Here is a 288358-nt window from a genome sequence, read left to right on the forward strand (position 1 = left end):
CGCTGACTCCGAGAGCCTGGAGGGTCAGTGGCAACTCCATTTCTTACGCAACATTTCCACATGCTTTGCCACAGATATAAAGGCAATAAATACACAGAATCAGACATTTAAATAAACCAATATGTTCAATAGAAATTGATCTGTCAGCCATGCCGCTGACGTTCAGCAGCCCTGCCAGCTCCCGTGCCAGCCCGTCTGCCGGCTCAGAGTCATCCGCCAGGACAAGCGGCGGACGGTCCTTCAGCCCGTAATAAGCCGTTTCCTCATGGGACGGTGCTTTTATGGCAACATGAGTGCAGTCAATGGCCCCGATTACATTAGAGAATCCGGCTATTGCTGCAAATTGCGCTTTAATATTGGCCTGTTCAACCGCACTGTAAGGGAATGTAATGTACCTGCGGTAGAGGCGGATGATCAGGTCCACCACCAAGGGCATGGCCCAGCAGAGGGTCGACTGGCTCACCCCGAAACGGTCCGCCATCTCTTGCTGGAAGGAGCCAGTGGCCAAGAAGCCTAGCGTGCTCAGGACCAGTGTCGGCACTGGCGCAGCTGGGCTCCTGGGCGTTCTGCGCTGGAGCACCAGTTGCAGCTTCTCACAAATTTGCAGTAGGATGGCCCGCAGTAGCCGGAATCAGTTTTACTTTTTCAAGGTTTTTCACCTGAATTCATTGTTCATGGCAAATTAAGATCTAAACCAACTAACTAAATGGTCAAAGATACTTTCTGCCTGATCCTTGAAAGCAAAAAAGTGAAATCCAGTGAACTCTGGGAAACAGTTGGTTTATCCTTTTCAAGTTAGTGGGACAGAACTGAAGATCACTTGACACAGATACATGAGTTAACCACTGCGCTTCTATCCTAGCAGCTGTTTTGTGAATCCAAATTGATTCGCAAGAAAGGCAGCTCTCCTTCTGGACCTCTCCTTCCTCCTCCTCCTATGCTACCTCTTGCAGATTATGCTGCGTAGTTCCGCAAGAGGTCCCCTCTCCTCTTCAACCTTGAACTGCTGCCTCAAGGTCTTAAGTTTCTGCCTGAGCTGATGGATCTTACAAGCTTTGTTGTTTGTGGTAGGGGGGCTTTGCTGCTTGCTTCTCCTCAAGCCCAAACTTCTCTACAACTCGGTTGATGATGATTGTGGTCATCGTCTTGAGGCGTCGTTCAGCTTCCCCTAAGGCAGTTGCCTCCAAGATGGTATCAGCATGTTCGTCAAACTGGAGCCACTCCTTCTCCTTGCTAGTTTGGGGCCACTTCACCTGATGATATTCTGATGTCCTGTGTGCATCAGGTGGTTTTATCACTTGGAGGCTCCGGGCACTGTGGGGTGACTCCGGGCCTGGCTCCTGCTGTGTCTCACCAGGTGTAGTTCCTGTGCACTGTGACTCTGCCACATTCTGCATACACTTCATCTTGGCCTGGTGGATCCGCAGGCCATGTCAGTCCTTGCATTATCTTGCCACATATGCATTCCATTGTCGTCGTTGTGTTTTTCATGCCATGTGTCATCGTCCTTTGAATCATCCAGTGGAATTCCCCTCTTGGGAATCCCTGGGGGTGTGTCTCCTGTAGGTTGATTCGTAGCTTGTTGTGGGTTCCTTCCTCTCAGAAGATGCAGCTCGGGATGCTACCCCTCACTGCCCCCGTGCCGTCTCTCCGGACTGTCTACTGTCTCTCCAGCTGTCATCTATCTGTACTTGGTGGTCAACAAGACTTTTCCTGGTAATCAATGGTTGTTCCAGAAGAGCAGTTTTTAGATACACCATCTGGTGCACCTGGACACATCACCAGTGACTTCAGGGTCCCCAAACAATCAACCACCCCAATATCATTCTGGGAGGAGAGAAAAGAAAACAACCAGTATCTTTGCAAAAACATAAAATATGAATCATCATCGTCCGCTTATTCCTTTCTAGTAAGGGTCGCGGGGGGGCTGGAGCCTATCCCAGCTTCTACAGGCCAGAGGCAGGGTACACCCACACATTCATACCTACGGTCAATTTAGAGTATCCAATCAGTCTAGTCCCCAAATTGCATGTCTTTGGATGGTGGGAGGAAGCCAGAGTACCCAGAGAGAACCCACGCAGGCACAGGGAGAACATGCAAACTCCACACAGAAAGATCCCACACCCAAGCCGGGACTCGAACCCGGAACCTTCTTGCTGTGAGGCCACAGTGCTGACCACTGCACCACCGTGCAGCCCGTAAAATATAAATGAAAATGGCAAATACAGATTATACAAATTAACACATCATTCTAGGTTATAATGCAAAAGCTGAGTTCATTTTAGCACTGCAAATTGACTCATGTCATCCACACAGTTTGTGACTTTCCCCATCCTTGAACAGAAATCATAATTTTGATGAACAGCTGATCCTGAGTTCTCCAGATGGCAAGATTCTCCTTCATCAATACAAAAGCATCTTCCTCTGCTTCTGTCATCATTTCTCCAAGGTGCTTCTGCTCATATCCCTCAGACACCATCAAAGACACATATGGCACACTCTTCCCAATATCATACTCTTCTTCCAAATACTCATTTCCATTTTTTTTTTATTGCTGCCCCTTGCGGCCCCAAAATTATACAACTAGTTGACAAACTGTATCATTTAGCACTTCTACCAGACAGCTGTCCGGCATACAGTACAGTTCAGTCACGCAAACCATCTCTTCCCAACAAAGCAATAGGTGTATGTTCTGATACCAATATAGGTATTGTAATCTCTTTGCTTTTATAGCAGAGCTCAATTGGTTCCATAAGAGGAGTCGGCTGTTTTACTCCCTCAAATCAGATTGTCCGTATCAATTGACCAGACATAGGGAGATGTGTAGCATCTTCAGGCCGAACACAGGTGAAAGCAGCTCGGCTATCCGCCATTACTTCCAATGGTTGATCATTTACTTTCACTACTATTGTTGGATCTTGCTCAGGCCCTGACACTACCAGCTGACCCCCCTTCCTTGCTAGAATCCTGGCTCTGGTCCCCTGCAAGGGCTCGCCAGTCCCCAAGATGACCTTGTTTGGCCCCTGAATCCGCTCTAAAGTTTCCTCTAAAGCTTCCTCTGGCATTTCCTCCTGGTCTGTTGTATTCATGGGCAAAATGACCAAACTGTCCACAATTATAGCATCCTTCTGGAGACAGTTAAAAATTCAGATTAAACCTTTCTTGTCTTCCTGGATGTCCTCGACATCCTCCTCTCCTGGGGCCTCATGTATCAACGCGGGTTTACGCAAGAAAAACTTGCCAAGATCTGCGCTCACGTTCAGATGTATCAACGCAAAAAAATTGTCAATTCTTGCGCTGTTTCATGCCAACTCCGGAGGTGGCGTAAAGCCGATTCTTGTGGTAACTGCACTTTGGTCTGTTGGTGACACCCTGTGGCAGTGTTTGGTAACTGACATTATTTGACAACCACACATATATTGGGCACAAAATAGCCTTCAACACAAACAGAAACACCTGTTGGCATTACTTAAGCGGCTGTAAAAGAGCCTTCATGGTTGTGCTGAATGTGCAACTTTCAACAATGGCAGCACTTGCGCTGTTGGAGGACATAGCAAACGGTGCAAACAGACGGGAGCAACTTTTCAGGGAGCGGGAGGACTTGGTGCACAATTCAGATGAGTGGCTGATGAGCATGTTCCAGCTACCGCGGGCCATCCTCCGGCAAATTTGTGAGGAGCAGTGACCGGCGCTCCAGCGCAGAACAGCCAGTAGCCCAGCTGTACCAGTGCCGACACTGGTGCTGACGCTCGGCTTCTTGGCCACTGGCTGCTTCCAGCGAGAGATGGCGGACCGCTCCGGGGTGAGCCAGTCGACCCTCAGTCGGGCCATGCCCTGGGTGGTGGACCTGATCATCCACCTCTCCTGCAGGTACATTAAATTCCCTTACGGTGCGGTTGAACAGGCCAATATTAAAGCGCAATTTGCAGCAATAGCTGGATTCTCTAATGTAATCGGAGCCATTGACTGCACATGTTGCCATAAAAGAGCTGTCCCATGAGGAATCGGCTTACATTCATCGTCAGAGTTTCCACTCCATCAATATGCAGATCATCTGCGATGCGCAGAGGCTGGAGGGATGGATCCCGGCCGGGCAGCCGTCCTGGCACGCGCGAATTTCATTTCCACAGTGTGAATGGGTAAGAAGCTATTACACAATTCATGAAACCAGATTAATTTATTTTGTCCACTAAATGTTCCAGAACATTTTTCAGATGGTTGAGCCGTTCATTTATCCCCATTATTCCCCTAATAATGTCCTCCTGCGCCGCTGGATCCGGGTGGGCTGGAGGACCATACGCTGTTTATCGGCCTGGTGCTGGTGCTGGGGTCGGGCTGGCCTGAATGCCGCTGGTCCTGGCAGACAGGCTGGCACGGGAGCCGGCAGGGCTGCTTAACGTCAGCGGCATGGCTGACGGATCAATTTCTATTAAACATATTGGTTTATTTAAATGTCTGATTCTGTGTATTTATTGCCTTTACATTTTTGGCAAAGCATGAGGAAATGTTGCATAAGAAATGGAGTTGCCAATGACCCTCCAGGCTCTCGGAGTCAGCGTGGGTGGTGGCGACAATCCCCCCCACAGAGGTGCTGCACATGACTGCCGCCACCCGCTGCTCAAATTCTGTCTGGTGCCCCTCTCCCTGACCCCCACCTGTCTGGCCGGCACTCCTCCGGGGGGCAGCTGTACGCCGCTTGACCTCCACCTTGAGGTCCTGTTCGTGCCATTTTCCATGTTGTTATTTAAATTTAGATTGAAGCCAACTGATTATTGTAGTTATTGCATTTAGTGATTGTGCAGTGTTGAATTTAGTCGTATGTTTAATTTGCATTGTTTAGGAAGTTAGAATTGCAGACATGCATTAGAAATAGAGAGGAAATCTTTCAGAGTGCTAGCAGTGGTGCAAGCTTATGACGTAGTGATGCTCAAGCAGGTTTGGTGAGGAAAACTGTGCTTTGTATCACTTTGATCCTTTAGTAAACGACGGAGCCAACACTTTTCTACTGTCGTCATAAAACTTGAAACACGCATAGCGACTCGTTCTTTCCGTCATTAGAAGTGGTTAAGATGTATGAACATGATGATAAACAACACTGGTGATTGGAAGGGAACTTTAGCCAATAACGGGTCTGATCACTTTTTTTCAACCTCCGCGGGGGAGCGCTGCTCCGAACCCACCGTGTTTGTGAAAACAAAAAAACTTTTTTTTTTTGTACTGACACCACTGGACAGGCTGCCAAACAAAATCCGCTGTCTCTCCTACACCTCTCCTACCAGCACCTTCAGCTCGCATGCCGTGAACCTCTTTTTCTTTGACATTGTTTTGTGAATGTGGGCAGCGGAGACCCTATTAAATACATATAAATAGGGCCTATTTAAATGAGTTTTTGTATTTCTTGTTGGGCGTAACAGGGGCAGGCCTGGTCACTCTGACATCTGCGCTCAATTCCATGCTGACTGGGATTCCAGTATTCGCACATATTGATACATCCGGATATTTTTGTGCGTACGCAACTTTAAGAATTCTTGCGATCGCAGTTTTTTAGTATGAGATCCACGCAAGTATTGATACACGAGGCCCCAGGTCTCTGTCTGTCCAAAAACTGATGGTGGGCATGGAACAACAGCAACTCTTGAGGCTGGCTGGGATGGCTGGAGCTGAATCTGGTTTGGCTGCAGTTGTGATGATAGTTGATCTGATAGAGAGTGACTCTGTGTAACTTGAGCCAGCTTCTTCTTCTTCTTCTTGTTATCCACCAGTTGTATTTGATTAAGCCTTCTTAGAGTCTCTTGATCCTGCTCTTTTTGATCATTCTCCTTTTTCCTATACAGTTCCACTTGATGTGCTGTATAATCTGTATAAACACCCTTTGCCATGCTTCAAAGACAAACCACCTCTGCCAGGTTGCTCGTCACCGGCAAGGGCAGGCCCTTCTGTATCTTGACTTGCAGAATAGACCGCTTCATTTTATTTTCATCCGGGTAATCTCCTGTTACATTTCTCCACACTCGATGTGCCCTCGATACCAGTGTCAATTGCTCTAAAACTGCAAGGAAAGCTCAGCTTCCCCTAAAATATCACCAAAAAAAAAAAAACTGGTGAAATATGTACTGCTGTGTGTATATTTCACTGACTAAATACACGCTAGAAAGCCTTCATCTTTTGTTCAGTATCAGCTACTGTATTCATCACAGGTAACCGGCGCAGCTTCCTTCTCATTCATCCCCACAGTGCCACAGCACTTCACACAGTCGGACGCTCAGCTTCTACTGACTTCAGTGGGGAAGCGTAGAGCGAGTTGTTCCACTGCAGCGAAACTGGACAGTCATTGGATAAATGCTGGGCTTTGTCCCACCCATCGGACGCTCAGCGTCTCTGGGGGTCTACGGGGCAGTGGGCAGGCCTGGATGCTCGGCTTCTGCATGATGATTGGATGAGCTGTCTGAGGCGGAATCCTTTTTTGATTGACAGCTACATGAGTGAATCAGCGATCTTGAAGAATAAACATCCACTGGAGCATTTTCCAAGTTTTTCATTCCATTTTTCTGAACTGATCTGGAGACTTTACTGATCCCCAGCAACTTTGTCTTTGTTAAAAACGACTAGCATTGTGTTTGGCGACTGTTCTGTCTGTCATGATGTAGGCCGGAAAAATGAGCTTCATCTCCTTCAAAGACAAGGAGCCGCCACTGCTCAAAACATAGGCCCTCGGGTTTTCTTCCTGCCCCAATGGCTCAATAAGAATGTTATCAGGATGTACATTTATTGGGAATGTCTCTATCAGTGCTCTCCACACTCGAGCTCTACTTGCAGCAAACAGCTCTGGTTCGTTCACAGCAGTCCCCAAATATTGATTAAGTTCTGCTTTCTGTAGAAGGCAAGGCAATTTTATTTGTAGAGCCCGTTTTCACCAACAGTTTGTCTCAAAGGGCTTCACATGGCATCATAACAACATCCTCTGTCCTTAGACCCTCACATCGACTGAGGAAAAACTCCATAGAAAACCCTTTTAATAGGGAAAAATCTGAGAAACCTCAGGGTGAGCAACAGAGGAGGGATCCCTCACCCAGGACGGACAGACGTGCAGTAGATGTTGTTACAGACAAGAAAACAGTTTACAATGCAGAATGTGACAAACATGGAAATGATAATAGCAGCTGAGGAAGGAAGCTTCTGGTAGGGGAGGCAGGGAGAGCAAGCCAGCTTGATGGGGGACTGGATGGCAGACTGGTTCATGGAAGGGGAGCGCAGGCCGGTGTAACAGTAGGGAATAAGGGGGGGGGGGGCGATGCAGGCGGCGGTTGGGGCTCTGGTGGATCTGTGGAAACACAGAGAGACTGCGAGACACCAAGGCCAAACTACAAATTTCTAGAATTTCTTCCTTAGCCAGAACTCAAAGTAAATTGGCCGAAAGTCTCTTATATATTGTCTCCCATGGCAGCATACGTTCCCACCACAATCTCTTCCAACTTTGAAATCAAGGATGTGCTCCATCTTGAAGAGTAGGTAATTCTCAAGTACATCTGACATACTGTATCTGTATTCTGCCGAGGCTTACACTCCAGAGTCTGTCCTCAAACAATCACTGGCAGCATCTTCTTAAATGACCTCCCCTTTCTCGAGCACAATGCATATCCTATTTTTAATTTTCAAGGGGCTTTTGCCTTCATCTTTTTCCTCTGTATCTGTAACTCCTCCAGCCGAGTTCTCAATGCTTCTCGGCCTTCTTGCTTGGTGGATTTTTCCAGGTCCAAAAAACATTGATCCATGGTTCTTTCAACCTCTCTTAAAACCCGTCGCCTCTCCTCTTCAGCACCTGTACTAGATGCTGTTGGGAAAATTCCTCTTGACAATGAAGGAACGTCACTCTCCGAGTCTCAGCAGCGTCTCCATTCTCATTTTCAGTAAAGCTGTCATCTCCTGGGTCCTCTGCTCAAGCCAGTACTCTTCTGATTGCAGGATCACATCCACCCCTGTGTTCCTCCCAATCACGCTGATCATCATCTTCATCTCCAAATTCCCTTCTCTCCATTCTCAGTTTATCCTCAGTTTCCCAACGTGACTTCCTCTTGCTTTTGGAACTTGGGAACATCTCTATACTTGTTTTTGCTTTCCCCACTTCAATTATTTGCTCATCTCCATCCTTGAGCTGATATCCACCCTATTGACTGATCACTGGGAGCTGGGGATAAATTTCCTTGAACTTCACTTGCATCTCATAAGGTGGGGGTTTCTTTACTGAGGCCATATGTGAGGAAGATGCATCAATTTCAACCTTTAATTATTCTATTTCTTTCAAAGTATTTTCTATCTCTTCTTTAATATATTTTGTAGCTTTTATTAACTTTTGCCCCTCACTCTCAAACAGCTGGAGAATGCCCAGCTCCGTTCGTATCATCCCCCTGGGTTTTTTCACCTTTTTTACCTTTCTTTAGACATAGCTTACATGTAGACACAAGCCCACGCATTGTTTTGGTTACATCTGGGTTAAAAGTTCCCTCCACTGGCCATGGTTGATCAATTGCAGGCCAACCCGTATGCCACTTATCTTTGAGATACCTTTAATGAGAAAGTTATTCTTCTGCAACCCAAAAGGAGTAATTACTTTCAGAGCTTTAGTATCCATCTTCGACACTGGAATAGCTTCCTTATATTCTCAAATTGTAAATTGGGGTGAATTGATTAATTGAAAGTTATTTATTTTATTCTTTTTTAAAGTTATTTATACATCACGGTTTATCACAATTGATAAAAAATAAATTAAAGTTGTCAATTTCAAAAGAATCAATCAATCAACTTCATTAAAGCAAACTCCCCACAAATGTCCACATATACTGTCATATAAAAACACAATCAGCTGTATTTTAAGTAAAGTTTTCCCAAATATCATGTAATAAATGAAAATTCGGTCCTGCTCAAATGTGCTCCCACAAAATATCATACAATGTGTTCACCAATGAACACCCCAAACTCACTTTATGGTATGTTGGTATGAATATTCACCTCAAAATCCTCAAATACTTAAAATATTAAGTTCACGAACTTAGCTCAGGGCTCCAATTTCAGATGAACTCCTCCCCTCTGTCCCTCAAACTCTCATGCGCCATAAAAGAAAGATAGAACAGGAAGAGATTAGGAATTCAGTCGATCCTTACAAACGTCCCCATAAACAATTCCACATATTTTGATCTGCAAACACCTCAGGTCTGTCGTTCAGGTCCGAACCAGTTTGGATACACGCTCATAAATCTCAACAAATTGGCTCAATCACAGGAAACCACCCATATACGATGACTATCACCCTCAATCATAAAACAAACACACAATGACATAGTATAAAAGTGCTGCAATCTTTATTATGCATGAATGTGCGTATGGAAAGAATTTAACTCCCCCCTCACTCTCTCTCTCTCTCTCTCTCTCATTCATTCACACACACACAGACACACACACGTCTGTAGGAGTAAACAGCAAAGGTGGCAGCCGCCATTACACACACACACACACATGCACAACCCACTCACTCACAGCATCACTGTAGCCATACCGCAGAGTCAAATCTTAGTAATTTATTAAAACATAAAACAAACTAAGTACAACTTTTCTCTTTAACTCTTGTCCTATTTCTCTTTTCCTATACCTTTTTCCTCTTCCTTTGGTCTTATTCCTTTGCTCTTATTCCACTTCTATAATATTTTAGATTTACAATTACCCTTGAGCCCAGGGTTTACATCCTCATACATACTTTCTTTATCAATGGAATCTGACTACTTCTTGAAGACAGTTTCCACACAGTGTCTTATCTACACCTGTCTTACTATTTAAGAAGATATGGGCCCCCCTTCAGAAATCCTGCACCGTGTTGTTTAGCTCACCTTATCGTTGCTACTTAGGCTATTCTACACTCTTAACTTCTTATTTTTGTCACCTTCATTTTACTCTTAACCCATTCTTATCTCTTAACTCATCCTCTTTTCATTTCTTTCCTTTTTTAACTTGTACATCTTCTCAACCCATTCCCCCTTTTTGTGCGTTCAAACAACCCAGCAAAACCCCAGTTTAGAATGGAGTAACACATCAACGCCAGCATATCATGACCCACCCTAACAAATAATTTATACTCGGTGTGATCAAGCAGCCACACACAACCGTTACAACAAACTAACCAGTGCCCCAAAACACGAGATAAAGCTTACCAAAACTGTCGGCAAGGACGGGAGCCACTTTCCTCGAGCCAGTCGATGAAACCTGCATACCACAAATCGACCAGATTTGTGATGGCAAATTCTCAATGTCTCTTAGATGGTGATGGTGTGAAGATGAAAAAACTGCCGCTGACACAGTCTTAGTTGCATATAAAAAGGTTTTTTGCAGAAAGCAGTGTCACTGATCAAGAGCGTCCATTGAGAGATTCTTGTGGCCAGATTTGAACCTCTGGCTGTTATGCTGAGGGCCACCATCCTGTACATTTCTTCATGGTATATTGAATTAGACATGTCATTAACATGTCACTTTGAAAGAGGCCCCACTGATCATACACAATAAAACCAGCTGTGACAACATCCTCCTGTCATACCAACCCATTCTTCCCCCAAGCCCTGTCAGATACCACACCTCCAAAGATGGACTGTATTTACCGATGATGCCATATTTCAATCAATCAGTTTTCAATGATCAATGTCTTGCTCAAGGACACTGCGGCATGGTCTCTGGGGGAAGTCAGGATCAACCAGATACTTTCAAACACTTTTTAAATCTTGTGAGAGATTTAATAGATTTTAAATATTTTAATATCAAGAACACATCCACCACACAATTCTGACAAGACACTGGACCGCAAAGCTGTCATTTACACTAAACAGTAATGAATGGCCATTCCATGCTGGTTACACCTTTGCATAATATGTTCACTCAGAAACAAAAAAATCAAGCAAACAAACAAATAAAATAAAAACCTGGGTGAAGTCTCAGAGAAGACAGAAAAGCATGCTTTTGCAGTGTAAACTGAATAAGAGTTTGGGACTAAGGTGTAGTGTTAGTGTTTTTTCACACTCCAGTACTCCAGTCCATTAAAATTATTTCAGTCAAACACAATTACAAAAAAAAAGACTGGTATTTTGAAAGTACTTTGGACAGATCAAGATCACTTCTGACCACCCTCAAGGAGCAGCCTTGGACTGACCATAATAATAATAATAATAATAATAATAATAATAAACTTTATTTGTATAGCACTTTTCAAATCATAGTTACAAAGTGCTGTACAGTTCACAATAAAATGATACAGACAAAACAAAATCATAATAAAAGCACACAAAAACCTTATCTGCTTTATCAAGCAAGATAAAACAAAAACGGTAAAACCATAAAATACAAAGTTAAGACAAAGAACATACTGTAGGCCCTGATAAAATAGGGGATAAATAAAACACGGTAAAACCATAAAATACAAAGTTAAGACAAAGAACATATTGTAGGCCCCGATAAAATAGGGGATAAATAAAACACGGTAAAACCATAAAATACAAAATTAAGACAAAGAACATGCTGTCGGCCCCGATAAAAAAGGGGATAAATAAAACACGGTAAAACCATAAAATACAAAGTTAAGACAAAGAACATACTGTAGACCCCGATAAAATAGGGGATAAATAAAACACGATAAAACCATAAAACCATAGAATACAGAGTTAAGACAAAGAACATAGGCCCCGATAAAATAGGGGATAAATAAAACAATTAAATAAAAGTCATAAAAAGATGGCAGACAACAGATTTACTCAAAAGGCCTTCCTGTAAAAATAGGTTTTAAGGCGTAATTTAAAAGAGTACACTGTGTCAGCTAACCTAAGATCCTCAGGCAGGGAATTCCTCAGCTGCGGGGCTCTGACTGAGAAGGCCCGGTCGCCTTTTGTGACAAGGCGAGCTGTGGGTGTAGCTAGGAGGGTCCTGCCAGAGGAACGTAGGCTCATATGGTTTGAGCAGATCAGAAATATAGGCAGGTGCAAGGCCATGCAAGGCTTTAAAAGTAATAAGTAAAAGTTTCAAATCAATCCTGTACTTCACGGGAAGCCAGTGTAGTTCGGCAAGAATGGGGCTAATGTGGTCATGTTTCCTTGAATTAGTCAATAGCCTGGCAGCTGCGTTTTGTACGAGCTGGAGACGTGAAATGGCTTTGTGACTGAGACCTGAATACACTGAGTTACAGTGGTCCAATTTTGAAGTAATAAAGGCATGAATGACTATTTCAAGGTCCGCTCAAGATAAAATGTGTTTGACTTTCGCAATATTTCTGATCTGTAAAAAACATGATTGCACTACTTTAGTGATTTCGACATCAAAAAAGAGGTTGGAGTCAAACATTAAACCAAGATTACGGAGGGAGTGCTGGAAATTCAAAGACAGTTCTCCGATTTTAAGTTTTAAATCGCTGGTCATAGTGGGGAGACCGAATAGAAGGACCTCAGACATTTAACTGGAGGAAGTTTTTGCGACATCCAGCATTTAATGTCGGAGAGGCAGGCTAAAACGGATGACAGTTGAGTCATATCGTTACCAGCAAGCGGGACATATATTAGTGTATCATCCGCATAACAGTGGAAGTTGATGTTATGTTTACGGATGATCTGTCCTAATTGAAGCATGTAGATAGCGAACAGCAAAGGACCCAGAATTGATCCTTGGGGCACACCACAAGTGAGAGAGGCTGTTGAAGAAGAGAATTCTCCCATGGAAACCGAAAGTGTTCTTGTCAGATAAATAAGAGCGAAACCAGGCAAGAGCAGTATCCTTAATGCCTACATCATTTTCCAGGCAGTCTAACAGGATGCCATGGTCTACGGTATCAAATGCAGAACTAAGGTCCAATAAAATAAGCATTGCACAGGAGCCAGAGTCAGCAGAAAGCAACAGGTCATTGGAGACCTTAATGAGAGCAGTTTCCGTACTATGATGGGCACAGAAACCTGATGGATATTTCTCAAATACTCTAGAGTAATTCATGTAATTAATTAATTGAGCAGCAACAGACTTTTCTAAAAGTCTGGATAAAAACAATACATCAGAAATAGGCCTGAAATAGTTTAAAACAAGAGGATCGAGTGTCGGTTTCTTCAGGAGCAGTCTAACAATTGCTTTTTTAAGACAGGATGGGAAGATACCAGTGGACAATGAGCAGTTGATGATGGAAAGGATGTTAGGGCTGACTGTATGGACTACCTCTTTCAGAAGTCTGGTAGGGATGGAATCTAATTGGCAGGTGGAAGAACTGAGGTGGTTAATTGTCTCCTTTAAGTCTGACAGAGAGATGAGAGTAAAGTGGGACAGGCTGGCAGAAAGATGACTGTAGATATGGAGGTTTCTAGTTTCAGGTGAGATGTGGAGCCTGATGTCATTTATTTTATTAATGAAGTGATGGAGAAACTGCTCACAGATTTCAGTGGAAGCTTCTATTGGCTGGCTGGGAGAAGGGCCGACCACAGAGTTTATGGCCTTGAATAAGACTCTGGGGTTGTGACGGTTTCCAGCAATCAGTTCAGAAAAACAAATGAACAAATTTCTAGCCTCCTTCACTGATTGTTGATAAGCCAACATCAAACTCTTCAGGTTATCAAGAGATAGCCTGAGTTTGTCCTTCCTCCATTTTCTCTCAGCTTTCCTACATTGCCTTTTTAAATCCCTTGTAAGATCATTAAGCCAAGGGAGGGCGTTATGCCCTGGTCGTTTGGTTGTGATGGGGGCAATGTCATCTAGGATTGTCTGACGTGTAGTTAAAATTGTCCATTAAAACATCCACAGAGAGATCCTGCTGATTAATAGAAGCAACTAGAAACATTTGACTAAAAGTACTAGCTGACTTTGAGTTAAAAGACCATGAGCGGATACAGGGAGGTGGCTTACTAGCAGAAAGTTGGAGAAGGGTATGGAAAGTAACAGCTTTGTGATCAGAGACACGAAAGTCAAGCAAATGGATGTTATTTAGAGAAACACCATGGGACAACACAAGGTCAAGAATATGTCCCTTGTCGTGAATTGGGTAATTGACAACTTGCAAAGTTAAAAGACTCATAAAGGTTAATGAAATCAGCTGTAAAACAGGACATGGGGGGACAACAGATGTGGATATTAAAATCGCCAAGGATGAGAACTCTGTCATAACTGACCATTATAGAGGAAAGGAATTCAGTGTTAACCTTTGGCGGTCTATAGATTAAAACACAGAGTATCGGCTCCTGGCCATATAGAAGGAAGCCCAGAGATTCAAAAAAAAGAGAAAGAATTTAGGGCGACAGTGGCGCATTTGTAGTTATTTTTAAAAATAACAGCAACTCCCCTGCCACGGCCAGACAGCCTGGGTTGATTGAAACAGGAATAGTTAGGGGGACAGGCTTCAATTAATGGGGCAAAGTGTCAGGGGCTCAACCAGGACTCTGTGATAAAAAGCAAATCAATATTATTAGACATAATAAATTCCTGACATAAAAAAGACTTGTTGGTAAGGGACCTCACATTCAGTAGACACAACACTGCTGTACTGTTAGGCATTTCCTCATCAGGAGATACAGTTGAAATGTACAAGTGCCCTGGTTTAATTGCAGGAGTAAGAGGGATGGACACTAAATTTGAACTTGACAGATATGGCAGTGTAGTATGGTGTCTGTGTCTGTAGGTGGCACTGTTTAACCCTGGTCGGTATATTAAAGATGGACAGGTGTTCAGCAGGACCTGGAGAGAGACGCTCATTTTAATGGATGGGGGCAGTACCTGGTGCAGGGTCATGCTGTGATGAATATCAGTCAGAGTTAAAAGCAATGTGTTGTATGAAGTTTTCAACAAGCTGTTTAGTGCCCTTTCTGTTTGGGTGCAGGCTGTCTGATTTGTAAAGGTCATGTCTGGTCCAAAAACAGTCAAATCTACTAATATAGCCATGTCCTGTAGCAGTGCAAAACAATTTCAGCCATTCGTGTAAACTAAAAAGGCGGCTGAAATGCTCAGGGCTCTTGGAGGGAGCTGGAATGGGACCAGAAAAAACGCAGGTTCTGCCCAGGCTCTGGGTTGTGATTGCCAGTGACTCTAATTGATCACGGAGTTTAATTGAAGATTAAGATTAAGATTCTTTAGAAGAGATCGATATTTGGCTGTTGTTACCCACATCAGCTGGGGCTGCGTTAGTGACAGCGGCGCTAATTGAAGGAGGAGCAGGGACTGTCTCTGGAGGACGACATCCAGGAGGCTCTCGATGGAGTGGACTTCAGACCTCAGGCTGGACAACTTGGACTCTGCTGCGGTGAGTGGAAGCATGCTATGGAGAGAACGATAACTGCCAGTACACAGAGCATAGATGACAGATGGTGTTGACGTAGCACGTAGTTGTTAGCACAGAGCTAATGTTAGCCGTACACAAGTAGGCACCAGATCGGCACTTACAAGCATGGGCTCCGTTAGGAGCCCGCTGCAGTGATCGGGTCCAGTGGTGGTCTTGACGCACATGGGGAGAGACCAAATAGTTGGTAGCCTCTTGATCTTCTGTTTGTGGTCCCGGTTAGCAGGATTAGAGCACATGCACAGCCTGAGACACAAAACCTGCTGATAGCCGACACTCACTTTTGTTTCATTAAAAACATTTAAACTGAGCAGGTCAGTAGGACTTAAACTCAATTACTAACAATCTCTTGTCTGTTGAGGAGTTGCTGGGATGTTGTCTTAGTAGTGTCAGCCAGGCCCTTCCTACAACTCGAGCATCCCAGTCCTGCGTAGGTTCTCCGTTTGGTGTTGCTGGCTGAGTGAACCAACATACCATCACACTGAAGATTGGTCCAATTATCTTTTAAAGCCTGAATCCTAAGTTAGATATGAACAGTTGTGCAAATGTGGAAGAGGGAACATTACCAACTGCAATATTAATGAGCTCAGAGATGTAGCAGGCACCCATTCCTACAAGCACTGCTGACTTTGATGGCAGCATTTAAAAGGAAACTTTAGCTGTGGATCCTCTGCTGCTGCTCAGTTCACCCTCGGACTGATCTGACAATAAGGTAATGTAATGTCCTTTTACACTGACACGTCTGGATGTGATTCATTTATTGACTGCATGTTATACATGTAGGTTTCCATCTGGATTATTCATAATCAAGGAGGGAAAAATCTATATTAGAAATAACCTCAAAATGAATTTACACACATTAATGCTGGGCAGTGTTTCAAGAGCAAGACCCCTAAATCTGACTGCTTGACGGCAGTATCAGACTGTGGTTACTGTGAGTGTGATCAGGGTGATCCTGTAAATGCGTGTTCACACCAAACGTTACGCAAATTTTCCCATCGCTTGATTCGCGCGAATTCCACCGCTGGATCATTCGTTTTTATTTGCATAATTCGCATGAACTATTTTCCCCTTTGAGGAGAATTTGTTGGCGCCATTTCTTTCCATCATCAAACATAGCTGACAGAACAACAGTTGCTGGCTTGTATCTGTTGTGGAAGTCCTTGATACGGCAGAAAACCAAACGCCGCTGTACATGTAAACTCATCGCACGAAAATTTTTTGTCGCGTTTGGTGTGAACACACCTTAATAAGACAGCATCGTTCTCAGTGACCCTATTCTGAATATTTTTTTTTTTTTAAGTTTTACAATAAACTAGATATACTGCATTGCAACAAATCAAAAACATAAGAAAAAACAAAACAAAAAACAATGATGCTTCCAGCTGACAGCTGGAGAAAATTTTGATGTTTGACATCTGATTTAAGGCTCCATTTGGTACCAACAGTACACTTACATGAAACCACATTTCCAATTACAGAATTCATTTACAATCTAAGATTTTTTTGTGTTAGAATTAGTTGAATATTAAAAAGTGAATCATGTGTTTCTATTTCATGCCATCTGGTCAGCTTCTCCCCCCTTTCCAGTGGTTGACCTCAGCAGAGCAGAGAGGTTGCTGTGCTGACATTGAACCAGGTAAAGTGAAGGTAATGTGTTATAGAACTTAAATTGGTGTCAAAGAGCTGAACAAGTTGAAAAGCAGTATTTTCATCTTCAGTTTATGCAGTTGCTTTATCTTCTCTTCCACCGAATACATTTTCAGCCTCCCATTAACAGGAGGCAGCAAAATGTTCATCTAGATCTTTACTGATTTAGTTTCAGCTGTCTAGTGAATGTAGGAGAGTGAAAGTACAAAAATAAAATAGGGAATTGAATTAATTTTTGCACCCTGTATCTGTTACTAGTAACTTTAAACATTTTGTATGAGTTCAAACAAGTAAAGAAACTCTTAAGCATTTTAATGCAAAACTTTTAAAGTGCCTTAATATTTAATGAATATTTTGTGCTTCCTGTGGTTTAATGCAAAAGTTGGCAAATTGTTGCTTGAAGCTTTTAAAACCATAAAAAAGAAAAAGTGTGTGTGTGTATGTCCAATGAGTTTAATTTGGAAGGCACCATTACTTGCTGGCTCCATTCTGAGACAAGCTGATCTATAAATACAGCAGTTCCAGTCTCTCTGCATGGAGTTCCACTTAGATAGAGTATGACTGAGCCAAAATCAGGCCAGACAAACACTCCACCATATTAACACATACACAAACACCTGCAGCCCAAAGATGTGAAGGCCAGATATTCTAATGCCTCAGCAATGGTGCTGTCATAGTGAACATTTCTGTTTAAAAATGTGTTTGTTTTTAAATGGCAGACTTTAAATGCACCCAGTCTTCTTGTCCAAATTAGGTCTGCATTGCCTCTACAGCACATAAATTAGATTAGTTTCAGTTGGTTCAGATTGCTTTTAATTGGGTTGATGTTAGGACTCATGGCCCCATTGGGAATAAATCAAATTGAGAGAATTTATACAGCAAAGTTGGGTTCTGGATTGGTTTTCCAAACCATCACCCATGTGGGTCCTATATGGAGACCATCAAGGGCCCAGTTCATGGTTTTGCTTATAATTTCTCTCTTTCCATTGCTGCTTCTTTTGGACTGAATGTTGAATGACTGAGCAGGACAGGGAGTGGGTGCATGAGCACTGACAAAAGAGCTATGAGACAGAGCTAATACCATAAACACGAAACAAGGGGCAGAAATTCAGTTTCCAATGTGGGTTAGCAGACTTCTAACTGGCCTCAACCAGTTTGGTGACCTCCTACTTACTGCTGCTACTCAGGTTGCAAATCAGTTAGCATACAGCATATGCCTTGTCTCTATAGTTGTGAAGACCTTAATCATGCCTCCATCAGCTCTGATCAAAAGTGACCCATAAATTGCTGTGATCTGTCATTTTTTCAATTGCATGTTATTGGCCCAAAAATACCCTTTACTTTGTCAAAACGTCATCTGGATTCAGCACTCCAAAAAACGTTGTGTTGCCAAAATCATCCAGACAACCCATTAGTTGCTGAGACATGCGCAATCCTGCAAAAATTAGAAATTAAAATTCATAAATGCCCATTCATGTTTATTTCCCTCCAATCATAGTCCAGCATATTTACACAGATACAGGAGGGATGAGGTTTTTTCCAGAAGCCCATACTGACTTAGATAAAGTAAGTGAAGGTCCACACATTTAAATCCAATTGAAGCAGAAGGTCAGTTTCCTTACAATCTTTGCTCGCGTGAGCTTGTGTGAATGGTCATCAACTTCCTTTATAACACTGTGACAAAGAGCACATCGTCACCTGGCTTTGCACATGGCACCATGCACTTTTGACTGACTACATATGCACTTTAATAACTGCACAGGCACTTTAACAGGAGCAACAACACTTTATTGAAGATTTGCACAATACATTTTAACACATTGCTTTTTGCACATTTGAATGGATATATGGACCTTATTGATTGAGTATTTATCACCATATTTATTGTCCTTTTTAGGTCTTGACTTTGTTGGTGGGTGCTGTGAAGGCTGGGCAGTTGCACCTAGAGGAGAGGAACATGGGATTAAATGTTCATGTACCTTTAATCCCATGAGCAATTAAATATGTATATTTAAATATGTGTTAATTGATTGAACAATGAGCTAAACTTGTGACGTGCGGGGTGAGTAGAAGGACCCAGGAGCGGAAACAGTCAGGGTTAACAAAGGTTTATTTATAAGGTGAGCGTGAGTCCAACAAAAAGGGTTCCAAGAAAAACTCAAGACGACGGGGAAGTGCTGGGCGGTGAGGGCTCGGGGAAGCACGCGTGGGTAATCAGTATACTCTGGCGTTGAGGAGTGTCCCCGCTGGCCTTAAGAAGGCTTGATGTATCAGGAGACGCAGGTGATACCAAGTACTCCTCAATGCCATCCAGGGAGGGGAGCCAAAAAGAGACAAAAGAAAAGTTAACAAACAACACAACGAACCAACACCGGAAACAAGATGCCAAAATAAAAGCACCGGGAACCAAACCATAACAAAACTAAGAGAAATGTGGTGTTTGATGTGTTTGTGGAAATTGGTGTGGGGGGAAAGGCATGTGGGTGGTGTATCATAATAAACATAAGATAATTTCTGTGCGTTTGTTTTATTGATAGATGAGGTAAGTGGGTGTGTATATAGGTTACTGATCATTTTTGTATAGATATAGAAATGAAAATGGTGGGTTAATTATGTTGGTAGGCAGTGGATCCCGGTGGGTGGAATCTCCCTGGTTCATTAGCTGGGACACTCTATAAATAGGCACCAATTTAAAAAGCTGAGTGTTGCTGTTCTAATGACCCAATCCGGTTGCCAAAATGGACGCATAAAGAACCACATCTGTGGCCCACCTCAAACCTTCCTTTGGGTTATTCTTTGCTGTACCATCCAGTTGTACTTATGGTCACTCTTACAGACACTCAAAACACTTTTCCATGTTGCCCCACGCACAAAGTCACATACATTTCTCCTGCTGTATGCCTTGAGCATGAGTATATTTTCTTGCCATGTCAATCAAACTGCATGTGGACTGTCAAGCACTTAGGTAAATGTCTATTCTTGGCTAAAATGTGATATTCATTGTTAACTCTTATTTGAGAAATTCACCCTTACTGGAATTCTGTCATCATCACAGCTAATGGTAACCTGTCACTTGAGTCAGCAAGAATCAAGCAGACCGTTCATTCAAACTAAGAAGAGATAGCACTTTCTGTTGGTATAATAGCAGTGCAAAGTACACACGGTCATTTACAATGAATTCATTTATATAATGCTGCATTTCTGGGTATTTTGGGAGGTTCTGTTTGCCTTCAGGATGTTACACAGTAAAATGAGATTTTTTTTGTGCTCTTACCGATTATTTAATGCACCTAGATCTAACTAAACCTGAGCTGTGGGACTGATACATTACAGTATTTCAAATTGATTTTAAAAGTGTTTATTTATTTATTTTATGAAGCCAGTTTTACAGCATAAACAGCAATTTAACAGTGGCCTCTCAAGTTAGCAGTCTATTGAGTGTCGGATGGCAAAGGGTGCCAAGTGAGTGGTATCAGATGTTGAAGAGTGTAGTTTTCCATTGTCCTATGAGAATGTGCTATTCCTCTTCTTTTGCGCGCTTTCAGGTTTCATACATTAGGGTTTTTGTTTGGTTTGTTTAATCTCCTGAATTGGTACAGGGATTGAAACTGCATATTATTAAGCTCCTTCATTAAAAGTGAGCTTTTATAGAAATAGTTCAAACCTTTTTTTAAAAATATGACCAAGTATATTTGAAAACAAATAAAACCATATGCCTTAACTCAAAGCCTCATTGAATTTTAATTCCATTCATATTTCATTCACAAATGCAGGTTCCCTCTGAACCCTATCCAGCATCAATTTATTCAGTGCAATTGTGGAGCTACAATAAATTAGTTTGTAATGTAATTTCATTAGAATAAGCATTAACACAAAGAAAAAACAGCAGGAGATCCAAAACTAATGAAGTGCTGTAGGAAGTCTGATATAGAGCAGCACTGACTATGGGGGATGACTAAGACTCTGTTGGTAAAGAAACACTTATAGCAGTTTTCTGCAGACTGCTGACAGAACGACCAAAATCAGTCCATTATATTCAAGAAATCACAAGAGAAACCATGGAGGACACGCACTACGCACATTTTTCTGTGTATGTCAGCATGTGATCCAGGGAGGAATTGGGGGTCAGAGTGGGCTCATCAACCTGGCTACTTTCACCAGGTAAGCAGTTTCATACACAGAAAAAAGGCAAATACAAAAACATAAGGGACTATAGAGATGATAGGAGCTTTGTCAGTGTTATCATGGTGAATAAATCACAAACATAATATTTAATGTTTCAAAACAATGGCATTACTGTTTATAATAATTTGAAAGTGAGAAAACCACCCGATGCAACATGACTTAAAACCATTTTATGTATATTGAGTGTTTTGAATATAATATAAATATATTTCTATGACTTTTTTAAACATGCTAGTTTTGTAACTGACAAAGTAAAAGCATTCAAAACATTTTTGCCCTCAGAAGTATACAGGTTATGGTTCAAGGGCTTACCGTGGCTGGATAAGTTGCCATGGGTAAGGAAAGTGCAGTGTGGAGAAAGAGCCAAATGCTGAGGTGCTGAAGTGAGGAGGCAGGACTTCATCTGATCAATAAACAGAAATAAATGAAGGCCACAACAGGCAAACGGAAACAACTATGCAAAAGGAACTTACACACACACACACAAAGATCTACTGAAGTGTCCATGATAACACAAACTAGAGTCCAGAACTAACCTTGATAGTACCCTCTCCTTAAGGGAAAAGATTGCTTTGGACCCTAAGAAACAAAACCAAGCAAGAGAAGAGGGAATCACAAGGGCACAAACGTGTCCTGGGGATCAAAGACCAAGGGGCAAAACAAAGTCTTGTCGGTAGCCTCCCACCTACAGCAGGGACAGCAAGTGACTGTGAGGGACAGCTTATTCAGTAGTCAAGTCAAGTCAAGTCAAGTCAATTTTATCTATATAGCGCTAAATCACAACAAAAGTTATCTCATGACACTTTACAGGTAGAGCAGGTCTAGCACCAGACTCCTTCAATGAATTTACACCCAATAATTCTCCATCAGCAGCACATCCTGCAACAGTGGCGACCAAAACCTTCCTTTTAACAGGCAGGAACGTCGAGCAGATCCAGGATCAATGGGGACGGCCTTCTCCTTTGACTGGTTGGGGGGAAAGAGAGCAGGAGAGCAGGGCAGAGACAGGGATAGATAATGGAGGAAGACAGATATGCAGAAGGAAAGAGTGGGACAGAGATAAAGAGAGAGAGAAAGGGAAGAGACTGATGAACAGACGGGGACGTGAGCAGGTGGAGCTACGGGTGGCAGCTTGAGCCTCTTCAGGTCTGCAGCCTCCTCCAGCAGCACCGGGGATCTGGTATGAAGGGAGCCCGAAGGTTCCGGAAAAGAAGACGAGATACCAGTAATCCACCAGCAGCCTAAGCCTATAGCAGCATATCTAAGGGCCAGCCTAAGCAACCCTAACTATAAGCCTGATCAAAAAGGAAGGTCTTAATTCTGCTCTTAAAGGTCAAGAGGGTGTCTGCATCCCGGACCGAAACTGGGAGACGGTTCCACAGGAGGGGAGCCTGATAGCTTAAGGCTCTGGCTCCCATTCTACTTTTAGAAACTCTAAGAACCACAAGTAACCCTGCATCCTGGGAGTGAAGGGTTCTAGCTGGGTAATAGGGGACGATGAGCTCTGTCAGGTATAAAGGAGCCTGGCTGTTGAGGACTTTGTATGTTTGAAGGAGAATTTTGAATTCTATTCTGAATTTGACAGGGAGCCATGCAGAGAGGCCAGTACAGGAGAGACATGGTCTCTTCTACTAGTTCTCGTCAACACGCGGGCAGCAGCATTTTGGACCAGCTGGAGAGTCTTTAGGGACTTACTGGTGCAGCCTGATGGGAGGGAATTGCAGTAATCCAGCCTGGAAGTGACAAAGGCATGGACAAGTTTTTCTGCATCCTTTTGAGACAGAATGTGTCTGATCTTAGCAATGTTTTGTAAATGAAAGAAAGCAGTCCTAAAAATTTGCATGATGTGGGCATTAAAGGACAGAGTCTGATTGAAAAGAACTCTTAGGTTCCTTACGGTTGTGCTGGGGGCCAAGATAATGCCATCAAGGGGACCTATCTCATTAGGTAGGGTGTCTCTAAGATGTTTTGGGCCCAGGACAATGACTTCAGTTTTATCAGAGTTTAATAGAAGGAAATTATGGGTCATCCAAGTTTTTATCTCCTTTAGACAGGCCTCCAGTTGAGTCAGCTGATTTGTTTCATGAGGATGCATTGATAAGTACAGCTGTGTGTCGTCAGCATAGCAGTGAACATTAATTGAGTGTTTCCTAATAATGTGACCGAGAGGAAGCAGGTATAGTGTGAAGAGGATTGGTCCAAGCACAGAGCCTTGTGGAACACCATAAGTGACTACAGTGGTTTCCGAGGGGTTATCATTAGTTAGAACAAACTGAGATCGACCTAGTAAATATGACCTGAACCAGTTTAGTGCAGTTCCTTTAATGCCAATGACAGGTTTCAGTCTCTGTAGACGGATATGGTGGTCAATGGTATCAAAAGCTGCACTAAGATCTAATAGGACCAGCACAGAGACTACATTATCTGGAGGTTGCTGGATTTCAGCCCTAATATGTGAAGTCTGCAGCCCTGCCAAAACAGGCACAGGAGGAGGCTGGAGCCAATCTGATAATCTCTCTCTCTCTCTCTCTCTCTCTCTCTCTCTCTCTCTCTCTATACATACACACATAAACACATATCTATATCTATCTATATAGATAGATAGATAGATAGAGTTCAAAAAGGTAGATTGCCCTGCACTGCTCAGAACTTCACATTGGTGCCGGTGGTGTCAGGACAGAAGACCATAGTAGAAAGAAGAGATTCCACCGACCTTAATGTGGTAACTTTGATTAATTTATTGATTAAAAGCTTGATATTTGTATTGATAGAGCCCCGTGATATTTTCATATTTTGAAAGCATCAGATTTATCTGCTAATGCATATGTATTTGTGACTGATACTAATTGGCCCCCACTAGCCCCTTGTCAGCTGCTGCTGATTCCACTGATAGCAGAAGTGAGAAACAGTTTGGTGTCCTTAAAAATGACTTTCCTATAACTCCAGCACTGTACCTTTTACCTAAGATCCACAAGTCAAGATCAACCCTCTGGGGAGACCTATTATTTCCTGTTATGAGTCACTCTTGGAACCCTTAAGTCAATTTGTTGATTTTCCTATAAGACACATTGTTAAAGCGCTTCCTTCTTATGTTGCCTACTTCATGATGTCCTGAGGCAGTCAAAGGGCATAACTTTACCTGAATAAGCTTTCCTTGTGAGTTTTAATGATGAAAGTCTACATACAAACATCCCCCATGAAGGCAGAATCAAAGCTATGTATTATTATCTTAAACATGTTGAACATGCTCCAGTAGACTTGCTTATGACACTTGAGAAGTTTTATTGGAATCAAATTATTTCATTATTTTACAGTAAATTTTATTTTCAGACCCATGGCACTTCCATGGCTTTGCCTTTTGCACCCAATTCTGCAAATCTTTACATGGGCCTATGGGAAGAAAAACATATTTTCAATTATAACAATCTATTTAGAAATTATGTCATGTTTTTAAGAGATATATTGATGATATTCTATGTGTGTTTACAGGCTCAGAAGAACCATTCGTCCAGTTAAGGGATTATTTCAACCATACGTATCCTTCCCTGAAATGTACGATGGAATATAACACAGATCAAATGCACTTTTTAGACCTGCTTATTTCTTTTAATGAAGAAGTAACATTGGACTCTACTATGTTCCGTAAGGAATACTATCTTGCATGCCCAGAGTCACCACCCCAAGTCTCTTAAAGAGAATATCCCTTATGGACAGTTTCTCCGATTAAAGAGGATTTGTAATAAAGAAATTGTTGTTGACTCTGAAACCCAAATTATGGGAGAGAGATTAATTCAGAGAGGCTATAGGAGAGAGAGCATATAATCCAGCCAAAGACAAGGACAGAGAGTCTGTTAACACAGAGACAATGTGAACAAAAATCCTGTCACTTTTGTCTCTGAATATAGCCATGTAGCCAATGTGAACGGTGTCATTAGAAAACAGTGGAGCATGTTAAACAGTGTCCCAAGTCTAAGAGCTCTCGTCCAATGCAACCCTGGATTTTACTTTAGGAAAGGCAGGGATATTAGAGATACTGTAGTCTCCTCAATGTATAAGGAACCTAAACCTGTTAGCAATAATTGGATAGCCCAAGATGGGTGCAGAGATTACAGATGTGGATTGCTCCCATACACTTAACAGCAGTGTATTCAGTTGCCCTCAGATGGGTGGAAAGTATAAAATCAATCGTTTATAAATTGTATGCCAAAATTAAATTTATTGCCATTAATTGATAAAAATTGAGCCAGAAGTTGAACTTGGAACCTTCTTGCTGTGAGGCAACAGTACTAAATTGTGGGTTCTCTCTGGGTACTCTGGCTTCTTCCCACAGTCCAAAAACATGAAAATGGGGACTAGGCTTTTGGATACTCTATTGACCATAGGTATGACTGTGAGTGTGACTGTGAGTGTCAATGGTTGTCTGTCTATATGTGTTGGCCCTACGATGGACTGGCGACTCATCCAGGGTGAATCCTGCTTCTCGCCTGAACACTGCTGGGATAGGCTCCAGCCCCCCACAACCCTTACCAGGATAAGCGGTAGAAAATGGATGGATGGATGAATTAGAAATTTTTCTTAATATTACTATAGCTTAATAGTTTAAATTAGTTAAAAAAAACAGGGCTGAACACAACAGTTGCATTATGCTTTGCATTATAAGGTTCTGTGCGTGTTTTCTTTATTCCCAGAAGCTGACACAGTCTTTAAACAATCTGTACTTCGAACTGTGGGCCCTGATCACCTTGGACCATCTCAACAACACCTTGCACCAGCAAATCATTGGCAAACAAACACTGTGCTACTAACTAGGCTGTCTGGTTAGGGAGAGCATACAAATTCACAAACTTGGTGAAGTAGTCTTCCACTACCAACACATACCTGTTTCCCTTAGAAGTCACTGGCAGTTCAAGAATGTCAGTTGCTACTCTCTGGAGTGGCTGAGTTGCTACAAACACCTCCCATCAGTGCACGATGCTTTGGCACTGGGGTCTTGTGGGTTTGACATGGGATGCATTGTTCAGACCACTGTTGAGTATCTTTGAACATAAAGGGCTAGTAACAAGTTTTCCTTGCACGTTCCCACCCTTGTTCCACTGAGAAATGTGCTGATGTAGAGCCCCTATGCATATGCTGTAGCACACCAGGAATAAGCGTAAAGGTCACAAAAACCTGGCACAGAGCCTCCCCTGTGAGGTACGATTTAACTAGCCTGCAGAGTAGTCCATCAACAACAGAGAGGGGGGAATGTTCAGTCCATTTCTAAAAGCCACAAGGAACTACCTCTTATCAAACCCCACAAGGCAGAGAACCACTCCTCACCATCCAGTCCAATATCTGACTAATATCCGGATCAGCCTGTCGTACCCCCCTCATTTCTGTCCCATCATGTGAGAGTGCATGAATGAAAGACAAGTCATGCTCCTCATTGTCCATCTACACATGCTGCTCCCCTATGTGGGGTCAAAGGTTTGGGGTCCACGGTGGGTGGTTGAAACAACTGAGTCTGTTAGGGGGACACTTGGCCCCCTGAACTACCCTATGGTATTTACTGTTGTTGTTTCACATTGTTGTGAGCTTTACAGCATTCTTATTTCAATCAAACTTTACTTATAAAGTGCTTTCATACATTACATGAAACTCAAAGTGCTTCACATAGACAAATAAAACATTCCCTCAAACCCACAAACATCCCACTGTTCACACACACATACACACTGTTTCACTCATATATAAACATGCAGTTATGTAGAAAATAGTATAATTTAAAATTAAGATAGGAAAGAATAAAATTCATAAATAATGAAGGCTTAAAATAAATAATTGTCATGGGTAAAATAAATATTAATCAAAAACTAAGCTAAAAAGGTGTGTCTTGAGCATGCTCTTAAAAACGTGAACATTCTTTGTGGTCCTGAGGTCCTCTGGCAGGCTGTTCCATAATACTGGGCCTTCATACTGAAAAGACGTCTCGCCATGAGTGTGTGTCCTGACTTTAGGAATAAGTAGAAGCCCACTGCCAGAGGAGCCCAGGGTCCATGAGGGTTCATAAGGTAAAAGCAGTTCTGAAAGATAAGAAGGCCCAAGACCATTAAGACATTTAAAAACCAGTAAAAGAACTTTAAATTGATCCTAAAACACACGAGGAGCCATGCAGTGATTCTAAAATTGGTGTAATGTGGGCCCACCCCCTGGTCTTAGAACATGTGCTGCTAAATTTTGTTATAATTGTAGACCTGAAATATTCTTTTTGGGAAGACCAGAGAGCAGGGCGTTACAGTCGTCCATATGACTGATGATAAAAGCATGCATCAGCATCCGTGTTGGCCTGAGAGAGAATGAGGCAGACTCTGGCTATGTTCTTAATGTGTGGAATATATGTCAGCTCAGAGTCAAACATTACACACAGGTTTTCACTTCAAATGAATGGTTAAAAAAACAGTGCTTATAGTTTAGGCAAAATCTTCTTTCTGGGCCTCAGGAATGATGACTAAAACCTCAGGTTTTTCTTGGTTAAGCTGGAGAAAGCTTTCTGCCATCCAGGATTGACTTCTAGAATGCAGTTAAAAAGGGCATCCATAGGCCTGGTGTCTCTGAATATTCTTTGTGTAACCCGATTCTTGTGTTCCTGACCCTTGAGCAAGAGAAAACCTCATGCAGACTGGAGAGATGGTCCTCAAAAGTGGGGCTGTATATTAGAATATCATTAAGGTATACCATACACACCTGCCATGGGAGCCCTCAGAGCACCAGCTCCATCATGTGCTGGAATGTGGCAGGTGAGTTGGTGAGGCCCATCAGCATCGACCGCCACTGATAGAGGCCCTGACCTGTCGTGAAGGCAGTTTTCTTCTTGTCGCCCTAAGCAACCTTAACCTGCCATTAGATACATACAAAGTGCTGAATCTCTGGGAGCCTGCTCATGCATCCAGAGTCTCATCCACCCTGGAGAGGGGATGAGAGTCCATCCATCCATCTAACTGGCCAGCCTGGGCTTGACCAGCTGTTCAGGAATTGTCCCACTTTTCCCAGTGGCCAGCAATAAAGATGATGATGATGGTCATACATCCATCCATCCATCCATTTTCTACTACTTACCCTGTTAAGGGTTGTGGGGGGACTGGAGCCTATCCCAGCAGTATTTGGGCGAGAGGTGGGGTTCATCTTGGACGGGTCGCCAGTCCATTGTAGGGCTGACACATATAGACGGACAACCATTCACTCACAGCCACGCCTATGGTCAATTTAGAGAATTCAATCAGCCTAGTCCCCATTTGCATGTCTTGCGGGAAATGGGAGGAAGCTGGAGTACCAGAGAGAACCCACGCAGGCACGGGGAGAACATGTAGACTCCACACAGAAAGATCCCATGCCCGAGCCGGGATTCGAACCTGGAAGGGGATGTGAGTCTTTCACGGTTATAGTGTTCAGGCGACAATAGTCAATGCAGAACATCTACTTGCCGTATTTCGTCTTTAGCACAACAGGCAAGGCCAAGGGGCTTCAGCTTTCCTCAATTACCCCGTCAGCCAACAGGGCTGCCACCTGTCTGTCAATTTCCTCTCTCTTTTCAGGTGAGGTATGCGTGATGCCGTAGAGGATGATGATGAACGGTCTTGATGTGATGTTGGATAGGTGAGCATTTGCCAGTCCCTTTCAATGAGCTGAATATCTCCTGATACTCTGTCAGAAGTGCAGTCAGTTGTGCTTTCTGTTGCTGACTCACTGGAGACTCTTCCAGCATTATTGGGGTCTTAAAATGATGCAGTCATAATTTACACAAAAAACACTTCAGATGTTGCCCTTTTCTTAATTAAAAGCAAGAGACCATAACATAGTATATATGGTTAATATGTGCCATTAACCCCTGCAAAATCACATTCATTAGTATTTGTTTTTGTGATGAAAAGTGATTTTGGTCAAACAAATCATGTTTATCTTCAAAAAGTATAAAAGGCTGTCTTCAATTGGTGTTTAGAATAGAATAGAAATAGGAAATGCAATAAGGAAACTTTTACAGGCTGTCCTAAGAGCGGTACTGTTAGTACCATGTTGATCATATGACACAGATCAGGCAACAAGGATATTTACCGATAGGCTTACACTGGGAAAGAGTTAGAGCTATAAGAGCGATAAATCAGCAGATAGATGTTTTGGTGTGTATCAACTGGCCAGTATGAATTTTTCAAATCACTAAGTTTTCCTTTTCAATTATTTTTTTTAAACCATGTGTGTAACTGAGTTGAGAGGTGGGTTTGTCCCATGGATGAAGAGCATGAACAGCATACGATTAGACTCTGTTCATGCAACTATAACCTGACCAATATCAGATGTTAACTTTTTCCAAGCCAAGTCTGATCAAGCCAACTTTTCTGGGATGCATGGACAGAAGCTGTACATCCACTGTCTGCTGAACAAACATCATGTAGCTGTGACTACAAGCTCCAAGTGAGCTCATGAAAACTGCAAAGATTTTGGTGGTCAAAGGTCATCACATTAAATGAAAACAAGCGCTTGCAGATGTCTTTAAATATAGTGCAAACATCCACTACAACTCAAGGTTGACTTAAAAAAAAAGTGGAGGTCAATGGTCAAGGTGACTGTGTCAGGCCCACATCACAGAGGCCTAGAACTCTAACCTCTAATTTACATAGGGTGTGTGTCCACCTATTGTAATTGTGCTGTTGTGGCTGCACCAGAAGTGCCCAAGCAATTTTAGAACTCCGGATTGCAAAGAGGTAGAAAAGGGAACAATATGATCACATACTGAATGTGCATGGAATACAAACACATAAGCAAAGAGACAATAACCGAATCAGCAGTCTGATGGAAATTGGAGCTGTTCGGACGGATGTGATTGCAGCTAGAATGTGACGTAGCAAATTAGAGGTAATATACTATTTCTGGACTCTAAATTGACAGTTGGTATGATTGTGAGTGTGAATGTCTGTCTGTGTATGTATGTGTTGGCCCCGTGATGGACTGGCGACCTGTCCAGGGTGAACCCCGCCTCTCGCCTGAAAGCGGCTGGGATAGGCTCCAGCCCCCCATGACGCTCAACAGGATAAGAAGAAGAAAATGGATGGATGGAAGGATGGACACTATTTCTGGAATGCAAATAAGATTCAAGATTCAAAGTGTTTATTGCCATATGCACAGTATGGAAACATGTTTTCCTGTACAATGGAATTCTTACTTTGCTGTCCACAGAATGCCTAACAAGTGCTGCAGCTGCTCAGACTCAAAGCTGAAGTCTGACAATATGGGACACTTGGCTGGAAAAAAAAAGTCTCTTTTTTCTTTTTTGTTTTACTTGATCCAGATCTACAAGGGTCAGAAGATGGATCTACAATGGAATTTGCTGCTTTTTGGCTGCTAAATTTGTGCAAATGAGAGAAAACCGACCTACAAAGCATGCTCAAAGGGTGAAATGCTTGCAAACTGCACGCAATCCACCCTGTCCCTTCAAGCAACATCTCAAGCTACACTTTGGCATGAATGTAAACAAGATAATATTAATAATTTTCTATGCAAATAAATGTTGTTGCAAATTCACAAATATCAGCGCTAATTCCTAGTTACAGCAGTACTATTTAATGCCTTTGAGACCTTTGAATTAAATCAGCGCAATTTCTTTTCCCTCTCTCATGCAAAATCAAACATGCGTAGTGTATCTTAAAAAACCTTATTACCCAGCACTCGTTCTCATTTGAGTTGTATTTTCTGCATTCATGAAAATAAAAGAAAAAAAGAGGAAGACCAAGAAAAACAAAAATCAAAAAATGTCACACATGGCCACTTTGTGTCATCATTGAGAATTTTCCTTTTTTTAAAAGTGGTATAGTTAATACTTTCTCAACCACAGCCCAGTATGTCACAAGCGAAGGGTCGTCCACTAAATGCTTGCTTAACCAGCAGAAGTGAATAAATCAATAAAATCCAAACAAATCAGATAAAAGCAGCTCAAATTTTCACCATGAAAACTGTAATTTACTGGCCTCATTGACAGGTAACAGTGGCCTTGATGTTAACTGAAAGTCAGGAACATGGACAGCACTGCTCAAACTTATTTATTTTGTTAAGATGCATCACAGTTGTTCTGAAAAAAAAAACAATAAATTGATTGTATTCTCTTCAATATTAATCTATTCATACACTGAGGATCAGGAGGAGTCTTTATTCACACACAATAAATCAATAAACAAAGCATGAAGCAAGAGTTTGAAAATGAGAACAACAAGTAAATGATAAAGAGGGTTATTGCAAACTGACACGTTTCTTACTTTGTATCTTTATTTTCTCTTAATTTCCATCCTTTGGCTCTGGCTGTGTTACAGATCATCTTGTTTTGCATTCTGGAGGGGAACACTTGCACACACCAAGAGCACACAGCACACACTGGGTTACAAATTCCCAGATCACAGTCTCAGGGAGAATTTACACTGGAATCTTGATATATGACTCTCCACCTTGTCAGTGAAACTTAGAGTTCTCGGTCTTAAAAGTTTTGTTTTCCTTCCTGTCCAGGGCCGTACTCAGGATTTTGCAAATATTGAGGTCAAATATTGCGATACATCTTATTTGACAAAAAAACATCGTAATTTGGTGACTTTTCATACATTTTGGAAACGTGAATAAACAGAGTTCAAATCACAAGCCCATCAAGGAGGTGAACATGTTTATTTTAACACTTCCAAAACGGAGTGATCACAAAAGTAGATTATTTGTGTGTGTGTGTGTTGGTGTGTGTGTGACAGAGAGAGAGAGAGAATGAGAGTGAATGCGTACGTGTGTGTGAGTGAGTGTGAGAGTGAGAGAGAGAGAGAGAGAGAGAGAGAGACAGCAGGTATCATGATGCAACCAGTGATAATATAGCATCTTTCTGGGTTCACGTTATAGTCTGGTAAGTTAGTCAAGTAGCCCAAGTTGTGTTGAGGTTCCCAACAACAGGTTGCGATGACGCTCCAGCCTTTTTTTAATCTGAAATGCGCCAAAATCAAATCGAGAGAGATGAAAAATCCTCGACCTTCTCCAAGCATTTTTGTGTTAACTGGAAAACGAAATCCTATCTAGCCAGTTGTTGCTTGAACAACTGTTGCTTGAAATGCTAATTAAAAACTACACTGATGATAATGATCATTGATCAAGCATCCCTAGCTGCCATGCAAGGACATAGTATGAACGGTGAGGCACCCGTACAGGGGAGTTACATCGCTACAGGGGAAACACAGGGAACACAGGGAAAGCCTAAAACTGCACCGTCTCACTAGCGAAAGCAACTCACCTCCTCTCTCTCTTTTCCCCGGCCTGTTGGCTTTCCAAAGCTGAGTTTCATTTGTTTTTGAGTAGACTTCATCTTGCTTCCATTTTCAAATTCCACCCGACAAAAAAAACTGACTGCGCGGAGTTTGACGAGAGCATAGGCTATATCCCGCGGTGCTTAGCTGACTTTCGCGAGGCTGCGTCATATGATACAATGTTCCAAGCGTTGGAGAGTTCAGCTACGTTTCAAAATGGTGATGATAAAAAAGATTGTCTTATGAGGACTTGATTTTCAGAATAAACAAATGAGAATAGCTGCTGAATTTTCCACCAATCAATCAAAGTCAGAGGGATTTTTATCATAAATTTATTTAACATTTCTGATGTAAAAAAAAAAAAAAACGTGGGAAAAAAATACCTCGGATGTGACCTGGGTGTCCTCAATAGTAGTTACGGGCCTGTTCCTGTCTGACTGCCACTGTTGGGCCAACTGTGATTGGAACAGTCACTTACATGCCACACTGCTTATTGAAAACAGAGGAGCAAATAGTGCTCGGCTGCAAATTTGTTGGTGCCTTAATGCCAGCATGTGGTTCGAGCAAATCCTTCTGTTAATAGGGCACTAAAACAGGAAAAAATTGCAGGTTCTAATTCTATTTAGCTTCATGGATCTGGTCCTATACATTTCAGCTTCATTTGGATCACCATCGGAAAAACAAAAACTGGAGACAAAACATCATAAGGAATTGATTGATGCAATAAAAGAATTGTCAAAACATGACTTAGGCGGTGACAATATGGCAAATAACACACAATGTCATATTTTAATTAAGCATGTAATAGATGTCCATTTTCATTTCCATATGCCATACAGTTACCCAACCATAATGTAACCGACTTTACAATTAAGAAAGGTGAATTACAGTATAATAAAATACTGACTAATAATAACCTGGACCCGAATCAGAAGAAACTAAATTCGCATGGAGCCAAACTGTAGAACAACAATAGGGAGACGGACACAAGAACAAACTTTTGAGTAAATACTCTTATATTGTTTACAATCTGAGTATTAATAACCCAACCAATTAGAGTAAAACAAAAGTAGTGTGCACAACATAAAATAATAAAAAAAAAAGAAATTGTCTGCGGGGCCCTTAAACAAAATTAAAAAATAAGGGATAAGGTTGTTTCAAGAGTTCCTTGAAATGAAATGTACTTGTTTGAAGGGTGAACGATGCGTGTATGTCAGTCGACTCTCTTCACGGGAAGGCTCGCCATCGGGATGACTGGAGAAGTCCTGAACCACAGTCGTTCTAACCGGAAAATAACCTGACCTACAAGTAGGGTCAGAGGACCTACATTTCAACACTGTTCAATCTAAGATGCATCATACAAAATATCTAAATGTCAGAAGATATACACCGTTACATCTAATACTGACTTGAAATCATAAATCTCATTTTTTCTTTCAGTTTCTGTAGCTGTACAACATTCATTCAGTCACAAGTGCATTGTTTATGAACTAAGTGTTAAAGTGCTCACATTGTAACATACCCTTCATGTGAACTGTGATTCACTGAAGTAAGTAGGTAAACATCTCATCCAATGAGGTAAATAACATTTTAACATTCAGTGTCATTTTCTATAACCATAACAATACAACAAGGCAATATACACATATAACATAGAAATGCCCTCTCTGAATTAATGTTATACCTCTTACTAAAACCTCAAGTAAAAACAGTCAGTAAAGTAGACCTACTCAGTTTGAATTTATATACAGTGGTCCCTCGTTTATCGCGGGGGATACATTCTAAAAATAAACCCGCAATAGACGAAATCCACGAAGTAATCAGCTTTATTTTTTACAATTATTATACATGTTTTAAGGCCATAAAACCCCTAACCACACACTTTTTTACACTTTTCTCAGACAGGCATTAACATTTTCTCACAGTTCTCTCTTATTTAAACACTCTCAAAGTTCAAATTTTTGCAGATTAAAAAAAAAAAAGTACAATATTAGTAAATGAAACCAAAGATCAAAACCTGTTTTCAAGCCCAAACATTTTTAACAAATTTAATTTTAATGATCAATCTACGAGGTTTGACACATAAGAAATTATTACCAGTTACTCACGCGTATTTCCCAGTTCCTCTGATGGTACCTCTTTGTCCTGGCGCTGCTCCGCTGTAACGTCTTTTTCCTCTGAAGGCCTTGGTGCAAGTTTTCTACCAAGTTTTAAGCTTTTAAGTTTTAAGTAGAAAATTTGCAAACATACAGCACTTCAAAGTCACACTGCTAGCAATTGAACATTTATGTAAATCTGGCTAGCCGAACATATTCTGTACTCCCTTAGCCAATCAGGACACAGAACACATGTGCGGTTCTCCCTTAGCCTCACTCAGGATGCCAAACACAATGCGCGTTCATACTCTACGCTGTAAAAAAAAAGCATGCAAAATTTCACTAAAAAATCTGCGAAACAGTGAGGCCACGATAGGTGAACCGCGTTATAGTGAGGGAAAACTGTGCAGCAGTTTGGCCAATGAAAATTAATAAAAGTGATACCTCTCACATCTAATAGAAAGTTTAGTGCCTCACTGACAACTCAGTGTGCTGTTGCACTTTACAGCCCTGCATTCAATAATTTGCATGCCGTAGGATTTTTGCCAGTGTCCAGCATGTGCCATGGCAGGGCAACTCGGTGATCAGCTGGACAAGATGGCAGCCTAGGCTTTCAGCTCCCAGCCCAGCATCGCCAAATTGTTGATTTTTTATGGAGCTACAGGTTTCCATACTGGCCTATTGTGTTGCCTAAAGATAGATAATAACTATGTCTACCAAAGCCAAAAGCAACCGTCCAGATATTGACACCATGACCGAGTCCATATTGCAGAAGCAGCGTGACTATCTTGAACCGCGCCTCTCCCAGATTCAACAGGTGGGGAAAGACAACAACGAGAAGCTAAGTGCTATCCAGGCTGAGCTAACCGGCCTTGGCACCATTAGATCCAATGTAAATACACTGAAAACCACCGTCGTAAGCAACTCCAGTACATTGAACAGACAGGACCAGGTTCTTCCGACTATGGAGCTCAAGCTAGCTGACATGGAGGACAGGAACAGAAGGTGTAATATCCGCATCACTGGCCTTGAAGATGGGCTCGAGGGGTCCAATGCTACTCAGTTTCTTTCACTCTATCTCGTGGTTCCCCACTCTCGGTGACATCCAGATTGAGATAATGAGAGCGCACTGAATTTACAACGACAACGCCCTCAAGCGCGGAGCTAACCGCACCCTTATTTTCAATGTGCTGGGCTATTCGACCCACCAGGGCAGTTTGCGTGCTGCCAGCAAAGACCCTCTCTCCATCGAGAGTCGGAGGATTCACTTTTCTCCAGATTTCATCAATTTCACTGTCAAACGACGCCAAGGATTTCACCAGGCTATGGATGCAGCTCGAGCTAAAGGTCTGGAATTCTTTTTACTTCATCCGGCCACTCTGAAAATTAAAGACGGTGCTCAGTACAAAACCTTCACCTCACCCAAAGAAGCGGAGAATTTTCTGGCATCTGTGCCAGGTCTATGCCCAGTGGCTTCGGTGTGGGATGACGGTGCTTCCTTGCCGTGATCACAGATTCATATCCGCCATTTCTGCGGTGGAACTCTGTCCTTGTTTGACACCTAAGTGGACCGACTCCCTGTCAAATCTAAGACTTGGTACGTGTGGGCTGTTATTTTGTTTTTCTCACACTACTTCACAGGACAGACATCCCGCTGTCACCAGACACTGAGGGATGACATTAAGTCACTGCTTTACTAGCCACCTGATGCTCTTCAGTTGGTAAGCTGCCAATAAGCCTTATATAACTGTTTATGGGTTATTATTTTGTTTTATTACGACAGCAGGCGGGCTGCACGATGGTGCAGTGGTCAGCACTGTGGCCTCACAGCAAGAAGGTTCCGGGTTCGAGTCTCGGCTCGGGCGCGGGATCTTTCTGTGTGGAGTCTCCATGTTCTCCCTGTACCTGCGTGGGTTCTCTCTGGTACTCCAGCTTCCTCCCACCGTCCAAAGACATCAAGAGGGGACCAGATTAATCCAGACTCTAAATTGACCGTAGGTATGAATGTGAGTGTGAATGGTTGTTCGTCTCTGTATGTTGGCCCTGCGATGGACTGGTGACCTGTCCAGGGTGAACCCCACCTCTCGCCCGTAGATGCTGGGATAGGCTCCAGCCCCCCCGCGACCCTTACGACTAAGGAATAAGCGGAAGATGACGATGGATGGACGACAGCAGGCCTGAGTTCATAAATAACCCAATTTTTGCACTATGTTCAGTCAATTTTGTATTTTGTGGGCACAGTGGGACCGAATGTTATTCTGTAGGCTATACGGAAGGTTTGAAATTTAAAATGCAAGACCTTCATACTTTAACATGTTATGTATGATGCCTCAGCTTCACCAAGTTATTTTACCCAAGCTTCAGTCAACGTCATTCTTATGGCGCTGGGCTGCTGCTCCCCCTGGCTGCCCCATATCCAATGTGATCACAGACCTACTTTACAGTTTACATTATGTTTATATATTCGTGTTCTCCCTTTTTTTTACATCTTTGATATGTTGTGTCCATGTCTCGTTTCTGTTGTGTAGTGAGGGACTTTAATTTGGGTGCACCTGTGCCAGAGTTATTCCAGAAAAAAAAGGCTATGGAAGTATTTTCTTTGTCCACAGTCAGAACATTTCCTATAGATTATGGGTGAACTTAACATTTTAGTGTGGAACTGTGGTGGATTGAATGCTCCTCACAAACGTGCTAGCACTCTTGGTTTATTGAAAAGAAAGAATATTGACATTGCATCGTTCCAAGAGACGCATTTGTTAAAAGCTGATACTGGTCATCTTGTTAATAGATTTTTTCATACCGTAGCGTTCTCCTCTGCTGGCACGAAAACTTAAGGTGAGGCCATTGTTGCTAGACGCAGTCTTCCAATGTGAATTATAACATCCTGGGAAGATGACATCGGTAGACTTGTGATTGCTAAAAGAGAGTTCAATTCAAGGAAAATACCTCTTATATCAGTGTACACTCTTAATGATTAAGACAGCAATTTCTACAATTTAATTACTTAAAAAATGTTAGAATTAATAGAATATTCCTTCATTGAATGTGCAGACTTCAATGCAGTGTGGGATCCAGTTCTTGATAAATTGAGCGCAACCTCTTCAGGGGGGCAGGTTATAGCCATGAACACTCTAAAATCTTGGGCCAGAAATTTGGGGCTTGTGGATATATGGCCATTAATAAACCCCTCCATCAGAGACTACACTTTTTTTCTCGGGCCGACATTAATCTTTTTTCTAGAATAGACTTCCTTTTTGCTTCCCCCCAGCTCTTTCACCATATTAATACTGCTGTTTTACTCCCGATAGCTCTATCAGACCATAAAGGCATCTTCTGTTAAGCATCTCCGAGCAGTCTATCTAATCATGCAACCAGATGGCGTTTTAGCACCTCATTATTAAAAAAACAAAGCATGTATTGATCAGTTTATTACAGGATTCAGAGAATTTGCTGATTTTAATGTTGGTTCGGTAGAGGGCCCCAGAATCCTTTGGGATGCTGTAAAAGGCTTCATTTAGAGCAACATAATATTATTTAGCTCTAATGCTCGCAAATCTTGATCTCTTCAAAGACAAAATCTTGAGGCAGAGTTTTCTAGGTTGGATTCTGTCTTGCAAATTAATTTCACAGAGCAAGCTGCTCCACAGCATCCACTACTTAAGAAGGAAATCAACATTTTGAAACAACAGTCAGAATTTTAAATTCACAGAACCAGACCAAAGTATTATTTTCATGGTGCCAGACCTACCCATCTCCTGGCCATGAGAATTAGAACGAGTGACCACTTTGCAGACATTCCAGCTATTAAGGCGGCAAGTGGCAATATTAGCATTGACCCTAAACAGATAAATGATATATTTTGAACATTTTACTCTGAATTATACAAATTAGGTGTCCTTTGATAAAAATCAATGATACTTTTAAGTCAATTACATCTGCTAAGGTTCTACTGACTTAGATAAGCCGATTTTATTAGAAGGTGTGGGAAGCAGCAAAGACTATGCAGAGAGGTAAATCACCAGGCATTGATGGGATCCCTCCTGAATTCCACGTTACTTTCTGGGAGCAGTTGAACCCAGTTCTTCTCGATGTGATCGTTCTTTTCAATTAAAAAAAGGCAGATTTTCAAGGGACGTAGACATGGCCCTATCTCTTTGCTGCTGAAAAAAGATAAGGATCCTACTGTGACGAGTCATGAGAGGAAGTCTGGACCCAAATGCGGAGTTCACAACAAAAGAGTTTTATTCTTAAAAGTAATAGCAAAAAAATACCAGAAGGCTGGGAGAACAGACCAAAAACCCTAAGTACCACTGAAAATAGTGTTAAGCACCAAACTCACTACACTGGAGAACAATCACAAGGCAAGGAACAGAAGCGCTTGAGCTAAATGTTGGCCACCACTTGAGCAATCAATGGAAATCATCTGGCGCAGGAGATACAAAGAGGGTGGTTTAAGTGCTCTCGGAGAATGCCCCGCCCCTAGGCACTCACTCTGCAGGGAGAGGGAGGGGGAGTGACAGGCAAAACAGGATCATAACACCTACTGACTGCTCTAGCTACTGTCTTCTCAGCCTCCTAAATTCGGACTTAAACATGTTTGCAAAGCTTCTTGCTCGCCACCTTGAGCACCACATGCCATCATTAGTCAATCCTGATCAGACAGGCTTCATAAAGTCGTGGCTTGCGGCAGATAATGTTAGATGCCTACTTCACATCGTTGACGCTGCAACACATAATAAAACACCCATGTCTGTACTTTCACTTGATGCTATGAAAGCCTTTGACTGACTAGAATGGTCGTATTCATGGTCTGTCTTGGAAGCAATGGGTTTCAGTAACACTATTGTCAGTATGATTAAGACACTATACTCAAGCCCCTCAGCACAGGTACTTAACGGTCAAATGTACTCCTCCCTCTTCTCAGTCTCCAGATCCTCACGCCAGGGCTGTCCACGAAGCCCTGCACTATTTGTGCTCTCTTTGGAGCCACTAGCTCAAGCAATTCGTCAGTCTGATTTGATCTCCCCCATCTCTGTTTATAACACCCAACACCAGCTGTCGCTATATGCGGACCATGTTTTAGTGTTTTTGGAAAATCCTGCTCAGTCAGTACCACAACTTTTGACCATCTGTGAGGAGTTTGGTAATATGTCAGGTTTTAAAATTAACTGGTCTAAATCTGCTCTCTTACATCTAAATGACACTGCAAAAACATCTGTCCTTCCAGCCAATATTCCTATAGTACAACACTTGTATTTAGGAATTGAAATATTTTCTTCTTTAAATCTCATAATTAAGCATAACTATTCATCTGTCCTGAGGATGTCTGAAGGGACATGGACCAGTGGATTTCAGTGGAAACTTCAAGATGTTCTCTTTAGCAACATTTCTAAAAAACAGTGTCAACTACGCCTTGGCCCCATTATCTCTCATATTATGCTGGGATGGAGATTAGTTGAAACACACTGTCATATTTCCTGCAAGTGGCACACATTTTCTCCAATATTCAATAACAAGGCACTTCTAATTGGGGGGAGACCTATCTGCGCTCCCCAGTGGGAGCAGAAGGGTGTTCACTATTTAAAAGACATTTATAATGATTTTGGATTACTCTCTTTTGCAGATATTAAGGATGCATTCGATCTGCCAGGTTCCATTTTTTTCTTTTATCTACAACTAAGGTCAGCGCTTAGTGTACATGGCGTGTCCTGGCAATGTCCTTTACCTACCCACTCCGATATTTATTCACTCAACAAAACAGACCTAAGGATATGGTATCCAAACTGTACCATTTTTTGCATGTAACAGACCTTGTTTCACTCCCTGTGGAGAGGGTCTTGAGGAGAGATTGCCCAGACCTAGATCAGGATTTTGATTGGCACAACGTGGTCCAGCATGCATGAAGCATCTCGTAATTCAGATCATCAGCAAATTCACTTTAATTTCGACTCATAACATACTTTACCCCGATTAAACTCCATCACATGAAAATTATTAATGAGCCATGTTGTAATCTGTGCTCACTGAAAGTCCAGGGCACACTTATTCACATGTTCTGGGACTGTCCTCCTGTTCAACAATTTTGGGGCAACGTTGCATCCAAATTGTCTGATTTGATAAATGATACAGTACCTGTAACCACATGTGTGTTGATTGTAAATAATCTGTCAATCCTCAATATTTCTAAACTCAAAAAGAGAGTCATTCCCACTGTCTCTCTCACCTCTTATCTAGTCCTTCTAGATGTCAAGTCCCTTCTGTCGTCTTGTATGTCTTGTCTCTATGTCTGTATGTATGTATTTTTGTAGGTTATGTATGTATTTTTTCATTTTTACTCTAATATTTTATTATTGTTATTGTTTATTTATTTAATTGTTTTTTTATTTTATTATTATTGTTATCATCAATATTTTCATTGTGTTCTTTCCCATGACAGGTTCTTATTGTCCTGGACAAACTGTCTTTCTTTGAGAACCCATCCTACTAATATTGTATCCCCTGAAATATTTCTGTTGGACTTCATGAAACTGAAAATAAAAATTTGATCGCAAAAAAAAAAAAAAAAGCATGTGCCATGGCAAACAAAGGGTTGAAAAACACTGGCAAAAGACGCAAAACGTTTTCTCTTCTTGTCATTTGCAGTCACAAATTCCTTGCAAATTGACTTCTTGTCCAGTGAGGACAAGTTGGTCCTGATGGACACATTTCATTATTATTTTTTGGGGCCTGATTTTCTCATGTTTTTATTTGCACTTTCCAACAGTATAACTGTGGGTTTATTTTTCTATAGTGTCAATTTGGTTGTTCATTTCAACTGAGGTTAACTGGTTAATTGCACATTGATGACTGGTGTATTTTTTTGATATATAGAGAGAAAGAGAAATTCAGTTACAACTGAACTACTTTATTTTTTTATGCATTGAGAGTGGCATTTCCTGTCAAAAAAGCTTTTTTTTGTTCCTGCCTTTTCAAACCATTGCCCTTGTTACTTATATTCTCCTTCAGCAGAACTATATCTTTTGATTTGGCCTAAACTTCAAGGTACATAACAGTTGCATAGCTTATTCCCTCATGCACTTTGTATTATCTCATGTAAAGTGCTACATGCACAAGACCTATAAAACATGCTAAATATATCAAGGCATTATTATGGTGCATTATGACGGTTTCAAGAGGATTTGACCATATGAAGTGAAGTTATAAAGTTTTGTGTATCATGGTGATACATCAGTGTTTGCCCACCACAAATGTACGGTAAAGCTCTGGAGTTTCGCATCACTGACGTCTCTTTTATTTGGAGACAAAATTAAGAGAGTGCTCCGGCCCCAGCCATGAGATATTTCAACTTCAGAGCTGGACTCTGGGCTGGTACTACGTCCCTGACGGAGTGATGTGATTTGGCACGTGAAAAGCCTGTTTCAGTTTCAGTGAACAAAACAAAATAGCTGTCGATGATCAGAAATAAAACGTAGGAGCCCGGGAATTTTTCCCTGGTCCAAGATTCTCATTCTCAACTGTCCTGGTAATGGAATCTGATTCGCAAATTATTCAATGACAATCTCAAGTCCTGGAAGAGTTTTGGAAATTTTGTTCCCAATTATCAGTGGACCTCTGAGAAAAAACTGTTTTGAGTTAATTTGTTTCACTGTAAAATCAGTTTATGCTGTATGGAACCACAAAGCTAAAGTTAAATTGAATGTTCATTTCTGAGTCTTGACACAGATTTTTTAGTTGTGTTTTTTTCACATGTAACCAGATGTTTCAGAGAATGACCCGCTGGCAAAGTTATTGACAGGACTCATCATGTCTGTATAGATTTTTAAATTAATTCAAAATATTTCATCAATTATATCTGCACTATTTGTTTTTGGATTGGTCCTCATTCATTCATTTACTACACTTGACTATTGTATGACATACAGTGCAGTGAGGAATAAATAGTGAAATAAATGCTATCTTATTTACATGCAACTTACATGTGCGGAAACAGTGATTCTCAAACTGCGGTACTCGAATCGCTGCTGGTACCAGAGCGCAATTTACAAGTTGCTGCTAATTTCAGCAACAAGCAGGGCAAGACGTTGAGAGGCTTTGAATCTGCTCTTAAAGGAGTCGCAGCAGGTGAACAGGCGTCACCTCCATCACATTGTGGGTTTTATTATTGTCGTTTTTAAATATCAGTTTTAATAAATTGTTTGTTTTTACTCCATATAATAATAATAATATAATATATTTAACAACAGCGGCAATATTTAGGTTGCCCTTGTGAAAAGGAAGCAACAAAAGTGTGGCATTAGCATGGTTTAGCTAGCACTAGCACGAGCGGTAGCACACAAAATGGAACGGGAGGCTGTCGTGTGGTGTGTAGAGTTGTTGTCCATCCTGCCATTATCCATAAGTTTGTATGGAAACCCAATGTTGCCCTTTTAGTTTAAATTCTTACCTTGTTTGAATGAATTTACCTGCAAAATGGATGGCCCCAGAAGGGATGGCAGACAGAAAAGCTCTCAAGAAGTGGCCTGACATGATATCAGGTGCTTATGTGGAATGAAAACTGCAAACTATGATTTTCAAATAGACCAAGAAAAAAATGCAATTTGAATAAATGATGACACAATTATTTGGCTTTGTTCAGTGCAAAATTAAATCCCTAAATACATTTTTGAATCCCCCTGTGTGCATTTATGTGTCGTGAGACAGATTGAACATCATAAATATCACAACATGAATATTTCCCATATTGTAGCAAAGATGTAAAGGCTCGTTGTTGCGTCACGGTGCTCTTCCTCGACACCATGCCAGCCAGGCTCCTGGTCATTCCCTTTAAGAGCCATCTTTGGTACTCTACAGATTATAAAAAATTTGGAATAAAGCTTTAATCTCCAGGGGTACCTCTTTTTGCTTTAGTGTAGCTCAAACCAAAGACTCAGGTTGTCTTCGCAGTCTTGGAAAGGTACCAAGAAGTTGGAAATCTGTTCAGTGATGAGTGGTACTGGTTCTTATATATATGCCCTCTCAAAATTCTTTTATGATGTCATAATAAAAATGTCTGAAACCAAAGATGAACAAAAAAATTCTGAGGTCAGAGACATGACAAAGAAATGTCACCAGACTAAGAGGCTTACAGACATCACAGATAAAAGTCAGATCAAAGTGAACTTCCGGCGGGATGGATCATATGCTGGCATCAAAAAAAGCATTGAAGAAAGAGGGAAGGTTCTTCGCCACAGCAGCTACCGCTGCAATCAACATGGAGAAGAGATGATCTAACATCTGCCACCGGGACCACCGACACTGCTGAACGGTGGCAGGGATTGGATGTCAGCATCTGGAAGCGAGTGAGTGGAGGGTAACCAGATGGCCAGAAGAGCAAGAAACCGCCTACAAAAATCGCATCATCAATGCTTAAAAAGACGAGCACGAGTATAGCAGTTCATTATTGGTTTGTCGGTTTTCATTCAAGTTGCTTGTTATACTAATGGGTTTCGTGGTGCAATCATAGTGTTGGTTGAGTAGGGAAAGTGACTTCAGACGGGAAGGGAATAGGATGAGGGTGAGTAACCTGATTTCTATTTGGGGGCCCTTACTTCTAGAAAGGTCATCCCCCTGAAGGTAAAAGAGAATCAACAAAAGGGAGAGGTTGATATCTTTTTTTTGGAAGTCGGATGTGGTGGTGAAGATTTGTTTTCACTTCTCAAATTCTTTTTGTTATGGCCCAAATGTTTTTGGTTTTAAATATTCTTTATATGAGGGGGAGGTGTTACAAGTTTGTTAAAGAGCAATATATTAATGAGTGAAAAACGAGCAATACCAGTCCTGTCGTTACATGTTAACAGTCTGGGAAATCCAATTAAAAGGTCTAAAATAATGAATAAACTAAAAAAAGAAAGAACACTTATAAAATTTTTACAAGAAACACACCTCTCAGAAGCTGAACATGAAAAATTGAAGGGATTTGGATTCAGACAGACATACATACAGTTCACATTATCATACACGTAAGAGAGGAGTAGCAATTTTGATATCCAATCACATTCAGTTTGACTTTCATTAAGAAATAAAAGATCCAGATGGACAATATGTAATACTAAAAGGAACAATAGATCAAACAACAGTAACACTGGTGAATATATATGCACCACCCGGGAGTAATAAGATGTTCTTTAAAACACTTTTCAGTGTAATAGTTGAGGAGAAAGAGGGTGGGTGTGTGGGTGTGTGTGTGTGTGTGTGTGTGTGTGTGTGTGTGGAGGGGATCTTACTGTGACTTTGAACCAAATAATGGACACAACTAGCAAAAAAAGACTACATGGCTCACTGCCCAATTTTGTTAGAAATACCTGGGATGATAGTGGTTTTACTAATGTGTGGAGAGAGCTACATCCTAAGCAGAAGGATTTTACATACTATTCTGCAACACTTAAGGTGTACTCTAGAATTGACCTTTTTTTGTACAAAAAGAAAATCTGGATCTAATAGAGGGTTGTTGTATTGGGGCATCTGATGGGTCGGATCACTGTGCTGTTTATATGAATGTCAATTTGAGGGGGAGACAAAAAATAGATTCAGTGGTAACAGCACTCTATGATTCTAAGTTGAATGCAATCATTAAGGAACCAAAAGGGATTGAAAATGTTTTCAGAAAGTATTATCAAGAATGATACAGCCAATCAGTAACAATAAATCAAAAGGATACGGAGAATTTTTTAGATAATCTTGACTTGCCATCAATAGGGACAATTCAAAATGAGAAAATAACAAAAACAATAACTAATGAAGAAGTTCAAAAATCAATTAAACATTTAAAAAAATAATAAGGCACCTGGAAGTGACGGATTCCCTGTAGAGTGGTGTAAAATATTTGAAAAAGAATTATAACCATTGTTGCTCAAGACGTTTGACTATGTTACTGACACAGGCAAAATCCCTCCCTCGTGGAAAGAAGCGATAATTACGGTCCTACCAAAACCAGAAAAGGACAGGAAATACTGCCAGAATTATAGGCAAATATCCATGTTAAATGTGGATCACAAAATATTCACTTCAATTATATCGAACAGACTCAAATCATTTATAACAGACATTATAGATGAAGACCAAACAGGTTTTGTTCCAAGCAGACAAACACAAGACAACATCAGAGCGTTAGAGCAGGTCTTATTTTGTGTCACATATGCGCTATCGTATGTCAGAGCCACTGTGTCGCGGGGTAAGAATAGTGTTTTATAAACCCCCATGCAGCTACCCGCTAATGTGGTGAAACTGTATGCATCTATCTGTGTACAGTTCAAAAATGCGTCGCGGTAGATTGTGCAGGCCTTTCTCAACACCTCCACATCATTAATGCAGTATTTGCGCATTTCAGATTGTAGGTCAAATGTTTCATGACACACCGTGTTGTACCACTCCATAAACTTCTGCTCGCTGACGTTCATTTTATCAAAGCTGTAGCAAGACAGTTCTGGGTATTTACCCTTGTCGTAGTCATTTGCTCTTGTGTTAATCTGGTGCGGAAAGTGTCCTTTTGCCAAATCTTTAAATCCTAGAGCGTCTGGGATTTTTGCCAAACGCATCGGTAGAAAAGAAAAAGAGTTGATCCATCTCTGGTCGTATGATTTATCGTACATATGGATCACTCTGCTGCCGCGCATGGTGACGGACGGAACAATCCTCCGCCGGACAAAATGCTCCAGCAGGATGTAGTTATCAAAACCTGAAGCTTTGTGGGCTATGAATGTGAATCTGCGAAACTTGGGCCGTCTGTGATGATCAACAAATGCCCCGACGCAGCGCAAAGTGTTGAAACAGAATTTATTTCCATCCATGTCCATAGCACACACAAAACATGCCTCGTGTTTTCCCTCGTGGTACCGGGCTTCGAACTCATAAAAGATGTATTTTCTCTCCAGGTCTTTTTTTTTCTATAGGCTGTATATAGCACATGTGGCCTGAGCTGCCGCTGATGAGACCTTCATTACAGTGGGCACATTTTGCAGGTGCACAAGCGTGGGTTTTTTTACCAACTTTGTAAATCACCCGACAGCCGCTACAATATTTTAAGCTGTCGCAGGGGATCTAGCCATGAGTTTTATCGTGCTCTTTGTGTGCTTTGTAACAAACCTCTGATTTTCAGATGCAGTTGCAGTCCTGCAGTGCATCTTAAAAGTGTTTGACGCTCGTTCACAGCTGTGTGTAAAGCACACTGTTAGAGTGACCGTAGCAGCAGTGGGCTGATGGTAACTGGCGCCTTTTTATGCTGTGCCACTGATTGGTCACCCGGGACAGACCAACAGACAGGAACCCACCATACCAGTTCTGATAAAATAAACTTTCCTACAACACCCCTTACAAAAATCTATGTGCAATAAAATACCCAGATACATTCCTAATAATTCCTCTAAACCCACACAAACATCTGTGAAAATTGACATCACCAAAACCCCTTTCCTGGCTCCACACACCCCTCCTCCTGAATAACAAATGGTCCCTCCCAGAACACTCTTAAGCCAGCTCCTTCACCCGGAGGACTCTTTTGAGCAGCGCACCCTGGAAGAGACAGACAGGTAAGTCTTCACACACACCCGCAGACACAATCACTGATTAGCACTACATTACTGAACTACATAATTTAAAGTTAAGCGATCCCCCATGGTACCCACTCACTTCAATTAATTATATTGGGCACTCTCTTACAGGTAGAGGAACCAACAACCACTGGACTCTCCTCTCCAGGAACCTCCAGCCCATTCAGTCCTGTCACTGGTATCCCCATGTACAAAAATGCTAAACTAATGTGCAAATTCTCGTGTGCAAATCCCTGCTAATAAACTGCTTACTCTTATCAAAGTGCGTGGTGCCCCTTTGTGATTAACATGGCTCATGTTCACCCATTTTAATCTAAATGTTAAAATCAGTCCATTTGAGGTGGCACAGTCTTGTGGACCTCAGTAACGAAGTTCTCTTCGTTACATTTACTCCCTCTTCTCCTGGAAGGCCCCTCGCTCCTCAGTCCTCTAACTTGGAAAGACAGTCAGCAACAACATTGCACTTGCCCGATTTGTATTGTACTGTGAAGTCATACGGCTGCATCCTCTGCCGTCACTGGTTCCCGCTCTCTGACCCAGACTTCCAGTTCTGGGTTCACCATTCTCAAAAACTGTTCCAGGATGATAGTCTCTGATATTTCTTTTACAGTGGAGATGTCTGGCCTCACCCACTTGGTAAACAAGTCCTTTAGACGCATGTACAGCTCCCATGGGGTCTCACCGGGATCAATTTTCAGGGATCTGAAACGTTTTCTATATGTCTCTTGAGTTATTTCATATTTAGCCAGAATTGCTGCTTTCACCTTGTTGTAGTCTTCTGAGTCAGCCAAGTCCATCAAAACATATGCGCTATGAGCTTTGCCAGTGAGCAGCGGAACGAGACGTACTGCCCATTCATCTTTGACCCAGCGACAAACGTGAGCCAATCTCTCAAATGTTGTCAGGAAATGTTCGATGTCATCATCAGGGGTAAAGGGCAAGAGTTTGGGTTCCCTGTGGGCAAAAGGTTCCCTCCGTGGTCCCAATCCTTGTTCCACCTGGTCAAGCACCTCAGCTGTTTCCTCTTCACCAACCTGATCAGCATCTTTGCCATGAAGTTGGTCTTCCTCCAATCCATGCTTGAACTCTTCCCGTATCGTGTACCTCTTGTTGGACCAAAGAGAACTGATGTTGCATGCTCTTCCAACGCTGCTCTTGACGTGCTGCCTCATCCTCTATCTTCTGCTCTTTGGCAGCACGAGAGCGCATCATACTTTTCACCAGGCTTGTCAGTTCACCCAGCTTCTATTCAGTGCTAGCCTGTGAAGATACTGCTGCCTTAGCAACTGCACCTCATCTGCACATCATCAGGCTCCACCTGGTCAGCTTTCTTCCCTTTCATCCTTCCACTGCTATGTGAGCCACACTTCTGACACCATTTGTTAGAGTGACCGTAGCGGCAGTGGGTCAGAATCAGCAGGAAGATGAGACCATGCTTCTTATCAATATATTTCTTTTGAGTTATCACCCTTCATGGCTGGTCAGGCCCAGGGTTCCTGACCAGCAGCACAGGCTGATGGTAACTGGCGCCTTTTTATGCTGTGCCACCGATTGGTCACCCGGGACAGACCAACAGACAGGAACCCACCATACCAGTTCTGATAAAATAAACTTTCCTATAACACCCCTTACAAAAATCTATGTGCAATAAAATACCCAGATACATTCCTAATAATTCCTCTAAACCCACACAAACATCTGTGAAAATTTACATCACCAAAACCCCTTTCCTGGCTCCACACACCCCTCCTCCTGAATAACAAATGGTCCCTCCCGGAACACAGACCTCAGTAATGAAGTTCTCTTCGTTACATTTCCTCCCTCCTCTCCTGGAAGGCCCCTCGTTCCTCAGTCCTCTCGCTTGGAAAGACCTCAGTAACGAAGTTCTGTTCGTTACACACACATTGCACAAATACTTACATTTATGCCTTAGAGGAATGTCATAAGTGTTGTAGCAGTAATTACAGACATACGCTGTGCCGAAAAAAGTTTTCATGTTGGTGATTAAATAGTAGTGATTGTTGTGTAGATAAAGCCAGATGGTGTTTAAATTAGGAGCAGTGTTAGTCTGGAAACACTGCAATAATTTACGGGCCTCTGTGTGGTGGTAAATCACAATTTTGGCGTTTATTACAGCCTCAAATTTGGCCACGTGTGTGAACAAAACTGGTTGTGAGGGGTCGAGACCTGCCGATGCGTGTAGACGTGTGGCAAGCACCATTTTCTCTTGTTCAGACGCTGCGGCATCGGCAGCGTGTGCTAGGCACAGTGAAAAGCAAAGGCTGTTATCTTCTACATTGTTGTTTGGGTTAAGGAGGGCATGTGCCTTTTTAGATAGAATCTGATCATAGCACACATTACCCAATTTCAAACGCCCTTCTCTTGAGTGGTTTTGCTCAACTGTAACAATAAACTCCAGTTCGTCGTCAGTCATTGATGAATCATTACTCTGAATAGCCTGTGCAACCGCCTCTATTCACGTATCCTGGTTGTATTCATCGTCAGATTGTAATACACATTGCATGTCATTAACCAGGGACGGTCCTCTCAACACAACATTTAAAATACTGCCAGGTTGTGACCTTTCTAATGCGCTGTCCATCACTCCAGAGAGCCTGTCTCTAATAAAAGTGGGTACACATTCAGGGTTGTCAGTAGCTACATCCCTAAAATCAACTTTGACGCAGTTCTGTAGCATTAAATTGGCTAATCTCCTTCACAGACCCCTGCCCATAGCCAGTTTGTCTTGAAATGCGTGGTGTGTTAATACCGCTACAAGCAACGGCTTCAGGTTTTTGTACATGTCTAGCAATTACCTGTTCAGACTGTGGTGGCGGTGTGGTGTAAGGCCCTACATTTAAAAGTTCAGGGTCTCTTGCCGGTTGTGCTGGTTCGAACTCTGTTGCAAAGATTTCCTCCAGATCTTTTAAGTCCTCGTCTGTGGGTTTACTCTGGTTCGTCTCCGCCCTGTCTGCTTGTGCTGGTTGGAACTCTATTGCAAAGATTTCCTCCAGATCTTTAAAATCGTCTTCTGTAGGTCTGGTCTGACAAACGTCTTCCAGCACCGCCAGCGGCAACACTGTGGGTGACAGTTGCGTAATCCAGGGCCCGCTAGCGCCCTCCGGTGTCAAGGGCAGTTGAATGTTGTGAGGTGTGGAAATAGGAAGTCTTTCAAGCATATTGACCACCTGCTGGATATGTAGGAATCCTGGTGTAGGATCTATGAACTGAAAATAAGAAAAACTTGTTAGGTCTGAGGGTGTCGATGAAACTGTTTGAAAAGCATGCAATTACACACCATCATGCCTGGGGCTCACTGCCTTTCTCTCAGCTGTGCATGGCTTCTTCTCACAGGGTCTGTATTTTTTTTAATTAAATGTGTTAAATTGCGTGGTGGGTGTTTTACATACACAAAGGATGATTTAGCCCTCTTACACACATTTGCGCCCTGGTCAATCGTCTCCTCTTTAAACTGAGCCTGTTTTTGCGCTCAGGTGCGGTAGGGGTGTCTGTAAACAAATAAGTGATTAATTAATATAGGGTTAGGGTGAGACTTAATTAGTGGTCAATTTGTTCCTGTAACATGTGAAGACAATAGCTGGGTTTAAATGGAGCCTAATATTCCAATCAGAATCGGATTAGAACTCAAACCGAATAAAAACGTTCCACATAAACACCTCAATCTGAATAATGAGGCCTAAACATTTTCATACGGTTTCACAGAGGTAGAATATTCCTTTTCCAAAACCGATCAGATATAAAATCTTATCATGTAAACGGGGAAACGGAATGCTGTGAAGCTGTGTTCTTTCTGCGCATGCTCTGTCTTGACGTAAATGCGCAGTGACGTTTCCTCACTTGATAAAAATGGCTGCTTCTGAGCAGCAGTGCACACAGAACTGGTCTGCGGCGGAGAGTTTATTTTTTAATACAGACTCTCAAAGACCTGAACATTATCACACGCTTAGATGGCAGGAAAACAAGAAATTCCGAACTGTTTCCGAAAAGTCCACGAAAAACTCAACGAAGCCGGCATCGACCAACATCAGTCACGTGATGTTTACGTCGCTCTACACAAGATACACAGACGTAAAACGGCTGTTCCGATCAAATGAAGTGGCACATGTAAACACCAGATCAGAATAGAGCATATCACATGAAAACAGTTGATCCGTATGTAACCCAATGAGCCTTCTGAGCAAGTGTCAGTGAGCAGAATCATTGAGGGAACAACAGCTGGGAAATCTGGAGAAAGAGCAACCCCTCCAGTCATCATTGAAGAGGGCCCCAGTAACACTATTCCCAGACGCTCACTAAGGCGTAGAGAACAACCTGAACGACTGCAATATGGCCAATTGGGAAATCCCCTGCTGCCTATAGTTCAATCACTCTTCCAAGGCATTAACCTTGCCCTTGCAAACACACTTCAGAACCAGAACTTTGCGGACATCCCCAAGTAACCCCCAAGCCAGTTTTTACTCCTGTGGGTGTAACGGGACGTATACACCTTTTAAGAGGGGAGGGTGTAACCCAGGTTACTAGGCTCTATTTGGAAAATTCCAGATTCCTCAATTTATTCAATAAATAAATACATAAACATCAAGGTTGATTAAATAAATAAGCCTAAAATGATTTTACATGGAATAAATAAATTAGTTCATGGTTAAAAATATTAAAAAGGTCAATAAATAGGTTAAAAACATTAATAATACACAAATTATTATATCTGTTAAAAAGGGTATTTTATTTCATGTGAATGTGCCATTAAAATTAAAAAAAAAAGTGTTTTAAAAGATTCGGGTGACATGCGGAGTTCACTTGGTGCAACGTAACCAATCAGACGCGTCAAGGTCAGGGGTCTCCTTCCACTCTCTCTCTTCCGGACTTGAACGAAGTAGCGGCACGCGGACATTTCACTGCAGCTAGAGCGAGCTTTTGGTGTAAGAGAGCAAGATTTTGGGAAGACGGATGCTATTTTTAATTCGGCGCGGAGACCAGAGTCCTTTCTTTCTTTTTTCCTGTGGGTCGAGTTGCGGACCGTGCTTTTAGAGGATGCGAGGAACCTGTAAGTTTTGCCGTTCACGAGTGCGGTTAGCTAGCATGTAAGCCGCTGCCTCGCTACGTTGCAACTGAAAAAAAACGGAAAAGAAGTCATGCTGAACTCCCGTGCTGTCCCCGTTTCTTTTAAGTGAGAGCTGGACTGCTGATGAGCCGTGTGGGTGACATTTAATCTGAAGAAGTGTGTGTTTAAATACTGCTGAGTTTCTGGTGAGTAAAATATAATATTAGCCTCATTAACAAAGTGAACTGTGTATAAGCTGGAGTAATATGCTAAAGTTAATGAGTTAAAGAGACGTTATTTCATGTTAATGTGTAAAAGACAAAAAAGGTTTACATGATGTGTTTTGTTTACATTGCTCTCACGCTGTTTTTTATGTGAGTGAGTAAAAAGAGAGAAGAATTAATAAGCTATTTTGTTTCTTAGTAGTATTTCAAAATATGTTAAGTGAATTTAATGTACACAGCAAAAACTGGAGTGTTGATTCAACTCCCACAGAGTTGATTTTAACACTTTTTCAGGGTTTATATAGGTCCACACTCTACAGTTAAATTAACACTTTCAAAATAGTTAATTATTTAACACTGTGTCAGAGTTCCTTCTTTAACTCACTAAACTGGGTTGAATTAACATCAAGGGATTTATCATCAACACTATTTCAGAGTTCCTTTTTATCTCATTTAACTGGGTTAATTTAACACTACATAGTTTGAAAATAACTCTACTTTTACTTACTTTATTTACAGTAGGTAGTTCTAATCCCTATAATGTATATAATAATTGAATATAACTTTTGATACAATTAAAATGACAGAATAATTCCAAGAAAAAACATATGTTTTCAAAAACAGTTATTTTAACGTTTTTCTCCCAGGCAGTCACTTAAAACAGCATACATGATGGTAAAATGAACAAACTTTCATCTGCAGCAGCATAGCAGCTTTGGATATCAAATGGTTTGTGACATTTCAGTTCAGTTGTCTTTATAACACACCTTTCCTCTGTTCGTAAAACTTTGAACGCGTGGTGATGTTCATCAAAGTTCTCTGTAAATAGCTTGTGTGTCAATAGAAAAATGTCATCTTCAACCAAAAGTACATCAAGTATTTGACAAAAGACTGGCATGCCTTCCTCCATTAAACTGTAAATAACAAGTCCAGCTTTGTACTCCACACCATCAACTTTAACCCAACTTGTTGAGAAAACATCTTTTGACAACATTTCAAGGATGTCACTGTTGACCACATTTTCATCTTCTAAAGAAAATGATTTAATTGGCCCATATTCCTTCTGTTTGAGATTGAAGGTTTCCCAGTGATAAGCAACGGCCATCTGATGCTTCTTAGCCAGTGATTTGGTTAAGAAGCTGTCGATGTTCCTCTTCTGGCACCCAACGGCTAGGAGGTAGGGCTGCTGGCTCTGTTGATTCATAAGATGCTCTTCTAAACTGCGGCAAGACTGGGGTTTACACAAAGACAATGGACATTAGACAGAGAAGTAAGTCAGAGAAAATAGCATTACAGAAGTGAATACAAACATACTATGTTTATGTAAATTTGCCTACAATTTGTTTCATCCACCTCTTGGCCGTTTTTACTCATGACAAAAACTACGTAAATATTAAAATTACCTTGTGAAAGACTACAAGTTTCTCAACTGCATCAGAGGCGCTGATTTTTGGATTCTTCGGACCCCCTGGTGGTGGCGGAAGGAGATGTAATAGCAACAAGAGGGAGGCCATCTCTTGGTCATAGGCTATGAACAAAGTCCTGAGAATTAATTAACTGCAAATACGTCGAAATGTATTCTTTGAGTTTGAATTAGAACAAGATTCGAATAAAGAGCCTTTCTAATGTTAGGGTTATAAGGCAGTATACTTTATGATCTTGTAAGTCATTCACCTTTTTTCAAATTCATAAAAAAGAATAAATTGAGATACATAGAGCAAACAATTGAGGTCAAGTAAAAAAATTAAAAAATCAATTGGTCTTTATTAATTAGTCACAAGACTATTGAACTGTAAATGCTTATAGCAAATTCTATACAGCAAAACTCACTTGTTGCCTCATCAAGATCACTTCCTGGTGGACGCTCTGCTGACTGCACCAACTGACGTAACTCTGGTGTTGAGGTGAGCTGCTTGGCCTCTTTGACGACGTTACACCTGAAGATTGGCTCCCATTTCTGAAGCAGCCTGGTGGATACCTCATCATCAAACAGCAGCATGAAATCTTGATTCACCTATAAGAAAGAAAATATAGCACTACCACATTCAGCACAAATTTTCAAGTCATTAACATACCACTGCCTACTTACCAATCCTTTCGTATCCAGGAATCTTGGGAAGATGGACAGGATATCAAGACTTTTGTCTGGGTCATTGATAAGCTTCTGACGATGCTGAAAGGTCTCTCTCATCTTCTGGAGAATTAAGGCAGTGTCTATTGAATGTTTGAGCAAAGAGATGGCTTCCTGGCAAGCATCCCCGTCAAGCTGCTTTTCAACAATTGTGGACCTTTGGACATTTGGGCCTCCTGAAAAAAGCACACAAAACACACTTTAAATAAAATAAGCCATAGGTGCTGATCAGACAGTTAAATAAAAATAGAATAGTATTAGTTACAATGAGTAATCAATGTTAAAAAATTAAATGTTAATGAGAAGATTATCTAGTTTGTGGACAGTTACTTTCTTACCTCCTCCTGGAGTGGGGCTACGTGGAGGTGCAGATCCTCGTCGAATCTTTCTCTGGATCGTCTTCAGACGCCAAGAAATGTATCCTGTGCTGCTTGCAGCATCATAGAAGTGTTCCTAAAATGGAAATACTTTCACAATTAATGCGTTATCAAACTCATAAGAAATCTAAGAATTCAAATGTCAACGTAATCACCCCAAACCCAACAACCTTAAATATGAAGATAATGTAAACAACAATAATGACTCCACATACGTAGCCTTTCTTGGAGTATGGGTCTTTGAGGGACGGGAACAGTGTCACTATCCCGAGAGCGTACTCTTCTCGAACCGCTTTGGTGGGGAAGTGCCTGAAAAGAAAGATCAAATTGGCATCCTTATGTAATAGCTAAGCAGTTACTTTTTTTTGAAAGAGTGTACACAAATAGGACACACCTACCCGTGTTTATCAATCATGTGGGCCACTATTATATTGACCATTTTTCTTCTGGTAGCACCTGTTAGAGTTTGTGTTGTGTGATATTCTTCGAGGACCTCTTCACCACCTGAACTTGTTCCAAGTACAGCTTCGATAAACTTAAGAGAAAAAAAAGCCAAATTAAACAGCATTTCTAGAGATTAAGAATGACAAATGTGGACATGTAAAGAAATTTGTGAGAACTGAGCTTTGTTGCAACCTTTTTAGCAGATGCTGCATCAGTTGTGCCCTCAACTCTTGGTTTCTTCCTAGGGACCTCATCGAGAAGAACAGTAGATGCACTTGCACTTGAACTGAAGCTCGAGTCAGACCACTCAGATACAGAGGACAAGGAGCAATCAGAAAACTCTAAAAGGAAAACACAACAACAAAAAACAGCTACTTTGTTTTGTGTGGTGTAGAAAAGGTACTGTGGCCCCGGGTTTTGCATTGCAAAAGTGAATTACCGTAAATTCTGGACTATAAGCCGCGACTTTTTTTCAACGCTTCATGCTTATGCTCCAGTGCGTCTTATACGAGGATTTTACCTTCACCCTGGGGTGTGGTGGGCAGCGGCAGTGGGCAGTAATTCCCTATTGTTCCTGATGGTAGCTCCTAGTACCGTACTTAGGGAAATTCCTGGCCCAATGTTATGGTAATTTCTCTAAGTACTGTACTTGGAGCGTCCAGTCCATGCTACGGTGCAGTGTAAAAAGAGCATCACACGATATTTTCAGTCATTTGTACTCACCCTCAAGATGGAGAGCAGACGAAGGAATGCTTATGATGCAGCTTTCAAGTTAAAGGCAATCAATCTGGCGGTTAAAGATGGAAATAGAGCTGCAGTACGTAAGTTTGGCATAAACGAATCGATGGTGAGACGCTGGAGGCGGCAACATGACGAACAGACCCAATGCAAAAAGACGACAAAAGCTTTCAGAGGTCATAATAGCAGATGGCCCGGACTTGAAAACGCTCTGGAAGACTGGGTCAACACGCAGAGAACGGGTGGCCGAGGTGTTTCCGCCCTGCACCGCGGCTTATTTACCAGTGCGGCTTATACGTGTACAAAGTTGATTTTTTCCCTAAAATAAGCATCTGCGGCTTACATAACGGTGCGCTCTATCGTCCGGAATTTACGGTACATTAATTCCACATCATTCTCCAGATTTATTATTCTGTATACTAATAGATTTGTGGAAAAAAATACAGGTTACACAATTTGACATTGGATTGCGTCGTGTATTTGACCCCTTTACATTTCTCACCATCATTTGAGAAAACTGTGAGAACCACACTGCCTTGGCTGACAAGGTCACTGAAAATGTCTTCATCAACTTCTGTCCCTGTCGCATCTTTGTACATTACTTCTGCATCAGGTGGCAGGCAAAATCTTGATGACTGGAAAACATAAGATACATCTGAGTGCACCCTTTAAACCAGCACTGCTCTTGCTTCACAAATGATTTCACATTCAATAAATTAAATTAATTAATCCACCACTGTGGATAAAACCCCCTACACAAAATTAATTTCCTCTTCAGCGCAAATTTTAAAAACATACCTTTTTCATGGAACCGTATGAAATCAAACCGTCCATCGACCTCATCCAACTTCACATACTTCTGCTGTTGGCAGTACCGAACCTGGACCAGCATTTTGCTGAGACATAAAATTTAAAAAAAAAAAATTGACAGAGTAATATGCATTTGATAGTAAACAACTGAATTTATGCTAAAATTAAGAAAAACATGACAAAAAACAAACAATCAAAAATTATAAACAAGCCAGTATTGGCCATGCTATACACTGAAAGCAGTATTGAAGCTTTTCTGTCTGTCATCAGCTGGAGAGGCTGTATGCGTGAACCATGCTGTCTGCCAATGGTGTCCACAAGATGTTCAGGTGAGCCTTCCTTAAAAGAGCAGGAAATGATCTGAAAGAGTGGGCATGCTGCGACATCTAACATTACTATTCAGACTCACCTCCTTCACTCCAGGATTCCCAGCTGACAACTCACTTTGAAGATGAAGAGCAACACCATTTGACCTAAACAGAAGTGGATTATAATTAGTGAGCACAGTATTTATTTACCTCTGTAATGTGGTGTAGTGATTGAGTGAAGCTAGGTTGTAGGGCAGTTTTATGATAGAGAAATAGCTTCAAATAAGCTCAATAATTTAGCTAGGAACAAACCGATTTTGACTAATTGAAGAGTGAAAATTTATCTTTCTAACATACCAAACACTGGTTTTCTAGGTGACTTATTTGCCGAGGTATAGAAGGAAGAAACAATGTCGGAGATTTGACCTAGGACCATAGCCCAAAACTAGTTTTGACCGTTATATTACATGAAGCTTGAACATGAAGCTTTGTTAAAATGTTACACAACTTCAAACATACACAAGACTTGGTAAATTGTAATGAATAACTTAGGGAACCGCGTGTTAAAGTTGAACTGTTAGCTAGCATTAACAGTTATTTTAAAAAATCAACTAACGTTAGCTAATGCTAACGTCAGCTAACACATTAGCTGTCCAGTTACTGAACTTCAGTACCAGTGACACAAAAGCTTAGCAACATATTCTCCATTTATATTTCATTTTATATATGTCATTTCATTTAATATTCAGTATACTTACCGTCTGTCTTCTGTGTAAAAAAACCTCTTCCCAACACTGAGACCAGCAGCACACGGACAACGCAGCAGATTAATTGACTACCGTATTTTTCGGACCATAAGGCGCACCTAAAAGTCTAAAATTTTCTAAAAAATCGACGGTGCGCCTTTTAACCTGGTGCGTCTTATGTGTGGACCGAATTCCAAAATCTGCTGTGCACCTTAGGTGGGTGCACTACGGTAAACGCCCCGCCCATCGATTAGCGGCGCACCTATGGTTAATGTACAGCAGAGGTGCGCCGCAAATCGCTGTTACCGATAGTTGTGTAAGGACCCCCTAAAATGGCACCGAGCAAGCGACACGCATATGAGGTTCACTTTAAACTGCAGGCCATCGAATATGCGGCTGAAAATGGCAATAGAGCGTCAGCAAGACAGTTTAATGTGAATAAGTCTATGGTGAGAAAGTGGAGGAAACAAGAAAGTGAACTGCGCCAGGTTAAGAAGTCGAAGCTGAGTTTCCGCGGAAACAAAGCAAGGTGGCCCGAGCTGGAAGATCGGGTGGAACAGTGGGTTTTGGAACAGTGGGTTTTGGAACAGCGAACAGCAGGAAGGGGCGTATCTACAGTCACCATTCGACTAAAGGCCAAAGCGATTGCTAAGGAAATGAACATTGAGCACTTCCAAGGAGGTCCGTCTTGGTGTTTTCGCTTCATGCGGAGGCGGCATCTCTCCATACGCGCGAGAACAACCGTGGCGCAGCAACTTCCCGCGGATTACGAGGAAAGGGCGGCCATCTTCCGCAGCTACTGCCGTGACAAGATCAATGGCAAAAACATCGCCCCCAGCCACATCACTAACATGGATGAGATCCCGCTGACTTTCGACATCCCTTTGACACATACCGTAGCGAAAAAGGGGTCCAGTACGGTTGCGATACGAACGACGGGGCACGAAAAGTCTTTGTTCACCGTGGTTCTCAGCTGCCTGGGAAACAGACAGAAATTGCCGCCAATGGTGATTTTTAAGAGAAAGACGGTGCCAAAAGAAGCGTTTCCGGCCGGAGTTGTGGTAAAGGCAAATCAAAAGGGCTGGATGGATGAAGAAAAAATGAAAGAATGGGTGAGCGAAGTGTATGTTAGGAGGCTGGATGGGTTTTTTCACACTTCACCGTCTCTGCTTATATGTGATTCCATGCGCGCCCACCTAACAGAGAGCGTAAAACAACGCATTAAGCAGGTAAACTCAGAGCTTGCCATCATCCCGGGCGGACTCACAAAAGAACTTCAGCCGCTGGACGTTGGTGTGAATAGGGCTTTTAAAGTCAAATTGCGGGCTGCGTGGGAGCACTGGATGACGGAAGGCATACATTCTTTTACAAAGACGATGAGGCAGCGGCGGGCAAGTTATGCGACCATATGCGGGTGGATTGTAGACGCATGGGCTACGATACCGCCTTCATTAATTTTAAGAGCTTTTGTCAAAGCCGGCATCAGCGTAGCAGCTGACCCCTTCGGTGAGTCTGATTCTGATGGAGAAGAGGAAATCGGTATGTTGGAAACTGAAATGGCTCAGCTGTTTAATTCTGACACAGAGGATGAAAGCTTTGATGGTTTTGTGGAAGAAGAATGACTACTTTGTTCAATAAAGTGCCGAACCACACCGTTTTACTTTCTTTGTCGTTTTTTACTGTACGTTTTAGCATGCGCCTAATAACACGGTGCGCCTTATGTGTGGTTTAAGTACAGAAATAAACCCTGTAATTAAGACTGCGCTTTATAATCCGGTGCGCCTAATGGTGTGGAAAATACGGTCATTGAAGCACATGGTGAGGCGAGGCTAGAAGGTAGAAGCACTAACACACAGGTTTACCTGGGCCGAAGTCCAGGGGCTTACCAATTAACTCTGTAGAGATGTAATTGATCTCCTCTTTACATCTCTACAGTGTTAATTTGCTTCACTCTGTTAAATAACTCCAACACTGAACACTATTTAAATCAGAATGTGTTAAAATGACACTTTGAGAGTGGAAATCAACTCTGACATGTTTAACCCTGGAATTTCAACACTCCAATTTTTGTATACAAAATAACAATTACAATGATGCTGATTATATTTGTGCTTGTTTATATGCATATAGCTATGAAAAAGTGTAATTGTTATAAGGGCGTCATAGTGATTTATTTCTGGCCTATTATAGGCCGAGTCTTTTCTTTTCCGTGGTTCAAGATGAAGATTTTCTTCTGCTGGGTTCTTCCCTGCTCTGTAAGGTAGAAGGCAAAGCCCAGTGGTTGTGGCGAGCCACCCTACAAGGACTGCGACCTTTTTATTTATTTTGGGTATAATTTGTGAAACATTGTGACTAAGCTTATCTGTAAATGGACACTGTTTTCTATTTTTTTTTTAACTTTTCTAGCTTTTACCAATATAATTCAATACACAAAAACCTACCTGTTGTCAATTGAATCCTTTACTCTGTCACTCATTACAATTTCAAATACCCCTTTCTCCTGTAGCGAATTTAGCCTTCTGATTTATTGGTCCATAGGGTTTTAATGTTAAAGAGGGACGTATCTGTACCACCAGTCATTGCTGAGAACAGTCAAGGCTGAGGTGGGTATCACGAACTCTTCAATTGGAATAATTTCAATCGGAATGAAGAAAAAGTCTGCATGTAAACCTGACTAATATATATGGAGTTTATTTATTGAACTCTTCAGAGTATACAGGGGAAAAACAACAACAAAACTCCCACATCGAAAATAACCTCACTTTGGCTGCCATATGTTCCAAATCAAACAGTGTTCCACACCGCTTGCCCAATATCCGGGTCCTGACGCTATGCTGCGATAATAACTGTCGATGGCTTTTATGGCAGCGTCTGGTTGGACTAGATGGTGTAACAGTGTCTCAGCAGCTCCTGCTATTTTAGAGGGGCTGATGAGCATTTTCTTTAGATATAGAAAGTTTCTGACTGTGCGCAGGAAATTGTTGTTCCATAACCTCGTCATGATGGCGTGATAATTCCTATCAAAGTACTGATAGGGTATGTCATCATCACACGTATGTGGTCTCATCCACGCAGCCATCGTCCCGCTGCTGCGCGCAGCACTCCGCACAGTCATCGAACCACTGCGACATGATTGATTCATTAAGCAGGGGAAGTACAACTCTTTTCAAGTGCTCCATAAAGCGGTCTGAAGTCTCGCGGTCCATGTAGCAATCATCATTATCCACATATACATCATCAGATCCCACTAGAATCTGACATGGCGGATCCTCTAGTTGACGGGTCGCCACTGACAAATACAAACGTCTACCCTCATCTGTGCACAGAAATAACAGGGGTGTTAAAACATTAAAACGCATTAAAACAAATAGGCATTGGGGAAAAACTTACCGAGACTCAAACTCAAACACACGCGCACAAACACACACACCCACAACATGCGGGGCATATGGTCTGACACCCCAATAACCCTAATTACGTCTACATCAAACACGATTAATAATATCACACATTGTTGCGGTAGAGGAAACGGACACATTTGTGCGCACATCGAAGCGAAGTAAAATCTGGTCAACTGGACGTAAGTTTATCTTGAAGACGTTTCACCTCTCATCCGAGAGGCTTCTTCAGTTCTAGTGAAGAGCGTGGAAGCTCCAGCTTATAAACCTATGTGGGAGTGGTCAGTGCTATTGTGGTGGAAACGACCCTCCCGAGACTCACCTGGCCTCCCCAAACGACAGTCGTTGTGAGGTTCAGGGAGTTTCAGGGGTGGTCGTTAGGGAGTTTCACCGACCACTCAGATGCTAATGGGCTGTGCTGGCATCCACATGGGTCTTTCAGCTGAGCTCTTTGGGGAAGTTTTGAAAGGACTTGGTTGTAAATAGGTGAAAGGAAATGTCGCAGTCCACCTCCTCTGTTCAAAGATGGTTTCTCTATCCTGACGTGGATGGCTTCTTTAACTCCTCTTTCAAACCATCTGTCCTCTCTGTCGAGTATTTGGACATGGTCGTCCTGGAAGGAGTGGCTTTCCTCCTTGAGGTGGAGGAAAACTGCTGAGTCCTGTCCTCCAGAGTTGGCTCTTCTATGTTGGGCCATGCGCTTGTTGAGGGGCTGTTTGGTTTCCCCTATGTAGAGATCCGTGCAGGCCTCACTGCATCTGACAGCGTATACCAGATTGCTTTTCTGGCTGTGAGGGGTGGGATCTTTGGGGTGAACCAGTCTTTGTCTCAGAGTGTTGTCTGGTTTAAAAGACACAGGGATGCGGTGCTTATTATAGATTCTCCTTAATTTCTCAGAAACCCCTGCCACATAGGGGATCGCTATGTTTTTTCTCCTGCCTTCTTCATCTTCCCTCCTCCTGGAGCTCTCCTCCTTTCTGGACCTGGAAGAGGATTTTACAAAGGTCCAGTCTGGGAAGCCACAAGTTTTAAGTGCTCTTTTCAGATGCTGCTGTTCTTTTTTCCGGCCTTGGACGCTGGTGGGGATGGTCTCCGCTCGGTGTTGCAGCGTCCTGATGACACCTAACTTGTGCTCCAGAGGATGGCGAGAGTTACAACCAAGTCCTTTCAAAACTTCCCCAAAGAGTTCAGCTGAAAGACCCATGTGGAACGGCTGATGCCAGCACAGCCCATTAGCATCTGAGTGGTCGGTGAAACTCCCTAACGACCACCCCTGAAACTCCCTGACACCTCACAACGACTGTCGTTTGGGGAGGCCAGGTGAGTCTCGGGAGGGTCGTTTCCACCACAATAGCACTGACCACTCCCACATAGGTTTATAAGCTGGAGTTTCCACACTCTTCACTAGAATTGAAGAAGCCTCTCGGATGAGAGGTGAAACGTCTTCAAGATAAACTTACGTCCAGTTGACCAGATTTTACTTCGCTTCGATCTACGATGACCTGGATGAATGAGAACCTACACAGACATTTGTGCGCACAGAAATATCAGAAAAAACACAAACGCATTATAACAAATAGGCATTGGGGAAAAACTTACCGTTAACCAGAGTCATTTCCATGATTCACCAGAAAAAACACGGGCGGGAGTCCACCGGTCTATACCTTGGGTCAGAAATGCATATGATACAGCCACCAAACTCCGGGCGTATCCATATGACTAGCAGAACATGTCCGGGCATGTTTACGTCCTGCCACAGACTCCCATTGTTTGCCAGCTGCGATAAACCGCAAATGGAAACGGACACGCCCTTTTTAGTGCGGGGGAGCACGCGCACGAGGACGCGTATTCACCAAAGTTTCCACATGCACGTGGAAAGGTGCAGTCTTATCACTACTTACATGTACGGAAACAGTGATTCTCAAACTGCGGTACTCGAATCGCTGCTGGTACCAGAGCGCAATTTACAAGTTGCTGCTAATTTCAGCAACAAGCAGGGCAAGACGTTGAGAGGCTTTGAATCTGCTCTTAAAGGAGTCGCAGCAGGTGAACAGGCGTCACCTCCATCACATTGTGGGTTTTATTATTGTCGTTTTTAAATATCAGTTTTAATAAGTTGTTTGTTTTTACTCCAAAGGTTTATGTCACTTACAATAATATATTTAACAACAGCAGCAATATTTAGGTTGCACTTGTGAAAAGGAACCAACGCAAGTGTGGCATTAGCATGGTTTAGCTAGCACTAGCATGAGCGGTAGCACACAAAATGGAAAGGGAGGCTATAGAGTGGTCGTCCATCCTGCCATTATCCATAAGTTTGTATGGAAACCCAATGTTGCCCTTTTAGTTTAAATTCTTACCTTGTTTGAATGAATTTACCTGCAAAATGGATGGCCCCAGAAGGGATGGCAGACAGAAAAGCTCTCAAGAAGTGGCCTGACATGATATCAGGTGCTTATGTGGAATGAAAACCGCAAACTATGATTTTCAAATAGACCAAGAAAAAAAATGCAATTTCAATAAATGACACAATTATTTGGTTTTTTTCAGTGCAAAATTAAATCCCTAAATACATTTTTGAATCCCCCTGTGTGCATTTATGTGTCGTGAGACAGATTGAACCTCATAAGTAACACAACATGGATATTTTCCATTATTATAGCAATTACGCTACGCTACTACAACTATAGGTTCCTTCGAAAAGCAATGCATTGTCAATATTATTTTTATTAATCAGTCAGACTTTATTTGATCACATTCTACAGTTCTTGTGCAATCTACATTTAAGCTACATCTTGTGTCTGAGGACAGACACACAGGAGAAAGGAAAATGAGCTGATGTAGTCCACAGTGGCTGACCAGAGGTGGCTTGGCCTGCTCCAGCAGTCCCAGGGCCTCCCTTTCTCCTGCAGCTGGTCCCTCAGGACCTTTGCTGCATTTCGGTGCTCCGTCACCCCAGGCTGCTGTGGTTCCCCTTGAGCCTCTGCAGCCTCTTCAGTCTTCATAGCCAGAGGCAGATCTTCCTCCAGGGCAGGTGCTCCATCAATGTGGTCCTCCTCAGCCTGTGGCTGAACCTCCAGGACCCTAGCTCCATCTTGGTGCTCCATCACCACAGGCTGCTCTTTTTCCCTTTGGGCCTCTGCAGCCTCCTCAATCTCCATAGCCTGAGGCAGATCTTCCTCTAGGGCAGGTTGTCCATCAATGTGGTCCTCCTCAGCCTGTGGCTGGACCTCCAGGACCGCAGCTACCTCATCCTGCACACTCATGGCCTGCTCATAGGCCTCCAGGGCCTTTGCTGCCCTCCACTCTTCCGCCCTACACTCGGCCTTCCTGGCCCTCCATGCAGCCTGCAGGACCCTGGCTTCGTTCCTCAGAGCCATGTATAGGCTCGTTGTTGCGTCACGGTGCTCTTCCTCGACACCATGCCAGCCAGGCTCCTGGTCATTCCCTTTAAGAGCCATCTTTGGTACTCTACAGATTATAAAAAAATTTGAATAAAGCTTTAATCTCCAGGGGTACCTCTTTTTGCTTTAGTGTAGCTCAAACCAAAGACTCAGGTTGTCTTCGCAGTCTTGGAAAGGTACCAAGAAGTTGGAAATCTGTTCAGTGATGAGTGGTACTGGTTCTTATATATATGCCCTCTCAAAGTTCTTTTATGATGTCATAATAAAAATGTCTGAAACCAAAGATGAACAAAAAAATTCTGAGATCAGAGACATGACAAAGAAATGTCACCAGACTAAGAGGCTTACAGACATCACAGATAAAAGTCAGATCAAAGTAAGGTGATGGAAGATTAAAGACAGAACACTGAAATAACAGTTATTGTAGTTGCAATTATTTTGGATCAGTCTTTCAACTCGATCAGAACCAGATTGTCACATCTGTGGCCAAATCGAGGGACTATTGCATGTTTTTTTCAGGCCAATGAACACTTGCATATTTAGACAGGATTTATGTTGCATGTTCTCAACCCCATTGGCTGTCATGCTGCACCTGCAAACACATTATCTGTCTGATTTTAGGCATCTAATTTGGGTACTAGAACATTTTGTCTGATCACCTTTACTCATGAACATGGTCAGAATATCTGTTATTCCACAGGGGTGAATTGGGAGGAGTAATATTGTGTTTATACATCAAGTTCCAGTAAAGGAGAACTTGCTGGTGAAAGTCCAACAGTTTCACAGGCAGTTTAAATCCATCAAAATCACAGTGCAACAGAAAGTCAATTCCTCCCATTTTTTGAAAAATTGCATTGGGAATGCTAAACCAAAAATTGTCTTTGTGCATAATAAATGAATTGAGCCATTTTGATAGCAAAATTGTTTATTAGCTGACTTCATTTTTATTTTATTTTTGCTTTATTTTTTTTCCCTTTCCTTTAGAATATTTTCAATTTGGTCTCCCCTCTGAGGAGTTTCTCTGATTGTTGATTGTTATGATGATAGTAATAAAAATAATAATAACAATGACAATAGAAATGCACGGTGGTGGTGGTTAGCACTTTCGCCTCACACCAAGAACGTTCCGGGTTCGATTTCCGGCTCGGGCACTGGATCTTCCTGTGTGGAGTCTGCATTCCTTCCTGCATGCTTCCTCCCACAGTTAAAAATAGGAGAGAGAGAGAGATAAAGGGGGGGGGGGGACATGTTTTATACTCTTTCTGGGCTTGCAGAGAAGTGTGTTGGCTGTTCTGATGTGACATAGTATCAATTGAGAAGAGAGAGAAATGGATTCCAGGTTTCATTAAAGGCTCTTTTTCGTCAGTCATTTTCTAAATTGAGATGAATTCTGTCAAAAGGTTGATCCAGGGTTTGATATGTAATGATTATTATGATTTTTGATTCAACAGAACTGTTTTCTTTGCGGTGGTTGAGATGTAGGTAATGGGCTCCTATATGTGGTTGGGAGGTTGATATCTCCAAGCAGGCAGAGGGAGATGGTAGGATTGTGCAACTCAGTTTTTTTCATGACTACTTCACAAAAAAGTGATGTGGTTGGCATCAATCAACAGTGTTACGTACAGTGTATGGTGAAGAAGTACCTGTGACTTGCCCATTTCTGTTTCATGCTTTGCGATCCCGTGTTTGTCTGGTACTCTTCCTTTCCGAGGGTGACAGCCTCAAGCAGCTGGAGTTGCTTGTATTGTCTCTCATCCTCCTTTTTCTTCTATACAAACACGAATTGACTTGCAGAATGCTTTGATTGTAGTCCAGGTGTCCTCCCGCTTTTGACTGTTGTTTATGTTTTCCAGTCATGTCATCATGGAGTTATCCATCTGCTTCTCCACCTTGTGTCACTCAATGTTTTCCCTGAATACCTTCAACATGGAAAGAATGATGGCTGCCCCTTCATCACTCTGTGTGACCATGGGGAAACTGTAAAGTCCCAATTGCTCCAGAAACTTCTTTAATGACCATAAAGTGATGATGCGTGTGCCCCTTAAGAACAATCCAGATATCCAACAAGTCACCCTTTTACTTCCAGCTCCTCTGCGTATCTCATGCACACTCATTTGCTCCTGTTTAAAAAGACAGGCCCTGAAATTGCAAGTTGGGAAAACATAAGAGTACATCTGCCTGTGTCTGGTATTCTTTGAAATTGTCGTTTAGTATTTAGTATTATTATCTGTTTCACAAAAAACTTTTTTGGATAGTCCGGGAAGATGGGCGGAGATGGACAAGAGTCGTCTCCCAAATCACCAATGTGAATTGGATTCCAGGCATTAGGAGGTTGATAGTTGGCTCTGCATCCACCGCTAACTCCCGGCCCCACAGCAGCCACTCCCAGTGGCCCTTTTTCCCAGGTAGCTTATTCTACATGCTTCTGTTGCTGCTGGCATCGCCAACAGGTGGAGGCAGCACTCACACACTATGCAGTGTCACACAATATCAGAGTCAAGTTTTAGGCTTGTATGTTGCACAAATATTGAGAAGGCTAAGAACTTCCCTTGCCTGCAGTACCAGTTGTCCCTGGTTTCAGGCCCCTCCTGCAAAATGTTTGCACACAGGTAAGGTAGCCACTCTCTTTTAGTGTCAGTCGGCTGTGTTCGAGGGGGCTTGTGGGGTGGAAACTGTGGTCTGAGGCCTGGTTGGCTGTCTTTTTTGTCATGTTCTGTTGCCCTGTTTGTCAGCAAGTTCGGGTTTCAGCCCGGTTCGGGTTTGGTCAGATGAAGCCATAAAACAACTTGGGCTGTTTATTAGCTCTTTTAGTCAGTCTCTCCCTGCTCTTCAATTCAATTCTGGTGTCATACTGGAGAGCATCCAGGCAGAAATCAGGGTCATTTATAGCGCATTGCACACACTGTCATACAAGGCTAAGGTATTTTATATTTCATGAAATCATTCCTCACATGAAAAGAGGGCATGTAGGCCGATGTCATATGTTCATACATTGTTTTCACTTTGATGATCCACAACCCCATACACCTTCCTCCTGGAGGAGCACCAAAGGAGTGACACTGTACAGATAAGCAAAAGTGGACCCTATTAAGGCTGTCTCCTGTATATGAGCTTCTTCAAGTATGTCTGATTCCATAAGATTGTATTCAATTTGGGCGGTGCAGTGGTGGGCACTGTTACCTCACAGCAAGAAGGCTCTGGGTTTGAGCCCCGGCTCAGGCATGGGATATTTCATTGTGGGGTCTGCATGTTCTCCCTGTGCCTGCATGGGTTCTCTCTGGGATTCCGGCTTCCTCTCACAGTCCAAAGACATGCAGGTGGGGACGAGGCTGTGGCTGTGAGTGTGAATGGTGGTCTGTCTGATATGTGTTGGCCCTGCCATGGACTGGCGACCAATTCAGGGTGAACCCCGCCTCTCGCCTGAAGGCTGCTGGGATAGGTTCCAGCCCCCCGTGACCTTTAACAGGATAAGAGGTAGAAAATGAATGGATGGATGAATTCAGTTTGAAGTTCTGCTTGTCATTCTCTGAACTCTAGATTGAAGATTGAAATACTCAAAACTGCCTTAAAATACTGCCTCAACCACCATGTTTGCATTTGTTAATCACACAATCCTTCTTCGTTGATCCCCCACAAAATATACACCAACTAAATATACAATATGTTAGACTGTCTAAGTGTCACATGACACTTTTTGGCAATCTATCTTTTACAGACAAAACAGTTTTGTGTTTGATGTATATTTAATATTATAGCCTCAAAGATATGTTCGAAAGGCTTTTGACATTATATACAAAGCATCATGACCCTACTCTAAAACAACAGTCGTGAGCGATATTGTATAATTATAAGTATCTTCTAGTCCCACATTAATCTCACAGGGCTCATGATGTTGCTGATGAGATGTTAGCTTTTACTGAAAACCAAACAATATTGTTTGCTTTCAGCTGCAGAATACTTGAAGTGTACTGTATGTCAGTAATTGGCGCATGAAAATAAAATGTCAAAATAATCCCTTAGCATTTCTGTCAGTGTTACAACTGAAACAACAAGAACAAACCCACAGATAATAAATTTCCTACCTGCTTGTTCTCCTATATAAACATTTCCCCTTTTCCTCCCTAGACACTGAAAGAGAGAGACATACAAAACCGCCATGGGGGAAATCGCCCCAGATCGGCTGGACTGACAACACAGCACCACGGAGATTAACTCTGTGAAACACAGTGGAAAACATCCCTCCTCTGCACCTTTCCACAAGCCATTAATCTGAGAAGACAAGGTGAGGCGCAGGGTGAGGAGATGGCTGTGACTGAAAAAGAAAGAGGTGGTGACATTTATTTCCTGAGATATTAGCACTATAATTGCCTCATTCACAGTCATATTTTTTTCAGTGCCTCATGAAAAAGTCACGGTGTTTTTCAGGCCAAAACGTTTCCATATTTGTTTCGGCTGTCACCCCCAGTGTTGTTTGGAGGAGCAGGAAGTAGAACTGAGTATTGCTTCAGAAGTACTTATGTGAGGCAGCTGAACTGCCACAGACGTGTCAACCCAACACAAAAATGTTTCCCAAAGACAAGGAAGGCTTCTGTAGTTTCACTGGACTCCTGTTCGTAAGGAGTTGATGTGGGAGCAGAGGACATGGTAATATTTTCTGACGCGTAACCTCTGTGTGGTAGTAAACTCAGGACAACAGCCAGAATGTGGCAAGAATACGAGGGTTTGATTTTACTTTTCTCAGTTAAGTGCCCAACAACGCCACCTAGGGGAATTGCATCCCTACAGTAGGAACTTGATTAGAGAGGACGACCATTCTAAAACTTATGAGGTCACACAGGTGAGAGTAACACCAAAGATTGATCTGATGCCAAAAAATAAAGTATACGAAAAAGAAAAAAAAACAAACTCCATCAAACAAAACAAAAAATAACTAAACACAAAATCCGCAGGACACAACAATAAGCACAAAATATACACACAACAACAAATAATATCTAATTACATATTACAAAAGACAAAGAAATAATAATAATCAAAGATTAATAGATTAAGGTTAGCTGATGAGTCAGTTTGTTTTCCTGGTGCAGCGTTAAATCCTGCACTCAACTCTTATCCAGGAAGTTATGTCATGCACGGGGAGCAGCCGCCGACGTGCACACACACACACACACACACACACACGATTCATTTAAAAGCCAAACAAAGCAGTGAAAAAATTATAGGCGAACATCAAGCCTGCCGAAGCCAGCCCACAGACCGAACAATGACAGAACAGCAGTGGCGCAGTGGCCCGATTCAGAAGTGGAACCACCAGTAAGTAAAGGCGCAGCTTCCCAGGCAACAAGAGGAGGTTGCTGTGAAGAGAGGCGGCTTGACTACTCAGGAGTCTAAGGCAGTGTGTGTATTTTGCACGGCTCCAAGGCCACACACTCCCAGCTGCCAACCTCCGGTGCACATCTGAGGTGCCTAACCTTGCCACAGGTATAGCTCAACACGGCACCACCCCATAATCAAGGTGGAATGGAATACTTGCTCACAGCCCAGCAGCATTCAATGGGTGGGGAGCAAAGAAGGGAGCCATCTCTTCCCACTGGTCCCATTCACACACCAACAACATAAGCGGAGATGATCTGTACTGTTGTACATCAAGTGATGTTTAACACATGAATGTAGTCAAATACACTGCTGCAGTATGGTCATTCACCATCACTGATGCTGATCTAGCACAACAATAAGTTGATCATCAATGCAGCAGCTTGGAATGAATTCAGGTGACGTTTACTGGCTGCTATTATGACAGCATTTCATCCAGGCTAAATTGATTGACATCAGAAACAGAAATGGGTCAGTGGGGGCCATGAGCCAGTGGAGGTGATAACGGAGCAGGTGGCTGAATGGAGAGGGATCGTTCAACTGATTCGACTTGTCTGTGACTGCAGTTATCCAGCACAGACAGGGGTATTTTTCTTTTACAAGGAATATCATAACATTGGTGGACTTCAGATTTTTTCAGAGCCACAGAGCCACAAACCATGTCCTACCATTAGTGTTCAGTCTGTGTATGTGTTGTTTGTTTATGTAAATATTTTTGGCTAACATTTCTCAGTCTAAGTGAGGCAGTCAGCTTACAGAGACCTATGATTTGCTCCTTACAACTGAATGACTTGAATAACTCACTGAGTGAGTGAATGCCTTGAGCAGCTATTGTAGGCAGGAGGTAGCACCACTAACAAAGCCGCTTGAACATAAACGCACAATTTCAAGTGTCCTGTTGTTTTAACAGATTTTCCCAATAAACACAAACTTCAAAATTCAGGCTGGCCCTTTGATGGTAGGAGAGTGTAGAGACTCACCTCTGCTTCTGCAGCAGGCAATGAGAGGAGAGAGAGGGATGTCTACTCTAGGTAGGCACTGTACAGATGCCACCTCGGATCCTTTCACTGCAAGAGAATGGTGAATGTTCAGTGATCAGTTCACATTATCAAAGGAACAACATGAATCCTGAGTCATAGTTAGCATCTTTGACTGCTGGAATCAGGCTCAGCAAGTCCAAGAGCAAAACGGAAGTGTACATCAGTTAAAAAGTCTTAAAAACCATTAAAAAAACAGACATTCGGTTAGAAATCTGGTCATGAAATATACAGTAATATTTTTAGCTGCAAGATTAATTAGTGAGTTAATAAAGTTAAGGTTCGTTATATCATTGGACACTACATCAGTGCTGCCTCTGGACTTTTTTTCATGCATAGTATAGCTAGGCCTCGTGTTTGCTGAGGAGCATTCAGGAGCTAAAATGGCTTTGACAGCCTCACAGGACTATGGTCAGTCATTGTAATAAATGCAGATTTACTTTGGAGAAATGTCAACTCAATAATAAAATGCAATTTCAGAGTAATTTTGTTCATTTGTCTTTCTTGAGTATCGATACAACATCATGTGAAATTCTTGCTCATAACCTATCTCAGCATGAAACTGCCCCTTGAAGAATTATATATATATATATATATATATATATATATATATATATATATATATATATATATATATATATATATACATATATATATATATATATATGTATATATATGTGTGTGTGTGTGTGTGTGTGCTAGTATTGAACACTTTCTATTTTCCTTTTTACTATCAAAAATCTGCATATTTTTGTACGTTTAAATGAAATAACACAAGTTTATCGTGTGTGTGAATGTACATAACCATGAAACAAAACTGTAACAGAAGCACTGGCTGTGCACCACAAAAGTCCTCCTAAACATAAGATGGTACAGTTCAACCTGAACATTTTGCCAAATATTAGTGCATCAAGAGATTAGGTTATTACATTGAATTCATTATTTAACCTGATTTTTATTTTTTACTCTTCAAGGAGCTTTGCAGAACCATACTGTAATAGTTCTCCTACAAACTTGAAAAGTATCAGTGTATTAAAAGAAGTCATTGTTTGAGATTTATTCGTCTGCTATACTTTTTCTGCAGACAGGACTTCCTCTTTGTCTTGGCTAGATGAAGCAACAGGCATGAATATAAATGAATTAATCAATTTCAAACACCAAGGTTTGTGCGCCAGACGGCTCCCACGCTGTTGGACTGGAATCTATGAGCCCAGCTAAGTCTTGCAGAGTGTGCTGACAGGCGTGCAGCAGCTCTGTCACTGTTGAGTTTCTGCAGAGGTCTCAGAGATGCTTCAAACTGCCTCCAGACCAAAGAGCCCTCTCAGTTACACAATCCAACTTTTCACATTGTATTCTTGTGGCGTAAGGTTCTGCCATGTAATCACAACATCGCTGGCTTGTTTTCTTGATCCCTGGGGATATATATGTGACAAGGTAATACCTCCCACTTTCACTCACTGTTGCAGGGATTGAGTAATGACAAGTACTGAAATGGCAAGATGACAAAAAGACAGTTTTTAAGTTTTTAATTGCATCAAGAAGCTCTTTCATAAATGAATGAAGCAGGTAAATTGGAGAATTTTTTATCTAATGGATACAACAAAGGTGGCACGGTGGTGCAGTGGTCAGCGCTGTCGCCTCACAGCAAGAAGGTTCCGGGTTCAATTTCTGGCTCGGGCACTGGATCTTCCTGTGTGGAGTCTGCATGTTCTCCCTGTTCCTGCTGGGTTCTCTCTGGTACTCCAGCTTCCTCCACAGTCCAAAGACATCAAGAGGGGACCAGGTTAATCCAGACTCTAAATTGACCGTAGGCGTGGCTGGGAGAGCCAATGGTTGTCTGTCTCTATGTGTTGGCCCTCCCATGGACTGGTGACCCCTCCAGGGGGAAGGCTGCTGGGATAGGCTCCACCCCCCGTGACCCTTAACAGGATAAGCAGTAGAAAATGGAGGAACTGATGGATGGATTCCATTGTCTCTTGTCAGTTCATGGTCATTGTCTTTGTCATGGTCATCCTCATCCTCCATGGAGTGTTCCCTGTTCCTCTGTGTTTTCCATAAGTCCTAGGTTTTGTGTCCTTGCATTCAACTTCTTTTTGTTGGTACTTCAATTCCGAGCTTTTCCAGGACTTAGGTCTGTTGACCCTTTTAGTTGATTCATTGTTTTTCTTCTATTGGATTTTGAACTCGCTGTGTTGTTTGCCTTTTTTGAAATAAATAGGTTTTGTTCCACCCCCTTGTGAGTGTAAATGGTTGTCTGTCTACATGTTTTGGCCTTGTGATGGACTCGTGACCCGTCCAGGGTGTACCGCCTCTCGCCCAAAGGCTGCTGGGATAGGCTCCAGCCCCCCCCCTCCCCGTGACCCTTCGCAGGATAAGCAGGAGAAAATGGATGGATGGATGGATGTTCCACTCTCTTTTGCTGCGGTCTGCATTTTGGTCCTGTTTCCCTATAAATCCATGATAAAGTCTAGTTAAGCAAGAACCAAATACATGCAAGCTTCAATATGAGTGAAAGAATGTATTTGAGTACCACCACTGTGCAGTGACACTGGGACCACAAGTCACATGCAGTGTACGCAGGGCAGAGCAGTTCTTTTTTTATTTTCTCCTTTTCTGTGGACAATCCTCCAAGCATACATATAATGTCAGAAAATCCACAGAGCTGCTTAAAAGCATTGTTTAAAATGAATAAATTGACGTCAGAGACTATAAAAAGCTCTGTGAAGCAGCAGAGCAACCTGTGTGCTGAACACATGACCCTGCGCAGCTGGTGGTTGAACCTGAGCAAACCTTTCCTCTCTATTGTTAGTGTTCAGTTGAGATGTCATATCACCACAAGTGTAACAATGAAGAAGTGACTTGTTTTTCCTTTCAGCAGGGCAGAGAGGGAAACAAATATTTTGAGGCCATACAGTAGGTTTTCCATCAATGTCATGAATTTAATGCCAACAACTTGTTCAAAAACTACAGTTTTATAAGTTATCAACAAAGATAAGAGAATAAGTTTTGTGTTGTGTGTCTCTATGTCTGCAGTTTTTCTTTGTCTCTCTATGACCATCTCAAGGCTTCATAAATTTCTGAGTGAAATAAGCATAATAGGCAATTTAAACTATAATAGTGTGTGCATGTGTCCGTCTGAGTGTAAAGAGAGAGAGAGAAAATGAGAGCAACAAATTAGAACCACTGTTAAGCCAAAATTAAGAATGCAATATTTTACCCAACATAGCAAATCTCAGGACAAATTAGAACTCAGTCAACAGCAAGAAGCTCACTGAATCCTGAAGGAAACAGTAAAATACACTAAATTTTTCAGTGAAAAGAATCAATCCCCAACAATAACATTAAGACAACAACTTTAATATGAAGCGTGGACACATTGACTCTCATCACCATCGATTCAATACAAGCCAATTCAGTGGAGAACAGTAAAACCAAATCACACATAAGCACTACAAAAGTAAAATGATTTTTAGATATTCTGTGACTCACTGAAGCTGAGGATGTAAGAGACCAGACAGGCATATGCTAGCCATTAGCAAAGTCCATCCATCCATCCATTGTCTTCCGCTTATTCCTGTTAAGCGTCGCGAGGGGGCTGGAGCCCATCCTAGGGCTACGGGCGAGAGGCAGGGTTCACCCTGGACAGGTCGCCAGTCCATTAGCAAAGCGTTCATCTAAAATTACTCCACATTAAATCCCTAATTATATTTACTGGCAGTTTGATAGGTGCGCACCAGTGCTTTAATACCAATTTCTCCTCCAGAAGAAGTATCTCAAACTTGTGCTCCAGTGTTGCCACTTTGTGCATTACTTTTTTGCAAATTTGTAGGCATGTTTGTAATTGTTGCAAAAACCCTTGATTATGTGGCACACTTTCTTAAAAATGCAATGGAATATGCGGGATACTTATGCAATTTTATGTGATGAAATTGCTGGAACTTGCAAAAACTGCAGTTTGATGAATAAGATAAAAAAAAAACAGTGATCCTTCCCAACACTGTTCTCACTAGGCAGCTACCTTAATGTCAAGAGCCATTTCAAATGACTTCCGATAATAAACAAGCATACCACATCACCGAAAGTGCTGGGAATAACTACGTTCTCATCTTGTTTTATTTCAGACCTAAATAAACACATGGCTCAAACTTACAAAACCTTGATTCCAAGTTCCAAGCTTATTTTTGGTGGCAAATGAGACTGATTTGTGGACATCATCATGCATTCTTTGCGGGATTTACAGCTTTCGGATGATGTCACTTCACAATGTTCCCAAGGCAACAGGAGGAAAATGGCTGCTCTTGTGTGAAGTCAACGCAACATTTTTCAACTCCCTACAAAGATATGTGTGACTTTTTTACAACTAAAATGCAAGGATTATCATACAAGCCCCTGCATATTTCTCTCATTTTGTGTGGAAATCAGCAATTTATGCTGCAAAAGTGCGGCGTCTTTGAAAAAATGTGGCCCCTGCTTAAATATACGAAGAAATATATGACTTTGGCTGATTATGCATTAAATTCTGCAATCGCATAATCATGTTTTTCTGGAGGGACTGACTGTTGTTGACAGACAGAGAGGCTAACCCAACATTCAACCCATTCTCACTCTCAACTACTTAGATAAGGTCATAGATTACCCCACCCAGCAACCAGAGACCTCCTGACTCTGAGCAGAAGAACGGCAAAGGCTGGGGCCATTGAACATCAACAAAATTCCTAAATTTCACATTTAAATGATATGGAATTTCAAAATTATGGTAGAGCTACATATTTGAGGATTGATAACACAATTTGTTACCACAGTTCTTTCAATTGACAGCTTATGGCCCCACTTGCCCCTGATGACCAGTTACCACTGGTTAGTGTAGGAAACTGATGTGAGTTTTTGGGTTAGTAGCCAATCAAACAGCTTCTGAAACAGCTGAACCACAAGACAAAGATCTGGACCTCAGATTCAAAGCAATGATTCACTGAGCTTTTATTATTTCAGTGTTCAATTCTAATAATTTAAGGAATTTAAATTCAGATAGGAGGGCTGCACGGTGGTGCAGTGGTTAGCACTGTGGCCTCACAGCAAGAGGGTTCCGGGTTTGAGTCCCGGCTCGGGCACGGGATCTTTCTGTGTGGAGTTTGCATGTTCTCCCCGTACCTGTGTGGGTTCTCTCAGGTACTCTGGCTTACTCCCACCGTCCTAAGACATCAATTTGGGGACGAGGCTGATTGGATTCTCTAAATTGACCGTAGGTATGAATGTGAGTGTGAATGGTTGTTCGTCTCTGTGTGTTGGCCCTGCGATGGACTGGCGACCTGTCCAGGGTGAACCCCGCCTCTCACCCGTAGATGCTAGGATAGGCTCCAGCGCCCCCGCGACCCTTACTAGTAAGGAATAAGCGGAAGATGACGATGGACGAAGGAAATTCAGATAGGCCTGTCAATGACATCCGGCCAAATGGCCAAAAAGAAGAAAGCAAGCTGCATTATACACATTATAAAGCCGCTCAGAGGCATAAAAACAGGGTTTTTTTTGCTGTTGTTTTTCTTCGGAACAATTTGAGCAGAGATAATGTTCTTAATCTGTGTTTCAATACTGTTGTTTTATGATCTGACAAAGCTGTAGAGATTCAATCCATCCATTTTCTTCAGTTTATCCTGTTAGGGTCACAGGGAGGTGGAGCCTATCCCAGCAGCTTTGGGATGAGAGGTGGGGTTCACCCTGGACAGGTCGCCAATCCATCGCAGGACCAACACATGTAGACAGACAACCATTCACCTTCACAGCCACGCCGACAGTCAATTTAGAGTAATTAGCCTAGTCCCCATTTGCGTGTCTTTGGAGTACCAGAGAGAACACACATAGGTACTGGGAGAACATTCAGACTCCACAAAGAAAGAGCCCATTCCTGTGCTGGGGCTTGAACCCGGAAGCTTCTTGCTGTGAGACAATAGTGCTAACCACTGCACCACCCTGATGCCTAGCTGTAGAGATTGGGCAAACATAATAATACTATATAATGCTATTTGTTGTTACTGAATGATGTTTGGATCACAATCAGTTGTTGGTCGGGGGTACTACATGCAACTGACACCATGCCAGTAATGGTGGTGTCACAACAGAATGACCCATGGTACTGTTGGAGCTTTGGTCGAGTGTAGTTTATGTCACTGACTTGGGACCAAGCTGCAGATCACAGATTTTTGAAATTATATTATTCTGCCCTTTGTCTATAAATATAATGTTGTTTAGCCTCATGTTTTCACCTGTGTCATTATGGGATACCTTTAAGGGATATCTGGGAGGGTGCATCATTTCATACTCATACCTTTGAAGAGATTATAGAATCTATTAAATTTCTCAAGAATGGCAAATGCCTAGGGCCAGATGGTTCAAGTAATGAGACATATAAACAGTTTGGGGAGGTTCTGGCTCCCTGCCTCCTCAGATTATATAATAGGGCCATTGAGGATGGCAACCTCCCTCCTACCATGAATGGAGCCATTATCACGCTAATTCCTAAGAAAGGTAGAGATGTAGAAAAGATGGGCTGCTATAGACCTGTCTCCCTTTCAAATACAGACCAAAAGATCTTAACCAAAACTCTAGCAAGACGCCTCAGTACATATATGGGTAAATTGGTGCTTTACGCCTTAACGGAATTGTTTCTACAACCATAGTAGACTTTTCAATCTAATACACTCCCCCCAAAACCCTAAGGAGGAACGTAAGACAGCTTATACTTCAAATAAGATCTTTCTGTATGCAGATGACATACTTTGTTATGTAACCTAGTTTAGGACCACAATTCCTCAAATTTTGAAGGACATTAATCTCTTTTGAACCTTTTCGGGTTATATAATCAATTGAGATAAGAATGAACTCACACTAATACAATTTACAGATGACAGATAGGTGAGCGTCTGGTGGCTAACCCTGGTGCTTTTATACAATCACCCATCCATCCATCCAACCATCCATCCATCCATCCAACCATCCATCCATCCATCCATCCATTTTCTACTGCTTAGCCTGATAAGGTTTGTGGGGGCTGGAGCCACCAGACGTTGACAGACGTTCAGTAATAAATCCCAAACCCAAAACAAGTTTCAATTCATTTGAGAGCCTGATTCTCAGTTTGTCTCATCCAGCCAGGAAAACAATACAGCCGCTCTTATTTATCATTGTGTACCGCCCTCCTGGTCCTTACTCTGAATTCTTATCTGAATTCTCAGAGTTTATATCCAGTTTAGTTCTCAAATCAGATAAAGTCATTATTGTAGGTGACTTCAATATTCATGTGGATGTTGATGACCACAGTCTGGGTACTGCATTTCTCTCTCTTCTTGACTCAATTGGTTTCCATCAGTCTGTTCATGAACCAACTCACCGCCACAACCACACCCTCGACCTCGTCCTAACATATGGAATTGAAGCTGAACATCTAGTTGTATTTCCACACAACACGCTTTTATCAGACCATCAATTAATCACTTTTGAATTTGCACTTATCAGCTATACTCCACTAATGAAAACAGTTGTTTCCAGATGTTTGTCTGATCAGGCTGTAGCTAGATTTAACGAAGCGATTCCAGTGGCGCTTAATTCAGTGTCGTGTCCCATTGTTACAGAGGACACTGTTGTCAACCTTAGTCCCTCCCAAATTGATAATTTTATCGATAGAGCAACAGGCAACTTAGGATCAACTTTGGACTCATTTGCCCCACTAAAAACTAAATCTATAAATCCAAGGAAACAGGCACCTTGGTACAATTCAGAAACCAGACAGCTTCAACAAAAAACCCCGAAGTTAGAGAGAATATGGCACTCCTCCAAACTGGAGGAGTCTCACATCATCTGGCAAGACAGCCTTTAAAGTTATAAGAAAGCCCTTCGTATAGCGGGAGCAGCCTACTACTCGACACTAATAGAGGAACACAAGAACAACCCCAGGTTCCTCTTCAGTACTGTAGCCAGACTGACAGAGAGCCACAGCTCTACTGAACCAAGCATTCCTGTTTCCCTGAGCAGCAAAGATTTCATGGACTTCTTTAATGACAAAATTGTCCTTATTAGAGAGAAAATTCACCTCCTCCTGCCATCAGCTGACAACATGGCACCTATAGCCTCAGAAGCCTTAGAGGCTGCTGGAGGACCAGACGTACACTTTGATTTCTACCGTTAGCCTTGATGAGCTCAGTTCAATCATTTCCTCCTCTAAACCATCCACCTGTCTTCTAGACCCCATCCCAACCAAGCTACTTCAGGACTCTCTACCCCTCGTTAGCACCTCCCTCTTAGATATGGATCCCCTGGATCCAGAAGTTTTGGCCAACTACAGACCAATATCAAATCTTCCATTTCTCTCCGCAATTCTGGAGAAAGCAGTTGCTAAACAGCTGTGTGACTTTCTCCACAGCAACAGCTTATTAGAGGATTTCCAGTCAGGTTTTAGGATCCATCATAGCACAGAAACAGCACTTGTCGAAGTTACCAATTCTCTCCTATCAGGCTGCACCAGTAGGTCCCTAAAGACTCTCCAGCTGGTCCAAAATGCCGCTGCCCACGTGTTGACGAGAACGAGTAGAAGAGACCATGTCTCTCCTGTACTGGCCTCTCTGCATGGCTCCCTGTCAAATTTAGAATAGAATTCAAAATTCTCCTTTTAACATACAAAGTCCTCAACAGTCAGGCACCTTCATATTTGACAGAGCTCCTAGCTCCCTATTATCCAGCTGGAACCCTTCGCTCCCAGGATGCAGGGTTACTGGTGGTTCCTAGAGTTTCTAAAAGTAGAATGGGAGCCAGAGCCTTCAACTATCAGGCTCCCCTCCTGTGGAACCCTCTCCCAGTTTCGGTCTGGGATGCAGACACTCTCTATGTTTAAGAGCAGACTTAAGACCTTCCTTTTTGATCAGGCTTATAGTTGGGCTGCTTAGGCTGGCCCTTAAATATGCTGCTATAGGCTTAGACTGCTGGGGGATCTCCCATGGTGCACTGGGCTTCTCTCTACTCCTCTCTGTCCTCCTATATGTGCCATACATAAATCATACTCATATGTGTTACTAACTCGTTTTCTTCTCCGGAGCCTTCGGGCTCCCCTCATCCCAGATCCCGGTTGCTGCTGGAGGAGGCTGAGGACCTGAAGAGGCTCAAGCTTCCACCCGTGGGTCCACCTGCTCACATCCCCATCTGTCCATCAGTCTCTTCCCTTTCTCTCTCTTTTTATCTCTGTCCCACTCTATCCTTCTGCATATCTGTCTTCCTCCATTGTCTGTCTTTGTCTCTGCCCCTCTCTCTTGCTCTCTTTCCCCTCAACCGGTCAAAGCAGAAGGCCGTCCCCATCGAGCCTGGATCTGCTCCACGTTCCTGCCTGTTAAAAGGAAGGTTTTCGTCACTGCTGTTGCAGGATGTGCTTGCTGATGGAGAACTGTTGGTGTAAATTCATTGAAGGAGCCTGGTGCTAAGGCTGCACGGTGGTGCAGTGGTCAGCACTGTGGCCTTACAGCAAGAAGGTTCCGGGTTCGAGTCCCGGCTCGGGCACGGGATCTTTCTGTGTGGAGTTTGCTTGTTCTCCCTGTGTCTGTGTGGGTTCTCTACGGGTACTCCAGCTTCTTCCCACCATCCAAAAACATGCAATTGGGGACTAGGCTGATTGGATTCTCTAAATTGACCGTAGGTATGAATGTGAGTGTGAATGGTTGTTCGTCTCTCTATGTTGGCCCTGCGATGGACTGGCGACCTGTCCAGGGTGAACCCCACCTCTCGCCCGTTGACGCTGGGATAGGCTCCAGCCCCCCCGCGACCCTTAATGTGTAGGAATGAGCGGAAGATGACGATGGATGGATGGATGGTGTCTTGTGCTAGATCTGCTCTACCTGTAAAGTGTCATGAGATAACTTCTGTTGTGATTTGGCGCTATATAAATAAAATTGACTTGACTTGACATGTAGCGAAAATTTAAATGTTAATTTTTCATGTGATTTTAGCAATGTACCTGTGTATATCTGTTTCACAACTATGTTGGTTCACACAAACTGTTGTGGGTGAAAAAATCTTTAGAAATTTCAGCTTCGTAAAAAGATGGAGAACATGATGTAAAAATGTGTCATAAGAACCTGACGTGAGGGTCGTTTCCACAACATAGTAGTTATTTCATTTTATTTTTTCATAACCATCAAAAGAAAAGCAAAGGTAATAACGTCTGTCATCCAAGGGCCCACTCAAAATCACTTTGACCCATCAGAAAGTGAAGTCCAGGCACTGTCTCAATTTAAATATCTTTCATGTAGTAATCAAAAAACTCATGTCAATTAATACAGTCAATAAATGAAGCTGATGGAAGCTGTACTGATAAACAATATGCATGATTCACCCTATCTGTCATATTTGTTATTTTCACATATGACAGTATTGAATACTTCCTGATATGATTGTTATGTTTTAATGAAATACAATAAACTCACAAAAAGCGTTTGCTGTCTGATATTGTGTGACTGGGAGACACACAGATGTTCCATTAAGTAATGTCATTATGAAACAGAAAAATGTGGATATGGGATTGTGGAAAATAAGACTTGCAACTCTTCCCTTGGGGGCAGCATGACACAGCATGTTTATCTAGCAACCTAAAGTTTCCTGGTTTGATGTCGAAGTGTCCTTGAACGAGATACTGAGCCCCTAATTGCTCCTAATGGACCTGTGAGACTGGCGACCGGTCAAAGGTGTACCCCGCCTCTGGCCCAATGTCAGCTGGGATAGGCCCCCCAGCAACCATTAACAGATAAGCAGTATAGAAAATGGATGGATGGAACTCTTTTCTTCAGCCTATAATTATTACAACTGGCTATGCAGCATTTTTATCCTCAACGAACAGTGATCGTTTTGATGACACGGTAAACCGACTTGTGAATGATAATGCGTCCATCCTTCCCGGGGTCTCAGTGCCTTCTTCTGCAATTTATAATTTGAGCTGACTCTGCTTGAAACTACTCTCAGGTACTAAAACTTAACTCTGGATTTCACACAATATAGGATGTTCATGGAGGAAGCTCAAAGAATGAGAGTGAGTGAGATGCTCACCTACTCCAATAAATTAGTGTGAAGGCCCCTACATGCACAACACTATCCAGCAGTACTAATGTCATTCAGTGCACCTTGTTGCATGTGGCTTGCCTGTGTGCGCATAAGTTCAGTATTTTTCAATCTTTAATTTGGGATCACTGAACGTGACACCCACTGCGGTCATACACGAGCCTGTAAAGAAGATATCGGCAAGTGCATTTTAACATGAACACAAGCACTGTGAGTCCAGATCAATTGTCTTGAAATCCCAATCATGAAGGATGTTCCAGAAAAAACAAGTCTTTGAACCTCATGTCCTGAAAGGTTTCCATTCCTCTCTGTCCAACTATCAAAACCAGTTTAATTTTGAATATGATTACACTTGCAGAGCTTATTCTCAAATTGAGAATGAGATGAAAATAAACCAACATTCTATTTTACTGTTTGTTTCAGAAGTGGCTGTCTGCCCAGCAAAACAACATATTAGTACATTTTATAGCCATAAAATTAGGTCAGACAAGAAATGAAACTTCAAGTAACGACTATGTTTGTTTGCAAAAATAACAACCAGGATTAAAAAACCTAACAGGATTGTTCAAAACCACCATAACACACACAGGCACACACACATGCTTACACACACACACACACACACACACACACACACACACACACACACACACAAACTCTTTCTCTCGCAAGGCCTTTTTATACTCTCTCATCATTTCCAGGCCTGGATTAGTTATTAATGGAGGGAGCTCAAAGTCTCCGGTGTCCCAACAGTCAATAAGAGACAGACAGGACAATAACCACCCCAGAGTAAATATGATAGATGGACCACTGTTTCCTTCAGTGAGCCTAATCACTGCTGAGATAGACAATGTTAGCCTCCCTTTTATTGAGCTCCTGGAGAGGAGAGGAAAGAGGAGGGAGCAGTTATTGCCATTGATCGCAGGAGGAGACCTCTGGGCTGCAGGTGGGAGTTGTTTTTGGTTGGAGCCACATCGATCTTTCCTCAACTCTGACACTAATAATTGTCCTGTGGGCACTGCTGTCTCCCTGATGGCCCCATCACCTCATCATGCTCTGTGCTGAGCACAGACCACAGCTATTGCCCCGGATAAACTCTGGGGTACATGACGAAACCTGGAAACATTTCTGAAAATCTGCAAAAGCAGTGAGGTTTCAGGTTTGCTAGCAGATTGGCTCTTTGGTTGCTCACCGTATGACTGGAGTCATCTCATCAGTGGATAATGTCATGGAAATTTTTAATATCACATTGTGTTTTCACATATTTGAACTTTAATTGAACTTTGTGGTCAAGACACTTTAAGTTTGAGACAGTCATATGTCTGGAAAATTTCTTATGTCAGACTTCCTGTTTTCTGCATCAAGGCAATAAGTGCTATATTCATTGTTTCTTAGAATTTTCACACCTTGCAGATATGCAAGCTGACAAGACCCCAGCTGCAACTTCTTGTATATGAAGCAGGTTTACATGTTCATATAACCTTGAGAGGGCGGCACACTGGTGCAGTGGTCAGCACTGTCACCTCAAAGCAAGAAGGTTCTGGTTTCAAGCCCCAGCTCGAACATGGGGTCTTTCTGTGTGAGTCTCCATGTTCTCCCTGTTCCTGCTGGGTTCTCTCTGGTACTCCAGCTTCCTCCACAGGCCAAAGACATCAAGAGGGACCAGGTTAATCCAGACTCTAAATTGACCGTAGGCGTGGCTGGGAGAGCCAATGGTTGTCTGTCTCTATGTGTTGGCCCTGCCATGGACTGGTGACCTGTCCAGGGGGAGCCATGCCTTTCGCCCAAAAGCTGCTAGGATAGGCTCCACCCCCCAGCAACCCTTAGCAGGATAAGCGGAAGAAAATGGATGGATGGATGGATTGATAATTTGACACTCGTTCACCCAGCCTTTTACATCTGCGTGGCTTGCAATTAACTTAAAAGCTTGCTGAAATATCATACTCTGAGGGAGGGAATCACTTCCACAGCACATTGAAGCCGTGCTGGCAGCTTGTAACGGGCCAACTCATAGATATACTTTATGATGATTTTTTCCTTGAATTGATGACTGTAAATGTAGGTGGAAGAACTTGTAAACATGCAGGACAATGTTAAATTGAGTTTTAGATGGAAGAGGTGCACCAAGTAGCAGACATTGTTCCCCAACCACATTGCATCTACTTTTTATCTGTTTCCTCTGCACGACATCAACTGCCTCCTCGTTTAGTGAGGATCGCTGTGAAGGCTTTTCTCTTTGAGGAGATGATTATCACATAACTGCAGTTGTTGCAAAGGTTTAAATGAGGAAAGAACTGACTTATTTTATTTGATTGCCTTTGTTTGTTCATTATTCAAGCAGTACATCTACAAATGAGAATTCAATTTCCAGGCTTTTAAAATAAATGTCAGAGCCAGAAAAAGCTAACAGAGATTTGTTCAATCTGGTTTGTGGTTTTATAACAGCTTTTGTGTGTGTTTGAATGTGTTATCAGGCCTCCCCTCCAGGGGTTAGTGACCAAATTAAGTCATGACCAGAGGACCAGAGCATTTACCAGTGTACAGATGAAGAGTGGGATGAGTAGTGGGTACCTCACGACACGCCAGGATAATAAGAAGGAGTGAAAACCGTCACAGGTGACTTGTGGGTATAGTGAGTGAGAGACACACAGTTCACATCACGTTACCAAGCACGGCAGCAACAAAAACATCATAAACATACACATAATCACAATGAAGTCCTCCTGTGTGTGCGCTTGAATGTGTGGAAAAATGTCCAAGCACAGTCCCTCTTCTCCCTTGTGGGCCACGCCACGAAATAATCCACAGAAGTTCCATTGCTTTATGTCACACTGGGAATCAACTGAGACAAGAATAGATTCAGCAAAATGAGTCACAGTCATACATGTGGAGAGAGGAGTTTTTGACATTAAAAAAATGACAATATAAAATTTAATTTGGAAAAACTCACAAAAATGCTGACGCTTTCCAGGTATTTGTGGAGTGGATGAAAGAGAACGCATACAACAGGATGTGACAGCAAAGACATCTGATATTAAAGAGCTGCTGTGGCACATGTTGCCATTAGGAGTCATGTGGCCTCAACAATCACACAAGCACTCAGCAACTCTGTGTCACAACACATGTACAGCTGTTTAAGCTGCAAAAAGTTAGTCAGTCAAACTTGGCCAAGAAAAGCTTTTTTCACTTTTCTTCAGACTTTCTCATATCCCTGAAAACAAACACACTGTAGATAATGTGTGTTTGTTTTCTCAAATCCCTGAAAACATGTACCTCATCTACAGTGTGGACACCCCTTCATCATGGATGTTCGGTTTGACATGCAGGATTTTTGTAGATGTGTCATTTAGAGCAGGGCTGGCAACGTGGTGTACCTGGCTTTGATGGGTTTAATCACACATGCACACTTAATTGCATGCGGAATATGATCTTTTGCAGCTGAGGGAAGCAAACATTAAGGATGCCTAAAAACAGATAGAACACAGGGCACACCACCTCAGCATTGAGCCCAGCAAGCATAAATACAGACAAAAATTATAAGGATAACAGTAAAATAAAACAGATAAAAAAAAAACAGATAGGCAGCACGGTGGTGCAGTGGTTAGCACATCTGCTCCTCAACTTGGCCAGTCAGTCAGTCAGTCAGTCAGTCAGTCAGTCAGTCAGCACCCAGACACAGCTCTCTGTTGGCCATCACACACTGCTTAGCTTTACTCTTTCTAGAGTAGGAGTGCCGACCTTATAGCAGATTTACTGTTATGGTCCAGGCTTATTGTGTTTGTGTTTTTGGTTGTTTCTCGTGTGTTTTGGTTTCCTTCTCCTTGGTTTTCCCAGGCAGTGCAGGCTGGTGTTCGGGGGCGTGGCTGACCTACCTCCTGGAGGAGCACAGCGAGGCACACCTGGTTTCCATTTGCAATTCCCCAGCTCTCTATAAGAACCTGGCTCAGTCTCCACTCCTCTGCCAGATGATTCCTGTAGATTGCTCCAGTGGTGGCCAACGTTAAGTCACAATCCGCTGCTCCTCGCCTCGTGATTGTTTTGTTTTCGCAGTTTGTAATTTTCTCCAGTATTGTGAGTTTGGTGCTTGGCACTATTTTCAGTTGTACTTTGTTTTCTTGACTTTTCTCCCAGCTATTTGTGGTGATTTTCTGTTGTTACTTTTAGAATAAAAATATCTCTTTGGGAACTCTGCATTTTGGGTCCACCCGTTTCTCTGGCCATAACATTTACATACAGCGATTGTTTGTATAAACTGACTGAATATTGTGTATGATACTGTCATTTAAAAAGAAATCAAACCTTGAAAAGTTCCACATTTTCACTTACACAGTGAAAATTGGATCAGCAGCTTGGTTCAAAATTTGTGCTGTTCCCTAATGTGAAATGCATCGTGGGACATGGATATTGATTTTGCCTGCTTAACATTTTAAGTGGAGGGGTATTTTTATTTCATCACAAGGTAAAAAAAAAAACAGCAACAATATTAATGAGAGGTGTTTAAGTGTGTGTGTGTGTGTGGGGGGGGGGGGGGGGCTATGGCTGTGGTGATCGAATTCACTCTTATTTCCCCATTAGCGATACGCCAAGGCTACCCTCCAGGCATTATTTGTTTAAATTGACAGCATGTTTAGAATTAAATCTAATCAAGTAATTAGTCATCCTACTTGGAAATTTAAAAAAATATATATTTTCAAGCATATTAAAAAATTAGGTCAACAGCCAGTTCAGAATCTCCAGCGTTGCTGCTCCTGGCTGGCTGTCAACTCTGTCAGTCTTTAATTTAATTTACTCTTCACATAATTACACATCTTGCTAAATATAAGTATTTTTAAATGAAACAGTAGATCTTTATTTTAATTACCATTACTCCAAATTCACATTTACATTGTGTATCATGCCCTGTGATCGACTGGCGACCCACCCAGGGGGAACCCCACCTCTCGCCCAATGTCAGCTGGGATAGGCTCCAGCCCCCTGCAACCCTTTACAGGGCAAGCAGTACAGAAAATGAATGAATGGATGGACATTGCATATTACATCTATACAGGAACTGACTATTAATCAATAAATAGAATCTGTTCTGGGTAAGGGCAGGGGACTTCATCCTCTACAGAACATATGACAGAAATATGTACTATCCATAGAACATATTTCCTCTTGAACCTGATTGTTTCTAAGATACAAAAAGCAATACATGTTCAGTAATGAGGGTCTGGCCTTATTAAATCAGCCCCCTCTTCTTCCTATAATCCTCCAAATGGAGGACCCCCTGGGGAGCGTTGTCCTTCGCTGGCAGCGTATGGAGCTCATTGCCATGGACTGATCAGTCTCACAAATGCACACAGGATGATGTGCATGTGGGGATTTATACATAAAGGACTCTGTCTATTAAAATATTTTTTTCCTACACACACAAAAATGATTCTTATTCCATATAATGTAAAAAAAAATGGCAAAAAATTGTTCAAAAATGCATCTCTGATGGACACACAAATGTTTGTTTAAAATATACAACAAATATCCAGAAATGTATGTATCTTTCTTTTATTACAAATTTTGTCCAAAACATGTCTTTTGTGAAATGTATGTAAATCCTGTTGAATCTGCATTTACAAACTGCTTGTGGTTTGTGAACCTTACAGCATTAGAGCTTTATTTTCTTCTTTTGACTCTGGTCAATGTAGAAGCCCCTGTCCCTCTGTCTGCAGCCCAGGGTCTCTCTGATGGAATTGTCACGAGGAGGGTAACCCTTGCTTGTTCAGGGCTGGTGTTTAGCCAGCAGTCCCACTGTTTTGTTTTTCTTGTTATTTCATGGCCTGCAGTCTTTTGTCAAGCTTTTCATTGTGTTTGGGGGTACCCAAGGACATAGGAGAGCCGTACTGAGAAGAGCTGGAGGTCCTGCAAGGAGAAGACTGTTGCCTCCTCCTGATCATAATGATCATGGCTTTTTAGCAGATTTTCTTAATAGCCTTCCACAGAAAATTCTTGACTTTCTTCTGATATGGTGCCCTTAAAAATTTAAATCTTGAAGATCCATCCATCCATCCATTTCCTATAGTGCTTATCCATTAAGGGTGGCTGAAGCCTATCTCAGGTGCCTTCAGGCAAGAGGCAGGGTTCACCCTTGATGGGTCGCCAGTCCATCATAGGGCCAACACATATAGACAGACAACCACTGGCTCTCACAGCCACGCCTACGGTCAATATAAAGTATGGATTAACCCCATCCCCTCTTGCAAACTCCACACAGAAAGACCCCATGCTCCAGACAGTGCTAACCATTGCGCCACTGTGCCGCCCCAGTCTTGGAGATAACAAATTTTATTTTTGGTGTTGTAGTGGACTTGGGTTGTGGGTCTGTTGTGAATGATGACAGGAAATATAGGGGCCCAGCAAGATGCATCTGATCAGCTGTGGCTGCGAACAAACTGTGTGATAATGCTCTGCTACAGTTGATTGCAGTCAAGGAACTTTTCAAACAAAGTAGTCAAATGAGTGGGAGATCTATCTGGGCACTGGGACTGTATGTCCAGGCCAGCGAGGAGCCAATCGCAGTCACGTATCACTGCCAGCGGAGAAGATACACAGAATAAGAGAGACGTTCATTGACAGGGCAGCTGATAGCAAGGGACTGGGGGTTAGGAGTGGCCCCGTTTGGTAGGCTGCCATATAATATATATATATATATATATATATATATATATATATATATATATATATATATATATATATATATATATATATATATATAAAATTAGCTTCATACACCCCGAGGTGGACCTGTGGCACAAGTCTGGACATGGGGAGCGTCCTAAAAAAGTCCTCTTATAAAAGAATAAGAATGAGAATACTTTATTTATCCCACACTGGGGAAATTTAAATAGTTTCAGCATCATTTACAGAGAGAAGAAGAAAAGATAACATAAATCAAAAAGAAAAAATTCTGAAAGAAAAACTTCGAAACTGGATTCATATAAAAAACTATAAATAAATATTAGCATTTATATTAGACAATTACAAGAAAATATTTCCATGAAGTATGGAAAAAATAAGAATTAGAATATGTTATTGCACCATTATTGAACATTGCTGAAAAACAGACACATGAATGTGAATGTTCCCAGTGTGCAGTTGGACAGCCTGATGGCTGCAGGCAGGAATGAGCTGCGGTCGCTCCTTCCTGAGGGCGCAGCAGTCTGGAGCTGAAGGAGCTGCTCAGGGTCTCCACGGTGTGGTGTAGGGGGTGGAGTGTTATTCATGATGTCATCTTGGCCAACATCCTTCTGTCTGCTGCCTCCTGGATGGAGTCCAGTGGACAGTCCAGGACAGAGCTGGCTCTCCTCACCAGTTTGTCCAGTCTCTTCCTGGTCTGTCCATGACTCCACTACCCCAGCTCACCATGGCGTAGCACTGCTGGGGCCACCACAGTGTCATAAAAAGTCCAGAGTACAGGCCCTGCTAACCCTGACGGACCTCAGCCTCCTCAGCAGGTAAAGCTCCACTTGAGCCAAGAAATTGCCATTGCCATGCTCATAATTTTTCTCTGTGGCCTCGAAATGCAAGGTTACGTTCAGCTAGGTAGTTGACGATACCAAGTAATCTGTGCAGAATTTCCTTCCACCTAACCCACATTTTGCATTGTAAACTGTTTTCTTGTCTGTAACAACATCTACTGCACGTCTGTCCCTCCTGGGTGAGGGATCCCTCCTCTGTTGCTCACCCTGAGGTTTCTCAGATTTTTCCCTATTAAAAGGGTTTTCTATGGAGTTTTTCCTCAGTCGGTGTGAGGGTCTAAGGGCACAGGATGTTTTTAAGATGCCATGAAGCCTTTTGAGACAAACTGGTGGTGAAAACAGGCTACAAATCAAATTGCCTTGCCTTGCCTAACAATTTCAGCATGAATGAGATGCTGGGTCAATTGCTGTGCCAGACTTCAGATGATTTCTCAGTATGTGCCAGCCTTCCATGCATTTAATGTGTTCAGGGGACCTTTCATGTGCCTTGAGGTTAGCCTGCAGATTTTTCCAGTTATTAAAACCACTGCAACCCGAAACAAACAGCAACAAAAGCCCAGAACTAAGTCCTTTGCTCTGCTGAAAACAAGCCAGGACCTATGGATCTTCTCTCCATTCTTCATGAATATATAGAAGTTACTACATGTGAACCTCCTACTGTCTGTGTTTTTAGGGAAGTCAGTTTTGATGTGAACAGGTCCGCTCATTATTATCACGCATTGCTTGCTGTCATTGATATTTTTGGGCCACAGTGCCGGGTCATCATCCAGTCCTAATTCATTCATACTTTGGTCAGATGGAGGGCTGTCTGGCCGTGGACTCACCAAATTTTCATTTTGAGCATCACCGCTTTGCTCCTTCACCACTGGGCTTGTGGCACTTGGTTCTGCGGCAACTTGTTGAACTAGTCCGCTGGAACTCGGCTCCGAGTCTGCCCACTCACTCTGGCTCCTTAGGCTGCGGCTGCTCGTTGACATTTTTTCAAGGTGTTTTGTCACAGAGAACCTAAAAAATCGTGACACTTTTGGTAGTGTTGCGATGTATCTTTTAGTGTCTTCTCTTTTTTTTCCGTTCCTCCGACCCACTTTGATAGCTCCGCTTCATCTGTATATCCTCGAGCCGGCGTGAGCGCGGTTTCTCTCATTTGTAAACAAACCCATATGACTTGTGCGAAGAGAAAGAGGGGACCAGCAATGTGAATTTGTTGATTTGGTTGGTGCGGGCGCAACTGTTTGGGGGCCCCCTGCTGGTTGGGGGCCCGAAGGCAATCACCTACTTTGCCTTGATGGTAGGTCCACGTCTGCTCCTGCTTGTCCCCCTTTGATACGCAGCCAACGATGGCTGAGTCATCAGAGAACTGTAGTTAATAAATCACCAGATGTTGGTCAAAAGAGGAATGTAATACCACACTTTTGTAGGGATTTTTGTCAGGAATCCAGTAGCATGTTATTTGAAGGTGTGGGATTTTTAGTATATATGTGTATGTGTGTATATATAGATATAGATATAGATATAGATATATAGATGGATAGATAGATCATTTTAGCTAGTTATAACAGTTTAGTAAAACAAAGCTTTAAATTACATATTTTCTAAGTAAAATCATTCATGCACCTTTCCTTAAACACAACAACTGCACCAGCTGAACCATGTAAACAAAAGATAAACAAATGATGGACCTTAGTGTATTTCCTAACCATTCAAAACTGTTGATGTCGTCATCATCATATCTTCTCAAATCTTTTCAGTGTGACTTTTTGCTGACTTGTTCCTGGGATTGGGATTCGTTAGGATTTTAACGATTCTGAGTCCTTACCAAATCCTTTCAAACAGTCCGAATCCGTATAGAATCCTCTTACCAGTACAATTAGATGAAATCCCAAATCCAGTGATACAGGTCAGTTTGAAGGGGATTTTACAGTACTGTCCTTGTGGAATATCCTCATAAATCCCATGACTTTGGCCAAATCTTACATTAGAATTCCATTAACATCCTAGGAGAAGATAGCGTTTGTTTGGGGTCCAAAATTCCAAGTCATACTTTTATGTGCTTATTGTGGACCTCCTGTTGGACTTCAGGGGTATCAGTGTATGATTTGAGACCAATCATTGAGTTATGGTTTGATGTCTTTGCGACATTCCTACGGGCCGTGGCGCCCCTTTTTAGATACCTAGGTGGTACTGTGGAGCACATTTTGGCACTTCAGGGATTAATCTTTATATTTTATCCAATTTTTCACCAGACCTGATGTGCATGCCAAATTTGATGAGTTTATGAGCATGTTTAGGGGGTCATATTTAGGTCTAAAGTGGAGGAACACTAAAGAAAGAAAGAAGAAAGAAAGAAGGCAACGGAACAGATACAGTAGGGTCTTTGCTCCCTTTGGGGCTCAGGCCCTAATGAACAATCTTGTTCTTTGAATCGATTCAACTCAGCTGGGCTAACTGAGTATCAGCAGTGTCAGTGCTGAGGTGCATCATGGTGTATAACATACTTAGCATCAGAGCATTAACCCAAGCATGATACTGTGATCCTTATTTATAGTGCTGTTATAAATTTCGTAGCACCCTCCTATCGACTTCACACAAAATCAATTTCTTTATCCACATATATGTTTGAGTCAACTATCAATACCTGGAGAATGAGCCCTGATGTCACCACCACGTATGACCTTTTCCTCTTCACCAAGCTGCGGCTGTACATCATCCTGGGATTTTTCCACTGGTACACAAATGCAGGCTCAGTGACTGTCCTGGCAATGAAATGTGTCATCACCAAACAGTTGACGATGCATCCAGGAAGACCTTGTGGTGGAAAAAAAAACACATGAAAAGCTTTTATTTGTCATGTTTTTGGTCATTTTAAGAGAATAACATAACTATAGTTTCAACAAGACTACATTTCTTAGTCAAAGATTGATCACATATAGTGGCTTTTTTTAGTCAGGTTTTGGAGCTTGAAGAATGGCGCTCCAGTGAAGAGCAAAGTGTGTGTGTGTGTGTGTGTGTGTGTGTGTGTGTGTGTGTGTGTGTGTGTGTGTGTGTGTGTGTGTGTGTGTGTGTGTGTGCAGGCTCTCCAGAACTGGCTGGATGTTCCACTGTGAGAATAAGAGACAGTGGGGGCTCTGCCATTCCACCAGCAGGCAGTGGAGACATCTCATATCTGCTGACACACTGGGACAAACTTGGGACAGCTCTATGATGCTAAAGAACAAAACAAGGCACGAGTCATGATATGGCTTGTACAAAGCATCAGGGAGCAGCTGGGAGCTAAATGAAGGTGGATAACACTGCAGAGAAGATTAAGTCATTGTTTTCTTCACTTAAGAAACAAGGGGTGCGTGTGCCCCTTCAACATGTCAACAACAACCAAGGTGGCAACCAGGCGAACCTTGCAGTGTGGAGACCCATGAAGTCACATAAAAAATATGGATGTATGTATACGTATGAATCTATGGTGAATGTTAACCTACTGTAATGCTAACCATAGTGGTTGCCTTGCTAATGCCAGGTTCAACCAGGAAAGCTACATTAACAAGGCCAAACTTACCGCCTGCAGCCCAGCAGCTGGGTCAGGGACAATCACGACTGATCCACTTGAGCTTGACTCTTTCTGATAATGCAGCTTTGTACTGGCCCTCGATAAGGCAGTCAGACAAAATGATGAGATCACACATACATTTACTGAAACTAATTAATAAAAATTTGTCTACTGGGTTGGGTGCAACTGACAACAAGGACAAAGGGGATTTTGTGTAACATTATGGCCTCTTCTAACAGCTGTTTCACTAATTCACAACATTTAAATGCTGCATAATGAAATCAGTGATATTAAGAACAGAACAGAAGTTTATTTCTGTACATTGATATCTTTAGTCGGATGATTATATGATGTTTTTACACTGCCTTTTGTTCACAAGCACAAAGGGAGCAGGCTGCAAAAGATTGTTGGAAGCAGAATTTGAGATTCTTTTTGATTTGTCTCAATGATTTGGGAATCCTATTCATTACCCCCAAGAGCCAACCCCTAAGGAGTTGGCTTTACTTCTAAAACACTTTGTAAAATATTCATAGAGGAGAAATTTAGGAGTCCTAATATTAGGATTGACATGTAAGATTTTCTATGAAATTTGGGCGGACCGTTTATCTGATCATATTTTGAGCAGTGGGGGTTGCAGCCCAACATACTGCAGAACAGGTTATTGATCAAATTAGTTAATTAGAATTTGCAACTACACAGGACAAGAACTGTCAGGGGAAATTTGTAATAAGCCGGAAATCATTCACTAGACCAATTTACACGTGCAAGCTTCACAACAGGACTGAAACCACTGACTTTGGTACATTTTCTACATCACTGAATATCCATAAAGAATATCTTCTTTGTTATAAGATTTTTTTTTTTGATTTCTCAATGTCTCTGGTTATGTATGAACATTGTGTCTTTCAATTAAATCACTGCTTTACATGAAGACTGTATTTGCTTCGAAGTGTTGTTGTTGAAGGACAAAATTCCTCACACGAGTGTTTAAAAAAGGGCAAATTTATTTAAAGCACTTACATAGAAAAATATGATTGATTTGAGTCAACAATAATAAATAGAGTGCCTGACTATCCCCAGGCCCGGTCAGTACAATCAATATCCAGTTTCACAATACAGCAAAGGCACTAGCATTTACCACAATCAAAAACAAGTCAATGGGGGCGGGCATGAATGGCAGAGCAGAGGGAGCAGGTTGCGTCGTAGCTCAGCTCAGACTCGCTCCTCACCGAGCTCACCGCTGGACATAAACAGCCGTCACATCAACCCATCACTCAGAACCCAATGCCTTCAGCTGGTGATTAGTGTTCCACTGAGTCTGCCTTGTTCTTTTTTTGGAAATGATAACAAACTTGAGCTCTTGCATTTTGTTCAAATGCAGGTATGGATCAAGAAAATAAAATCTAAATATGTGATGGAGGAAAGTAATTTTAAAAGATAAGGAATTGAGGAGGGAAAAAAACCTCAAGTATTAAGCTCTGCTAGCATGGGATGCGATATCCATGCCTTATATTTCTTTCTTGACACCAAATGTGGGGCCAAAACTCTGTCCTGGGTGAGAAGAAGGGATATCAAAAACAATATAATGAACCTTTAGAAAATGAACTGAAATATCCACATATGTGACACTTGCTTTTCAGATCACTGAAGACAAAATATCAGATCAAAAGCATTTGGCATCATCTTCTTTAGACTGGGAAAATACATAATATGAAATCCAACGCGGCACAGTGGTGCCGCACGGGGTCTTTCTGGGTGAGTCTCCATGTTCTCCCTGTTCCTGCTGGGTTCTCTCTGGTACTCCAGCTTCCTCCACAGTCCAAAGACATCAAGAGGGACCAGGTTAATCCAGACTCTAAATTGACCGTAGGCGTGGCTGGGAGAGCCAATGGTTGTCTGTCTCTATGTGTTGGCCCTGCCATGGACTGGTGACCCATCCAGGGTGAACCCCCGCCTTTTGCCCAAAGGCAGCTGGGATAGGCTCCAGCCTCCCAGGACCCTTAACAGGATAAGAGGTGGAAAATGGAGGGATGGATGATACCCAATGTGACTTTGAAAACAAAACAAAAACAAAGCAAAAAAAAAACAAAAACTAACATCCTCAAAACAAAAAAAACTTGCTCTGTGCTTCTGGTGTCCTGAATTCAATAACCTCTATACATATATATATATATATATATATATATATATATATATATATATATATGTAATTTTATACTTGTGGTTAAATGCCAGTGTCATCTTGAATGTACATATTGGTATTGTACTGGTGTACAAGGTGGTAGTACCAAGGTAGTTTGGCTCATGAAGTACTTGCATATTGTCCAAAAAAACCCTTTTTTTTGCATAACTCAGAAAAAGCAAATGCAGCCCTGTAGTGCTGTTAACTTGAAGGATCGAGGGGACGTGAGTCTTTCAGGTGCGCTTGGATCTGAAACTCCTGTTGACAGTGCGTCCATTGGCATTCGACTTGTTGATAATGTGGGATCTGATGACGCCGAGCTACAGTGCTCATTAGCTACGTGTTTATCCTTGACCTGTATGGAGTGCGGCAGATGTCAGGTTGATAAAGAAAAAAATTCTAATACACGTACAATATTATTGTCCTGGGGAAATTAGTGAGTGCTCTACAGTCTCAACATGGATCGCTTGGATTGAAAATGGTTTCATTTGGACTGGAATATGTACTTGAGCAGTCGGCCCTCAAAACAACATCTTTGAGGTCCATTAAATAACAGGCATCATGCCCATTCAGCAAATGTTTGAGCTCTGAGGATTTTTTAAAATTATTTTCTCAGTGTGTCTTTAATTAGCCCCAGTGAGAAAAAATGGAAACAATACTGCCTTTTCAGTGTTTTTCTGCTGGCATGTAACTGAGCCGAGTCTCGCCTCTTGATGCCTACTGAGATGTCAAGAAGAAGAATGTCATTTTTTGACAGCAGATGACACAAATATCCAGTGACTCAGACATAGACAACAAACAGCAATGGCACAAAATATACCAAATCAAAAAAGCCCCTGCCCTCCACATACTTTGTTCAAACATTTCTATGTACGGTGTGAATGAGTTTCAAGTTGGTCCCAAGCAATAATGGACAATTGAGTACAGTCTCATTGATTTGTATGAATAATGGGAGATGATGATTATTTCCTTACATGAAAGAACAAATGTGACTGTCTACTTGCAAGCAAATCCTGTGTGTGACACTGATGACCAGTGGGAAAGCGTGTTGAAAATGTGCCATACGATGCAACAGGATCACACACATAAATCCCTGAAGCCCCACAGATAATCTGAAATAGTTGAACTGAGACATGGATTCTTTGAAGAGGTCAGACCAAATAACTGATTCTTATGTAAAGTTCCTTACATTGGTTCTTATTTACAATGCAAAAAAGTGAAAATATCATGAAATATCTCAGTAAATACTATGGAAAGTGATAAGGCTTAAATCTTTCTCCTGTTCAACTGGCCTCTCATTATTAATTTTCAAATTTTGACCCCCCCCCCCCCCCCCCCCACCAGCTCAGGCCTTTCTGTTCCATGTCCTTGGACTTAGTGTCCATATATCCAAGCAAGCAGCTCATGTCTGCTGGAAATAGCATGATTGTCGGAACAAATCATAAGAAAATGGTTATTTCCGAGCTTTAAAGCTGGTCCGATTTGTATCCACATTCAATCTGCCCAGTGAATCTCACAATTAGGAAACCTGCCTTTGTCTCTCCTGTATGAGGTTTCATCTTGTCCTTGTCACCTTGAGGTGGAGTCGACTGGTGAATTAATGCACAGAAGCCCGAGATTGTTCAAAAGGGGCTGTAAAGCTTTACCGTCATATTCTCACTTGGCTGGGTGCAGCAGGCTGTGGTTGGGCCTTATATCAGTACATTTCCAAACTCTTGGGCCTTTTCAGTCTGACTAGTATATTTTTAGATGTTTCTCTGGGCAGTGAGGTACTTGAGAGCAGCTGATCCATACTTCCTGGACAGGTCCTGGTGGAACTCGTCCTTCAGAGTGTTCAGGCAGTTGCGGTAGCTGGAGCTGGAGCGAAACTTAGAGATGTCAAAGCTGGGAGCATGTGGCATGTGGATCATAAAAGCGTTCGGGAGGACCATGAGGTCATACTCCTGCGAAAAAGAAAAGGCAACAAGTTCAACACAACAGATTCTCTTGATCTTGAACATAGCTTATTTCACCCACTGGACAAAAAGTTCCTTCATCTTAATGCAATTGTACTGGATGTATCTAATATTAATAATTTAGAAAAACATGAAATACACTTCCTGCTTTGTATTACAGCCACCTCTGTCTCCAGTGAAAGCACTGCAATGATTTGGGGTTTTGGACAAATTTTGTAACATTAAGTTGTTTGAAAGGGAAGTGTGTTCCAATGTCTCTACATGTCTGAAAGGAGTACTTGAACTTAGACACTGCAGGCTTTTAATTATTTAGACAGAGGACAGGGTGAATAGAAAATGCATTTTTCAACCATTTGGATCTTTTAGTTAATGTTTGGATTCGCATTCAGAATAGGGGTGTGAATCTCAGCACTGAGGACGATTCGATACACATCTCGATGCACTGCCAGCGATACAATACTTTTAACGATTATAATTTTCTGCCGATACGATGCGATACGATACGATACGATTCACCCTCTTCACGATGCGATACGATGCGATAATCATTTAGTTCAAATCAATGCGATACGATATGCTGCAATTTGTTGCGATATGATGCGATTCAACATGATGCAAATAAGCAAAGAAAAAAAAGAAATTAAATGAAGTACCCTCCGGCTCAGGCCCTAAAAAAAATGGAATTCAGTTTGGTACGACAAAAAGGATTTGGCTTTATTCCTCATGGGCACTGGCAGTAAATTCAACAAAAGTGCTGTTTGTCTTTTTTACTATGCACCACTTCATGCAAATTCTTTTTGCCATCTTAAAACAGCAACAACTTTCCTCACACTTTCACATCGGCTATGCAATTACAATAGCAGTGGTTCTCTAACTTTTAAATTTCAAGGACCATCATAATTCTGAGTCTACAAATAGAACCAAATGAACCCATAAGTGTCCTTTGGGTTCCATTTTGTACAGTTACACGGATTAGACAGACCTGCAACTGTTAAGGAATCTGAATCAATAAAATCCTAAAGGATTCCAATCCCAAACCTACATCACACAAGTGCTCTGTCCTAGTCGGGTCATATTACAGTACACATTATTGAACAACTAATGCACGGCCTCACATGGTGCAAATAAACCATGTTAGCCATGTTTCTAACTGGCCACTGAGAATCAGTGATTTGAGTGAGTTCTGCAACAATAAAAGAGTAAAACAATTAAACAATAATTACTGCTGTAAAAAGTACAGTACACAGCAACAACAAAACACTCAATGAGTAACCTAAAGTGACTTTTTCAACAGTGCAATCAATGTTTCTCCGGTGTCCGGCGAGGAACTAGACGGGGAAGCGGGGAGGTGGCGGTAGACTTGTCGGTGATGTGGTGTAATCTTTTTAAGTGGGTCTGCATGTTTGTCGTGCTGCCGTTGTACGGCTTCCTAATGCGGCATTCTTTGCGAATGACGGACGTTTTGTCGAGCTTTCCGTCTTTCTTTGCGAATCCGTAGTGTTTCCAAACATATGATTTAAACGTTGCGGGTGCATTAAATATAGAAGCTTCCTCGCTGCTGTTCGCGCTAACGTCCATGCTGTTTTACTAGTAGTGTATTGTTTGTGCCTCACGGCTTCTGTCCGTATTCAATACAATACGCGAAATAATGATGGTGCATTCATAGCGCCTGGGGAACAGCAGATGGGGTGAAGTTTAACATGAAGAAAACGGAGCTTGCATTGGATTTTACCGATACCCACCAACGCATTGAGATGAATCTAGATTTCACCCATCAATTGCATCATACCCAGTGCATGTGCGCGATGCGAGTGCATCAATGCATCGATTAATATCGATTATTTTCCACACCTTTAATTCAGAAACAAATCTAAATAAATTTGAGTGCTCTTTCTGAGGTCAGAGGTCACAATAGTCAAGTCAAGAGAGCTGCTGAGAAGCCAGCAGCAGCTGAGACTGTGATTCTTGTTTTTGTTTTTTTGTTTCTAGATGTTACAGTAAGGGTGATTAGAACTTAGATGCTCAAATAGTATCTCATTGTTATTATAACTGTATTAATTTGACAATGACAATAAAGTATTGAACTGTCAAATTCAGCATTTTATAAAATCATATTTCATGTAAGAAGTTAAAATGACATGGCTAATGATATGAAATCCATTCATAGGTAATTCAAAATAATTGTACCTCACTTTATAAAATCAGTTCATTTTGGCCTTTGTGGTTTGCAAAGTGAACCTGGTGCAAAAGGATGCCAGCCACTCTCTGAACTGGCAGAAAAAATTACTCCCTGGGTACTGCTTTTGTGTGTGTGTGTGTGTGTGTGTAGATTTTAACAGGGAATGGATTAGAATTAAGAGTTTCATTTCCCCTCTGGCATTGATAAAATATGTAAAGGTAAAGAAGAAAATTTCATAGTGAAAATATATACAAAGCCTACAGTGAGGAGTCCTTAGGATATCTTATCCGGAAGCGCTAACTTTTTCCAGCAAAATTTTCCGTTTTGGATGTAGAATTCCCAGATATGCTTTAAAATAGCCTCGCTTTCCCTGGGTCAGATGGGCAGCTGGATTTTGATATGATGCTGTACCTGTGCATCCAGCTCCATGATATGGGACACTTTGTTCCAACCAAAGCCTACGAAGCGCTGATCGTATTCCGGGCAGTCTCGTCTCACCACAATGTAAGGTTCAAAGTCTGGCTCCCACTCGACCTTATATGGTGTGGTGGCTGTTCGCCATTTGGCATAGTTAGTAGGAGCATGACCTTTGGGCCACACGTGGTACCTAGAAAGGAAAGAGTCAAGTTAAGTGAGTTTTATTTGTATGGCACCAAATCACAACAAAAGTTATCTCATGACACTTTATAAGTAGAGCAGGTCCAGCACCAAACCCCTTCAATGAATTTACACCCAACAATTTTCCATGAAGGCGGCACACTGTCGCCTCACAGAAGGAAGGTTCTGGGTTCAAGCTCAGGCTGGAGCACGGGGTTTTTCTGGATGAGTCTCCATGTTCTCCCTGTTCCTGCTGGGTTCTCTCTGGTACTCCAGCTTCCTCCACAGTCCAAAGACATCAAGAGGGGACCAGGTTAATCCAGACTCTAAATTGACCGTAGGCGTGGCTGGGAGAGCCAATGGTTGTCTGTCTCTATGTGTTGGCCCTGCCATGGACTGGTGACCCGTCCAGGGAGCACCCCCCCCCCCCGCCTACTGCAACCCTTTACAGGATATGCAGTAGAAAATGCATAGAATCCCCCATGAGCAAGCCCATCCTGTAACAACAGCAGCGATGGCGAGCAGATTCAGGCGTAATGGGGATGTCCAATCATACAGCCCTGTGATCCACTGAGCATGTGTGGAACACGTTAACAGAGGTACCACGTCTGTGCTCTCTGTTTATGTGTCTGTGTGACAGTGTTATCCAGGCCCAAAAGGTGACTGTAGAGTATGTGTTGTCTTGATGATGTACTCTCAGTGAAATACCTGAAGGTATAGAGAGTCCCCATGTCCAGCATGGAGAGCAGCTCAGCTTTGGATTTAGGGAATGAAAGACGGTATCGAAGTGTCTCAAACGCTGGAACCACAAGAGCCTTCTTAGTGTGAGCCATATCCAGCTGCACCACAGATTTTCTGCATGGAGGAAAAATAAAAATACAAACATATGATTATTATTTATCATTAATAATAACAATAATAATAATAATATTACAGCTGCACCACAGATTTTCTGCATGGATGAGACGCAGCACGGTCCCAAACATCCCAATAGATCATATGACTCTTACAGTGTCTGAAATCCTCTCATCACTGGACTCAAAGTGCAAGCTGGAGCAAATGAGGTAGGTCTTACCTGAGGTAATCATAGAGGCCGTACATTGGCAGAAAGTCCACATCTGTCAGGAAGACGTAGGGCGTGTTGGCATTCTTGAGGGCCACATTTCTCACTAGGTTGACTGGATAGAACTGACCCTCCTTGTACACTATGTGGTAGCCAACATTCTTACGGTTCTTCAGGACCTCAGAGGCTTGAGCGTAGCGCAGGAACTGCTGAGCTTCAGCATCAGACATGTAGAGCGCCAGGCTGATGGGTCCTTCCCAGTGCTTACAGATGGCCTCCAGCATCTGCAGCCTGTAAATGGCACAAAAAACAGCATTTATTTTTAGACAATTAATTATGAAAAATAGGCACCTCTCTGTTTGGAGGTACGGTAGAGTATTCACAAAGGTGCTTGCAAAACACATTACAGCATAACTATGAACTCACTCAGCACTTCATGAGACAACAGTAGTTTTAGAGCATATGCTTTAAATATCTCATGAGATCTACTTGAACCATCAGCCATGAGGAGCAATGGGGAAATGCAACCATTCTTCATTACTTCCATAATTAACTCTAATATTCTGCAAATTTAAGAAAATGTGTTAAATCAGGATAGAAACCTTGCTAGTGGAGAAGGATGATCTTTCCCCTGTTATCCAGCTAGAACCCTTCACTCCCAGGATGCAGGGTTACTGGTGGTTCCTAGAGTTTCCAAAAGTAGAATGGGAGCCAGAGCCTTCAACTATCAGGCTCCCCTCCTGTGGAACCGTCTCCCAGTTGCAGACCCCCGATCTATGTTTAAGAGCAGACTAAAGACCTTCCTTTTTGATCAGGCTTATAGTTGGGCTGCTTAGGCTGGCCGTTAGATATGCTGCTATAGGCTTAGGCTACTAGGGGATCTCCCATGGTGCACTGGGCTTCTCTCTCCTCCTCTCTTTCCTCTCTGTCCTCCTATATGTGTCATAAGTAAATCATACTCATATATGTTACTAACTCCTCTTCTTCTCCCCTCATCCCAGATCCTGGGTGCTTCTGGAGGAGGCTGAGGACCTGAAGAGGCTCAAGCTGCCACCCGTAGCTCCACCTGCTCACGTCCCCGTCTGTCCATCAGTCTCTTCCTTTTCTCTCTCTCTTTATCTCTGTCCCACTCTTTCCTTCTGCATATCTGTCTTCCTCCATCATCTGTCTTTGTCTCTGCCCCTGCCTCCTGCTCTCTTTCCCCCCGACCAGTCAAAGCAGAAGGCCGTCCCCACTGATCCTGGATCTGCTCCACCTTCCTGCTGGTAAAGGAAGGTTTTGGTGGCTGCTGTTGCAGGATGTGCTTGCTGATGGAGAATTGTTGGGTGGAGGTTCATTGAAGGAGTGTGGTTCTAGACCTGCTCTACCTGTAAAGTGTCATGAGATAACTTTTGTTGTGATTTGGCGCCAAACAAATAAAATTGACTTGACTTGACTTTCTGCTTTACAAGGTTGAAGGGGGGCTTATTTGGGGGGGGGGGGGGGGTTTGTTCTGACATTCCTAGAGCAACTCAACCTGTGGTATCAGATTGTAGGGCAGAGGGTTGATCTGACCAGCATCACACTGAAAGAGTTTCTAGTTTTCTATCCATACAAGATGGTGCCAATCTGCCACACTGGAGGCTAAGAGCATTAAGTTTTGCTGGAAAGACCAAGAACCAAAATCAACAGCCATGCTGTCACTTAATGGTTTGAGATCTAACAAGAATGTGATTTTGAAGAATTTTGCCAGTGTGGTTTGACTCAATTAAAAAAAGGAATCAATCACTTGTCAGTCACTGTTCATTAGAAATGTGTGGCCCTGATTGTTTCTTCCATTTCTTCCATCACCCCATGTATTGTATGAGTATAACCTTTTTGTTATGAGCATGGTACCCCAGAGCATGATTCCCTCCTCATCCCCCATTTATCACAGGTAGGGCCATGACCCTGCAGCAAATAAACATGGAGGTGTGTTCATTTTTGGCTCTGCTAAGCAGGTACCAGACCAGCAAGCATGTTTCAAAGGAAGGCATGAAAATGGGAAAAAAAAGTAAAGAGTGGACAAAAGTTGATGCAATCGTAGTAAATCAGGGGTTGGCTTTCATCCACTGGTGAGATTTGGAGGAAAAGAAGGAACAAGGAGAGGGGCAAAGTTGGCTTGGAGGCTGTTGAATAGGTGAGTATCTGCTATTGTTAGCTTAGCTTGCTAGTAGGGTGTTGGCTGGCTTTTCAGTAGCAAATGTAACCAGCGATAAAGCCTGAAATACACCAGGGGTGGTGAGATGCACACTGGGCTGACGTCAAGCATCCTGGTGCCAGAGCATTTTAGGTGTATAAGATATACAAACACAGTCTCACTGCCAATCAATACAAATAAGTGTGTGTTAAGAAAAGTTTTCTAAAACACCGGTCTTGCAAATATTGATAGTGAACCACGGCACACATCCTCCTGCAGCATCTCTTGGGCACGCACACACGCGCGTGCGCACACACACACACACACACACACACTTAAATGTCACCGACTTCTTAACATCCGTGTGTGTTCATGATCTAGTTCAAATTTACGGTCGGCCACCACTTCAACACTACATGTATACATTGTGTTCTGTACTGCATGTTATGTAGTTACATTTCTGCATCATTGGTGTCGTTGATTCTATGTCATATGACACAACTACTGTAAATTCCGGACAATAGAGCGCACCGTTATGTAAGCCGCAGATGCTTATTCTAGGGAAAAAAATCAACTTTGTACACGTATAAGCCGCACCGGTAAATAAGCCGCGGTGCAGGGCGGAAACACCTCGGCCGCCCGTTCTCTGCGTGTTGACCCAGTCTTCCAGAGCGTTTTCAAGTCCGGGCCATCTGCTATTATGACCTCTGAAAGCTTTTGTAGTCTTTTTGCATTGGGTCAGTTCGTCATGTTGCCGCCTCCAGCGTCTCACCATCGATTCGTTTATGCCAAACTTACGTGCTGCAGCTCTATTTCCATCTGCCACCGCCAGATTGATTGCCTTTAACTTGAAAGCTGCATCATAAGCATTCCTTCTTCTGCTCTCCATCTTGAGGGTGAGTACAAATGACTGAAAATATCGTGTGATGCTCTTTTTACACTGCACCGCAGCATGGACTGGACGCTCCAAGTACAGTACTTAGAGAAATTACCATAACATTGGGCCAGGAATTTCCCTAAGTACGGTACTAGGAGCTACCATCAGGAACAATAGGGAATTACTGCCCGCTGCCGCTGCCCGCCACACCCCAGGGTGAAGGTAAAATCCTCGTATAAGACGCACTGGAGCATAAGCATGAAGCGTTGAAAAAAAGTCGCGGCTTATAGTCCAGAATTTACGGTATGTCATATAATACAACTAAGAAAATCTAATTTTTAGGAGTGTCAAGGTGGAGTGAAACAGCAAGGGTTGACCTAGTTTTGTTTACTCACAATTGTGGACAACAGATTTAATTTCCCTCAGAAATCTTAATATTCTAAACAGACACATTGCTCTGACCCAAGTTAGTTTAACAGTATTCCTGACATGAGGAGATTAAGTCAGTGCCAGGATTTACCTGTCCATGGAGAGCTGGGCCACCAGCGTGATGTCAGTGTTGTCCTCACTTGGTGTGTATTCATACTGTAGGAAGTAGAGGTGAACTCTGTGAATGGTGAGTCGCTCGCGGCGGAAGTCGTAACACTGATCGTCCTCATCCAGCTCCTCCAGCGCCGTCTGCAGCTGAAGGAATAACACAGTTGTCAAGTCAACATTCCTGTCTACTTCACACCCAGTTGTTCTTGGATAGGAAATCATTTCGATGATGACATGTGCTGTGACTCAGACTGGACAATACTGTTGATGTGATTTGGCATGAAACCACTAAAACAGATGGAAAAGAAATAAAACTCACACTCCACCAAATAGTGATGTCACAGTGTCACATGTCCATAGTGCTGCAAAGTGAGTTTAAACCACAGGAAGTTTTAGAAATCAAAATCTCAATTACATATCAAATAGTTGAGCAGGAACAAGACGTACAGAGACTTACTGAAGGATGTTCTCAATGTAAAGCACTGGAACCTCCATAAGTCCTTGATGGCCTCAAGGGGGCCTCAGTGATGCGATAATGATTAAATATCACTTGAACATCTACATTCTGATACAGTGTCACTAATACTTCTTTTAACTACATAATTTTAATTACAAATATTTAAAAATATACTCGTTTTTTTTATTCCAAATATTCTGATTTCTTTTCCTTTTAACTTTATCACAATTTTTTGGTCCTGGGTCTCATAATATAGCTTACGCAGTGGGTGTGCCATATTTTAAGGAAATTTCTTTTTGGCAAAATGATGATTATTCTTTCATAATGTTATAGAGATAATGTTGAATAAAGGACAGACACATTTTATTTTGCAGAACATTCTGATATCCCATTGAAGTTGACCTTTTGGACTGTCATGACCTCCTTATTTGACAGAATGAAATTTTTGTGAATTGTTTTCATGATCAGCCTCTGAATTCCTGAGTCATGCTTAAAAAATTGGTTTTGTTTTGTTGAAGTTGTGTGTGTGTGTGTGTGTGTGTGTGTGTGTGGGGGGGTGTCTGCAACTTATCAAATGCCAACTTGGTCTAGAAGTTTTCTTTAAAACAATTTGAAAAAAGGGCCTTGAGTAAATTGGAAAAAATGTACCTTAAGAAAATAAAGGAATAAATAAGAAATTAAGAAAATAAAAAATAAAAAATTAGACATATTATTTCACAATAATTATTGATACTTGTGTATGTATGTGTTTAAATGCTAGTGAATGGCATTTGGATGCAACCCCGACCAAAACATTCTAACCTACAGTCTAACTCCAGAAACTCTACTCTGACATGACGTTTGCTCAGAGCACCTGCTAACTGAGCTCTGTGTGTGTGTGTGTGTGTGTGTGTGTGTGTGTGTGTGTGTGTGTGTGTGTGTGTGTGTGTGTGTGTGTGTGTGTGTGTGTGCGTGCGTGCGTGCGTCTAACCCGGATGCTCTCCTGACTGGCCTGACTCGGGCAGCCGAACAGCTCCCGTCTCAGCAGGTTTCCATCGTACTCCAGGAAGGTCAGGTAGAGGTTCCTGAAAAACTCCACATGCTTGTTCTTCACACGAAGCTTCTTTGGAGAATTCCAGTGGATCACCTAGAACCATAACAGGGGTATGAATCAGGACATTTATTGTTGAGTTTTTTTGATGAGAAACTATTAACTATTTGGGGTAAAATTAATCAGCTCCTCAAATTTACCCGTAGACTCAGTAAACATAGAAACTGCTGTTAAACCAGATATTTACTTCGAGCACTTTATCAAATTAACAATGCAGAACTTCATGCACTGACTACTTCGTCAAAACCTTCAACCTGTCTCTTAGATTGGATTTCTACTTGGCTGTTTAAGGAAGTCTTTCCCTCAGTTAGCACCTCTTCATTAAATATGATAATCCATCTTTAGTAGCAGGATGTACCACAGTCCTTTAAGGTAGCTGTCATTAAACCACTGCTTCAGAGGCCTCCTCTAGACCTGGAGGTTCTAGCCAACTATCAATGCTTCCTGTCCTGGACCAACTGCTCTCTAGCCTTAGCCCTGTGTTTCTCTCTCCTTTCTACCCCTCCATCTCTCTCTCCTCTTATCCCCCTGCCCCCCAACAATCCTCTCTCTCCTCTCCACCCCCAGCTCCATCTCTTTCCTCCCCCTCTCAACCCCAACAGGACAGTTATTGTTGTTCCTGGATTTAAAGGTTCTGGTTCTTTACTTTCATGTCCCGTGTGAATTGGTAATGATGGTTCCAGGTACTAATAACACATAAGGGGTGGCTTCATGTGTTACCATGGAAACATTGAATGTGTTGTGAAAAAGATTAGTTTCTAAATGGATTATCTTTTTTTCCTTTGGAAAGTCCCCTTGACGTATGAGCAGGCCAACGCCCTTGATGGTGTCAATCATCAGGGACAAATGAACCTCAGTGGTGCCATCCTGATAACAGACACTTTAAATGACTTTATCTCTTTGTGTTAGGTTCCTGTTGCTAATCTGATTATCCATGAGCCGCAGTAAACATTGTCTGTAGTCTGAAGATACAGACACACAGAGAATCACACCAGTAAGTTTTCTCACTTGATTCATAAATGCCAAGGTCAGGATATTTAGGCCAAATCCAACCCTGTTCCGCTTCCTTACTGTAAAAAAAAGTGACCATCAACAATTATTTTGTTGAGATATGTTTGGCATTTATCTTGCTCATAGAAGCCAATCAATTCCCGTGTCTACAGCAGGGTCATTGAACCCTGCACTTAATGCTCATTAGTACGGTTCCCACTGCAGTGAAAACACGGGTGTGAGTGGGGAACGGGGCAAAAGGAATGTAGGACACGCTGTGAAAACATACCAGAAGTTCCTTTAGGGCTGTTATAAAACAGTTTTAGTCAGGCTTTACTGATTGTTGACCTCTCTCCTAGTTAACTCAGTCAAAATAATAATTTTTGATGTTTTGTGTGTGTGTGTGTGTGTGTGTGTGTGTGTATATACCTTGAGATCAGACACCTCAGTGTAGCACAGCTCAGAGCGAGTGTGATCAGACAGCTGAACATTCCAGAAGCAGGGCAGTTGATGCACCAGGACTGGGTTCTGTTTTATGAAGGCATTGAAAATGTCCTGCACAAACGATACACAGTTTTAATAAGACTTCCAGAAGCTGGATTTCCTTTGAAAAAAGAAAAGAAGCGGGATGCCTTCTTCTGGACATGGATAAAAATAAGTGCCTCATCGAGATGTTTTTTTAGGATGTAAGAAACAGGGCCGTGTTTCTGAGAGCATGAATCACCAACATTAAAATATTGTTCTGTTTAAAAATCCAGGGACATTTCAAAAAAAGATATTTTCAGCTGTGTATCATTGCTGATTCACCGGTCAACCTCAGCTTTGATTTCACAAAAAACGAATACTGCTCACAAAAGCCACCCTCTAGCCTACAGCCTACAGTGTGCCACTCAAGGCTGCAGCTCAACAAATACACAGAAGTTACTGGATGTACTGATCGACTGTAAACTGACTGAGAGTGATGGAGAGAAGATGCCATGCAGATAAAAGGAAATTATGGTTCCATTGTGCTGTAGAGCAGGGGTGTCAAACTGATCCAGTAAGGCCGGTGTGGCTGCAGGTTTTCAATCCAACCCAGCAAAAGCAACACCTGATCCAACCAATGAGCTGTGTGGACACAGCTTGGTTGAGTTAAGTTGAATCACGTGTTGCTTTTGATGGGTTGGAATGAAAACCTGCAGCCACACCGGCCCTTACTGGACCAGTTTGACACCCCTGCTCTAGAGGATCCAAATGAATGCAGCATTTGAAGTGAAACAGAGGTCATGGACAGGATCAGTGTGAATGAAGCAACATTGCAAAGAGCATTGGAGAAAAGAATATTTTCTCAATAAAGTCCATTTGCCATATACAGAGTCCTGCAAAACCACTCAAGCTCAGCTCAGATTTATGCCTTTGTTATTTTGCTCTAATCCATCCATCCATTTTCTACCGCTTATCCTGTTAAGGGGCGTGGGGGGGTTGGAGCCTATCCCAGCAGCCTTCGGGTGAGAGGCGGGGTTCACCCTGGACAGGTCACCAGTCCATGGCAGGGTGAAAACATATAGACAGACAACCATTGGCTCTCCCAGCCACGCCTACTGTCAATTTAGAGTAGGCGTCAGTTTAAGACAGGGCCCCTGAGTTACAATCGGCCATTGTAGCCACATTGAGAAAGTCACTGCTGATGTCACATCACTTTTGCTATAAATGCTGTAACAGTTCAGTTGGACAAGTCAAATATCTTCACATGACTCCATCAGAAAGAGGTTCTGTTGACTTTGTAACTTGTGAAATAAGCCAAAAATGACCCTGGTCATCATGAGTGTCTCAGGGAGCGCATCACAAGTCTGTTTTAGGAGCAATCTCAACTTGTTTAATTTGAAAGTGGTCATTGAATTAATTGGAAATGTTGAACATAACCTACCTTGAACTATTTTTCTTATTTTGAAAGATTAATATTTTAGTAAGGTAGGCTGTTGATTTAGGGTACTAATTCTATATTATTTACAATCTGCATTATTTTGCAAAAAGGAAATAAAGGCCTTTCAACTTTAGACACCTGGTCCAAATATACATGTGCAGAGCCCAGTGATTGAAGCCAATAAAAGCTCAGGCTATTCACTGAAGTGTTATGGTACTTCAGGTTTGAGCGACCACCTGCTAGCCAAACAAGCTCAAATGTAAACCGTTATACAAGATTAATTGAAAGCCTCTGGCTGATGACCTCTGTGACAGCAGACCAACAAAGGATGATTTCACAATGTCATTACTGCCTGGAAGCTTTTCCTCACCTGATCTGCCAGTGACGTACTGAGCATGCTCATGAGCTCCCTCTCTGCAGTCAGCCGCCACATCTGCTCCCAACTGATTCGCCGTAGTCGCTCCAAGTAGAGAAGAATAACACCTGAATCACAGATAGCACAAGAACTAGTTGGGGAATTTGGATGCCAATTGTTTTGGCTCAAACTGACAAGATCTTTCCATAAATTAACAGTACCAGTGTTGAAGCCTCGTCCCAGCGCAGGCCAGGGTTTATGGTTCTTCCATAAGTTCCCCAGGTACCAGTCACTCTGATTCTCCACCAGACCTATCACCTGTTTGTCTGTGAAAACAACAATCAACAAATATGTACATGAATGTGATTGGAACTCCAAGGCTAATTTTTTTCTAAGAAAATTGTCAGGTTATCGAGGTTACTTCAGTTTTAAACTTTTGCCTTCAGTGTCATGGGTCACTTTTAACTGGGCAACATTGCTATGGTGACTCCTGCTGCACGCCTAACCTGCTCCTTAGGACAGGTCCCAGGAAAGCTTTCAAAATAGTGTGCTGCTCTTTTGTATCAGTAAAAATGCAGAATGGAACAAGTCCACTACGCAGAGAGCCGACGATGTTACACTTCGTTTGGGTTGTGTAAACAAGCCAAGAATCCTAATGGGGAACAGTTCTATGGCTATCATGCAGAACCTCTGGAGAATGGCAGCTTTTGACACACCCCACTAGCTGTTGTTCTTTTGACTTTAATCTTCCTTTTAATTATATACTTATTTCAAAGTGATTTTCAATAATAACAGATCTCTTGTTGACATGTAAGATTTACATCAGATACAAATATAAAAGATCTTACCGGTAAACTTCCTAAAAATGCCCCAGAGCTCAGCGATGTCAGTGGCAAAGGTGATGTCTGTATCCAGGACGATGACCTTTGACAGGTCAGATGGTAGGGCTTTGGTTAGCGTCAGCTTCATCAAGCCATAAATACCTGAGTAGTGCTTGTTGGGTATCCATGACACCTCGGACTGAAACGAGAAATCAAAATGGTTTAAGTCAACTAAATCAAGGCTGTCTGCCTTCCCCACCTGTGTGCTGGGGTCAGGATCAGTGGATGGTTGTCAACTTTGTTTCACTTTTCCTTCACTCCGGTTAGCGTTATTACTTTCCTCTGTTGAGTTGTTGTATTCAACCCAGTCTCATGTCAACATGTGAAAAGGCTCCATTTGTCCACAGGTGAAAACGTATCAGTTCTACCATGAAGGCCTAAAAATTGTGAAATGGGTACGTTTTTTTTCCCCTATTCTTTTCTATCGGAGCGCTGGTAGGTCATGTGACTCTTTCATGCGGGCCTCTCAAAAGAAAAAACACGGCGGCCGCTCCTGTCATTTTCGGAGGAAAGTGGCTTATTCCAAGAGAGTGAAAATTACATGACATTACCAGCACAATATATGAAGAACAGTTAGGATAAATTTAACTGGCCAAATACCTTGGATTTCTTTAATGATATCCTTGATTAACCCAGACATCAGTGTGGTTTGTTCCACTCAATAATAAATCTGTAAATATAGCGTGAAATGATGGAACTAAAAGGCCACCTCTGAGTGCAGGAGTTAGCCTCTGTGACGGATGTGACGTCAGCAGACAGCGCCATTAGTTTGAATCATTGTTTATATTCTTAATGCTGATTGGTAGATTTATAATGGTTACAGATGGACTTTGTAGGTAGAATAAACATCCAGAAATTATTTGTTGACTGTCTTATTAATCAAAAGATAAAGTTTTAAAAATATTTGTTTTTTTTTCCCTCGGAGTGAGCGATAACTTCTGGATTTTCTCACAAGAGAAGGGGGGGGGGGGTAATTCCTGGGGCACTAAAATCCATTTCATATTATTTTTTTATTGAACAGCGAATATTATGGAAATAAAATGTATATTTCTCTCCAGAAATGTCCTTAAAATGCTTTTTTTTTTTAAATTAAATCTATTTTGAAATGACGCTCGTCCGTAATGGCGTCCTTAGCAACCAACATAGCAACAGCAGAAACGTGACACTGTAACGACTCTTTTCCGAGAGGTGAAAGATTCATCGTAATAACTAACAAACCAAAGATTATACACAAGAACTGAGCAAATATTATGAAAATAAAATGTATATTTCTTGCTAGAAATGTCATCAGAATGCTTTATTAAATCAAAACTATCTTGGAATAAGGCACTTTCCTCCAAAAATGACAGGAGCGGCCGCCATGTTTTTTGTTTTGAGAGGCCCGCATCAGAGAGTCACATGACCTACCAGCACTCCAATAGAAAAGAATAGGGAGAAAAAAGTACCCATTTCACAATTTTTAGGCCTTCATGGTAGAACTGATAGGTTTTGACCTGTGGACAAACGGAGCCTTTTCACGTGTTGACATGAGACTGGGTTGTTGTATTGCATGTTCATCTTTTGGTTAGAAAATGTACTTTGCAAACTACACTGACAAGGACAATAGCAGCATCTTGCAATTTATTAGCACATTTACTTATTACCATACCTTTTGTTACATCAATGCAAGATTAAAGAAAAAAAGAAGATAAATTTGTCAGAAGGAATGGGATTAAATAAGGACTGTTATTTTGGTTAGCTCAGACTTAACCAGATAATTGATTGGTACTTTTTAAAGTTTGCAGTCTTGTGTAGCCACTTGTAAAATTGCACTAGTACAGCACCATGGTTGCACCAGACAAGCCTCATTAACATACTTAAGTACCTGTTGGCACAGGTGGAGCGACGGTTCATTTGCCTGTTAAAGGTAGACGTCATATGTGCCAGCTTGAAACCAGCAATGACACTTGTGCTTCACTAAGTGCCAACTTGCGCTGTGCTTCAAATGGGGCCCAAGCACTTTCACAAGTGCTGCATTTACTGATATATTTTATTCTGTAGAACAAAATGTTAAGATAAGCTAGGCAGCCACTGACCTTTCCAGGCATTTAACTGAAAAAACCTTGGAAAAATCCCACTGACTTTGAGAGGAGGGAACTTGACATTCAACACTGTTAACTTTCTTCCTGGTCTTAGGACTTGTTCCTGTGCCACTCTATCATCAAGCTGTAGCCTCTCCTCTCCTTTTTGTGTCAGGGCACAGACTCTCCAAATACGCACACCCTCCATTTCTCCTCTCTGGTGTTCTGGCTTCTTTTTTCAGCCTACAGTGCACCACACCACAATATGTGTTGTTCATTTCCTTTACTGTCAGATTACATTGTCAGCTGAAGCAAACCAAACATCTTGTCGGACAATGATTTGGTCCATTGTTTTGGGAGCAGTTTTCTTTTAAAATCTTTTTTTATGGTGAGTGTGAAAGGGCCTTTAGTCAAAGTATTGATTGAAATATTCACTCATGCTCAGAGTGTATGAGTAGAGTCCCCTCTCCTTGTGGGTTATCACAAAGCTACATTCATATTTTGGCAAAGGCTCTGGATTTCTTTTCTGTGAATCAGCACATCGTGTGTGTTAATTAGTTCTCTTGAGGTGGTGTAATTGGATTTGCATATGTGTATCATCTGCAAATATAATCGGCTCAGTCTCAGTGTCTCTTTAGTGTGACTTAATGCACAGTGAAGAAAGCCACCGAAGCATCTGACGGCACAAAGGACTCATTGTGTGGCTCAAAGAGCCTGTGAGGGAAGAGAATGTGATGATGTGAAGGATGCAGGTTGATCACACACACGCTCATTCTTTGCATTCCCGTCAGTCTGAGCGCACGTTCATAAACTTGAAGATGAAATAAATTATTTTTGCTTCGGTGCTGAAGAGTCTCTTGACTTGAAGAGAAAAGTGTTTCTAAGAGTTTTCATTTTGCTGTTGTTCAGGTTGTATCCCCATGATGTCATTAGCATTAAGCTTCACGCACAAATTTCAGATGCATAATTTTTGAATTCATATTTTGTGTTTGAAGTGTAATGTAGACGATACATGGTCTCCTGAGTGGAAGGTTTATTAATGAATTTATTGAAGCGTTGCTACAATCCATGGAAATTTGGGGGGGAAAAAAGAATCAATCTGTTCTTCAACATATCCCTTCTGGCACATCAACACAAAACTACTGGAGGATTATACAACAGCGCTGTCATTTATAAATTACCCCTTCATTAATATGACCATGTTCAGCTTTTTGTACCAATTTGAGAGAGTTATCCATGGTGAGGCCCAAGGCTGTCCTCAAACCCAGGGATGCATTAGCGTCGTTCAGGGTCCTCTTCCCTCACCTCACCACAATGGGATTTAATTTCATTAAATGCCTGAAAAAAGGTCTCTGTGTTATAATGACTTGTTCTTTGGCATCAAATATGGTAGTAAATATCAAACTCAGGAATTTAATATTCATATTTATGTGTCTTAAGTTTTTAGTCTTCAGCTTAATGTGGTGATGGAAGTTTTGGTAGTTTTTCATTGCACGATGTCAGTTTTGTAATTTGACGACTAAATCACAAGCATGGTGGGCCTTTGTGAGGGTTACCACACTAGATATAGAGAGGTCGCAATTTTTTGTTTTTGTTTGTTAGAGCTTAAATTCAGCATGAATACAAAATCACATGTTAAGTTCCCATAGGCTTTTGCGAACGGAAGCATGATGATGAAAACTTCCAGCTTAGCCTGCATTATGTTGGTATGTTAATTTGTTCTGCTGTTAAACCATACTTGTTTGTTTAATTATCTTTTTTCTTCGCTACGTAATTCCATATATTTCACTTCATATTTTTGATGTCTTCAGTATATATGTACAATGTAGAAAGTAGTAAAAATAAAGAAAAAAAAATTGAATGAGAAGGGATGTCCAAACTTCAACTTGAGTTGAATGATTTTAAATTTGATGACACTAATTATAATACCTAGGACAGAGGGGAAATCTAGGTGTTCTGACTAATGAGTGCATCTCTCTCCCCAACTAGAACTACCAAAATGGCTTCCTCCTGACATCTATAGCTCATTTGAATCTGAAAGAACAAATCACAAACCACATCTCAACTTTGTCTTTGTGAAAGCAGATGTCCAGTAATAAGCTCTCATTCTCTGCCTTCAATTGATTTGGCTGAGATGTTGGTACCAACTGTAGTCGTATAAAAGCCGCCTGATGCTCATTGACCTTTTGGACTGACATTTTCCCCCCGATTCAGGATTTTAGTGAGTTCACACTCACACTGATGGTGGCTCACACTGCAAGCTGTTTATTAGGGACACTTGGTTTATTGGTTGGTGCCAGGCTCAAAATTTATGAGGTAATTTTGTGGAATTTTTGTAAGTAGTGGATAACTTAGGCGGGTTCCATCCACTCATCCACTTTCTATACTGCTTGTCCGTTAAGGGTTGTGGAGGGGGGCAAGGGAAGGCACCAGTCCATTGCAGGGTTGTCAGGAGCTAGTAGGGGTTCATTATGTTGCTCAAGGATACTTCGACATGGTCACTGGAGGAAGTGAGGATTGAACCAGCGACTGTTTGGTTGCTAGACTGTCACTCTATCTCTGAGCCATCTGAGCCATGCAGCTCCTTCTTGGGTGGGTTATTTTGTTTTAATTGTGTGTGTGTGTGTGTGTGTGTGTGTGTGTGTGTGTGTGTGTGTGTGTGTGCGTGTTATCCAGTGATGGGAATAATGGCGTGAAAATAAACACCGTTACTAAAGCCGTTACTGTTTCAGTAACAGGTAATCTAACTAATTATTTCTCTATCGTTAAAATGCCGTTACCATTACTAACACGGCGTTACTACGCATTACTGAAGTTACTCATTGAAGCTGTCATATGACTGGACTCACATGCACAGGAGCTGCAAATGCGTGTGTTTTTTTCTCCTTTGGTGGGGGATAACCGCCTAGGTAATGATGATTGGCTACGATTGAGTAAGATTTCATGTTAAGCCAACCAGAGATATCAGGTGGGCGGGTATTTAAACTGAAACCCAGCACGTAGCAGCACACACACACACACACACACACACACACACACACACACACACACACACACACACAAAACCTATCAGAGATGGTGAGTCACGGGGAAAGATGGCATTTTCAAGATGGAAATATAGGCACTACTTTAACTTCATGGAGGTTAAAGGTAAAAATGTACATGTTGAGTGTACGTCATGTCGTCCCAGAGCGAGAGCAGACAGGCTGTCAACGTCCAATGTAAGCAACTCCAATTTAATGAAGCACCTCTTAACGGCCCACGCTTTGACCAAACTAGAGGCCAGAAACACCATTGACACTGCTAATGGTGATAGCAAGCCAGGTGCTGCTAACGTGAGCTCCACTAGCAAAGAAGGACACGGAGCCACGCCGTCCAAGTAGCCAAAGTTGGATTTTTCTGCCCTGCTCCACAAAAACCTGTGACACAGACAGAACTTAACAAACTGATAGGCTGTTATGTTGTTGAAAACATGCTGCCGTTGTCAACAGTTGATTCAGACTCCTTCAGAGCCCTCATAGGCAAACAAAAAAAAAAAAATCCAAATTCTTTGACATTTTTAAACTTAAAAGAAAAAAGTACTGCAATAGTTACTTTCCCTGGTAGCTAGCTAATTTCATAGTGGAGTAATTCAGTTACTAACTTAGTTACTTTTTGGGAGAAGTAACTATTAACTATAAGTACTTTTTCAAAGTAACGTGTCCAACACTGGTGTTTTCTGAATAAGAGCTTATCTTGGACATATTCATTTTTACTGATTCCTTTCAATTTGGTTCACAGATGTTGAGGTGTACAGTATGTAATGCAACATTTAGAAGCTTCAAAGATATATTCTCCTCATACTATTCAAGTACTATTACAGTACACTGTTATTCCTGCTCTCAATGAATCAGTGTCTTACACTGACTAAAGAAAAAAAATGGCTGACAATGGTTTTAAGATTGGCCTAATTACAAACAACTGGAGAAAGGAGAGCCAGCCTCTCGTGTGATGCAAGTGGCATGTTGGAGACAAAAAATATTTTGGACTAAATAATCCAAGTAGACCATTAGTTTACTGAATTGAATTGTTTATGTCAGAAGTTTGTTTCTTTGGATTTGTTGGTCATGGCATCCACTTACCTTGAGTTCATCTGCGTCGTAAAAGCTGACCTGTACCGACGGGACCATCCAGGACTGGAACAGGGAACTCAGGATACGATGGGCTACAGTGTCAGTGATGAAATGAAAATGAAGTGGGTTTCTCCTGAGAAATGAAAAGAAAAATAAACATCAGGATCCAGAGGTTCCTACCAGGAAGCAAATCTGGTTTTATGACACACATTTGCTATGGATGCAAAAATGTATGTACTGTTGTGTCAGCATACCAGCATAAAAGTTTCAGATGTAATTTCCCCTGGAAATGAAAGTGTACAGATACAACAGATATAGTTTGGGATGAGCACTGAAATGTGTTATTCTTAACTTATTTACGTCACTCAAATCTTACGACTTTATTTATAACCTGTGGGAGAAACCATCTTTATCATTTGGACACAAGCAATAATTTTATGGATTTTCCTCCATGGACATTTCACCAGAGCTCCCTGTTATCTCCACAGCTATCTGTCGGTACATGGCCACCTCTCGTCAAGTCAACCGAGCAAGTCTGGCACAAGTATAAATCATAAACACAGCAGAGACAAAGGACTGTACTCAGATCAGTTTATGGGCTCAGGAGTCACATATTCCAGCAGAAGAGTAAAAACTGGGAAGCGAGATGAATATTTTGACAAGACACATTTTCAAAATATTTTCCTCCTTTATACAGTTCACAGGCGGCATGACTCTCCCCCCATGGGTTCAGTATCTTGCTCAAGGATGCTTCAACATGGCCACCAGGGGGAGTGAGGATCAAACCAGCGACCCTTCAGTTGCGAGATGGCCACTCTACCTCTGTGCCTCGCCGCCCACACTCATGCAGTCAGAGGTAGAGTGGCTGTCCAGCAACCAAAGGGTCGCTGGTTCGATCCTCACTCCCCCTGGTGGCCATGTTGAAGTGTCCTTGAGCAAGATACTGAACCCTAATTGCTCCTGGTGGGTAGGTTGGCACCTTGCATAGCAGCCTCCACCATCATGAATGTGTGTCTGAATGGGTGAATGAGACGACACTGTAGAGCCCCTTGAGTGCCACTTATGTGGAAAGACGCGATATAAATTGAGTCCATTTACTATTCAGTAGTTGCAACATACATTCAATCGTTTTTAGTCAAGATAAATGAGAAGCATCAGCCTCATTGATGCAGATAATGTCTTTATTATAAACCAAACTGAAGGACAACTCATCTACGTTTTTCAAATACAATGGCCAACTCCACATTTCTTGCTAATCATCTGATCTTTTGGAAAATAAAATGTCAGAAAGTGAAAGATCCCCATTACAATTCACAAAAGGTCAATGTAATGACACCAGCTGCTTTCTTTGTTCCATCAACCACCCAAAACCTATTGATAGCAATAACCTAAAATAATGATAATCACAAATGAAAAGCTGGAACCAGGGTGTGGTAAGCATGTTTGCATTGGAAATGAATTCAATATTTCAGCAACAACTAACGATGGACTGATCTACCAACAGGTATGCCTGCATTCCTTCTCACTTCATCAAAATGATTAAAATAAATCAGTTAGCCTTATTATTGCACTTGGTGACATGTTCCTTCATCACCATGAATACACACACTGTCACTTGCTTTTCCCAGTCCCACACACACTGTCTTGCCAACTGGATCAACAAATGTTTATTCATTCGTCCTTGACAGTAGTTCCCTGCAAAAGCACTATTTTCTTCCCTCTCGTCGCTGTAAACAGTGACCAGAATCTTTACACCTCCATCAGTCAAACACTTAACTGAAGGGAAATTAAATTCCAGCTCAGACAACAGTGATAAAACATCCCTGGTGTAAATCAACAGTGCTGTGTTCACTGACGTGGGTAATTTTGCATTGTCAAAAAGATCAAAATGAATTCCTCCGTACATGCATTATACTTTGATTTTTTTGATCTTTAAACTGAAAGTCTCACCCCATGTGACCCATCTTACCTCAAAAAACAAGGGCACAAGTAGAAATACCACAATATGGCTGTACACCTCTATGGAAAGTGTGTGTGTCACTACTACCTTGAGTTTTGAAAAGGGATGGGTCTTGAAACCCAGTTCTATTAACAACCCAGATCTGCTTTTTTTCCAAACCACAAAAACACATGATTTGGGCTAACTGATACTGCTTTGATACTTTGGGTCCAGTAACAAACATGTCATGTCATGCCATTTAAATTCAGTCACTGGTCTGTGTAAACGACTGTCCAATAAAGTTTTTCAATTCAGTTGAACTGCCAGCCAAGAGTTGGGCTGAAGGAGCCCCTTCTCATCGTCAGCTGCTGCAGCTATGAGACAGCCTGCAGAGAGGAAGCTGCCCATCCTCCATCCACATCCAAAAACACTACCAGGCAAAAGGTTGGACACACCTCTCATTCAGTGTTTTTTTTCTTATTTTTACTACTTTCTACATTGCAGATACATACTGAAGACATCAACTACGTGAGGCTAGATATATGGAAATATGTTGCAAAAAAATTGTTAAATAAAAGCATGTGAGGTCACAGCACAGATGGATTGGCCACCGGGAGGTTTCTTGGTGGGCCAGATATCTGTGGGCCAGAGGAAGGCCAACAAGAATAGGATGGTCAGATGGAAGGATGGATGGGCAACCTGAAAACATAGTCCCTCCAGCTCACGGCAACCGCTGACACCGAGGGATAAAATTGCAATTCACTCTTTTTCTTTGACTGTTTCTCTCTTCAACTGGAAGCAAATAACGTTTAAATGGAGAGAGTTCACCTGCTATTCTCTCACATCTATTATATAAGATATTCAGTCAATGTAATCTTATTTTCAACAACTTCCCCCAATTATTTCCATCCAGTCTGGAAAGATCAACCTCTTCTAAAGCAGATGTGGCACAATTTGTAGTGGCTATCTTACTTTTGTTTTGGTGTGTGAGATTGTAAAGGTCTGTAGAAACCCCTGACCATGTAAAGCTGAAGAAAAGATGCGTAACATCAGGAATGATAACAGAGACTACAAATTTAAAAAAAGGATTTGTGGATGAACTAACTCACCTGTGAAAGAGGACAGACTTGACCAACGTGACAACATCTCTGCTGGCGTTGTGTCCAGCACAAACGCAGGCGATGTGTATCAGCTGTGGAGACACAAAACCAGAAACAACAATGAGTTTGACTCAGTCTCATCCTGGATTGATATCCCCTTTCAAGCAGGCTTCTACTAACAAGCTTCATCCCAGTTTCACAGAATCCGAAAATATGTTTTTCTTTTTGGCATTTAGGGAGAAGAATATAAGGAAGCCGAGAAAGGCCATACTTGAAATTAAACATTTTATGCTTCACCTGGTGATCACGGGATATTATCTTGTCGTTGATGTAGTGATGTAATATACCATAAGAACAAGATAACAACACTCATCAGCTCTACGTTGTTTAGAGAGCTCAGGAGTGCCACACGGACAGGGCGGACAGAAAACTGGAACAACTGATTTAAGATGAAATGATGAAATGACCTGGCATCACGAGACAACGGCATGAGAGGGTGGCCATCTTTGCACTGCTCCATATGTATTCGTAAGGGTCCTTTATCAGTATGAGGAAAAACAAAACTCCATTTTATAGGTCCTGTTCAGAGTTGGACCGGATCAAGCCCAAAACCCTGTGGCAGATTCAAATGGTTTTTTGTTGTTTTGTTGTTTTATTAATAGCCAGTTGCACAATTTATCCTAACTTGAAGTTGAAAATATTATGTATAATCCAATTTTTCAAGGTTCTAGCGGTATTTTAAGAACTATTTCTAATAAAGCTCAAAATGCACCAGTCTGCCATCAAAATTAGCTTGCCCCCAATCAGATTCTGGGAAGAAAACAACAATAACAAACAAAACAAAACATACAAACAAACACACACGCACTTGCACACAGGCACGCATGCACACATGTTCACACGCACTTGCACACAGGCACGCGTGCACACACGTTCACACACACACGCATTCTCATGTTTTTCCACATCCAGCAGCATGAGCTTTCGTGGTTTGTGCATGTGTGTGTTTGTGTGTGTCTGTGTGTGTGTGATACGGTTGCCAGGTATAAACTGACATACTCAATGCCGTATGCCTGTGATCACCCATGATAATAGCATGTCTGAGTAAGGCCGCGGTTTCAGAGGAGACACCATCAATTACCCAGACAACGTCACATAACAGCTGCTGAATCCAGGATGTTCTTTCTCTTCTCTGATGTGAAATTTTAGATTTAGTTCGTCAGTTATGGATGAGTTCCCTTCAATGGCTTCTAAGCCAGAAAGTCTTTGAAAACTTGGAGCTCAAAGGCAGGAAACCACATCAAAGAGTGAGCATGTTCCCCTGGATTTTAGTCCCTGTCAACTTGCCTGTGACTCTGGGTGGCATATTTGCAGTAAACACAGATAGACCCTCCCAGGCCATTTTATCAACACAGTCTTTATTTGCATCAGCAGGCCAGGAGTAATCTCCTACGGCCACACAGACTGAAACATTGAGAGAAACAAGTGACAGTGTGACAAATAAAGACTTCTCTCTCTCGCTCTTTCTCTCTCTCTCCTCCAAGATTATACTGTAAAGGTTTGAGTCATTTTAGCCAACAGTATATGGAAGAGTTTAAATTACAGAGGTCAGAAAATCAAACCGTGCAGAAGCCCACACACAACTGGAGACTGTGTAAAGTTACGATGCATGGATAGCAGTTATCACTGCATACCCTGAGGATGGGCTGCGTCATCGAGATGAACATTCTGATTATCAGTGGATGGGTTGAGGGTGGTGTCCCATGAGTGTACACGCAGATGTGGACGAGGCCAGAGTGGATACATGTATCACCACTATGAACTACAAGTTCGACTGTGTAATGACTCTGGATAAGTAGCCAAGTGTTGGACCTGTCCTGACCTCGCACTTCTGGACGGTTGGAGATCTGGGACACTCAGTGTGGTTGTTCTTCTCTTCCGCCGTGTTGTCCCCATCCTCCGGTCCTGTGTCTGCAGAGGCCCCCCACTGCTGGTTTCCATAGTTACCATCTGGCAGCTGGGCAGCGGTGCCTTGCGATTGGCTGAGCTGAAGTCGAATTTGCCTGTTCTCTTCCTCCACCTCTCGGACACGTGACTCGAGGACAGCTCGCTCCAGAATCCGAGATGCTGGCGTATCGGCCAGACAGGGAGCCAGTAGGATGGAGCGACCATCTGCAGAGGGATACAGCAGGAGGTTTAACCTTGGAAAATGAAGACTAAACTCCAAAATGTCTGTCATTGTTCTTTTCTTTGGTCAAGGCCAGTGTATGACAATCAGAATGTCAAGTAGTGAAGGAGACATCCTTTCTGTGATTTGTTCATTTAGGTGAGGCATATCAAGCTTTTTCCTGTTTTCTGTCATAATATTACAGTGGTGGATGTTCACTTTAAAAAATGGGGTAAAATAAATGTATTTGCAAGACAACACAAAAAACGAATCAGCTGAGTTTCATGAATCTTGGAGGATAGTTGGCGCACGAGCCAAGGAAGCCCCCCCCCCAAAAAAAACTTTGAGGTCAAAACCAGAACATTTTTGCTTCTTCAACACAGGGAGATGATAGATTTCTGAATTTTCCCAAATGTATTGAATACACTATGACGGTGTCGCCTCCTCTGGTTAATCTGTAGAAAACTATCAAAATAACAAATTCATTAGCCAGAATACATTTGAGGTCTTAAGTTTTTACCTCTGCATCAAACTGTCACCGTAACCTCACATAAATATGCATCTCCACATACCGCTCACAACTGCCCATGGAGCAGACTGACATGCACCCCCCTGGAGATGTAACCACACATTACACCCACACAGACTGCAACATTTCCTTCTCTGGTCTGATGTCTTTCAGTGTTGCATTTGTTTTTGTAAATGAAGTTGCTGTTCAAGATTGTCCAACATTCATTAAAAGTTACAAAAAGCCGAACAATTAGATGACTATTCATGACTTCTACTCAAGAGCAGAAATGATCCCGTCTCCTCTCGTCACAGCTGCAGCAGCACTGGTCTCGTATCACTTAGGCCAGCCTGAAATTTTAAGTCTTCTTTTATTGGGAGTGTCTGCTTAAACAACAGGGAACTTGAAGGTGTGGGTTTAGGTTGATGTGGCTTTTTAAGTGTAACCATGCTAACTCCAGGCGACATTATTTCTAAGCATCAGGGATACCTTGGATACACTCAGTGAGTGATTCGTGTCATCTGTTCATCAGTTCATATCTCAGCATCTCTGTGCGCCCGCTGCATCTCTAGCAAATGAGAGAGCTCGGCTGAACAGAGAACAGAACAGATTGTTAGAGTCTGTTTAGTTCATTCACTGAAATGTTTGTTCCTTCAAATGAAACCTCCAAGAACGACACAAGACTATAATCGCTTCATGTTGGTGCGTGTACATATTCTCATACATGCCATCTCTGTTGCTGCAGGGTTTTATGAAATGTTGGGTTGTTGCAATCATTTTGATATGATTGTTGCAGGCAGCACGGTGGTGCAGTGGTCAGCTCTGTCCCCTCACAGCAAGAAGGTTCCAGGTTCCAGTCCCGGCTCGGGCACTGGATCTTTCTGTGTGAGTCTCCATGTTCTCCCTGTTCCTGCTGGGTTCTCTCTGGTACTCCAGCTTCCTCCCACCATCCAAAGACATCAATTGGGGACGAGGCTGATTGATTCTCTAAATTGACCGTAGGTGTGAATGTGAGTGTGAATGGTTGTTCGTCTCTGTGTGTTGGCCCTGCGATGGACTGGCGACCTGTCCAGGGTGACGATGGATGATTGTTGCAAGTCAGGCTCCACTATAAAAGTGTTACACCACTTAATGAGTAATGAAGTCTCCCCCTCTCACCCTCTGAAAGTGACCCACACAAAGTTCTGGTTATAACCGTAAAAACCTCAAACAGTATTTTCCCAGGAGGCCACCATTTCAAATCAGTGATTTATTTCAGTGTCATCACCAGAGTGATTTAAAGTCCAAGATTCAATTTCTTGTACCTCTTTGTCAGCTGTACTCTCAGGGGAAATATTTTGCACTTTAACGGCTAAACTCTTTTCACTCAGTAACAAGTGCTTTTTGGTTCTGAGCAGGTTCTTAATAGAGCCCCGGTGGGTGGTTGAATACCACACTAGCAGAGCGCTAAGTCAAGCAAAACAGTAAACTGGCAGCACGGCAGAATGAGCTGGAACTCACTGGAAAGCTCTTGGGAGTCAAGGGGGCTGCAGTACCTAACAGTTCATCACACTGTTAATTAATACACTCACATGATACAAAATATTGATTTCAGCAACTTGAACTAATGTGTAAAACAATAATATCTAGATTAAGAGTGTTCATCGTCATCGTGCATTGTCACATCTGCATAAAACGTGCTGATGTGACGTATGCAGTTTGTGGGATAATCTCATTACCTATGAAATGAGTTGACGCCCCCTAGGAGACCATCGGTGGTCTCATGGGGGGGGGGGGGGGGCATACCCAGACGGGATGCATGACTAGCAGTGCATCAAATACATGTGAAAGAAACTACAATAATAATTAAGATAAAAGATAATATGATTGCTCTCAGTAAACACATATTTAGTTGCTTCTGTTGAATCATTATGGCTCCTCTGTTTCCCTCTCCATCTTGCTCATAATCCTCCTGTCTTTTCCCTCTCTCCGTGATTTATCTCCCTTCATACAATTATTTTCTTCCTCTCTGACTTCTCCCCCCCCCCCTCTTCTTCCTCTGCCTTGCCTTTTTCTTCTCTTTCTCCTCGGACTCTTTTTCCCTTTCTCTCTAGTTCTCCTCCTACACCCTTCTAAGCAGCTGGCCCACAGCTGACGTGAGGCATTCTGGGAATGTTCACACCCTTGTCATCCTCTTTTGGATTTTTGCCTCATTGCATCATAAATCATTTTCTTTTTTTAGTTAATCTTCTTTGACTTCAACAATATGTTTTCAAAATATACTGTGCAGAGCAGCAACGTGCAGTTTTATATTGTGTATTCAATGTAGTAAAGTGAGGAAAGTGTGCTGTCCTTGTTTTACATCTCACATTTAAGTGATCTAAAATGTGCTGACTGATCAGTACAGTAAATCTGTACACAAGAAAGGATGAGATCGAGTGACTCAAGCTGAAGCAAAGGAAACCTGAGACTAGATTCTGATCTGCAGTCAGTCAGATATTTAGCAGGACAAACACCAGTTATTTCTGAAGCAATTTCTGCTGCTGCCCAGAGCACAAACACTGAAGTAACTCACCCGAACACTGCAAGCAAAGATGGACACTGAGCTGTGAAACCTCGTCAGTCATCCACGTTCAAGTCTGTAGCAAGTGTGTAATCCTCAACAGTGGAAGCTAATTTCCCTGCTCTGGTTGCCCTCCAAAACTCACAGAGAACTTGAACATATTTCCAGTCAGATACTAAATGTATATTGTGGTGTGTGTGTGTGTGTGTGTGTGTGTGTGTGTGTGTGTGTGTGTGTGTGTGTGTGTGTGTATACCTGGTACCTGTTTTTTGTTAGCTACTGGAGATGATTTCTTGTATTAAAATCAGCCTTATCAGGCCCTCTCGTCCTCATGGAGACTGGTCCTAATGCAGCACAACATCATTTCTGGGGAGGAGGACCTGTCACTCGTTATAAACTGCAGTGATTCATCCGTTTGCCTGTTCCAGTCTGGATTTGTCACAACTGTTAACCAGCTTGGATCCAAATGTACCTACAGTACTACTATTACTACGACACTGATCATGTCAGATTGGCTCTGTATCCTCTAATGGAAGAAACAAAAGAAGTATTATTGCACAAGGTTGTACTGTACTGCAGTGCAGGGTCTTAAACTCAAAATACTTTGAGTATTCATTTGTATTGGCTTTTGAAAGAGACATTTGTGCAACAGCACTAAAAAGGAAAACCAAAATATAAAATTACCAACCCAAATGGGTTTTTTTCTTTCTTTCCACATTCTTGGCTCAACTTATTTTTGTCCAGAGGCCAAATATAACACAGAGTGATTGCTTGCAGTCATTCATTTGCCTACTGATGTGATCTTTTTTGCTGATATTGTTTAGTTTTTCTGTATTTTCTGTGTGGAAATGTAACATGAATAATATTAAGAAGAAGAAGGAGAAGAAGAAGAAGAAGAAGAAGGAAAAGAAGAAGAAGAAGGAGAAGAAGAAGACTGAAAACTTGCAAGCTGGATTTCACTTTAATTTGATGCTGTGTGGTGGGCCATAACAAACTGTGACCTCCATTCTAGTAGAAGAGGAGAAGTTTGGTCGATAAGGAGTTAGACATAACAGACTGTTGATGTGGAGTGTGAAGACCAGCACTGACCTTTCTTTGCCGCAGAAAAATACTTAACCACTCCATGAAAGCTTGCTAGATCAATCACTAATGTGTTGGATATGGATAAGGGAAGGTTTCTGACAAAGTCCAATTCATATTCTTTCAAATTAAGTTGAAATACCAGAGATAAATAACTCTGTGCTTGACCTCAAGCTGATGTGAGTGTGGCATTCTGACTGTTTGAGTGTTTTTATGTGTGCGTGCTGTAAAAGCTTTTCCAGAGGCAGTGTGCAGCTTTGTGGCAAATAAATTCTCTGCACTGACCCCAGCTATTGTGACTCAAACCAAAGTGCTGACTGTGGGTCACTGATGCAGCCTTGGCAGCTGTCTTAGATGTCAGACTGAAAACTCCAACTAAAGAAAAAAAGCTTCCATGTGTTTAAACATTCAGCTTAATCATTCCTTTGAAGACAACTTGAGCTGAGCTGCATAGAGGATCTGGTAATTGATGTTTTCTGTTCTCTGTGAGATTCCTGTGACCTTGCAACCCAAACCACACCTGTAGTCTTCTATTATGAATCTGCTTTTGACTTTCAAGCTCCAGGAAAATGAAACTGTAGTGATTCAATTTTGTTTTATTTTTCCCCTAAATATGCACAATTATTTCATTTCCTATTTTATTATTTCATTTCTGACTGTACGGGTTTACTCACTCTCCAGGTTTCCAGCAAGCAGGTAGAGCCATGTGAGCAAGACGATGGCTGATAGAGATGCTACCAGCAGCTTCAGGCGTCCACGACACAGCAGGTTCATGATGGGACAGCGGCACTGGGGGCTCTGAGGGTCAGGGGTCAGGGAGAGGGGAAGGGGGCTCAGGTGGGATGTAGCATTGTCTCATCTGAGGAAAAAAAAATACAATTAGATTTTTTTATTGTCAATCTTAAATGTAACAAGCTTATTGAAGAACACCTGGTTGTTGAGACTGAAGCTGACTAAACCAGACATGCTGAGCTGTGCTCCGATCCAAAAGGCTAGACAGTCATATCAGACCTGAAGAGAGCCCAACTGGAAAACAAAAAAAAGAACTGTGATCCTTTTACACGTGGTATTAAAATGTGTGTGTGTGTGTGTATTAAAAGGTTGCCATTGGAAGTGAAAATGAATGAGTGAGAGCTCAGATTGTGATCTGATCTGCCAGACCTCCAGAGGTGGTCAAGGATGTATTTGGACCACAATGAACAACAGTGTAAGTGTATGTGCCGCTTCAGACAGCATACATCATCTCTGTGGGGTGAAATGTGATAATCCTGTTCCGCCAGTCTTGATGCTTGACAGTCCCTGCATTTCAATTGACCTGTGGACAGCAGTGGCCCAGCACAGGTAGAATAAAAGCAGCTGCATAACACAGCATTCTCTCCTGCTTTTGGTGGTGTTCCCAGTGTCATGGCCAGCCACTCTCTCTACTTCGAAAGACAAGCAGAGGTCCATACAAAAGTGCAACTTCACAGATGGCAAACACCTGTTTTCTTTTTTGATGTCTGAATGGATTGTGCCACTGTGCAGATGAGAGCGAATGATCTGTTTGGAGTCCAACAAGGCTGAAATGAAAAGAAGGATTCAAGGATGTCAAATGTATGACATCAAAACATGAAAACCTGAAAAGAGGAACAACCTGAGCAGGTTGTAACAGATTTGTAAACCCTGCAGTCTCTGTTGGTGTTGATCTCCTGGTGTGTGCTGAGGCTGATTAGAGCAGGCGGTGTGTCTTTTACTATGATTCATTAATCCCTTTCTAATGAGACAGAAGCCTGCAGACAATAAGGCAAGAGACCAATGCCAACAGATGAGTGTAAGAACCCTCTGGACAAACACAGGGCAGGCAATCTGAGCATGAAGCCACTGGGACAGCAACTGGGATGATGAATGACCAAAGTGGAACCCTCAACCACCAATATGCTAATTTTGCCTTGCTGTCGTTAATCATTAAGAAAAAGATTATAATCGTAAATCAAAATTACGATTTTAATCTTTAAGCCCTGAAATCCGCATGCAGGTAGAGCAGATGTTAAAACTGAATTGCTATATCGTAAGGCTCACAAGAAAGGTTCAAATGAATGTATGACATGTTTCCAGTATGTCATGGTTTGTGGGAAACAGGACCCAAACACAGGCGGCAGCCAATGGAGTTCAAACAAAATATATTTCATGTCAAAAGGCAAAGTAGCCTACAACTCAGGTAGTTCAAAGTACAACGGAAGGAAAAACAAAGTAGCAGTTAAAAGGGGTCAGCAGGCCTAAGTCCTGCACGAGTAAAAGTACAAACAAAACCAAGTATAAAACTAGACTGAAAACTAAACTCACTGGGAACACGGAGGAGCAGGGAATGAGACAAGAATGACCAGCGACAGAGAGAGAGAGAGAGAGAGAGAGAGAGAGAGAGAGAGAGAGAAGGAGAGACAAAGACAGCCACAGCCACAGAATCGGAATTGGAACAGAATCAAAATCAATGAACCGACAACAGACAATGGGAAACACAGAGGTGAAATATACATGGAAACGAGACACAGGTGGTGAGACACATGAGGTCATCACAGGAAGGAGCTCTGGAAGACAGGACACCAACTACAAACTGACAGTTTATAGTATGTGATTATTAGTGTAATACTTCAAGTTTTAAAAGTATGTAATGCTGTTCTAGGTTTCCAGTGAAATCCATGTTTTAATCAGTTTAATTTAGAAAGGTTGCCCTTAAATGATCTATTTTCAAGGGTAAAAAGTCTGTCAAGGATATTTTATCATCTCTAGATTGACTAAAAATCCAGAAATTTGAGGACTAAAACTAATAACTCAGTCTGCTGAGGCAGATTGTGTTGTTTGAAAGTGCCACAAATATCCCCTCAATTCTCCATGTCTATACTTTCATGTTAAATTATGAGCATTCCTGGAAAGACCAAGAGGGAAAATATCAGAGAGTTATTTTTGCTTTTTATGCTTCTTGTATTTCCCCCACAATAACGATGCAAAATATTTGAATTCCTCCAAAACTGAAGGAATAGTTTATGTAGCAGAGGCGTTCTAATCCACTGGCAGTTGGGGTAACATTGCAGGAGCTACAGTACAGAAGGGTGAGGTGATGCAGTTATTGATCAAGTGGGCTGGAGCAGAATAATTCCTGACTGAGAGCATAGCAGCCAGCATGTTTTATGATACATAGATCAGCAGCTGTACTGTGCCTGCTTTTTGATGTTGCTCATCGTGCTAGGTGAGCAGATTCTCTTCTCTAGAACCCTACATTCTCAAAGAGGCCTGATAGAAGAAAACACTGTTTTACCTTCTAGAACACAACATCGAAGCAGAACTGGGTCATTCATTATGAATTATCATGGTCGTACCATCAGTTTGATTAGTCAAGATACACAGAACATACAGTTATGAGTTAATCCCATTTGAGCTATGTCTCTTAGCCTTGGACAGAACCAGGACCGATTGTACAGATTATTAACAGAGACTTGAGGTGCCTCCAAATGTCAGGCCAAACATTTGGAAGCAACTTTAAGTTCTGTTCACAATGCATTTCTTAAAAAACAGCATGAGTGCTATGTACAGTACTCTGGGATGTATTTACTGCATGATCAGGTTTGCTTTCATTGATATGCACTATTATCCTAAATTTACCTTTAGGTATACATCGATGTCACTGGATCATTGCTGAAGATTTGCAAGAGTCACAACTTCAGGGCAAAAGTACAAACAGACAAATCACAATTCGTATTATTCACGAACTCTTTGGGTTTGAATCCTTGAATCCCTTTGAGAGTCTGCATACAAAAATCCCATAAATCTCAACTGCATTCTAATCTCTGACAGACTACAGCAGAAATGGCTAGAAAGAAACAAATGAGTAAAGAAACAAAAGTACAGATTTGTACACTGAGGAAAGAAGGATACACTGAAAGAGAAGTCGCAAAACCCAAATGGTGTCCAACAAGGAGTTCACATCATTCTGAAGAGATGAGAAGAAACTGGATGTTATGATGATAGAAAAAGGCCTGGAGGAAAATGGGTTACCACCAAAGAAGAGGATAAACATATTATTATCATCAGTAAGAGGGATGGGCAAAAACCAGCACCACGAATAAGGGAGGAAATCAACGTGACAAGGTCTAAACTCATATCTCTGACTACTGTGAAAAGATGTTTGAAAAAGGCTGGTCTGAAGGGTTTCATATCTGCAAAAAATCACTAGTTTGTTCATGGAACCAGAAAAAAAGAGACACAAATGGACAAAAGCTCACAAAAATTGGACCTACAGTATGATGACTGGAAACCAAGTTTGTGTACAGTAACACCATCAATAAAGCCAGGAGGTGCTAGTGCTGTGATATGGAGACGTTTTGCAGGTGATAGATGAGGAGATTTGTTTGAAGTAAAGGGCATCATGAAGAAGGAACAGTACGACTCCATCCTCCGGCATCATGCAGTTCCATCTGGACTAAGACTTGTGGGTTGAAAGTTTGTTTTGCAGCAAGATAATGGCTGTAAGTGAGGCAGCATGACTAGGACGTTGAGTGGCAGTCTAATAACCAAAGGGTCACCGGTTCAATCCTCACTTCCCCTGGTGACCATATCAAAGTATCCTGGAGTAAGATACTGAACCCCTAATTGCTCCTGATGGCTGTGTGATGGACTGGTGACCCGCTGTGCCATCACTTGGAATTTTTTTTCAAAAAATATGATAAAGCAGGAATGCCTATCTTCCATTGAAAGTAGTAGCATTTAGCTCCAGTGGAGGACATTAAAGGGCTAACAACATCAAGGCTGAATGACCTCTGTTTTTTGTGTGTCCAAGCGAAATCATAATTGTTATATAGAACAGAGCATTTGTATCGACAAAACTTCTGTGTGTGTGAGAAGTTGTGAAGGAAGCTTGGATGACGCGTATTACATCTTTGTGGGTATAAAGTGCAGTTAAGTCTGCATGAAATGTAGAAAGACTGCTCACATTTGAAGCGAGAGACGAAATGCAGTTAACCTTTAAAGTTTGCACAAAACAATCCAAATAAAACAGGACAGAGGTATGAACAGTCAGGAACCAAGCCTTGGCAGAATGGCTGCACTGATTTTACCCAGACAAGCTGTAAAGCAACATTCTTTTCTGGGGGTTCTTTATTTGAAATGAAGATGGTCACATGCCGGTTTGACTGCAGGATGACCACCAACTGTTAAGGATGATGAACAGCCCAGGATGATGTACTTGGGGCGGAGCTCTGTATGACTTCAAAGCTGTTTGTCTACTTGGCAGCTGAATCTGATTCATGTTCAAACACAAAATTGAAAGTTACAACACTTCTGATTACTGCAGGGAGATTGAAAGAAAAATGAAATCAGCTCACAGAGTTTCAAGTGAGCTTTGTGTTACTGGGAATAGTTGTGTTCACAGCAGAGATCTGACACAATAAGCATTTGGTATGCAAAGAATTAAAAAGAAAAGGAACATTATTCAGATAATTGTTCAAAAGACTGGATGCCAGAGCATGAATGCAACTCGATCTGATGGTAATAATTTCATCAGTTAAAGTCTGGTGCTCTTCCAGTTGGCTTATTGATATTGAAAGTTGCTTGTTACAGATGTGGTTTAAATGTTTTTGATAATATGAATCTAAAGTCTAACGTGTTTGATATCACGTGAAAATGAATGTGTGAGAGGCTCCCATTCACCACATCACCATCTGTGTCTCTAAATGTAAAGATGTCAGACTGGACTCACAGGTGTACAGTCTGCTGCCTAGTGAGTGTGGGACGTAAAGAGCTACACCTCCTCCTATCATCCTTTGGCACAACACAACTGCATTATAAGTGAGGTCTCAGAATGTCGAGATGTCTAAAATGAGTTAAAAATATTTAGAGACCTTTAACCTGGTCGATGTTCTAGTTGTGTTTTGTTCCACTGCCTGAAAACTCAGAGATCTAAAACTGTAGTTAACTTATGATAAAATGAAATCATTTTCTGCTGCAAATACGGGTCAAACTGTGCGCAGGAAAACACCAGCAACACGTTGCCAGTTCAACTGTCAAAGCAAAAAGTGGTGAAATCAAAATAACTGATAAGTTAATTTGTGAGGTTGATATACGCACTGCAGGGGACAGATGGAAAGAACAAAAAGAGTAAGGAATATTAGAAAAAAGAAAGAGAATGACAAGAAGACAAGAAGAAAGTACAAGGACACAAGCAATAAGAAAAGAAAATCAGATTCTAGAAAACAAGTGATAGAAAAGAAAGAATACAAAGGAGTGGAAGATGGTATAAAAAGGAAGTAGAAAGAAAATAAAGGTGTAAAGAAAAAAGCTATGCAGAAATCGGAGAATTTGAAATTAAATGAGAGGAGGAAAGAAAGAGCTGATCATTGGTTGAGCAGAGAAAGTGAAAATGTGGAAATATAAGAGAAACAGGGAGCAGAGAAGGTAGCACAAGAGACAAGAGTGACTACGGTTTGAGCTGAAGGTGGGTTTGGACGTGTGCTGGCCTCTCAACTAGGGGTGAGTTTTGGCAAGGACCTTGCAATACGATATGTATCACAATACTTGGGTCACGATATGACATTATCACAATATATCGCAATATTGCAATATTGTGATATATTGCTATATTTTTCCCTATTAACTTTCAAATTAAAAGTAGATGTGAAATATCAAGTTGCTGTCTATGTTCATCAGATGATATTGATCATTCAGAGGACAAACTATTGCTTCAAAACAACCTATTTACTTCTTACTGTTAGTGTTTTTGCACATTTTAACTGAAAAAAGAAAAGAAAATGCAGTGTTACACACTGCCATCATAAAAAAAAAAAATTTGTTGTGTTACTTTGAAACTTCTACGGCAGTTTCAGCGAAAAGAAAATTGATTTTATGATGGCAGAGTGTAACACCTGCAATATGTACGCACAGGCATTTTATTTTCACGTGATCCGTTTGGATTAGTGTTTAAACGGACACAACTGGAGAAATGATTTCTTATTTTGGTGCACCGTCAGTAACTCAGGGTACGTTAGTCATAACAGTGGTTACAGTGCCTTTAGTATGTTGTAACGGCATCATATCAATCGATCAATTTGTTGCATCTTTTATGTTTTTATATACATATGTATGTATATATACTGTATATACATATGTGTATGTATATATGTGTATATGTGTGTATATATATATATATATATATATATATATATATATATATATATATATACTGTATATATATATATTTATCACCTCATATAAATATATATCACCGTTGTCTTGTCTTTTACATGGGAAGCCAAAATAAGTCCACACAACCAATTTGTTTGATGAAGGAGTGTCCTCTAATTGTTCGACCTCGTCTTCCTCCATTTTGAAGTAATTGTTTCGCTTTTTCTTCTTCTATGGCATTGGTGCAGTGTTCCTCTTCTTCTTGTAGTATGTGTATACAGTAGGCGAGAGGGTAAAAAAATCAGTGTCCGTGGTGACCAGCACCGCTTCGCATTGTTTTTTGGGGTTTTTTTGCATTTTTTTCGCACACCACGATCACGGCCAGGGGGCTCCGGGAAAAGTCTTGCCTGGGGCACAAAATTGCTTAGGGCCGCCACTGAAAGAATCAATATTAGGGGCTGAAAAAAATCAATATTATATTGGGTGGCTGAAAATTGCGATATATCACCAAATCTTTCACACCCCTGCTTTCAGCCTCTTACACTCTCAACCTCGTGTGGATATAAAAGAGAGGCACAGGAACACTAAAGAGGAATTTAAGAGGCAGCTTGTGTACATTCTGCTTGAGCTGCGCAAACACTTTGAGCTTTAATTGTAGCTGTAAAAACAAAGTGGCTTGGCTGGCAAAATCAGGAGGAAACATAGGAGGACTGTGGCCGTTCGCTTCCTCCTCAGTCATCTAATCAGAGCTGAGAACAGCACTGGAGGGACAGCAGAGGCAGCGTGGGTGGCAGCGGCATGAAGGCACAACCAATAACTCAGTGTAATGGCTGTAAATGAAAGGATAACACACTGACCAGAGAGAATAGACACTCATCTGCTTTCTAAACAGTGCAAACAGTTATCCTTTAACCAGCAGTTTAGTTACCCCAAAGCTATTTATTTTCTCTCAGCCATATATTAATCATCAGATTCAGAATCAGAAAAAAGCTTTATTGCCAAAGTACGATTTTACACATACAAGGAATTTGTTGTTGTGTTATTTTTGCATAAAAAGTTATAAAGATATATATATATATATATATATATATATGAAAATATGACAACATAACCATATAAATATTTGTACACAGAGTCCAAGCTGAGAATTAATGTAGCGCGTAGGGTTATGGATGCGCTGATTATGCGTATAGGCATAAGTGAGAAGAGTGTCTGGGGGGGTTCTTGGCCTTATTGATAAGGCTGGCAGCAGACGGGAAAAAAAATGTTCTTGTGGCGTGAGGTTTTCGTTCTGATGGACTGTAGCCTTCTGCCAGAGGGAAATGGATTCAAGAGATTGTGACCTGGGTGGGAGGGATCAACCACAATCTTTCCTGCATGCCTCAGAGTCCTTGAGGTGTACTGGTCCTGAAGAGATGGAAGGTTGCAGTCTATCACCTTCTCAGCAGACCAAATGACACGTTGCAGTCAGCCCCTGTGCTTGGCTGTGGCAGCAGCGTACCAGATGGTGATGGAGGAGGTGAGGATGGACTCAATGATGACTGTGTAGAAGTGCACCTTCATTGTCTTTGGCAGACTGAATTTATTCAGCTGCTACAGGAAGTACATCCTCTGCTGTGCTTTCTTGATGAGGGAGCTTACGTTCGGCTCCCACTTGAGGTCCTGGCAGATGATAGTTCGCAGGAAACGGAGAGACTCCACAATGTCAATTTTGGAGTCACAGAGGGTGATGGGTGCAGGTGAGCTTCCTGAAGTCTACAACCACCTCCACTTTCTTTAGAGTGTTAAGTGTTGGTTGTTTTGGTTGCACCAGGTCACCAGATGGTCAAACTCCCGCCCTTAGGTGGAGTCCTCAAAGGACTTCATGACCACAGATGTTAGGGCAACGTGTCTGAAGCCGTTAAGTCCTGTGGTCCTTGGCTTCTTGGGAACAGGGATGATAGTTGAGGTCTTAAGGCAGGCTGGCACGTAACATGTCTCCAGTGAAGCGTTGAAAATATCTGTGAACACTGAAGACAGCTGGTCAGCACAGTGCTTCAATGCAGATGGGGAGACAGAATCCGGTCCAACTACTTTCTGGGGATTCAATTTCCTGAAGAGTTTGCTGACCTCCCTCTCATAGATGGAGAGAGTTGTCACTGAGGTGGGTATGGAGGAGTAGTAGGAGGAGGGACCCTTAAGGTAGGAATTGGTGGAGGTGAATGGAGCTGGAGCTGTTGGGAGGTGTCATGGGGATGGTTGCAGGACTGTGTCTTTGTCTTTCAAAGCCATAGTAGAACTCATTCAGGTCTTTGGTTAGGTGTTGGTCATTGATGGAGTGGGGGGCTTTAGGCTTGTAGTTGGTGATCTGCCATATCGCTTACCAGACAGACGCAGAGTCGTTAGCTGAGTACTGGTGTTGGAGCTTCTCAGGGCACGTTTCCACTGGCTCACTACGGCTCGGTACAGGTGTGTTTCCCGTTTCCACTAATACTGGGTACCACATCAGTGCGGGTGGTCGGAAGTTCGCCGGTGTAATTAAACTTAAAGGAAGGGATGACAGACCGGCAAGGCTTCAAGCGGTGAAACAGAACACCCAAGAAAAGAATAAAGACTTTACCAAGTGATCAACCAGTATTTTGCCGAGGCCAAGATGATACAAGTAGACAACATAAGTGGATATGTGACCCAATCAGCGCCAAGCTGCGTGGGGACTAAAATGTGACGGAAACACATATCGGGGTGCTTCCCCACCCCACCCGTCCCGAGCCAAAGTGAATCAGTGGAAATGTGCCCTCAGAGTACAGTTGTTTAGCCTCTTTCACCACCTTGCTAAACTTGTACTTTGCCTCTTTGAATCTGTCTTAATCATCATGAGTTGAGAGTGAGGCTAGCTGTGCAGTTCTGTAATCAGATAATTAGCAGCATTTGTGGTAGATGTTTCCCTCTGGGTTTATCTCTAAATAATTAGCGAGAAGACTGATGGGTTTTTTTTAAGGTATCATCATCAACGGGTCTTGTAAGCACATCAGCACAGTGGTGTAGTGGTTAGCCTCACAGATAGAAGGTTCCAGATTCAAGCCACGGCTCAAACACGGGGTCTTTCTGTGTGGAGTTTGCATGCATCTGCGTGGGTTTTCCTCCCACAGTCCAAAGACATGCCAGAGGGGACAATGCTAATTGCATACTCTAAATTGACTGTAGGTGTGGTTGTGAGTGTGAATGGTTGTCTGTCTATATGTGCTGGCTGTATGATGGACTGGCGACCGTGACGCCAGGGAACTCTCAGCCGGTGAGTCCACCCTGGCTGATGTGGTGCCCAGTGCTAGTGGACACGCACCCGTACCGAGTCGTCCCCACCCCACCCGAGCCGAAATGAGCCAGAGGAAACGTGCCCTTAGATACAGGCTTTGGAGGAGCCAGGGACCGACCCATAAGCCCTCCCATTACTGCTCTCCCACCTGAGTCATGCTGCACCTTGTTATCTCAAGAATGCATTGACAGAAAATTACATCTGGTACTAACTTCCGCTGAACTCAGTAATGAACTGATCAGCATCTCATGGTTGAAGGTCATAAAGCAGTTTCTGGGCAGCAATTCAAGTATTCATCTCTAAAAACACTGGAATAAAACTGCATTCACACTGCAAGTGTTAGTGCTCAAATCTGATTTATTTTCCTTGCTCTGATGTTTTTTTTAATGTATCAGTTTACGCTGTCTTTTAAAGTTGACTTAAGTGTGAAGTAGAACAACATGACATCACATGCAGCAGTCTGTGAATGGAAGTGAACAGGGGCAATACACCAGATGTGAGCCGACATCATTTCATTTTTCAGTTATGTTCAGTGGATGTGTGTTGTGCAGCAGCAGTGTGTTGGAGCCCCTCTGCCAAATGAAGGTCAGGAGAAGAATGGAAAAAAAAGTATATCATAATAAGGGCTCTTTTCGGATTGACAACGATGACAAATGTTGATCTAGAGTGACATAAAAGTCTCATTAATTTCCAAAACAGGTCACATGGCTCTTCAGACTGAGGTCGCATTTTAAAAATAAATGATAATGAGCCTATACAGAGAACTAAAGGTTTGATGGTGCCAACATCGCTCTCAAAGTATGGCATTTTATGTCCAAACCATCTTAATGTTCTGCATCTTTCCGGCCATTATTGAAGGCCTCACTCAGGAGAAGAGGGCCTTTTCTGCAGTTCATAGTTTTCTGAACTGGTCTGAACAGGCTTTCACTTTTATCAAACATATTAGCATGTGGTCAAAGACTGTGCCGATTCCCGTTCCACCACACTGCCATTACCACAACTGCCTGTGAAAGATAAATCTAATAAGGAATCTGATCCCAAATAAAATTAATATGAATTCATACACCAAAATCAGGTCTATACATCATATCAAAGTCAACAAATTAACTCAAATAGATATTAAAGAAATGGTTCGAACAGTAGATTTGGCACAGATTGGCCTTCCACCCAACCCAACCCGAGACAGATATGGGATAATCATGAAAATGCTCAAAGACTTCTCTGTACACTGACCTGGAAGTCCTGTTCAAATGTGACTCTCTTCGGGCTTTTGTGATATTTTGTGGATCATAAAATATGAATAAACTGCATTTTAAATATCGTCACATCCAGCCAATCACAGTGGAATACCAAGACTTTTTGCAGTGAGCTCACTGGTTTCATACATTTTCAGCCTGATTTTATGTTTACTGCTAAAGGAAATAGTTTACATAAATTGGATGGCAAGTTGAGCGCAAAAAAGTTCTAAAAAAGGTGGCTCCTTGATGGAGTCTCTCCACTCTGTGAATCTTGTCAGTCAGAGCAGAGGGGGAACATACCTACCAAGTATCATAATTAAGAGCTTCTTTGGTCTACTGGTCCCATTCAAATTGAAGGGCTTTTTCACACCAAGATAATCAGAGAGGGGATTGTCCTGATGAGTGGAATAATCAACTAGAGCTGCTGCATGAGTGGGCAGAGACAAGAGTGGAGACACCATCAGTTCCAGTCGCTCTCTCTCTACCAATGTCAGTGGCTCACTTTTACATTCATTTCAAAAAAATGAAAAGAAAATGACTGACCCTATCGTACAGTTAAATTTAACCAAAGTTGAAGTGCTGGTCCCCGAATGGGCTCCAATACCTGGTTGCTTAACGACTCAGTGTTTTGCAATTTAAGAACAGTAAAGGTGGTCTGAAAATTATAGACACAAATCCATCCATTTTCTACCGCTTATCCTTTTAAGGCTTGCTGGGGGGTGGAGCCTATCCCAGCAGCCTTCCCCCTGGACAGGTCACCAGTCCATGGCAGGGCCAACACATAGAGACAGACAACCATTGGCTCTCCCAGCCACGCCTACGGTCAATTTAGAGTCTGGATTAACCTGGTCCCCTCTTGATGTCTTTGGACTGTGGAGGAAGCTGGAGTACCAGAGAGAACCCAGCAGGAACAGGGAGAACATGCAGACTCACCCAGAAAGACACCGTGCTGCAGCCGGGGCTTGAACCCAGAATCTTCTTGCTGTGAAGCAGAAGTTCTAACTACTGCACCACCGTGCGGCCCAAGACAGACATCCTCACTGCAAATCAAATCAGCTTAAGCTAATCAACATTAATCTTGTTCTAAAATAATAAGACTGTTCTGTCTGGTTATAATGAGACATGTTCAGTTTTGATAATTTGATCTATTTTTTCCAACTGATAAAACAAAGTACATACATGCATTTTTTTTTTTTAGGTGAAAGCTATGGCTTCTGTGTTTTTTGATTTCATGTTGTATTGCAAGTTGATGACATCATGAATTTAAGAGAGATGCAAAACCCGACAACAGACTATGGCTTCACACTGTTGGCCTGAGGTTTCAACCTCAGTCACTGTCAGTCCTCCAAGCCTGTGGTCACATGCTCATAAAAATAAACAGCCTTTGTTCAAATACTGTATTTTTAGGGCCTGAGCCCCAAAGGGGGCAAAGACCCCACTGTATCTGTTCTTTCTTTCTTTTCTTCTCTCTTTCTTTCTTATTCTGCCACGTTAGACCTTGGACATGCTCAAAACTCACCAAATTTGGCATGCACATTAGGTCTGGTGAAAACTTTGATAAAATGTCAAAATTATCCCCCAAAGTGCCACAATGTGCTCCACAGCGCCACCTAGGTATATAAACAGGGGTGCCACAGCCCGTAGGAATGTCATAGAGACATGGAACCATAATTCGATTATTAGTCTCAGCAAGACCTACAAATCATGTGCCGACATCCCTGACCTAAATCCAACATGAAGTCCACAATAAGCACATGAATGTATCAATTTTGCACCCTGAACAAATGCTATTTCCTCACAGTGTGTTCATGGTATTGCCTTCAAACTTTATTGCATGACTTATGAGATTGTGCTCAACAAAAGTTGTTAAAAACTTTATAATAAGTTGGTTTAGATTCTTTAAGCCCCGAAAGTTGTTGTGCTACATTGCACCTTACAACGTAAACCAATGTGGAGGCAATGTCTGGACACATACTTACTCCCACACTTACTCACATAATGTGTCAAACTGAGGCCTCTGACCTCTAAACTATAAGTCTGACCACTTTCCAACCTGTATCACTGGATTCGGGACAGATTTTCCAACCAAATTGTGAATTCTAATGTAAAATTTGGCCAAAGTCATGGGATTTATGGAGATATTTCACAAGGAGAGTACTCTAAAATTCTCTTCAACCTGACAGGGCACAGGAGGGAAGGAAGGGGGAGTAGGGTGGATAAAGTAAGAGCTGTCAGCCCGAGTCTGAAAACATCTACGAGTCCATGACAAAAGCCCTTGGCGCGAAGGCCTGCAGCTTTAATTAGGGCCTGAGCCCGAAGCAAGGCTTCGGGGCAAAGACCTATTGTTATTGGTATGTTTGTTACTTTTTCTTTCTTCCACGCCACTTTGATGCCGAACATGATCGCCTAAACATGCTCAAAAACTCACCAAATTTGGCACGCACATTCGGTCTGGCAAAAAAATTGATACAATGAAAAAAAAAAACCCACTCTGCTCAATAGCGCCACCTGGGTGCAGAAAAAGGGCCACCACAGGCCACAGGAATGTCATAAGAGACATGGGACCTACACCAATTTATTCGTCTCATCAAGACCTACAAATCAAAAGCTGACACCCCTGACTGAAATTTAACAGGAAGTCCACAATATGGACACAAAGACAAAACCATGAAAAGGTGAACTGACTGTAAAATGATGACTGCAGCAAATCCAAAGAAATGTTCTCTTTAAATTTGGTTGTATAGCACAGACCTGCCTCTCAGTCCTTTTTCTAACCCATTAGCAATCCTGAGCACTGATGTGGGCACAACACAGAACCAATCAGTGAAAAAATGGCTGCTCTCCATCCTGTGCCCTCCAGTGTTGCTGTTTCTCATGTTTTAGTATCTCCCTGCCCCACTTTCTCCCCCCTGCCTCATGACTCTGCCTACATTATTCAACAAGACCCTGTTGCTGCATCTCTTCCCTGACTGACATTGGAGCTCTACAGCGCCATCTCATGCGGAACAAACCTCTTCTCAGCTCTGCACCATGAAAACCCATGAGGCTTCTGATATATTGAAAAAATACTGTTTGAGTTGTCTCTCATTCACGAGTGAGCGACATGATGAACAGGGGAGTAGTACAAGTTATTAGAACATTGAAAGCACAGTTACTGTAAAAAAGATTATGCACGTGCCACAGTAGTTAACTGAAATTGCAGCACAAAATGTTCGTATGCCTGAGAGTTCAATGCATGGAAATCAACAAAGCACAAGCTAAGTAAGAATACATGAGAGAAACACACTGCAAAGGTTTGCACAAGCTTTCCTAGTTCCTAGTGGTTTCTTTTGTTATCCATCACTGCAACGGACTTTGAAGATTTATCACGTCAGTGAGAGGGTTCGTCATGTTGTTTTATCTGCAGGATAGCAAACATGTTAGCAGAAACCCATGAGGACGATGGGTGATTCGCGTCACAGTCAGAGACCGAATAACTATGATGACATTATAAGAGAAGTCCAGTTTTGATTCAACTCACACATGAACATTAACCTTGCGGAAACCAGCTGAGACATCAGCGCAGGTCAGGACCTGACATTATAGACCTCTAATGTAATATCGTGGTTAACATGTAGAAAAGTCCTGTCTGGTCTTTATGAAGTACACATCATACATAGACACTTATAGACATACTGTGGGTCATGTGGTTTAGAGAATCCCTGACTGAGAAAAAGCTGAAGGCACCTAAACTGATGTAGAACTCCAGTAGATTTTTGTTTGATGATCCGAGGACCTCAGTCTGGTGTATTCAGTAACACCTCTCATTTCCTAAACATTTCATGTTGTCTTTTGCCAATTTTGGATAGCATGGCACTTTCCCTTGTTCTGCATTTAATTTGATTTCTTTGGGTCAGTGAGGCATGCTTGACATAATCTGCTGTGCTGCTGGTGCCCTGGCCTGCTCTGAGGTCGAGAATATTTCTTTGTGATTTATCAGTGTAAGCTGAGGTGGGATTAGTGGCTTTGTGACCGGGGTCGAACTTTTCATTTCATTTCCTTGCAGTCCTACAGATAGAAGCATGAATTTACAATGATAGACTGCTCTCTCTCTCTCTCGCCAATGGTGCATGTCCTCCAACTGTTACAGCCTGCTTTCTATTTGCTTTCAGTGATTTGTCAGTGTTAAACTAAGATACAACGGTTGATTTGTAATGCTGCTGTGTTAACTTTATACTTTCTCGGTTTAAGGCTTTGTCAGCTTATTGTTTAATAGTCTTTGCCTTAAAGTGCACTGTTGACAGCAACGCTACTCGTTAGCATGTTTGGTATGTGATGCAGAAAGTGAACCTGAAGGAAGTCTGATAACACCAGCAATGAGGGGGCATGCTAACATCCACCATTTGCGAGGCGAACATGCCTCAATGACCAAATCCTTTCTTTTCTCCATTCATGTATTCCCAAGGACAGTAGTCCAATTCATGAGTGACTTATTGTAGTTAGTCGTAAATATAACTGGAAGGCATCTTTGCTTATAAATCCACTGAGTGCCGTTGCTGCCAGCAGCAGTGTCACCGGCATGAAAATAACCTCACTCTCCATATTATTTTGCCCCTGTAATATATTATTACAGAGCACAGCATGACAATTGATCATTAGGTCTGCGTTAACGTAGAAATATGTCATATTCAAATTGTGACTTGTAGTTTAGGTAACTCACACTCAGGGGCTCCATGAACCCCCTGAACCAACATAAATTCTGCACGTGCTTCATATTGAAGAGAACAAGAAGAGCCTTGGGACCCCCTCATTAGGCAGAGACCCTGAATGCTCCTGCACTGTATGGAAGATGTCTCTCTCTCTCTCTCTCTCTCTCCCTCACACACACACACACTCTGTCTGTCTCTTTGTCTCGCTCGCTCATGACCTGGACCACATTTAACCACCACACAGGTTTCTGCATCCTCACTGAATGGTTGTACTGTTGTGAGACTGCACAGATTTAAGCTTTTGACTTTATTGCTTTATTTCTTGCATTGTATCTGTCATTTTAAAAATGTATGAAATAAATAAATTGACAATGAGCATATGGTACAATGACATTTCAATTTGTGATATATATAATTATATATAATAACATTTTCTCATTATTAAAATAAACTTTTTTTCTCAAAGGAAAATATTCATGTATGTTTAGGTAATGACTCTCCTCATCATTTCAATCTCTACAGGAACTATTTCATTGCTCTGTGGCACCGGGCAGTTGCCGGATGGTGCTATATGTGTGCCGTGTGTTTGGGGCATGTTCAGCCTGATTTCGGTACCTGGTGGGATTATACAATCAGAGCTCGAACCGAGATGCAAAGAGGCCGTCATCAAACACCTAATTATTCACTGACAGTCAGTTACATCTTCTGCACTGGCTTGAAACAAGCAATGATGCTTCTGCTTGACCAAGTGCCCACATGTGCCATGCTTTAAATAGGCCCTACATGTTAAAAGCAAACTTAAGAAAAGACGGTTTTAAGTTAAAACTTTTGAATTCCAAGTCTCCATACAAGGACAAAACCTTTGTTATCAAAATTGTCTCATAGCTTTATGTCATTTCCATTCATGTCAAGTAGAATTATGTAAAATTACACTTCAATCGTCCCTTTTAGACACAGAATGCAGCATTTTGCAGCAAGGTAGAGGCAGGAATTTGCTGTCTTGTCCGTGTGAAATCGAGTCGTAATATTCCTCTTTCCAAAAAGCCACCACTTGTGTGGGCGTAAACATGTGACGTGACGTGCAGCATGTAGTTGCGCGTGAACAGTGACGTACAACATATACGTCAGAAGAATAGTCATCCCTGTGACAGTCTGGCAAACCTCGTACTGTCCCAGTCCAACCTCCCTCTGCCATTGCTGCTATTTTGGTCACAGACCTGGTGGTACTTTTTTTTATAAGTTTTTCAAATTGCTGGTGACGTTTCGTCATCCGGCGATAGCCAAGTCAGCTCCTCCATGACCTTTTCATGAAACAAGCACATCCTACACAGTCCTATGAGGTGGTTGTCCACGTTCCTCTCGCCAGTGATGCTAGCACCTCCCTGATCTCAGCGGCTCCCCCGGTGTTCATCTTGCTGAAGTGACGATGCGTTGGAAGAATATTTAGCCCCGTGACAGTCTATACGTTTCATAACAGCAGCTCGCCGCTCTGGCTGCCAGCAGCATTGGTGTTGACATTTTCAGAGGTGTTTGATGCGGGAGAACCAGCAAGCATTATGTTTGCGAGTTGGCGTCGTCACAGACACCTCCGCCCACCTCACACTGAGCCGGCACATTAACGGCTTGGATTCACGCAGCAGTGGAGGCAGCAACAAGTGAACCCTCAGAGGAGGAATACTGCCGAGCTAAAACTGACCCCCTATTCTGCATTCTGTCTGAATACTCGTGCCAGGCCGCCTAAAAGAGGAGTGAATTAGCGGCTCGGCGGCCAGTGTGAAAACGCATACCTAAAGGGGTTCTCTATCTTTTACAAAATTTTTAAAAAATTATTTGAAGTTAATACTTGGAAAATGAATACATGAATGTTATTCAATATAAATTGATTTCAGCTTTTTATTTTAATTGGTTTCTATGCTTTGTTTTTCTGTCTATGTGAAATTAGTCCTTTTAAAAAGTATTTTTCTGCTTAAAAACTCACCAACTCTTTTTTGAAATGTGTCAAGCACCAGTTTATATTGGCACAGCCTGAGTGGGCGTTGGTTTGTTTTTGTTTTTTTCTGTTTGTTTCACTGACCATGTCAATGAAATTGAATTTTTAGAGCACAAAAGTAGATAACAGCTATTACTTAACACCCCAACATGCTGCGGTCGTGACAGTTAGCTGATATTGTTAGCATGCGCTGCACAAGCCAATGGTGCATGTCCTCCAACTGTTACAGCCTGCTTTCTATTTGCTTTCAGTGATTTGTCAGTGTTAAACTAAGATACAACGGTTGATTTGTAATGCTGCTGTGTTAACTTTATACTTTCTCGGTTTAAGGCTTTGTCAGCTTATTGTTTAATAGTCTTTGCCTTAAAGTGCACTGTTGACAGCAACGCTACTCGTTAGCATGTTTGGTATGTGATGCAGAAAGTGAACCTGAAGGAAGTCTGATAACACCAGCAATGAGGGGGCATGCTAACATCCACCATTTGCGAGGCGAACATGCCTCAATGACCAAATCCTTTCTTTTCTCCATTCATGTATTCCCAAGGACAGTAGTCCAATTCATGAGTGACTTACTGTAGTTAGTCCCCCTCATTAGGCAGAGACCCTGAATGCTCCCGCACTGTATGGAAGATGGCCTATGATATCTTCTCAAAGGCAAGGAAATAAATACAAGTCAGCAGTCACCTTACAGATACAAGAAAAGCTGTGATGAATCAAGAGATGATGCCTGACAAAATGAGAAGCTAAAGGAACTGCAAACAGAGCTGGATATAATCTGCATTACAAACGCTCTCTTCACGGCTACGAGTGGAAGAGGAGATGCCGGTATAAACTCCTCACAAAGAGGAGAAGTTTGTTCTACAAAGACAAAAAGCTAAACACACACACAAACATGAACACACATGAAAAAAGTGGCCTGGCTCAGTCTGACCCACCTGTGTATTTCCTTTCTGCTGCTCAGTGATTGAAACATGTGGTTAGAAGTCCAAGTTCAGCTGCACAGACAGAGTGCTCTCCCTCCTTCTTCTAATCCCTCTCTTTCATAGCTCTTCAGCTCTAACAATAAACTCCACTGCTCTTTCTCTATCTGAATACCTTCGTCCCACTTCTTTAACCTCAGTCGCCGCGTCGTACCCTCCTTTCCTCCCCTCTGCTGCTCTCCTCCCACTTCTCCTCCTTCCCGTGCACAAACATGCCATAAATCGCCTCCACCTCTGAGGGGAGTACTCTGATTTCAGCTCCCTCTCCTCCCTCCTCTACAGCTCTGTCTGACAGATGGGAGGAGAACAGTGGAAAAAAGAGAAACAACAGGAAGAAAGGACTGGTGTCACCTTACATATTGTCACGAATGAAAGACAAGAACTTTTCAGGGTTGGTTTTTTTTTACAGCTGTGGAATGCAAAAGTCTTTGACATTGCCTAAAAAAAGCATTTGGCTTTAGTTGCTTTAATGTTTGCAGGGGGGATTAAGACAATTTTCTTTTAATTCAACTTGAGCTGAAACAAAAGTAAACTCTGATTATTTACCTAAGTAAAACATCACCAACAAAAAGGCTATTACAACAAAAGGGTCCTGCCTGTAGTGTATACATACCTGTCAGATGGATAAACATGAGAGACATTATTCGTTTGATCTAAAGAATCAAGACAAGAAGTTACTCTGTGAAAACGTATCGTGAACCTTGGATCATCCATGTGTTTTAACTAACTATTTACACAGTTAGCTAGTATGGAGATCCCAATGTCCACGTTGGACCCCTCAGAATGAAGCTGAGTGGTTGTGATATGACTAATGGAACAAGACAAGCCCGACCTTGTTTTTACAGAACTTTAGTTTCTTGTGTCACTCCAGCAGACAATAAACTAATGTGTTAATACTTAGTTGAACATGTTTGACATCCCTCCCGACACAATAAAGTCTTCTTATCTGTATTTTTACCAGTTTGAGCCTTTGTGTTTACTTTCGTGAAGGAATTGTGAACTTCCTCCACGAATGGTTTGAGACTTTTTGAGGGAAATATCTCTTTCTGCCAAAAACTTGCTCTGAAAGGAGATAAAAGATATGTGTTGAACAAAGATTTGCAACCAAGATGGTTGAAAAGTATAGTGTTAAATGTAAGAGTCCATCATTTGTGTGATTATTATTCAAGCATTTTAAAGAAGGGTCTTATCTTCCCTTAGGTATCAGGACAAGAGCAGAGATGTGTACATAGTAAGACTCAACATTTAACACCTCTCACTCTGCATGAGCAGTTGCAGGAAGTGAACCATGTAAATGTGAGTGAGAGATAGAACCAATCAGAGCTGGAAAAAAAAAAAAAAACCCTGTGTTTCTCAATCACAGCAGCATAATGACAGGCCATACTTCCAGATACTTGCTTTGAGGACTGGTGGAGGAGAGGACACAATTTGGTGGTTATTTATTCATGAAAGCATTGTTCACTGCACCTTGCAGAGCCTTGTGCAACTAACCACTACAAGTCACTCACAATAGGAGAAGAAATCCTACACCCCAGCAGTGCTGCCCGAGTGTTTCGAGAGCGGATCTGCAGCAGACTGCAGAGATGTAAAATTATTATGTTGAACTGCCGCCTGCAGAAGCACAGAAACGAAAGCCAGAACTTTAAGAGGCCTCGTCAGGGATCCTTCTCACTGTGTTTTCAGACAGTTCAAATTCCAATCTGAGCCAGTCAGAGGTCAAAACAAGAATATTTTTTGATGGGGTAATGGATTACTTTGCACTGCTTCATCTCTGGATGTGTCATAGTTTCCTCAGTCAGTATTTAAATGAGCCCATTCATTGTGGTCCCTATTAATCATTTCAATGGAAAGATGAGGAAAATGCAACGTCACAATTTGATCGCTTACCTTCACCTCTGTATATGCTGTTCTTCTGACTGTGTAAATGTAGAGTCTGGAATATTTGATTTTATTAGGGACAGCCCTCTATTTCAAATTTTCATAGTTAATGCAAACCCAAAAACATGTCAGGCTTTCACTTTTGCCTTGAATCTTTCAGCCGGTAATAAAACACATTTACTGGTTACGACCAAACACACAATGACCTCTAACTTGTGTTGTTTATTTCTAGGAACTTTGTTTCTACTTCAGCTTGCTCACTTCTTGACCCTATTCAAAAACATATCTGTCTGCTGGCATTTATAGTCTTATAAAATACTACTTCATTTGTAGTGGCTTCATCTTCTGTTTTCTGAGTCCAGAGGTAAGAGGAAGTTCCACAATAACAAATGTAATGATGAGAGAGTGACTGCTCTAATTACAGAGCACACCGACCTGGAGTGGATCAGCATTGGGGGCCAGGAACTGACTGCACCTCTACAGCTCTTATCTGTTCTCCGGAAACAACTCACATACTCGACTTGGAGCCTGAGATTGCTGTCAGCTACAGCCAGCTACTGTAAACTGTGTGCCAAGTCCCAGACAGGTGCTGCCGGCCTGAAGATCATCCAAGTCTCTATGATCAATTTTCGGATGATTCTTTCACTCTCCCAAAATAAAATCACCCAATTTTAAAATAGCATCTTTTCCATTAACCTCCATCTGCTCATTCATCACTCTTTCAAATAATAAACAAAAAAGGTAGAGCTTTTATGCTCGTAGGTATTTTCTATGAAATCCATAAAATCCAAACCCTTTTACATTTTTGAAGGAGGAGGTTTGGTGACACTCTGTATGTATTTTCAGTTCGGTAATGTTAGTCTTTGAAGACTACTTCAGCTAAACACATGAGATGGCGAAGCTAAAGGAAGTAGCAAGGACAAAGCCTGTCAGTGATAGTTTCAGATCTTGGATTTGTGTATCAAAGTTGGCGAATAAGAGTGCTATATTGACCCTGGCAGACATAGGAGACTCCACACTAGATGCTGTGCAGGTGCATTTCAACTTGTCCACACTGTCAGTTAGTCATTCCACCACTCAGTCAGGAATTAAGTCAGTCAGTCAGTAACTAAGTCAGTAAGTCAGTCACTCACTCAGTGACTACAGCAGTCATAGGTTGGTGAAGATCTTACTCATCCAGGTCACGATATCCTTTAGGTGCTGAGACTATATGCTAAAGGTTGAGGCTTTGAGACATCCAGGACAGAAATAAAAGAATGAATAAGAAGAGTGCAAGCCTTTATTTATTGTCTGAGATGAAACCAGGTTTATCAGCAGGTCAGCAAGACTTTCAGCAAATCACTCCAAGAAAAACAACACCTCTCTTATGAGCTGCTGCTCTCTGGCTGTGAGTGCTGGAGTATCAGGTAGCTGTCATTGAGATGACTTGACAACTTAACACCAACACATCCCTCCTTGTTATTAGGTCAGGGGTTCAATTTACAGGCACACAGGGGTTTTACTTTAGTCAAGAAGCACATAAACAAGAGCAGGGGGTGAAAAGTGACTTGCATTTTCCTCAGTGAAAACAATAAGAGTCTGGTTGGGTGGTAGTGGTGGAGGTGGGAGGGGAGCTGGTAAACAGCGGAGGACAGAGGTTAGGAGTTGAGTTTCCCCCTTGCACCTGCTGCAACTCCCCCTCCTCCTCCTGACTTCCAGGGAAGTTTAAATTGGTTTCCCATACATAAGCCCAGACTGCTGCTAAAAATGTACCAGCCAGCTTTAGTTTCTACTTCAGTATGACAGCAATAGATCTGGCCCAGCATGTAAAACGGGGTGAACTGTAAAAACACATAAACTTTTACCCAGTTTGAAATTAGGAAGACATTCAGAGACCAGTGCTTAGCAATTCAACTTTCACATAAGCCCCGCCCTGTGCTTAGTTACTCATAGCAACATTACTTCTTCCGACATCAGAGGTTCTAAACTCCGATAGAACACTGTTGCTACTAAAGCAAATATCTGTCGGATGCGCTTGTTTTAATCAAATAATTTTTATTTAATCTACCGATATGGTCAAACGTTGTGCCTGGGGACTCAAATGTCCAGGAAAAATATGTGTGATAAAGACAGCCAGACATGAAAAGACAATGAAATAAAGGAAAGTAATTCTGCAACAAATTAAATTGGGTGTGTTTACATAGCTGTATCAACCAACTCAATTAAGACACCTGCTCTGTGGACCTGAGGCCTCACGGTACCAATTTATAGGCAACAGACAGAAATTCAGTGAATAGGGTCATAGAATAGGGTCAGGTTTGGACAAAGAAAGGTGGCCTGAGCCACACTGTAATCCACTTGTATGGACATGATTTAACTGAAAAAGAGAAGGCAAAACACAACACACAAGTAACCATCCATCCATTTTCTACTGCTTATCCTGTTATGGGTCGCAGGGGGGTGGAGCCTATCCCAGCAGCTTTCGGATGTGAGATGGGGTTCACCCTGGACGGGTTGCCAGTCCATGGCAGGGCCAACACATCGAGACAGACAACCATTGGCTCTCCCAGCCACGCCTACTGTCAATTCAGAGTATGGATTAATCACGTCCCCTCGACTGTGGGTGGAAGCTCAAGTACCCAGAGAGAACCCATGCAGGCACAGAGAGAACATGGAGACTCCACACAGAGAGACCCCCTGGTCAAGCCGGGACTCAAACCCACAACCTTCTTGCTGTGAGGTGACAGTGCTGACCACTGCACCACCGTGCCACCCCACACAAATGACAAATAAACAAAAGTCAAAATCAGAATACTGCTTCACTGTGAGCTAGTCCTGTTCCTAGGTCTGAGATGCCTGTTTAAAGAACATGGCAGTATGCAATAAATAATTCGCTAAAATCTACATATACACTTCAGAAATTTGATCATTTTCACATGAAAAGGGGACAAATCATACAAACAAGGAAGCCCATGCAGATCACAAAAGTAATCTTACTTCTAATATTTTAATTTGCTGGGCAGAAAAAAATATATAAACAAAATAATTGTTGGGAAGATATAAAAATGCGGCTTAAGTTGTTGGAAAAAGAGCCCATTCTATATTTGAGGAGGCTGAGGCATGCTTTACAGAGGATCTCTCTCTCCGACTCTTACATGGTACACATGTGCTGCCCCCTGGCTTTGTGCTGCCCACCCACACTGTATGTATAAATAATATGACAATTGACTCACAGTTTATAGATTCTCTTTCTCTCTCTCTCTCTCTCTTGCTCTCTCTCTCTCTCTCTCTCTCTCTCACAGACACACACACACACACACACACACAAAATCACAAGGCAAACAAGCTCTTATTTGTTTCTTTGTGCTCTAGCTGCCTACACTCTGCAGAATTATACTCTCTGCTTGAGGATGGTAAAGAGGGTCAAAGTTTTTCTGGTGAGAATCTATTATAAAGGTATCAGCTTCTATAAGTAGGCCTGGTGCTTGTGAACAACAACACAGATTTATATTATAGCACTGAGTAAATATAGCATAACCATGGGAGTTTACGGGGTTGTTGATGGTGGTGATGATGGTGCCATAACAACTTCTAGACACTTCCCTTCTTACCTTTAAAAAGTAACAATCTTGCGCAGACTCGGGCCTTTTATCACACTGGAAATGTTTCTTTGGCTGGAATCGACTGTCAGAGGACCTATTGTTTCTGCTGCCTGTTAGCTCTGGGGATGAGTTTCAAGAGAAATCCTTGATTCCTTTTCCCAGATGCAACTACTTCCAGAGTTCTAGCAGGTCATATAGGTCACATCAAATGGAAATGACAACAAACATGATAGAAATTACCATTCACCAACTAAGCAGTTTCTAAAAGCTTGTCTACCTGTCACTGCATCATATGCTGAATGTTAAACTTATCACCATTTTATCAATGGTATATATGACAAATGTTCAAACATACTCACATGTTAAGTAGGATGCAGCAGAACCAGATAATTATTATTTTTCCGACATTACTCACAATGCTATTTGACTGCTTGGTGCTTTGGTCAGATTTGATGCCAGCTAATGCAGCTGGGGCTCCCACCTTCCAGCAGAGCAGCAACGAGCAGCAACTACTGAAGTTGAGTCACTTCAATTTTTTTCTTCACACCCCCAGATTGATTTCAAAATCTTCAGCCCCAACACAAGCTGAGTCTATGAAATCACTTAGGGCCATTTATCAGGTTTCACTCTGCCCCCCAAGCATTGTCACCATCCACCAGACTGAAAATATCCCCACATGACTGAAATCCAGGCCTCTAAACAGGTCACCACACACTGATAGATATCTAGTGCTGCTATTTGATCAAAAAATGTCATCAAATTAGTCACAATAATATCCTGTTGATAAAAACCAGAATGCAATACTGTAATTTAGCTGTATCTTCAAGAGGAGAGCCAACAAATACATTTGTGGGACTGGGATAAATAAATGCATTCATTTTGGTAGAGGAAACTGTTTCCAAATTTCACTGATATCTCAGCTGAGGTAATTGAGTTGAATACAGCACGCATGGCTACATCTCCCACTCACCCTCGAGTGGTTGATGAACACCAATGTTCTTAAAGGATTGTGTTTGAAAAGTTACACTATTTTAAGGCTTTTGGATAAAACACCTTGAAGCCCAATATCGTGGAGGGAAAATGTGATCCGTATGTTGTGGGCTACACAGGGTATGTGGGGCATGGGGGTGGGGCATGGGGGTGGGGGGCTGTTCCTCAGTCTGTTGGTCCTGGCATGTATGATTCCCAGCTTGCCTGAGGGGAGGTTAGTGACCACAGAGTGCTCATTACAAAGGGGGGACACGATGTGAAAAGGCTAAAACATGGTCGGCTGGATGATTACGTCTTTCTAACTTTTAACACTGGAATTTTTACCACTTTTAACACTATACAAGATTAAGTATAGTTACATTTATATGAGAGTAGCCACACTTACTTTAGTTTCAGGGGCCCAGTAATTCCCTTTTTTTATAATGTTAATATAACATTTGGTAATGAATATTAACACTAAGAGCAGAGTAATAAGTACTAATGTTAATTAATTGCTTTTATTAGTGAATAGTTGCTGTGGCAACTCGATGGTCCCACTTGAATATAAATATAGCCTGTAATGTGATGGTTGTATTTTTGGCTCACTGCTGTCTCCAACATATAGATAGAACTACTGTAAACTAGACACATTAATATCCTACCAGCTGCTCTTTCCCTGCCCTACACTCTGACCACATGCATCAGACAAGGCATGTTATCAGTCTGACTTCCCACACGCTCTGCTTCTGCTACCCTGGCCTGGGAATGCCTAGGGGTCCTCCAGTCAGGGCTGGTTGATATGGCCAGGGAAAGGGAAGTTTAGGTTCCTTCCTGGAACTGCAACCTCTGCGACCTGACTTTGTCTAAGTGGATGAAGGTGGATGAATGGATGGATGGATCAAGGGTGTAACCTACAGGATATGTACGTGCTGCCACAATATACCACAGCATAGCGCAACATGCACTTCCCTGGAAATATAAGATATCACTTTTACCGGACCCGAGGTTATATGCCATATCTTTTAAAAATGGCTAAATTGGCCAAATACTGGAAACTGACGGATAACGGACCTGACTGGACGGACACTGAGAACGAGTTGTGTTCTCAAGATGCTCTCTCAGCGCAGTGATACAGAGAGTCCTGTATTAGTCCAATCTAGGGAAGTCTGGGCCAAGGCACATAAAATGTATAAGGTTTCACACTGTGTACAGCCTTACGCTTCATTGTGGTTTAATCCTGCCATTCATATCGGTGAGGTGTCGGTGTATTGGAAGCAGTGGCACTCCAGAGGTTTATGTACAATAGGAGATCTATATAAAAATGGACAATTTATGTCTTATGAGGAATTAATCAGTCATTCTAAACTTGAAGGAAAACAACATTTTTGGAAATATTTACAAATTAGGGATTGGGTAAAATCTCGAATCAGTAACTCTTCAGAGAACTATATTACGGATAATGTGAAAATGTCACCGGACCGCTGCACAGCCTCACAATTTTACAAGATAACAAATCTTGCTCTAAAGTTGGGAGTCCGGCAATGTAAAGTTGTTGTGGCAGAGGGATCTGGGAAGAAATTTTGCTCTGGGGAAATGGCTGGACATGCTGGCAGGTTGTGGGAAATATGTAAAGGAGGCACGAGGGAAGTTCACACAGAACAAGATTATACACAGACACTATTACACTCCTGTGAGATGACATAGAATGAAACTGTTGACTGACAATAAGTGTTGGAAATGTAAAACAGGACTGGGAACCTTCTTGCCCTGTATATGGGAGTGTACATTGGTGACTCCATTCTGGGCAGAAGTTGTGAAATTCCTGAGTGAATGGAGCGGTCCAGTGGTCCCCTTGACTCCTGAGATGTGTCTGATAGGGGACAGGTCTCAGTTACCAAATGTATTTAAGGGAACATTTTCTGTTATTGTGGTGGGCCGGATCATGGCCGCCAGAGTAACTCTAAGACATTGGAAGACAGATGTGTCTCCTACTCTGAGAGAGTGTTGGCAGCAATGGTGGAGACAGCGTCCTATGAAACCATGCTCTGCGGGCTGAAAGGCAAAGAGGAAGAAGGGAGGAGCTCTTGGGAACTTTTTTGGAGCTACACACAGCAGACCGGGGACTAAATGCAGCACCCTGTATTGTTTATTTGATGGACTTCTTCTCTCTCCCTGTGCATTCCTTATGCTTCATACTTGTTTAGATTTCATTATCTCTCCTTTTTGTGTGTGGGAGGATGTCGACACCGAAGTCACACCAAAGGGAAAACGTGTGTTTGAACCTGTGCCTTGTTCTTTTGTTTGTTTGTTTGTTTTTGTTTTTATTTTTCTGAAAAATTCAATAAAAATTTGAATGACAAAAAAAAAAGATATCACTTCTACTATATTTCTAAAGAGGAGCTCCCTGTTGATAGTGTAGAGTTGAAGCTCCTCTATCAACAATGCACATGGAAATGAATGCTTTTTGCCTTCGATGGGAAATTCAGTCACCTTGGCCACTAATTCCACCATCTTGCCTTTAGGCAGCACTCTAAAATTGTTAGTATTAAGGGAAAACGTACCAAAAATTTTAAAGAGTAAACACAGATACACCGTCACTGCCCTCCATGCTCCTTTTACCACAGATTAAAAGATTATAAGAGATTAAAAAACAGAAAGGCAACTCCTTGTCAACTCACAGTGGAATGGAATCGATCGGGCTTTTAAAGCAGGTATTTAAACAACTCAGCAACAACATTTGTATGAAGAAGTGTGTGGTGGCAAAAAAAGACGTGATATGACTTTTTACAGTCATTCAATGAGTTGATCATATCTGATTTTGATTAGCTGATTCAACAAATCCAAGTCCTTTGGAAAAGTTAGATTTTTTTTGAGGAGAAAACAGTTTATGTGTGGATAGAGGCTGAAACTGACAAATGTAGAGCTGACAGTGGTAGTGACAGAGCAACGGCTCTGTTAACCCTCTCAGCAGCTTCCTCTTGTCCCTTGTCCTAATCAGCCGCTTTTGGCGAATTTCTGTTGTCAGGGTTGTCAGTCGTCAGCACTAACAGGAACTGACAGCAGCATGACACACTCTGCATAAGACACACACACACACACACACACACACACGTTGTATAAGACACACTCAGTCTGAGCTGCATCATCATCTTCTACAGCAGCAGGATCACATCCAGCAACCATGTGATGTGAAAATTACACGAGTCACAGATACAGACACTCACAGAGTGCACAGTCATTTCAATAAAGTCACTCAACTGTGTCTCTAGCTCAGAGGGCTTGTCAGACTTTAAAACAAGTACAAAGTAGTGGGCATTTTCTGGCCGGTCATGAATCACTCCTCAGATGAGTTTCCTCACTCCCCAGTAGATCCTTTAAGATATCGAGATGTTATCTTGCTGATAAAGGAGTCAGAGCAGAAAACACTTCTAACTATCAGACAGCATACAAACATTTTGTATTTAGGTGGTTATTGATGGGATCATGTTGGAGGAGGTCAAAATGACTCTGACTGTCTGTGAGGTTTCATTTCAGACAAAGCAAAACAGCTCTGCTATTTTACCTGTTTTGTTACAAGTTCTGTTTTTTGGGGGGGGGTTGCTTTGGGAAGTCAAATAACAGCAGGCTGTTGAGGTCGAAGCTAAATCAATGTGCCTCTTGGATTTGTTCGTACATTTCAAAATAAAACTATCAAATCCAAAACTAAATTAGATTTCATCAGCATGAAGTCCAAAAACATGCAGGTTCAGTTGTATGGTGACTCGAGCATTGCCAGTGTAAATGTGAGAATGAGTGTCAACACTGTGACTTTGGCAGACCGCCTACAGTCAGGGTCTAAATGAGAATGTTCACTGGATGGACACACACACACACACACACACACACACACACACACACACACACACACACACACACACACACACACAAATAAAAATAAAGGAGCATATCTAACTACTGCAGCAGCTAACATGGCTTAAAGCAAACCAAGTCTGCAATCATGAGTATTCATGTTCATCTCCATCACTGTCCTCACATACCCTCAAATTTTGATTACTTTATAGTCAGTGGTAGAAAAAATAAAGTTATGTAAAAGTAGTATGACAAAGTCATGATAGTGAGTGACTTTAACATCCATGTGGACGTCGATGATGATTGTCTGGCCACTGCGTTTAAGTTGCTTCTTGATTCTGTTGGCTTCTGTCAGAGGGTAAACAAACCCACTCACACTTTTAATCACATCCTTGATTTAGTACTCACTTATGGAATAGAAGCTGACCGCATCACAGTTCTTCCTCAGAACCCCGTCTTGTCTGATCACTCCTGAATTACATTTGAATTTACTTTAACAAATAATATCCTACCTGGGAAAAAAATCCTGCTTCAGTAGATGTCTATCTGACACTGCTGTTTCTAGATTTTAGGAGCTTATTCCAGCAGAACTTGCTGCCACATCTTGTAGTAATATAATGGGCAGTTATGCTGATTTCACCCCCTCGCAGGAAGACTATCTTGTGGACAGCACTGCAGCAGCACTCCTTGGGACACTTGATGCCGTAGCTCCCCTGAAAAAGAAGGTTATCAACCAGAAAAGAACAGTTCCCTGGTACAGCCCAGAGCTGCGTGCCTTGAAACAGAAGACCAGACAACTGGAAAGGAAGACACATTCCAGCCAGCACGAGGAAGTCCGCCAAGCCTGAAAGGATCGTTTATTAATATATAAAAAAGAACTCTGTAATGCTAGAAGCGCTTACTACTCATCCTTAATAGACAAGAAAAAGAACAACCCCAGGTTCCTCTTCAAAACTGTGGGCAGGCTCACCAAGAACCATAGTGCTGTTGAGCCATGCATCCCCCAACTCTCAGCAGTAACGACTTCCTATCTTTCTTCATTGAAAAGATTGTGAATATCAGAACAAAGATTGCCAGTAATGGAGGACAGACTACATTCCCCATAGAAGCACCTCCCAGACTTGGTGCATACTTGGACAGCTTCTCCCCCATCGACCTGTCAGAATTAACTTCTGCAGTCACTTCCTCCAAGTCAGCCACTTGTCTGCTGGATCCCATCCCAACAAGCCTCCTTAAGGATGCCTTCCCTCTAGTCAACACTTCCATATTAAATCAAATCAATCTTTCCTTAGTCACAGGTTGTGTGCCACAGGCCTTTAAGGTGGCTGTCATCAACCCTTTACTTAAAAACCTTCTCTTGACCCAGATGTGTTAGCCAACTATAGGCCGATATCCAACCTCCCCTACATCTCCAAGATCCTTGAGAAGTTTGTCCTGGAGCAGCTACATGAACATCTGCACAGCAACGAGCTCTTTGAAGCCTTCCAGTCTGGATTCAGGGAACACCATAGCACTGAAACAGCACTGGTCAGAGTCTCTAATGATCTTCTCATAGCTTCAGACAGAGGTCTTGTCTCTGTACTTGTCCTTTTGGACCTCAGTGCTGCATTTGACACCATTGACCACAGCATCCTACTTCAGAGACTAGACCATGAAATAGAAATTAAAGGAACTGCCCTAAAATGGTTTAAGTCATACTTATCAGATAGATTTCAGTTTGTTAATGTTAATAATGACTATTCAGAGTATAGCAGAGTTACATATGGTGTACCACAGGGTTCAGTTTTAGGACCGATTCTCTTCATTCTTTACATGCTCCCATTAGGTGACATAATCCGGAAGCACTCAATCAACTTCCACTGTTATGTGGACGACACGCAACTCTACTTGTCGATGGAGCCAGACGACACAAGCCAGTTTACTAATCTGCAAGACTGCCTAAAAGACATTAAATCCTGGATGTCCTCTAACTTCTTAATGCTAAATTCAGATAAAACTGAGGTCATCGTGTTTGGACCTAAACACCTCAGGTACACACGCTCTAATCGGATCACTACTCTAGATGGCATCACCCTGACCCCGAGTACAAGTGCAAGGAACCTTGAAGTCATTTTTGACCAGGACCTTTCCTTCAGCTCCCACATAAAGCATGTGACTAGGACCGCCTTCTTCCATCTGCCAAGTATCGCTAAGATTAGGAACATCCTTTCCCAGAGTGATGCTGAAAAACTGGTGCATGCATTTATCCCTTCTAGGCTGGACCCCTGCAACTCTCTCTTGTCAGGATGTCCTAAATACTCTCTAAAGAGTCTCCAGCTGGTCCAGAACGCTGCAGCGAGGGTTTTGACGGGAGTTAAGAAGAGAGAACACATCTCTCCACTTTAGCTTCTCTCCACACTCCGCTCCCAGAATGCAGATCTTTTAGTGATTCCCAGTATCAATAAAAACAGACTGGAAGGTAGAGCCTTTAGTTACTGGGCTCCTCTACTGTGGATAGCATTGATAGCTATGCTGCTATAGGCTTAGACTGCTGGGGGACACATCAGGTTACATGGAGCCCTTCCCTCCTCTCCTCTCCTCTCCTCTCCTCTCCTCTCCTCTCCTCTCCTCTCTCCTCCGCTCCTCCCCTCACATTTTGGAACTGTCATTACCATTACTTGTTGCACTTTGTAGTTTGGCCTTGGTGTCTTGCAGTCTCTCTGTGTTTCCACAGATCCACCGGAGCTCCATCTCTCTCCTCCAACCACCGCCTGCATCGTCCCCCCACCCCCTTTTTTATCCCCTACTGTTACACCGGTCTGCGCTCCCCTTCCATGAACCAGTCTACCATCCAGTCCCCCATCAAGCTGGCTCGCTCTCCCTGCCTCCCCTTCCATGAACCAGTCTACCATCCAGTCCCCCATCAAGCTGGCTTGCTCTCCCTGCCTCCCCTACCAGAAGCTTCCTTCTTCAGCTGTTATTAACATTTCCATGTTTTCCACATTCTGCATTGTAAACTGTTTTCTTGTCTGTACCAACATCTCCTGCACGTCTGTCCGTCCTGGGTGAGGGATCCCTCCTCTGTTGCTCACCCTAAGGTTTCTCAGATTTTTCCCTGTTAAAAGGGTTTTCTATGGAGTTTTTCCTCAGTCGATGTGAGGGTCTAAGGGCAGAGGATGTTGTTATGATGCCATGTGAAGCCCTTTGAGACAAACTGTTTGTGAAAACGGGCTCTACAAATAAAATTGCCTTGCCTTGCCTAGTTGTAGGAATTAAGTACTCAGGTAAAGACAAATGTAAAAGTACAGGAGTACTGGACATGGAGTTTACTTGTAAAAGTACACACTCTACATGATCTTTGTGTATTGCAGTGCTTGGGAGTATTCAATCAATGAACCACTGACCTCTAAAGGTCCCATTAAGGTGTGTGTGTTCCAGTGGCTATAAAGAGGAAAGGCTGATACTTTTCCCTTATTAACTGTGAGTTAGTTAACAGTAATAACAGTTAACTCTTTTAATTATAATGTAAATTGTATGTTTAGTTTGTTTTTGACTGCCCTTGTCGCAGTCTTTGTTGTATCTGTAAAAGGACAAACCATGAGTGACACTTGGCAACAGAAACAGAAAAGAACAGCAACAGTATACCAGCAAAAAACTTTCATTGAAATTGATTTGTTCTTTCTATTTTCTTTATATCTTCTTTTTTTTTATTGCTGATGATATTTTAATTGTCATATTCCACGAAATGACACCGTTAAGAAGTAACATTGTACCTTGTGTGATTTGCGTCAGGAGTTGAAACGGCAGGGTGTCCTTCAAGCTGACAGAAAATCACACATGAACCCATGAATCAGACCTCATCTTTCCCCAATGCATCATTCAGAATGCACGCTTGTTGCACTTTGATGCTGCGAGACCTCTTTGGATTGCTGCTAATGTGGTGAGTCACATGCTGCTATTTCTGTCTGGGACACATTAAGGCTGCGGTGAGTGAAGCTCCCTCCACTCTCAGCCCTCATCCACTGACTGGCCTGAGGTCTTATAAGGATGCTGATGAGCTTCATCAGGCTGCTGCCTCGATTCATCTGACAGGTGAGGTCCTGTAGCCACCAACATCCTGATCGACCCTCATTCTGATCCATAAAATTGTGATTAAAAGAAATCAGGTTCTGATTTAGACTTATTCAAATCTAAAGAACCAGAATTTCATCATTTTTAAGGAGAAACAAGATTAAAATTTTATTGATAATTGTTAGCAGCTCATGTGCACCCCTTTGTAGATATATTGGTGACATTTTATATCTTCTGCTCCATCTCGACACTATTTCTTTGTTTTTCTGTTCTATCGTTGAAATATTCACTTTTTGTCTCTAAGTGATGACGTTATCAAATGAGCTCTAGGTGTATGATCTCACAAACCTGGAATTCACATTTGTTTGCTAAATGGCAATACTTTGAAATCATGGTGCATGGAGTTGATTTCTGTAGCACTTTTCAATTCCACCTACCACTTAAAGTGCTTTTAAAAAAATATGGCAACTAGCGAACACGTTCACTTATTGATGATATGTGACATTGATGTGTCATGTTATGCTACGCCATAACCTGAGCCATGGTGCATCATGGGATAATGACAGATATTTTATGCCTTTCTTGTACCACTTACTCATTCAAAAATGGGAGTCCAATACGTGAACTTATCTGTACTTAAAGGTTGACTTTTGACAAATGTTCCCTCAAAGGCACATTTGCTCCCCCACAAGTCCGATACTGGTTTTCAGAGGCTAAAGTGAACCTCTTGACAAACAGAAAGGGTCCACAGAAAAATGAAGGGGGCAGGTGAACCCCACCCTACAGCAACAAGCAGTTGCAGTCTCCCTGACACATGCCACCGTCCCCACATGTCTGAAGGCCTCCACCATCATCCCCATCCCCAAAATCCTGTCATACACAGCCTGAACGACTACACACCAATAGCCCTGACGTCTGTAATCATGAAGTGTTTCGAGCGATCAGTCTCCCAGCACATCAGAGACTGTCTCCCTCCCTCCCTCCCTCCCTCGACCCCCATCAGTTTGCTTTCAGAGCAAGCCGGTCCACGGAGGACGCCATCGCTCAAACGCTTCACACAGCGCTAAGCCACCTGGAGACCAGGAAGAGCTATGTGAGGATGCTCTTCGTGGACTTCAGCTCAGCGTTCAATACCATCATCCATTCTCCATGATAAACTCCTGTAGCTCCATATCCCCCTTCCCACCTGTAACTGGATTAAAAACTTCCTGTAAAACCACCCTCAGTCGGTGAGACTCGGCTCCTACCATTCCTCCATACTCTCACTCATCACCGGATCCCCTCAAGGCTGCGTCCTGAGCCCTCTTCTGTTCGCCCTGTACACCCACGAGTGCACTCCAACCCATCCAACCAACCGCATCATCAAATATGCGGACGACATCACCGTGGTTAGACTCATCCGTGGCGAGGACGAGACAGCGTACAGGGCCGAGGTAGAGGAACTGTCTCACTGGTGCTCAAACAACAACCTGACCCTGAACATCCATAAGACCAAAGAACTTATTATGGACTTCAGAAGAAACAGACAGGACCACACCCCCCTCCTCATAAATGGAGAACAGGTGGAAACTGTCCCCACCTTCAGGTTTCTGGGTACCCACATCTCCTCCAACTGCTCCTGGACCCACAATGTCAGGGCCGTGGTGAAGAAGGCTCAGCAGCGGCTGCACTTTCTACGCGTTTTCAGGAAGAACAACCTGGACACTAAGCTGCTGCTGGGCTTCTACCACTCCTCCGTGGAGAGCGTCCTGACCCACAGTCTGGGAGGGTGGTACGCTGACTCCACAGCAGAGGATAGGAAGGCGGTGCAGAAGGTCATAAACACCACCCAAAAAATCATCAGTTGCCCTCTGCCCACCCTGGAACACATCTCCTCATCCTACTGCCTCAGGAGAACCAAGGCCATCACAGCTGACCCTACCCACCCTGCCCACCCCCTGTTTGACCTGATGCCCTCGGGCAGGCACTTCCAGTCAATTAAGTCCCGCACCAGCAGGTTCACAAACAGCTTTTTCCTCTGAGCCATCAGGACTGCCAACACCTACAAACAAAGTTAAATGCACACACACAAACACACAACTGTATTTTTTTTGTATCTTTAATTGTGGTGCACAGTGGCTCTGGGAGAGCACTTTTTTCTTGCGATTTTCACTGTACAGTACAGTGAAAATAAAGTTGATTCTGATTCTGATTCTGATCCTAGCATTCCAGGTACACACCGGTACCTCAAGCTTACAGTGTGTACCATATGTTTGGTATAATCCATTCAGAGTTCCACAGTAAAGAAGTGTAGCCACTAAGTGAGGTCAAACTTTCTGCGTCAGCTGATGATCAGCTGTTTCAAGCCTGCCCGCATAAGCTGACAACAATTATTTCCTCCCACACACGCAGATATCATGTCTGTCAGCTCTCCTACGCTTTTAGCTTCCTAGGTAGGATGTCTGTCGCCCCTCCTCCACTCCAACCCCTCCTTCACGTGCAGCGAAGGAGGTGCACCCTGCACTATAGGGTCTGGCTGCTGGTGTCAGGGAAATTAAGTTTTCCTTTTTACTCCAGGGGTCCTGACTGTTTGTTTATCACCAGCATTTGCAATATTATCATGACATATCATTATCCCCTTAATTCCAATGATAAAATAACTACACATAATGTGACACTTGGATTGAGTGGAAAGCATAATCCATCCATTTTCTACCTCTTATCCTGTTAGGGGTCGGGGGGTGGAGCCTATCCTAGCAGCCTTCAGATGAGAGGCAGGGTTCACCTTGGACGGGTCACCAGTCCATGGTAGGGCCAACACATAGAGACAGACAACCATTGGCTCTCCCAGCCACGCCTACGGTCAATTTAGAGTCTGGATTAACCTGGTCCCTCTTGATGTCTTTGGACTGTGGAGGAAGCTGGAGTACCAGAGAGAACCCAGCAGGAACAGGGAGAACATGCAGACTCCACAAAGCAAGATCCTGTGCTCCAGCCGGGGCTCAAACCCAGAACCTTCTTGCTGTGAGGCAACAGAGCTGACTACTGCACCACCGTGCAGCCCTGGAATGTGTAATATAAGTCTGAATAAATTGTTTTACATTGAGTGTACAGCAAAACATTTCATTGTGATAACGCGACTTGGTGTGTGAAACCTAACCTTTTTTTTATTCTGTCATCTGGTAGGTTTAATTGATATGCTTCAGTTATGATTTCTTGGTCTTTTTCTTTTTCTTTTTTACCAATTTCAAGTTATGCGACAGCCCACAGAAATGTCAGTCACCTTTGCCTGCTAATTTACAGAAATCCTGCATCCTCAGTGAGCCAGAAAGTCCCGTGAGGTTACCCAGGAAGCTGCTCTGCTTTAAAACAGCTCCAGGATTTGATTGTAAGATGAGGCAGTTCCTCAGTTCAAAGACAACAGAAGGATTAAAACAGCACAGAAGCTGCTTTCACTTAGTCTATTCAAGATGGGGAAGGTGCTACATTATTGTGTTTAAAATAAACCATACAGGGAAGTAGTTGTTCCATTATTTTGTCAGCAACAAAGGCAGTCACAGAGCTGAATCAACGTGTGTAATAGGACCTCAGAACAGTGCCCTGTGTGTAAGAACTAATGGTCTTCTTATCAGCTGCTAAGTATAATATAATCTGTATAAAAGGTTCACCAGTGATTGGGGGAGAGAGCAGGAGGAAGTGGAGGTAAGTGATTAACTGTTGTGAGTTCATTTCCCCTGCGTAGCACGGGCTCCATTTCTCCCCCTCCACCAACAGAGATCCATCTCTTTGGAGGAGGAGGAGGAGGAGGGTGTGTGAGCACTGATAGCGGATGCAGTGAGGAAGAGGAGTGGCAGACATCCATTAATAATAGCTTTTCACTGCATGCATCACGTGTTGTTTCTCTCAGTCTTTCTTCATAAATTTCCCCTCCCTACAATTTCTCCTGTCATTTCTCTAGTCATCACAACAAATGGAGGAGACAGACCTCATCATTTACTCACAAAGGCAAAGAGGACAGCAAAGCACCATGGGAGGGTGGCGGATCAGGTGTTATCACTGATAGACTGCCTTTTTATCATTTCTATCATTCTTTAAAAATACATGTAAATCAACTTCAACTGCTAAGCTGCAGATACAACTGCCCCCTTTAAAAATGCCAAATCAAAAGTTAAATAGCATAAGAGTTGAACTGTACCACTGTGTTCAACCAGTTTCTCATTGTTGAATAACCTGTGTGATGGAATGTTACATACATCCCTCTGTACCTTCACAAGCTCTGCCTCTACCTTTCTGTCTGCACAGGTCAAGACATTACATTTTTCACACTGTAAAAATCCTCCTGCCTTCGGTAACACAGATGGCAGGATCAGAGTGGTCAGATCTCGCACATGCTGCTGTTCCCCAGTGTGCAGCTCTTCAAGGAGAAATGACTGATAAGGATCAGGCTCGTCCAAACAGTGGACTGGCTTCAGGGTGTTTGGACAGGGATAAATCACTGTCCCCACACAGGCTGCAGGAGCATGGAAACATTAGTGAGGTGGCACCACTAGAAGTTATCATTTGACTGAAGTATGTGTGCAATTAGCAATCAGTACCTGGGCTCCAGACTTGGAGCGCTGCAGCCCCTGACTGGGAATCATTAGTGCAAGCAGAAAATGTAGATGCTGCACCAGAAATCAACCTGCATCGCATATGAAATAGACAGTCCTGAATTTCATGATTCTTTCAGTTGAATTTGCGGACTGAATAAGTGTCCTATTGAAGAAATTCCACTGGAAGTGGACATGCAATTTCATGGTTGTATCTGTCTCTGCACACTTTGTGCTTCAAGCTGCTGTTGTGCTTCATGAGTGCATCATGTTTAAATTGTTTGGCGCTGACGGACAAACTTGTTTTTTCCTGCATGCTTTGGACCATATTTGGAGAAGAAGGCTAAGTTTATAGTGGTTTTTTTCTGCTCATAAAGCACAAAATCAGTCATTGGGATTTGTCAATTATTATGTTCTGAGAATACCACGTAGTGTAAATACGTTTTGTTCAGTAACTGCTGCAGGCTCTGCAAAAGTATACCAATCAAATGAATGAAGAAAAAGACTCTTCAGCTGAATTCCTATAACAATGTGTGTGTTTACAGCAGTCGTTGTGTGTGTCTGTGAATGAGCTCCTATACCACGTTTTCATAAACCCCAGGACTATGTCAGGAACACATTCGACTTCTTCAAATCCTACGGTGTTTCTAAGACTGGCAGGCACAATAATGTATATACACAGACAATGGCATAAAAATTGCAAACCCCTGATGCGAATGTTACTACCTAATACTGCTGTTTTAACTGTGGCTGTGTAGTTTAACAGACTTGAGGATTATTTTATCAGCTTTATTAAGTGTGCCGGCCAGTCTAGGACCTCAAAAACTGATATAATGCAGCAAAAATGTTGATGCTGGCTGCAGTTAATGACAGAAAGTGTGTAGTCTCCCCAATTCTAAACAAGTGGACACTAAATTAGCATAAGCTGACTCAACGTGACTGGTTCGTGATGCTTGTTTTGTTTTACTATGATTTGAAATCACAGGGAAGAAAGCCCCACATGGTGGATGTGTTTAGGCTATGTGTGCATTGATGGAAGCAGGTGTGACATGCAGTACATTGTCTTCTCTAAATCTCTGACACTTGCTGGCCCCTCCTACTTCCTCATTGATAGAGTTGTGCACTATTTTAGCTGACAGGTAAGCATAGCTTGCCCTCTGCTCTGCCAGTCCTCCGTTGCTTCTGTATGTGGCAAACTTTTCTGCACGATGCCCTGGTAAGCACTGACTTTTATTTCCTAGTGTCTGATGTCCTGGTGCAGTGTTTTATTTTCTGTTTGGTGCACCTTAAGTCCCGCCTGCTTGTAGTCTCCACTCTTTTGTGTTGAACCTGTATGCTGTGTGATGTAGAGGTAAAATAATATCCCTCACATACAGTATTTGTGTAGAAAAAGGTCATTCATTTAATCTGCATTTCTTCCTTCATTAGACAGATTGCCACTGCTGTTTTGCGTGGTTTTGTTTATTTGGTTTGTTTCTGCCTGGCAGTAAACAGTGCCTGGACATTCAGCTTGCTTTTGTTTTGTTTTTGGTTACAAAAAAGACTGGGCTTTAGTCTTGTCCTTTTTTTTTGTTAGAATTGTTCTTTCTTATCACAGATTTCCCTGTTATCCCTCAACAAAGTGGAGGTTACAGTAACCTGAGGTTTTTAATGATGTTCTGTCTTTTTGTATGAGTGCTGACCCGGGACGTGAGCACGGTGGTGGGACTGGTGCTCGGTGTGCTCACTTCAGCTTCACATCCCCCTCACATTTGTGTTTGGAAATTTTTACATGTCCCTCACAATTTCTGTTTGTTTGTTTGTTTTTTTTCCTTACATTTTGTTAAGTGTGTGTGTGTGTGTGTGTATGTTTATGCATGCACTGGGCACGAGGTGGAGTGAGAGTCCTGACCCACTAGACTTCTACCCTGCTCTGACTGCAGCCCTGTCTGTTCGTCCTGTGCCTCTCCTGCTGTTACCTCTACTTGCCTTTCTTAAAAAATTTAAATTAAAGATTAGACTTTAGGATTAAATAAAGACTTTAATCTTGGTGGAATCCTTCATGTTTGTTTGGATTTTTTTCTGTTGTACTGTCACCTGCATCATCCTTATTAACCTGTGGCCTGTATGATTTAACCTGGGGATTTGAGTTCAAATTCTAATTAATTTTAAATATAGAAGTAACTTAGCACTGTGGCCCCCCAGCAAGAAGGTTGTGGGTGGAGCCCCGGCTGCAGCACGGGGTCTTTCTGGGTGAGTCTCCATGTTCTCCCTGTTCCTGCTGGGTTCTCTCTGGTACTCCAGCTTCCTCCACAGTCCAAAGACATCAAGAGGGACCAGGTTAATCCAGACTCTAATTTGACCGTAGGCGTGGCTGGGAGAGCCAATGGTTGTCTGTCTCTATGTGTTGGCCCTGTCATGGACTGGTGACCCGTCAAGGGTGAAAAAGAACATCTATAATAACATTACATCAAAATTGGGGATTAAAAAAAAACTTACAGCACAAACTCACAAATAATGTCCAAGACAGAAGTGCTACAAGAAAATTTTAGTAATGCCACAAATATAGTTCTGTACCTCCTGGATGTCTGAGTCCAACTGAAAAAGAGAGAGAAGTTTGCTGGAAAATAGAGCGAGAACAGTTGGGCTAATGACGGCAGAGAAGGAGCGCTCACTCTGATGGTGATTTCTATACCCAACAGGAATAAGTTTTCTTATCTTCACAACTATCTATCACAACTTCCATCCATCCATTTTCTACCACGGATCCTGTTAAGGGTCGTGGGGGACGGAGCCTATCTATGCCAGCTCCCTTTGGGCAGGGTTCACCCTGGACAGGTTGCTAGTCCGTGGCAGGACCAACACATAGACAGACAACCTTTGGCTCTCACAGCCACGCCTCCACAGAGGAAGCCGGAGAACCAGAGAGAACCCACACAGGCACAGGGAGAACATGGAGACTCACCCAGAAAGACCCCGTGCTGCAGCCGGGGCTCCAACTCAGAACCTTCTTCCTGTAAGGTGACAGAGCTGACCACTGCACCACTGTGCCGCCTTCTTCACAACTTGTTTAATTTTATTATTTTATTTGTCAACCTATTCAAACTATTTGACTTTTAAAGACTGCCCCTTGACCTGGATCCCACACAAAGAGGTGGACAATGGCAGACTCCTTCCCTCCTTGTTTCTAAACATTAATATACACCTTTTTGCTTGAGGAAAAACTGGATAGTTGTTTGAGAGAATGATTCAGCGAAGGACAGTCAGACCATGTCCCCCGTACTTCACAAAATCATGCCCTTATTCTTGTTATCAGGAGTTAGTTGTAACACACACAAGCAAAAGGTTTTTTTTTGTTTTTTTTTTAGGGAATGAGTACTTTTCACTTTTCTTCCTTTAAACTGTGCTTTTACTCTTTACTTGAGGCTATTTCTGAGCCAGGAATCTAATCTTCCACTTGTCTGGTCTTCTAAATGCTGGGTTTGAGCGTTTGGGGTGGTCACACTCCAGGAGTGTCTGTACAGGTGCTGATAGTCGCTGCCTGACTGAAGGAATGAGCACTGGGGAGTTTTTACTGTTGGGTGCAACAGCGCTGTGATGAGTAAGTAAACCGCTCCCCCATTGATTGATTGACTGACACATACTCAGACACTCACAGACGCACATGGACTCAACTCACTGTTGTTTGTGCTCTTGAAGAAGCTCTCCAACTTCTCCTCACACCTGCCCCTTTAACACAGAGAAAAGCTGACATCGCCACACATCAAAGAGGGTCATTTTAATCTGAAGGGGTTCACTGCAACACTGTGCTACAATGACAAGTTGTCTGGGCGCTTCATTGTCGGTACCTGGGGTGGAGGTCAAAGTAAAATCAGCATGAGTTTGGGGGCCCCCCAGTGGCCATGGCGCCCTAAAGCAGCGGTTTATAGGGTTATAGGGAGTGTTGTGCTGAATTATGCCAGCCGGCTGAGATTTGCATGCACCCCACAGAAGAATGCACAGCTGCAGTGAAAACTCTCTCTTTATATGGCAAGTGAGTTAAATCCCTTATTTAGTATGAAATTATAAAACTGAAGTTCCCAGTGTTGAGTCAGAACAGCCCAAAATACCTGGACCTGATAAACCTGGAAACAGTTTCTGATCTTAAGTGTCAGATAACAACCTCCTAAGATTTCTTTTTTGACACCTGAATAATGAAAGGCTGTTCCAGCTCATTTTTTGACTGTTGTGACTCATCACTCTGGCTCTGAAACAGGCCACATTAACCATGCGCCTGTGTTCCAAATGTGCTCCAGTACTACAACAAATAGCATTACACCCCTGCTCAAGTCACAATCAAACGTGCCGTTTTGTATTATTATTATTTTGCACATGCTGATGAATATTTCAAAGAAAAGTAGCTGTTACTTTGCGTGATTTAATAACTAGGTCCTTTTTTTTCTTTTACTTTTACTCGAGTAGATTTCTCAAATGGTAATTTCTTTTACCTGAGTAATATTCTATGGTAGTAATTGCACTTCTTCTTCAGGTTTGATTTCACTCGACCCACCACCACTTGTTGTGGAGTACAACATTTTCTTCATGACATTTACAACATGTTGACAGGAAGTGAGGAAAAACCAGCTTGTGATCGTAAAATTGTATCTGTATGCAAATTCTTTAGAACCACCGTAAAATGACACCTTGAATTCAAATGGATAATCAAACCATGACAAATCGACAGGATCACAACTACATCAAAGACATTTGTCATCATTTTTCATAAATACTGTGTATTTGGCCTCTCTGTTATTTGAAGCTCTATTTCAGCTCCAAACTTTGACAGAGGCCCTCAGGCACCACTCACTGCTCCACTCTTGGAATCACAAACTAATTAAGCATGAGGCTGAGGAATTCCATCCTTGCAACAAACCAGGTGACCCTAGCACATCACATGACCTCTAATGCTTTTAATGTGTCCAATCAGAGGCAGGTCGCAGTGGAGGGATCAGAGGTCAAGGGGATTAAGAGTGGCAGCAGAACAAGGCATTGTGTGAGTGCCCTAAGGCCATGTCAGGACATCTCTGTCTGAATACTCTGGTTGGGGGAGGTGTGTGTGTGTGTGTGTGTGTGAGTGTGCGTGTGCGTGTGCGTGTGTGTGTGTGTGTTTGAGCTGTCTCTTTGTGTGTTGACAGTCACCTTGCAAGAGCTCATTACAAATCTTAGTGGTCATCTGCACCCACAATCACAGCACATCAATCAGGTGAGGGTGTTGCATTTCAACCAGGGAAGCTACAATGTTACTAAACACACATACACACACTCACACAACCCTCCCTTTTTCAGTTATGATTATTCACTCAATGGGTGACTGTATGATGTGTTCTCATTTACTGCAACAGATTGCTGTTACCGGTAATCAGTTTTTGAACCACTTAAACACTTTTACGCATTCCTAGAATTTTTTCCCCTTTTATCCCTGATGAAAATCAACACACAACTTGGAGGGAACCATCCATCCATCATCATCTTCCGCTTATTCCTTACTAGTAAGGGTCGCGGGGGCTGGAGCCTATCCCAGCATCTACAGGCGAGAGGCAGGGTTCACCCTGGACAGGTCGCCAGTCCATCGCAGGGCCAACATACAGAGACGAACAACCATTCACACTCACATTCATACCTACGGTAAATTTAGAGTATCAATCAGCCTCGTCCCCTCTTGGTGTCTTTGAATGGTGGGAGGAAGCTGGAGTACCAGAGAGAACCCACACAGGCACGGGGAGAACATGCAAACTCCACACAGAAAGATCCCGACTCGAACCTGGAACCTTCTTGCTGTGAGGCCACAGTGCTAACAACTGCACCACCGTGCAGCCTTGGAGGGAACCACCATTTTCAAATAATGAGTTCATGTTGTCATAGCTATACCATTTCCTGCCACAAGGTGACTGCAGTACACTTTAACTGTCATTTCAAAATCAGAAATGTGATTTGTGTCCCAGTTTAATCCTCTGGACATTCAAAACAGAAGAGTCAAGTCAAGTCAATTTTATTTGTATAGCGCCAAATCACAACAAAAGTTATCTCCTGACTCTTTACAAGTAGAGCAGGTCCAGTACCACACTCCTTCAATGAATTTACACCAACAATTCTCCATCAGCAGCACATCCTGCAACAGTGGTGATGAAAACCTTCCTTTTAACAGGCAGGAACGTCAAGCAGACCCAGGCTCAATGGGGAGAAAGAGACAGAGACAAAGACAGATAATGATCAACTGTTTGATCTGAAACAGAAATGCTGCCAAATTACAGCAGCTTGACTTCTTTTTTGTAAAACAAAAATCACTTGTAGTTGCTAGTTATTCAAATATTCCTTCTGAGGAAATGTTGTCCCATGATTCTGACTGAATCGTCTTAGCTGACTAGTTATTTATATGAATTTCACAAGTTTCAAGTATGTGCATAAATTAAACATTGGTAGCATTGGAGGCTCGGTAGCACCTGACCATCCGAATAACCCATGAGTGAAAGAGGTATCCTCTCGTGGCAAGTGCTAGCCAACTAGCTTTGGGCTTCTTCTTCAATAAATTATCAAATAGCTCATCTTTAACAACTTAGGGAACTACGGGACAAATTTTGAAATGATTTCCAATGTAGAGCTGTTTTTGACTGTAGTGCTGTGCACTTGCTAACTGGGCCTTGCCCTTTACCTGTCAGGCTGTTGTTGGTCCACAGTCAAGAATAACCTTTCGTGGGTTAATCATGTTGAGGTTCACTGCTTGCAGAAATGTCTGGAATGGTTAAACAGGACATGCAAGGTCCTAGGAGCAGATATGTATCGTTTACATCACAGTCATTCGACTTTCCCCCTGCTTGGTTCATGTTAGATGACCGCTATGACTTGGCAGTGACGTCAAATACTGCGACTGGTAACCGATGAGGACTCCCTCTTCTACAGGAGTCATCATGAAAATTGACTGAAATGTTAATCTGGTCATTCTGAATACTTAAATGAAAGGAAATGCAAGTTGGTCTGAGTATCAGGCTCATGGGAGACATGGCATAAAAGGTATGGTGTGGTTCCATCGGAGGTTCTTCATTAAAATGGAAAATGGACTCAATTTATGTCGCCCTTTTCTACCTTAGCGGCACTCAAAGCGCTTTACAATGTCATCTCATTCACACTCACACACTGATGGTGAAAGCTGACGTACAAGGTTCCAACCTACTCATCAGGAGCAATAATGGGTTCAGTATCTTGCTCAAGGACACCAACATGGTCACCAGGGGTGAGGATTGAACCAGCAACCCTTCAGTTGCTAGACAGCTACTCTACCTCTGAGCCACACCGCCCATGAACGATATAACAATTAATGACATCAGTCTCCTTCACTGAGTCTTACATTTTCAGACAGAATTTAAACATTTTCATTGGAAATCTAGTTTAAATATACCTTCTTCTTCACCTTCACTTGATTTAAATTCTCAGGAAAATATGCAGACTAAAGTCAAAGCAGCTGGTTCACATACCTGAAGTCTAACACATTTTCCCCTTGGGTAATGGTAGGTAAATTCAGAGCTGCAGTGACTGTGTGAAAGCCACTTTGTGCATTTACTGCCCCTGACACCCTTCTTAGCAGGCCACACTGACAGGGGGTGTTTACGGTCCTCCACAGATTCAGCACGGCACTTCGAAAACAGTGTGACACTCGATTTACACAGGTTAAAAAACTGAAGCAGCAGCACAGAAATATTGTTACTTTGATTCCACACATTGAGAGGTTTTATATGTCTAGTTGTAGTCATTTAGTAATGTAGTCATATGACTAATTAACACTGTCAACAAAACAGACAACTACTTACAGATCTCCCTCTTAGTACACAAAAAACTTTTAATAATCTGTATCTGATATTGAACAATTACAATTACTGTACTACATGCTGAAATGCTGAAAACACCATCTACTCTCCTCCCTCATCAAAGTAAAAACATTTAAGAGAAAATTAATCCAAACTGCAGATACGTGTCTCCAACTTTGTAAAGTACAACTTCAGGTGGACTAACGTGTTAAAAAGTATTGTTTTTAATACATCATGTAAATGTACTGATTGGTCTTCCTTGTCCAAACCTGTGAACAACCATCGATCAATCCATCCATCCAGCCATTCATCCATTTTCTACCTCTAATCCTGTTAAGGGTCACGGGGTGGTGGGGGTGGAGCCTATCCCAGCAGCCTTCCCCCTGGACAGGTCACCAGTCCATGGCAGGGCCAACACATAGAGACAGACAACCATTGGCTCTCCCAGCCACGCCTACGGTCAATTTAGAGTCTGGATTAACCTGGTCCCTCTTGATGTCTTTGGACTGTGGAGGAAGCTGGAGTACCAGAGAGAACCCAGCAGGAACAGGGAGAACATGGAGACTCCACACAGAAAGACCCCCTGCTCCATCCGAGACTTGGACCTGGATCCTTCTTGATATGAGGTAACTGTGCTATCCATTGTAGCACCATGTCCCCCCGTCCCCCCCTGCCAACAACACCACTCAAAATGCAACTTGACTTCTGATGAGAAAAACAGCAACTGAAATGCATTGCAAAGGGAGGCACAAATCAGAAATCAATGCTGTGTTTGTACTTTCACCTTGACAAGTTGTCTTTAAAATTTACATATCCTAATCTATGTGGTTGATCAAATTACACTGGGTAGAAAAGCCTCCAGAGGACACGTAAACCACTGAACTAAATATCCAGGATTAGATGAGGCTTTTATGCGCGCGCGCCCACACACACACACACACACACAGGTAGAGCCTGGATCCATGTGATTGAATTGACAGTACCCACTCGTAGATCCTCACATGCAGCACCAACATCAGAGGCTGTTTATTCCCAAACTTAAAATAATCTGTTCCAGCCAGGGCAATGAAGGAAGATGGATCACACAACGCTGCAGCTTTTATCTTATCAGGATGAAAAAACTGCTTCATACTTGTGTATTCTAAATTCCAGTGTCTCCAAAATGATGCCTTTCTGCGCAAATTTTTTCCACACAAACCCAAAATTCCACAGACTGTATGGACACAGTGTATTTTTGCAAATTAAATGAGGGATAATGTAATTTTGCTAGTTTGTAAAGGGATCATATGACAAGTGGAGAGACATTGTGAGAGGCACTGTCGAGGAATATGAAACCAAATCTCAATTCCCTGTTTGCTACGCATGGATACAGGAAGACTCCTCCTTCTACTATGGCTCCATCAAACTGTCAATCTTGCAGGCTGAAAACAAAAGAACTGGGGGAAGAGCCAAATGTGACCCACACATATACAGTATTTGTTGTAAGATTAAGATTAACCAGCCACGTTGTCCTCATATTTCAAAGATTGCCTCCAGATGTGGTCCAAGTCATCCAAGTTAAGCAACAAGAATTTAGACATATTTTTACAGCTGGATGCCACGAGACTGATGGCATCACATGAGTATATAGAGATGAGTATTTCCCTTCTGCTAATATCAGTAAAATGAAGGAAGATATCGTTGACACTGATGCCTTTCAAAGCTCTGAATGTGCTCACATGATGGATCTATTCAAGAGATGTCAGGACTTGACTACTATCAGGAATGAATCTTGCTGCAAACAGCAATTTAAAGTCAGAGAATGAAAAGGCGGTGTCAGGATAGCAGCTCTCCCAGCGTTTTATCTCTCTATATATTGTAGCTGACAGGCTGACGTTTTCATTAACAAGCAAGACAAACTAAAGACTGTTGACTGAATCTGACAGTTGCTGTGCTACACTTTGTGATTACAGTATGAATCAGACAGACATGTTTGGTGATGGGTGGCTTTAACCTGCACTCTGATGAACAAAAACAAACAAAAAAACTACAACTGACATCTGCCTTACGATGCAGAGGTCAGTTATTAGCTCCAGTTCCAACTGACATTGATGGAAATGAATGACACATGGAGGACATGCTAGATTTAGGCTATGACGCTATAACACAAATTGCGTGCACAAAAACGCCAAAAAACACTCTTGATCAGCTTTATATCCAGGTTACTGGTCACATTCATGAGGCTTGATGATAATGATGCATGCATACCAGCTTCAAACGAGCCCCACATGGTATGACATCAGTTGACGTTTCCACTGTTTTTTGTTTTTTTGTGTTCTTAATTTTTTTTGGGGGGGGGGGGGGGCTTTAGCGACTGTGTTCATTAAAACACCCTGAACAGCTTCAGTGAGTCAGTCTGTTTCAGCTACCATTGCTCCATACGACACCCAGACCTTGACAACAGGTAGACACCAAACCCATTATCTACTCTTGTTACAAAACTTTTCCTAGCGCTAATATTTTTCCATCCTGGGAAGTAGCTGTCAGTGAGCATAAGATTTGTTGGAACCACTGAAATATGTGAACAACACTTCACAAGCCTGGGGGAGGCTGTAAGGAATCCATACTTTTGCATAAAACATGTACCGCCCATATACAGCATCTGATTCTCTGAGTAAACATCTTTTTTTAAGCCACATACAGTATTATTGATCATTTCCTATTTCCATGGCAAGCTTATTCCTCTAAAGGAGGCTCCATGTTACTGTGCTAAATTTGTATACAAAATGCTTCAAGCAGGCATTAATAATTTCCACTACAGCTTCCAAGACTCCGCAAGCAGAAAGGGAGGGAAGACACGCAAAAACCTTTAGAAAAACACCTCACTAATTAATATATGACTAGAATTATTAAATAAATACACTTCTCTAATTATGAATGTGCTCAATGACTTGCTTGGTGAAATAAAAGTAAAATAATATTTTAAAAGACACTTATACATTATCAGAAATGGGTGACAACAAACACAATGAAAGGGCAACAGTCACAAGAGCAAATGATGCTTCACGTAGAGACACAGCAAAATAACACGTCCAAAATACTACAGTGGAATTTCTCAGGTTTGGACACAAACAGATACTTGTTATTGTCTCGATGCAACTGAGTTATAAAACACTCCTACACATATTCATGATGGCAAAATTCCATGTTGGAAGAGAAAGGAGTGAAGAGGGAAGTGCAAAATGGGGAAGGAAGAAAAAAGGCAATTGTTCCTCACCAGATTTTTAGATGTAAATCCCAGTGTGGGAAGACAGACAAGAACAGAGAGGCTCCTTAATCACAGTTGACAACTCCAACAGGAAGGTCCAAAAGAATGTCCGACCTGTAAACAAACATATATGAAGAGATATGAGCTGTCAGATACAGTGATCAAATGGATAGGCAGGATTATAAGTACAAATTGCAAAGTAAAGATCTGATGAGCTGTGTGAAAGAAATCAACCAATCACTGAAACCCCAGACTCAATACCTTTACCATTAAAGTTCGACTGTTGAGACTTTTTTCCAACAATTTTGTCATGTTTTTATTTCCATTATTGGAGCACATCACTGCACCATTTCTGCATCCTCCATCTGTCAAACACAACAGATGGGAATGAGGTGTATTTTTTTCAAAAGACAAATCTGATGGCTGATGCCTGCAGTGTCAGACAGGAAGTGAAAGACAGTTTGTTGGGGATAAAAAAAAAAATTTGGTTGCTTGGAAATTGGTTCTGACTCACTGTCCTGTTTTACTTTGAAATTCTGATGTCTGTATGCAGCTATGCTTTACACAGGAGGGGCCAGTATGGCTCAGAGGTAGCGTGGCCATCTAGCAACCGAAGGGTCGCTGGTTCCATTCTCACTTCCCCTGGTGACCATGTTGAAGTATCCTTGAGCAAGATAATGAACCCCTAAACTCCTGATGGCCCTGTGATAGACTGGCGACCCATCCTTGGTGAACCCCGCCTCTTCCCTGATGTCAGCTGGGATAGGCTCCAGGCCCCCCTCCACAACCCTTAACGGACAAGCAGTATAGAAAGTGGATGAGTGGATGGAACCCGCCTAAGTTATCCACTACTTACAAAAATTCCACAAAATTACCTCATAAATTTTGAGCCTGGCACCAACCAATAAACCAAGTGTCCCTAATAAACAGCTTGCAGTGTGAGCCACCATCAGTGTGAGTGTGAACTCACTAAAATCCTGAATCGGGGGGAAAATGTCAGTCCAAAAGGTCAATGAGCATCTGGCGGCTTTTATACGACTACAGTTGGTACCAACATCTCAGCCAAATCAATTGAAGGCAGAGAATGAGAGCTTATTACTGGACATCTGCTTTCACAAAGACAAAGTTGAGATGTGGTTTGGGATTTGTTCTTTCAGATTCAAATGAGCTATAGATGTCAGGAGGAAGCCATTTTGGTAGTTCTAGTTGGGGAGAGAGATGCACTCATTAGTCAGAACACCTAGATTTCCCCTCTGTCCTAGGTATTATAATTAGTGTCATCAAATTTAAAATCATTTAACTCAAGTTGAATGATTTTTCACCCTAACCCTAACCCTTAACAGATTAGCAGTATAGAAAATGGATGGATGGATGCTTTACACAGAGGCAGATGGAACGGTGGCAATGGCACTCCAAAAGGGAGGTTTTAGATCACATGCCAGCAAATGGAGGTGCGTCATATCACTCTGTGATTCTGTCCCACAGTACTTCTACTACTACTACCACTACCACCTTCATACAGATGCCATTTTTGCTTTGTGACAGCATATTGCTCATCTAACCATGAAAGAACAGTGCCCAGTCAATCCCAAACTATACATACCAAAAGAGAAGTCAGTTATCAGATATCAGATGAAGGTCACAGGGTAGATGGAAGCAAAATCTGACCACTCTTCAACTCCTTTTGCAGTCACTGTCATTCACAACCAACCTAGTGTTTTTGAGTCGTGGTTGGAACGACTGACATGTGCATGTTTGCTGCTCTTTGCCGTTTTATTTGTGACTCCTGGGTCCCGTTATTGCTAGCATGAGACTTCGGAAAATGACCCGTTCATCTCTCTTTAGTTCTGGGGAGTTGCTCAGTGAATTGAGCAGGTATTACTTGCTCTCTGATGATTTCAATCCTCACAAGTCTGAATTTCTGGCTCTGGAATAATCTTTCCTTCCATCCATTGTCTTCCGCTTGTTCCTGTCAAGGGTCACGGGGGGCTGGACCCTATCCCAGCGAAGGTCACCAGTCCATCGCAGGGCCAACACATAGAGACAAACAACCATTCACCCTCACTGTCATACCTACGATCAATTTAAAGTCCGCCTACTGAGTAAATCAGCCTAGTCCCCAATTGCATGTCTTTGGACTGTGGGAGGAAGCCGGAGTACCGGAGAGAACCCACACAGGCACGGGGAGAACATGCAGACTCAACACAGAAAGAACCCGGAACCTTCTTGCTGTGAGGCGACAGCGCTAACCACCGCACCACCGTGCCGCTAACCACCACACCACCGTGCCGCCCCCTCTGGAATCAGAAGAATCATTTCATATGAATCTCAAACACATGGGGCTGTAAAAGCATACTCTCAGCCAAGAAACATAAAGCTCAAAGCTAACAGGGATCAGGTGGCAGCTTAACATCTGTACAATAAAGGCAGATGGCCCCGTCTTTAGCAGTGCCAGGCCGGCCTTATGTCTGCACGCTGCTCACACTGAAACACCAGGATTTATTGGAGATTTTTTTAGTCCAATTAATATGATGGAGTGGAAGGTTTACACTTTTACATTCTATTTGTTTCGAAGTTAAACCTGCAGCACATGTGAGTGATGTTTGTGTGAACACAACACTGACATCATCTCAGCAGCTTTTAAGAACATGTGTTCTTCATGTGTTGAAGCAAAAACGTGCTTATTTTCTATGATAATATCATTCATTTCGACTCATGTTTCTCTGGCTGGTCAATTTATATCCAATATTCACTGTCTTAGCTCTGGTTCCTCTGTGAGATCGCTACGGTTCACAAGATTGTATCTGTTCTGGCACAGATGGTCATCAGATATTAGTTTACTTTACTGCCCCACAGATGTTCCTTAGAAGCTACTGTCCCATCATTTCAAGGTGGCGTTCACACTGAATGGTGGCTTGTTGATTTTCACTTGATATTGTTTGTTCAAGCTGAATTCATGATGAAACACTAACATCTACAGTATATTTATTCTGTTACTTGTACAGGCATTTCAAAACTATGACTTTGATTTTGAGGCCAAGAGTATTGATTTGGCCCATGGGGGAGTTGAGATATTTAACTAAATTTCTTCTATTTAATGTGGTCATGTCATTTTGAACAGGTGGGCTGAAAACACAGCTGGGTTTGAGGAGGTTTAATGCACCAACAAAAACACAAAACATACCAAAACTGACACATATGCCAGCTTAATACAACACTGAGAGCTGGAGAGTAAAGTATGGTTAAACAATCAGCTGAAATTCACTATTAATTTTATAAAAATTAGAGGACCTCTGCTTTGCTTTGATAAAGAGCAAAGATCAAAATTTTATTTTCAAAACTAAAAGCTTTGATAAAGCTTTACAAATAAAGTTATAAACTTTTACGAAGAAAACCTTACATCAGTTTATCACTTTAGAACACTCTGCAAATTGTGTTTCTACTTCATTTCTAAGTGAATTTATTATTAATAATAATAATATGTTATTAAAAAGGTGCCTTTCTCAGCACTCAAGGACATCGTACATATAATACATAAAAACAGCAGCAATAAAACAAGAGTAAAGACAACAAAATAAAGGCAGAGCAATCCATACTTAAAGAGTCATGTGAAGAAGGCGATTTTAAACAGATGTGTTTTAGGATAAGGAGTCAATCTTTCTGAGTTGGGGTGGTAATGAATTTCAAAGATGGGGAGCAGAGCGGCTGAATGCTCTGCATGGTGGTGAGATGGGCAGATGGGACAGTCAGGTGTATGGAGGAAGAAGATCTTAGGGCACGGGAGGGAGTGGGAATGTAGAGGCGATTGGACAGATATCGGGGGGGCGAGGTTATGGATGGCCTTGAATGTAAACAGGAGGATTTTGAATTGGATACCAGGGAGCTGTTGGAGAACAGGAGTGATGTGGTAGATTGAGGGGGTTTGGGTGATGATGCGGGCAGCTGAATTCTGGACAAGTTGAAGTTTATTAAGGAATTTGTTAGGGTGGTTGTAAAAGAGAGTTGCATAGTCCAGACGGGGGGTGAAGACACTGTGTACAAGGATGGTGGTAGTGTCGGAGGTGATGGGGGGGGGGGGGGCAGTTGATATTTCGCAGGTGGGAATAGGCAGACTGGGTAGTGTTGTTGTTGTGGGATTGAAAGGATAGTGTGCTGTCAAGAATGACACCCAGTCTCTTAACCTGGGGAGAGGATGAAACAGAGGAGTTGTCAATAGTGAGGAAAAAGCTGTCCGTTTTGGATATGGTGGATTTGGTGCCAATGAGGAGAACTTCGGTTTTGTCACTGTTTAATTTAAGAAAGTTTTGGGTGAATCAAATTTTTATTTCAGAGATGCAATCAGTAAGGGAGGTGGCTGAGAGAGAGAGCAAGGGTTTGGTGGTGAGGTAGAGCTGGGTGTCATCAGCATAGCAGTGACTCTGTCCTGGGGCACACCTGAAGTAACAGGGGAGGGGAAGGATTTGAAGGACTTGAGATGAATGAACTGCGTGCAGCTGGAGAGGTAAAATGTGAACCAGTATAATGGACAGTGGGTGATGCCAGTGAAAGACAGCCTGTTGAGGAGGGTGGCTTGACAGATTGTGTCAAAGGCTGCACTCAGGTCGAGGAAAATGAGGATAGTGAGGAGTCCCGAATCAGCTGCCATGAAGAGGTTGTTAATTTAATTGAACTACGGCTAAATCACACACTGTGGAAATGTGTATCAGGTGTGTTTCCATGAACTTGTTCACAGCAACTAAAACAGGCCATTTAATGCCACCAGAAGATGGTGGTATGGGCAACGTTATGCATGGCTGTATCACATAGAGTAGAAGAAGAACAGCTGTCGCTCAGTAAAAAGTAAGGAGCGGTCCGGAGGAATAATCTTAAACTGTAGTTGTTACGAAGTACCTACTCGTACTTGATGGGTTGCTGCTGTCCACAAACTAAGACAAGGTTTGGGAACATTTGTGAAGACAACCAAGGAAGTAATTTATAAGAATGAGAGGTTTCCATCTCTTGCATTTTTAGTAAAATTCTGGAGATTTTTCCAAATGTATCCATTTGTCACTGACTATTTTCTACTCTGTTACGGCTGCAGCATGACATAGCCTCCATTCACTCCAAACAGACCGCATGTACATGCCTATTTTGCGACATGTCCACAGTTTACTTCTGGTGGACATTGAGAATTAAATGGAAACACAGTTGACTTCAAGAAAGATAACACTGTTTTGAAGCTATGGAGGGACAGACAGCAGAAGGGAGAGTCAAGGAAAAGGAGAAAAAAACCTCAACAAAAAGAGACTTGTCTTTACTTTGCCCTTCCCTACACTCCATCCAGATGGCGACTCATCTGCAGCCACACATATCAGGAGGAGGCGACACAACGCCTGTCTGAAATCCTGTGAAATTCTGCCCTGGAGCCCAATCTGAGCCAGTTTCTGTGACAAACCGCCACCCTGCATGCCAACAGTCTAATCTGCATCCACATCAAGGAGGATGTGGGGGGCAGGGGGGCTGGATTCTGAACTGCGGGAGGTCCTGGGCTGTTTTTACTGCAGCTGATTTTGGGGGATGCTGCTGTTGTTTGTGTGCTAACAGTTCTCTGATGGCTCCTCAGATTGTGCTCCTTTGTGAAACAACAGTAGCCATTAAAGGCTTGGGCTGGAGTGTGTGTGTGTGTTTGTATGTGTGTGTGTGGGGGGGGGGGGTATGTTGAGAACAAATAGATATGCATCTTTGACTGCAAACCCTAAACCCAAACAGAGCCCTGCCCACTAAGAGTGTGGCTCGTTTCTGTTTTACAACTTCTGTCTGCATTCAGATGAATTTACATGCACTTGAGTAATCAGATTATTACTTTTTACAGCAGCAAAGTGATTTCTGGAAGGGGGCATATTATTTTCATTATCATCTAAATCGATTAAGAGAAGTGTAGTTTCACAGAGCTTTTCGCTGGATAAGTTGATTATGTGATAAGGTATAGGCTCAAATGGGTTTCTTAAAGATTTTCTCACTGTATCCACGCGCACATGGAAAATGCAGTATCTATGTAAGCAAAGAAGTGGGATGAATGCCATTGTTCTTGGCTGCCTGCATATCTGAAATAATAAACAGAGACTGAGAAGCAGCTGCTTCTCACATACTCAGGCTACTTCACACATCAAAAACAGAGCAGGACATTCATTTTCATACATTCTGGGTGACTGCACAACCCATCATGTGAAAGATTAATTTGAGCCAAAACAGTGAGCTAAGATTTAAGCTTTTTTCTGACATGTATTCTTCATAATAAACTGATTTTCATTTTCATCACAACACAAGTCTGAACTGAAGTGGTTAGATAAATATCAAGAAACAGGCAACATTCAGAGAGATCATGTCTTATCTCCCCTCTCTCCCACAAATTATATCTTCATCTCTTCTGCACCAAGTAGATGAGTTTTGATCAATTGAAATGCAGTGAAGCAGTTCAAGAAATGTATTATGAAGAGGTTAAAATGATTATATGAACCGTAAAATTGCAACACTGAATTTCTTTCATAATTAATTGTGCAAAAATATGTTTGAAAAAAATTGATTAAGCATTTTTTTTTCTATGCAGGAGCCTATTCATTTTACCAAAACAACATTTTTTTTGTTTCCATTGGGAAACAAAGTTAAAAAAGGGTCTCTCTATATATTAGGAATGTGTGTATAGTAGATTGTGAGCTCTCTGCACAACACAAAGAAGTCTCATCAGCTCCAACCCTAGAAAGTATGAAGTTCAGGCACTTGTGCAATCACAACCATAAATGACAGCAACCCACAGTCATTTCTATATTTGTCAGCTCTTTGTTGTGTGTGTTTCATTTTCATTTACTGGGGGTTGCAGTGAAGTAAATGATCCTAAAGTCCAGCATCCAGTATAACCCATATCATCTTTATCCTGCCGTATGCTCAGTCATCATCATCAATAATCAAACACCTGACTGTAACTCTTCCAGTTTGGCCAACTACTGATCTACCATCTGAGCACCACACAGCAGACAGACACAGCAAAGAAGCTGGTCTAAATCTTAGCAGCTTAAGAGCCAGACATTTCCTTCGGAAAGTGTTAGAGAACACAGAGGTACAAGAATGAAAACTGGACTAATACTCACGAAGTGCAAATTCTAAAAACATAGATGAAAAGGTTAACAAATTCATTGTATCAATTTAAAGCTTTGCCATGTACTCCCTTTGCTGCTGCAGCAGGAAGACCCAAAATTCAATTGATGCAAGTGTCTATTTAGAAATAGGTTTGGCACGAAAGCATTCACAGAGGTTAGACTTTAGGATGGATTTGGATTTTGAACCTCCTCAACTGAAACCGCTGAAGATGCTGCTGCTGGGGTGGAAAGCCAAGGAGCTGAGATAAGAAAGATTTTCAGATGAGTTCAGGGACTTTGGGAGGGATTCTGGCTATGGGTGGAAGTGAGGGGTGTGCAGAGAGGAATGCTGAAGGTTAAATGCTTCAACGACACTTTTTCTGTAGCATGAGAAAGAGGAGGTATTAAGGTCCATCCCCTTAGGAGAAGAGGGAAAAATGTCTACATTTACACATATACATGATCCCCTCTCAGTCCCTTTGAGCCCATGTTCTAGTATTTTCAAATATGGAGTGGTTTGAGAAGTTACACCTTATCAATCCCATAAAATACTGACTCAAATATGGATTATCTCTCAAAAATCCAAGATTTCCTCTCTGTTCTCTGTATCTTCCCAAGTCATCTGTTGTTTTTCACAGTGCTGTTTTTATATTGTTGTGTTTCAGTATCTCAGAAAAAATCTGTAAACGCTTTTGTGTCATCACACAGGTTTTAAGTGTTGGATGTAGATTTAGTTTAAACACACACGCTCATATCCACTCTGCATGCACGATTAGCCCATCGACTCGCTCTCTCTGCTGCTTCAGTAGCCGCTGTTGCTGGCAGAGTATTTTGGATCGAGTGGCGGAGAATAAAAAGGTTATCACAGCGTCACTTCATGCTTCATTACACCACCCTCAGCTCCCAGGTACCCCAGCTACATTGGCACTACACAATCACTACACTGCCGCTACATTCGGGACTTACTGAGTGAAACTGAGGCGGAGGCTTTGCCCTGCTGCAAACTCTGGTTCTTCTATTATTTACTTTGCTGTACAAGCTGAACAAATGTCAGGGGCTGTGAAAAGTACCAGGGTTTGCAGACAAACTGAAGCAGGCTGTCATATGGCAGTGTGAAATCCGACACACACACACACACACACTCACACTGTGTTTGCAAAGCATCACACCAACTGCAGAAAACCTAACTGCTCTGAATTTCACACACACATTACTTTCAGCCTGCTCTCTCACTGTCTTTTAAGGTGAGGTTCACCTTGACCGACTCACTGTCACAACCACACCCTTGACCTCGTCCTAACATATGGAATTGAAACTGAATATCTAGTTGTATTTCACCCTTTATCTGCTTCCTCTCGGTCACATTATTAGGAAACAGTCAATTAATTTTCCCTGCTATGCTGACGACACACAGCTGTACTTATCAATGCATCCTCATGAAATAAATCAGCTGACTAAACTGGAGGCCTGTCTAAAGGAGATAAAAACTTGGATGACCCATCATTTCTTTTTACTAAACTCTGATAAAACTGAAGTCATTGTCCTGGGCCCAACACATCTTAGAGACACCCTATCTAATGAGATACGTACCCTGGAAGGTGTTACCTTGGCCCCAAGCACGACCGTAAGGAACCTAGGAGTTCTTTTCAATCAGGATCTGTCCTTTACTGCCCACATTAAGCAAATTTCTAGGACTGCTTTCTTTCATTTACGAAACACTGCTAAGATCAGGCACATCCAGTCTCAAAAAGATGCAGAAAAACTAGTCCATACCTTTGTCACTTCCAGGCTGGATTACTGCAGTTCCCTCCTATCAGGCTGCACCAGTAAGTCCCTAAAGACTCTCCAGCTGGTCCAAAATGCTGCTGCCCGCGTGTTGACGAGAACTAGTAGAAGAGACCATGTCTCTCCTGGACTGGCTTCTCTGCATGGCTCCCTGTCAAATTCAGAATATATTTCAAAATTCTCCTTCTAACATACAAAGTCCTCAACAGCCAGGCTCCTTCATACCTGACAGAGCTCACAGTCCCCTATTATCCAGCTAGAACCCTTCGCTCCCAGGATGCAGGGTTACTGCTGGTTCCTAGAGTTTCTAAAAGTAGAATGGGAGCCAGAGCCTTCAGCTATCAGGCTCCCCTCCTGTGGAACCATCTCCCAGTTTCGGTCCAGGATGCAGACACCCTCTCAACCTTTAAGAGCAGACTTAAGACCTTCCTTTTTGATCAGGCTTATAGTTGGGCTGCTTAGGCTGGCCCTTAGATATGCTGCTATAGGCTTAGACTGCTGGGGGACCTCCCATGGTGCACTGGGCTTCTCTCTACTCCTCTCTGTCCTCCTATATTTGTGATACATAAATCATACTCATACGTATTGCTAACTCGTCTTCTTCTTCAGCCTTTGGGCTCCCCTCATCCCAGATCCCGGGTGCTGCTGGAGGAGGCTACAGACCTGAAGAGGCTCAAGCTGCCACCCATAGCTCCACCTGCTCACGTCCCTGTCAGTCCATCAGTCTCTTCCCTTTCTCTCTCTCTTTATCTCTGTCCCTCTCTTTCCTTCTGCATATCTGTCTTCCTCCATGATCTGTCTTTGTCTCTGCCCTGCTCTCCTGCTCTCTTTCCCCCCAACCAGTCAAAGCAGAAGGCCGTCTCCACTGATCCTGGATCTGCTCGATGTTCCTGCCTGTTAAAAGGAAGGTTTTCGTCGCTGCTGTTGCAGGATGTGCTTGCTGATGGAGAATTGTTGGTGTAGATTCATTGAAGGAGTGTGGTACTGGACCTGCTCTACCTGTAAAGAGTCATGAGATAACTTTTGTAGTGATTTGGCGCTATATAAATAAAACTGACTTGACTTGACTTAACTTTGGCCTTTTGCACAATTGGTATCAAGATCTGATCACAAGTGGATAGCCTTAAATACAGATGTGAACACCCTCCATGTGTCCTGAGAGCTAACAAGTGAATCAGAGCTAACAAAGATGTTCATCAGCTGCTGTCCTCATCCTGATAAAGCAGAGATACACACGGTGTGTTATCATTGTCTGATCATGTAAAAGTTCTACATTTTTACAGGTGCAGCTATCATCTTTGGTGGATTTGCTTGTCAGGCTGAAGCACAGTTGTGTTGATTTTTCTCTTCTGTATTTGACTGATAAACATGAATGTAAAATGTAAAATATCGCCAGCTCCAACTCTTGCTCCGTCATAAGTCACCTTAGCTCACCCATCAGCTGATCTTTCTCACTCACTCTGTCTATTTTGCTCTCTCATCACCCAAAGTCCAATTTTAGACGAACACAATAATAAGAGTTTTTCATATCACACAAAAACACTGGTTATTCTTACAAACAATCAAATCAGCTCTGGGTCAGTAAGTCATTTAATGCATTAACTGATCTAATTTTAATGGCAAGTTCCACTCCTATAACTTGCTTTTCTTGGTGATGGTGATGTGTTTACTTGGTAAATGCTGCCATCAGCGTCTGTACTTTGCAGGGTACATGTGTTGCATTATTTATGAGCAACATTAACAGCTTTTTACACAAAACTCTTTCAGTGTCTCCATCATGACTCTGTTCCACATGTTCTGTCTCTCTGCTCCGCTGCCAGCTGACATATCACATTGCCCTCAGCTGAGCAAAGCTCTGGTTCATTGCAGCAGCTCTCCTCATCTTGGTAGGCTCATTAGCTCTGCTTAATGAGGAAGCTTTGGCTGCTGTGCAGAGACACAAACGGGCGGAGAAAAGATTAAACCACATCAGGCTGCCTCATCATTGCCTGCTTATATACACCTCTCACCATGACACACACACTGCAGTGTGTGTAGGAGCAAAGGTAGAGTGGTGAGCTCACACACTGAAGACCTGAGCCACATCCCACACAGCTATAAAAATAAAAGAGTGTGCTTGTAGATACAGTTGTATATATGAGAGAGAGAGAGAGAGAGAGAGCGAGAAAGAGAGAGAGAGAGAGAGAGAGAGAGAGAGAGAGAGAGAGAGAGAGAGAGAGAGAGAGAGAGAGGGTGGAAGGAGCAGCTTTCTAAACAGAAAGTTTTGGTTGAACAGACACCAGCAGAGTGCATCTTAATGTACATTATTCTGGTACATTCAAGTTCAGGGGAGCAGGATCACTTAGAACATCTCCCTGAAACACCAGAGCTCATTTAGATCTCTGCAGTAGTGTCAGTGATAGTTTCTGTAACTGGAGCAGGAAATGAGAAAATTAAGATTTATCTGATAGAAGAAAAATGTCCTGGTCACACTTTGCTGGTCATAGTGAGTCAATCAGTGCTATTTCAAATGAGGTAGATGACTTTGTAATGCACTCAAGCTTGTCACAAGCTTGCATCTGATGAAGGGCTGTTCAGCAATGGGGAAAATCTTAATCACAATTCAACATGATTTCTCATTGACTTTTGAGACACCATTCTGGCTCTCTTGTTGTTAAACCTTGTCAGAGCCTGCAACAAGAGTCTCCAAACCGCTGACCTGGTTGGATCTTTCTTCTTGTGTTGTGTTCAATGCTTGTGATGATGCATATAAGTTCATTTAAGTCTGCTCTCCTGACTGGTCTATCTAAAATCACTCCAGCTGTGGACAGCAGTCATTTCATTCACCTGTAGGTTTCACTTCACACTCAGATGTTCCTGGTAAAAAGTCATGGTGAAAACATTCTTCTTATGAATGATTGTTTCCCTGTGCACATGCATGTATTGATCTATGTGTTCTGCATCTGCCTGTGTTGGTGCACTTAAGACCCTGCCAGACCTGGTATGATGTATCCTGATGTGATCCAGTCACAAGAGGACAGCTCTAAGTGCAGGTCTGAACAATTAAGACACAATGATGTCCAGTCATTGGCCCTCTTTACACCTGGCATTAAAGTGTTTCTGCTGATCACATTTTATTGCATCATATTTCTGAATATGAATTTACTTGATCATAAACATTTACCTCTGGCATGAACATGCATCCTTGAGATCCAATTATGGTCTGACCTGACTGTGTCTCGCTGCACTGATTATTACATTGTCTTCATCATACCGTGTGCTGCTGGAGGAGGCTCCAGACCTGAAGAGGCTCAAGCTGCCACCCGTAGGTCCACCTGCTCACGTCCCTGTCTGTCCATCAATCTCTTCCCTTTCTCTCTCTCTTTATCTCTGTCCCTCTCTTTCCTTCTGCATATCTGTCTTCCTCCATTATCTGTCTTTGTCTCTGCCCCGCTCTCCTGCTCTCTTTCCTCCCAACCAGTCAAAGCAGAAGGCCGTCCCCACTGATCCTGAATCTGCTCGATGTTCCTGCCTGTTAAAAGGAAGGTTTTCGTCACCACTGTTGCAGGATGTGCTTGCTGATGGAGAATTGTTGGTGTAGATTCATTGAAGGAGTGTGGTACCAGACCTGCTCTACCTGTAAAGTATCAGGAGAGAACTTTGGTTGTGATTTGGTGCTATATAAATAAAATTGACTTGACTTAAGCTGTTGTTTGGACTTTGTGCTCACTTTTCCAAGTTGAGGAAGCAGAGGATAACATCCTCTTCATAAACTGGAATACTTACAAAAGTAGAGGAGAATGCGATGTTGCACACTAATTTTTAATTTGACACCTCAATATTCACGGCTTTATCCACCTGTTTGTCATAAGTGCAATGGTCGTTTGTAACTGCATTTGGGAGTGAGAAAACACACAGTAATGCCAGGTGAAGAGGGGATCACTGTGACGACAGAGGTGCATTCTTTTAGCAGTGTGAATTCAAATGTGTCCTTAGCCACAAGAAGGACCACCTCATTGTCTGACATCCCGTAAGCTGAAATATACATTGAAAAATGTGTGGATGAAAGCACATCATCATAAGATCTGGCCACTGGAAAAGTCCATATTAATGATATTAACAGGGCTGCTTTAAACACCTTGGATTGTCTGGTTTGTCAGGAACATGCTGGAAACCAAAGCTAGCTAGCTAGCCAACTTGAATAAACATGACTGCTAGGGGTCCAACGATATCGTCAACTCACGAAACGATACGAAACACGAAACAGGGCTCACGATACAAAATAAAGGTTAAAGATAATCAAAAATCAGAACTGCAAAAATCTAATATTCTTTATTTTCTTCCTTAATGTGCAGACATACGAGTTCGGCTTGTGCCCTGCTCCCTCGGTTTGTCCTAACTTCCATTCATTAACTGCCTCTTTCAGTACTGCAGCAATGTATTGGCTGGTGTGTGATTCAAACATCACCTGTGTTTGCAGCACAAAGCTTTTCATTTCCCATCCTGGGTCAATGGTGTGGGCTGTGATGGTTAGGTAGCTTTAGGTGGCACGTGAGGCCTACCCATCTGTTGTTATCGCTACTCTCTCACCCTTCTGCAGAGCCCTTTACTTTAACTCTCACGCTTTCATACATGGCTGGAACCACAGTTTTGCTGAAGTATGTATGAGACGGGATTTGACATTTTGGCACAAGTGTGTGGACCAACTGACGAAATCCCTCGTCCTCAATGACAGAAAATGGTCTCATATCTTTGGCTATAAAAAGCCTATACTCTGTGTTATGTCTTTTGCTCACCAACTTGCAGCTAGAAGTGGTGCAGCGAATACCTTCTGCAGAGTTGTTTGGTCTTCAGGGTGCAGTTTTTTAAGCAGTGGAAGTAGCTTCTCTTTGTGATGGTGTTGCAAATGATAAATCGTGCTAGTAGTGCTCGCTGCAGTGTAGGGTGGGTGTTCTGTACTGACAGTTTGCACACGGTTTTTGTTTATCCACAATCGTCTCACCGTTGCCTTGTCTTTTACATGGGAAGCCAAATTAAGTTCACACAACAGATTTGTTTGATGAGGGAGCGTCAGCTACTTGTTCAACCTCGTCTTCCTCCATTTTGAAATAATTGTTTTGCAACTTCTACTTCTTTTGTGGCATCATCATCAAAAATCATCAGTGTTAGTGGTGCATGATGCCGCCTCGCATTTTTTTTGCATTGATTTTCATTTTATGTGTCTTTGAATTTTATTTGGTCATTTGTTATTGTGCGAAATTTCGGGACGCAAAATTTTCTAACCCCCCTAATGACTGAATTATGGAAAAAGTAAAGTGTGTGGTCCATTGCCATATTGATTTGATTGCATGGTTGTATAAATTACAGCCACATCCAACATAAAGTAGCCATTATAACCATTATACATTATAACTTAAGTTAGAGCCTTTGATTTTCTCGCTTCTTCCAGTCTCGTGCCTCATGTAGAACATTGTTCCCACAGACCATTTGCAGACAGACTTTTAAATGCCACCAATCATTCAAATACATAATTACAGGTTGTTGTTTTTTTTTTAAAAAAAAACAAGACTTGATGAAACCAAGTGATATGGCTCAAATTTTGTCAGAGAGGCCAAATGTGGACACAGTGTGGAACAGAGCAGTTTGTAGTTACGTCCATAATGTGTATTCCTTGATATTATACGTTCATCTGTTGTCTGTAGTTGTTCAGAAATAGTCTCTGAGGAGTACTAAAAGAGACACACATAACATAGTTCAGCTAAAAAATGTTTTAAATACAGTTGAAAGAGTAGAACCTGTCACTCATAGTTGCACATATCTTGATTTGTGTATCAATAATAATTAAGTTTCTCTAAGAGTAGTGAGCCAAACCCTTGATAAACCTTCAAGTTCATGAATCCGTTACTTTAACTGAGCATCCAGGAGAAAATTTTGCATCTGTCTGTCTGAGTTTCCCTTTACTAAAATCAAAATAGGTCGGTATACACAGCAGAATTAGCGTGAGATTTAGACACATTTAATGAACTGAACTCTCTCATGTCAACACAAACACAAAAAGAACATGTAGCTTCTTGTATCATTAGGCATGGGTGAGTCATGGCTCCAGTTTTCTAATAAGGGTATCTAACTGGATTTTTCAGACCAACCTGGATCAGCGTTCCCTGAAGGTCCTTCAAGCCTTGACCTAAGCCTCCAAATATATTAAGGAAATGGGGCCCTGTCAGGTTCTTTTGTGCTTGTGAATGTTCTTAGCTGGTTCCTAAAGCCTCAGTCCCACAGTGGCTGAACACCCACAGGGAGCTGCTGCCCTCACTGGCCTTTCTGAAATATTTAAGAGTTTTCCTTCATCCATCTCTCTCTCTCTGGATTCCAGCCTGACTCAGCATTGTGAGAGGACCAAGATTTGCGATGAAGGCATCACAATCAGGCAAACTGGAAAGATGTTACCTATTGAAAACATTAATAGAGGAAACAAGGCAGCACTCATCGCTTCGTATGTCTTTCACTTTCTTGTTCCAGGACCTTCCAGGGGCCTTCCTCACAGGCTGATAGAGATCAAAAATACACATATTAGAGGTATATTAAGATCTTTACTCACAGAGTCTTCAACCCTCTGAAACTTAATTGTTTGTACACTCGTTATGAGAAAAAACAAGAAGTGAACAGTACATATCACCTTTAAAAATGATTTGTTGAACCTTTTTTTCGTATAAGCTGCTTATGTCATCATTCAGCAGTTAGACAACAACATTCTGATTCATTTGGAGTCAACTCTGTCCTCATGGGAAGATTTTCAATCTTTTTTTATCTCCATTTTTGCAAGATGTTTTGTTTAAAAAAGACTTGTCTATCTGTGATTTAAATGCACAAATATGTTGGGCTGCAGAAGAGACCCTGTGGTATTTACATGTGCTTAAAGGAGTGAAAAGCTGCCATAGCCTGAATGCACAGCACTCACTGGCTTCCCCCAGGCCACTGAAAGTGTCAGAGTGTTAATAACATAACACTTGCTGTTGCACTTACTCTTTGCTAAGACATCATTTTATCCTGATGGCTACTGAAGTCATCCTGCAAGTCTAAACCCATGGTCCCCAGCCAGAAAAAGGTGGTTTGCTCACTTCAGGTCAGGGGAAGGTCCTGCCTCAGGTGGAGGAGTTTAAGTATCTCAGGGTCCTGTTCACTAGAGAGGGTAGGATGGAGCGGGAGATTGACAGGCGGATTGGGGCGGCGTCCGCAGTGGTGCTAAACCAGTCCGTTATGGTAAAGAGAGAACTTAGCCAAAAGGTGAAGCTCATGATTTACCGGTCAATCTACGTTCCAACCCTCAGCTGTGGTCATGAGCTTTGGGTAATGATGGAAAGAACGAGATCGTGAATACAAGCGGCCGAAATGAGTTTTCTCTGCAGGGTGACTGGGCTCTCCCTTAGAGACAGGGTGAGAAACTCAGTCCTTCAGGAGGGACTCAGAGTAGAGCAGCTGCTCCTCCATGTAGAGGAGTCAGTTGAGGTGGTTCAGGCATCTGGTGAGGATGCCTCCTGGACACCTCCCTCGAAAGGTGTTCCAGGCATGCCCAACCGGGAGGAGGACATCCCTGGACATGCTGGAGGGATTATATCTCTCGGCTGGCCTGGGAACGCCTCTGGATTCACGCGGAAGAACTGGTGGAAGTGGCTGGGGAGAGGGCAGTCTGGGCTTCCTTGCTGCGGCTGCTGCCCCCTGCAACTTGGACCCACCGGATAAGCAGAGGACGACGACGGCAATGAAAGCAACATGATGGACGAGTTGATTTTGGTGCATTGAGAAGTTCAACCTGAATTTTGGGTTTACCATTAAAAAAAAAAAAAAACGTGTACAAATGTAATGTCCATAGCAAAACTGGTTGAAAATAGAACAGATTTTCTATTGAGGTAAATCTATTTTTCACACAGATTTTACCTGAATGCTGTGAAATATCAACTTGCTTAGACCTGAAAGAGGCTTTTAGTCTCGTTAAAGGGATTGTTTATGACCCAGTGGGCTAGTGCTGTTGTCATAATCACATCAGTAAACTACCAAAACTACACCCTTAGACATGAACAGGGAATGAGGAAACAAGTTCTGCAAAGACTGCATCTTCCAGGAGAATGTGATGTGCAGCTGGTCCATCATCAGCTGTCACCCAGTCAGTGGCAGAGCTGTCAGTAAGAAAGGACAATAAAGGCATGCAGCGAGCAAAGTTCAGCTCCAGCAGGACTGACAAGCAGAGATGAGACAGATACAGATAGAAACGATGACAAGTCCCTTCCTGGAATCAGTCAAAAACTTAAAGAAGCCTTGAAGGATGACTCAGACCAAGGTTAAACATTTCACTTTGAAAAAAATATCAACAAAAAAAATTCTCCTCTGTCAATCAAAAACAAAGAATAATGAAATAATTGAATTCCAATGCAAAATCCCAACTCTTCCTTCATGATTTAACAACATTTGTGAACAAGTATCTGCAGGATGAAAATATAACTCAATGCAGAGGAGTGTATACAAAGCGGTATAAGAATTTTCTGACCACGTTTGCACAGCAGAACAGCTTAATACAGTGTTGAAACTGAACTTCTCTCCCCGTCATGCAGGTGACACAGTTACCCACGCTGTCAATCACACCTTCTGACTGCATAATAAGGTGGCTTTTGTGACTCTTTGGTGATGTGAATAATGAGATCCACTCTCCATTAGAATCAGAACCAGCTTTATTGGCCAAGTTTGTAGCACAAACAAGGAATTTGACTCCAGTATACTAACCTCACTTGAAAACAAAGTTATGTAGAGGTTGATACAGAAAAAAGATAATAGAATAAAATAAAATAAAAATAAAGGTATCATAACAATATATACAAGCCAAACTACGTACAACATATAAATAGTAAGTAAGTATGTATATGAGTGAATAGTGCAAATTCAACCGTGTCCGAGCAAGGTGGTGCAAATGTGCATAGAGGTGTTCTTAGTGCAGAGGTTCTTCTGACACTCAGTGACTATTAAGAGTTCATCAGAGTGACAGCATGGGGAAAGAAACTGTCCCTGTGTCGACTGGTTTTGGCGAAAATGCTCTGTAACGCCTGCCAGAGGGGAGGAGCTTGAACAGTCTGTGTCCGGAATGTGAGAGGTCTGCAGAGATTTTGGCTGCCTATTTCCTGACCCTGGACCGGTACAAGACCTGGATGGAGGGGAAGGTCAGCACCGATGATCCTCTCTGCAGACCTGATTGTCTGTTGCAGTCTGGCCCTGTCCTTTTTAGTGGCTGATCCAAACCAGACAGTGATGGAGGTGCAGAGAACAGACTGGATGATGGCAGTGTAGAAGATGGTCAGCAGCTCCTGAGGTAGGTTAAACTTCCTGAGCTGTTGTAGGAAGTACAACCTCTGCTGGGCCTTCTTCCAGACAGTGTTTATGTGGGAAGTCCACTCGAGAGTGTATCCAAGAAACCTGAAGGTATCCACAGTAGACATTGCGTTCTTGAGGATGGTGAGAGGGATGAGTATTGGGGGGCTTTTCCTAAAGTTCACTGTCATCTCCACAGTCTTGAGCAGATTAAGTTCCAGGTGGTTCTGACGACACCAGTGGACAAGCTGTTCCACCTCTGGTCTGTAAGCAGACTCGTCACCGTCCCGAATCAGACCAATGACAGTGGTGTCGTCCACAAACTTCAGACGTTTCCCAGAAGGGTCCCCTGATGTGTAGTCATTTGTGTAGAGGACACACCCCTGGGGGGCACCAGAGCTGATGGTCCGGATGCTCGACGTGATGCTGTCCAGCCTCACCTGCTGGTAATCAACTGACAGGTGGTAATCCACTGACAGGTGGAGGCGGGTGGAGGATTTTGGGGATGATGGTGCTGGAAGGTTGAGCTGAAGTCCACAAAAAAGACCCTCGCGTATGTCACTGGGGAGTCGAGGTGATGCAGGATGAAGTGCAGACCATGCAGTCCCATGTTGACTGCATGGTCCGCTGACCCGTTTGCCCTGTAGGCAAACTGCAGGGGGTTCAGTAGGGGTCTCGTGATGTCTTTCAGGGGGCTCAACTCCAGTCTCTCAAAGGACTACATGACCACAGATATCAGGATGACAGGCCTGTAGTCATTTAATCCTGTGATGGTGGGCTTCTTGGGGGCGGGGATGATAGTGGAGCGCTTGGTTTTGACGGGAGTTAAGAAGAGAGAACACATCTCTCCCACTTTAGCTTCTCTCCACTGGCTTCCTGTAGGATCTAGAATCAACTTCAAAGTCCTTCTGCTAACTTATAAGGCTCTCAATGATAAAGCTCCATCCTATTTGAAAGAGCTCATTAGTCCCTACTGTCCCACCAGAGCACTCCGCTCCCAGAATGCAGGTCTTTTAGTGATTCCCAGTATCAATAAAAACAGACTGGAAGGTAGAGCCTTTAGTTACCGGGCTCCTTTACTGTGGAACCAGCATCTCTCCATGGGTCAGAGAGGCAGACACTTTAACTACGTTTAAGTCCAGGCTTAAGACTTTCCTCTATGACAGAGCCTTCAGTTAGGACTGGTTCAGGTAGCTCTGAACCATTGATAGCTATGCTGCTATAGGCTTAGACTGCTGGGGGACACATCAGGTTACATGGAGCCCTTCCCTCCTCTCCTCTCCTCTCCTCTCCTCTCCTCTCCTCCTCTCTCCTCCTCTCCTCCCTGCACATTTTTGGAACTGTCATTACCACTACTTGTTGCACTTTGTAGTTTGGCCTTGGTGTCTCACAGTCTCTCTGTGTTTCCACAGATCCACCAGAGCCCCAACCGCCGCCTGCATCGCCCCCTCCCCCCTCTTATTCCCTACTGTTACACTGGCCTGCGCTCCCCTTCCATGAACCAGTCTGCCATCCAGTCCCCCATCAAGCTGGCTTGCTCTCCCTGCCTCCCCTACCAGAAGCTTCCTTCTTCAAATGTTATTAACATTTCCGTGTTTCCCACATTTTGTATTGTAAACTGTTTTCTTGTCTGTAACAACATCTACTGCACGTCTGTCCCTCCTGGGTGAGGGATCCCTCCTCTGTTGCTCACCCTGAGGTTTCTCAGATTTTTCCCTGTTAAAAGGGTCTTCTATGTAGTTTTTCCTCAGTCGATGTGAGGGTCTGAGGGCAGAGGATGTTGTTATGATGCCATGTGAAGCCCTTTGAGACAAACTGTTTGTGAAAACGGGCTCTACAAATAAAATTGCCTTGCCTTGCCTTGCCTTGCCTTGAAGCAGGAGGGCACTTCACGTAGCTCCAGAGATCGCTTAAAGATCCGGGTGAAGATGGGAGTCAACCGGTAAGCACAGACTCATAGGCAGGAGGGGGACACACTATCGGGTCCAGGGGCCTTACCTATCTTCTGTGTCTGGAAGAGCCAACACACATCCACCTCACCAATCCTTAGTGCAGGCTGTGGGCCTGGGGGGAGGGGAGAGGGTGTTGCAGGTAGTTCCTTTGTTTGGGTGAGAGGTGAGAATGGGGGTACTCAAACCTGCAATGGAAGCCATTCAGATCCTTTGTCAGTCTGGGGTTTTCCACTGGACGAGGGGATGGACTGCTGTAGTCAGTGATGTGTTGCAGGCCTCTCCAAACTGATGCAGGGTCGTTAGCTGAGAGGCTGTTTTGAAGCTTCTCACTGTAGCTGCTCTTAGCTACTTTTATCTCCTTTGTCAGCTTGTTTCTGGCCTGCTTAAACAGGGCCCGATCCCCAATTCTGTGGGCCACCTACTTGTCCTGGCACAGCTTCTTTAGGTTGGGAGTGAACCTTGGTTTGCCGTTGTTGTATGTCCAGAAGGTTTTGGTCTGCACACACAGGTTCTCACAAAAGCTCAGCAAGTTCATTGAGGTCTGTGGCTTCAAAAAACACTCCAGTGCCCGAGCCGGAACCCGGAACCTTCTTGCTGTGAGGCCACAGTGCTAACCACTGCGCCACCGTGCAGCCATAAAATACAGTCTCCATCTTCTATTACTAAGATGAAATTCAAACGCTGTCACATTGCATCAGCTAGTCAGATAAGCTGACTAGAAGACATTCTCTGCTGTTCCTGAGAGCCATGTCATCCAACTTGGTGTGGGTCTTTGTTTTGAATTTGAGGAGAGGAAATTTACCTATACTTTATTATTCTTTTTTCACACTGAAATAAGCACATCAACGCGGGTTTTTGGACCCACATTTCCTCGGCATCAGGGCGCATTCAAGCTTCCAGCCGACCCGGGTCTGAGCTCCCCCTGTGAGGGCTGCGTTCCTGTGTTTTTCTCTCTCGTACGTCATCGCGATGACAACATCATCAGTTCACATAAATGTGAGCTGGAACACTGAGAGGTAAACAAATGACAACATGGACTTTGCCGAGTTGAACGTTAGCATTGTCGTTGTGTGCATTGCAATGTTGTCTCTTTTACAAAGCAGACAAACTCAGCGCAGATTGGAAAATGTCTAAGTGCCAATGCAGCGAAGGAGGATGGAGTTTTTGGCGAGTCTGGAAGGGAGCCGAAGAAGCTACAGGTGAAGCCTGACAGGCGGCAGAATGACAAAATCAGGATGCTACAGGAAGGTCGCGTGAAACCTGAGATGACTCGGGTTGCCGTTTTCACACTGCAGGCGAGCCGAGCGAAGCTAAACACCCGGGTCGCTTGGCAAGTCAGTTGACACGGGTTGAAATGCCGAGCTGACCCTTTCAGAGTGCCCCAAAACCTGTGTTGACCCACGTTTTTGGTGCAGTGTGAAAGGGCTTTAGTTGTACAATGACGGCTGGTGAAATGGATTAAAGGGGTGTTAAAGTTCATAACGTACTGTATGTGGCAGATATGTTGTAAGACAAACTCACAATTTGTTCTGTCAAAAGCCAACAGCTATATTTGTGTTTGTGCGTTAAATTGACACTGTAACAGCCTATATTGTCCAGTAGTCTGTGTTGTAGCATTACGTATACCAGCGGGGGGGGTGCTGCCAAACATGCCCCTCCTTAGGAATAAAGACATGAAACCCCAACATAGCTTTTCTTCTTATGTTTCCACTCTCTCATATCCACATTCTCTCCTCTTCAGTACTCATTTAAGCATAGCTGATGCAGTAAGTGATTCGGCAAGGCTTAAGCCTAACACATAAATCAGGATTACAGAACGAAAGAGAACAGAAAAAAATAAATTCATCTGCGAACTGTTGCTGATCAAATATTTCCTCTTCATATCCTGAAAGGCTTTTTTCTGATTTACTTTGCAAAGCAAGTGTTAACATGATGACATATGACAGAGGATGAGTCCATGCAGTAATAAACAAAATCGAGGAAGAAAAAGGGGGTGCGTGAACATATTGATATTTCACAGGATTCAGGTAACGAGAATCTGTGTGCAGCAACAGTAATTAATCTCACAGGAAAATTTGTTCCAGAGTTAACGCCTGGCACCCTTCAGTGGATCTCTCTCCCTCTCTCTCTCTCTGTCTGTTTCTCTCTCTCTCTCCCTCTCTCTCTGTCTGTCTGTCTCTCTCTCTCCTTCTCTCTCTCTCTGTCTGTCTGTCTCCCTCTCTCTCTCTCTCTCTCTCTCTCTCACTCAATCAAACAATAAACCAGACAGATCATTCAAAGCAAGATTTTAAAATGTCAGTGATAAGACATGAGTTGATGAGTTGATTGTTCTAAAGAAACCAGCTGGGACAAACAGATCTGTCTTTCCACCTTTTTTCTATTGCTGTCAACTTTCCTCTTCACACTTTTTAATAGTGACTTCTTTTCTATTGTTAGACAACAATATTTGGCATGTTTACAACAAGAAATGCTTAAATGTATGTTTCAATACATTTCACATTTTACTGTTTGATTAATCCTGTTTTGATAATTTGATGTCTTCCATCTAATGCTCAGAAAAAAAGGTAGACCTGAGGCCAAACTTAGTTGTTGACCTCTGTCACAGAGCAAAGCAACATGGCCATTAAAACAGACGGAATCACAAAGGTCTTGCATGAGGTGGGTTTACATTAACTGTCTTTGTCCTCATTGAAGTCACGACATGTGTGAAGCAAAACTTCACACGTAATGTCCAGCATGCTGTTTTAATTGTCCCAGATGTTGTTTGCACCCAGCTCTGTGTGCATCTGTCCTGCCTGTTTGTTCACAAGCAACGGGAAGCTCAATGCAGCTATCTTAAGCGCATAACTTTATCGTTTTTTAAGGAAAGAAGCTTACAAAGTAAAAGTTTTCCTTTGATGTATTTTTCAGATGACAAGAAGTCCACAAAATAAAAAATGAAAGCTGAGATGTCCAGAGCTTATGTGAATGCACCACCAACAGCCACAGGCCATTTATTTTTCCCTTTTTCGAGTCAGACTTCATGAACAACCTCTAAAGCTGGATTTATTCATCTGCTGTGCCTGCGGCAAAATAAGACAGCAGAGATGGCACAAGCAACCACAAGAAGAGCCACTGGTCAGATAGGCTACCTTCTCACAGACAACTTTCTGAGGTTTGAGTTTGTGACTTGAGGCAAGATAGAAAAGCCTCGGTTTATCTTCTTTGCAGTCGCACACATTGGGAAAAACCATTTGCTCTGTAAATCCTCTTTCAACTGTGACCTCTGCTCTCGGTCCAAGTGAATGAAACACTTGTTCAGATATTTGCAGATTAAACTTCATTGAAAATAGGCTTGAAGTCATTTTAGCCCCATTCCCACTGGCCATAAAAATCCGCTCACACATGGCTTTTTTCTGCACTGGGAGCAGCTTCAATTGTCATTCACTCCTGACTTAAATGACCCTGCAGCAGACACAGTCAACAGTAGAACTGAAGGAAGATTGTCGCCTTTGCTGGTAACTTCCTGACTTTATGTCATGTTGGCCAAAAATTCTCTGTATCTGCCTTCAAAGAAGCATTGTTCATGAGGCGATGAGCTTGAAATACAGAAAATACAAGAGAAACACAGTCACTGTTTTATAACCAGCATTTACTGCCAACGACCCGAAACAAGACTAAGATACTTCCCTCCAGTGCAGTTTCGACAGCACTCATCACTTCTCTCCAGTCGTATTGACTGTGTTCATGATGTTGGACATAAAGAAAGAGTATTGGAGCAAGGGGAGAGGGACCATAGGATTTTTTTCCCCCCATTGCGCCCTCTTACAGAAAAGTCGAAATGTCGAGAAAGAAGTCAAAGTCAGGAATGTTTTTCATCATGCAACTAGAGAAAAACAATTAAATTTGGGGGGAAAAAAAGCATCAAAATGTCAAGAATAAAGAGTCAAGTGTTGATACATTCACTGTGAGTAGGAATATCAAACTACATGACTCATCAATGCTGCTTTCTACAGCAGGTACAGTTGCAAAGTGGCTATATTGTAGCACCTTGGAATAAGAAATCTGATGTACTGTTTGTGCTGCCTATTTAAATTCAAGAAGCAATATACAACAAATCAGACATTTTCCCTTTTGTCTTTTTCACTGTTATTTATTCAGAAGTCTTAGCATCAACTTGTGTGAGCAGCACAATGATTGGAAGGAAGGTTGCAAAGTGAGAAAATGTTTGACTTGACCTGTTTTGTTTCCTTTTAAAAGTTATTTAGTGGAGAAAACACGACATCAAATTTATCTAAAAGGAGAGTGTGAGTTTTGATTCCAGGTCTCTCATAGTGTTGTTTTCTTTTTTTTCTACTGGTGAATCTATCTGCCCTTTGACTTTAATCTCAATGTTTTCACATATTCCTTGTACTGCGTGATGAAATCCTCTTGATTTCAACTTTGTTCTCGACTTTTCTTCACAAGTGCACGAAGGAAAAAAATCCTTTGCCTGTCTTTTTTCCTCCTCTCTGAGCCCAATACTTCATCATATGATGGTGAGATTGAAAGAAAAACTCAATTTTTCACTCAAAGTGGCTCTTCTTTTTGTACGCCCATTCCTCACATTGCTTAAACTGACATTATGTAGCTAGTTTCATTTACTGTAACCCAGTTGATGGCAACACACGAAGGGCGTGTTTCCACTGGCTCACTTAGGCTTGGGTCGGGTCGGGTTGGGTCAGTACGGCTCGGTATGGGTGCGTTTGCACAAGCACTGGGTACCGCTTCAGCGTGGGTGGACTCATCGGCCGATATCCCCAGCATAATTTGTGTGCGACACAACAAGAAGGACAACATGGAGGCGCCGTTATGCCTGTTGCTCTGCCTGTGGTTTTTGCTTCAACTAAAAGTGAGGGATGACAGACAGGCAAGGCCTCAAGCGGTGAAACAGAACACCCAAGAAAAGTATAAAAGACTTTACCAAGTGATCGACCAGGATTCCACCGAGGCCAAGATGATACAAAGTAGACCACGTAAGCCGGTAAATTACCCAATCAGCGACCCGCTATGTGTTTATGTCGCATTTTAGTACCTGCTCGGCTCGCTTGGAACCCCAGCGGAGCAGGGACCACAATGGTAACGGTTAGCACCGTGGTGGGGCCAGTGGAAACAGGGCAAAACTGACCCAAGCCGAAGTGAGTCAGTGGAAACGCACCCTTAATGTGCATTTCCTTTTTCTGCATCATATCTGCAGTCCACTTTAAATGAGCCTGACAATTAAATGGAAACACCATCAATGTCAATGACATCCTGGGTGTGATGCAGCAGATACAAAAGAACTTTCCATCCATCCATCGTCATCTTCCGCTTATTCCTTACTAGTAAGGGTCGCGGGGGCTGGAGCCTATCCCAGCATCTACGGGCGAGAGGCGGGGTTCACCCTGGACAGGTCGCCAGTCCATCGCAGGGCCAACATACAGAGACAACAAATGAACCTTCTTCCCTCTCAAAGGGTGTGCCTTCCTACATAACTCACGATGCAAACTGCGAGCTAACCGTTTCGTAGCTTTAGGTGTTCAATTCTAGAAACAGATAATGTAGCTGTTAGCCTCCAGCAGGGCTGAGCAGCAGGGCCATCGAACCCCACAGGCATTTTAACATTTAAATGTTAAATATATCACACTAGTCAGATAAAGCAGATATGTATAGTACGGTTAAAACTGCTTGAACTCCACACCCCCAGATAATTCTCAACATCTGTCTATTCAGCATCTGTACTCACTTCATTTGAGTCACACAGCTGCTTTTCCCTGGAGTGTTCTCTAATCATTTGTATGCCTAGAAACATGCTGATGTTGATCAATTTCTGGTCTAGTTTATTATTTTAATGTTCAAAAAACACGTGTAGCCTCTTAGACAATTCTATTATTACTTCTTTTTCAATCAGCCTGAATGTTTTTTTCGTCAGTATTTGCTTCGCTGCAGAGCAGCTGTTCAACACATCTAAACGTAAATAATTAAAGCCCAAATGTCAGCTCCAGCTAACTTAAGCTCACTCTTAGAAGTTGACAACAATTTCTTCAAGAAATCTGAAAAAAATATTGTGTTCAGGGTGTTTACCTCTTGTGCCGTCTTGGGTGGGTGAATGCTGATGCTTATTCTTGAGGACATCAATCGGTGATGAGCCCAGGAAAATGCATTTCCATGACAGAAGTAAAAATGAGGAGCAGCTCCGAACTGATGGGGTTCATGCCTTCCCAAAAAGAGTGCAGGTGAAGACTTGGAACTAAAATATCCTTCTAATTTCAGACTTGCGAGCAGTTCATAGTGCAGAGGAAACTTTCTCCTCTCAGCTTACAGCCTCTCTCGCCGCAATCCAACAGCTGATCTCAATATGAAGAAGAAGCCAGAGGACAAAAGACCCTGCCTGGAGATAGCTGACACCTCCTGCAGCTACAACACCTCACCCCCTCCTCGACACCTCCCCTCGCTGGCTCTCCATTCACAACGCCCTGCAGGAATCCCCCACAAACACCCCTCCAGCAGAGCCCACTCCCCAAATTCAGGCCTTAATGGAGTAGCCTGTTGAGAGGCTGTATGTAGGATATTGGACATGAGCACTGGCCACCCCCAAACCACACGATCTGCCAAAGTGGTGGAAAATGACCATGAAGGTCTCCACCAAGAACCACAAAGACTTTATAAGAACATAATTGTTGCACATGAATGCCGAATTTTCCAGACAACATACTGCTGCTTCTAAGTGAAATAAAGTAGTAATTTCAGGACAAGTCCTGTTCCTCAGGGTTCATCAGGGAAGCACTAGGATCATTGCTATCCAGCTGTTTTTTTTTAGTGCCTCTCAAATTCACCCAGTAGCTTCAAATATCTGTTACATGTTCCCTTTTCAGAACTACTTGAAAGTGAAAGAAATATTTGAAGATTCAAGATTTTGATGAGTCATAACATGTAGTATTGAGCCTTATATGGATTTTTTTTATATAAATTGTGAAAATAGCACCTATGAAATCTCAGCTGAAGAGGGAAAGTTAGAGCAACAACACTCCCAAGGAAGAAGAAAGTATTTTATAATAGTCTCGGTCATGAATTCTCATGTCCTTTGAGGCGACCTTTCTGACTTACTGAGGTGAGGGGTCAGATTTGCTGAGCATGAGCAGTATCAATTTGTGTGAGGGAGCAGTCCAAACACACCTGCACTGAGCATCTCTGCAGGTGACCTACTGGCTAATCACATGAGCATGATAGAAGTGAGAGTTTTATTCATGGGCTTTCTCAGGATGCACGTGACAATGCTGAAAGGGTTAAACAGAGGCAGTGGAAGGCCTGTGTGTCGTAGTGTGTTGTAAATATGAAACATTAACACTTGCAGACAAAAGACATTTGGAGCATTATTATGTAGGGAAGACGATGGCCAGCATAGCGAAACAAGAGTAATATATATATGTGTGTGTATATATATATATATATATATATATATATATATATATATATATATATATATATATATATATATATATATATGGATAAAGCTGAAATGTCAATAATTTGGTTGAAACATCACTTAGCGTAAAAAGTCAGTCCATTTTACTCTTTAGACTGACTGCCCCATGCTTCCACACTCAATCATGCGTGCTGCTGCAGCTCAATGTTAAAACATAAAAGCTCTGTTTAAAAGGATGAGTTGGCACGTTCTGATTGTTATGATCTGATCATTATGAGTGTGCTCTACAGTTACAGTTACAGTTGCGGTCGAAACTGTCGCTGTATTCAAGTGCATTTACCCTGGAAGACTAATGTCAGCTGGTTTTCAGCCACACGATTCTTGTCGTGTCATTTTATAGCTCACCCCACGATACCTTGTTCATTTTATGTGACCTTGCTTATTGGGAAACTAAAGAAGAGTACTCCAATTTGGCATACAGTGTTGTACTTTAATATACTTTGATGGAAACTATACTTCATCAGGAATATTATATCAGGTAAATTACACCTGACGTCAGTGATGGTGTTACTAATTTTAAAGTTAGTGTTCCAAGGTCAAATTACCTGAGAACTGCTGGCTGTCGACATGGGCAAGTTCCACTTTGCAGACTGACAACACTGATCTTCATGGGTGCAGGTGAGATGCCCATCTAATGAGCAGGGAAGAATTTAGATGAATATTTGTTTTGCACTTTACATTTATTGTTGATTTATTCTCAACCTAATTTATCCCTCGATAGTTATATCATCCTCCCACGTCATGTGCAAACCACTGTCGAATGGGTGAATCAGTTCAGACAAACTGGGTTAAAATGTGGGTGTGTTGAGAAAAACACCATCCCTCTCAAGATGAATAAACCCTTTTAAACTCAGCTGAATTGAAAATTTAAAAAAAAGTTTCAAGTCAAGGCTAAAAACTGAGAAGAGATGGGAATAAATGGTGTTCACCGCAGCAGTTCTGTTGTGGAGTTATTTAATTGAATTTAACAACATCAACAGAATGAGTCAGAAAATGAATTGGGTTTAACTCTAAATACCCAAAGCCTGACTCCATGGGAGATCCTACGCTATTTGTTTTTCAAGCAAAGACAAAGACTAAAGACATTTGCTTCTGAGAAGATGATCAGTGAATCAGGTTGTAAGTGTTCAGAGAGACAACAGCACCACGTGAGGCGAAGGCACCTCATCCATGTCAATGCAAACAGTGCTGACAAAGCAGGAACCAGCTGAAGGGCCCTGCCAGACCAGACCCCCTTCCACTGCAACGGCTTGTGTGCATGCAGGTTTCAAACACAAGGAAACTTAATAAAAGCAGATGAATCCATTTCTCATTGCAAGTAGATGGAGGAGAATTACAAAAGCAGTCAAAACACTGGAAAACATAGTAGACACAAGACAGCCTTTTGCCCCCATCCTGCATGTTATTGATTGTTACACATTATAGTTTACATTGATTCTTTGTTGTTGGTTTTTTTCGGGGGGGGGCATTAATTTATATTCTTCAGTGTTAAACCCTTTACAGTGAGTGTTAGTGAGTGTTAGTCGTTATGCAGACAGAAGCGAGGTGAAAGAACTGGACTAGGGATTTTAGTTCTGTCCTTCAAAATGCACACTTGCACAGCGCCCAGCTTCATTTGTGACTAAATGCTGGGAGTTTCTGGATGAGGTGATTGGTGCTTGTGTGGAAAGAAGGGCTGGATAGGATTGTTACTCTCTGGTTGTCCCTCCAGAGCAACACTGATGTCTATGTGGAGTCATTCAGGTATCCATTTGAATGGAGGAGAAAAACAAATAGTCCCATGAAGTTTCTGCTTGATGTGAACACGAAAACGATGTTGTGCTGCTCCCACATGCCCCCGAGCCTTTCTTACTCCTCTAAAATAGGAAAGCACAGAGAAAACAGCAGGGTCCTCTATAAAAGGCATCCAATCAGAGTTGGACTCCCACATGGAGCTGAAGGCAATCAGACTCACTGCGCTCTGCTTCATGTGACAGCAGACTGAGGAAAAGGAGGACACAGGTCAGGTTTTATCCTCCTGCTACTGCTGCAGTTCAATCAGTGACCGATGGACTTGTGACACACAGAATGTGTTATGAGATATTGAACACAGCTAAAGTCCATGTTACACCTGTCACCAAACCCACATGAAATTGTTTGTTTTTGTTATCCATTTGTGCCTGAGGGTGGCAATTTGCATTTACAGAGGTACCTCATGACCCCTGATCCTAACCCAACTCAGATAGAATCAAATACCGCCTTGTATGTTCTTTCAACTGCATGCACAAAACAACCTAGTTTCAAACACGGATCATTAGAAATGTTAATGCCAACATTTCACAGTAATACCTGGGTTGCACTGAATGGACAGTAAAGAGAGGACAGCCATCATGCGGAGCCAGAGAGCCCGATCATGAGGTGAGGGGCAGTGCTGAACATATAGCTATCTCTCGTGAGTCCCACAGATGGGGAATTCCAGGCGCCCTTTCTTGAGCCTGGTGTTTTAGCAGCACATGATGCAGTGCAGTCATGTCGTTGTGCCAGTGATGTTGAACCTGCACCTGTCTTGTTCTCCCTAAGGTTTCTAAATATGAAAGGCAAGGTCAGGTGATTTGTCAGTGCATTCTTATCTTGCACCACAGACCAAAAACCACAGACAAGTCTTACGTTTGCAGCACACTGTGAAACACACGGACATGTAGTAGAACTGACACACACGAGGGGAGAAAGTGCTTAGGAATGATCTTCTAAAACAAGTTGTTTCCTCATCAGAAAATCTTCTTCTTCTTTTTTTCATTCATCAGATCTCCATCTTAAATAGCTCCTAAAGGGAGTGGGAGATTAAACTGTAGTGCTCAAAACAACTCTATACTAAGAGACCGGTGACAACACCTTTGCACCTTGCTGCGGCCATTCACCCTGAGTATCATCGGATTAACTGAAAGCCACTTGTGCCGTGTGCCTTACACCTTGTGCTTTAGGTTGCTTATATTGTGTTACAACAGCAAACAGACAGGAAAGTAGAGCATCAGAGCAAAATAAATAATAAGTAAAAAAATACTAGCAACTAAGCATGCAAAAGAGAGGGAGGGACCTGTATCTAAATATATGTGTCCAATATAAAATACAAAAATATAAACAGCATAGGCACAGATCTGAAATGATCAGCAATATGCAGTGGAGACAAACATGGCAGCAGCATATACAGGGTAATAATAGAAAACAAATTCACTGATGGTCATTGCATAGTTTTAGATATTAATCTGAGTGCTTGTTCTATTTGATTATGAATTACAGAATTGACTTTGCGTATCACAACATTTTTTTGTATTTCACTCTGCCAAATGACAACCAAATAAAATGAGTCAGTGGCCCATTTGGGTCTTGACCCTAAGCTTGGGAAAGGCAGCAACGCCTGTAAATATGTGAGGTGGTCCACTTGCTCCTCTGCTGAGAAAAAAATCCAATCTGGCAGAAGAGATAAGACGGTGCCAGGGTGGGACATCCCGGCTCATCCTGAGTATAAGCTACAGAACTCACTCTACATTCAATGAATGAATACGGGGAGTGATTACTCAAAGCTCCTCCCCACATGACCAGTCCCCTCCTACCGGGTATGAGGGGAACTTGGGTGAGAGATCAAGTGGTGTCCCCCATCAGCTGGCTCCCTCCCCAAGGCCTGCAGATGACCAGGGAGGCTGGAATCCCCCTTCTTAGACTTTTTATCTTAAGACGGACAAGGACTGAACTAGAGAGAGGGGAAGGTGCTGGAAGATTGAGGGAAGGATAAAAGAGGTGCTGAGATGTTATCTATTCCTTCTTTTCTATCAGACTGTACGTTTCCATTGGTTTAGTCTCATTGACCCAAGATAGGTATATACACACACGCATGCACACACACATACGCACGCACGCACGCACACGCACACGCACACATTGTTGCAATGCCTCCGGGTTGTCATGGGAGAAACACAAGTGTGACAATATGGTCGGGTGGCAAAACACAATCTGCACAACTACAGTATATGTTGCCATGGTGATGTATAAAAAGAGGGGAGAAATTGTTAAATAAAATCACCCGGTGTTTATTTTTTGTGCAATTGTTGGCACAAGGTAGAGTTCAAAAGGAGAATTGTCCCTTCATATTCAACGCAAACTTCAGGAACAAAATGGTTTTTTAATTCTCCCCAAAATGCTTCTATTGATGTACCATGGCGGGATTACAGTGCGTGGTGTTTAGCGCCAAAAGAAGGAGCGTCTTGTTTTCTCCTTGTGTGCAGCATTCGGTTGTGAAAGCCATTCAAGAAGATTCAAGAACGTTAATGTTGACTGGCAATGTCCACTGTCTCCATCCCTCTTCCTGGCTTCACTCTGTTTCCTCCTCAGCCACATGAGAAGTAGGAAGACAGCGCCAGCGTGATCAGCAACACCAGATCATTCTACAGAATCCTGAATTGTTTAACTTATCTGCTTTAGTTACGGTTGGCAAAATAATGCATTGTTTTATTTGATTATGTATGCTTCATATTTGTGATTGTCATAGCCATTGAACAATGAAAAATATTCTGAATGCAGGTAAAAATTTTAAAAAAAGGATTTGGTCTCCAAAGTTTATCCATTCATTTACTCGTGTTATCATAATCTAAATCTATCTATGGATTTAGAGCAACCTGTTCGACAAATTTGAAATTAGTTACATACGAATTTTTCTCACTTGACAGCCTCAATTTGAATGTACTGAATAATGGCATCACATTTCCTCCAACAAATCAGGTTTTAAAATGTAGCTTTTGCAGAGTCCTTGTGTCATTTGTCACTCTATGTGCCAGGGTGACGAAGACAGAAAACAGAACAGCTGTGCAAAAATAGAAATCTGTAACACAGGGCTTCATGTGTCCTAATTTGATTATAAGATAAGATGATCCAGGAACATTTCATTCATAATTTCCATCTCAAATACAGTGGCACAATCTCAAGCTAATTAACCATCTTCCTCTCAAACCTCGGGCTGAGGCCCCGCTGGAGCTTCAGCTGTGGACGATCTGTGTTCGCTGGAACTAAACTTTCAAGGGGAATCTTGCCTGGAGTTTGAGCATCTGGACTAAAGTCTTTCTTATTGGTGGTGATGGGAAATTCTTGACCTCATCATTAAAGAAATATTTTACTTTATATCATTTTAATAACCTTTCTGCTCGTCAGGAGCAGTTGAAGGCCCTCGGGCCAGAAATGCAGTCCAGTCGGACAGGCCGTGACAGTGTGACAGCCGTCCCTCAGATGTTCAACCTGTCAGTCAACATCTTTCTCCTCCAGGTGCTGAGATGTGCATCCACTCACATCCTTACAGCAGGGGCCCAACTACGAATACACAACACGCATCAGCCTCATCATTTGTAGCCAGTCAGAAGTAAGACTAGGAGCAATTTATACTTTATACTTTATATATACTTTTTATACATATTTATATAAAAAAGTGATTCTAATCCATCCATCTCCAGCGGCAGCCATGTTACCAAGACCTGAGGACACCATAAAGTAAAGCCCCTCCAACAGAGGCCGGACACACACCGTTGTCCAGCCACAAAGGAAACACTAGCCTCTTTTCAGACGGAGAATGCACCAAAGTTGCTGCCCAGTAGAGGCGGGAATTTGCTGTCTTGTCTGTGTGAAATGCAGGCGTAATATTCCTCTTTCCAAAAAAGCTGCCACTTGTGTGGGCGTAAACATGTGACGTGACGTGCAGTAGGAAACTACAACATATATGTCGGGAGAATATTCAGCCACATGACAGTCATTTCCTGGGTCAACCTCCCTCTGCCAATGCTGCTGTCATGGTCACAGACCTGGTGGTACTTTTTTCGAAGGTTTTTCAACTTGCTGGTGACGTTTCTTCATCTGGCGATAACCATGACCAAGCTCCTCCGTGACCTTTTCATACAACAAGCCATCCTTCACAGTCCACTGAGGTGGTTGTCCACGGTCCTCTCGCCAGTGATGGTCAGCAGCTCCCTGATCTCAGGTGTTCATCTTGCTAAAGTGATGATGCGTCAGAAGAATATTTAGCCCTGTGATGGTCTCAAAACAGCAGCTCGCCGCTCTGGCTGCCAGCAGCATTGCTGTTGACATTTTCAGAGGTGTTTGATGCGGGAGAACCAGCAAGCATTATGTTTGCGAGTTGGCGTCGTCATAGACACCTCCGCCCACCTCACACTGAGCCGGCACATTAACGGCTTGGATTCACGCAGCAGTGGAGGCAGCAACAAGTGAACCCTCAGAGGAGGAATACTGCCGAGCTAAAACTGACCCCCTATTCTGCATTCTGTCTGAATACTCGTGCCAGGCCGCCTAAAAGAGGAGTGAATTAGCGGCTCGGCGGCCAGTGTGAAAGGACCAAATGACTGATAATGAGGTTGAGGGGCAAAGGGGAAACAAACTCTGGACCCTGCAAGAGTATAGAAAAAATTCAATGAACAAGCAGGAGATGCTGTTCCTGGACCTGCGTAAGAAACTATTAACTGTGGGGAGGGTGGACCTGAAACTGTGAAGAGCAGCAATCATGCACCACCTACACAGCACTGCTGCCTCCACTCCAGTGGAGATCCAGGCAGCAAGGCCTGGTGGATCACCTGGTATGTATAGCATTACCTTCGTCTACAGTGATTTATTTTGTGGAGAAAATCAAGCTAATATCTCTATTCTGTAGCTTCTCTCCCCTGTAGTAAAGTTACAGCACCATCAAACACAGTGTGAAGTGATAATACACGAGCAAGATACACCTGATACATGTAAGTATCACAAAGGGGAGGTATCACTACTCCTGTTAGTATCAGTAAACATATTATTGCCTGAATTGTGACACAGACTTGGCAGTGTTGTGATATGAACACAGCACTAACATTGAAATCATGCATAAATATAATCTGTCCCCGATTGTGTCACTGCATCACCTCACTCCACAGTTCAATTTCTAGAATTCCTTTGGATTCGTTTCCAACCCTCGTCTGCTTCTGGATTCTACACTCAATTTATCACTTATCATAAATGTCAGTTTCTAGTCTGTCATAGGCACAAAAGGCATTTTCAACCTCTTCAGAGTGAAAATGGCATTTGTTTTCTTTTCCCATTATTCAATTCAACAAGTCTCCCTTTTTTACATCACCTTCAGTTTGGCAATTTTGAAAATGAAGTCCTCCCACGGAAACAACTTTAGAAGTCTCTCACTGTATGTTAATAAATGTGCAGTTTCTACATGTGTTACCTTCACACCCCTTTCACCGGAGGCCTGGCACCTTTCACTTGGGTGTCTACTCTGTGTTTGCATGTAATCTCCATGCAGGAAGATGTGGCAGCTCTTTGTTTTTGTTTTGTTTTTCACTAAAAATGAACAAAATTGAGTTCGGTGATGTGCAGTTTCACAACTACAGACAATTAACGGAAGACAGCGACTTCCTTTCCTACCCGTTGGTCCATTTCAAACTTATCCTGGTGCCCTTGGTGGGATAGCCCCGATTGTTTGGTGTGTCAAAGCTCATCTGAACTCTGATGTGGACAAAACAAGGAAACTGATCTACACCAAAACATGGGTCATTGTTCCCCTCTAAATGAAGCTTGATGACCAAATCAAAAATGTGAATTTGTTTCAACTATCCCCTTAACTACTGTTTATTGAACTCGATGTGGAAGCCGTCTTGATGGTAAAGGAATGGTAATGGAAAGTGGACTCAATTTTAAAAAAGCCCTTTTCTACCTTAGCGGCATTCAAAGCACTTAAAATGTCATCTCATTCAACCATTTTTCCTCGTTTTTCTCAAACTCTGTGTAAAAAATCTTTTCAGTAGTGTTCTTATCCATATTCTTAAGGTTTTTCTTTTTTCCAGAGGGCATTATATATCATTCATGACTCGATTTACAGTATGTAATCCTTTATGATTAAAAATGTAGCAAGAATATATTTTTTAAATGGCTGAAATTAAAATCTGCTGAACATTTTACTCTGAAAAATCAACAAATTGAAACAAACATTTTTAATTTAACCTCTTCCAAAGTTGAGATGTTGTATCCCGGAAATGCAAAAAGCAAAAGCACAGTTTCTTTTGTACTTCAAACAACTTGAGGATTTAAGAGAAACAAAGAAACTGTACAAATTATTTTAAAGTCGTATGTGTATCAAACTACAAAAACAATCCTGGTTTTCTCAGTATTTCAATCGCGTTGCTTTCATTTACCTTTCGTGATGAGACTTCTCACCTTTCAATCTCAAGAGTAACTTGGGTTTTCCATCATAAATGTGTGCTCACTGTGTTTACAGAACCCTGATTACATCACTATGTCCTCATTTGCTTTTTTTGACTTGAAAAGGATTCTCTGGAGACACTGTATGTGATGTGTTAAGAGTAGAAACATGATGTTAACATCGATCAAAAGCAAAACTTAATTTCCAAACAAAGAGGGGCTTTCTGAGGAGCAAATACAATCACCAAAGGTAGAATAAATGAATGCAGATTTCCCAGTGTTAATCACACGTCCCCGAGAATTGACTGGCCCATGCTCCGCCTCTCCGCCATGTTACATGAAAATCAAAAAATTCTCCTTGGTGAATGTCACGAACAAGTCGACAAAAAGCAAACTACATTAAACATATAAAATTGCTCTGAGGAACAAAGAAACTCAAGACTTTCATTTCATGGCTTGTTTGTCCTGCGCTCCAACATCCCATAATCCTCTATGGCATGGCTCTGTCATATAATCCCAGGAAAGCTGTTAAACCAAGCTCATGATTGAATAAATGACAATAAAATCTCTGTCGGCAGACATTTTAACAACATGACGTTAACCAAAACAGATCACGTTATGCTATAAAACCAGCGATTAAGCACCATCCTAACAGCAGAGTTTGACACGCGCTTCTTCACATTTACAGTCGTTCTTAGTGTTGGTTGGTGTAAACCTGACAGAGCCAAGGCTAAAAGAGAAACACAGCTCATAATATCCTTTTTTGGGCTCTGTGTATTCTGCATCTGCAGATGACGAATGTTCAGGAAGTGGTGTCAAAATGACAGCATGTTTTGAAACATCTAAAAATAGGTTTCCTGTCATTGATGGACCTGACACGCACAGAACCAGTCGGTGTGGATGTCCATTAGCACTGAGCTTTGGAAACTGAACACAAATGAAGGTTACATCAGTTACATCAATTCCTACACGTCTGGACTGTGTTGGTCAGGGTTAAAAAACGTGGCTTGACCACTGTTACACTGGTGCAACTTTATCAGTCAACTACTCAAAGAAACAAGGGTTTCAAATGTTGGCCAGTTAGGAGAAGCGAGCTCTCAGCCTCTGGGACTTTCATACTTGGTCTTTTTTTCAAGTAGCACCCCTTCTCACATCACAATGTGTGGTTGTTACAGTGAGAAGGAGGTGCGACCAGGATTTTGCAAGAAGGAGCAAACTAATGAAGCTAAGCCTAAAGTCAGTCAGGAAGATGATACGTTACACTCAGCCGCTGATGTCTCTCCGTTATTTTGTCTCTCTCTCTCTCACGCTTGCTTAATCTCAGTAGCTGTCACTTCATGGGTCTGTGGTTCAGTCTCAGCTGTCTCCAGCCGATCTCTTTTGTCCTGTAGCTCACTAACACGTCCTCACAGCTGGCCAATCACATCACTCCTGTCTTTTTGAATATGTCTCTGTCTATCCTGCTTAGTCTTGTTGCTGCTGCCATGTGCTCCCCTCCTCCCTCCCATCGCTGCCTGGTCCTCCCAGGTCAGCGGGCCATTCATTTGATTTAAGTCTCACCATGTTCATCCTCCAGTTCCATCAACAACAGTTTGGACTCCAGGGGGTTCTACATCACAGCTGCTCTGGAATGGTGACCTCGTGGTGTCCAAGCACCGGCTTCCAAGTCTTTCTGTGGCTGTAAGTGCTTTTTATTCACTGCAGTGTACTCCCAATTGAAATGCAGCACTGTAGTGGTAAAATGACCTGCAGCATCCATTAGATGGGATTAGAGAACAAACACATACTATAGAATATTTTGGTGTTCATCACGTGAAAAAAGCACACTGTAGTTTTGAGGTAAATCAAATGTTGGTTGCATCAGAGGCCCTTCCTGTTACCACAAGGTGGCAATATGATTGTGATTTAAATTTAAATTGTAGGTGTCTTCAGTCTGGGAAATGTTTGGAAAAGATCTGACCCTTTGGGTCCATTTACAACAGTTTCACAATGTACGGTGTGCTGGAATATCAACATTGGCTGCCTGGCCAGATTTAATGAGATTGCATATTTACACATCACCAAGCGCTCAGTCTTTCTGGTGAACCTACTAGGATGAGTATGTCGAGTGTAAAAAACAGACAAACATTTAATTTCATGTTGCCACCAGATGGTGCTGTGATGGAAGATTAATGGACTCTTCCTTGACCAGAACTTCACCCCTTAGCCTCATTTGATGAAACTGCTAATGCATATATAAATGATGCTTTTACATCACTCTGCTGACAGACAGACAGCTTAACAAGATGACCAGGGCCCTAGTATTTTATTTTTATTTTATTTATTTTCTCTGTGTTGATGAAACTTGACATAGACATGTTGAATTTAACTAATTATTTAATGTTTTGCGGCACAGTGGTGCAGTGGTCAGCACTGCCACCTCTCAGCAAGAAGATTCCAAGATTGAGCCCCGGCTGGAGCACGGGGTCTTTCTGGGTGAGTCTCCATGTTCTCCCTGTTCCTGCTGGGTTCTCTCTGGTACTCCAGCTTCCTCCACAGTCCAAAGACATCAAGAGGGACCAGGTGAATCCAGACTCTAAATTGACCGTAGGCGTGGCTGGGAGAGCCAATGGTTGTCTGTCTCTATGTGTTGGCCCTGCCATGGACCGGTGACCTGTCCAGGGTGAACCCGGCCTCTCGCCCTTAGACTGCTGGGATAGGCTCCAGCCCAATGACCCTTAACAGGATAAGAGGTAGAAAATGGATGGATTAAAGTTTCATATGGTGAGGCATTAGCTGGAGAGTTGTGGACACCTTTGGGTAAGATATATGCTAAGGTAGCAGTTGTTTACAGTGTCAGCAATTTGGGAGGACAGAAACTAGTCAAGCTTAGTCAAGCTTGGTCCGTATTTATTTTATTTTTAAATACCCTGTTGCCCAACAAGGTGAAGAGGAAAAAGGAAGGAAGACTACCAAGCTCAAGTTAAATTGGGAATACAGCAGCAAACAAAGACGTGCAGAGATAAAACTGTGCAGGATGTCACATTGAACCCTTCTGGCAAGAGCCTCCATTAAAAAGAAAACAGTGTGAGAGCTTCAATCTGTGAGAGCAGAGAAGCAGTTGGCTAATGTCTCTTTCTGCTCAGTCGAACACATTATTTCTCATTGTGTGTGGCCACAGGCCGTAAATATAGCTGAGATTACCCACCCAGCCGTCAGGTGGGGTTAATGGCGAAACCTCCGTGTGTGTGTGTGTGTGTGTGTGTGTGTGTATGGGGGGGACACGATGGAGCAGACATTGCAACAGAGGTAGAGGAAGATACAGAGGGCAACACATGGGACCAATCAGCGGATATTACTCACGCATCCGTCTGCCGCAAGTCAGGTCAGCAGTTTAGTACAGCAGGAGAAAAAGAGCCATTTTTCAATTAAAAACTAAAATCAAAAATCCACATCTCAGTGCTGTGTCTTTCCTACTCTGTGCAAGCCGGTCTACTGCAAATTCTGTTTATGTAACACCAATTCGTCTCCCAAATTATCTTGAATTTGCAAATTATTATGGCATAAAAAGCCAATCTTGTGATTAAGTCAACAAATGCACTGTTAAGTTTTAATGATAGGCGTTGTTTTGGGTTAAATATTAATAAAAACATCTAAGGCTTCACATTGATGTTCCCAGTGCCTACACACAACCACAACAGCTCAGTTATGCTGATTGAAAAAATATAATTCTGGCCTTTCTGCAGCGGTCATCACTTGACCAGCACTCTACATTCGTGGCTTCTTCAAATGAATGGATTTGTTCATTGGATGCAATCGCTGACTGACATTAAAAGGAAGCAAAGGGATGTGATTCTCAATCACAGGGATGTAATTCTTGATTTATAATAATAATTTTAAAAATTACTCAATATGTGCTGCTACACCAACCAAATGCACTCATATGGGTGTGTTCATTGGGACACAGATGGATTGAAAGGTGAGATATAAAAAGGAAAATAAGATGAAACCACTACTAGTAACTGTTAAACTATTGTGTGGGCAGCTAAAGAAGTTACCCATGGAACAGCCAGGTTTACTGCTGTGTTTTTAACGGGGCGGCGTGGCTCAGGGGTAGAGTGGCCGTCTAGCAACCAAAGGGTCGCTGGTTCGATACTCGACCCTGGTGACCATGTCGAAGACACTGAACCCATAATTGCTCCTGATGAGTAGGTTGGCACCTTGCATGGCAGCCTCCACCATCAGTGTGTGAGTGTGTGAACGGGTGAATGAGACGACGCTGTAAAGAGCTTGGAGTGCTGCTAAGGTAGAAAAGTGCTCTATAAAATTGAGTCCATTCACCATTGAGTGTTAAGATGATACTGGAATTCAGCGAAAGATGTATCACGCACAATTCACCCATCCATCCATCCAGTTTCTCCCTCTTTACCTGTTAAGGGTTGCAGGGGGGGTGGAGCCTATCTCAGCAGCTTTCGGACGAGAGGCGGGGTTCACCCATGACGGGTCACCAGTCCATCGCAGGGCCAACACATAGAGACAAACAACCATTCACACTCACTCTTTAGCATTAGTCTACATATATAAGATTTAATATCAACAACAACATTCATGCATGAAATTGGAATTGGAAGAGTTACATTGCTGTTAATTAATTTATGTTTAATAATGGTAGAATTTAAAGTATTAAAGATTGAGTGAGTAAGTTCAACCTCAATTAGCAGAGCTTGTAACATTAATATTGTACAGCATACACATTTGAAATATTGATCAATCCTATTTTGTAGCCAAGCCTACAATGGAAGAGTTCACGAAGGTCACACCTCATTTAAGTCACTGCAGTAAATCGTCTCTGAGAAGGATGAGAGACATGAATGAGAAATGAGAAAGAATAAAATAACACAAAGCATCAAAGGGGAAGCAACTGGAAAACGAGCCATTATTATGGTTCTTATTCTTCACTTCATGCCCAAATAATGTGGAAAAGAACGCACAGGATTTCTGTAGTTTGTATTAAAAATGTATTCATTTAAAAACAAGGAGCACTTGCTGAATCATACCAAGGTGACAGATGTGCCCAGAGTGCATGTGTCTTTGTCTCCTCTTCTTTGCTCTTGAGAGGTGCCTGTGGTCAGGACACACTGACTTCATGTTTATTTGGATTATAAACCTGGTCCAAACTATTTAATATCAATACAATATTGAAGGCAAATGGCTGTTAATAGCACACTCATCTATTCTACCTGTAAACATTAGGTGCAGCATGGTGACATATGATTGCACGAGTACATCACACACAAACACAATCATCATCAGCATCCGGACAGACATGGAGCAGTGCATTTACACACACACACACACACACACACACACACACGCGCACACACACACACACACACACACACACACACACAGATTCCGTTCCCTTTGCTGCCATTGGCCCACTCCTCTGAGCATTTTAAGATGTCCACTGGAACTATATGCCATAGACATGATGATGATATTAACAATACATGAAATAAAACAAAAGCTGCATTACCTGATATCATGTTTTTCAGCAGCAAACTTTTAAGGTGATATATTGAGCTTGGTAGAATATGAAGCAGTTTTTACTGGTAGATTTCATCAACTGTCGGCTCATCAATATTCTTTTGTGTTCAGCTATAACCATTGCATTTCACTTGTTTAAGACAGGAACTCAGCTTAGTATGCAGGAAACAACACACATTCTAAATGTAAATTTTAATATATATGTAAATATAGTAATTTAGCTGATGATATGCTCCTTGGTCTCAGAAGTTACACTTAGTTACAGGGCCATTCCACTGAGAAGTCCCCAGGACACATGCACAACAATGCAGGAACATAATCTGTGTGATGCATGATAGAAGACAGCAGTGGTTGCACATTGTCCTCATTATAACGTGAAACTACATCATGTTAAACTTTTCAACAACGTACAGTTTTAGCCACATCCCCACTCTCTAACACCATTGTCATCAAACAAATATGTGTTATTGGGTGACTTTTATTTCAACGTCAGCATAAAATATATATTCTCATTGCAAACTCATGATATACTCGCTCCACTTTCCCTGATATATTTCCTCCTCTAAAAATGTGCCTGGTTGGCGCCTATTCCAGCTCCCTTTGGGCGAGAGGTGGGGTTCACCACCATACAGGTGCAGGGCCAACACATATAAACAGACAAGCATTCACACTCACAGCCACACCTGCGGTCAGTTTAGAGTCTGGATCAACTTCATTCCACGCAGGCACAGGGAGAACATGCAGACTCCACCCAGAAAGACCCGTGCTCCTGCCGGGGCTTCAACCTTATTGCTGCGAGGTGACAGTGCTGACCACATCACCACTGTGCCGCCCGTAGTTTGGAATTGTTTAATTCCATTTTTACCAATTTAAAACCACTCATGCAAAGCAGTTTGACAAGATTTTAGTTTTGTTTTTTTCAAAATGGCATGATCCCAATTATGGTTCATTGATAGGATAAGTGGACATAAATAGTTGTGATTCTATGATTTAATTATTTGCCGAAGCAGCGTGACTCACCACGATTGCTGTTATTTTTGTTTCTGAATGGTGCTCTGGGCCTTTTACTCATACTTGCACACATTAGAGAGCACAACAATGGTGTCTATAGGCTACAGAGCCCCTACCCTAGGAAGCAGTTTATAATATAAATGTCACCACAAGAGATCCAGACTAGTAGAGCTGTCACAGAAAATTAGTCTTAACAGAGCTGCTTCCATGGCTTTGTCATGTTGAAACAACAAAGAAAGAAACACTAAGTGAGAGGGTTTCCGTGACCAGGAGCTAAAGCCCTTGTCTGAAACAAAAAAGAAAAACAGGTGAAGATGGGAGTCCACAGGACTTCACCATGTGACATGCTGGGTCTGCCTCTTACACCCTGCTTATATCACTATGACATAAAGGTTTTTTTCACCTAAAAGTCTTTCTGTTATTTTTACCAACAATGTTACACTCAACATGAGTGGCACTGATATAGAACACTGTTGGAGTTTCCTTTTAGAAGCTGAAATGTATCAGTCTGGTTTTACTCCTCCAGCTTGAGCTGCCTCCATGCTCTGGTGCCATTCTGTCGTGTGCCGCTGGTTCCCTCCACCAACCCCACTAACCGCAGTATTAACATAAGCACTTGAGGTGAAGTGTGAAATGGTTCTGCAGCAGCTGGCAGCCATCTCTGACGAGTCATCAGGATTTCCAATCGTACACATGAGGGATTTCTGAGCAAATGTAAATGGCATTTCTCATTTCCAGAATCACATTATACACTTCCCGCTCGGGTTAAGCATAGAGTCCGTTGTAGCGGGAGCCAAGAGCGACTTGTGACAGCTTTGATGCTTCCTGCGCGCCACGCAGCGCTTTGGCACACTGTCTAACCAGTGAGGACAATTTTAAATGTTTCACTTTGAAGCCTTAACCCTAGAACACGAACGTCAGGTGATTTTCACCCACACGATTCTTGCCATGTCATTTTATAGGGTCCCCCATGGTACCTTTTTTTTTCCATTTCCTTTGACATTGCATATTGGGAAACTAAAGAAGAGCACTTCAGTTTGATATACAGTGTTGTGCTTGAATATACTTTGATGAAAACAATATTTTATCAGTCAATATTATAATGGATAAAATATACCCGACATTAGTGATGGTGGGTTCTCGGGTGAAGTTCACCTCAGGTATCAGAAACAAGCAAGATATCTCATTTCCTTCCATTTCTCTGGCAAACACTAAATGTTTTAAGCATTAAATACACAATCAATAAAATCTGATAACTCATCAAATTGGAATATGAATTTGATCAAAATAAAGACTGATATTTGATGCTGTCATGCAGTTACTGACTGTCAGGGCTTTCCCCGTGAGATAAACATCAATTCTGCAGTCTTTACAAAACGGTGTGTATTTGAGTTCAAATGACAGTGCACTCAGGGGGCAGCATGGCTCAGAGGCAATGTCTCGCAGCTGAAGGGTCGCTGGTTCGATCCTCACTTCCCCGGTGACAATGTCAAAGTATCCCTGGGCAAGACACTGAACCCCTTATTGCTCCTGATGGCCCTGTGACAGACTGGTGACCCGTCCAGGGTGAACCCCACCTCCTGCCCAGTGTCAGCTGGATAGGCTCCAGCCCCCATGCAACCCTAAACAGATAGGCGGAATAGAAAATGGATGGATGGATGACAGTGCACTCGAGGGAGGCAAAGTCATTGTGACGGGTGCAAATATCAGGGCTGGCAGACACAGATAATACTGTTAGGGTTTAAAGGTCCATCCATAGACTACGTGATGATTGGATGAGGTGGGAGTTCACCAAAAGTGAGGCAAACTGGTTTAGGTCACCACCTGGTGGCTGTTTGTAGCGTAGGTCATGAATCTTGCTGCCTGCATGTTAACTGATGAAACAAAATTGAAAATCAAAGAGAGCGTCAAATAAATGTTTCTCGGAGCGTTCCTGTCATTTTCAGTTTAAGTTGTAAATTTGAACTGACTAGTAAGTTAATGAGACTAATACTACTCCTCCTACATCACCTGATTGCTACACAAACTCCAAATGACATCACTGTTCGATCAGGAGGAGGTGGAAGCGGACAGTCATGAGCTGCTGAGATAATATTACGGTACATTATTTTTATGTCTGTGCTGATTATTGTGCACTGACCACAACAAATAAGCACACAGAAATCCTTCAGTTCTAACTGAGCTGCAACTCTGGCTAATGTTTGTGAGTGTTGGGAATTTTATAAGCATAGTTCCCAGAATTCCTTTCAGCTAACGGGGAATTGACCTGGGTTGATAACAGCTTGCCCCCTCATGCTGCACTCTGCATCCTGTCTTGTCACCCTTTTATTACAAAACCTTTAATATACTCAGTGATGGGAAGAAAGGAGATAGAAAGAAAGACGTATATCTGCTAAAATGAGACAGCAGAAAGGTGAGTGAGACAGGACCGAATGACACTGATGTACAGAGAGATTTGAAATTATGGAAATATTACGAAGTAACGGTACAGGTAATAGAAATGTGTCTTTTTTTCATGATGGGACTCTTCTATTCAAGACTCAGTCTGGGTCTCATTTGCAGCATGTGCAGTGCTGTCCTCATGTAGCTGACGGTCCCATCAGCAGGTGCTCATCTGGTTCTCGGGTGAATTTGCGTTCAACAAGAACTTGGTTATCAGTCGAAGTTGGGCCAACACAGAGCATGTTCATCAAATCTGATCCACTGATGAGTTAAATACATGCAGCATGTTTAATTACTGGAGCAGAGAGAAGATTGCATCTTAAATGATTCCTCACTATGTGTGTGTGTCGGAGAGAGAGCGAGAGAGAGAGCGAGAGAGAGAGAGAGAGAGAGAGAGAGAGTACTGAGGCTCAGCAGATAAGAATGCTACTCATTAAGACCAAAACAGAGCTCACATGGACCTGACTTACACCCACAATCACATATGAGCACAAACAGGAACTAAATCTGAGTCGTATCTGGGATTTACACACAGCATTTTGCTGCTCCAGAGGCTGAAGTGAACAGCTCCCTCACCTGTGTGTGCAGTTTGAAGATGTTACTTCCTCTGAGCCGAGAGTCGCTCCATCTCGTAATCCGGGGGTTTGTAAACCATTCACAAATCCGTCCAGAATCAGGGCAAATCCTCTGCAGAACTAACAGACATTGTTTTCACTCCAGGAAGACGGTGTGCGTTAGGAAATACACTTACATGAACAGTTCAGCAAAGCTGTCCTCATTAACTAAAGCACACACAAGAAGTAAAGAATGAGCAAGGAAAGCCAGGTAATGGAGAAGAGTGAAGACTGAAGCTGCAGAGCACCAAAGGACGAGTCGGAGTCCGTCGCAGCAAGGATGGTGTACCCCTCCTGGATCGGAGCAGAGAGGACGCCGCTGCTGTTGAAAGTATGCTGTGAGGCTCAGTGTTCACTCATCAGCTGACGGCTGCGAGGTGAACACACTCTGCTCTCTCTGCTGAGCTCCTCCTCCAGGAAAAAAATGAGGCAGTGTGATAGCAGCACCACCCAATACCGACCACAACCCCCACCTTAACACATAGGCTCAGCCAATGGCAGAGCTTGACTGGTGCTATCCCCCCCCCCCCCTCTCTCTCTCACACACACACACACACACACACACACACACACACACACACACACACACACACACACACACTCTGCTGTGTCAGACAAAGGCTCAGATTCAAATACAAGAGCCAATCAAATATATTCACGACCTCCAGTGCAAGGAAACAGTCCTCCAGTCAGCTGACAAGCACTGATGTTTACTGCATCTTCTCGTGCAGGTTCTGAGCTACACCGATCACTTGGGTCTATCATCCCAAGATGTGAACTCAGCAACAACTCAGTGAAACAGAAAGCTCCATTTAGCATCTTAGTCCTTGTGCTTCTACAGGGTTTGAGTAAGAAAAAAAAGAAGGTTTGCAAATCTGAACAATTTGTACAAGTTTATGGTGAGAGACAAGAGCTCTGTACGCATGCCTGGAGATTTGCTACATTGTCACATCATTGGTGATGCACAGCTTTTAGGTTCTAGTTGAACTAAGAGGGAGCCCTCGTCAAAAGCCAGTGTACAGTTGTTTGGTTGAGACAATCTCTTGCAGGGTGTCTCCTGGAAGTACTACAGTACTATTCATAACGCCCACCCATTCTTGTAAATCAAGTTTTTCTTTTTTTTTTCTGTCCCATTTTCAATAAGTCTCATACTGACAGCAATGATGGAGTACATTTGGAGTTGTGACGTGTACATTTTTTTAATTCATACCAGATGAATTATTTAAATGGATGATGAATATCAAAAGCGCTGCCGTAGTCTGAGGTAAAGTCAAGTCAATTTTATCATATATATATATAGTTCTCTCCTGACTCTTTCCAAGTAGAGCAGGTCCAGCACCTCACTGCCTGAATGAATCTACACCCAGCAATTCATCCATCAGCAAGCACGTCCTGCAACAGCAGCCACGAAACAGGCAGGAACATAAAAAGGATCATAAAAGTATATCTGATCTTGTTTAACCATAATGTTTTATCACAAATTCATAAAGACGGTTTTGTTTTCGATCTGAAATCAGGTGAAGAAACTCAGCATTTGGACAGAATCATGACGTAGATCAGCAACACTTAGTAAAGCTACAGAGACGTTGAAACAGGGTTAGTGTGAGTAACAGTCTCCCTCCTGTCTATGTCTGCAAACACACCAAGAGTTTGCAAGACAAACACAACCTGCAGCAACATGAGATTATAGACGAGAAGTCCAAAGTCCGAGGAGACAGCAGGGTCAGAGTTTCCAGCGGCTGCAATTTTAAATACAATAGCAAACTTCAACACTCCAGTTATCAGCAGTCAGACTCATGATCTGTTCATGTCTGATTTGCATTTGCCTTCTATTCAAGTAAATAATCCCACCATTGGTGAAGCGTTGCCGAACGATCTTACAATCCAGGCCTCTCTTTGCATTGTGATTTAACACCTCTGATACAATCCAAGCAGAGCTGCAGGCTGTGAGCAAGTTGGAGGACCAGTGCCTTTGGTTGTGCAATGAAGAGTGTACTTTTATATAAATACAGCAGTACTACCAGTACCGATTCATGCCTGGTCACGTGATGCCACATTATGGCACTGTGGGTTAAAAAGACCGGCAGATTTCTTTGACAAGCTTTAGTAGTAGGGATGTTGTGAAATTTCACATCATGAAATTTTGCAAAATAAAAAAATGACGAAATAAAATTCAAAGACGCATGAAATAAAAATATCAACGTAAAACAACAACAACAATGCGAAGCGACCCTCTGGCCTCCTGTATTACAAGAAGAAGAAGAACAGTGTAGCAACGCCATAGAAGAAGAAGAAGTTGTGAAACCATTATTTCAAAATGGAGGAAGACGAGGTCAAACAAGTAGCTGACGCTCCTTCATCAAACAAATCGGTTGTGTGGACTCATTTTGGCTTCCCATGTCAAAGAAAAGGCAACGCTGAGACGATGGTGGATAAAACAAAAACTGTGTGCAAACTATGTTGGTACACTACACCCTACACTGCAGCGAGCACTACTAGCATGATAGAAGAATATGCACTTGTTGAAGGCTAAATGTTACAGTTTCCTGAGGTCCGACATTTATAGATCTAGATTGGACTGCAGCCCTGAGGATTATTTCATATTTGTTTTCCTTTTCATTCAAGAATGTAGTTGTCCTCATTGTTTACAACAACGAAGAACTTTTTTCAATTCAAATTTCATGTTTGTATTTCATTGTAGTCTAAATAAGGGAGAAATACAAATATTTGGCTTTTTCAAAGCAAGAGCATCTTATTTTGGACTGACGCAGCAGTAACGTGTATGTCCGCATATTAAGGAAGAAAATAAAGAATATTTGGTTTTTGCATTTCTGATTTTTTATTTTCTGTAATCTTTATTTTGTATCGTGAGCCCTGTTTTGTATTTCGTCTTGTTTCTTGAGTCGACTGTTTTGTTTCACCCTATTTAATAGTAATTGATTCTGTTTGATTCTGAGCCTCCTCAGTGTTGGAGAACAGCAGTGACTATGATCCAATTCAAATGCGTGCTGCAACAATGACATATTTAGTGTACTGATTGGTTTGATTTCTTTCTTATGACTAAAGAACATTTTTTAGAGTAAAGTACAGATAATATGTACTATTGGGGAGCAGTGCGGAATTCAAGGTACTGCTATTGGAGTCTGTTAGTCAACACGAGCAACACCTGAACCTGACGTTCCTTATATGATGTTGGCGAAATGCAGCTGTCATCGCTGATTCACTAATTTAAGATACTTCATCTTGACATAAAATTGCAGGTGAAGGTTAATATTTATAATAAAGCACAGTATTTAGCATCAGATAAGAGCAGGTATCAGTGACAGGTCAGTCGAGATGGCGCCCACCATGTCATCACGCCAACGATTATCCTCATCATCAGTAACTTCAATATCTTGAAAGAGATCAAAAACAGGAAGTTATCCATAAATTACCCAAAGATTCTTTTGACTGTTCTTTGCTCACATCAACTAAATGTAAGAAAATAATTTTTACATAATTCCAAGTACTTTTTGGGAGTCTATGTATCAAAGCAATGGCCTGGAAGAGTGAACAGAACCACAGATTCTCAGCAACAGAGTCTCAGAGATGTTAATATGGACTCCTGTACCTGCTGATTTTGCACAGCCTTTTGGTTGTTCTAAGACAGGAGATGCTGATTCTCTTGTCCAGCCAGCATTTTATTTTTATGCCTCTGCGCTGGTAGCAGCTGTGGGTGGGAGGCATTGTCTTTTCTGGTTGTGCTTACATCCTATTCTCCTTAGTAGAAAATCATAGGAATGCCTTTAGGGAACTTCTTCACATTTTCCACAAGCGTCCACAGGAACTCTGGAATTAACTGAAAAGGGTTTGGAGGTCAAAGGTTAGGGCGGCACGGTGGTGCAGTGGTTAGCAAGAAAGTTCCAGGTTCGAGTCCCGGCTCGGGCACGGGATCTTTCTGTGTGGAGTCTGCATGTTCGCGTGGCTGGGAGAGCCAGTGGTTGTCTGTCTATATGTGTTGGCCCTGTGATGGACAGGCGAACCGTCCCGGGTGAACCCCACCTCACGCCCGAGAGCTGCTGGGATAGGCCCTAATCCCCCCCCCCCCCCCCCCCACACACACACACAACCTTTAACAGGTTAAGTGGAATAATGGATGGATGATCAAAGGTCAAGGCCACTGTTACCTCACAGGTATATGATACTCGTCCAGTTCTTGTCACAGTCTCTCTGAGAGGGAGTGTCTTCTTGGCACAACGACCACAGTCTAAATAATGACCTGTAAAAATGAGGGTGGTTGCATACAATTGCAGTGCACTTTTTTAAAAAAAATGTGTTTTTGTTTTGTCGTTTGGTGTTGTTGTTTTCTACCTGGTGCTGACGTGATCACGATTCTCCACAGACGCTGACAAACATGTTGAATGTTCTCTGTGCGTAATCATTTTCCTCACAACTCTTCGTTCAAGCTTGCAGGATTGCAGCGCAGCGTCCACAGTTTGAACACGAAAAAACATTGGCATGACTTTCAGTGGGGAGAAGGTGGAAAACCCTGGCCATGCAGAAGTAGTCAGCTCGCTTTCCCCAAAGGCTGATTTTAGAAGCTGTGGTTTGATGAAGGGGAAGGACGCTACTTTCACAGTCCTGTATGAAATGGGTTGAGCATAACAGATGAGTTATGTTGCAGCATGCTTGACTCTTAATTTCTCCCACTCTCTTCATATTGATGTTCCTGTCCATCTCATAGCTGTTGATGTTATCCATGGGGCTGAAGGATATTCTGTTTCTCTTCCCCCATGTAACGTAAAACACTGCCCTCACAGGAGTCCCTTTGATTCCTCTCAAGCTCGTCCATCTATCACACTCATCACATTGGCCAGAAGGGAGATTCCAAATTATCCTTTTTTAAAAAAAATCTAGCTGTCCATAGCCGTCCCTCCTCCCTCCATCCATGTGGGTCATTCCAGAATTGGAGGGCATTTGCTGTCCCACCCATGAATTTAAAATACTTCATGCACAAAATACTAAAACATGCACTTGTTGTGTAAATTATATTTGTCCCTAGTTTTCTTGATCTGTGTTTTGCTTGTTGTCCTGTGTCTCTCCAACCCTTCTCATTTCTTGATTTACCTCAGTCTTGTGTCTTTGTCTACATTACTTCCTGTCTGTCTGTTTTCTGTCCTTTTTGCTGTGATCACATGTGCGTCATTTCTTCATTCGTACTCTTAAACTTAGCCCCTAGGCTTCTTCTGATTTTCCCTTCTTGCACATCCCGTTTCTTTTCCTTTGTCACCTTTCCTCGCATTTTAGTCCCTCCCATCTGAGATGTGAGCAAAGGAGGTGGGGAGAAGAGAAACAGGCTTTCATGAGGTTCGACATCCAGGTTTCTGAGTGCCATTTTAAAGAGATGTCAATCAAATACAACATTTGTCACGATGGAACCCTTTGACACAACCACAATTAAAAGATCAATTCACATCACAATCATCACATACGCACAGACACTCTCAGTCATTAATAACATAAAGATGCTTCATATCATTCCACTTTATCTGGCTGGAGTGTAGAAGAAACTGCACCGACTTATAAATCAGAGAAACAGTACAACCTCTTCCCAAATGTAGGGGACAATACAGGAGGTCCACACCTCTGGTCAAGATTCTGCGGTGCACAAACACCTGAAGGAGAAGGAGATTCCTTTGAGAACAGCGAAGTGCACAAAGAAGACAGACGGTGTGGAAGGGGAGTTAAAAAGCCATCGATGTCTACCTGGAGCAACCACCTCTAAACAGGGGGGGTGGCCTCTGCCACTACTCGTCTGCCACCTCGGTTAGGTACTGAACCCCAAAACACCAGGTTAGCAGTGGCAGTCAAATGAGTGTCAGTGGTCAGCTACTGAACGGACCAGGAGAGTCCAAGATTACCAAAAGCTTCACAGAGCTGCAAGGACAGATAAGAGATGAATGACAAAGACAGAGAGAGTTTACAAACTTGGTTTTGTCTCTTGTGCTGCTTCACCTTCTTTTCCACCCTGAACCAGCAGATCATAAATAATTCAGAGACAAGTTGTTTTTACAAAAGCATGAAAAAAATGAGATGAGGACAAGTTTCTCTGAGCTGCAACTCAACTCTTAGATGAGCACTTTCATCTCCGACACATTCAAGGTGAGCCTGAAGAGCCACCAGCCGCATCATATGCTAATAGCCCATATGTGCTGCCTGTCACAGCAGCAATAACACAGGTACACACAAGGTGAGGAAGTGTGTGTGTGTGTGTGTGTGTGTGTGTGTGTGTGTGTGTGTGTGTGTGTACAGTACAGCACAGATCTCAGGACACTTGTCCAACTGTCCTTTAAGCGTCTTTGCTGACCAATGATTCCTGATAAGTGTGTGTATCACACACACACACACACACACACACTCTGTAGAGCTACCTTTATGAGGGCATTCACTGACACAATGCCTCCCCAGGACCCACAGCCTGTTCCTCAAAAGCAAGTAGAAATTATAAACTCCTCCATCAAACATTGAACTGGGATTTTTTATTTGCTCTCTGAGGTTTTCCCAATAAATTAATATGACACACCCATATTCATAGACAAACAGTTGGCTGACTAACCATTACTTTTAAATGTTTAATTGTTAAGCAGAAAATTGTGTCAAAATGCATTCCAGTCTGATGAAAGAAAAGATCAAATATTGTCCATCCATCCATGTACTGTCTGTACCAATTATCCTGTTTAGGGTCAGGGAGGGCTGGAGTCAAGGACAGCTGGTGCCCCCTGGACAGGGTACTAGTCCACCACAGGGACCATATTTGAAGACACTCATTCACACCTATGGGCAAATTTAGAGGCTCCAGTTAACCAAACTTTTATATTTGCATTTATATATTTTTTACGCTCCCATATGTTAATTTCAATTGTTTACTATACAAATAAATCCACAGTCATCAACCCGATGCACTGAACAATTCCACGGATTGGTCGAAAGACACGTCAACAACAGGGAAGCGTTGTCTCATAAATAATGGAGAATATCAACAATGAGTAAAGAATGAAAGACAGTATTATTGAATCTATGCAGGCTCTATCTCCTGGCGTAGGAATGTCAGTCTTTTTACATTTGCATCAATACAAATTAGAGGTGCACACTCATGTTTTTGTTGCCTAAATACAGCGATGAGATTTTGAGAGTATTTTCCCCAAAACAGAGAAGAAAACTGGGGAACGTGAGACCAATACTAGACTAATTTAGTTTGCTTAATATGGAGTTTTGATCCCATTTCCAGATTACACGACACACGATTCTATTACTGTGAAGTTACAAATATTGATTAGAGTTGCTTTAATGGATAATTTTTGACTTTCGCTTTTGTTTGACATTCGCAACGGGATGTCTCCTGTATTCTTTGTTTCAGTGTAGCCCGCAACTTTTGAATGTGTGTGCACCCGATGAATAATTGATGTGTGTGTCTGGCTCTTGACATGTGTCTGCCGTTAGAGTTTGTTCTTTGATTGAACTCTCATTCTTTGAAACACACACACACACACACACACACACACACACACACACACACACACAGGCATGCTTGACAACCTTTATTAAAGATGGTTATTAAAGGCTCTGCTGTGACATCTGGCAGCTCATCAAATATTAAAGCACTGTCTGCAGTAGCAGCCTCGCTGACTCTCAAAACATGCAAATATACTGAAAATATGTGACGTATATTTATGCTGCATGTACCCATTTGTCCTTGCAGTGGAAAACTTTACTGCTACCTTGGAGGGTTTTTTTTTTGTTTTGTTTTTTGCAGCAACAACAGAAAGAAAATCTATTTACGGTAAATTAGAATTTTCTTTTAATAATTATCAGTGAGTTTCATCATCAAACTTATAAATAACTCATGTGAGATTTTTTTTTCCAAACATTTGCTTCAACATAGATCTTGCTCATTTATTGGAAGGAAAACCATGTTGAGGAAAGTGACACAACGTATTGCTTTAGATTTAATTCTCACATTTAATTATGTGACATGAATTAACTGCAAAAAGAAAAAGAAACTTGATAGAATGGAATTGAGTAATTAAAGCCATTGTAGTTACAAGCCTAGACAATACCAGCTAATTTATCAGTACTTTTAACGTCGTCTTTGTAACATATCATCATGGAGCACCCTCTCCTCTTGCTTCTGCAAACACAAAGCCTCCTTTCTCATTTTTCCTATTTCCAGCATCTTTTTTTCAAATGTATCGTGGTTTTGATTTGCCTCATATGAAGGAGTTTAAATGAATCATAGTCTCTCCTCATCCCAACCAAGTTCACAGGGAAGTGAGTCTTGAGATTCCAGAATGTGTTTGGATTGTTTGGTGGAACAGCCGTCTGGACCATGAAGGTTTTCAACATCTGCAACTTTGGTTCAGATTTAATTAAAGAGTCTGCATTTAAGGAGCAAGCATGCATGATAGCCTTCGTCTTGTGCTGAAAAATAAAAGAGTATATTAAGAAGCCTGCATGTTTAGGGCTTAGTTTTACTTGTCAACAGAGAAGCCTGTTTTACTGAAAATGCTGTCTTCTTGCAGTGGGAGGCACACAGACTTTCATGTGTGTAAAGAAATGAAATATTGTCACAAAAAGCCCTCGATGATTACACCATAAAGGGAGACTGTTGCTCATGGATTACAAATGTGTTTCTAAGTATTCAGGGCTCCTGCATGCTCATACACTGGCTGGTAACAAGTGTGTTTGTTTGTATTGATACAGCACAACTAGTGGAAGGCAAGAAAACATTAGAGGAAGTTGGAAAGTTGGATTTTGGAAATTTTCTGTAACCAGCTCACATTGCAACTTCAACTTGATGATCGCCAGTGCAGTTACTATTTGCAGAAAATTGGATTAATCACAGAACTTTCAATGAATTAAATGTTCAGATTTGCTTATTCTGTTAAGGGTCGCGGGGGGTGGAGCCTATTCCAGAAGCCCTGGACGGGTCACCAGTCCATGGCAGGACATACACATGTAGACAGACAACCGTTCACACTCAGTCACACCTACGGTCAATTTAGAGTATCAATCAGCCTAGTCCCCAATTGATGTCTTTGGACTGTGGAGGAAGCTGGAGTACCAGAGAGAACATGGAAACTCACCCAGAAAGACCCCGTGCTGCAGCCGGGGATCGAACCCACAACCTTATTGCTGTGAGGCTCTCTATATCTATCTATCCATCAATATATCTATATATCTATCTATCTATCTATCAATATATATATAGATATATATAGATATATATCTATATCTGTCTATATATATATATATATAGATAGATATATATCTATATCTATCTATATCTATATATAGATAGATAGATATATATCAAACAAACAAGCAAACATACACACACAAACACAATACCACAAACTGACAAGAGTGTGTGTGTGTGTGTGTGTGTGTGTGTGTGTGTGTGTGTGTGTGTGTGTGTGTGTGTGTGTGTGTGTGTGTGTTTGCGTGATTGCGTGTGTGGTACATTTTGTACCACTGAGTCAGTGTGTGTGCAAATGAATCTGATAATATTTTGTACACAAGCAAGTCTGCTGGGACACCAGTGAGATTGTAGCTGAGCAGCCTCTGGCATCAGCAGCAACACATCGTCCTCCATGTCATGAATGCATATCAACTTATCCTTGAGTTTCTGGTATACAGACAGATGCAAACAGTTCTCACTCAAGCTCCCAGTGATAATTTACCTTCATTGCACGAACAGTGAGAGGGATCTTTTCATTTTCTTCAATATACTTCGGAGGATGTGGTGCTCAATACACCAGAAACAAAAAGCTGTATTGGAAAGTGAAGAGATAATTTATTTTTCCTAAATCTTAACCACTGGTGGAACAACGGTTTAGCTTGAAACTAGTTTCTGAGAAAAATACAGTCGCTGCATTTTGATAGCCCTTATTACCTTTTCCTAATTCTCATTGTTCAGTAACAATAATCAAGAGATAAAGACCAAATCAGCAGAATCCAACAATGACAGGTGGGGAAAATGAGAACAGATGATTGGCTCCACAGTTTGATCGTGACACAGCCATGGGAATTCAGGGTAGGCATGTCAAAGATCAATATGTAATTATTTATTATCTTGAGGAAGATGAAAAAGGAGGATACAATGATCATAATGTCATTAAATGTTGATGCCGTTTTAAACTGTGTCAAGGTAAGTGGCGAAGGACACATGCCACATTTGTTTTGATACTCACATCTCCCCAATCAGCATCTTTAATCTTGTTGCTCCAACTTTTGAATACAGCTTGCTAGCCAGTCCTGTTTATTGTGAGAGGTTGGTTCAACAGTCCAGCTTCCCAACATGAGCTGGAATCATGTTCTCAAAGCAACTGACATAGATGAGAAAGGAAGTGGACATAGTTGATGAGTTCAAGTATCTTGGCGTCACTCTTCCCTCACCTTCAGAGGCACAACATGCTCAAAGATCTTGAACACCAAACCACACACAGCACATAGCAACATAGACATGTACCTGTACATGCAGTATGTGCTGTGCAAATCTGCCCTGCTCTCTGCCTCTCATATCCCCTCCCACATGTTCAATTCATGTGCGATGCAGGCTTACATGTGCGTGCGAGATTGTTGTTCTTTGCACTGTTTTTGTTGCACTGGTTTGTCTGTACTTTACAATGTATGTCATTGATCGGCAGTTAGGCAAATTGATTTTGAGAGTGTGTTTGTGTGTGTGATATATATATATATATATATATATAAACATATATATATATATATATATATATACATATATACATATATATATAAACACCCGAGCACAGATAATGACACTGTTATTCTTTAGTTTCTCGCCTCATCACAACCACGGAATCAGATTCTTGTTTCATCTGGGTACTCATCGCTTGGTGAAATCCATGACACCTCTGCAATAATTTATCTACAGATTCCTGTTTATGGTAAATCCATGTCCATGGTGCATGGTGCTCACGGTGCCTCTGTTTCCATCAGTTTTCCCTTGGATCTGTTGAATCTTTCACAGGCTGCAAAGGAGGCCCTTGCCCCCTCCTGCCATGACCCATCCCCCCTACACCTGAGGCTCAATCTGCTCGACCTCCATTACTGTGTGATTGTTGGGGCCTAGGCTCCGCTGGCATTATCTCCCACTGAAAAAGGAAAAGGTCAACCTGCAGGGATGTTGAGCATGAAGGCAGGGGAGAGTGTACTCAACACAGTGACTCAATGTAGAGCTGTTTTGAATAGGGACATCTGTGGTGACACATTCACTTTTGAACAACATCTCCATATTCACAGCCACTGTGACGCAAATGACATCTGAGAATTAAATGCCCCACGATACTTGCTGCTTACAGGGACTTAAGTGTGTACATGAAAACTTTACAATCCTCCCTAATAATTGAAAAAACAACAAAAAATTAATCATGCACATGCTGTAAGTGCATTTTTGTAATGAAATTTTACTAGATGCAGTTGCTTTTAAAATATCCCCAAATCAAATGATGTCTGCAAATGTATACTGTTCTTCTCCTAGCCTTTCAATAAGTAGACAAACAAATATAAATATATCATAAAACTGAACAGTTATTTGATTAGTTGCAGGCACAAGCCAATCACAAGCAGCAGACATGATGTATACAGGTCCAAACCCAAACCAACCCCGACCCTACCATAGTGTATTCCATCAAATTATTTGCTCGTCAAAGATGGCGCCGCAGACGACTGCCTCGTGTGTTAGTACATGTTGTTTTGTTTTGTTTTGTGTTTTAACTCTGTTTTGTGTGATGGTACCTGGAGCTCTTTCACCAGAGAAGAGCTCATGAACATCACAGTAACAACACCAGAGGATTTTTTTTCCTATTTTTCTCCTCCCAACATAAGAAATTCTGGACATACTGGCCAAAGTTGTGCTCACCTTTGCTCATGCAGTGAAATGACGGAAGAGAGGGAAATGGGCGCTTGTGCATATTCACTGCCGTGGATTATACACACCATTACTGGGAATATTTCTCTCTAAAGTGTTTTCACTGCCCAAAAAACTGGAGGACCCACAACTGCTGTTGGGGAAAACAGTGATCCAGCAGAACTGTTCTCCTGACCTGGAATCTTCCATAATATACTGTTAATCTTTTTATCATACCCTGAGTTTGCCTCATTCATTCTGGTCGGTGTTTACATCCAGCTTCTGTAAGGGCTGCTTTGTCCCATCACGCACCAGGTTTATTTACAATGACAAACCCTGGTTCACAGCCAAATTCAGACAGCTAAGGTTGGCAAAGGAAGAGGTCTTCAGGAGTGGGGACAAAGACGGATTGAAAAGCAAAGTACAAGTTTAGCAAGGTGGTGAAAGAGGCTAAACAACTCCACCCATTCGGGTTTAGGTGGTTCCCCGCAGTAGTGGTTTGCTCTAATTAGCCATATTGCAGAGGGGTATTTAAGTGAGCTTCATTTCAGCTCGCTGCCTTAGAGGGAAACTACTCGCCAGGTGTGAGGCTATGATTCTGCCGTGTTTGTCTGCAGCTCTTTGCGTTTTTTTTTTTTTATGTCTTTTTCTGGCACTTGAAGCTTTAATGGCTCTTGTGTTTCGACCTCATTGCCTGAATCTGGCTTGCCCTGATCCCCTACAATTGGGGAGGCTGCTCGGGTCCGTCACATGCTGCAAGGAAAAAACATTCTGTTGGCCTGGATTAAGAAGAAGCCTCCAACAAAGAAAAACTGGAACAAAATTATCATGCAGTGTATGCCCATGGAGTTTCTTACATGTATGCTGCACTCAACAACCGGTACCTTTTACAAGGTTTGGGGTCTATGGTTTATTAATCCCAACCTAGCTATCACATTAACTGTGGGATTCCTTCACAGAAGTGACACTGTCAACCAGGACACATAGGATTGATGACTGCACCCTACCCTGAATATAGCCACAATGGGACTATCCTGTCTGCAATTGTGAATGAGAGAGATCCACCTATAATGTATGTATGTATCCACAAAACACATATGTGGACTGCTTAGACAAACTCCCATGCCCCCTCCAGCACTCTAGTGAGGGTGAAGAGCTGATCCACTGATCCCACACTGCTCCTCTTCAATCTGAGGTTTGACTGTCGCCCTGACCCTCCTCTCCAGTACCCTGGCATAGACCTTTCCAGGGAGGATGAGGAGTGTGATCCCCGATCGTTGGAACACATCCTCAGGTCCCCTTTCTTAAAGATAGGAACCACCACCCCGGTCTGCCACTCCAAAGGCACCACCCTTGTTGTCCACGTAATGTTGCAGAGACGTGTAAACCAAGACAGCCCCACAACATCCAGAGCCTTGAGACACCCGGGGCGGATCTCATCCACCCCTGGAGTTCTGCCACCGCGGAACTGCCTCAGCAACTTCTGCCCTGGAGATTGGGTGACACCCCCCCCCCCCCAGCACTCCCAAAACTCTGTTTCCTCCATGGAATATGTGTTGGTGGGATTGAGGAGTTCCTCAAAGTATTCCTTCCACCACCCTATTATCTCCCCAGTTGTCGTCAACAGCCTCCCGTCCCCACTGTAAACAGTGTGGGCAAGTTGCCACCTTCCCCCCAAGGCAATGGACGGTTTGCCAGAACCTTTACGGAGCCAACCGATAGTCATTTTCCATGGCCTCACCGAACTCCTCCCACGCCCGAGTTTTTGCCTTGGCGTCCGCCATGGCTGCACACTGCTTGGCCTGTCAGTACCGGTTGGCTGCCTCTGGAGACCCACAGGCCAACCACGCCCTGGAAGCCTCCTTCTTCAGCCTGACTACTCCCCGAACCTCTGGTGTCCACCAGCGGGTTTGGGGATTACCACCGCGACCGTCCCCAGCAGCCTTATGGCCACAGCTCACAACAGTCGCCTCGACAATGGCAGAGCGGAACATGGCCCATTCGGACTCAATGTCCCACACCGCCCCAGGGATGTGGGCAAAGCTCTGCTGGAGTTGGGAGTTGAAGATCATTCTGACAGGTTCTTCCACCAGGCGATCCCAGCAAACCCTGTCTACTCATTTGGGCCTGCCAGGCCTGTGCGGCATCTTCCCCTGCCACCTGATCCAACTCACCACCAGATGGTGATCAGTTGACAGCTCAGCTCCTCTCTTAACCCGAGTGTCCAGAACATGTGGTTGAAGGTCAGACGATACGACTATAACATCGATCATAGACCTTCGACCTAGGATGTCCTGGTGCCACGTGCATCGGTGGGCATCCTTATGTTCGAACATGGTGTTAGTTATGGACGTGCACAGATGTCGAATAAGTGTACACCACTCGGGTTCAGGTCAGGTCTGCCGTTCCTCCCAATCACACCCTTCCAGGTCACGCTGTCATTGCCCACGTGAGCATTGAAGTCACCCAGTAGGACAATGGAGTCCCCTGTTGGGGCACCATCCAGCACCTTTCCCAAGGACTACAAAAAGGGTGGGTACGCTGAACAGCTGTTCAGCGCATAACCGCAGACCACAGTCAGGACCTGTTCCCCAACCCAAAGGCGCAGGGAAGCAACCCTTTCATCTGCCGGGGTAAACCCCAACATACAGGCAGAGAGTCTGGGGGCTATCAAAAAGCCCACCCCGGCCCTCCGCTTCTCACCTGGAGCAACTCCAGCAAAGGAGAGAATCCAACCCCTCTCAAGGACTTGGGTTGGGACCCGGAGCTATGTGTTGAGGTGAGGCCGACTGTATCTAGCCAGTGACGCTCAACCTCTTCCACCAGCTCTGGCTCCTTCCCCGCCAGAGACGTGACGTTCCATGTTCCAAAAGCCAGCTTCCATGCCTGGGGATCAGACAGCCAAGGCCCCTGCCTTGGACTGCTGCCCAAACCACATTGCACCAGACCCTTCCGGTTCCTCCTACGGGTGGTGGGTCCACGGGAGGACAGATCCATGTAACCATTCCGGGCTGGGCCCTGCCAGGCCCCATGGGCTGAGGCCCAGCCACCAGGCGCTCACCATCGATTTATACATCCATCCATCCATTTTCTTCTTATCCTGTTAAGGGTCTTGGGGGTGCTGGAGCTTACAGGGACAACACATATGGACAACCATTCACACTCACAGTCACACCTATGGTCAATTTAGAGTGATCCAAGATTTATGTAAGTTGCTACTATTTTCTACATAATATTTGCTACATTATAATATGTTGATATAATAATTATAGGGACACCATAGGGAATCTTGACAATCCCTTTTGATGTATGTAGTATTGTATATAGTTGTGTGTTCTTGTAAATAGTTCACAGCCACATGTTTTTGCAAATTGTGAAGTCATAGAACATTCCACCATCATGGTGCTTATATTGTCAGATTCCAGGGAAATTCCCCCAACTCAATATGCAAAGATATGTAAGCTGGAAACCTTCTATGATGAGAACCATGTAGAAAATCCAAACATTTTGAAATACGAAAAGAAATGTTTTTAACATTTTTTTTAATAGAATACAGTATACAGTATATAAGTAGTGTCAAGTGAACTGATGGCATATCTGGATAGCATAGACTGTCCTGAGAAAAACAAGAAATAGCATGTAGAGACTGACCTTATAATGACCAAGATAATAGCTCAAAAGCAAAGGATGTAAAATTATCCCCAAATCAGCTTGGGTTCCTAAGGGTTAAAAGTGTGAAATAAATAGTAATTGAAATATTGAGAAAGACTGCACTTGGTAATCAGTTGGATAACATGGATAATTGGATAACATGAGTGACCCTTTCAATGCATTTGCAGCCCTTTCTAAACAATCGGGTACTGGCTAATGTCTGACTGTGAGACTGGAACACTGGTACACACTGTCAGAGCTCCATTTCATCTATAGGCAAGAATTTAAAAGACCCAACACAAAACACGGAGCATTCTCTTGTTACTGAAACAAATGAGGTTGATTATAATTTTAGATGAAAGGTCAATTCAAAATTCCAGGGGGAAGTGATGCAAGAAACTTTTGAATGAATTCAGAAAATCTAATTATTGTGTTCTGGGATTGTTAGTTTGCTTCTTGTTCACCCCTCCACCTGTTCCATCAGCAATGCCACATGTCCTCCTCTGTCCTCAAGTTTTATTTCTCTTCTTTTAGAATATTTTTATTGCTTGCAGATTAAACTGGCAGAGCAGTAATGAGAACCATTTTACTGCAGCAGTGGGAGTCACCATCTGCCTCCATCTGCTCTCTCAGTCTTTTACACCTACACATGCATGTATACCAAACTACCGTGCAAATGCATAGACACACACTCCCACACTATTCATCACACACAACAGGCAGAAAATAAACACACAGCCTGTGTCCAGTAGGAAGAGAGGGAGTGCTTTGTAATCCATCCTGCAGGTGGTTCTACCAACCATGCGGCATGATGATGGTGGACTAAGAGTAGTAGAGGGAGGGAAAGAAAACAAAGCACAAAAAAGTGTTCATCCAGAAACTCCTTTCACATCCTTGGACTTCTACTTTTCCTGCTTTGTATTGCTCATAAAATCCAGATTTTTCACCCAAAAGAAAATGACAAGTAAATCATAGATAATATTCGACTGATATTATAACATTAATCTGAGAAACTGAGTCTTAACAGCTATTTGCTATTCTGTAGTTACCAGATTCGATCATGAATGATAGATGAATATCTCTTCTGTTATTACAGTAAATTACATCCACACATGATTAATGTGCAATATTTATCTTCTTTGGACAGTAAAACCTGACGATAATGTGAGCTCGCAGGATATTTGACCCTGCCTTATAGTTAACAAAGGAGCACCCACATAATAGAGTAGTGAGCGATGTAGGTAGGAGGTAAGGCCTGATCATGCTCAACAGACCACCAGACTGTGCCACACTCAACCTCCCACCTAAGAGACAAAAACAGTGAAAACAATGCCGCAGCTCTTTTAAAGACTCAATTATCCTCAGTTTGAAATTTAATTTGATGGAAAAGAGATTGTGCACACATTGACAAGACATGGTTGTCACACCTCTCTGGGCTTGTCTAAGGGCACAAGTAAACAGTGATCATTTCTCTATCAGTCAAACCCCTAAAGCGTCCCTGTGTTCAGGATTACCCAGGAGCGACATCAAGTATATGATGTACATTCTATGAAGTTCCTACTAGCATGTATACCAGCATAGCAAGGACCGTCTGATATTCTGTAGTTCCTTAAGAGCAGATTTTAGTCCCAATCTTGGTGCATCTGCTGGTGGGAAGTCATTGCAACTCTGATGGCACAAAGATACACTGTCACAGCTGGAGTGTTTAATTTTCCAACACCCCAGGTTCAGGCAGTGGCCATGAGCCTGAATGGTCACTGAAGTGCCTGGAAAAATCAGTGACCACTTTCAAGGTAGTACAGCATAAGCAATGTATGTTGATCTTAATTCAAATTATCAGAATTAAAACCATAGCAAAATTTATATATATAAATGAACATTCCTTACATTGAAGTCCTCGCCACGAGTTCACACAAAACACACTGAGTTCATTGCCAACAGGTAAATCTGGTGTTCGTTGTGGCTGTTCCAACATTCCTGTGCTGCTGCAAGGGTGCATACTGCATAGCCTCTATCAGCAGTTGACGTACAGAGACATACATCTTGTGTCTTCATCTTGTGACATGTTATTTTTTTTCTGAACCCATGACAAAGATTTATCACATCACGCCAGGCAGCACTTTTGCTCAGGAGGTTGAAAGATTTTCTCTTCGCTGTCACTGCCACTTTAAAGCGGTTTGAGTGCCACCAAGGAAGAGAGGCTGTATAAAAATGAGTCATTTTACTGTAGAATCAACATTTGCCCGCTCAACTACTTCTGGTTATTTCATTAAATTATTTAATCATGCAGCTCATCCATTCTTTCCAGGTGTTTTCAGACCAAATGGATTCAATTTTAATGGTGAAAATCATTTTCTAGGGTTTGTGTGATGGTCAAATCAATGTATCCACCATTTTACAGACACAAGTATTAAACAGGTGGGCTGCTGTGGAGCATAACTGTGGGGATTCCTCCCCCATAAACTCCCTGCTTTCCTGCTCCCTCTGCTGCATGAGGAGTGGGCGTGGCTCCGGTAGCTGCACACCTGAGAGAAATCACTTCATCACCTACCTACAAAACCGGCTTGTGGGGGCTTCACCCTTGCCAGTGGATTCCACGTCTTCTGTGGTTTGTTGGCCCTCTAAGGAGCTTCTTACAAATTACGCCAAGCAAGCTTGATCTCCTTCTTGGAGTATTCTGGCCTAGGCCATTAAAGTATTTATGGTGTTGTTGCCCACTTGTTCATCGGCTCTCTGCCTTTTTTTTTCTCTTCGCAGTGCCTCCACGAGCCCACACCACGCCGGCCCTCCTCACAACCGGTCGCCTTACAGTTTCCACCTTGTTTAATAAATCCCTTTCTATTGCACCTTCAACCTGCCTCTGTTTTAAGCTTTTGGGTCCCCCATTACAACCCCCGGTTTCATACCGTCACAATAACTATGCAAGATGTCCATTTAAAAACTCTCAAACCCACCATCATGGGTGAACAAACATGTTATGAGCATGTCTGAACTCAGCTCAGTAGCCGATCCTACCTCCCAGCTGGGTGGTGTGCAACATAACTTCTGAGCAGGGGAGTCAAAGCACGGTTGTTGTTTTTTAATGCATGTCCCAATTGTCCTAAATAAGTCCAGATAAATAGATATCTCTTAAGGAGCTCTATGCCAAACCTGAAAGAATGATGCCAACACTTGTTGGATACATGGAAGGCTCCACTTCCTGTAACAGAATACACAATTAGAAATATCTTTTTCCCCACAGTCAGCATTTTTGCCAGCTGAGTTGTTTATCTTGCATCGTAAAGTCATGCTATGGTGCTTCGCACGTCTGTTGAGGATTATGGTTTGGATGTCAGGTTTAGTCAAGATCAGAATGAAGTGGAGGCAACAAGACCTTTGGGGGCATTGTTTGGGGCTGAAAGCACACCAGCAACTACGTCTTTAATTTGTCAGTGAAACAATAGAGTTCAGTTGTTTTTGGTTGTCAGAGCGATGAAAGTGGTCTTGGCAGGTTTCCTCACTGAGCAGCCTCTATCTTCCTGAGGGAGAAGCTAATTGAAACTTGGCCCTGTTCACCCACGCAGCTGTCAGTCACCCCTGGCTTGGCGAAAGAGTTCTAATAAGAGCACCTCTACAGGACAAACTGCTTCTTTCCAACCTTCCCTGTTGTTAAAATAAGAGCAACGTTAGCTAGTACTCAACCAGTGTCACATCCTAATGATAACAAGTCATCCCTGGAGTACTGATATTTCCACAGTGAAAGTTTGAATTCATGAATGTCCAACTTTTGTTATTCACAGGTTATCAGGTGCTGACTTTTTACACCATTTATGGACAGTCTTTTGGCAAAAAATGCTGTCAGTGATGACTTCTCATCTCAGCGGGCTGCTTATTTTCAACATGGTGTTATTTTCAGTGTCAGATAGTTTTCACCAGTTTTAATGCTTTTAAAAAATTTGTGCAATTTCAAATTTAGACGATTTTCATTATATATCCAAATACTTCAGTTAATATTGAATAAGTAAGAATATTTCATAAATACAATGTCAGAAGGACATTAGCATTAGCCTGAGTAACATCCGACAATAGAATAATTTTGATGGTTATGACTCAGAGTATGTGTAATATATGCACAGGCTCTGTTTAGACCTGCCACTAACATGTTTCTGAGTGATCCAATCAAAAGTGTCCAGATCCAAATAAGTTCCCAGTGGATGGCTCAGGTGCTTCTCCTGTCCTCAGAGCTCACTTCTTGGCTCTTTCGATTATCCCTCCCCAAACCTGAATATGAAGGAGAATGATTCACCTGCAGTGGTTGTGTGACACTGCAGTGCATCCACATTACAAACAGGGATAGACTATGACTATGAATATCTAAAATGTATTTTCGTTGGACATAAAATTGGCACAAGCTAGGGCTGCACAATGAATGTGCATCAATGTGTTTTCATAGGAACTCTTCCAAACAAGTTTCAGTGTCATTTGGAGAATTGTTGGTGTTAAAAATAAAAGTTTTAGAAATATGGGTTCTGGTCATGATGCAAGCATGTTCAAGCTAGTGTGAACAGAGCCTCATGTCAAGTCATGTAAAGGACGTATTTTTGGTGACTGGACAGTAGAAAATGTCGCAAACTTGTTGTCCTGATTGTTTTAGCTATCATGCTGCTTGTCTGCGATGTTATTTACATTGTTTTCTGTTAAATATTTTTAGCAGCTTCAGTCCTGCTCACCATAACCACATTTTCACTCATTTTCAGGATTTTGATCTCTTCAGAACAGGTGAGTTACACGTTTCACTGATCATTGTCTCTGAGGTGCTTGATGAATAATAAACATAATATACCCTTTGAAGGGGAAAAAACTCAGTCATCCCTGAACAACCATATTTATCGAAAATAAGCACGCTTCCAACAAAAGCAGCTTAATAAGCCTATGGCAAGTACGCAAAAACGGTGCATTTGTAAAAGTGCTATTAGAGATTTACTTCTGCCAATGACCCAAAAAAGACCTGTCAAATGGAATGTGATACCAGTGGCTATCGACAAACTGTAGCAATGGGAAAATCGTATCACTTACAGAACAGCAAAAACAAATTTCACCTTTTCCTTGTCTCCCCTTCGCTCTATTTGCATGTTTGAGCTTATAAAACTGCTGCCAGTGGCTACTCCTGTGTCTCTTTGCCATTTGGAAATCATTCCTGTCAGTATTCGGTTGTTTGTATGGCCAGGTGAGGTTTTTCAACATGAAGGTGGTAATCTTTGGATGCTTCGCTGTCTTAGTTTTCATCCATTTGGTTGGCCAGTAATGTAGTGGTGGATTTGGGACTGTCTCTGTTCTATTGTCTATCATGATTCCACGTTGGTCTCAATCACCCAAATGTTCAATGGATTCCCAGGACATCCCCCAGCACAGGTAGGCCAAAGTCTTCTGGCAGTGCAACCCGCATTTTACACTAAAGAGCACAGTGCACTCAGAGACTGAAACAGATGAATTTCATGAGTGTTAGTTGGTTTTTTTCTTTCCATTTTTTTCTGCATTTACATGAAGAAACACTGACAGGGAGGGGGAAAAAAAAGATTTTCACCACTGTTGAAGTACTACAAGACCCAATCTAGATCTTTGTCTCTCCCACTTTTACATCCTGCAGTGAGGGACCTGCAACTCCATGCCCAAACTCTAAACACAGTCTGAAAAACTAAAGCTGCTGCAGGCCAGATTCAGGCATATCTGGCAAGTTTTGTGTGAGGTCTTTACATGTTGCACTTCTCAGTGTCAGACCTCTTGCCAACTAAGCTCATATCATTAATGATTTTATAAAATCTCACAGACTTGATTGTTTCTTCTTATTGAGACTTGGCTTGATAAAACTGGTAGCGAGGAGCTGATTGAAGCTTCTCCACAATTTGTGACTATTTGCTTCTGTGAATATTTGCTTTGCAAACTAGAAGGGTGTTGGTGTTGAATTTGTTTTTTTGATGGGGGGATATACTATCCTATAAAAGATTTGTATTTGGTATTTATTCTAACTGGAAATATTGTGTTGTTGTTTTGTTTTGTTTTTCTGTTGAGCTGTTGTGGTCTCTCCTCTTCCCCCCTCCCTTTGGTGCTCTTCTTTTCCAGCGATGTGTGTGTGTGTGTGTGGCAGAGGGTGTGGCTACTCTCCTTCCTGAAGTGGCAGCTAAGGCACGCCTGGGTTCAATCATCAGCTCATCTACCTCATCATAAGAGTCCGGTCCTCACTCTACTACTCTGCCAGATAATTCTGTTTCGTTTGGTAGTGCCTGAGCTCTGTAACCATTCTGGCATTTTTTGGACAACTTTGGCACCAACAGCTGTGGTGTGTTTTTTGCCTGTTGGTAGCAAATGTGCTTTTGTTCTTTGTTCCTCCAGTGTGTGCCTTGCTGTCACGCAGAGATCCTATGTTTTTTTGTGTCCAACTGGACCCACGGTCCACCTACTGTACCTTCTGCCACCATTGCCTGAGCCATCTGCAATTTACTTTTTTTTCTCTCATCATTTAAGACTTTGTTGCTGCATCCAGCATTTTGTCTCTCATTTTCCTGATCCAGATAGTTTTTTTTAAACAAGCCTTGATAAATATCCCTGTGTAACACTCACAGGTTATTGCCCTCTAAAGCTTAAAAAAAGGATTGTTAGATTTGTTCAGCTTTTATCTGAAATCTCTAGTATGACCAAGTCAGCTGAACTTATATAGCATCAAATCACAACAAAAATGATCTCCTGACACTTTACAGGTAGAGCAGGTCTAACACCAGACTCCTTCAATGAATTTACACCAACAATTCTCCATCAGCAAACACATCCTTCCTTCGTCGAGCAGACCCAGGATCAATGGGGACGGCCTTCTGCTTTGACCGGTTGGGGGGGAAAGAGAGCAGGAGAGGGGGGCAGAGACAAAGACAGGTAATGGAGGAAGACAGATATGCAGAAGGAAAGAGAGGTACAGAGATAAAGAGAGAGAGAAAGGAAGAGACTGATGGACAGATGGGGACGTGAGCAGCTGGAGCTACGGGTGGCAGCTTGAGCCTCTTCAGGTCTGGAGCCTCCTCCAGAAGCACCCGGGATCTGGGATGAGGGGAGCCTGAAGGCTCCGGAAAAGCAAACGAGTTAATAACATGTATGATTTATGTATGACACACATATAGGAGGACAGAGAGGAGGAGAGAGAAGCCCAGTGCACCATGGGAGATCCCCTGGCAGTCTAAGATTATAGTGGCATATTTAAGCACCAGCCTAAGCAGCCCAACTATAAGCCTGATCAAAAAGGAAGGTCTAAAGTCTGCTCTTAAACCTAGAGAGGGGGTCTGGGTCCTGGACCGAAACTGGGAGACGGTTCCACAGGAGGGGAGCCTGATAGCTGAAGGCTCTGGCTCCCATTCTACTTTTAGAAAATCTAGGGACTACAAGTAACCCTGCATCCTGGGAGTGAAGGGTTCTGGCTGGGTAGTAAGGGACTATGAGCTCTGTCAAATATGAAGGTGCCTGATGGGTGTCTCTCAGGTGTTTGGAGCCGACTTCGTAGCTTACCAAAGTTGTACTAAAACATTTTGACAGATTTTTGAGCACCGTGTACCACATAACATCGCTTTGAGGGCAGTAAACACAACCAGAATTAATACATAAAGTGCACTGGATTATAAATCGCACTAATATCATCTTTGTACATGAACAAATGCCAATATAAATTGTGTCTTTCCACAAAAGAGTACAATCCAACATTATGGTACAGGAGACAGTGGTGAGAAAACCATAACTGTGTCCTGTGATGAATCTCAGGGCTGAGTGGTATACCAATAGTAGCCCAAGTGTGTAAAGACAGAAGGATTAGCAGATTACATCTCCATAATACAGGATAGAAAGAAAACTGCTTCAACAACCCTCTTAACTTCCTAAATATTGTAAAGTTTGTGACTATCTACTGACAAGATTATCTGCAAAATATCTAAATGTAAGCTTTTCATCAGGCCATATGCATAGGTTTTCATACTCTGTAACTTTTCAATTTCAGCCTCATGTGGGCCTTCAAAATCAACATTTCTTTCCCTAAGGGTTCTTTCCCGTCAATTACATCTTGAGAATGTTGCCCAGTGTAATACAAAAAGCCTGGTTTGATGACCTACACAAAGCAATCGCAGCTTTTATTTGGCATGGTAAGAAGGCACGATGTTCATATTTGAGGATGTCTAATGTCACAATCCCTGTCTCGTGTTTCCTGTTATGTTGTCAGTGTCCTGTCGTCCTGTGCTCCTCCCTGTGATTACACCACCTGTGCCTCGTTTCCGTTTTGTATTTAACCTCTGTGTTTCCCCTTGTCCGGGTCGGGTCACTGTCGAAGCTGATGTCTACGTCAAGAGTTGTGTCTCTAGTCTAGTCACGAGCCCCCAGTCCCCAGTCCTGAGCCTCAAGCATCAAGCCTTCAGCCCCCAGTCCCCAGTCCTGAGCCTCAAGCATCAAGCCTCCAGCCCCCAGTCCCGAGCCGTAGCCTCAAGCCTCAAGTTCCCTGCCTCAAGCCTTCAGTCAATCGTCTCAAGCCTCCAGTCACCGGTTTCCCCCTTACGTCTTAAAGTCTGAAAATAAACACCTTTTTGTGAACTCCCCTCATTCCTCATCTGCTATTGGTTCCACCTCCCCCCACCGCAATCCATCTAATCCATATACAAAAGGTGGTTTGCAGCTCCCCAAGTTTTTCCATTATTATCTATCATTTGGTTGTCAGCAAGTACATATGTTTATTGACCCTGGTGTGACTAAAGGCTGGAAAACCATGAATTCAAGATGTCTATACGACATGGAACCATTGCCTAAGGTCCTGGCTGGGACTCCCATTGAAGTATCATTCAACATTTTGACGTCACGTAAAAAGGTTTTGAAAATCGACACAGATGCCTCAATAAACCAGCCAATATGGCAGAACCCAAATATAACAGTGAATAAAAAAGGTTATCAATTGGAAAATATGGAAGGATAATGGAGTAACAAAGCTTTGCCATTTACTTTCTAATGATAACCACAATCGTTTAAAAAAATGTAATTAATCATTGATTATAATATCCTAGAGAGCAAGGACTTGAACTATATCACTCTACAGCATTCTATTGAAATATGTATGTTGATAAATAAGCTGAGTAACTGCAAACATAATTTTGAAAATGTACTATACAGTCATGATCTGTTCAACAAAAACCTACTTAAATTATGGTATTCAACTTTAAATGATAGTACTGGTGATCAATTTGATGTTTGTACAAAAAAATGGGCCAGAGATCTGCATAAATGAGAGGAAGAGCTGTCCTGGAATGGTATGTGGAAAAATGCAAGGCAATCCTTCCGATGTATAAAAAACAAACTTGAGACAGTTCAAAATACTCAACAAATTATATTACACACCCTCAAAACTATTTACAATGGGCTTACAAGAGGACAGTAGATGTCCAAAATGTGGCAGCACTGATGGAACCTTGCTCCACTTATTCTGGGACTGCCATACAATAAAAGAAATTTGGTTGGCATAACAAAACAGGCCATGAACCATATCAACAAAAGCATTCCACTGACACCAGAGTCATGTATATTAGGGGATTTCCATAATTTTCACAAAGTTTCACCTAAAGAAAAAGGGGTCTTCCTCTCGTTGTGCATGATTACTAAAAAAAATTTCATGAACAACTGGATTTGTTCCACGGCTCCCTCAGAGAAGGAATGGGTCACTGAAGCCATGGGGACAATAAATTTAGAGAAAATGGCCTTTAGATTAGAAAATAATGACCACGGTTATGTGGAGATTTGGGCTCCATTAGAAAATGATGTACTGTCATTATGATGCACATGTTTTTGGTTTCGTTTTTTGTTGTTGTTGTTGTTGTTGTTGCTATTGTTGTCCTCTGAGGCTGTGTAGGAAGTTGGTTTGTTGAGATTTAATGAGCTTGGTGCCTGAAATCATTTACAAGCGTAAAGGGGAGGGCTGGGGCTGGAAAGTACTGGAAGCGTGCTGTCTGATTATGTTTCTGTTTTGTTTTTTTTTTAATTTTACTATTATTATTTTGAATATGTTTGTGTGTCAAAGTGTGTTTGTGTATATGTCTGTGTAAAATAACATATATTCAAAAAAAACATTTCTTTCCTTAATGAATAGCATAAATCTAGTTTTATTAGCATTAAGTACTAATCTTACAGAGGATTTAAAGAGCATAGTAAATTCACAATTGGCCTGAGATGCAAAGACAGCAAAGCAGTAAATAATGCCATCTGCATAGAGATGGGCCCGGTTATTCCTCAACCATTTAGTATTGTTATTGATTTAGATTGTTAGTGGCACAGGGCCCAGAAAAAACCCTTGTTTGTGACTGCACATGACCTAATTGCCCTCTTTGGGGTCTTTTTGATAAATAGCTCTGAAACCAGTTGGAGGACTTTGTGTGAAAGACAGAGATCTTTCACACAAACTGCAGATGACCAGTGATTTCACATTAAAGAAAGGTGCAGATATGGCCAAGCATTCAGAGTTAATAAAGCTCCAGAACAGTGAGATGGGCACAGAAAAGCATGCAGATGAAGTGAAGACAAAACCTTACAGACGGAAGTGGAAAAAAATAACTCAGGGGCCACAGGTGAACATACTGCGAGAAAAAAATATGGCACGCGCCCATAAGACCAGTGTCCAGCAAAGGATAAAGAGTGTAACAAATGCCACAAAATTGGCCATTTTGCTGTCAAATGCAGGACCAGAAAAGTCCAGGAAGTGACTGAGGAAACTGACAGCTTATTCCTGGGCTCCATAGATGAGTCTGCTTATCAGGGTAAAGCAACAGCATATGAAGTAATCATTGACACAGCCACCGTGCCATATTACACATACCCACCCTGGTGATGTGCAGGACTGCAGTCAACTTTAAGGTCATGTTCACACTAAAAGGTCCGTTTTCTGATTCGAACTAAAGTGAGGATGACACATTGTTGCAATTTCTCAACTGGTCCGTTTTGTGTTCACAAAGGCCAAACTCCAACGGTCCAAAAATTCTCACATGGCAGCAAAGCCGTTCGGTGATTGCTTACACAGTTAAGGTGGGTAGACGACAAATCCCTCTCAATATTTACTGTACATCATGGAGCATCGTCTTCTCATGTTGGTGCTGATCTGGAATGCATATCAGCAGACTTTAACGGACCACGCATACGAACGGCTGGGAAGACTGCGGCAATTGAACAATGTATTGATACACATGTGGCAGAAGATGCTCTGGAATCACAGAGGACAACAGGCAACAATGAGAGCCTCCCTCCATGTTTTTTCCTTTGCCATACAAGCGCAACCAATGAGGTAAGTGGACAATAAAAAGCTCACCATCACATACATGTTCAAATCACATCTTGGCTCATCATAAAAGCAGCTCGTTTACTGAATCCATGCATCTCCTTGAATGAATGAATAGGCCCCTATACTCTAGGCTCCAAACACAAAAAAGAATTAAGCTGCTCTCCTTTCATCCGGAATAAATATTAGCCAACACATATCAATAACAAAATAGTGACAGTAAATGAAGACCATGTTAAATAATATTTTGCTGTAAAGCTAAAGCTGATCAAGCGGGCCGAGATGCTTAACCAGATGCTGAGTATTCACATTTTATTGTTTTTAATATTTAATCTATTCTTTTTAATATTTCACCTAAAAACTGTGCCTTTCTCCCCTGCCACAGGAGCCTGTAGGTTCATCCAAGAACCCGTCAGTGGTGGCAGGATGTGAGTGAGACATGGACATGGTAAGACAGGGGAACTTCATGCACTTATGTGACCTTCTGTGGCCAAGTGTCACCAGGAGCAACACCCACTACTGTCAGCCTGTCCCTGTTGAGCTGGGGGTTGCCATTAGTTCGTGGAGGCTAGCCACCAACCTTGAATTCAAGTCCATCTCTCATCTGTTCGGGGTAGGAAAGTCCACAGCCTGGATGATCACCCAAGAGGTACTCACAACCATTAACTATACAATGAAGCAGAACTACATTAAACCTCCACCTACAGCTGAGCTGAGAGCCACCATGCAAGCCTTCCAGGAAAAATGGAACTTCCCACAAGTTGCAGGAGCAATTGATGGCACACATATTGGCATCCAGGCTCCGAGTGACACTCCTGCCGACTACTTCAATTGTAAAGGCTTCTTCTTTGTGCTGCTGCAAGGTGTGGTGGATCATCGCATGATGTTCTGGGACATAAACATAGGCTACTCAGGTAAAGTCCACGATGCAAGAGTCTTTGCTAATTCCTCTCTGTACCACAAAGCTGGAACTCTGGTCTCTCGTCGCTTTGGACAAAAGCGTCTGCTGAATGAAACTGTAGAACTCTGTTGCCTGGATGGACAGAGACATTTGAGGGAGTGGATGTGCCTCTCGTCCTCCTGGGGGATTCTGCTTACCCTCTCCTCCCATGGCTCATGAAGCCCTTTCCTGAGGGAAGAGGAATTACACCAGAACAAATACAGTTCAATCATCAGCTCATTCAGGCTAGGATGAGTTTTCACTGGGCTCTTTTTTCATGTTATGACTGATTTTACAACATTAAAGAAAGTATGTTTCGGAGTTATCAGTCTGTCAATTTTCAACATACTATGCACAATGTTTTTGATACATAAATGTTCATTTTTTCTGTGCAAAAATATGAAGTCTGTGGTACAGAGTACAAACAATTGCTACAGTATAAAATCAAAACCCATGTACCATTCTACCATTTAAAAAAATGGAGAGCTTTAAGGGAGTGCTTTGAAGTGCAATTTAAGCTTCAATGCTTTGAGGTAACAAAATAAAGCAGAACAATTAAACATAGTTGCTGTCATCTGTACCTGAAAAGAAAATATTTCAAACTTTTTCTAGCACCAGCTTTAAAGTGCAAAAATATTTAGTCTGTGGTGCAGTGTACAAAAAATTGCAACAATATAAAATCAAAACTGATGAAGCATAATACATATTGAACATTTAACAAGGACTAAAAATAAAAGGCTTCTTTTTGACATAGTGCAAAACAACTGCAATCCTCATCCATTTAAAGAAAATGGCAAAGCTTTAAAGGAGTACCTTTGACATTCAATTCAAGCTTCATTGCTTCAAGGTAGCAAAAAAAGGCAGATAAATTAAACTTATGTGCTTACATCTGTACCCAAAAATAAAGCATTGTCAACATTTTCTAGCACCAGCTTTTCAACTTAGCCATCCATCCATTCATTTTTCTTCCGCTTATCCTGTTCAGAGTCGTGTTGGGGCTGGAGCCTATCTCAGCGGCTTTTCCATCAGAGGCAGGTTACACCCAGTCGCCAGTCCATCGCAGGGCCAACACAAATAGACAAACAACCATTCACACTCCCATTCATACTTACGGTCAATATAGAGGATCAATCAGCCTCGTCTCCATTTGCATGTCTTTGGATGGTGGAAGGAAGCTTGAGTACCTGGAGAGAACCCATGCAGGCACGGGGAGAACATGCACACTCCACACAGAAAGATCCCATCCCTGAGCCGGAGCTCGAACCTGGAACCTTCTTGCTGTGAGGCGACAGTGACTATTGACTGACTACTGCACCACCTTAAGCCAAACACAGGGTGCAAACTGCGGTGTGCTGCATTTGACCTCTTGCTCAGTCACTCACTAAAGGAAATACTTGGACCAGCATTTTCTTCCTCAAGGATTAGAGTCAGAGGTATGGGCTGTTGGCATTCAAGCTCTTGGTTCACAGATGGAGTTGACCTGGGTGATGGAGTGGACCGAGATTGAGGTGAACTGCTTGGAGTTGTGGGAATGGCAGAAGGAGTTGGTATAGCTGGTGGAGTGGGCATGAATAGTGGGGAAAGGTAAGGTAAGAAAGGCTGAGAGAACATAGCTGATTGGGTGGACAGGTGGAGCATGGAGTATGCTGTCTGAGGTTGTAGTGACATCCAGTCAGGCTGAGGTGGGTTTGATGTTTGGCTTGACATTGCATTCATAACAGTTCCAATAAGCTCCATGAACATTCAATTATTTTCTCTATTTTGCTCCTGGAAGGCCTTGAATGGCCGCTCCTCAGCTTCTTTCTGTGCCCGCAGGAAACTCTCAGAGGTTGCTGTCTCCTGTCGCTGTTGGCTCTGTTCAGCTTCAATGATGGCATCCATTGTTTCTTTGGCTCGGACATATATTCTTTCAGTCTGCTGTCCAGACAAGTCTTTGGACTCTCTTTCCTGTGTGTGTGTGTGTGTGTATATATATATATGTGTATATATATATATATATATATATATATATATATATATATATATCGTCCATCGTCATCTTTCGCTTATTCCTTACTAGTAAGGGTCGCAGGGGGGCTGGAGTCTATCTCAGCATGTACGGGCGAGAGGCGGGGTTCACCCTGGACAGGTCGCCAGTCCATCACAGGGCCAACATACAGAGACGAACAACCATTCACACTCACAGTCACACCTACGGTCAATTTAGAGAATCAATCAGCCTCGTCCCCAAATTGATGTCTTTGGACTGTGGAGGAAGCTGGAGTACCAGAGAGAACCCACGCAGGAACAGGGAAAACATGGAGACTCCACACAGAAAGATCCCGTGCCCAAGCCGGGACTCGAACCCGGAACCTTTTTGCTGTGAGGCCACAGTGCTGACCACTGCACCACCATGCAGCCCTATACATATATATATATATATATATATATATATATAGAGAGAGAGAGAGAGAGAGAGAGAGAGAGAGAGAGAAAAAAAAGTCTTTTTAATTCAACTCAGTCAAATCTTTTACTTACACTACAATAAAAAAGAACAATACATATACACACACACATACACACGTGATTTTCAAAAAAACACATTCACCTCGTTTTCTCTCACCCCATCTTTTTAGATTTTTAACCAAGTACACTTCCTAAAAACAGTTGATCTTCCTTCACAGCACACAGACCATTTGCCACACACCAGACCCTCTCAAAAGATCCCAAATCCTCCATCAGACTAAAATAGTTGAAGTCAAGACTCCGCCTACTCTTCATCACTCTGAGTAAAATCAGTCTCACATCACAGTCCCAAGACCCTTCTAACTTCTTCCTCCTGCTCAGGTACACCGCCATTTTAGCCTGCCCTAGGAGGAAGTTAAGGAGGTCACACTGTGCTTTCTTTTTTTGATTCTATCTGACACCTAGGATGAACACGTGTTTGGTAAAAACCACATCAAACATACAGAATAGCTTCTTTAGAAAGATAAAAAGAACCTGCAGCCTGTTGCATTCTAGAAAACAATGAACGACCGTTTCTCTAAGAGGGCAAAAAGGACACTTATCATCCACAGTGGGATTTAAGATGGACACAAAGGCATTGACAGCCACTGCCCCATGCAGGACTCTCCACTGTAGGTCCCCGACTCTCTTGGTTACTGGCGGTTTGTAGAGTGTCCCCCATGAAGGCTCCACTCCTGGATTTAAACCCAGATATACTCTCCATGGTGTGTCAGCCCGACCTTTTAACTTCTCCTTGATTGTAACTTTCACCAACAGTTTATACACACTTTTCCTGTAGCAACAGAGAGGTGTGTGACATCTGACACACCCTGTTCTAAAACCAGCCAGAACTCTCTTTGAGCTCCAGAGACAGACTCTCCTCAGGAAAAGGTCCAGAGTCATTCTGGTTTAAAAGATTGTGTGACTGGGAGATAAAACGCTCAAGTTCCTCAGTGGAGAACTGGTTCCTCCAGATCTTTAACATGTTCTGGATGAGCCTCACTGAAGTGACCCCCACAGCAGCAGACAGAGCAGAGGCATCCTCCAGTTGTGGGCCACACAGCTCCATCACCTGTCCTAGAGTGGCGATGTGAGCCTTCAGAACTTTTCTGCAACAGAGGGGCCTGAAATCCGACTCACATCGAAGTGAGTTCCAAAAACAATGGGTTCTTTCAGAAACCAGAACAATGAACTACAAGTCTTAGTCCTCTCTTTTTTTAAAAGTTTCCATATTTTAAAAAGACTCTGATAAAAATCTGGAAAAGTCTTCAGGTTCTTTTTTCCAAGGTCCATTAAGAACAGTGATTCCTGCATTCCCAATCCCCAACACTGAGCCAGGACAGCCCGAGCCAGCGGCCTCCACACCAGGTCTGAGGGTCCAGTCAGTAACCTTTGGATGAACTGCAGTCGAAAAGCTGCTCCCCTGCTAGCCAGGTGTACGAGACCCTGCCCCCCCCCCTCCTCTTTAGGGAGGAAGAGGACACTCTGTGGGATCCAGTGGAGACGGTCCCAGAAACAGTCTGCAATTAGTGCTTGGATTTTGGCCAGCAGAGTCACTGGGGGGTCCACACAGGAGAGCCGATGCCACAACATGGAAGCAGCCAGATTATTGATTATTAAAACACGACCTCTAAAAGACATTTTTGGAAAAAAACACTTCCACTTTTTAAGTCTGCCCTCCACCTTCTCTAAAACATTGTCCCAATTCTTCGCTACGGTATCTTGATCACCCAAGTAAACACCCAGGTACTTGATCCCTCCTTCCCTCCAAGTGAGCCCCCCAGGTAGTTTGACCTCCTGCAGCTCATCTCCCACCCGCAGACCTTCACTTTTTCCCCAGTTCACTTTGGCTGAAGAGATTTCACCAAAACTCTGAACACTACTGGTCAAAAAGTTAACATCATTCTGATTTTGAACAGCAATAATCAGATCATCTGCATAAGCAGACAATTTAAAAACTGAGCTACTGTTGGGAACATTAAAACCAGAAAGGCCCATTCTTAGTTTGTGGAGGAGTGGCTCAATTGCTAGGGAATACAGCATCCCTGAGAGAGGGCAGCCCTGCCTGACACCCCTCTTCACGTTAAAGGAGCGCTCAAACCACCATTAATTTTAACAACACTCTCAATGTCTCCATACAAGGCTTGAATCTTAGCAATAAGACCTGGGCCGAACCCAAAAGCTTCCAGCGTTTGCCAGAGATAACCATGTTCCACCCTATCAAATGCTTTTTCTTGGTCTAAAGAAACAAGACCAAGTTTAGCACCCAATAAACTGGAGAGGTTCAAAACATCACAAATTGAGTGAACGTTGTCTGTGATTAGCCTGCCTGGTACACAGCAGGTCTGGTCCACATGGATCACCTGCTCCATCACTTTTCTCAGCCTATTGGCTAAGACCTTGGAGAGGAGTTTGTAGTCAGTGCAGCGAAGGGCCACTGGTCGCCAGTTTTTCAGGTTCTGCAGATCCCCCTTTTTTGGCGGTAGAGTGATTACAGCTCTCCTGCAACTCAAGGGGCAACTGTCCCCTCAGCAGGCTGTCCCTGAGAACATCCAGTAGGTCCTCCTCAATTACGGGCCAGAAGGCTTTATAAAAGTCAGCTGGCAGGCCATCTATACCTGGGGCTTTCCCAGGCTTCTGCTTCTGCAGCGCCTCCAACAGTTCCTCTCGAGAGACTTCAGCCTCCAAACGCTGGTTGGCATCTGTTGACACCTTTGGCACACCACTGAGAAAGGAGAGCAACTTGTCTGGTTCCTCTTTGTAACCGCAGTCAAACAACTCCTGGTAGAAGCTTGCTGCATGCTGACGGATCCCTGCCAATTCACGGAGCATCTGCCCATCACCGGAGCGCAGACAGTGGATCAGTCTCCTCTGCCCATTCTTCCTCTCGAGTCCAAAAAAAAAAGTGAGAGGGAGCATCCATCATGGCCACATGCTGGAACCTACTGCGCACCACAGCTCCCCTGGTGGGCACACCCAGTAGGTCAGCCAACACAGGCTTTTTTGTTTTGAAGACATCAATATGTCTTGTTTCTCCAGTGGAGTCTACTAACTCCTGCAACTCCACCAGTTCTCTCTCTAGATTCCTGATAGATTTTGCCAAGTCCCTGGAGACATTGCGAGTGTATCGGCTCGGCGTCGCCGGCAACGGCCTTCTCGGCTCCGCCGGTTGCCGTATTACTGGCGGCGGCTGCTGCCGAACAACCGGCCGCGGCGTCCCTCTCTGGGCACGCAAGAATGAGATGATTCCGGACGAAACGTGCACGGTATAATCAAAGTCGTCCACTTTGAATTTTAGTGCTAGGTTTAGTTCCTCGGGACTCTTAAGAACCACCAGCACCTGTCTTCTGAACGACACCACGTTTCAGGTGAGGAGATTTACAACTCAGCGGGATCAGTTTGATGGGAGCGATCAGCTGACTGGGGGGGGGGGCACAATAGCAATAGCAACCCCCCCCCCCAAAAAAAACAAAAAAACGTAACAACAATAACAACAGAAAAAAAAAGAAAAACATTGGTTGCAGAATTTCCAGTGCAAATTTACCATTTGGTTTCATATAATTTTAAAATAAATGTCTGAGTGTGTGATTATGGATCAGTTGTGCGCCGCATGTGTGTGTGTGTATGTGTGTGTATGATGTTTGTCTTGGATACGGTGGGTAGCTGACTGTATCTGATGTGGGGGACCAGAACAACACGGCCCCAGTCCAGGATAGTAGGCAGGTCAGGACCAAGCCACCAGGGCACCCAGAAACCCCCAGAACACGGGGAGCCCCAGGCCTTCACAGAAAGGATGAGGAGATCATGTCATACAACTTCATAAAGGACAGGTGTTACCCAGCACACCACCTGGTTAGATAGACACCCACCCAGAGCACAATTTCATCAATACAATGATCTGATTGTTAGTTTGATTACTGGAGGTGATTAATGGCAGATCCTTTCAGTATACCGGCTCATTTGAACTCATCTGGTAAATACTGTCACCCTTGACTGTCCATGGTTTTCACCTAACATATCTAATCAGTGGCTGATGTATAGCTGGAATGCCAGGTGACAGCATTTACCTGCCAACCAAGATAGATAGCCATCAAGGCAGTTGGATTCAGAATTAAAAAAAGAGGTACACAAAGAGCCTAAGAGGCAGATCTGCAAACAAAACCACCCCAAACAGTTTTCCACACCCTCAACTGAATCCCAATTCACTCTGAAGCCTCAGATAGATTTGCAGCAAAACACTAATAAATTGGATATTTTCATTCTGCTCACTCCTAACAACACCTGTCACTTATACACACTACAGCAAGAGACCTGCACACTTGCACTCATGCAATTCATACAAGCTATTTTGACACCTAAACAAACTCCCTGTGAATCTACCATCTGTTTACCACACTGCTTTTCTTCAGCTTGTAGAGGATAGCTAACAATAGCCCTTTTAAACACAGAATGCGCCAATATACACACAGGTGACAGGTTACCCGGTAGAGGCAGGAATTTTCCATCTTGTCTGTGTGAAATGGAGGCGTACGATTCCTGCTTTCCCAAAAGCCTCCACTTGTGTGGGTGTAAACATGTGACATGACAGGCATCATGAAGCTGCATGTGAACAGTGACATAAAACATGCATTGGAAGAATATTTAGCCCTGTGATACAGTCTGTAAGTTTCAAAAACAGCAGTTCGCCGCTCTGGCTGCCAGCAGCGTCTGTGTCGACATTCCCAGAGGTGTTTGATGCGGGAGAACTGGTGAGCATTTTGTTTGTGAGTTTGTGTCATCATCAATACTTCTCTCCGCCTCGGACCTCGCCTTCACATGGAGGCAGCAATAATTGCACCCTCAGAGGAGGAATATTGCTGAGCCAAAATTGACCCCCAGTTTGCTGCACTCTGTCTAAAACCTCAGACAGAGCCGCAAAAAAGACAGATTGCTGTCCAGTATAAAAGCGACAAATCTGTCAGCTGTGTTCACCAGTGGTGGCAAACTTCTTCATATTGTTAGCCATAAGATAGTTGTAGAAACTGGCCATTAGAACCCAGAATCAGCAAAAAGGAATACATTGGTGGGATTGACGACAGGATGATGAAAACAAGAGCAACAAACAGAAAAATGTGGGGTGTATGACTCAAGTTTTTTTGTTGATCAAACAGAAGTTTATGTTGTAAGGCAGAGGTGTTATTTTTCTGTATTAATCTGTTTTGGCATGCTTTTGTGGTTGGACTTTAGTATTTTGCATAGTTTTATTATTATTATTATTTTTATTTTATTATTGCTGTGTTTTACCAGTTTTTTTATTATTTCTTCAGCATGTTTTGATCAGTTTTTAGTGCATATTTTTGCACACTTCCTGCCTTGCTCTGAATTTTGATCAACAGATCACGCCTGGGCCGCACCGGTCCGATTCGCAACATCCAACCGAGCCAATTGTGAAATCAGACGGAGACCATCGCATCCAATCAATGGTTGAGGACAGGAAGATAAGAGGCGTTCTGTGATTGACTGCTGGTTGAGCAGCAGAAGGAACAAGATGCCAGAGCACTGTGTAACGTGTTCCTGCTCTAATCGGTCGACCGTCGAGAACAAGGCAAAGGGGATTACTTTTCACAAGTAAGATTGAGCATTACTATTGGTTGCATTTCGTGAATCGACTATTACTGTACTGTATTTATGTCCACCAGCGAAATTGTAGCCAGCTATTTAGGCTATGTTTATTGCCAGTTTTCCCCCGGCTATGAACTAAGACTATATAAATCATATTCCATAGAAATGACTTAGATTACAACTGACACAAGAACGCTATTGTAGAAAATAAGCTTGACCTCCTTCGTAAAAAAATTTTGTGTAGACTCTACAGAATCTCCTGTTTTCATTTTGAAGGTTTCCCAAAGACAAAACTGTGAGGAAGAAGCGGGTCGTGGCTTTGAGGAGGGAAAGGTTCACTGCAAATGATTCATCCATGCTTTGCAGTGAACCTTTTAAGGAGGGCGATTTTGATAGGACAGGCCAGATTGACCCACTCAGAGATGGCGTTATTTCATCCATTTTCAACTTTCCAGTTCACCTCCAAATAGTAGGTGTATCATTATAAGGCTATTAGCATCCATAAATGTAAATATTCTATTATCAATTAAAGGGTGGGATGAGATACTTATCCCTGTATATTCTTTTCAAGTATTATGCTTCTTCCTTTTAGCGACAAAGGGGCAGGACCATGTCTACCTCCAGAAGAGCTGAAGAGAGCCTGACCATGGCCTTTCAGGATGCCCCAGAAGCTGCAATCTCACACCCACAACCTTAGCCTAATGGAGTGAGTATTTCTACTTTAAACATCACACTATAATGGTCCTGGACATCAAAATCTCATTTGTTTGCTGCCACTCATATTCAACACACAAATAAACCTATACACACAATTGAAGATGTGTTGAACATGCACTCCTGGCACATTCACGTGGTGCTGGCAGTGGTTTGACATTAGTGGTGTCAAGTGATGTGTGTAAAGTGAAACATCACTCAAACCATGTTCATCCCTTTTATCTACTAGGATCATTACAATGCCTTGCCTGCTTCTCCGACTGCTCTTAAGATCAGATTCAGTGAAGCCTTAGCAAGAGTGGAAAGTCTGGAGCAAGAGAGGGAGAATGCCATGGCCAAAGAAAAGAGGGCAAAGACCACAGTGAAGAGTCTTTTGGGGGATTTGAGGGAAAAAGAAACTCATTAATGAAGAGCTCAAAGAGAGGAGAGAAATTCTACTTAGGTAAAACAAAAATAGCACTTTGAAAATCATGTACATGTTATTTTTACACTCTTTATCAAACTCCTTAGTTATTATCTGTGGGGAACTTATTAAACTTTGCTCATAAAATTTCAGATCTTCAGATAGACTTCATGGCAAAACAGGGTCATGAGTACACAAAGGACCTCAGAGAGGCCGCGCTCACGCTCCATCTGCATGGTCCAAAGGCATACAAATACCTCAGGGAGACTCAACATTTTCCCCTCCCACATCCACATACATTTCAAAGGTAGTCTTAATGTTGTCCAGTTGAATTTTTGGAAATTACTGATGAAAACATGTAAAAAAAAAAAAAAAAGCTACTTCTCAGTTTTATTCAGGTGGCTTCTTTCAGTGGATAACAAGCCTGGCCTGAACAAGATGATGATGGATATGCTGGGGAAAAAATGCCAGGAAGACCAGGCTAAATATGGATGTGTTGCACTCATGCTGGATGCCATGGCCATCAGAAACCAAGTGCAATATAATCCACATACCCAGTCAATGTCTGGATTTGGAGACAAGGTTGATGGAAGCTGTGAGACTGATGTTACTGAGGCTCTTGTGTTCATGGTTGTTGGCCTGCAAGGACATTGGAAGGCTCTCATTGCGTATTGCCTGACGTCTCTGTCTCCAGAAACATAAAGGGTCCTTCTCATTCTTGCTTTGGAGGAGCTGCATGCACAGGGCATTCGGGTAGTATGTGTAACCATGGGTGGGCATGCCTCCAATGTCAGTATGTGTAACCAGCTTGGGTGTGAGCTGAAGGGAGTCCCAGAAGAGCCGCTTCAAACCAGTTTCCTGCATTCGGTGACTGGCGAGAAGGTGTTTGTAATGATGGACACTTGCCACATGCTCAAGTTGGCATGTAACATGTTGCAGGTAAATGATGATGGAGGTAGCCCTATTTGTACAAGTTATGCCTGTGTTACTAAAGGTTATATCTAAATATTGTTGTCTGTTCATTTGCACAGGTAGGGCTGGATGTGATGATCAACATTTTGCTGTGTGTACTTGTTTGAACAGTGACTGATTCTTACTCTGCAGGCATACAGTCAAATGTCAACAACCACCGCACAAATCAAGTGGAGTTCCATCAAACATCGCAATGATTTGCTGCACAAACGCTGAGTCGCTCTGTGTCAGTGGCTCTCGGCACAATGAGGGATCTTGGGTACTCTCAGTTTCAAGACTGTGAGGCGACGGCAGAATTCATTGAGGTAATACAATTAATGATTATAGGAGCAAATACATGTTTTAAAAAAATATATAATTCATCAAAATTTGATCTTAGCATCAGGAACAATTCGTTGATTATTCTGACTGACTAAATTCAACATGTAAATATTGTTATAAACTGTGATATTGCATATTCTTCTTAAATACAAAGGTTTGTACATAAGATACCTTCCCAATTTTTAGAGTGTTAAAGCTCTGAAATTTGCTTAAGTACAAAGTAGACCTATGGGAAGAAGGAAGTCAAGCAATACTCATTGAGCCTACTGTTTGCAAATAAGCACTCTGTTCTCTGTATATTTTGAATAGCTGAGTATTGATTCCAACGATCTGATACCTGATGAAACCCTGTAATGATAGTGATTTAGATGCCAATATTTCTTTATAGATGATTGACAGGCTGTTTGATATAATGAATGGACGAAATCCTCATGCCAAAGGATTCAAAGCTCCCTTGGGTGCTTTGAATTGGATGGAGAGGAAAGCATTTTTGTCAAGAGCCAGGGAGTACTTGCTCACTTTGGTGACAAGAGATGGAACACCCCTTCACCGATCTGAGAGGTCTCTTAAAATAGTGCTTGTTATTCATGTATGACAAGATCATGACATGAGTTCAACAATACTCTGCCCTTTTATGCATCGAGTTCCTAAGATGCTCTGTTCTCTACACTGGGTTCATAGGATGCTTTTGTCATGTATTTCTTCAGTTTTGTCTCCCTTCAAATTGTTTTGTATTTAGTAGCACACGGTATGTATTCTAACGTGATGCTTGCTTACTTCAATGTTTGTCAGTGTTCAGTTTTGTTTGTCGAAATTGTCTTGTATTCAGTGTGTTTCAGATCCTAGATGCTTCTAAATGGTATGTATTACACAACATCAACTTTATGCAGGTGTCAGAAGGATGGTATGTATGTTATATGATGTTCTCCTGTTTAAATGTTTTTCAATACGTAGTTTTGTTTCCGTTGGAATTATCTTGTATTCCGTGTTTCAGGTCCTAGATGTTTCCAAATAGTATGTATTACACAACATCAAGTGCGTGTACTGTAGGTGTCGAAATGGTAGGTACAGTATTGCATGGGTTCTTGTTCTCTCAGTTCTGCAATAACAGTATTCCAAGTTAGTTAAGTGGCCAAAAGTATACTTTATAAGTTAAACAAGAAACTGAACCCATTCGTGTCCCTGTTTTCCTTACAAGGCGGCTGGAATAACGATCCATCTGCATGCCAGTTCCGGGCCATCTTCTGCTGTCTGATGGTTTGGTGTGGTGTCTCACCCAGTGAGACCAGCAATGTGGCAGCCCAAGATGGCACTGTGTCCCTGTCAGCTGTAGAGATGTCCTCTGCTGAAGAGCAACCACCTCCATTTGCCAACATTCCGGCCGTTGTGAGTGACCATGGTTATCTTCCCACTCCGTTTGGTCTGGTGGAAAATGCCCTCGTCTACATAGCAGGATTTGTAGTCCAGCAGATTCTGCGAGAGCTGACCTCTTGATTTTCTCTGTTTTGTAAAGTTTCTTTGAGTACTGTGTAAAATGCTACAAAAATATACTTATTATTCTTAGAAGGTGCTGAGATCTGCAGAGAGTGATACGCCAAGCTTCAACAAAGTGAGCTCCAAAGGTGTTGATAGTCACACACATCATTTGGGAGGACATTGGAACAGAGGGAGTTTTCCTGCTTGGGGAACACATTGAGGAGACACAGTTTGGCATTGACAGCCATCATTCGAGGTTGCTGTCTGTGTTTCTTAGGATTAGACTGCCCCACATTGCCAAACTCACCTCAGTCCTCTTTCAGGGGTTTTAGGTCATGTAAAACTTTCATGATCAACTTTGTGCATATGTAAATATACAGTAGTTTGGGGCCAGGATGTGTATTACATTTTCATTACATTCACATTACTTTTTTGGTATAGAACTGTCACGATCCCTGTCTCGTGTTTCCTGTTTTACTTTGTAGAAGTGTCCTGTCTTCCTGTGATTACCTCATGTGCTTGCACCACCTGCGTCTCGTTTTCCCCAGTGTATTTAACCTGTGTTTCCCTTTGTCTGCGTCGGGTCATTTTCAAAGTGCTGCTGTCAGGGTCACTATGCTGTCGTGTCGTTGATGTCATCGTTGCTGTGTGCATCAAGTCTCAGTCTCAAGCCTCCAGCATGCAGCCTCCACTCTTAGTCTGCCATCCCCGTCTCCAGTCTCCTGTTTCCCCCTCGTGTTCCTCACTTTCCCATGTAAGTTTGGGGTTTTGTTAACTTTGATTCGGGTCCAGGACTTAGGCCTGTTGACCCTCTTTTGTTGCTACTTTGTTTTTTTCCTTCTGTTGAACTTTCAACCCCCTGTGTTCCTTACTTGACTTGTTTGATTGACCTCCCTTTGCCTGCCCGTAACCGGGTTCCTACTTCTCTGCCCATAAACCGTGACAAGAACAACCTCAGAAGAGTCTCTCTTAATTCAGTTCAGTCCAAACAGCTTTATTAGCATGAGCTGAAACGTGTTATTGCCATGGAATGTATATATTAGTATGGTACAATTAAAAATCCACGCATTTCTGAATGTTCTAGTGAGTCCCTCAGGCTTGTAGTATTGAGACTCATGTGTGTATATATATATATATATATATATATATAAGTGTGTGTGTGTGGGAGATTTATGTATATCTACCATGAAATATATTGATAAATGATTTCTAGTGTTGTGTTTATATTTAGTGCAAAATACCTATCATAGATCACATATATCAGAGTATTCTTTTAATTTACTATGAATCCCACTATGAATGAATATTAAAATACGCCGAACCGTGTCCTGTCCTTACACAGAGATGAGCAGGTGACCGGTCCAAGATGGTGGCCCCACAGCTCATCAGCTCTAATAGGCAGCAGCGGTCGATGTAGGGTCTTCTCTTTATGTGTAGAGGGCCCGTTCTGCATCTTGGCCTGAGTGTAACTTCTTCTGCCACTGTGTTCAGCTATACTACTGCAATACTACATGATATTTCTTGGGGCAGAATTTTTCTTTTAGATGATTATAAACCATAGTAAAGCTGTTGCTCATGTCACTCACTGACAGTGTAACAGGGACCAGCATGCTGATGAACACAGGCTTAAAGTATCCAAGAGTCCTGATGAGAGCCATGTCAACAGATATGCTGTGGTGAATGATTGTCCACCTCTGTTCACTTCCAATGCTACTAAGTGAAACTCTTGGACAGGAAGTGGTGTTCTGATGTGAAGCCTGTTGATCCCTGTTTGAGAGCATCTGTGAGGTTAATGGGGCCTGAAGATCCGACTGCGATCAGAAGAACACTGTAAAAGTCAGGCAGGTTTTCATGGGTGGCTGCTCTCCATTGCAGGGAGCACACCAGCAATATGACATGCAAATATACAGTAAACATGGATTATGCAAAGTGGAGCATACTTCAGGGAAAAGTTGAAGAGTAAATTGCACAGAGTTTGAGTGCTGGCGGGAGCATGGAGTTAGCAAAAGTTCTGTCGTTAAGGTAATGGAGAGTTCCACTGATTTAATATCAGTATAAAAGTCCTAATTAATACTGTTAGAGTGGCAGGGTGAGCAGAATTGACTTTGTGGTTTGGATAATCTTAATGAAGTCAGAGAAAAATGTTAATTTATAATTCGCAACACAATTCATACAACACTGTATGTTAAAGTTAAAATTTTAAATTTACAGTGAAATATCTTAAATGTTTTCAAGAATCTGTACTTTTCCCACATGTATTACAACATATTAAAATAATATAATCAATATTATAGCCACACTTTGTATACATAACAGTACCATGGATTTAGTACCTCTACCCTGTGGTAAATTTTTCCAGTTGGCCTATGTTGGATTGGCTGGCGGTGGCTTTAAGTTTTCTTTGAAAAAGAGCCATGAGATGAAGGTTAAAACGCAAGCACCAAGGTGCCATTTATTGTTCTTTCCACGAGACACCAACCATCAACTTGCATTAAAAACACCCAACTGCCTTTTATACCCCCCTGGCAGCAGGAAATTAAGACAGACCAGCCCATAGAGTGTAGGTGAGACTACAACCAAACTCTACAATATATATTTACATAAAAACGGCACCATTTCAATACCATAACCTGACTAAATATTTACATAAATACAAACTACTATGCTGACTCAATAATACATCAACATGCATAATCATTGACATGAACATTGCCTGTGATTATACTAAAGGGGAGGTTCACTTTTTTGGACATTCAGCCTTATTTCCAGCTTACCCAGGGTGCTACCAGTTACCGGAGACAGTTTTCTGCCCATTTGGTCTGATCCTTCTGCTGTCGCTATCTGCAATGCTAATGCTAGCGTAAGTGGATAGGATCCAATTAGCCTACCATTTACTGTAAATACCATCTTACACACTCCACAGCACAGTCAGGAAGTAGGAGCATAACTGTAGCCTACACTTTGTTTACATCCACACCAGTCGGAAGTGAAGCTAACCAGTTTGTTTTTTATTTTATTCTACAATGGCTACTGCTGACAGAAAGTGATGAATTCAATTTTGAAGACAAGGACGAAGATTTTGTGTTGAGAAACCAACCCTACATGTATGAGCCTGAATACACATATGCCGAACTAAAGGATATGGATGCCAGAGCCACAAGAGAATGTGCATCCGTCTCTGACTATCATTGCTGAAGCAGAAAGGGACAGAACAGCTGGAGACTTTTGGTGTGACTGCCAAAAATCTCCAATTATGGCCACATCAAAAAGTAGGTTTTGAAAAGTAGACTACCTGATCGTTTGTAGCATTCGCGCATCAAGGTGAGCAAGCGGCACTGCTGTCCTTTTTAATTACTGTCAATTAGATTGGACTTTAGAAAGTCTTATGGTTCAAAATGATCACTGCATAACAGTCAATTCCGTAAATCCAAGCCAGAGCAACCACGCACAGTTTCTTCCTTCATGATCTCCCACTGGCAGTCTTTAATTTGGCAATTTCTGAATTTACACTGTTGAACCATGATGTAGATCGTTGGAGGCCTGTCTTAAAACCTACGTTTGTTCTGACACCAACACTTGTAGTACAACTCAAAGATGTCAAGAAACCATGTTACTCATCAATGGCTGAGAAATACATTAAGGAAGTAATGTCAGTGGCGTATCAGGCCACCGCAGCTGTAACATGAGCCCACTACTACTTACTAGAGGAAAGGTAAAATTATGCCTGTAATCCGAGGCTAGTCCCTCAAAAAGAAATACAATGTACAAAAAGTTTTCTATCCATAATTATTCTATGAATATACACATTTAAATTGGTATTCTGGAGATTTATTTCAATAGCCTGGAATTTGCTGTGGAGTGTGTAATATGGTATTTAAATGGCAGGCTTATTGGATCCCATCCACTTGCTAGCTTTAGCATTGCAGATAGTGTCGGCAGAACAACAACCATACCAAATGGGCTGAAAACTGTCTCCAGTGACTGCTAGCACCCTGGGTAAACTGGAAATAAGGCCAAATGTCCAAAAAAGTGAACCTCTCCTTTAATCAAGTTACTAAATAAGCTTCATTTAACTTGTGCTGGTCATTCTGTGCTGCTGTCAAAGCTGTTGTTCCAACCAATAGAGCAGCACTTTACCCATCTAAACAACATGCAGGACAAGAAGTTGTTGCTGTTTTTGACACGAGTATACCTAGAAAAGACTCCTTTCGAGTTGTGGGCTGTAATGCAACTGGTCCTCAAATACTATGCTGAATTTTTTTACATTGGAAGGCCTATACTGTAATACAACACAGTACATTCAACTATCACTGATATCGCAGCCTGCCATGCTGCCATTTGTTACACCAAGAACATACCTATAACTAATTGAAGGCCTACTTACAACCTCTTTGCTGCAGGTTTTGCACCTCAGATTATTTATTTTGTAACTAATTTGAATCGATTGCCCTGTGTTATGGGCTTAATGCACCACTAAGAGGGCTGTTAACAGTGTGTAGTGTACAAATGGTCTTGTTTGAAATCTCTGAGCTCACAAACATTACTGTCACATTGTTAAACTAGAGAATGCAGTTTATGAACAAATTGAGGTGTGAGTGCTGAAAGCTTTAAACATCACATTCTCGTCCTGTGCTTCCTGTTTTGTTTTGGTGTCTAATTCTCCTTGTTTCGGATCACTTCACCTCCCCTGTGTCTCCTATTATCCCATTATCTTGTGTATATGGTCGGTGTCTTTTCCCCTGGCTTGTTGCCAGTTCTTTTTAGCCTCATTAGCATTCCAGCATTCTTGTAGACTCTTGACTTTGGACTGTTTTTGGATTCCCCTTTTGCCAAGCCTCGTTACTAGTTTGCCTTGTGTGATTGACTCCTGTGTACCGACCTGGTTCAGCATTTAAGACCTGATTTTTTTGGAAACTCCTTCTGTCGGTGAGTCGAGCATTTGGGCCTATCCCATTGAGGTTCGGACCCTGACAGATGTGGATTTGAAGGGAGTTTCTAGCTGAGAAATTGAACGACTGGGCCAAAAGATTCACTGGACATACTCAATTGAAGTTGTATTCGGCCATAATATTTATCTGTCACTGTGACCTTTGGCCTTTGATGTCCAATATCTTAAGCTCATCCTAGTGTGTTACTTTCAGAATGAAATGCTCCCAAGGCACTGCAATTGAGTAAGGTGACTTTAATCTTTGACCTCCAATGTTTCAAGCTCATTTTATATTCCATTAAAATTAAAGAGCTATGCATGAATAGCATTTATGACTTATAGAGATATATCACTGAAGAAAACAGGTTAGACTGAAGATTTTATGAACTAATCATTTATAATACCAACAGGTGGAGGTCAAGGCTGGAACAATACAGTTCTGTTTAGGACTAGGCGATACGATCCCTGGATTAGTTTGTTACCTGAGATGTTGGTGGGGACTATCAGCAGAATTTCCAGATTGTGATGGGGGGATAAGGGGGGAGAGTAAGGCTTCGATGTGGCTTGGGCTCATCAGGCGGACACCGTCCTTCATCAGTGTTTCGATGACCAGTCCGCAACAACTCAAGAGGGCTCATCTGCAACATCTGGCATCCCAGATGTGCCCTTCTCTGCCCTTGGCCTCCTTGTGTCTTTTTCTCCTTCCTTCCTTCTTCCTGGTGATGAATTGGGTCCTATTTATAACCAAAGGTCAAAGGTCTTGTCAAAGTCTTTGACCAACTTTGATCGACACAGTCTTTGATCTCCAACTTTGATCTCTAACTGAGATCAAAGTGAGAAGGCCGGTGATGCTATTTCGGGGCCCAGGAGATGTCTTTCCTCTTCATCCAGAGCCATCGACTAGCCTGTTCAGCTGCAATCGAGAGAGCTTTGATGGCTTGGCGTTGGGCATGGCCTCGAATTCCCATGTCCTTAAACAGCCTGGTAGTTGACCTGCCCACGATGCCTCTGCAGCCAACTTCCACTGGGTAAACTTTGGCCTTCCAGCCACGTTGCTCAGCATCAGCCGCCACCTCGGCATACTTAAGGCTCTTGTGTTCGTAGGCCTCCTCCATTGCATCCTACCTAGGCACAGTGAATTCTATGACAAAGACGGTGTGAACATCATTGTTACAACTTTGTTTTCATGTGGGAACTACTCATTTGAATACATAAGTTGTGTGTGCGTGAAACTATAAGAAATGTATATATCTCCTTGAAATTTAAATATACTTGTACTAATGATGTCATTGTTGAAGTGGTCAGCAAGGTTTCTGGGCAGAGTCCAGTCCAGCTGACTGCTAAAACAGGGAGGTGGTTAGAGAAGGCAGCTTCTGTTCCGTTGCGCTCAAATCAGCTGCTTTCCTCCGAGTTCCAGCTCCAGCCCTTTTGCAGACGGTTTAACCAGCTGCCATTTGCTTGTTAAACAGCAGTTAATTTTGTATTTGTGGTTGATAGATCACTGGGCTGCACTGTATTTTATGTTGTGGACTGTCTGTCGTGTTTTTTGAATTTTGTTTTAGTGTTTTTCTCAGGGGACATAAAGAGACCTTGACCATCATCATCTCCAGCATCATCATGAGATCGTCAGCTACGAATGCTACTTGAACTGCCTGTGTTAAAGATCAAACTGGCTAATAATTTTCTCTTTTCTGTTGCTGTCTGCTATAGACCACCCTCTGGTCTCTAACTGTACTCAGTGAACTTCGGGCCCCGCACATCTCTGAGTGCATTCTCCTTGGTTATCTAAACTGGGACATGATTAACCCCCCAGATACGGTTACACACTAATTTGATGCCCTAAACCTCTTCCAAATTATTTCAGAGCCCAACAGACATATTGTGTGTCCCAAATTGCACTTCCACACTTCAGTACATACTTAAAATTGTGAGTATACTCAACCTGAAATGGAAAAAAAAAATATGGATAGTATGCGAAAATTGAAAATGTAGAAGTACCCGGATAACATGCTCAAATCGGTCAAGATTTTGAGTAAACGACTGTGGACACTCACCGCACTCATTTCATCGATAAAAATGGCGGCGGACAGTTGTGGCAAGAGTTGGTCAACACTGACTCGTATGGAGTCCTCTTTACATTAAATAACGGGGACAAGTTTGAAATTCTGTGTGGACATGGATTTGAAAATAAAATGTCACCAAAATGTTTTGCGAAAGAGATCACACAAATAAACTCTACACACCGTTGCATCTTTACCAATAGAAGCAAGACATTGTGTTGTTGTCGCCAATTGTGGCATAACAATGCGCGATGACTGTTCATTTTGCTGTTTAACTGCTTCAAAAATTGACAAACAAGTGCAGGCAAAAGGTGGCTGTAATGACCTGATGCTGATGCGGTGCTAGCCAGTCACAAATCGGCTTAGAAGAAGAGGACATCGAGTCGTCATTTCTGGTGACTGCGCAGTGCAGCAGTATGCAATCTGGGAGAGCACTACACCCTCGAAACTCACGCACTGCGTGATTGAGTACATAGTATGCTTAGTATACTCAATTTGAAAATTTTAAGTATGCAGTATGGAAGTATGCAATTTGGGACACAGCAATAATCTAAAATCTCCATTTGCCATACTGATAGATGTCATCCTCATTAATGCCCCTCTATTATAAATCTGGGGCCTCATGTATCAACGTGGTTTACGCAAGAAAAACTTGTGTACGCCAGGATTGACGCTCACGTTCAGATGTATCAACGCGAAAAGTTTGTTGATTCTTGCACTGTCTCACGCCAACTCTGGAGGTGCCGTAAAAGTTGGCGGAAAGCTGATTTTTGCGTTAACTGCACTTTGGTCCGTTGGCGACACCCCATGGCGGTGTTTGGTGACTGACATTATTTTATAACCGCACATACATCGGGCACGAAAAAGCCTTCCAGCAGGAGATGGCGGACGGTTCCGGGGTGAGTCAGTCAACCCTCAGCCGGGCCAGGCCCTGGGTGGTGGACCTGATCATCACCCGAGGAACACGCTTACGTTCATCGTAAGGGTTTCCACTCAATCAAAGTGCAGATCATCCATACGCAGAGGCTGGAGGGATGGACGCTGAGCCAGGCAGCCGTCCTCGCACGCCAGAATTTCATTTCCACAGTGTGAATGGGTAAGAAGGGATTACACGATTCATGAGGCCAGATTAATTTATTTTGTCCACTAAATGTTCCAGAACATTTATCAGGCAGTCGAGTCGCTCATTGATCCCCGTTATTCCCCTAATAATGTCCTCCTGACTGCAGGACCGCCTGTGTGAGGACCCTCCCTCTGGATCCGTGTGGGCCGGAGGATGTGCCGCTGGGTCCGTGTGGGCTGGAGGACTGTCCACAGCTTGTCGGCCTGGTGCTGGTGCTGGACGGGCTGTCCCGAATGCCGCTAGTCCTGGCGAATGACTCTGAGCCGGTGGACGGGCTGGCACGGGAGCCGGCAGGGTGCTGCACGTCATCGGCATGGCTGATGGATCAATTTCTGTTAAACATATTGGTTTATTTAATGTCTGATTCTGTGTATTTATTGCCTTTATATCTGTGGCAAAGCAGGTGGAAATGTTGCGTAAGAAATGGAGTTGCCAATGACCCTCCAGGCTCTCGGAGTCAGCGTGGGTGGTGGCGACAATCCCCCCACAGAGGTGCTGCACATGACTGCCACCACCCGCTGCTCAAATTCCGTCAGGTGCTCCTCTCCCTGACCCCCACCTGTCTGGCCCGCACTCCTCTGGAGGGCAGCTGTACGCCGCTTGGCCTCCACCTTGAGGTCTTGTTCGTGCCATTTTCCATATTGTTATTTAAATTTAGCCAATTAATTTATAATTAATTACTTAATTAAGCCAATTGATTAATGTAGTTGTGCCATTTAGTGATTGTGCAGTGTTGAATTTAGTCATATGTTTAGCTTGCATTGTTTAGGAAGTTAGAGGAAATCTTTCAGAGCGCAGTGGTGCAAGCTGATGACGCAGTGATGCTCGCACGGGTTTGATGAGGAAAACTGTGCTTCGTATCACTTTGATCATTCAGTAAAGGAGGAGCCAACACTTTTCTACCGTCGCCATAAAACCTCAAACACGTAGTGACTCGTTCTTTCCATCATTAGAAGTGGTTAAGAAGTATGAACATGATGATAAACAACACTGGTGATGAGAAGGGAACTTTAGCCAATAACAGGCCCCACCACTTTTTTTTCATCACCGTGGGGGTGCGTTGCTCCCAAGCCACCTCGTTCACCCTCTCACTTCTTATCCCTCTCACAACGTTCATTGTTTATCCTGACACCACTGGACAGGCTGCCAAACAGAATCTGCTGTCTCTCCTCCACCTCTCCGACCAGCACCTCCAGCTCCACGCCGTGAACCTCTTTTTCTTTGACATTATTTTGGGAGCGCCGACAGCGGAGACCCTATTTCAATGAATTTGCGTATTTATAGGTGGGCGTAACGGAGGAGGGCCTGATCACTCTGACATCTGCGCTCAATTCCAGCTGATTGGGATGTATCAAGGAAACGTGCGGGGATTCCGGCGCTCACACATATTGATACATCCAGATTTTTTTGGACGTACACAACTTTCGCGATTCTTGCGACCGCAGTTTTTTAGTATGAGATCCACGCAAATATTGATACATGAGGCCCCTGGTGTCTGTAGTCAAGATCTGAGTGACCACTGTGCTATTGCCTGCATATGTTCTGGCTCTGCCTTTAAACGTCCACCCATAACTGTATCCAAATGCTCCCTGAAGAAGTTTTACCTGGAAGCCTCTCTCCATGACACAGCTGGGACAGAATTAATACTTAATCTACTATGGCTGTGGCCTGGTCCTACTTCAATTCGACCTTTAGCCAGATCAACGATAAACATGCTCCACTCATAAAATCGCAGATCAGGGATCGCGTCAGCCCCTGGTTTTCCTGTGATTTGGTCGCATTAATCTGCTCAAAGAGCACCTTAGGGTGGAAAGCCCATTCCTACCAGTCTCCTCCTGATTGGCTTGCCTTTCAGCAATGTAGAAATAAATGCACTAAGGCTGTCAGAAAAGCCAATCACTCATTTCCTGGACAAACTTTAATCCTGCACTCTGATGCCAAGAAGTTCTGGAAAATGGTTAAATCCATGGAAAATAAACTCACATCCCCTCATTTTCCCAGTGCAATGACTTTTGGTTACTCTGTCATCACTGAAAAGTCTCACATGACTTTGCTTCGTCAACTCGGCCCTTATTTTCTCTGTTAAACTCCCCACTGCTGCTCCATCACTTTCACCTACGACCTCCAGTTCTGGCACCTTCTCCTTTAGACCCTTCCTGATCTCTGAAGTTTTAGAGGAGCTCACCAAACTGGAGTCAAACAAGTCAGCTGTCTCTGATGGGCTCGATCCCATGTTATTAAAAGCTACTGCACTCCTAGCTAACAGCTAGCTAACACCCCTCTGTAGCTGAAGGTGTGTTAATCAGTGAAATCACCTGTTGAAGTGTTTGGTTTGAAGGAAAACCTGCATACACACGGTCCTCCATGGCACATGGTTCCCCACCCCTGATCTACAGGATTGAGTTTGATCCACCATCAGCAAATTGGACACTCACCATCATTCTGCCATCCATTTTGCCACGGGTGCACCATTCACTACTCACCACTGTGACCTATCACCTAGTAGAGTGGACATCACTCTACACCAGATGGCTCCACCACTGGCTTCAGCTCATTTACAAAACCATACTTGGTATAACACCTCTCCCAGTCTGCCCTCAATCTAAGGTCCAGTAAACTCACCAAACTGTCCATCCCCAAAGCCGTCTTTGGATGCAACGCTAAGTGGTTTGCTGCAGCTAATGACTAGAACACTATACAAGACACCCTCAAACTCACTGTCCTCTCTTTGCTCACTGTCTTTAAACAAAACCTGCAACAAATTACATTTGATTCTTGCACATGTTGAATAGGCCTATTTGTCACATCCCACTTTTTACTGTAATGTATTTATTAACTGTTTGTTATTCTGAAATTTATAGTTCTTTGGGAAGATCTGGTGATGAAAGATTGTAGAATCGGGGTATTTGCAGGGAGAGGAGTTGATGAGAAGAGTGACAACAGATGTGCTGAGTCTGGACCAAACACTCTTTCACCAATAGGCAGCTAATTAGCTGAATTTGTGTCACCTGCGGTTGAGAGCACACAGGTCATGCTGTGGGGGAAGGGAAGGCAGGCAATTGAGGAGTAGTAGAGTAAGAGGCCTTGGGAGGAGGCGGAGCCATAACAAAAGTACAATGAACTGGACAATGGATCAATAATATACATTATTCTTCAACTACATTTGTGTTGATGTCTAGTCTGTTTGAATGTCTTAGCACGTCTTATTCTGTATTCTTCTCTGTTATCTGCTTATTGTTCTGATGCACTGTTACAAATGTAAACCTATTTTAGTTTCACATAGCAACGTTACTTCCTCTGACATGAGAGGTTCTAAATTCTGACAGAACACTGTTGCTACTAAATAAAACAAACATGAGTCGAAGCCATTTGTTTTGATCAAATAACTTTTATTTAGGGTACTGATATGGTCAAGCGTTGTGCCTGGGGCACATGCAACAGTGACACATTGTTACCTGGAGAGGTTGAGAGGAGTTGTAGGATTCATTCCTTTCCCCAAACCTAAATCCAACCCTGATAAATGTTTGCTGTACGGTTTTGCCATTTAGTATATGCTAGCTAATGTTATGTTACTGTTGATGATAACAATGTGCATTAGCCCATTTTATAGCCAGTTTAAATGTCCACTTTGTCAGCTATAAACATGATTGATAATACTGACCAAAGCAATGTCATGTTAGCTAACTTTACTGCTCGCGAAGCTTGAGCCTATGTTGTTAGTCAGTCAATCAATCAAGTTGGAGATAAGGTACACCTGATGTCAAAATGTAACTTAATGTTGTTGTTTTTTTATCCACAGCAAACATTTATCAAGGTTAGATTTGGATTTGGTGAAGGAATAAATCTTACATCTCCTCTCAACCTCTCCGTGTGTGTCACTATTGCATGTGCCCCAGGCACACTGTTTAACCATATCGGTAGCCGAAATGAATTAAGTGAATTTAGTGAATTAGTATTTGAAGTATTTATTGTCCTTGTTTTCCTTTGTCATTTTTTTGTACTATGCGTTCCCCCTTGTTTGTTGGTTTCTGCTTTCTTTTAAAATGTTCTTGAGTCTTTGTCTGCCTTTCTTCCCGTCTTTATCAGTTTACTTCCTTTTTATGTGCTCACCTCTGGTTGGTTTGTTAATCAGTCTCAGGCCCAATCCTCATCTCCACTCTCCAGACACCCAGGTTTAGATTAGAGGCTCATACCCACGGTCACTGTGAGGGCTTGAGGACTGTCCTAATTACAAATCGTTGAGTGCATGAGGGCTCTAACGCTTACATGTTGAGCCTTTCCTGTCTCCTTGCTGGAAGTCCACACTCTTGAAGTCTTTGGCTGAGCGAATTACCCACATTTCATAGCATTGTGGCAGAATATACTGGTTGCTATGGTTACCAGAGGTTTCCAGGAAGTGTAAAAGCAATGTAAAAGACAAATGAATATGATGCTGAGCTAGAAAATGATCTTTATGTTTTTGTATGGATGGGAAAAGCTGTACTTTCAAATCTGTGTCATTCCTCAATTAATCAATACATTTCAGTGTTCAGTTCAGTTAAACTTCATTTTAGTTATATACAATATGATAGTTATAATGTACTATACCTTTATGAAACCAATAATTTCTCAGGGAACAAGGTAAGCTGAAAAACTGTGCTCCCAATTGAATTTGATCTTTTACTTTTATTCTAATGTTGACCCTGACATCTTTGGTATTATCGTTTTCATTTTTCTCATTATTTAACTCTTGATCACTTATTTATATTTGAATGTATGCTACATTGTATGTTTTTAGATGATTATGATTTTTTGCATTTACTGCGAAACATGCACTTCTGGATGTTGTATTGAATGAATTTGCTTTTGAAATTGGAAACTTTTTCAGGGTGATGTTAGAGCACTGGTCCATTCCTATTTCAACCATTTACGTCTCTTAGAGCCTCGCCACTGTGAGGGTTCAGGGCTCAAAACAGTGGGTCTGTGATGGTGGGGATTTGAATTGGGCCAAAGTCTGCAGAGCTGTGGACTTCACCTGCTGCCACCACTCCAATGTAAAACCTTGTAGCCTCTTATTCCAAAAGTGTCTCATCACGAATCGTGCATACACATCACTAACCAACATCCATGTCACACACTGCCATGCCAAAAACTTCATAAGACTGTAAAAAAGCTCACATTGTATTCCACACTTGAGGCTCCCAATGAAGCTGCTCAACCTTGCTAGTTTACCAAACACATAGAAATTCAATAAAACAGATTTGTTGTGTGCTGGAAAAGGTTTGTGCTTCAACATTTTGCTAAGCGAGGGAAATTGCTCCCTGCAGTGTGTTAATAGCTGGTGACAATTGGGTCTTCCCTCCCTCCAGTCTCTCTTACTCCAGTGCTATGTTGATGTCTACAGACTCAATATTCAAAGCAAGCAGGGAGGAGGACAACCAGATGGCTAACTGCTTGCAGCAGGGTGCTTTGATTCTCTCTCATTAGTGTATTGCTGTAATGAGGAGGAATAAAATACAACTGTCAGTTCTTTACAATCACCAAGAAAATCAAAGAAACAAGAGACAGTTCCATTTGCTGTATGAATTTTCTTAATTCCACGAATCCAACGTAACACATGGAAGCACAACACACTATCAGAAAAATAAATGTGTTGTTTTTACAATTTTATAGCTTTTAGCAGAGTCAAAAATGCATTGCCTCTGTTTGCACAAACATTTCTAATACGCCAATCACACCACAGCGCAACCACACATCCACACTGGATCTGATACACACACTTGTGCATAGGTGTACAACTTTTGAATTCAATAATGCGTGTGTGTACAGGTACCTCCAACTCAGCAGCACACATAATCTATACAACGACTTCAATCTTGATGTTGAATGTTGAATCTGAAGAGACTGCCTTTCAAGAAATTGTAAGTGTTAAGTTTATGAGTGCTCCAATTTGTATTCAGTGGCAATATTGTAGAAAAGCCACACAACAACATCTGTCTGAATAAATGTTTTATTTAAATCATGAATGCTGGATATATTGTGTCAGACTCGTAACAGTGTGAACAAGTGTTTATGTAGCATGTCATGATTTGATTTAATCTAAAAAACACATGCTTTTGTCATTGTTAGACTATCAAGCCTTTATGAAAAACCTATAAAACAATTGAAGATAATTAATTCTGTGCTCTGATGATGATAAATTTAATGTTTTAATGATTCGAAAAGATACTTAAAAAAGATACAAGTGCTTCATGGTACACTGACAATACATATCAGTCACTCACTTCACTCCATCCATACAGCAATCTCAACACAAATTTCACTCAGCTCAAAGTGACTAGCGAGCTCATCGTCAGAAAGAGATGTAACAGTAAAAAATATTGATACTCATCCCCACAAGAACATTTTATCAAATAAAATCATTTTTTAATGTGTGGTCTGATCAGTTTCTGAAGTGCAAATATAAATGAATATGAATTATTTAAATAGGCAGATAAAGGATGGTAATATGGGGCTGCTGGCTATGTCAGCTGAATGGGACAGGACATTGTGACGTTTAAGGGTTTAAAACGAGTAGTAATAAAAATTAGTTTCATAAGCACATAACGTATGGGAGCTGCAGCCTGGGCAGAAGAGACCGTGCGTGTGTGTGTGTGTGTGTGTGTGTGTGTGTGTGTGTGTGTGTGTGTGTGTGTGTGTGTGTGTGTGTGTGTGTGTGTGTGTGTGTGTGTGTGTGTGTGATGAAGCACAAATCCATCAGCAGCTTCCCACACAGAGACCAGCAGAGAATAAAATGAATCTGACTGACGGCATCTCTATAGCAGTGTGCTCTGTCAGCTATCAATAGCATTTCACTGAAGACCAGAGACGAAAGCATCGGGTTCAACTGTCAGACTCTCAAGTCAATGCTTTCTGTGTTCGTTCAAAGATCAGAGCTTTTCAATTTTAATAATGGTAATTATTTTGTTTAATGCAGAGTGAAGTACCCATCCCTTTGTGCAGTATTCCAGCATAGATGATGTAATTGTTACCTTATAAGGCAGCTGCATTCTCAAGATCACACAAACATCCATATCACCAGGCTTCAAGTTATGTTCTTGTGTCTTCACTAAAACTGGTGTCACCAGTCAAGGAACAGGGGGCTGGTGTAGGTTTGACAACAGCAAGGCTGCTGGTTCAAAATGATGCTTTATGTCTACCAACCGGCTTTGTCCTCTACATGAGTTCACTGATCTTGGCTCCTGATAGACTCTGACAGACAGGTAGTCCATTATTTCACCTGCTGGCTTTCTTGAGAGTGTTTTCCCTTTTTCAAACAGCTTCTACAGCGGACACCCCAGATGGTTCCATGCAATAAACTATCTGGCATTTTGCTCTTCGCAAAGCCCAAACTTTAAAGTGGTGTAAAGGGGTGTCATGGATTAGGGCCCAGAAGGCCCCAGAATTTGGGATTGCTTTTAAAAAGTGGCTGCCCTGCACTTTGGAGACCAATTCTAAAACTATGAATCACAAACAGGCAGGGAGGGAAATCTCACTTTGCACTACTCAGACATCACACGCGCACATGCACGTTGAGGTCAGGGTGACGGCTGCATTTGGTGTTTGTACTCAAGCCTGTGGGGTTTTCACCCCTCAGTATCAAACCATCTCAGTTTGTTCTGCCATTACACTGAAATAACAGTCATCAGTGAGAGTGGAAAGGCCGACGTTCAAATGTAATTTTTCTGAGACTGCTAAGTAACATTTTGACTGACTTCTTTGTTTTTATGAATCATCTGTCACCATACTAGCTAATTCAGCCAATTCTTGGCATTTTATCACAGTGGTACCTTGGATTCTGCCCGTATTGTCCTCTTTGTGACACAATCACTTTTTCTTTTTTATTTCTGTACACAATGCTGCTACTGTTACACACAGCACTTCTGTTGCAGCCGTCACTGGCGATCCTTGGCCTACCTCCCTGTACCGCTCAGGATCTCCTGCACTGCTGCAGGAAAAATTACTCAATGGAGTCCTAATTATAAGTGTGACTAACAGGTCAGATCTGTTTGAAACAACAGGCATTGTGAAAAAACAAACAGGTTCAAATGATAGTTGATTCATTTCAGTAAGTCAATTATTAGAAACATTATGCAAGAAAAAAACTAATTTTGTCATTGCAACTTGAGCCCATGTGTGGTTATAGTTTGTAACTGGAGAGCTGCTAGTAACTCGTAGAGGGTAGCACAAAGATCCCACACATCACCTCTCAGTGGCTTAACTAACGCTAGCAGGATGGTCTGAGATGCTCAGTAGGTCGTATTTAGGTCATGGTTTTGATCCTGTAAGCCCTCATTGTCTGAATGATAGAGAAAAGATTTCCACCTCAAAAGTGGATCTATTCATTGATTCACACAATACCAAAATCTCCTTGAATTCAAATATTTTATCTGCTTATCATGGCCAAAACTGATCTATGCAATTAATTAGGATTAATCAATTATTAAATATGTGATGACTTAGAATACAGTTTTTAATTGTATGACAGCTCGGGTGAAATACTTTGAAAATCATACGGACTGCAGGTGGAAAGGGGAAAAGACCCCAGAGCCCCCATCTTCACAGTAAGAGGCGTATTTTTTTCTTACTTCTGAGAAGTTGGACTGTCTTTTCTGACTTTGACATCACCTTGTTCCAAACGAGTCAGAAAGTTTATTGAGCCGGATGAAGATGCATTTCAAAGTGCTTGTTTTTGCAACTGGATCAACCCTGCTCTCATGATCTGCAAACAGGTTGTCTTACTGTCTTGAGTGGATGAAACATTACTTTATGAAATGAATACACAGTAACAGGAAGTACTCTGGCAGAAATAGCACATTTCCCCTCGACTGCACAGATCTTGATTCAGCTCATTTTAAATTCAGCATGGGATCAATATCCGGGATAATGTGTGTCATCAACACTGGCTTCATTGAATTACCTCCTCTTCTCGGCATCAGTGAGCTGTTTACTGATGCTGCCTATGAGATATGAAAGTGAACCTCTCAAATGTACCTGGCTCCCCTCATTTGAACATTTTGCAGATTAACAGTCCATTGGGGAGAAGTCAAGCCACACAAATTCATCTAGGAATTCATCCATAAACACAGTTCACGATCTCAACAATGAATCACTCTAGTTGGAACTGTGTCATCATTTGCTACCTCAGTGGCTCACAAAAGAGCAGTAATGAGAAGATAATTCTGTTAGTTCAAACTACACTCCAGTGCATCAGTGCTGTGTTGTCATGGTAGGTTTTATATCCTCCTTTTCCCAGCAGCAGTAATTTTGTTGAATAATGAATATCAGAGTGGGTTCACATCCTGTTAGTTAACAGATCAGTCAACATGACAGCTGGTAACCTGCACAGGGCACAAATGGCCGAGAGACAGACAAGATATAGTGCATTTGGCTCACACACACACACACACACACACACACACACACACACACACACACACACACATATCCAAAATCCCCCGCAATCCTTTGATTTATTTTTTCTCTTAAATTTCTTCAATTCCACCTAATGTTTACGCACAGGAAATGTGTGCAAAAAAACCCATGACTCTAGATGCATATAGTTATGCCTGTATAGTCATCCCTGTTCATCAAAGACCGGCATGTGGTCAACTCCCCGGTGACGTCCACAGTCAACGTTGAGGGTAACCCTTCTACCTTGCTTGATAACATAGACGGCAAACCCGTCATCTTTGGAATTTGACAAAGGGGATAAGCCTTCCAGGCAACACAGTGTCGCCCCATTCCCTCCCCCGAACCCTAACTACACAAAGAATATCAGATAAGTAGGCAAATTTGACCAGACAGAATACAAAACAGTACGACAGAGTCTTGCGTTGATGGGCTGAAATGGATGAGAACATTACAGACACGACCATGCAAAGCAGAGGGGGAATCCTCAACGTCAGCTGGCGACGCAAAGGGGGTGCCCTCAGCGTCAGCTGTGGACTTCAGGGGGAGTTGACCAAACATCCGTCTTTGATGAATAGGGATGAGACGCTGTTAAATTCTGCAAGAGATATTGTGACACCGTGTCAGAGTTTTGCATTTTGACAACAGACGCCTACTCTTGCTGCCTTCAGGACGACAGCCAGGCCAGTCTAGTATGAGATCTATAGTGTTCTTCTCTTCTGAGAGGAGTTTGATGTGGTTTACTGGACAGCAACTCTTTGTCTTTGCTGCTTGGATGCTCAAAGGCTGTATGACACATTCTACCCAAGATGATCTCCCCATGATATTGTGCAGAAAACCATCTTCAGGGATTCTGCCATTTTGTATTGCTGCCTAAAAAGTGACAATTATTATTCCCTTTACATTCAACTCAGGAAGGGCAGTGTGATCACTTACCACGCTCCTGATTCCTGAAGGAAACTATGATACAGTAGTTCCTAAAAAGGATGCACCTGGCACCATATGTAAAGATACACAAACATGGATTACAATGCCAAAGCGATTTTTGAACATGTGAATAAGTTAATTTGATTTTGGTAATATTTGCATCCTAATTGTTCCATTGCCATATTCCAGAGTTTCAATTTGAATATTCGTCAGTTGCATACATACAGTTCTTACTGGTCTAATAGTGAAAGCCATCTCAGTCGTGGTGATGCAGCTAAGATTCAAGTCTAACATTCCTTGACAACAAATATCCTGTCTTATGAGTCTGTACACATCACACATACGTTGGTGTGACTGAGTGTGAATGGTTGTCTGTCTCTATGTGTGTGTGCAACCTGTCCAGGGTGAACCCCGCCTCTCGCCCAAAAGCAGCTGGGATAGGCCCCCCCCCCCGTGACCCTTAACAGGAATAAGCGGAAGAAAATGGATGGATGGATGGATGGATGGATAGGCAGACACAGAGAGAGAGAGGAGAGAGGGAGGGGCTGTTTCTAATGTTCCAAGATTAAAACGGGGTATTCAGTCACTCAAAACTACAACCTTAAATTCAATAAAATATCAACAAACGTGGAGCGGCATGGCTCCATGTTGACTGTCCGTATAGCAACTGAAGGGTCGCTGGTTCGATCCTCACTTTCTCCAGTGACAATGTACAATTATCCTCGAGCAAGATACTGAACCCCTAATTGCTCTTGATGGCCCTGCTGGTGACCCGTGCAGGGTGAACCCCACCTCCCGCCCAGTCTCAGCTGAGATGGGCTTCACCGACCCTTAACGAGCATTTAGCTTAGTTTATCATTTATATGTCTCTTACCTCAAACTGCAATGTGACTGCAATAACACTGGACTACTATGGAAAAAGGAGAGGGTAAAAGCAGTTATATTTAGTAACATGGCTGGGTTAAAGGACTGGAGCAGGAACATTGGCTTTAATAACCCCTACTGTAACTGCATATGTGTGAATGCTGCACGACATTCACCTTTCTGACAGACAGAAGAACCATTTGTTCCACCTCTACAGTCCCCAATTATAGTAATCCTTCCTCTGCTAATCCTGCAGCTCCGAACTTTGAAGTCGAACGCTTCATTGAACATCAAAGTTGTCTCCTCACTCCTCTGCCTACGCTGGCCAGAAACACTGTGGGACATAATAGGAGAAGATAGAGGATGATGTGATGGCTGGAGGAGCAGACAAACACGTACACTCTGTCCTAGGACTTCATGCTTCAGGAGTCTATTATAAGGAAATCATTTAATACATTTAATAAGTAACTTCAAGTGACCAAACCTCTTAGGCATACTTCAATGACCCAGGGGTCGTTATTTTTATCTCCAAGTATTATTGTTATTCAAATGCTTCATTAAATATCAGAAAGAGCAATTGTTAGTTTTAACACACAAAACAAATTAAAGCATTGTTGCAATATCATTTAAAAAGTGTATAAAACGAGAGGAAACTAGGGAACTGCATACTTCAATATGATGTCAGTAGATCCAGTTACGGTTAGTTCCAAAATCAGATCTGTTGTTCCTCAACTTAAGTTTTATTATCCTATGATAACAGACAAACCAGCACCATAACTTTTTCTTTTTATTTATACATGTATTTCTTGTTGAATTTATTTTCCTCCATTTTCTTCTTAATTATACATCGCCTATTCACAAGCCTAAGCTGTCCTGGCCCTTGCGCTGCCCCCCCATCACTATGTGAAGCAGACGAGCACGGTGACACATGGCGAGTCATCGACTCATCTTTGTACCTGTCTGCAGGAGGCATTGGGGCAGTAATCACAACCCACATCTTGCCTCTCACTCACAGACAAACGTGCCTGCGCAGACACCCAGCAATTTGTGTTAAGTGACAGTGACCTTTGACCAATATTTTTTTCACTTCATTATTGTGAGGAAATCCCATGAAGGCATTCCAGAGATACCACATGAACTACAATGCACCAGATATCACATGCATGTGAAGGGACAGCGACGGTGACCTTTGACCACCAAATTCTTTTCATCTTCATCCTCCAGTTCCAAAGACAACACACCATATGCTTGACACCCGCTTTTGGAACTCAGATATCAGATATATGTCGCTTTGGACAAAAGCGTCTGCTAAATGAAATTGTAGAATTGTAGATAACATGGGAGCTAATTATACTTTTGCTTAATTCACAGTGAAATTATGCTGTGTGATCCACGTTTTGATTTGTTTCTTGTTAATCACCCAAACTGTGGGTAACCAAAGAGCATTTTTAGAGACAGCATTTTAAAATTCATTATGTCATCCTTTAATTTTTGTCAGTTCCTGCTCTCATGAAGATAAATCTGACTGGAAAATGAAGCACTCAAAGCAACTCTCGAGCTGAAGCCAGCTGCATCTTCCTCTCTTCCTCTTCAGACAGCAGCAACATAACCAACACTTGCTGGCACTCAAGCACACTTAAAATTTACCCAACAGAAAGCAATGCAAGGTAGTTTTTCCCTGGTTGATGGCCGTAGTTGACCAACATGACCTCTTCTCCTCCCACTCTGTACAACTACTTTCATCAATGAAAATATGACTTGCATGACCTGTTTTATCAGTGGAAAACCACTTGACAAGAATAAGCCTCTTTAACATTGCTTTTTTTTTCATTTCCAAAGTTCCACTTAAAGTTGCCTTGATAATTAGATGAAATAAATACTGCTAGCTCTGGAGCCCTTTTGATCCAGAACGACTAGGGCTCTAGGGGTATTTTTTTTCTCTACTGAAATCAAATGTTGTCCGCAAAGTCCAGTCCAGTCTGTCAGGACTACTTTGGGGAATCAGCTTGACCTCCTTGGTGTTAGGATGAAGCCAAGATTCTGCTCTCGTCCACCGATGGCATTCCTGAGTGCATAGTCCAGGACTGTGATGAAGAGGCGCCAGGGCCTTGCACTTCCCCAGCCTGGACATCAGACTCCTCACTGATACCATCTGGGGTCACCACCCGAGCCTTTGTGCCTGCATACATGGTCTCTATTGCCTGGAGTAAGTTGGAAGGGACACCAGAGGCCTTAAGGATTTTCATCCAGTCAAAAGCCTTTTTGAAATCGATGAAGGACAATGCAGCGGGCAGGTTATTCTTCTTCACCTCCTTGGTAGTTCTCCCCTCTTGTAAACCATTTTGGTTCTCCCACAGACGATGTTTGCTGCCAGTAGTTCGTATTGATCCTCAGTGTACATGGACCTAACTTACTTGTGGATGGATATGGGCTGCAGCGGGACCCTCGCTGTACTGCTGTTTGAGAGGAAGAAAGACATGAAATGCTTGTTTCTGAAATCCAGAGAACTCATAACTGTGATCATCTTTTCAAAATAAAAATTCTCTGACAGATATGTGAATTTTTCTTTGTTTTTTAAGGGTTGAAATTTAACTCGTTGCTCAACATCTTCAGACATGTGTTGTACTTTGGAGTCTGGGGTGAAGATTTGAGCTGTCAGAAGCAGCAAAACGTAGAGTTGTGACAGTCTAAAAATAAACAACCTGTAACCAGTCATGTCACTCCTCACATCATCATCACAATTTGAATTTGTTGTCTCACAAGAGTTTTCAATAACAGTAGAGTTGTGACATCAGTATAAAAGGGAGCACAGGTGCCACACACTGGTTTTCTCCCGATTTCCACTGGCATGCATCATATTTCATGTGAGTTGATTTTAAACTTGTTTCCTTTGATATTCTGCTGATATTCTGTTGGATTTGTTTCATCATCTACTCTGTACATTAGTGAAGTTCTTGTTACATTGATTTCCATCCAGGCGGCATGGTGGTGCAGTGGTCAGCACTGTCACCTCACAGCAAGAAGGTTCCGGGTTCGAGTCCCAGTCCTAGTAATCTACTAAAGCTCAGTGAAGCTGGTACCTTGCTACAGAACAGTGGTTTTAGTGACCTAATAAGGGGCAGACACATAGACGCCAAGAACTCTTAACAGCAATTTTCCAGAAAAAAGGATCTAATGTTCTGTCCAAGATAGTGAAATATGTTTCACATCACAATGCACAAGTGTCTTTCTTGCTTTTCTGTTAGGTGGCACATACCCATACATACATGCTGAGACACGTACACGCACACACACACACACACACACACACACACACACACTGCTTTCTTTCTCACACCCTGAATGGCTGCTGCCTTATCTGCCTGTTGCAAACAGCAGATGCATTCGTCCATGACCCCACTCCGTATTTCAAGTGTATGTCTGCAGTCAAGCGTGTGTCTGAATTCTTTTTAATTAATGTTCAACTAAGTAAGCCAGTTAATTCTGCTCAATAGTTAAAAATTGGTGAGTAAAATCAGCAGTTTTCTTATTCGCATCAGAAAGTCCTCGCCAACAACATGCCAGACACGTCTACCATCTGCGTGATAGAGAGGATTTATTTGTGAAGGGAACATGATGGAAATGTGCATGATTCCACTGATTATGTGCATTAGCTCACTGAATCATGTTTCTATGCCAGACAGCAGTACAGTCAAGCCCTCTCTGATGTCATGGTCATGTTTTCCTCCGGTGGACAGGAGATGTCTGTGGAAATTTTCTCTTTAAACAGCTGTGCTAGTAGCTGGTCAAGCAGATGCAGGAGACTAACCTCTGGGACACGCAGGAAGCGGAAGCGCCGTTAAGCATCATTTCCCTTGTGAGCAGGTGCCAATCTGTTTACACCAAAAACAGATTTCTCCGCACTGGTCAACTTGCGATTCAGCTCCTCTCCACCTTTAGCATATTATAAAGAGCTTTTATTTTTGAAATTTGCTTTATTTTGATAGTTGACCGGATACTCTATGCTGTTCCTGTGTCCAACTTCCTGCCTAGCTTGACAAATTTGCTCGTGGAAAAAATAGTCCGGAAACCAAAACGGCTGCTGCAAAGGTCAAGCCAGCCGCTGTGAATGGACAGATCTGTAAACATGGGCGCCGAAATCAAACTTGCTCTGTCTATTCGCGACGCTTCTGCCTCAGGGGTAACCCTGGCGACACACCGGAGGGGTCATGTAGGGATCCATTCACATTGACACGCATCCTCTGTGCACATGCAATCAATTGACTGGGGTGCCGCCTTGTTGGAATGGACTTCTACAGTGACTTAACATTTAAAACTCACTTTGTGACTTGGGACATCTTGTGGTACTGTGACATGTGACCAATTCGTGGGATTTAACCCATCATAAGAAACATGTTGTGAAATTGCTTTCAATGAGCATTTGAACAGTTGGCACGTGTGTAAGACAGAGATGGCCTTGGCACAGACAGACTGCTGGCTAACAGTAAGGAGGGGGAAGGAGTAGAATGGCCCAAGATGATTTCAGAATGTGTTGAGGAGCAAAAATTGCCCGCTCGATCAGGTAACCCACTTCCTGGCCCAACACCACCCCCACAAAGCAAAATAAAGACAGATAAGAAGACAAAGAAAATTGATGTGCCAACTATTAAAAATTAATAATCAAAACTGCTGGACATTTGATGTCTACCATACAATTAGCAAGGCCTTCGTTGCCACTGTTGGATGTGAGTGTAAGATTTTAGATCCAAAAGGATTACCTAGCACACTTGGTAGAGAGTGAACACTGTCAATGTCAAGGGGTCCCACAGAAGGACTGTTGCAAACCTCTACTTAGGCAATGTACAGGAGGGGAATTAAAGGGGCCACAACGCTTTGAAAATGAACAGAAGAGTTGAAGGAGAAGGGGTACCTCAGAGAGGTCCGACTTTGCTGATTGGAGCTCAGGAATAACTGGGACTCATTAAATCCCTTTTATTCTGCCTCTCAGATAAAACCTTTTCCTCAGTCAGCTGAATAAATTGGGATTTGCTAACACACTTCCCCCTCTGATTATTGTTTCCTTCCTGTGGCAGGAAGGTGAGCTTGAAAGGTTCCGGGAGTCTATTTCATTTCTCTGTAGAAATTCATGGGAAAATAATAAGACCACTGTGTTTGTCATTTATAAAACAACAGGCAGCCATAGGGAGGCTGGAAGATTTTATCTGTATGTTAATATTAGAGTGGGGGGTTCGTGTGGAAATGTAATTCATTTGACATTCACCTTGATAACTCATGCAGCATTTTAACATCAATTCTTCAAACCTGACACACTGATCTAGTTTCCACAGAGAGGAAAAAAAACCATGAGAAACACAGTGACACAGTGTTTAACTCATTGTTCTCTCAAGTGGAATTTTGTTTGAATTTGAAAAGTAATTTCCTGTGCTGGAGAATCATTTGAATATGGCCAATTACTTTCTCATCCAATTTCAGCTCCTACAGGATGTTCCACATCATCCCCCACAGCTTCATAGACAGAAAACATGTTTGTCAGTCTTCACATGTGAAACCTCTTGTTGCAGTGTGTTTGAGTTAGGTTGCAGAACATGGCATTTAACTGAAATACAGAACTCACTGCTAACTTTTGTGCATTTTCTCCAACTATTGCAGTGTTGCTTACAGCATCTGACCTTTTTTAGTTAAACGCCTTTTTCTGGCTTAAAGCAACTTCATGCAGTGAAATTTGGCCAAATAGAGGGTATACATGTGTCCACACCAAACACAACACACATTTTTTGCACGTTAAGTTTACATGTAAAGTCTCTGTAGAGAGGCGAATAGACACTAATTTGTGTGTATGCTCGCGGGCGGCACGAATGACGCGAATAATGTGATGCGAATTTCGCGTATTCGCTTCTACGTACGAGTAGAAAATATTCGACTTGCATGACAAATTCATGTGATATTGTGTCGAGAGAGCCTATCAGTGTTGAGATTCCCCTGGTGTCAGTGACATCACGTCAACGGTCCTTTCACCTGTGGTTGGTGTCCATCTGTGATATCCTGGCACTGATCCTCACAAACAGGTCATCGAACTGGGCCCTGGAGAGCCAGAGGTACCGCTAGAAATGGCCCCAGTCCGGGTGTAGTTCCTGGAGAAATTCACCCAGCTGTGTGCTCTTCCAGATTATGCCATGGATCCAGATCTGGCAGCCTTTGGTTTTCTGCTGTATCTGAGATTTCCACAACAGGTACAAGCCAGCAACGTTTGTTCTGTCAGCCATGGTTGATGATGGAGAGAAATGGCAGAAACAGATTCTCCTCACTGGGGAAGGAGTTCGCACAAATGATGTGAATAAAAACATGATCCAGAGGTCAAATTCCCGCGAAAAACTTTACATCACGTTTGGTGTGAACACGCCTGAAGAAGTGTCCCCACTCTGCGAGTTCCCAGACAGACCATATGAAGGTCATCAAAGAATGTTGTGACACTTTGTCTGCATTTGCTTATGAGAGCAGTGAGTCAACTTGAACCTCAGTGTAAAGCTCTGTAGAGCAGAGGAGAGCTGATACTTAGCATAAATGCATACAGCATACATACTCAGTTTGTAACTATGAGCAGTGACAGGTATTCTGGGTGCAGCTGTTTGTACAGCACCACATTCTGTCAGTTTTAGTAACCATAGCAACACAACTGAACACTAATCGTAGGATACCAGTGCTCAGTGGAACAGCCAACATTTTCTCTATTCAATCACCTAATTTTGCCGTTAGAAACACAAGAAAGGAGAATGGAACTTTTATCAAACACATGATGAAAACAACATCGTTGAGTGCCTGAGTGCCAGGGAATCAAACCCACAACGTGTCCAAGTGTAAATTTGCATAGTTCCATTTGTGTTATCTATTTTTGCATTCTTTTAAATGAACCAGCGCTCAGACTTAGTGTGTGAGCAACCGTTCACTTCTGTGGTACTTGTGCAGTGAAAATAAAGAGATTCTTCTTCTGATGGTTATCAGGTGAGCAATAGTTCAGCATTACATTCCACAGGGGGAATGAGGACTGATAACTGCCAGATCAGCTGCATAGCTGTCTGACACCCAGATCAATTTCAGATGTACATAATCTTGGCTAGTTGTCGCCATACACTTACACAGAAGAAGAGGAGCCAGGAGTGTGTTTTTCCCATTTTTCCAAGTAATAGCGTCTGTCAATGCTGAGTTGACACGGCCTGCGACGGCAAGCTGGTCAAGCTGTGGCTGCAGCAACCAGCCCTGTTTGACAAGTTTCCCTCTGCCAGGCATGAAGACATGAACAGGAGAAACGCTGGCTTCATAAACTTCTCTAACTTCAACCCATTCAACTTTGTTTCAACTTTTTCCAATTCTTCAAGGTGAAAAACAATTCCCTTGCAGCAGACAAATCATTTGTTGATTATTGTCTACCTCAATAGTCTGCAGGTGCAGATGAGCCGAACAGTGAGAGTACTCAAGATGTGGCATGATGTCAGTGTGTTTTATCATGCATTTTAAATGTGAAACATTTCAACTGAGTAGTTACTAATAGAGAACCAATACATTACACACTGACATTTATCAAGATGGTGTATATTTATTGTTGCTGGTTTTAATCTCTGAATCCCAAAACAGCTGGCAGTTTTGAAAGACATGATTTCTTTTAAAATCAAAGAGAAGGAACAAAGACGTTTTATTGTCATCATCACACAGACACAGTTAAATTCATCCTCTGGAGCTTCTGTGGAGCAAACTTACACCAGTTATCACAGTCAGAAGTTGTAACACTTGGGATGTCTATCTTTCCAGTAGTTCTTGAATGAATCATGTGTGACATACACTTCCTCAGATGTACCAGATCAAGGTTTTTAAATGTAACCAAAAAACAAACAACAAAAAACCCAATCCACAAAGCTTGTAAAGATGTTATTAGCAATTTTTCTCAGTAGCTTTCATGCATTCATTATCAAAATCAATACATTAACATCCATTTTCTACTGCTTGTCCTGTTAGGCTCCAGCCTTCCCGAGACCCTATCACACCAGCTTTTGGGCAAGAGGTGGGGTTCACCCTGGACAGGTCACCAGTCCATGGCAGGGCCAACACATAGAGACAGACAACCAATGGCTCTCCCAGCCACGCCTACGGTCAATTTAGAGTCTGGATTAACCTGGTCCCTCTTGATGTCTTTGGACTGTGGAGGAAGCTGGAGTACCAGAGAGAACCCAGCAGGAACAGGGAGAACATGCAGACTCACACAGAAAGACCCCGTGCTGCAGCCGGGGCTCCACCCACAACCTTCTTGCTGGGGGGCCACAGTGAGGACCACTGCTCCACCTTGCCGCCCCAAGACATTAACAATGAATATAAAATTAAAAATATGAAAAATTGGGTCAATGAACATGTCAGTGCCTCAGAATAGTTGGTGCTTGA

The 288358-nt window shown here is 42.4% G+C and overlaps 2 protein-coding genes and 1 pseudogene across 7 annotated transcripts; all 3 read right to left on the reverse strand.

Annotated features, from left to right (window-relative positions):
* Positions 1–53066: 53066 nt before the first annotated feature.
* Positions 53067–58011, reverse strand: LOC147268822 (uncharacterized). Of its 4 annotated transcripts, XM_086193069.1 has the most exons (13): positions 57987–58010; positions 57330–57393; positions 57153–57259; positions 56909–57006; positions 56613–56745; positions 55565–55713; positions 55327–55463; positions 55144–55237; positions 54890–55004; positions 54510–54727; positions 54251–54434; positions 53824–53948; positions 53067–53651 (listed from the first exon to the last, which is right to left on the reverse strand). In XM_086193069.1, exons 4-13 carry the CDS (start codon positions 56951–56953, stop codon positions 53076–53078), a joined length of 1776 nt encoding a protein of 591 aa, XP_086049195.1. In that variant the 5' UTR covers positions 56954–57006; positions 57153–57259; positions 57330–57393; positions 57987–58010; the 3' UTR covers positions 53067–53075. The 4 variants fall into 4 exon arrangements, with proteins under 4 accessions (XP_086049195.1, XP_086049187.1, XP_086049203.1 ...); XM_086193061.1 differs by having other exon boundaries at positions 57153–57393; positions 57987–58011; XM_086193077.1 differs by lacking the exon at positions 57987–58010 and having other exon boundaries at positions 57330–57937.
* Positions 58012–96852: 38841 nt separating this feature from the next.
* Positions 96853–222709, reverse strand: large2 (LARGE xylosyl- and glucuronyltransferase 2). Of its 3 annotated transcripts, XM_086223128.1 has the most exons (17): positions 222672–222709; positions 220783–220901; positions 175364–175468; positions 126733–126917; positions 121644–121933; positions 119771–119853; positions 116732–116855; positions 110518–110689; positions 109891–109995; positions 109685–109797; positions 107841–107966; positions 106302–106457; positions 104858–105021; positions 101315–101593; positions 100948–101094; positions 100054–100249; positions 96853–97451 (listed from the first exon to the last, which is right to left on the reverse strand). In XM_086223128.1, the coding sequence occupies exons 4-17, from the start codon at positions 126830–126832 to the stop codon at positions 97254–97256; spliced, it is 2253 nt and encodes a 750-aa protein (XP_086079254.1). In that variant the 5' UTR covers positions 126833–126917; positions 175364–175468; positions 220783–220901; positions 222672–222709; the 3' UTR covers positions 96853–97253. The 3 variants fall into 3 exon arrangements, with proteins under 3 accessions (XP_086079254.1, XP_086079264.1, XP_086079271.1); XM_086223138.1 differs by lacking the exons at positions 220783–220901; positions 222672–222709 and adding an exon at positions 184240–184276; XM_086223145.1 differs by lacking the exons at positions 175364–175468; positions 220783–220901; positions 222672–222709 and adding an exon at positions 145351–145534.
* Positions 222710–281952: 59243 nt separating this feature from the next.
* The window catches only part of LOC147268824 (uncharacterized), a 10786-nt pseudogene continuing 4380 nt past the window's right edge, over positions 281953–288358 (reverse strand).

This window comes from Aulostomus chinensis, chromosome 2, assembly GCF_037954235.1.
Source record: "Aulostomus chinensis isolate RoL2024-O1b breed Wild chromosome 2, RoL_Achi_v1.0, whole genome shotgun sequence".
NCBI classification, from domain to species: domain Eukaryota; kingdom Metazoa; phylum Chordata; class Actinopteri; order Syngnathiformes; family Aulostomidae; genus Aulostomus; species Aulostomus chinensis.

Excerpts from the sequence above, each read along its gene's own strand:
- large2 (XM_086223128.1), bottom strand. The coding sequence starts at position 126,832 with ATGAACCTGCTGTGTCGTGGACGCCTGAAGCTGCTGGTAGCATCTCTA. Across the intron at positions 119,854-121,643 it reads CAACCGTCCAGAAGTGCGAG|CTGATACACATCGCCTGCGT; the intron begins GTCAGGACAGGT and ends GTGTCTCCACAG. Across the intron at positions 101,095-101,314 it reads GGCCTCTATGATTACCTCAG|AAAATCTGTGGTGCAGCTGG; the intron begins GTAAGACCTACC and ends TCCTCCATGCAG.
- LOC147268822 (XM_086193061.1), bottom strand. The coding sequence starts at position 56,953 with ATGAGGTCGATGGACGGTTTGATTTCATACGGTTCCATGAAAAAG. Across the intron at positions 56,746-56,908 it reads CATACGGTTCCATGAAAAAG|TCATCAAGATTTTGCCTGCC; the intron begins GTATGTTTTTAA and ends TATGTTTTCCAG. Across the intron at positions 54,435-54,509 it reads TCCTGGATACGAAAGGATTG|GTGAATCAAGATTTCATGCT; the intron begins GTAAGTAGGCAG and ends TCTTTCTTATAG.